This window comes from Lynx rufus, unplaced genomic scaffold (assembly GCF_022079265.1).
Source record: "Lynx rufus isolate CCGP_SWC_20201006 ecotype Redwood Valley unplaced genomic scaffold, mLynRuf1.p SCAF_1, whole genome shotgun sequence".
Taxonomy (NCBI): Eukaryota; Metazoa; Chordata; class Mammalia; order Carnivora; family Felidae; genus Lynx; species Lynx rufus.
In genome coordinates, this window is record NW_025814823.1 from 142,313,962 (window position 1) to 142,557,754 (window position 243,793).

Here is a 243,793-nt window from a genome sequence, read left to right on the forward strand (position 1 = left end):
TGACTATCCAGTAAACAAAGCAGTGTGGTATGGCAAATAGATCAACGGAAAAGAAAAGAGTCCAGAAACATACTTGCACTTACATGATCAAGAATTTTTCACAGAAGTAGCAAGGCAATTCAAGGGGGAAAAGACAGAGTCTTCTTAAAAAGTGATACCAGAACAAATGAATACCCAGAAAAATCAATAAATAAATCTTGAACCTTACTTACCTCACATCACACACAAAGTCTGATTTGAAATGTGCTGTGCAAGAAAAAGTTAATAAAGCAGGCCAAAGAATGCTATCCTTAGAAAGTCTGCTTTCAAAGTTGGCACTGACTGGGATCCGGGAACTTGAATTTTAGGGGTATTCCCACAATTCCCTGATAAGGGTGGTTTACAAACAATATGGTTTATGCTCAACATTTGCTTTTTTTTAAGGGAGTCTGGAATTTTGGTACATGCTAGGCAGTTAATGCCTCCATGAACAGCCCCCCAGTAAAAGACCTGGGCACTGAATCACTAATGAGCTCTCCTAGTGGACAACACCTCACACTTTTTGTCACAATTGATGCTGGAGGAATTATCACTGGGAAAATCACTGGAGAAAGATACTTGGAAGCTTGCATCTGGTTTCCTCTTGACTTTACCACAAGCACCTCTTTCAGGGACTGATTTTATTATGTACCTTTCATTGTAATAACTCGTAGCTATGAGTATGACTATATCCTAAGTCCTATGAGTCCTCCCAGTAAATCATCGAACCTATGGATCACAGACCTATGGACACTGGATCCAAACATGGATCATTGACCTAAATATAATAGCTACAACTATTAAACTTTTAGAACACACCAGGAAAAATCTTTGACATTAGGTTAGACAAAGATCTCTTAAAAAGGTCACCAAAAACCATGAAGTACAACTGAGAAAAAAACAGATAAAATGGACTTTATCAAAATCAAATGTTTGTTTTTTAAAAGATAGTAAGAAAACAAAAAGGCAAGCCACAGACCAAGAGAAAATAAATAATAATAAATAACCATCTATCTGAAAGAAGACTAGAATCAGAATTCTTACGCTTTAATAATAAAACAAAAAAGATATGAACAGACATTTTAGAAGAGACATGACTAACCAATAAATCATGAAAAGATGTTCAACGGCACTAAATATAGGAAAATGTAGGGGCGCCTGGGTGGCTCAGTCAGTTAAGTGTCTGACTTCAGATCAGGTCATAAACTCACCGTTGAGTTCAAGACCCACATCGGGCGTTGTCAGCAAAGAACCTGCTTTAGATCCTCTGTTTCCCTCTCCCCCATCCCCCCTCTCAAAAATAAATGAACATTTAAAGGAAAAAAAAAAAAGAAAATGCAAATACATGCACAATGAAATACCATTATACAGCTACCAAAGTGGCTAATGTTAGAGTCTAATAAGGTCAAGTGTTGGAAGGGATGTGAACCAACTGGAACTCCCATACAATTGCTGGTGGGAATGCAAATGATACAGCCACTATGGAAAACTCTGTGACACTATTTCCTAAAAACTAAATATACAGGGGTGCCTGGGTGGTTCAGTTGGTTGAACATCTGACTCTTGATTTTGGCTCAGGTTATGATGTCACGGTTCGTGGGTTCCAGCAACACAGGGCCTGCTTGGGATCCTCTCTCTCCCTCTCTGGGTACCGCTCCCCTGCTTGCTCTTGCACTCTCTCCCTCTCAAAATAAATTAATAAACTTAAAAAAAAATTAAATATACATTTCCCAGACAATGCAACTTATCTATCCCTAGGTAATTAGAAAAGAAAAAGAAAATTAAAATACAAGAAAAATTAAAAATTAAAATACATGACCACAAACACCATTTTATTCAGGTGTATTTCAAAAGGTAAATTTGAAAATTGTAAAAATATCAGATTACAGTAAAAAAGGAACAAAATGGGAATACATGAAATAGTACAGATGAATCTCAGATTTGAAGGTAAAAGGAGTCAAATTCAGGGCACCTGGGTGGCTCAGTCGATTAAGCATCCAACTTCGGCTAAGGTCAGGATCTCCAGGTTTGGGTTCAAGCCCTGCACCAGGTTCTTTGCTGACCTTCAGCTGAGAGCCTGAAGCCTGCTTCAGATTCTGATTCTCCCTCTGCCCCTCCCTCCCTCTCTCTCTCTCTCAAATATGAATGAATGAATGAATGAACAAATGAAACATTTTAAAAAATAAGGACTAAAACTCAAGAGACATCATACTGTACGGTTTAATTTATAAGAAATTCTAAAAATGACAAAACTCGTAACCAAAAGCAGATCAGTGATTGCATGGAGACTCAAAATGGATCACAGCCCTATATATAAAAGTTAAATCTACAAACTGTTAGGAAAAAAGACAAATATAAATCTTCATGACCTTGGATTAAGCATCCATTTCTTAGATATGACACCCAAGGCATAAGGAAACAAAGAAAAAATAGAAGTGGAGCTCATGAAAATTTACAATGTCTGTGCTTCAAAGGACACAAACAAGAAAATGAAAAGATAATCCACAGAATGGGAGAAAATATTTGCAAATTTGACAACAGATAAGAATCTAGTATTCAGAATATATAAAGAACTCAAACAATAAACAACAGAAAGAAAACCCAATTATAAAACGGTAAAAAGATCTGAACAGACATTTTTTCAAAGAAGATGCAGAACTGGCCAAGAGAAAATCAACAGTTTTTTATTAGAGAAATGTGAATCCAAATTGCAAAAGCAGTAATGAGATTCCACTTCACACCCTTTAGGATAACTCTAATCTAAAAGACAGTGATTTTTTTTGAAAAAAGAAAAATTAGTATTGATGAGGATGTGGAGAAATTATAACTCACATACAGTATTGGTGGAAATGTAAAATGATGCAGTGCTGTGCAAAAGAGTTTGGCAAGTCCTCAAAAAACCATATAGTAACCATATCACAGTAACCAGAAATATCACTCCAAGGTACACATACGAGAGAAGTGAACACATAGGTACACACACAAACTTGTACAAAGTGTTTAGTACTATTCATGATAGCTAAAAAGTGGAAACAACCGAAATGTCACTGGTGAATGAGTACACAAAATTCAGTATGTCCGTACAACGGAGTATTATTCAGCAATAAAGAGAAATGAGGTATTGATGTACACTACAACATGGGTGGACTTCGAAAACATTATGCTAAGTGAAAGAAGCCAGATACAAAAGTCACGCCCCGTACAACTTCATTTATATGAAATGCCCAAAAGAGGCAAATCCATAGAGACAGAAAGTAGATTCATAGTTGCCTAGGGCTGAGGGCACAAGGAGTGACTGCAGATGAAAGCAGGATTACTTTTTGAGGTGATAAAAATACAGAAGAAGGAAATGGCAGTGATGGTTGTACAATTTGGTAAATCACTGAATGGCCCACTTTAAAAGTTTATGGCATGTTAACTATATTTCAAAGAAAAATGACTTTTAAAAAGCAAAAATAATAACCATATATTTTTAGGCGATTTTAGCATTATTTAGAAGTAAAATGTATGATAACTTAGGAAAAGGTAGGAAGGAGAAAATGGAAATTTACTGTCATAAGGTTTTCAAAGTATATATGAAAGGTTATAATGTTGATTAAAAGTGAAAAAGTCCCTTATATCCTTAATTTCTATTTCTTATAATCTACCTATCTCTACCTAAAACATCTGCTCTGATGACACTTAGTCCTTGAAAATATTCTTCAGTGAAGACTGCTACTCCTACCAAACTTTCCAGACTCAAAAAGAGAACTAAGCATATTCCTCCAACTGTTGGCAACAGGCAAAGAAGAAGCATGTGTGCTGGCATTTTCATTCTTATGTATATATCACTACTTCCTACTGAGTAAACATGATCCTCCAATCACTACCTACATCAGTTGACAGTGAAATCCATGAGAGATGTGGTCATTAATTCTCTTCATTCCTACCTTCTATTGTTTTGAAATACAAGCCGTTTGCTCAGATCAATCTCTCATCCCCTTCACTGAACTCTTCATCCTACTCATCTTACTCAATGGCTTCTATATTGGCTCATATTTTTCTTTTGCACTCTATCAAAAGTCACGAGTCCATTTGACTCAACATTACCTTGGCCTCAAAGTGCTTTGAATTTCTGATTCAAACACCACGTGTAAACCTACACAGAGACAAGCACTCAAAGGCTCACACTACATCCTGCCTTCTGCTCACCTCCTACTGTACAGAGGCAGGGTATACCATGTTTCAAAAAGAGCCCTAGATTTGGAGTGATAATACTTGGGTTCAAACACTATCCTACTACTGAATGAACGTAGGTCTATTTCAATGGACATGTGCTATCTTTTTTTTTTTTTAAGTTTATTTATTTATTTTGAGAGAGAGCATGAGTGGGGTAGGAACAAAGAGAGAAGGGAGGAGAATCCCAAGCAGGTTCTGCGCTGTCAGCATGGTGTCTGACACAAGGCTCAAACTCACTAACCATGAGATCATGACCTGAGTCAAAACCAAGAGTTGGACGCTAACCCAGGTGCCCCTGGATATGTGCTATCCTAATATTAAGTCCCGAGAGCAGAACACCAACTCAACTGGCTTCTACAAATATACAAGTTACCATCATTCACCCAGGTGAATTAATTTCAATTTATTTTTCACATTCCCCATCCAAAAATCCAAATACTGTTTATTCTATTTAAGACTATGAACATTTTACTTAGAGCAAAAGAAATCTAGTGATACTTAAGGATCTTATGTCACATTTCAAAGTAACAAAAAGTATATGATTCTTTTACAACAGAAAGAATTATGAAAATTATGAATCAAAACAATACCTCAATATTTTTACTGGCCACATTCTTCACAACAGCAGGAAACAGTTCAGATGCATTCTTCCCTTTTGCAATCATCTGAAGAATAAAAGTGGAGTATTAGAGTTGAAATCTGTTATAAATTAGTCATTTGAAAATAAAACATAAATTCTACATACATTAAATATTTAGAAAATTGAATCAGCAAATAAGCCATGGAATTCACAAGCTGAAGTCTTTTTGAATCATTTTACTTATCCCAATTATCTGTATCAAAGAACAAATAAAGTCTTGAGTATCAATATAAATATACAAATACACAGACACATTAAAGAAGAAATATATAGTAGTTCAAGACATATAATAAAACATTTACAATAGTTTTCTCTGGCTAATGAGGCTGTAAATATTTTAAAAATATTTGTACTGTTCTTTATTTTCCAAGCTCTTATATTAAAGTTATACATTGGCAATGGGGGTGGCGGGGAATAAACGTTATTTTGGACAAACTATTTCCCCCTTGGCTTTCATTTCATAGGTTTCCCTATCTCCAACCATTACATTTCAAAGTTCTCTTCACCAAGTCCTCTCCTCTGCCTGCTAAGTTCTGTATATCACCATCTTTTCAGGCTACACTATTCTACAATCTCTGAAACTCGTAACATTTCATTCACCCTCATGACTTAACTCTCACACTATAGGGATCAATTCCCCAAACTCTAGCCCTAACTCTGGGTCCTAGTTACACTTCTGTAACTGGACATCATTAGATGTCTTCCTCATCTCAAACTTGCTAAAACCAAACTCATTTTTCATGATAAAATAGCATTCATGCTAGAACTTCTTATTTCCACCAATTTTCCCAGATACCAGAAACCACAGATTTATTCTGGTCTCTTCCCACATGTATAGAGTAACTAGGTCCTGTTGTGATTTCTTTGTACTATCACATTAATCCTTTCTCACTGTTACTATCCTAAAATAGGTCAATATCATCTCATAAAGGTCTTTTCCAACAGTCTCCTGCTCCTGTTCATAATGTGCCACACTGACAGTTTCACATGCTTAAAACACTACTGTGTACATGTCAGCCCCTCTCAAAGATTTCAAAAGCCCTTGGCTGCCTGAAAGTCCAAACTATTTCACTTAATATTAAATGCCCTCACAATTTACAACATCCCTCTTGAGCACAGCAACAATTATTGTTCTACACCAACACTATTATCAAAGTAAACTGACCTACTCACTACCAGAACATTCTCTGGCTACTCTATGCCTTATCACACCCCCAAGTCAATTCTTTTTACTTTCCACAATTCTCTAAAATTCTAATCATTCTCCCTCCCTAGAGCCACCCAAAAATACCTGGCCCACATTGCTGTCCAATTCTAATTTCCTCTAAAATTTTTAAACTCACACTCTTCATTTGTTCTGTTTTATTTCTATTTACTGTAGTTTTATGTCTACCTGTATCCCCATTTCCTTCACTCTCATTCTCGGAATATATCTTTATGTCGTTTAATAGTCTACACTTTGGTAGATACAAAATAAAGTTTAACAACAGGATCATTTTCTGGAAAGGGATTCTTCATGAATTATACACCATATCTAAAAACTATCTTAAAAAAGATAGTTTTTATAAAATCATGACAAAAGTTTTATTATATACTATGTGATATTTTAAGCATTCAAATCCCAATTAGCAATTTTTCAATAAGATCTTTCTACATAACAGCTTAAAAACACTCCAATATAAGCTAATCCTTTCATATTCTGTTTCCTTACCTGTCACATTATGATTTGAATATTCTGTGAAACCTACTGCATATTACAGAAGGTTCACAAATAATGCAGCTAAAACATCTTTATTACGATTTTTACACCTCCCTCAGTTTCCTCACCTGTAAAATGAGGAGAGAGGGAACAAATGTTTTTGGGCCCATGCCTTCAGTTATTCAATGAATACCTGAAGTTGAAGATCCTGTCCTATTATATCCTATTCCAAGGATTCCCTAACTGTTCTACAGGAGGTTATTCAAAAAGATGTTAATACATGAGGGAAGAAAAAAACCCTACAGTCAAGTTCATTCAACAAATGTTTGCTGAAAGGACACTACATGCCAAGGAGTACTGTAGGCCTTGGGGATACACCTTGCCCAGTGGAGCTTACCTTCTAATGGGGGCTAGGAACAATAAACAAATAAATACAATGTGTGAGATGGTAAAATAGAGTACTATGGAAAAAAATAAAGGACTGTATGAGAAATGGAAAGTGCCAGGGTGGCGGTGGTAGCTGCTCTTTTATGTTTTGTTTAGTGTTTTCATAGTATATATTTCCCATCCTTGTATTTTTAATCTATGTCTTTATATTAAAAATGGGTTTCTCCTACAGAACATACAGTTGCATCTTAACATTTTCATCCAATCTGACAATCTCTTTTAGTTGGTGACTTAAGATCACTCACATTTAATATAATTACTGGTGTTGTTAGATTCAGGTCTACAATTTTTTTTTAAGTTTATTTATATATTTTGAAAGAGACACAGCAAGTAGGGGAGGGGCAAAGAGAGAGGGGGGCAGAGGAGCCGAAGCAGGCTCCGTGCTAACAGCACAGGGCTCGATGCAGGGCTCAAACTCACAAACCGTGAGATGATGACGTGAGCCGAAGTCAGATACTCAACCAACTGAGCCACCCAGGTGCTCCCACGTCTACAATTTTATTATCTGTTTTCTGTTTACTGTGTGTGTTTTGTTTGACTGACCTCTGTCATTCCCATTATTTCGGAACTTGTTAGTATTTGGTATTTTAATGTTTACATTGATTTTTTGTTTATATCTTCTTGAAAAACGTTTAATGGTTCTTCTAAGGATTATTAGATGGACAAATCAAGATTCAACAAACCTTTCACAGTCTACTTAGATTTAGTATTGTACCAGGTCAAATAAAACGTAGAAACCTTACAACCAGACAGGCCCTTTTAATCCCACCTCCCCGCTAGCCTTTACATTATGCTATCCTATATATCTACACCTATTTAAAACCTCTCAGACATGTATAACTTTAGAAGAATAAAATTAGACCTTTATGCTTGCCAAATACAGTGGACCCTTGAACAATGCAGGGGTTAGGGGTACCAATCCCCTGCAGATTCGAATATCCATGTAGAACTTTTGACTCCTCCCACAAATTAACTACTAATAACCTACTTTTGAACGGAAACCCTTCAGATAACATAAAGAGTTTATTAACATATATTCTGTATGTTATATATACTATATACTGTACTCTTCTTACAATAAACTAGAGAAAATATTAAGAAAATTATGAGAAAAAAGATCATAAGGAAGAGAAAATACATTTACAGCACAGTACTCTATAACACGTATAAGTGGACCCATGAAATTCAAATCTTTGTTGTTCAAGTATCACCTCTATTTTCTTTCAGTACTTTAAAGATGTTCCACTGACTTCTGGCTGCCATGGTTTCTGATGTTATTAAAATCACTGATCCTTGTATGCAATGTATCATTGCTTTTCCAGGTACTGTCAAGATTATTTCTTTATTTTTGGTCTTCTACAGTTTAATTGCTATGTGTTTAGGCATGGTTTTCTTTGGGTTTATCCTAATTGGGATTCAGTGAACTTTTTCATCTATAAGTTTATGTCATTCATTCATTTGGGTAGTTTCCAGCCGTTATTTCTTCAAATATTTTTACTGCCCCAATCTCTCTCCTCCTTTTGGACATATTTGTTAGATCTTTTGATATTATCCAACAAAACCCTGAGGCTATGTTCAGTTCTTTTCCTTTTACTAATCTATTCTTCAAACCAACTAAGTTCTAATGATCTGTCTTCAACTTCTGGCTCTTTTTTCTCTTATTTTGCTATTGAGTCAATCCAGGAAGTACTGTATTTCAGATACGATAAAAAAGATATCAGATTATTTCAGATATGATAGAAATTTCAACAAATTTCTACATGATGTAGTTCACTTAAGATACTTTAGTAAAAAAACTACCTATTAGTTTCTACCTGGGGAATAAGTGGATATAGGAGAACCCCTTCCTATATGTTGGGGGGATGGCTTTTTACATATTTGAAAATATTTTTTTCCCATTCTGAGGCTTGTCTCATCACAATGTTGTGGTATCATATGATGCACAAAGATTTTAATTTTGATACAGCCCTAATTATCCATTTTTTTCTTTTGTTGCTCACTTTTTGGTTTGTATCTAAGAAACCTCTGACAAATCTCATGTCATGAAGTTTCTGCCCTATGTTTTCTTCTATAAGTTTTACATTTTTACCTCTAACATTTAGGTCTTTGATTCATTTTGCCTTATTTTATATATAGTATGAGGTAGGGGTCGAAATTCATTTTCTTGCAGGTGGTATCTAGTTTCCCAGCACCATTTGTTGAAGACTATAATTTCACCATTGAACAGTCTCGCACCCTTGTCAAAAATCATTTGACCACATAGTTAAGGGTTTACTTCTGCATGCTCTGTTGGGTATATATGTCTGTCTTTGTGACAGTTCCATGCTGTTTTGATTACTGTAGCTTTGGAATAAGTTTTCAGACCAGCAAGTGTGAGACTTATAAATTTGTTCAAGACTATTTTGGTTATTCAGGATCTATATGAATTTTAGGATAGATTTTCCTTTTTTTGCAAATAATATCACTGGAATTTTTATAGTAATTACACTGAATATGTAGATCGCTTTGATACTGACATCTTAAAAATATTAAGTCTTTTAATCCATGAACATAGGATACCCTTCCATTTATTTCCGTCTTCTCTAATTTCTGTCAGCAACATTTTGCAGCTCTCAAGGTACAAGTCTTTGCCCCCTTAGTTTATTTCTGGTATTGTATTCTTTTTAATGCTACTGTAAATAGGACTATTGTCTTAGTATCTTTCTTGAATTGTTCATTGTCAGGGTATACAGACGCAAGAAATTGTTATGTAATGATTTTGTATATCGCAACTTTGCTCAATACATTTATTAGTTTTAAAACTTTTCCATAAAATATTTAGTTTTCTAAATATGAAATCATGTTGTCTGTGAATAAAGATAATTTTAGTTCTTCCTTTGCAATTTGGGTGCCTTTTATTTCTTTTTCTTGCCTAACTGCTCTGGCTAAAACTTTCAATAGTATATTGAACAGAAGAGACAAAAGCAGGCATCCTTATCTTTTTCCTTATTGAAGAAAACCTTTCAGTCTTTCACTGCTATGGTGAAACTATGATGTTAGCTGTGGGTTTTTCATACATGGCCTTTAACATGTTGAGGTAGTTTCCTTCCAGTCCTAGTTTGTTCAGTGCTTTATCATGAGTGTTAAATTTGGCCAAATTCTTTTTCTCTATCAATTGAGATGATCTTGTGGTTTTTCCCCTTCATTCTGTTAATGTGTATTATTATGATTGATTTTCATGTTGCTTATGTTTTTTTTATAAATAATGAGTAATCATCTAGATCTAAAAATCCACATTAATTTTTTAAACTCAGGGAAAAAAAGAGGAAAAATTGTGCTTTTCTAAATTTTAACTGGCTTCATTTTTCACAGTAACAAAGATGGTTTATTTTACAAAGTTCAATATTTTTGATTTTATAAATACTGGTTAATTTACAAGGAAGGAACGAACAGAGGGAAGGATGGTGGGGAAGGAAGCAAGAAAGGTAGATCTTACAGAGTCTCAGACCCAATTCCAGCTCTTAAAAATCAGCAACCTAGAATAAATGAAGAAATAGAAAATGAACTGATCCTTGATTTATATTCCATAAAGTAACAGTGGAGCAAAATTGACAGAAAACTCACTAAGGTATTATATCGCTAGTAAAAACTCAGACCTGCTTATGGAACTGGTCCTGATGTATATCAACATGGCAGAAAAATCTTGGCCCTTTAAGCAATTTCCAACCCAAGAACAAGATGCCAGCATCACGCACAAGATGAATCTTTTAAGGCACACATACAACTGAAACATTTTTGTTAAAGGAAAGAAGAGAGGAATGAACAATGTCTAGAAAAGTTTACACCAAAAATGTTTATCATACATGAACACATTATTAGTTTCTTTTTCTTACATGGATTTTCTCAATTATCCAACAATAATAATGTACCACTTGTATTTAGTTTAAGATCTTTTCAAAAATATTTACAAAAACATATGGAACTTTGAAATTACTTTTATTTTTCTTAAGGTCAGTACTATCCAACCAAATACCCTGTAAGATGAATGGCTATGAAAATCACATATATCAGTAATTTTACCTAGGCATTTTAAGAATCATATCAAAGAAAGGTTCAGATTTGCTCATTATCCCCTAACTACAAAGACAAGTAAACTAATCTGAGAAAAACCTTCAACATTTAACACTTACTAAAAGAAAATATATGAAAGATTCAATACAACACAGATTTCATTACAAATATTCCATTCCTCCAAGGACAACTCATCAGTATTTTAGCTAAAAAACTTATTTCTAAATTCACTATATGAAACAATACATTTCAAAGTCTCCTTAGTTCACCACATTTCACCAAGCCAACATAAAACATGGACATGTGCTATAAACACAAGACAGGTATTTTCCAGAAATATTAAGAAAAATAATGTATGAGTTCTTCAACTTGAGTCTTGCTGTGTGAGAGGTGACCACAAGATTTTGAAGTAGGTGGTTTTTTCCCCCTAGGAATGCTTTGGCATACATGAGACTTTATTCAACATATCAAACACTGGAAACATTACCCCATGATACTAAGTAAGTCTCAGATATTACCAAAGCAAGATAATAAAATAAACTGTGACTACCATCATGGTTTCACACTGGTAGATATTGCTGAAAAAATTCTCTACTGAATCATAGGACTACCAAGTACGAAAGACAGTCAGATGTGCACTGCTAACACTTTGATGTATTTGAGAAAACAACTTGGTAAAATACGCAACATTTAAAATTTTAGCAGAATAAATTTAGAAATGTTTCCAACTATGATGAAAAGAGCTTAAAACTACTCTGCAATCGTATAAAGTGACAAAACCCCATTTTCAGAGCTCAAGGAATATTAACTATAATGAGAAATTTAAATTTTAAAAATTACTTTAAGAAAATATAAGAAACTTTAAAGCCAATACAAAATTCTAACTGACTGACTCCAGTGAACTACTTCTAGCCAAAAGATGTTTTGAAATGATACATACTTACATGAACAGAAAATATTTCAAATGTTTGAGTAAGGTTCCACATAGAAATGTGGTGCTACCTAGAAATATTAAAAACTGGACAAAAGTAAAGGTGAGCAAATGATTGCTATAATAGCTCAGTGGGAAAAACTCAAAGTAAAATAACTATTAGTTACTTAACAAAAGGGGAAGTTAGTAAAAAATAATTGTTGATTGAAAATTGAAATATATCATTCAACAGCATCAAAAACACAAGATATTTAGAAAAAGTATTAACAAAATAATAGAACTTAAAATGTAACACTATGGGAATGCAAGCTGGTGCAGCCACTCTGGAAAACACTATGGAGGTTCCTCAAAAAACTAAAAATAGAACTACCCTATGACCCAGCAATTGCACTACTAGGCATTTATCCAAGGCATTCCAGTGTGCTGTTTCGAAGGGACACATGCACCCCCATGTTTATAGCAGCACTATCTACAATAGCCAAAGTATGGAAAGAGCCCAAATGTCCATTGATGGATGAATGGATAAAGAAGATGTAGGGGTGCCTGGGTGGCTCAGTCGGTTAAACGTCCGACTTCGGCTCAGGTCATGATCTCACAGTCTGTGAGCTCGAGCCCCGCATCAGGCTCTGTGCTGACAGCTCAGAGCCTGGACCCTGCTTCAGATTCTGTGTCCCCCTCTCTCCCTGACCCTCCCCCATCTGTCTCTCTCTGTTTCAAAAATAAATAAACATTAAAAAAAAAAAAAAAGAATGAAATCTTGCCATTTGCAACTATGTGAATGGAACTTCAGGGTATTATGCTAAGTGAAATTAGTCAGAGAAAGACAAAAATCATATGACTTCACTCATATGAAGACTTTAAGAGACAAACAGATGAACATAAAGGAAGGGAAACAAAAATAATATAAAAACAGGGGAGGGGGACAAAACAGAAGAGACTCATAAATATGGAGAACAAACTACGGGTTACTGGAGGGGTTGTGGGAGGCGAGATGGGCTACATGGGTAAGGGGCACTAAGGAATCTACTCCTGAAATCACTGTTGCACTATATACTAATTTGGATGTAAATTAAAATAAATAAATAAATAAGTAAGAAAAAATAAATAAATAAATAAAATGTAACACTAAAAACTATAATACGTTGTTGAAAGAAATTAAAGATGACCTGAACAAGTGAAGAAACAGAATCATGATCATGGTCATATGGCAAATACTGTAAAAATGTTAATTCTTTCGGGGCACCTGGGTGGCTCAGTCGGTTAAGCGTCTGACTTTGACTCAGGTCATAATCTTGCAGTTCATGGGTTCGAGACCCTCATTGGACTCTGTGCTGACAGATGAAGGCCTGGAGCCTGCTTCAGATTCTGCGTCTCCCTCTCTCACTGCCCCTCTCCCATTTGTGCACTATCTCCCTCTCCCAAAAATAAGTAAAAATTAAAAAAAAAAAAAAAGTTAATTCTCCCAAAACTGATCTACAGAGTTAATCCAATTCCAATACAGATCCCAGTAGGCTTTTTTTTTTCATATAAAAATTAGTTTAAAATATTTGAAAACAAAATATAAATCTCTCATAACTTCCAAACAATGTAATTTTCTACCCGGAAAATCCAAACTTAGAAACTGAAGAACAGTTAGAGCTAAGAAGAGAGTTAACTGAAAAGACCAGATGCGTAACAAAGAAAAGTCACTTATTTTCCTATATACCAGTAACAATTAATATTAAGAATATAATGAAGGGGACCATTCATAATGGCCACCAAGATTTAAAAATACACAAATTAATCTAACAAGGAATAAGGAATGTACAAGATTTCTAGAATAAAAACTACAAAATATAAATACAATGTTACTGAAAGACAAGGAAAGAGGGATGAAAGAAGGTTAAAATATAAATTCCATATTATCCTAATCAAATTTCAAAAATAATTTTGCTATTGATAGTAATGGAATTTGACAACCAGAAAAAAAAAATGCTTACAATTTTCAAGCCTTTAAATGACAAAAAAAATCCTTTAGTTAATTAGTATCCCTCTTTGTGGGAAGTCAAAATATTGTTGTACATAATCTTATTTTTGTCTTCAAAATGATTAGCTTTTCCTACCACACGAGAAATATCATGATATTAGAGACAGGGAAATAAGAACTCAGAAAAAAGGAATTAAAACTCAAGTTTCTGAACTGTGACACTCCAAACTTCTTCCAAAACATTTTACACGGGCTATACTAAGCAAATATTAAAGGGAAATGGAATGTTTTAATATATTATTTAATACATACTTAAAATAATCACTACATGTCCATTTTCCAATATTAAAATGATCTACTTTACCTACCCCAACAATCCGTTTCATAGCATCCAATTTAGCAGAATCTTTGTTGCTCTCCAACATTTGCTTTAGATCTTCATTCCTATACAAAAGAAAAGAAAAAAATCCCTATTTCAATCTTGTACATTATAAAGCTATTAAAATATATCATTTCTTAAGAATTAGAAACAATAATGAGCAGGATGCCTGGGTGGCTCACTTGGTTAAGTGTCTGACTCTTGATTTGGGCTCAGGTCAAGATTTCACAGTTCGTGACATCAAGCCCCTGCATCAGGCTCTGTACTGAGCATGGAACCTGCTTGAAATTCTCTCTCCTTCTTCCTCTGCCCCTCCCACACACCTGCTCTCCCTCTCTCTCCTCTCTCTCTCTCTCTGTCTCTCTCACTCTCACTCTCTCAAAATAAAATACGTTAGTAGGAGTATGATGTTAAAAGTGATTATGATGAGATCTCAGATGGAAATGAGCAGTTATTGGGAACTGGATGAAAGGTAATCCTTGTCTCAATTTTCTTCCAATGTCATATGAAAAGTGGAAGTTGAAAGTGATGAACTTGGATATTTAGCTAAGGAGATCTCTAAGTAAAGTATTAAAGGCACAGCATGATTTTTCCTTGATGTTTACAGTAAAATGAGAAAGATAAACTAAAGGAACTGTTAAGCAAAAAGAACTAGAATTTGAAGATTTGGAAATTTTTCAGCCTATCCATATTGGAGAGTATTAAGAATGCGTCTTCAGACATTTTTTCAAAAGTGTGGCTGGAAAATTACTTGATTAAGAGATCCCAGGGGCGCCTGGGTGGCGCAGTCGGTTAAGCGTCCGACTTCAGCCAGGTCACGATCTCGCGGTCCGTGAGTTTGAGCCCCGCGTCAGGCTCTGGGCTGATGGCTCAGAGCCTGGAGCCTGTTTCCGATTCTGTGTCTCCCTCTCTCTCTGCCCCTACCCCGTTCATGCTCTGTCTCTCTCTGTCCCAAAAATAAATAAACGTTGAAAAAAAAAAAAATTAAAAAAAATTAAAAAAAAAAAAAAAAGAGATCCCAGGTACCACTCATGAATATAATCAGATGTCATAAAAAAAGCCAGGAACAGAAATGGGATTATGTATCAGAGACACTGCCAGCTTGGATTAAAAGGGAGAAAAGGAACAAAATGAAGGCAGTCTGTCAGACTTCTGGATTGCAGGACAGGACAACGTGAGGACACAGAGAGAAGGCAGACATCTGTAGGCCAAGGAGAGAGCCCTGAGGAGAAACCAAACATGCCTACAGTCTGACGGTAGACTTCTAGCCTCTAGAACAGTAAGAATTAAATTTCTGTCAATCAAGCCACTCAGTCTGTGGTATTTTGTTATGGCAGTTGTAGCAAACTAATACAGACGTCAACAAACAATTCACTGAAGGAGACACAGAAATGCCAAAAAGTACGTTTAAAGATAATCAACTTCATTAGCTATTAGAGAAATGCAAATTAAAAGCACAGCAAAATATCACTACACATATATCAAAATGGCTCTCATCTGAAATAAAAAGAATAGTAACAACACCTAATGATAGGGATGTCATAGAGGAAATGGACCACTTATATACTGCTGGGGTGGGGGGAGGGAGGGATTTAAAAGGTTACAGCCACTAGGCAGTTTGGCAGTTTTATAGAACCCTGGAATTCTCATACAACCAAGTAATTTCACTCTTGGGTATTTATCCCTGGGAAATGGAAATTAATACACAAAACATGCACACAAGGGGTACCTGGGTAGCTCAACTGGTTAAGCATTAAACTTCAGCTCAGGTCATGATCTTGCGGTCTCTGAGTTCAAGCCCTGCTTCCAGCTCTGTGCTGACAGCTCAGAGCCTGGAACCTGCTTCAGATCCTGTGTCTCTCCCTCTCTCTCTCTCTCTCTCTTACTCCGCCCCTCCCCCACTCACACTCTCATAAATTAATAAATGTTAAAAAAATTCTTTAACCTGCACAGAAGTATTCACAGCAGCTTTTATTCCTATCAGCCAAAATGGAAACAACACAGATGTCCATCAATGGATGAATATTTCAACAAACTGTGGTACATCCATAGCATGGAATACCACTCAGCAGTAACAATAAACTACTGATACACATGACAACTCTGATTAATCTCCACAGAAATATGCTCAGTGAGAAAAGTTAATTCTAAAAGGTTACATACTGTATGACTCCATTTATATAACACTCTTGAAGATGGCCAACAGGCACATGAAAAGTGCTCAACGTCGCTCCTCATCAGGGAAAAGCAAATCAAAACCACACTCAGATATCACCTCACGCCAGTCAGAGTGGCCAAAGTGAACAAATCAGGAGACTATAGATGCTGGAGAGGATGTGGAGAAACGGGAACCCTTTTGCACTGTTGGTGGGAGTGCAAACTGGTGCAGCCGCTCTGGAAAGCAGTGTGGAGGTTCCTCAGAAAATTAAAAATAGACCTACCCTATGACCCAGCAGTAGCACTGCTAGGAATTTACCCAAGGGATAGTTATGCTACGTGAAATAAGTCATACAGAGAAAGACAGATGCCATATGTTTTCACTCTTATGTGGATCCTGAGAAACTTAACAGAGGACCATGGGGGAGGAGAAGGGGGGAAAAAGTTAGGGAGGGAGGCAAACTGTAAGAGACTCTTAAAAACTGAGAACAAACTGAGGGTTGATGGGGGATAGGAGGGAGGGGAAAGTGGGTGATGGGCAATGAGGAGGGCACCTGTTGGTATGAGCACTGGGTGTTGTATGGAAACCAATTTGACAATAAATTTCATATTAAAAAAAATAACAAAATCAGAGAAGTGGAGAAAGATTAGTGGCTGCTGTGGGTTAAGAACAAGAAAGGGAAGGAAGGATATAAAAGGGCAACAAAAGAGATTCCTGCAGTGACGGAGCCATTATGTACCTTTACTATTATGACAACTACACAAGTCACAAAACAGAATAGATCTCTCTCTCTTTCTCTCTTTCACACACACACACACACACACACACACACACACAAATAAATACAAGTAAAATTGGGGAATCTGGACACGAATGGTGGATTGTATCAGTGTCAACATCCTGGCTGTGATATTATACTATATAGTTTACCATTGAGAAAAACTGGGAACTTTATAGAAGTTAAGCCAATCAAAAATGAAAAGGTAAAAAAAAGAATGGGTGGTCAAGGGGCATCTGGCTGGCTCAGCTGGTGGAGCTCTCACTCTTGGGGTTTTAAGTTTGAACCCCACATTGGGTGAAGAGAGAATTTAAAAACAAAATATTTTTAAAAACAAATGAATGGGTGAAATTATGTGAACAGACATTTCACAAAAGAACAGGAATGCCAGTAAGCCCATGAAAAAATACTTAAGATCATTAATTATCAGGTAAATGCATATTAAATGAGATATCACTACACATCCATTAGAACAGCTGAAATTAAGAGACTGACAATAACAAATGTTATCAAGGCTCTGGAGCAATTAGAACTCTCATGTATTGCTGGTGGGGATGTAAAAAAAAAAAAAACCCACTTTGGAAAAGTTAGGCAATTCTTAAAAATTTAAGAATCGTATGACCTACTCATTCCACTCCCCAGAAAGATAAAAACATATTTCCACATAATGACTTACATGAATATTCACAGCAGCCTTATTCATAATAGTAAAAAACTGGAAAAAATATAAATGTTCATCAGTTAAATGTGACTTAATGGCCAGCCATTGGAATACTACCCAGCAATGAAAACAAATTAATTACTGATACATGCAACAAGGTGGATGAATTCTCAAAATCATTACTCTGAGTGAAAGAAGTCAGACACAAAACAGCATGATTTAAGTCATTTAAAATTATAGAAAATGCAAACTAATCTGTAGAGACTGAAAGCAGAGCAGTGGTATCCTGGGGTCATGGGGCAGAGTGAGAACTGGACAGCAGAGGAACATCAGAAAATTTTATTCCGTAAGATGACAGAAATGTTCTGTATCTTCTTAACTGTGGTGGTGACTGAACAGGTGCATACATCTATCAAAACATCTAATTACAAACTTTAGGGGCACCTGGGTGGCTCAGTGGGTTAAGCGTCCGACTTCACCTCACTCAGGGCATGTTCTCAAGGTCTGCAAGTTCGAGCCCCACATCAGGCTCCGTGCTGACAGCTCAGAGCCTGGACCTTGCTTCGGATTCTCTATCTCCCTCTCTCTCTGTCCCTCCCTCACTTGCTCTCTCTTTCTCTCTCTCTTTCTCAAAATAATAAACATTACAAAACTTTTTTGATTACAATCTTTATGTTAACTTACTGTATGCAAATTATATCTCCATAAAGTTGATATTAAAATTTTTCATAATGTTTTATTCACACGTGAAAATAAAATGCTGAGTTCTCCAAAGAAACCTACAAGGCATACATCTATTTTGAGAAAAATCACTGAATATTATTTTAGCACATCAAAGGAAAATCCTCTCAACTGACTCTAAGAAACTGACAGGAAACTAAGACTGTACTATTACATATTTTAACTACCTGCAATAGTTATTAGTTTATGGTTAGCAATCGTTCATACTTTTTACAATAAAGTCTGCAGAAAAAAAGAAAGCAAATTTACTCTACATGGCACCTTCATGAAATAGTTCAAATACCAAAAAGAAAGTATCAGAAGCCCTTTCATCTCATCTTGAGGCCTAAGAGTAGATCAGAAGAGCTTCCTTAACTACAAATAGAAAGCCCGACACAAAATTACTTTAGGTTTTGCATATTTTACAAATTTAAGCCTAACGTAGGCAGTAAGCACTTAACAAGAATGATTAATCAGGTGCTATTATAGGCTAAGTTGTGTCCCTTCCAAAATCCTATAAAGTCCTAACCCCAAAGAATGTGGGTATTTGGAAACAGAGCTTTTAAAGAGAAAATGAGGCCAATATGGGTGGGACTTAATCCAACAAGGCTGATGTCTTTGTAAAAGCAGATTAGGACACAGACACACAAAGACCAAGGGAGGACGAGGTGAGAACACAGCAAGAAGGCGGCCATCTGCAAGCCAGAGAGAGAGGCCTCAAAACAAATCAAAGTTGCCAACACTTTGATCTTAGACTTCTAGCCTCCAGAAAGTGGGAGAAAATAAATTTCTTTTAAGCCACAGTCTGTGACATTCTGTCACTGCATTATAATATATATATTTTTTACTATATATATATTCTTTCCAAAAAGAGTAGAAGCAATGAAATTTATTATGAAAAAAAATTATTGTTCCTTTCCAAGCAGCTCATGAAATTAAATACAATGGGTGATCATTAGTGGGATACAAAAATAATTAAATAATTAAAAAACAGACTTTTCTCTATTAATTACACATACACCTAGAAATATGCTAGTAGAAAAGGCAATATATAAAAACTATATCTGATGATATTCAACTACCAAATATTAAAATACTATATATATTCACCAGAATACATTTAGAATCCCTTCTTTTTTTTTTTTTTTTGTTTACTTTCCAGAGCGCGGGGGAGGGGCAGAGAGCGAGGAAGACAGAAAGTCACAAGCAGTTTCTGCACTGACAGCAGACAGCTTGATGTGGGGCTTGAATTCAGGAACCAACCGTGAGATCATGATGACCTGAGTCAAAGCTCAACACTTAACTGACTGAGCCACTCAGACACCCCTAATCCCTTCTTAAAACTTCTCACTCTTCCACACAGCAAAGGTAACTGAAAAGGGAGAAAAAATAATGGAACCCCGCATGAGGGGTTTTTTCCTTCTACTTTTTGTTAGTTTTCTATTTTATTCAACGACCATGTATATACTTTTATAAATGAAAAATCTAAACCCCTCCCCGCCCCCCAAAAAAGCTTAAAAACCTTATTAGGGGTAAGAAAGCAAACAAACTGAAGTAATTAGATAGGGAATAAATAGAATGAAAATGTGATCACACAAACATGTGCCAAATGAAAAAAGAAAATTCATTCTCCAGTGTCTGACCCCCTTATCCTTTCCCCAAGAGTTTTCCACCATTTTCCACCAGTGTTAGAGAAGTGAGCAATGAAGAATAACAAAATGCCAATTTTTAGGACAACACAAACTCTCAAACCCTCTGAGTAATTTTATTCATGGCCTCCTGGAAACTTGGTTTGTTTCTTTTAAGCTTGAGAAGCCAAAGTCCCCTTTCCAACCATTTTTAGGTAATGACCCACTCTTTCAAATCAAGAAAAAGAAAACAAGATCTCAACATTAAAGCCAAAGATTTCGCTGTTCATGTTTACACATAGTCTTCAACAACAAATATAAGTATCTTTTGTGTTAACATGGGCAGATAGCTAATAGTTTGAGGTTCAGAGAAAAGCCACCAGAAACAAAGCCACAAGCATTGTTTCCACCTGATGTAATATTCAACTTCACAAAGACGTCATGAAAACTGTTGAAAATCCTGATATAAATTACAGATTTCTTCTCAAATTCCTCTTTGCTTGTCACCAAAACAGTAGATTTGGGAGTTAATACCATAATACCTCATTTACCCTCAAATATGTACATTTGTACTGAACCACTTTAGGTCTACCTCCTTCCTTATGTGGATTCAAATGAGGCCTATTAACATGTATCACTTACAGCATCAATCTTAGACATTAAGAAATTCTTTTCTCTATGCATTAAAAGAGTTGATTCAAATAACGCTGCATTGGCAGTATTTTCACTGACTGCTGAAAAATCAATGCTAGTTTCAAAAAAAAATTTTTTTTTTATTTATCTAGTTCTTCACTGATTATTGACCTGTAGCTTTCCAGCTTAGAGAACCAGGATACCAACTTTATTTTTACATAAGTGACATCTTGTGGTGGTAAGTGGTATAACTTTTCCTTTCATGTTCAAAATACGTTTTTTATAGTTTCAAAGAAAATATGTGACTGGAATTAAAGAAAATCTTATTATTATCAGAAGGTCACTCTCAGCACCAGTAAAAAACATCAACCATAATCAAAAACCAAAATTTTACCCAGTTACATATAAGAACTTAGGAGGTAAAAGAGCTTTTACATAGTATACATTACCTCTTTTACAAAAAGAAAAAAAAAAAAATTCTTTAATCCAGAGGCACCCAGCTGGCTCAGCCAGAAGAGCATACAACTCTTGATCTCAGGGTCATGAGTCTGAGCCCCATGTTGGGTGCAGAGATCACTAAAAAAATAAATAAACTTTAAAAATACATAAATAAAATTAAAAGTCTATGAGCCACAACTCATTTAAACCTTTCACTCCTTTTAAAAACAACAGAGAGGGGAAAAAATACATCTGTGTAGCATCATACAGTGTATCTGTGCTACTGAAAGTGTGATCCAAGAAAATCCAGTCCAACAACCATCACCAATCCACAAACTTTTGTTACTACCGCAGGAGGAGATACGTACAGAAACTGAGAGCAAGCAAAGTTAGAAATCTGACAGAGTAATTTAACAGTATAAAGTCCTATCTTTTGAATATAAAAGAAGGGGGATTGCATTTTACATGCTTTTTTTCATTCCATTTTTCTACTAATTTACTTTCTATTGTATTTCACAGAAGATCCATCCATGGACTGAAAAAAAAGGCCCTTCATCTTTCATCAGTTTGCAAGCACTGCAGTATACAATTACCTTCTTTTTCCTCAAAACGCTCACCAAAATTCATGTACCATAAAAAGCAACACCTGAAACAACACATTGAATCCAGGAATGTTGGACTGGAAAACATGATATAGAATAGCCATTTCCAGTTGGAGGTATGTCCTCAAAAGGACAAATTAACATTTTGAGAGGAAGGTGGGCCTTTTTCAAGCCCTGCCAAAAAAATTTTACACAGGCTCCTCTGCATGCTTTAAGAACCACTTAAATGAAAAACGCTTCTACTTTTAAGTGTTACATTGTACACATAAATAGGTATGTAGAAAAAAAAAAAACGGATGCAAACAATAATCAGAATGTACTTTGTTCTAGTGCTAAGCAGCTAAAGGGATTGGCCTTCATAATACATTTATGTGCAAAATATGAAAGCTTTGGAACTTTCAGTCCAGTTAGGGCTTATATTTCCCTTGGATGACGCTCAGATCACTGTACAGTTTTTGGCACAAAGTATTCACTTAATAAATACAAACATAAGTGAAAACAGAAAACTCCACTACCTAATCATCCATCTATTAACCCCTAAAAACTTTAAGTATAAATTATCCAAGTAAATATGAACTCCTCCTCCTATATTGTTCACAAAATTAAAAAAGGAATAGTCTACAATTGCTACCTCCACTTCTTCAATCCTTGGTAATCTTTTTTTCTCTTATTCCTCCATTAAAACTTCTCTCACAAAGGTAACAAATAACTTGCTAATTTAAAAATCCATGCAAAATTCCATGAATACTTTTAGATTATTCCTCTACATTTAATACAATTAACCCACTATGCCTCCATCTTAACTCCCCTTTGCCGTTAGATTCTGTACTCTATTCTCATCTGCTTCCCATTTGCAGTTGTGACACACCAATGGACAAAAAGACCAAAATCCTTGCCCTTGTATAGTTTTCATTGTAATAACCAAAAGAGACAACAAACATAATAAGGGAGTAAATTTTAAGTCATGAGGTGATAATGAGGGAAAAAACAGAGCAAAAGAGAAGAGGGAAAGGAGGAGGGAATTTTAAATTGGGTGGTCAGAGTAGGCTAAATAAAGAGACATCTCAACAAAGATTTCCAAGTAAAGGAATTAGCCATGCAGATATTGGGGGGGGGGGGGGGGAGGCAGCAAGGAGGACAAGCCCTGTAGGTAAAAGAGACAATTAAAGGGTACATAACACTAAAGGCTTTGGTGTTTAAATGAAAAAGAGGAACCACTGAAGCACTTTGAATAAAGTCATGGTCTAATATATGTAACAGAATCATCCTGGCTGTTACGTTTACAATATACTGCTGGGACTTCCAGATCTGCCCATGGTTCTGTAAGAAACTAAATCTGCCACAAGAAAATAACTATAAAGGCTGGAAGAAATAACTAACTTTCTGAAAGCACCGGAGATCAACTAACACGGGCAGGACTTAAAGGGGCCAAAATCCCAGAGAGAAGAGAAGTACACAAAGTGAGCTCTTATTCACACCAGTTTTTTCCCTGAGTATATTTCCCAAACTGCTATTTGGGAGACTAGAATCCAATAAGAAATGACAGTTTTAACAGACTGAGGAGACAAATGTTGAAGTTCGTACCTAATAAAGGGACTGGAACTTGAAGAGCAGAATCCCAGAGGAGAGAACCAGTGAAAAGGTACAAAAATCTCTTAAGGTACTTAGCTATATTTTCACAGGGCAAGATTCCAGGAAATCCAGCAAAAAACAGGAGTTCGGAGGTTAAATACCTGCGTATGGATTCAGCAACTACAAGGTGCTATGAAGAGAAGCTGAATTCAAGCCTCTCCCAAGTACAAAGACCTTGGTAAACATCCCAGCATTTCAATTAAGATCACAGAAGGGCCACAAGAGAAGAGTTAAGGATATACCTTAGTAGTATAAGAAAATTGTGGGGCATCCCAACCGAGTGGAGGCTGGAGGTGTGGGTAGAGAAAGAATTCACCCAAGGCAGAACAAAGGAGATAGAAGTTTAATGAATACATTGCCAGAGAGCAGCAAGCAGGACAGACAGCACAGAAGAGACTGTCTGCCACAAAGTGCTGGTGAGAGGTCAAATTATAGGCCAGAGTGAGGAGGTATGGGAAAGAATCGAATTTTCCCTATTTTGGTAACTGTGCCTGGTTGTAAGTAATCCACTGGTTATTTAGGGTCTATTGGTTATTTATGCTATTTCAAGGTGGGTCACTTAATGAGCTTACATGCAGCTCAGTGGTCACTACAGGACCTTTTACCTTGCTCCATTGATCAAGTCTGTTGCCTACAAGCAGCCGCTACAAAAAAGTGAAATAGACAAGACCTTAAAAAGCTTAAAACTGATCTTACACAAGATCAAAGTGATAGTACTCTATCTGCCTGTCACCCTCTTTGGATGAAAATATCATCTAGAACTTTATCCGTGTTTTTATTCTAAATATCAAGTATATGACTCAAAATTTATGAGACATGCTAAAAACAGGAACAAATGACAAAAAAAAATTTTTAGGGGCGCCTGGGTGGCGCAGTCGGTTAAGCGTCCGACTTCAGCCAGGTCACGATCTCGCGGTGCGTGAGTTCGAGCCCCGCGTCGGGCTCTGGGCTGATGGCTCAGAGCCTGGAGCCTGTTTCCAATTCTGTGTCTCCCTCTCTCTCTGCCCCTCCTCCATTCATGCTCTGTCTCTCTCTGTCCCAAAAATAAATAAACGTTGAAAAAAAAAAAAAATTTTTTAAAGAAAATAGAATACAAAACAGATCCGTGGGTAATTCCAATACTATAGTTATCAGATAGACAAAATAACTACAATTAACACAGTCAGGAAAATACAGGAAAAAAATGGACAAAATAGATGGAATGATAGAGAATGTCAATAGAATCTATAAAAGATAATCAGATGGACATTCAGAATTGAAAAATACAATATATGAAATTAAGAACTCACTAGGCTGGTTTAACAGCAGACTATTAATACAGAAGACTGGATTATTGAACTTGAAGGCAGCTCAAGAGAAAAATATACATTTAAAGCACTAAGAACTAAAAGAATAAAAACCATAGAACAGACCATCAGAGACATGTGGGACATAGTCAAAATATCCAACATACCTCTTAAGAGTCACCAAAAAGATGGGGCGCCTGGGTGGTTCAGTCAGCTGAGCGACTGACTTCGGCTCAGGTCATGATCTCACGGTTTGTGAGTTCAAGCCCCGTGTCGGGCTCTGTGCTGACAGCTCAGAGCCTGGAGCCTGCTTCTGACTCTGTGTCTCCCTTTCTCTCTGTCCCTCCCCCACTCATGCTCTGTCTCTCTCTGTCTCAGAAATAAACACTAAAAAAAAAAAAAGAAGAGTCACCAAAAAGAGAAAGAGAGAGAAAGGAACAAAAGCAATATTTCAAGTGACAATGGCTAAGAATTTTTGCAAACTGATGAAAGACATAAACCCACATATTTAAAAACCTGATGAAACAGAAAAATAACATAAAACTACACTAAACACAGCATGGTCAAGCTGATGAAAATCAAAGACATTGAGAAAAATCTTAAAAGTATGCAGAGAAAAAAGACATTTCCTTAAGGAAAAGGACAGCGTATCCTTTAGGAAAAGGACAGCGTATCCTTTCAGTAAAGGACCAAATGATAAACTTTTTCTTAATTTGTTTTTTTAAGAGCTTGTTTTATGTATGTACGTATGTATGTATGTATGTATATATGTATTTAGAGAGGTTACAGTTGAAAGACAGCAGCATGGGGGTTGGGGGCAAAGGGAGAGAAAAAGAATCTTAAGCAGGCTCCACACCCAGAGTGAGCCCAACAGGCTCACAGTAAGATTATGACCTGAGCCTAAATAGAGAGTCAGACCTTTAATGGACTAAGTCACCAGGTGCCCCTTTTTCTTTTTAAGTAAATTCTACACCACACGTGGGGCTCAAACTCACAACCCCAAGATCAAGAGTTGCATACTCTACCAAATGATTCAGCCAGGAACCCCCAGACAATAAATATTTTAAGCATTACAGGCCACACCATCTCTACCATTCTACCATTATACAGTAAAAGCAGTTATAGACAATACATACATAAATGGGTATGGCTAGGTTCTCACAAAACTTTATTTTTTATTAACAGGCAGAAATAGTGTGCCTGTTTATATGTATATGCATATATATGTATATATACATGTTATATATGGCATTATAACCCCTGCCTTAAAAGGACCAATAATAATACCAATAGCCAGCTTTTCAACAGACATTATAGAGGGCAGAACACAATGGAATAACATCTTTAAAGGGGTGAAAGGGAAAAAAAAAAGGCCAAAATACAATTCTATACCCACCGAAAATATCTTTCAAAACTGAAGGTGAAATAAAGTGGTTTTCAAACAAATAAAAGCTGAGGATCTGCTACCAGAACATAAAAGGGCATCATTTCAAAAGGAAGACAAATCTAAATTTATACCCAATTTATATGTATTCTAAATTTATAGTTTCCATCTATAAACAAAAGCTGACAGAACTAATAGAAGAAAAATACATATCTACACTCATGACTGGCAATTTTAACACACTTCTCAGTAAGTGACAGGACAGACAAAAACTTTACTAAAGATGTCAAAAACCTAAACACCACAACCAACTTAGCCTGACAGGAACAGAACACTATAGAGAATAACTGCAGAATAAGCATTCCTTTCAAGCACATATAGAATATTTACTAAAATAGACTATATGCTGGATATCAACAAATTTTTAAAAGTCTACAATCATGTAGAGTATGGGGTACAGAGTAACAAGAATTCAATAACAGAAGAATAACTAGAAAAGGTCCAGATGTTTGGAAAAAATAAGAAACACACTTTGACCTACAGGCCAAAGAAAATGAAATCATTAGGTAAATTAGAAAAAAATTCAAGTGAGTAATGATACTGCAACATTTAACAATTCATGAGATGCAGCTAAAGTAGTATAGAAGTAAACTTACATTTCTGAACGCAACTTAAAAGAAGAAAGATTACAAATCAAAATCTAAGTTTCCAGAGTGCCTGGGTGGCTCAGTGTGTTAAGCATCTGACTCTTGATTTCAGCTCATGTCATGATCTCACCGTTAGTGAGACCAGCCCTGTCAGGCTCTGTGCTGGGCATGGAGTCTGCTGGGAATTCTCTCTCTCTCTCTCTCTCTCTCTCTCTCTCTCTCTCTCTCTCTTCCCCTGAACCTGTGCTTACTCGCTCTCTCTCTCAATTAATTAAATAACTAAAAATAAATTTAAAAAAGTAAGTTTCTTTCTCGATAAGAAAAAGTATAGCAAACTAAACTCAAAGAACAAGTAAGAAAATAAAGGATACGAGAAGAATTCAACATAATAGAAAGTAAACTACAACAGAGAAAAATCAACAAAAAACTTAAAGTTAGTATCTATTTCTAATAGGTTGTATGAAGCTTCAAGAGATCATTGTGAAGCACCCATCACTGGGCCTCACAAGATCATTTATTCAATATCCACATGTGCCAGGAATAGTTCAAAATACTGGGAACCCTGACCTCTTGCGACTTACATTTTAAGTGAGAATGCAGGGTGGGTGGGAGTAAGGGGCATGACAGAAATAACAGAAGAAGGAAAGAAGGAATGAGGGAAGAAGGAAGGAAAACAAAGAAAGACCAGAGTAGTAGTGAAAAAATTAAAATAGGGTACCGTAATAAAGTAAGACTGGGTGCTCACAAAAGACTTCCATGGGTAAGTGATGATTTAAGCTGAGGTCTCAAATGATGAGAAGGAGCTAACCAGAGGAATTCTGCAAAGATAATATGGCAGGAATGAACTTGACATATGAGGACTCAATATAAGGTCTATAAAGGATCTATAAATGAAGGCTATGGTTTTTTCTCAAGCACTAAACTTCCCACAGACCCACAAAAGGTATACAATACATGTTAGTTCAAAGGATAAATGAATATAGGCCGTAAACTAAACATGTTTCTTAGAGGGAAACAGAAAAAACTCCAAACTTTCACTGGAATCTCAAAACAGTCCATGACCCTAATAAAGGTTAAAAACTACGATTACATCTTCCAAGTAAACATCCCATGCACAGGGGCACCTGGGTATCTCAGTGGGCTAAGCATCTGACTTCGGCTCAGGTCATGATCTTGCAGTTTGTGGGTTCGAGCCCTGCGTCAGGCTCTGTGCTGACAGCTGACAGCCTGGAGCCTGCTTTGCATTCTGTGTCTCCCTCTCTCTCTGCCCCTCCCCAGCTCCTGCTCTGTCTCTCTCAAAAATAAATAAACCTTAAAAAAATTTTTTAAACATCCCATGCATGTAAGTTTTAAAAACCATGACACCATACATTTACCACCATGTTTGCCAAACTTTTTATCAATGTCCTCAGGTACTTGTTTTCTTAGCAGGCAGCAGAAAGCAAGTTCTCCTTTTCCTCAGGATATTAGGAATGTCTTCATGCAGAAGGATGAAACTAGACCACTTTCTCACTCCATTCACAAAAATAAACTCAAAATGGATAAAGGACCTGAATGTGAGACAGGAAACCATCAAAACCCTAGAGGAGAAAGCAGGAAAAGACCTCTCTGACCTCAGCCGTAGCAATTTCTTACTTCACACATCCCCAAAGGCAAGGGAATTAAAAGCAAAAATGAGCTACTGGGACCTTATGAAGATAAAAAGCTTCTGCACTGCAAAGGAAACAATAAAAAACAGTAAAAGGCAACCAACGGAATGGGAAAAGATATTTGCAAATGACATAACAGACAAAGGGCTGGTATCCAAAATCTATGGACTCACCAAAACTCCACACCTGAAAAACAAATAATCCAGTGAAGAAATGGGCAGAAAACATGAATAGACACTTCTCTAAAGTAGATATCTAAATGGCCAACAGGCACATGAAAAGATGCTCAATGTCACTCTTCATCAGGGAAATACAAATCAAAACCACATTCAGGTATCACCTCACGCCAGTCAGAGTGGCTAAAATGAACAAATCAGGAGACTATAGATGCTGGAGAGGATATGGAGAAACGGGAACCCTCTTGCACTGTTGGTGGGAATGCAAACTGGGACAGCCGCTCTGGAAAACAGTATGGAGGTTCCCCCCAAAATTAAAAACAGATCTACCCTTTGACCCAGCAATAGCACTGCTAGGAATTTACCCAAGGGATACAGGAGTGCTGAAGCATAGGGGCACTTGTACCCCAATGTTTATAGCAGCACTTTCAACAATAACCAAATTATGGAAAGAGCCTAAATGTCCATCAACTGACGAATGGATAAAGAAATTGTGGTTTATATATACAATGGAATACTACTTGGCAATGAGGAAGAATGAAATCTGGCCCTTGGTAGCAATGTGGATGGAACTGGAGAGTGTTATGCTAAGTGAAATAAGTCATACAGAGGAAGACAGATACCATATGTTTTCACTCTTACGTGGATCCTGAGAAACTTAACAGAATACCATGGGGGAGGGAAAGAAAAAAAAAGAGGTTAGAGAGGGAGGGAGCCAAAACATAAGAGACTCTTAAAAACAGAACAAAATGAGGGTTGATGGGGGTGGGAGGGAGAGGTGGGTGGGTGATGGGTACTGAGGAGGGCACCTGTTGGGATGAGCACTGGGTGTTGTATGGAAATCAATGTGACAATAAATTTCATATTTAAAAAAATAAGAATAATAATAAAAAAATAAAAAATAAAATGTGAGGACTCATCCTTAAAGTTTTAAAATCTCAAGGGAACCTGAATGGCTCAGTTAGTTAAGCGTCTGACTCTTGGTTTGGGCTCAGGCCATGATCTCGGGTTTTGTGAGTTTGAGCCCCGCAATCAGGCTCTGCACTGGCATCAAAGAGCCAGATTAAGACTCTCTCTCTCTCTCTCTCTCTCTCTCTCTCTTCCACCAGTGGTATCTCTGTCCCTCTCAAAATAAATAAACATTTTTTAAAAATAAAAATAAGAAAATCTCACAGAGCATTGAGCTAATTGAGTTTTTATGTGCTGAGACAAAAAATCGGTTGGCACTGGGAAAAGTTCTGTTTCACTGTAAACCAAAAATGCCACTTTCTATAAAAGATTGGGGTGGGGGGAAGATTGGGGGAGTCTCAGAAGCGAGAAAAGAAAAAATAAACACAGAAGGTTTTAAAACTTTTACACTTAAAAACATGCCATAAACTATGTCCAAAAAATGAGTAATTTTCTTAAAATATGAAGAACCCTTAACTAATCAGTAAGAGTTGATCCAACAGGGAAATGGATAAAAGACATTTAAAAGTATTTACTGAAAGAATAAACCAATAAATATGAGGAAAAAGACTCACTGCACTCACAATTATGAAGACTCCGTGTAATAACATTTTGCCCCTATAAGATTGGCAAATATTATGAAATTGGATGGTACCCAGTATTGGCAAAAGTGCAAGGGAAACAGACTTTACTGTTGGTGGAGGGATAAAACTGGTGCAACCCATCTGGAAGGTAATTCAGCAATATCTATCATAATTTAAAATGTGGTAACCTTTGACCTACAACTCTATTTCTAGGTATTTTTGCTACAAATAGATAAATCCTCATACCTATACAAAAAATTCTGTTACAGTATTGCGTATACTCAATAAAAAGTGAAATCAATCAAATGCTCTTCAAAATAATTAATTAAATAAAAAGGAATACTAGGAAATACTACACAGTGGTTAAAAACTCTGAAATAGTCTCAGATGCTAATATGGAAAGGCCTCCAAGATGTATTAAAGGAAAAGCAAGATACATTAGAGAACAGTATATATATTATCATTTGGCTTAAAAAAATTTTCTGGAAGGATACCTAAGAACTTTTTCATTGTGGTTATCTCTGGGGGTATAGGAATGACAGCTATGTATTTTCTACATTACTGACTACCTTGCCATTAACATGCCTTGCATTTATAACATAATTAGTTCATTTTAGCTACCTGATAATGGTATTGTTTTCTAGAACCTATAACACCATCTTATTTTAGTATCACAAACTCTCTGTGATGTGTGGCTTTATTATTCCCATTTGATAAATAAACTGAAGCTCAAAAATGTAAGGACAACATACAAGCAGAAAATTATACACACATAAGAAATTCTAAACTCACACTTTTTTTTTAAATTTTTTTTTTTAACGTTTTATTTATTTTTGAGACAGGGAGAGACAGAGCATGAACAGGGGAGGGTCAGAGAGAGGGAGACACAGAATCCGAAACAGGCTCCAGGCTCTGAGCTGTCAGCACAGAGCCCGACGCGGGGCTTGAACTCACGGACCGTGAGATCATGACCTGAGCCAAAGTCGTTTGCTTAACCAACTGAGCCACCCAGGCGCCCCGTAAACTCACACAACTTTTAACTGTACTACCACAGAACCAGGAAATGGCAAAGCAAGCAATTAATCTTGAGTCTTGTTTTGAAATTCAACATTCTTCCCTTTTACCACCACACTGCTGTCAACTTGTTTTAATTCAAGAATTATAAAGTAATATCCTATACATATAAAATCCATAACCTACAATACCATAGTACTTCCTCTCTGATCTACAATCTACCACAAGAAAATTGTATATTTTTTCTCTTAAAATTCACAATTTTTATGAAAAGAAAACTGACCATGGAACCATAATAAACACTCATTCTAACTATTCTCACTAGAAGTCTAAAACATCTGTGATACACTTCTGTTAAAGTCAAAATAAATTTTATTTTCACTGACATTACTTTGACTGTATTTGGTTAACTTTATTTCATGTAGATTCATCAGCTCAAAATTAATTAGTATTACAGAATAGCGTATTCCATCCAAACAATTCATCTTTGTTGGCTCTCATGCCTCACTGCTACTGGCATGCCACCACAATAACGGGCATGGTGCCACAGTAACAGATGGGCACAAACACAGATATGCCAAAGAGTCTGTATGTGCATCAAGTTTGGGTATTAGTATTAGATTTTCCTCCAAGAAATTCATAAACTATAGTAGAATAAATATAAGTGTTCTACAACTGTGTTAATAAGATATGCCAACTCAAAGCTAGATTAATTTTTAAATTCTTAAACAAAAAAAAAAAAAAACCCCACACACACAATTTTCCAAGGCCACAGAAGGCAAGTTTTCCATCTGATGAGCTTGGATCAGCCTTCTGTGTAGGGAATTGAGGAAACCAATATGCAATCTCTACCTTAGATAAGCTTTGTCCCTGAAGCACTTAAAAATCTCAGTAAAAAATTCAGTTTTTAAAAGTCACATGGCAGAGTTACAAGATGTAAAAGTTGCAGAGATCTATTATATGATAGTGTGAATACACTTAACACTACTAAACTGTACACTTAAAAGTGGTTCAACTAGTCAGTCAGTTGAATGTCTGACTTCAGCTCAGGTTGTGATCTCACGGTTCGTGGGTTCGAGCCCCGCGTTGGGCTCTGTGCTGACAGCTCAGAGCCTGGAGCCTGTTTCGGATTCTGTGTCTCCCTCTCTCTCTGCCCCTGCCTCTCTGCTCTGTCTCTCTCTGCCTCTCAAAAATAATAAAAGAAATGTTAAAAAAAAAAAAAAGTGGTTCAGATGACAGGACGCCTGGGTGGCTCAGTTGGTTAACGGGCCAACTTCAGCTCAGGTCATGATCTCACAGTCTGTGGGTTTGAGCACTGTATCAGACTCTGTGCTGACAGCTAAGAGCCTGGAGCTGCTTCAGATTCTGTCTCCCTCTCTCTCTCTGCCCCTCCCTCGCTCACGCGCTCGCTTTCTTTCTCTCTCAAAAATGAATAAACAGGGGCGCCTGGGTGGCGCAGTCGGTTAAGCGTCCGACTTCAGCCAGGTCACCATCTCGCGGTCCGTGAGTTCGAGCCCCGCGTCGGGCTCTGGGCTGATGGCTCAGAGCCTGGAGCCTGTTTCCGATTCTGTGTCTCCCTCTCTCTCTGCCCCTCCCCCGTTCATGCTCTGTCTCTCTCTGTCCCAAAAATAAATAAACGTTGGAAAAAAAAAAATGAATAAACATTAAAAAAAAAATTTTAAGTGGTTAAGATGTAAATTTAATGTTATATATTTTTTACAATTTTTTTTAAAAATCATGTTTCCTGATGAAGGCCATGTAAGCCTTGAAACAGAAAAAAAGGGGGCACCTGAGTGGCTCAGTCGGTTAAGCATCTGACTTGCACTCAGGTCATGATCTCGCTGTCTGTGAGTTCGAGCCGTGCATCCAGCTCTATGTTGACAGCTCAGAACCTAGAGCCTGCTTCAGATTCTGTGCCTCCAGCTCTCTCTCTCTCTCTCTCTCCCTCTCTGCCCCTCCCCTGCTTGTGCCCTGTTTCTCTCTCTTAAAAGTAAACATTAAAAAAAAAACAACAAAAAAAGGTCCTACAAATTCCTATTTGACAGGAATAGAATCTAAAAGTGCAAATCACCGAAATTAACATGATTAAATTTTGCCATCTTTTGAAGAGATTGTCATCTATAACTGTCATTTTCAAAAAATTAACTTATTTCCACATGTTACGTTAAAAATTTTTGAAATATAAAACATACTACTGACCAAATTACATTGAATATTTTTATAATTTTTTACTACATTAATGAAATTTTAAAATACTAAGAATGCTAAAGAAAGTAAGAAAAAATCATTTGTGGTCATTATCATCCAAAATCATTTGTTAAGAAATGTACAAGTTACCAATATATATGACACTGTGCGTGTGTGTGTGTGTGTGTGTGTGTGTGTATAAACAAAAACTATCTCTGACTTCCAAGTGAGTAACCACATTTTCTCTTTAAAGAACTGTTCAAGTATCTAATCACCTTGAGAAAACCAATCTGTTATTTTCTAATTGTTGATATCATTAGATAACCAGAAACTATAAGAACTATGTGTTTTTAAATTTATTTACTTTTAATTATCCATAGCATTTCTACAACATGTACTATTAAATAAGAGTCATCTATTTTGATTTTATTAAAGTACATAAAGTGTTTGTAAAAATTCTTATTACTGCTCCCAAAGGTTCTGAGTTCATATATTCAGAAGTGTCCCATACTTCTGGATTTCTAGAATTAGGTAAAATTTCAACAAAAAATCATTTTCAGCATGCCAAATAAAAATATAACAAAAATTACTCTGTTGTCACTATTATTTTATAAATGAATGTAGGAAGGGTACTTGCATTCCTTTGATTACTAGTGTAGCCATTTATATTCCTTTAGTAATCTAATTGTTCACACTATTTGGTGCTAACGTTCTTTAGGGACTATGTTTTCCTTTTTTTCTCATTCCCAAATATTTTGGGGCCAATGTTACATTAACCTTTCCAATAACCACAAACATATCTCAAGAGCAGATTTTTGACAGAATTTGATTCAATCTCATGAAAAGTGCATTTAGTCATAGACAAAATAAATGTATTGCTCTCATGCCATCAAAACATTCTCAAACACCTATCAACAGTTTAATTCAACATCACCAGTGAAAATGTCCTTTCACCTCCCCAAATGTCCTCTCAAGCCTTCCCCATTTCAGTCAACAGTTCCCAAATTCTTCTAGTTAAAACCTGAACCTCGTGATTCCTTCCTCCCCTCAACCAAACCCTGTGAGTAAGACCTATACATGCCCCCTTTCGCAGTGTGCTCACAATTTACTTCCCCTTCAAACCCACTTACATCAACAAATTCCAAACTATTATCAAGTTACTCTTAGACATTTCTAACCATCTCCATTTTGGTCCCTCTGTCTCCAGTTTCTTTTCTCCAATCTATTCTCCACACAATTCCAGATTAATCTTCCCAAAACACCACTGCAGTAATCACTTGTAATCATCAACTCCTATTCTTAAAAAGGAAGTGAAATTCCAATTTTCTTCATACTTTAGCAACTACTTCTCAAATCTCATTTTCCACTGCTCCTTTCCAGGAACTCGGCTCTTTATCCACACTGGTTCACTCACTGTTGCCAGAAAAAAAAGGCACAATATTTTACCTTTGTTCTTGGCATATATCCTCCTAAGAATACTCTTCATCCTCTTCATCTTTAAACTCAGGGTTGTGAATTAGAGCCCGACATTGGGTGTGGAAATTAAGTTAAAAATAAAATATTTAAAAAAAAAAAACAAAACAAGAACACTCTTCATTGTCCCTTCCTTGTGTATATGCCCAAATCAAAGCGCTCTCCAGCAGCTCCAGCCTTCACTGATCATTGTCCCCTTTAATATCCTGTAGCACCCCTTATTCCATTTGACACTAGCAAGTACTAACTTTTTTTCTTAGTGTTAGCATTCTGAAACCTCAACTAGAAATTTTCTAAGGCCCTCTTAGCTCTGGTTTTATGAAATGTGTGAATGTAGTATTTTCATCTATAAAATTTAACATATTAAAGCATCAGTTTAAATGAGAACACTGTTATGCAAATAAGTTATTTGCCACATGTTGTAATGATCCTGTTTTGAATTTGTTTCAATATCACTATTTGAAACATGTCAATACATAAGGGGAAGGAAAGGAGTATAAACGAGTCAATACATTTTTAAAGTAGATTTTATGATTTAGCAAACATTGCATCTTAATGTAAGTCACTAATAAAACTGTGTCCTTGGTGGGGGGGGGGCGGGGAATAAAAAATGTTTTGCAAACTGATACCTGGATACATGACCAACAGAAAACTGTTTTCAAAGAACAAAGGTACAAGTCCCAAAGTTCCAAAACCAAGGAAGTATGAGGGAATAGCACCCATGAACTCAGATAACATGGGAACTATTTCTCTATTTTGAAAACAAAGATACCCTATATAGACAATTACACATATTGGACCATAAGGGAACTTAGAAAAACGGAGAAATAGGGGCACCTGGATGGCTCAGTCAGTTGGGCATCCAACTTGAGCTCAGGTCATGATCTCACAGTTTATGAGTTTGAGCTCCCCATCAGGCTCTGCGCTGGGAGTTCTCTTTCCTCTCTCTCTTTCTCTCTCTCTCTGCCCCTCCCCCACTTGTGCACACTCTCTCTCTCTCAAAATAAATAAACTTTAAAAAAAATGAAGCAATAGTACAAGTATGTAGGCATGGAGTCCTGTAAAAATTGAAGATGGGATCCAAAACAAGTGAAAGTACGAGTATATGGATAAGAAAGTAAGAGGATACAAAATTAGATGGGGTGAAAAGGCCATCCATACCCATGGAACACAAGAGTCTTATATGCATTTAGTGGCAATAATCAAGCCAAAAGAGGCCTGGGTTAAGGAGGACCTGGAGATCTCTGCAGCGTGGGGTGTAAGGAAGGAAAAAACGAGGTTCAAAGTCTAGAGACAATGGGTGGTTTTGAACAGAAAGAATTTAGACTTGACTGTCACCAAGGTTTAGCAGGCAGGACAGAAGACGGGACTAGTATGTTACTACGAAGACTGGGAGACTTATGAAGTCTTGAGGTATATGGGGTGGATGCCAGAAAGCCATAGAAAATAAAAGTAATATAAAAATATAAGGTGTTACTACTGTTATTATTACTATTATAATGCTGGTTTGTGTCTCCTAACTCAAGAACAGAGGCTAAACAGTGAAGCCACTCAATAAATGTTTGGCAATTATGGTGATGGTGGTATGGAGTAGAAGCATGAATGACAAAAGTAACTGTTAACTCTCCCACAATTACCCAGGTGTATTTACTTATGTATTGCCCTGGTCCCCAACTTGAATTTAAGGGGGATAGTCAATTATTCATAATATGGAGGAACACTTTAAAATTTTATATGGGGATAGGAATGCAAGCTGGTGCAGCCACTCTGGAAAACACTATGGAGGTTCCTCAAAAAACTAAAAATAGAACTACCCTACGACCCAGCAGTTGCACTACTAGGCATTTATCCAAGGCATTCCGGTGTGCTGTTTCGAAGGGACACATGCACCCCCATGTTTATAGCAGCACTATCAACAATAGCCAAAGTATGGAAAGAGCCCAAATGTCCATCGATGGATGAATGGATAAAGAAGATGTGGTATATATATACAACGGAGTATTACTCAGCAATCAAAAAGAATGAAATCTTGCCATTTGTAACTACGTGGATGCAACTGGAGGGTATTATGCTAGTGAAATTCGTCAGTGACAGAAAGACAAAAATCACATGACTTCACTCATATGGGGACTTTAAGAGACAAAACAGATGAACATAAGGGAAGGGAAACAAAAAGAATATAAAAACAGGGAGGGGGACAAAACAGAAGAGACTCATAAATATGGAGAACAAACTGAGGGCTACAGGAGGGGTTGTGGGAGGGGGGATGGGCTAAATGGGTAAGAGGCACTACGGAATCTACTCCTGAAATCATTGTTGTACTATATGCTAACTAATTTGGATGTAAATTTAAAAAAAATAAAAAAATAAAACAAGTTAAAAAAATTGTCTATGGGGAAAGGAAAAATAAAGAAATTAAAATAAAAGAGTAAGGCTCAAGTCAAAATGCATGGCACAAAGCTCCATATACCTGCTAGTTATACATCACAAATTGTGTTCTAAGTTTTCTAGCAGTCATTGTATAAAGGAAACAATGATATGCACTGATGATAAAAAATAATAAATTCTTTCTGTTACTAAACTCAATACATCCATAGGAAAAAAATCTTCAACCACTGAGTTTACCTACTCCTTTTATCCTTGCTGTTAACATTTGCCAATCCTCTACACAATTAAGACATTTTAGCCACTGGATATTATTCAGAGTGATTTTAACATCCACTTGGAAGCCCATCCAGTGTCCTTCTTTTAGGAATTTCTAAATTCCTTAGCCTAATCTTCTTTACTGATCTCAGCTCCAGACAACTTTCAGCCATTAACTGACACAGTCAAACCATAAATCACACCCAAACCTTGTGAATACCTGAAAGTATTCAATCTCTGAAATAGTGAATTAATACAGCTCTCTGATGATTATCCTATCCTTCTAGGACTCTCACTCAGGTATTCGCACAACACCTATACCTTTAACTCCTTAGACACTCTGGTTCCCTGACCTTCCGTTTTTGTCTTCCTATCAGCCCCCTACTACCCTTTGCTTCTTTCCCACTCCAATTTAGATACCATCTTTAATTACTTCCACATCTTTTTTTTAACCGATATCCTAAATTTCCTTGCTGAACTGTCATTCATAGCACCCACCAAGCAAAACTCGATCCCACTACATGAATTGACCATTTTCTTCACATTTATGCAAGGACTGTTGACAGCTGCTGGAGAATAAGATCAGAGTGTTGACAATATAAATGAATGGTATCTAACCTCCACTAGGCAAGCCCTCAATATCATCCAGCAAGCCTTCCCGGTTTTCTGTCAGGACAACAGGCCTTAACCTATTGTCTACAGCAGCTACTTCAGACTTCTTGAACTTTTACCCCTACCACTTCCTCTCCCACTCTCATCAGATGATCCAACCATTTTTCCCCTCTGTTAACAAAACGCTATACACTTACCCAGACTGCAAATCCAACCTTTCTTCCTTTTCTCTGTTGTATAGTTCTCTCTCTCTTGTTTCCGAACACCATTCTCTATTGCCGCCTTCCAGTCAGCATTTAAACATTCTCAACTCTTCCAACCCTCAAAATAAAAGCTCCTTAGATTCCACGTGTCCCTGCGATTCCATCCTCTCTCCTCCCGTGAAAGCCAAAGATCTTCAGGGAAGTGTATTCCTTTCCTCACTTCTCACCCTTTTGTCAATCCACTGCAACCTGATGTCCCCTAACACTGTTGTCAGTACCACCACCAAGGTCACCAACAAGTGCCTTATCACTAAATCCAAGAAGTATTTTCTCTGACTTCGTTTTACTGGACTAATCACCACAGCAGCTCACACTGCTGACCACTTACATCCTTCCTGAACACTTTCTTTGATTTCTGTTATAGCAAAACATACATAAGTTCCTTTTCTATCAGGAAAAATGAGAAATCAGCTCCTTCTGTAAGAATAGACGATTTAAAAGTGATAGAATATCCACAAGACTGGAGGTTAAAAAAAAAGTTTAAAACAAATACATTTTTACTCCCTTATAACAATCTATAGTCATTATTCCCAAATCCTTGATATCCACACAGAATTCACCTAGTGTTTATTAACTTCACTTGCTTTTATGTGGCACAAATTAAAGATATTTTATGTAATTTAGTAGTTTTAAATGCTTGTGGATTAGAATTCAAAAAACAATAGTGTGAAGTTTAACAATAATTTGAAATTTAAAATATAAAGCAGTGGTTAATATGAAAACTAATAATGATTCTAAAATTTTAAGTTGAAAAAGTACACTGTATCAAAAACAAAACTTTAAGAAGTTCGGATGACCTTAATGGTGTTAAAAGAGTAACAGTAATTATGTGCTTGTTATGTGTCAGACGCTGCTGACTGTTTACATGTGTTAAATCTTTTAGTCCTCACAATAATTTAGAGAGTGTAGGTACGATTATCCTCATCTCCATCTTACAGATAAGGAAACCGAGGGCACAGAATGGTAAACTAAACTGCCCAAATACCACTTATTAACACTATGACAGTTTTCATACCAAGAGAGAAACTGCAGGGTAGATGCCCTTAAGCATTATGCCATACCGCCTCAACAAACCATAATGGACAATTTATCTGCCATATTCCTCCTACAGAGGTGGCTTTCACTCTTTTCCCATACCTTAACCACAATGCAAAAGCTCTGTCTGTGTAATCAACTTTGAGGGTTTCCCCAAACTTCATTCTCTCTTTTTGGTCTTCTAGAGGGGCTTCAATTGCCCCATTTCTTTCAACGTTGATTTTACTAAGATTCCTCCTTGGCCTTCTCTTCACATACCACACACCTTCCCTTCAATGGCTTCCAAAATCATCTACTGATTGTTGATTCCCAAATCTACATTCTAGCCTAGGTATCTCTACTGAACGCCACATCCATGTATCTAACTGCTTAATGGATGCCTAACTATTACCTTAAACTCAACAGGTCCAAACTGGAACTCAACACTTTCCCTCCTCACTCCAAGACGGCTCTATCTTCTGTGTTTTTAATACCATTTACATCGCTGACCAATCCAAACACCCAGTGGAGGCAGAGTGACCTTCCTAAAATGCAAATATCACTCTGTTGCTCCTCTACTTAAAAATCCTTTGGAGCCCCTTACTGTGCAAACCACCAGGACAAAGTCCAAATTCCTGAGCATGGTATGTGAGACCCTTCATAATATGGACACTGATTACCTATCAATCATCTTTTACCAGTTTCACTTTTTCCACTCCGACTGTGCTCCAGTCACATAGAACTCTTTCCGGTACCCTACATAAGCCCTAAATCCTTGCCTCTAAACCAGCAGCGTCCAACAGAATATCCTATGATAATGGAAATGTTCTTTATCTGCACTACTGAATATAGTAACTGCTAGTGATGTGGCTACTGTGACTCAGAAACTGCATTTTTAAATTTTAATTAAATATTTACATTTGGCTAGTGGCTACTGTATTCAACAGCACAGCTGTAAACACATGTATATACTATTCCCTCAACCTAATATACACAGGTGTGTGTGGAAAGCCCTGGTCATTGCCACCATCTAACATCATCAGTATTGATTCTTTTGTTAGATAATTCCCTTTATTTCTGTAATTAATAATTAATAAGGTCCCACTCTACACAAGACACTATTTAAAACCTGAAGTGAAACTAGCTATATAATTTCACTTGTAAACTGCAGCTGTTCATTTTTCTAAAAGTTTACTGCTTCTTTCAAGATAGTGGCTTAATTACAATTTGTCTTAAAAGGACTAGCCTTTAAGAAATGAACAGACTCCATGTATTAGTAAATGAAAAAAAAAATCATAATGCTATATTACACTACAAAAGCATACACCTTTGCTTTTAAAATACAGAGCATGCATATATGCAAAAGAAAAAGGACAAGGAAGATCTGTAATATGTTAATTGATTCTCTTTGGGTGTTGAAATTAGGGTTGTTATTTTTTAGCTAACTTGCAATTGCCAAATTTTCTATAAGGAAAAGAGCTAACAGTCCAGTGATTCTCTCCTCTTTGTTACATCATCAATTTTTCCTCCTGTACATCAGACGGTTCCATCAGAAAACAAGATAAAATAGTTTTTCCCATTAAAAAAAAAAAAAATCCTTTGTCTTAACATCCCCTTCCAGGTACCATTCCATTTTTCTGCTCCCCTTATACTGTAATACATACTAATAGCGATTCTTCTCCTTTCTCTCTTAAACCCACTCCAGTCAGGTTTTCAGTCCTACCTCTGCATCTGAACTGCTTGTCAACATCACCAAAATCTTCCACACGTACAAACTCACTTGTCAGTAATCATGTTACTTGACCCTATTGGTACTGTTTGACACAACTGCTCCAGGAATGCCCCGGGGCTTAGTACTCTGACCTTTTCTCTTTCTCCTCAGTGCCTCGTCCAATCCATGGTATTTACTACCATCTAGAACCTGATGACTCAATATATATCACTACTCTGAATCCTCCCTTAAGCTCCAGATTCATTCATCCAACTGCCTATTTAATATCTCCACCTGGATGTCTAATAAGCATCTCAAACTTTACATGCTCAAGCTCTTGATTCCCCTCCCCTTTAAAAACTTCCTCTTCACACATCTTGATTTTAGTGGACAGCCAATTCCAAACTTATAGCTATTTAGGAAAAAAACAAAACAAAACAAAACAAAAACCTTGTATCCATCCTTGATACCTTTTTCTGTCATACACCCAAATCATCAGCAAAATCTCACTGGCTCTACCTTCCAATTTAACCCTTTCTCTCTATTACCACCAATCTGATTTAGTCATCATCTTCACTTGCCTGGATTACTGCATTAGTCTCCCTGCCAGTCTCCCTGCCTTAAATCTGGAGTCTATTCCTGGTTCAGGAGGCAAAGCGATACATTTAAAAGGTGAGCTGGATCACCTCACTTCTCTGTTCAAAACCCTCCAATAGCTTCCCTTCTCAGTCAGTAAAATCAAAGTTCTTAACAATGATTTACATGGCCCTATGCAATCTGGTTCCTTACGTCTCTGACTCCTCACCTACCGACTTGCCCCCTCCTCTTCACTCACTCTGCTCTAACCATACTGGCCTGTTGATCCTCACACAGGTCCAAAATTCTCCTACTTCAGGGCCTGGGCAGTTACAATTTCTTTTGATGCAATACTCTCCCCAAGTGTCACTGCTCACTTGCTTCAGGTCTGGGCTCCATTAACAAATTCTCAAGGACATTTTCCTGACCTTGCTATTTCAAACTCCAACCCAATCTCCACCCTAACCGTCTGTCCTCTTTCCCTGCTTTATTTTTCGCCACAGCATTCCTTATCACCAAATGACCAACCATACATTGACCTCTTTGATTGTCTTCCATGAAAGCAGGCATTCTGCCCATTACTTAATCCCCAGCATCAAAAACAGTGCCTAGCATACTGAAGCCATTAATATATGTTAATTCAATAAATTACTTCTGTAATTTTTTTAAGTTAGTGAATAAACACTGGGCATGAACAAGCAGGTTCCAAGTACCCCACAGACTATAATCTTCTTGATGCATGAAATATAGATGGCACACAACAGGCACTTAATAGTTACTGATGAACTTCTAAATGCCCATACTGCTCAAAACCTTCCGATTGCTGCTCCTATGATTCAAAGTTAAATCCAAAGCCCCTACACAATCTGGCCCCCTACCTCTTTGCCCTCATAGTACTAATTTCCCCCTCATCCTTCATGACCAAACTCTTAATCGAGGCTTTAACAAATTTTGAGAAAATCCATTCCTAGAGTAAAGCTGGGTAAAGTGTAGTTCAGCCTACTTCCAAAACCCATGATTTTGGAATTGGCATTATTCATGAGTCTCTCCCTTGTCCAGCTGCCATGCCACCGCACTCAGCTGAAAGACTAAGGCACTGGCCTTCTAATTAGGTCAGTTCCTATCGGCAACACAAACAATCATCCCATCAATAGCAGACATTGACTATAAATTGTTCATTTCTGTATACCTATGAACTTTTTCCAGCTGATATGCTAAATAAGTCTTCCCTAAATACACAAACCAATGAACGTTACTCATAATCATATGAAATAAAGGAAAATCATTTCCTTCTTGATTATTCTACTTTGGGTGCTTCACTTTAAATTCTGAATTTGGACTACGGGCAATTTGTTTTTGTCAGTAGTTCATTTATATACACAAATGCAATACTGTCAAATTATTTCACTATAATACATTTGTCATTCCATGATCATTTGTAACTTTTCATGCAGTAAAAAAAAGAACATTTCAACCAACCATCTGTCTTCTTTTTCTGTTCTGTTTTAATCATTCATTCTAGTAGTGTTGCTCTAAATTCTAAATACTTTTTAGAAATAAGGGACGCCTGGATGGTTCAGTTAGAAAAATGTGCGACTCTTGGTCTTGGGGTCATGAGTTAGAGCCCCACACTGGGAGAAGAATTTAAGAAAAAACAAACAAGGGGCACCTGGGTAGCTCAGTCAGCTAAGCATCCTACTCTAGATTTTGGCACAGGTCATGATTTCACAGTTCACAAATTCGAGCCCCACATCAGGCTCTACACTATATGTGTAGAGCCTGCTTAGGATTCTCTTTCTCTCTCTGTCTTTGCCCCTCCTATGCTCTCACTCTCTCTCTCTCAAAAATAAATAAATAAATAAATAAAATTTTAAAAAAACAAAAACAAAACAGGGGTGCCTGAGTGGCTCAGTCAGTTGAGTGTCAAACTTCAGCCCAGGTCATGATCTCACGGTCCGTGAGTTTGAGCCCCACATCAGGCTCTGTGCTGACAGCTCAGAGCCTGGAACCTGCTTCGGATTCTGTGTGTGTCTCTCTCTCTCCCCCTCCCCTGCTCATGCTCGCGGTCTCTCTCTCTCTCAAAAATAAACATTAAAAAAAAAACAAACCTGCCTAGAAATAATGCAATATAACACATCTTGGGAGTTAACTGTAAGGCTTGAAATTTAAATATTCCAGATTTTCTCCCTGGATTTCACCAGATCAGTGATCTTAAAATAACATACTCTGCATCAAAGATGAATATTTCGTGGCTGAATATTTATTTTTTATTTATTTTATTTTATTTTTACATTTATTTATTTTTGAGAGTGTGAGGCAGAGCACGAGAAGAGGAGGGGCAGAGAGACAAGGAGACAGAGAAATCGAAGCAGGCTCCAGGCCCTGAGCACTGAGCCCAATGCAGGGCTTGAACCCACAAACCATTAGATCATGACCTGAGACGAAGTCAAACACTTAACTGACTGAGTGTCTTGAGCCACAGATTAAGCCACACAGGCAACCCTTGGCTGAGTATTTATTAAGATACATAGTAAAAGAACTGACTCTCCCCCAAGAAGAACAATAAAATGGAACACTTTTATAATCTGTTGGAAAATAGGAATCTGCTTACAGGCACTATTTAATCAATTTTCTTGTACAATGTGGTAAAATCTTACTTGATTTGAAGTATATTTCAAGAATTAAATTATAGGAACCCTATGTACCAGTGAAATGACAATTTTTAACTTGAGTAGTTGGTCTTATAAAACTAGCAATCTTATTTATGTGAAGACAAAAACAACTAGCTCATCTAGCTGGGAATGCATTGCAGATACCATTACACAGTTTCTTCTTCCATTAACTGCCATCTTGGGACACATGGAATTAACCAAGTCAAAGATCAATAAAACACTGACATTGCCTAGAATTTTATGTGCCCTTTACAAATAAAAAAGGTGAATCCAACTTACACACATAACATGGCAAATATGTTGTTAAAAACAATAATATATTTGGACATATGTCCTTCAAACATAATTGAAGCACATCATGCTACAGAAATCATTAGTGGAATCTATTTACATACTTGCAACCCTGGACTTCTGAGCACAAAAGAAAGGAATTAACAATGAGAAGCCTATGCCTCTTCCTAATATGCTGACAAACCAGGGCTCCAACACTTGTAGTGTCTCAAACTAAAATGTCTGACATATCAAAATTGCAGCATTTCCATTTTGTTCGGTAAAGTACTGTTTACATAAGTCTTAAATATCTTTTGGTTAGAAATATCACACTGAAAAGCTGAGAATTATGCAATTTAACATTAATTATATACTCGTATTATTATTAGTTCACTTTTAGCTTTATCTCACCAACTAAATTTGAATTTGTTTTTCAATGTTTATTCATTTTTGAGAGACAGAAACAGAGCGTGCGCAGGGGAGAAGAAGAGAGAAAGGGAGACACAGAATCTGAGGCAGGCTCCAGGCTCCAAGCTGTCAGCATGGAGCCCGACGCATGGCTCAATCCCAGGAACCGTGAGATCATGACCTGAGTTGAAGTTGGATGTTTAACCAACTGAGCCACCTAGGCGTCCTAAATTCTAAGTGGCTTCAAAGCAAGATAAAGGTCTTATAATTGTTTTGTATCTTTGTGCTGAAAACACATAAGAATGAACTATACATATGGAATAATCCCTAATGTGCAAATAACTGGCTTGTATTCTTCAAATGTGCCAAAGTAGCAAAAGACAAAGGTTAAGGAACTATTTTGAAGAGTGGAAGAGAGACAAAAAATTTCTGATTGTGGGGCACATGGGTGGCTCAGTAGGTTAAGTGTCCAACTCTTGATTTCGGTTCACGTCATGATCTCAAGTTTGTGGGATCAAGGCCCACGCTGGGCTCTGTGCTGAAAGTGTGGAGCATGCTTAGGATTAGGTCTCTCCTCTTCTCTCTCTGCCCCTCCCCCACTCATGCTCGCTCACATTCTCTCTCTCAAAATAATTAAAACACCTCCATGACGTTTCCAAGTCAGTTAGCCCTAACACAGTAAAGATTCAAGTAATGCCATAAAGAAAATGGCTGTTCTGGAACTATATACAATTAATTTCAGGGTGACGCAATAACACATTAATAATGTACAATACAATAAGGATACCAGACCAGGTTTCCTTCTCTATATGGTCCAATGAATCAGTCATGCTTTATTTTTTTTAACTACACTAATCACAGAAACAATAAATATTAGTAGAATCTGAATCATTCAATTGAGTAAAGGATGTGAAAATATTAAGAAAAATTGTAAGATAAACACTTTGCTCACAAATTATCCTTTCACATAAACTATACCATCTAATAGTATGTATGTGAAATAGACATTCTTTTATACAGTATTCAACAAATATTTGTTGAGTAACTACATAACCGAAAAATACAGGGTGACTTAATGAGATACAATTATTAGTGAGAAATACTAGGACAAGTGAAAACAAAGTAGAGCAAGCTTTGAACAACTGGAACTATAAAGAAGCATTAGGGGCACCTGGGTAGCTCAGTCAACTGAGCATCTGACTCTTGATTTCAGCTCAGGTCATGATCCCAGGGTTGTGGAATCGAGCCCCACGTTAGGCTCCATACTGAGCATGGAGCCTGCTTGAGATTTTCTGTCTCTCTCTGCCCCTCTCCCCTGCTAGTGCACTCTCGCTCTCTCAAATAAAAATAAAAAAAGTTTTTTAAAGCATTAAATGAAAAAATAATAAAAATATGATATAATCCCTAATTAAAATTAAATAATATAAATAAAAAATGGAAACAGTCACACAAAAAAGTTTAGAACCTTGTATGAGACACAATGACTCTTTGACGTATGTCCCAAATAATAAGTTACTATTATTACAGCACTGACATCTGGGACTGGTTTATCTTTATTTTTAATAAAGTACACTCAAGAACATCCCTATAAAAAGGTTACTTTCGTTCAGCTGCACTTCCATATGGCTTTTTGAACGAGAGAACAAGTGACAGAGATAAGGTTAGTTTTGCTGTAATTACATAGAAACCACAGACCCATGTAATCTTCCTAGGGGACGCCACTAAGAAACACTGATATGAAGGATTAAAATGTTATATATAATCTTCAAGACTGATGTTGTAAAACTGACAATAAATAAAACTTAAGTTAAAAAAATAAGCTAGGCTTTATTCACGCAGTACAAATACAATGATGCAGTACTGACTATGATGTATCACAGGACATAGTATGACTACAGGAATGCATGGCAGTCCGTTTGGGGTCTAAATCAGCTCTGTGAATCTAAACAAATGAAAAACCCACCCCCATTTCAACAGAAACTTAAAAATGCTATTTTTTAGTGTGTATGAGGGGGTACTGCATTGCTAAGTTACTAGTTACTATGGTTCTCTCTTATTATTAAACCCAATGGCCTCTTTTCAGGCTTCATCCTATTTATCTTCACTATGTAACTCCTAACATAGGTGACCACTTCCTCTTATTAACTTTCCCCTTAGCTCTGCCACCCCCAGTTTTGTTTTTTTGTTTGTTTGTTTGCTTGTTCTTTTAAACCTTCCTCTGGTTTCCCACACATCAGAGCGTGGTCTCTTTCCCTAGTTCCAACCTTAAATGTTGGTATTCCCTCAGTCTATGTCTAAAATACCTTCTTTTCTAAACAAGAGAAGTTCTCTGGCAGGGGCAGGGGTGATGGGGGAGTCATTCGCCCATTCCCAAGCTTAATTACTGCCTACAGCTCATAAATATCTATGTCTCATTTGAACATGCACGTTTTTTTGCAACTCTCCTGGTTTCTACATACTTTGCTTGAGGAACTCCCCCTTTCCTCCACCTGGCAAAAAAACTTCTTAGGCTTTAAGAACTAAAATGTCACCACCTCAGTGCAGCTTCCACTAGCTTTTCCAAATACTGTTAATTAACATTCTAGTTTAGAAATCACTTTCAACTCTACCATCTTATGAGAACCTCACAAAATAGGCAAGTATCATCACCTTTCTAGAAAAGAGGATACTGAAGTTTCAAGAGATCAAGCAGGGGCACCTGGGTGGCTCAGTTGGGTTAAGTGTGGGATTCTTGATTTCAGGTCAGGTCACACAATCTTACGGTTCATGAATTTGAGCCCCACATTGGGCTCCGTGCTGTGTGGAGCCTGCTTGGGATTCTCTCTCCCTCTCTCTCTGCCCCTCCCCTGCTCATGCTCTCTTTCTCAAAACAATAAATAAACTTTAAAAAAAAAAAAAAATGAAGAGATCAAGCAAAGTGAACAAGGAAACGTTACTCCAAGCAGAAAACAGGAACTTAAACCCAGTTCTCACTCCAGGTCCAATGCTCTTTCTAATACACCATGATACTCTCAAAGAAGATTCAGAAATTTAGTAGTTTTACCATTGTTAAGAAAAATACGTCTCCTGTTTCTTTCTAGAAATTAATCTAGAAATAAAATTATTAAAATTATTTTTTAAGTTTATTTATTTATTTTGGGGAGAAGGGGCAGAGAGAGATGGAGAGAGAATCCCAAGCAGGATCCGCACTGTCACCACAGAGCCCCGATACGGGGCTCAAACGCACAAACCATGAGATCATGACCTGAGCTAAAACCAAGAGTCAGACACGTGACTACTAAGCCACCCAGGCAGCCCAAAAAATTATTTTTAATTGTACACACACAGCCAAACTGGCTAAGATAAAAGAAGAACTTCTTTAAGATAAAGCAGGAAAGGGGCACCTGGGTGGCGAAGTCGGTTAAGCGTCCGACTTCAGCCAGGTCACGATCTCGCGCTCCGTGAGTTCGAGCCCCGCGTCGGGCTCTGGGCTGATGGCTCAGAGCCTGGAGCCTGTTTCTGATTCTGTGTCTCCCTCTCTCTCTGCCCCTCCCCCGTTCATGCTCTGTCTCTCTCTGTCCCAAAAATAAATAAAAAACGTTGAAAAAATAAATAAAAATAAATATCTTCTTTAAAAAAAAAAAAAGATAAAGCAGGAAAATAATTTAGGAAAAAAACTAAAAGCAATAAAAGTTTACAACAATCCCAAAAGAAAGAAATAAAAAAAAAACTTTACATTTTAAATGGAAAAACTGAACATCTTGAAGCCAATAATCTACCATACAGTCTTGATTAACCAATAAATGACGTACAGGATCTGCTTTTATAAAATGATCTAAAAGTCCACAATTCTGGTTTTTTTTAAAGGAAGAAAGGCACACACAAAAAGTTGATAAATAAGATTAAATTCAGAAGACAAAAATCATCAGTAATTCTGTCACTAGGAAGTGACAGGCATCCCTGAGGTGGTCAGTGAAGGATCAAAGGACACATAAAGCTTTTAAGACAAGAGGCCAAAGAACAGATTAGAAGAAGTGGGAGAGGTGGAAATCAACATTTTGCTGCCATTGCAGTAAAGAATGGCTCAGGAGATTCATCAGTGGTAGCTGTATCTAGGAGATGGTGGGTTTAATAAGGAGCAAGACATGTGCACATCTCAAAGTATCCCCCCATAGAAAGACTACTGGAGAAAAAAAATAGAGGACAATGTTTTTACACTCTGCCTCCAGATGCAGCAAGTCTGAGAAAGCCACATCACTATGGGAGTTTTCTAGCCAGAGGTACATAACATGAATCTAAACATGAGGAAACACCAACAAATCCAAAGTGATTAACATGCTGTAAAATAACTGGCTTGTATTCTTCAAATGTGCCAAAGTAGTGAAAGACAAAGGTTAAGGAACTATTTCAGATTTAAAGGAGATTAAAAGAGATACAACAACTAAATGAAATGCATGATCCTGGATTGGATCCAGGATCCAATCATGCTGTACTAGACAGAAAAAAAATACTAAAAAAAAAAAAAAAAAAAATTTATTGAGACAAATGACAACACTCAATTACAGACTACAGATTGTACTGATATTAAATTTCCTCAATATAAAAATACTGTCCTTAAAAAAATGAAAAATGTAAAAAAATCATTGTTCTTAAATACATACCAAGGTATTAAGAGTAAAGAGACAGAATGTATACAACCTATTTTTCAATGGATCAAAAAACAAAATATTAATGTATATGTGTGTATGTGAGTATGTGGAGAAAGAGAAAAACAAAGCAATGTAGCAAAAAAAAAAATTTAAGTGATGAATCTACATAAACGGTAGGTCTTTGTTCTATTCTTGTAACTTTTTTGTAAATCTGAAATTATTTCAAGGTAAACCATCAAAAATTAGACCAGAGCTTGCAGATGAATGGATGGAGAGAGTCAAAAGGGATAACTTCCAGGTATGAAATAAGTTGGTCATGGGATGCACTGTAAGCATGGTGACTACAGTCTATAAACTGTACTGCATATTTAAAAGTCACTGAAAATAAATCTTAAAAGTTCTCATCACAAGGAAAAAAGAAAACTGTAACTATGTATGGTGACTGATGTTAACTAGACCTATTGTGGTGATCATTTCTGAATATATACAAATATTGAACCATGAAGTTATATACCTGAAACTAGTATCATGTGACATGTGAAGAATACCTCAGTTAAAAAAAAAAAAAAAGGAGGGGAGGAATAGGGTAAGCTTTAAGTTTTTTTACTTAAATTTTGTCATTTGGTTGGGAAAAAAGTCAAAAAATATCACCATTTTATTTATTTATTTTTTTTAAATTTTTTTTTCAACGTTTATTTATTTTTTTGGGACAGAGAGAGACAGAGCATGAACGGGGGAGGGGCAGAGAGAGAGGGAGACACAGAATCGGAAACAGGCTCCAGGCTCTGAGCCATCAGCCCAGAGCCCGACGCGGGGCTCGAACTCACGGACCGCGAGATCGTGACCTGGCTGAAGTCGGACGCTTAACCGACTGCGCCACCCAGGCGCCCCAAAAAATATCACCATTTTAAACAAGAATGTAAGCTGAAGAGAGATTAAAGGAACACTTCCAGAACAGGGGTCTCCTTGCTCATATACAATCCCACTAGGTTTGCAGTTCAATGACCAAAATGTTTCTAATTCCTGGAAACTTCAAGGTAATACATGGTCTACGGCTACTTTTCAAAGTTTTAAACTTTTAATAAGTTGTATGCATTCTCTAATAAAAGCAGCATAAATGTCATCAAGTGTTAAGTAGTGTATAAAAAACTTGAGAGAATGGGCTCTGAGATTAGGCCTGTGTTCAAATTCAGAGTGTAGTGTTCAAGCTCTGTGATCTTGGACAAGTTTTAACCACTTGCGCTCCAATTTCCTCATCTGCAAAATGGAATCAGTCAAGTATCTGGAAACAAGCCACTGAATTACTAAGGAGGACTGAATAAGATAAATGTAAAACAGTGTGCACAAAAGCACAAGCACTCAATAAATATTAGCTATTTTTACTTTTTCTTCAATGTTTATTTTTGAGAGAGACAGAGACAGAGTGTGAGCAGGGGAGGGGCAGAGAGAAAGGGAGACACGGAATCTGCAGCAGGCTCCAGGCTCGGAGCTGTCAGCACAGAGTCCAACAAAAGGCTAGAACTCATCAACCTAGACCATGACCTGAGTCAAGTTGGACGCATAACCGACTGAGCCACCCAGGCGCCCCTTAGCTATTTTTATTTTAAATCCAACCCGCTTGGGGGCGCCTGGGTGGCTCAGTCGGTTAAGCGTCCGACTTCGGCTAAGGTCATGATCTCACAGTCCGTAGTTCGAGCCCTGCGTCGGGCTCTGGGCTGATGGCTCGGAGCCCAGAGCCTGCTTCCGGTTCTGTGTCTCCCTCTCTCTCTGCCCCTCCCCCGTTCATGCTCTGTCTCTCTCTCTGTCTCAAAAATAAATAAACGTTAAAAAAAAATTTTTTTAAATAAATAAATAAATAAATCCAACCCGCTTGGTCACCTCAACAGCACCAGTCACAGTCAAAGCCATACATGGTTGTCCAAACCAGGCCCAAATCTGACAAAATAGGAAGTCAGAAACTCTAAGAGAAAAACATCTTAGATGTTAACGAACCATAGAAGTAAGTTAATCGTAAGCAAATCACATGCAAAGAAGACTGAGGCTGACTTACAGGGTAATTCACCAGCTGAACATTTTGCTAACAGAAGTGCGCAACTGCAACAAGCTCCCCATTAGAACAATCCATCATTCTAAATGCACTGAATGAAAAATGAAGAGAAATTATCTTACCTGAGAACAAGGGGAAAAAAACTGTACTCCACATGCTGTATATAAGATTTCAGTCAGCTTAATACAGTCAAAATGTAAACCCAATTTCAACTACTAGCAACCTTCCAGACTGCCTGTTCTTGTTAGTAAAAATTTAAATTTAAATTATACTCTTCTGACATCTACAAGGCCATCAGCACAGCTACTTTAGCTTAATTTAGCATGAATCTAGTGACAGCCTATTATGTGACCATAGTCTAGTACTGAGACATTAAAAATAAGAGAAATGTAAAAATGATTACAAGAAAATTTAAAGTTACCAGAATTCTGTAAGTTTAAAATCCCTCCCACCAAAAAGTTTGGGGATGTTTTCTTTCCATTTTTCGGTGGTACTCATTTTTCCTTTTACAAAATTAAATGCACATTGTTTAGTATTTGTCTTTAAAATTCACATTATTTGGGCGCCTGGGTGGCTCAATGAGTTAAGTGTCTGATTTGGACTCGGGTCATGATCTCATGGTTCGCGGGCTGGAGCCCCTGCGTCGGGCTCTGCACTGACAGCTCAGAGCCTGAAGCCTGCTTTGGATTCTGTGACTCCCCCTCTCTCTTCCCCTCTCCAGCTCATGCTGTCTCTCTGTGTCACTCAAAGATAAGTATTTTAAAAAATTAAAAATAAATAATAAACAAATTCAAACTCATTATTAATTTGTAAAACCTAAAAATTTGTTCACAGTCATACTTTTCTCTACTTATATGCTTATTACTTTGGTGTATTGCGGTTTTTCTCCCTTGTAATGCAAAGGATATTGTCCAAAAACATGAATGTTCGTATAAAATAGTCTGTCCATTCATAAAGCGCCTAAAACACCTACCTCCACGCTCCTACACTCCAGAGTGAGAGAAGAGTTTCCCATACGCAACAAGCACTCTAACGCGTCCTCTCAACTCCTCAAACACCTTTTTCACAATAACGCCCAATTCTCCCAAATTTGATCCAGCAAATATTAAGTAAGCTAGAAGTGTTTGTTCAAAAATCAGATTCCGGTGCCCCAGACCAGACCAACTTAATGAGAGTCTTGGGGATGAGACCTGAAGCTCTCCAAACGGTTCTTTCCTCGCTAAAGTTTGAAAACGACGAGGGACCCCTACACACACTCCAAACTCTCCCCCACAACTCCCACCACTCCCAACTGACTCAACCCCACCCACCAGCGGGAAACGCTACCGCCCGGCTCCCGTGCGGTCTCAAAACGCCCCCACCTTTCTTGGGGTCCAATCCCAAACCCGTGGCCCGCTCCTCCGGGGTCCCCAGCTCCTCATTCCCAGCCCCACACCCCAAACCTTCTTCCTCACTTCTTCAGATCGCTGCTAAAGAGGCCAAAGGCGCCGGAGGGGGAAATGGTCGAGGTCGCCTCCTGACCCAGCTCCGTCGCCTCCCCTCCGCCGGACTGCTCACTGTAAGCGAAGCTGTTGCTGGACATTGCTGCGGTGCTGGCTGGGGTCGGGTTGGTCCTGCCGGGGCTTCTCCCCGAAGAGCTCCTGTCCCGAGGACGCGGAACAAAACTAGTTCTCGAGCGGAGGGGCGCTAGCTAGCGCTTCCGGACTCGTCACGGCTCCCTTAGACGACCTGGCGGCCCACCCCCTGCGCATGCCCAGTGTGCAGGCAGGCCCGAGCCCACCCCTCCCAGGCCTTGACTGGATTTGCCTTCTCCGGGTTTTTGAGGTGGTTGAGTGGCTCGGTCCCAGGCGGTGCGGAAGGGAGTCGGTGGGCGGAACCAGAAGGGCCTCTCGGCTTTTAAAGTTTTTCGGAGAGAAATACCCATTGTATCGAATTTGATCCCTTAAGGAGGTTTCCCCACCCGGGACACTTTTACTTGATTCCTTTAGTAAACCAATAGCTTTCAGATTTCTTCTGAAATGCCATTTAACACACCTCATCAAGTGTCCTAAATGTAAGACGATCGCTTTTCCTTTCGTGGGCTGGTTTCTGCTCCACTTCCTCCTGCCAGCATTGCCTTACTTTCACAGCCGTCCCACGCAAGCCCTTTCCCTGAAGACTGTGCCTTTGAGAATCCATTGAGAAGGGTTCGTTCCAGTGAAAGGTTTGAACGAAAATCCAGGGCCAGCAATTCCCAGGGGCTAAAGGAGCGCTTCCTACTGGCCTCTGACCACCAAAAATAAAATCAAATAGAGCCACCTCGGGCGCCAGGTGTACTGTATTATCTGGACACGTCTTTACTTCTTTCTTTCCCACTGTCAGCACTCTCTAACATCTGCTAGGGAGCTAACGCTGAATGTTGCCTGGCTTCAGAGTAGCACTTGGTAAAGCCTCTTTCTGGCATAAGGTCCCCCAGGATGCCAGCTCAGAGAGGTTCCAGAGCCTTCCCTACTTTTCCCTATTCTTTCCCCCTCTAAGTTAGCCTTAAGACCCAAAGGCCAGAAACAGTTAGGACCTAGTGAAACACAAATTGGGGCCCAGCCCCTCTAGGAGGAGGGTGGAGCCTGTTCAAGGACCAACTCCTCAAAAGGCCACGCAGAAAATAATGAAATACCAATGCACACCTGCTAAAATAAAACCTGGAAGACTTAAAAACTCTAAATGTGACAGATAGGAACTCTCACTCATTACTCGCAGGAATGCAAAGTGGTACAACCATTTGGAAGATACTTTGTCAGTTTCTCATAAAATTAAAAATATTCCAACTATATAATTCAGCAATAGCAACCCTTGATATTTGCGGGGGTTAAAAATATGCTCACCCCAAAACCTGCACATGGATGCTAATAAAAGCATTATTCATAATTACCAAAACTTGGAAGCAACCAAAATGTCCTTCAGTGGGTGAATGGATGAGTAAACTGTGATCTATCCAGACAATGTAATATTCCTCAGCGCTTCAAAGGATATGAGGTATCAAGCCAAGAAAAGACCTAGAGGAAACTTAAACGCACATTACTAAGAGAAGCAAATCTGAAAAGGCAACCTACTATATGATTCCAACTGTATAACATTCTGGAAAAGGCAAATTATGGAGACAGTAAAAAAAAAATCAATAGTTGTCAGGAGTTGGAGAAGGGAGAGGGATGAATAAGCAGAGCACAGAGGATTCTTAGGGCAATGAAAATACCCTGTCTGATACCATAATGATGGATACATGTCATTATACATTTGTCCAAGCCCATAGAATATATAACAACGAGGGGCACCTGGGGGCTCAGTGGGTTAAGCATCATAATCTTGATTTGGGCTCAGGTCATTATCTCACAGTGGTGAAAATGAGCCTTGTCCGGCTCCACACCTAGTGGTGTGGGATTCTGTCTCCGTCTGTCTGCCCCTCTTCTGCTCCATACACAGCTCTCTCTCTCTCAAAACAAAAACAAAAACAAAAACAAAGACAACACTATAAAACACCAAGAATGAACCCAAATGGGAACTATGGACTTTGGGTGATAATGATGTGTCAACGCAAGTCATCAGTTGCACCAAATGTACTACTTTGGTGAGGATGTTCATGATGGAAATGTTATGCATGTGTGGGGGTAAGAGGTGTATAGGAAATCTCTGTACTTTCCTCTCCATTTTGCTGTGAACCTTAAAATGCTCCAAATAAAGTCTTAATTTAACAAATGAAAATTAATTTAAAAAATAAAGGCGGCACTGTTACTGTGAAATATCCATGACCAAGACCCAGTCTTTAGGTGGAGAGGAGGAAGCATCCTCCAAACTTCACAGTCTGGTCAAAACTTGACAGGTTTGGGGGCATCTGGGTGGCTTACTTGGTTAAGCATCCGATTTCGGCTCAGGTCATGATCTAGCAGTTCCATGGGTTCAAGCCCCCCATCAGGCTCTGTGCTGACAGCTCTGAGCCCGGAGCCTGCTCAGATTCTGTGTCTCCCTCTCTCTCTGGCCCTCCCCTTGCTTGCACTGTCTCTCTTTTCCTCTCAAAAGTAAAGAAACATTAAAAAAAAACTTGACAGGTTTTGGGGTGCCTGGGTAGCTCAGTTGGTAGCTCCAACTCTTGATTTCAGCTCAGGTCATGATCTCACAGTGTGTGAGATCAAGCCCCATGTGGGCTCTGTGCCAACAGCACAGAGACTATTGGGATCCTCTCTTTTCCTCTCTCTGCCCCTTTCCTGCTCTTTCTCTCTCTCAAAATAAATAAATGAACATTTTTTTTAAAGTGACAGGTTTTTATTTCAGCTGTTAAAATGATGAAGTTTATGGGGCGCCTGGGTGGCTCAGTCGGTTGGGCATCCAACTTCGGCTCAGGTCATGATCTGGCGGTTCCTGAGTTTGAGCCCCACCTGGAGCTCTGTGCTGACAGCTCGGAGCCTGGAGCCTATTTCAGATTCCATGTCTCCCTCTCCCTGCCCCTCCCCGACTCATGCTGTGCGTGTATGTGTGTGTGTGTGTGTGTGTGTGTGTCTCAAAATAAATAAACATTAAAAAATTTTTTTAAATGATGACATTTATTATTTTATTGATGATACTGGTCAGTTTATGGAATGTTACCTATTGCTAATTATTCATGATGATGATAATGGTGGTAATAATTACAGATGTACTTAATAGATGGCTTAATATGTACTAAGCATGTAAGTGATTTACATATACAGTATAATTCATTTAATAGTAAAAGAAGCTATCTTTGGTTTCCTTTATCTATAAAATGAGGACACTGATAAATACATACCTTAGAGAATCTCTGGCATATATATCTGGGTGTAGAATATCTTGAATGTAGATTACTGAATAGCCACTTAAAATTCTCTTAATTTATTTAAGAATTTTAGATGGCCCTAATCTCAGAGACAAAGGTTTAAGTTATATAAAATGATCTTGTTGTTCTACTTTTTCTCATATTCCTAATACATTGAATATTTTGATTTGGTCTCAGGTTTTGGAAAAAGGTTAAGTAGCTAGGTTATGTTTAGCAAGAGAGGCACTGCTGAAGGATGGGTCCACTGGAAATCTCTTCCATTATGCCCCGTGTCTTAGGCTCACTTACAAAGTCAGTAAATATAACGTTCTTTTCTGCCATATTGTTTTCACTGAGAGAACAACAGCCAGATCCAGGTTTGAACCCCAACTACGTCACTAGCTAAGATCTATGTAAGCAGGCAAGTTATTAACCTTTCTGAGACTTAAAGCCTCTAAAATTTATTAATTCTTATTCTTATTTAAAAATATAACTCTTGGGACACCTGGATGGCTCATTCTGTTAAGCATCCGACTTGCGCTCAGGTCATGATCTCATGGTTCGTGAGTTCGAGACCCAGGTAGGGCTCTGTGCTGACAGCTCAGAGACTGGAGCCTGCTTTGGATTCTGTGTCTCCCTCTCTCTCTGCTCCTCCCCCGCTACTACTCTCTCAAAAATAAATAAACATTTTTAAAAATTTTTAATACTAAATAAATACATTCATAAATAAAAATAAATTTATGACTCTTTTTGGGGTGCCTGGGTGGCTCAGTTGGTTGAGCATCTGACTCCTGATTTTGGCGCAGATCATGATCTTACAGTTGGTGAATTCCAGCCCCAAGTCGGGCTGTGTGCTTACAGGGTGGAACCTGCTTGGGATTCTCTCCCTCTCTCTCTGCCCCTCCCCTGCTCGTGTTCTCTCTCTCTCTCAAAATAAATTTTAAAAAATAAAAATAAAATTCGTTTTTTAAAAAAGGAAAAGAAAATAATATTTTCAGCATACTGTTCCAGGTAGAAGTTAAACTACCTAACTTCTTTTGTAGTTTTGTCAACTACCTAACTTCTTTTGTAACATTTGGATTTGCCCCTAAATGTTGAAATTATTAAGTGTTGTATACTCACATACTCTCTTAGACACCAAAAAGTACTCTCTAGGGGCACCTGGGTGGCTCAGTCAGTTGAATATCCAACTTTTGCTCAGGTCATGATCTCATGGTTCATGTGTTTGAGCCCTGCATCGAGCTCTGTGCTGACTGCTCAAAGCCTGGAGCCTGTTTCACATTCTGTGTCTCCCTCTCTCTCTGCCCCTCCCTTGCTCACATGCTGTCTGTCTCTGTCTCTCTCGCAAAAATAAGTAAACATTAAAAAAATAAAAATAAAACTACTCTCTAATTGGGGTGCCTAGATGAGCCAGTCAGTTAAGCATCCGGCTCTTGACTTCGGCTCAGGTGGTGATCTCATGGTTTGTGAGATTGAGCCCTGTGTCGGGCTCTGCCCTGGCAGCAAGAAACCTGCTTGGGATTCTCGCTCTCCCTCTGCCCACCCACAATAAATAAATAAGACTTAAAAAAAAACTGTTCTCTGATGATTAAAGCTCTGAAATTATATTTATAGGCAGAGAGGAAGCTGAATTTTTATTAATTCCATTAACAAATGCCTATGGAACTTGTCTTGTGCATGGCACATGCTGGAGATCATGCAGGACACACTTGAGGAAAAGCCAGGCCTTGTCCTCAAAGACATTTTAATAACAATAGAGGAGATAATCCTCCACGTGAGTATGTCTACTACTACAATACAGGCAGTGATGCTGAAAATATTTAATGTGAATATGTTAAAAGAGACTTAATTTTTCATTTTTTTGAATTATATCATTTAATATCGTTTATTCACATCTCATTGTTGTGTTCAATTATTTTATTAGGGGCCAGGCACTCTTTTAAGTGCTATGCATGTTATGAATTCATTCGATCTTCAGAGAATCGTGTGGTAGTTATCACTAGCATCGTCATTTCACAGGTGAAAAAACTGAGGAACTGGGCTTGAGACAAGTTACACAGCTAACAAATAGCAGAGCCTGACTTCAACCCTAGAGCAGACCTCAGAGTCCACACTTCTTTTTTTTTTTTTAAGATTATTTACTTTTTTTTTTATTTTTTTAACGTTTATTTACTACTGAGAGAGAGAGAGAGAGACAGAGAGTGATCAGGAGAGGGGTAGAGAGAGGAGGAGACACAGAAGCCGAAGCAGGCTCCAGGCTCTGAGCCATCAGCACAGAGCCCGATGCGGGGCTCGAACTCACAAACCACAAGATCATGACCAGAGCCGAAGTCGGTCACCCAACCGACTGAGCCACCCAGGTGCCCCCAGAGTCCACACTTCTAATTCTCTGCTATACCACTTATTCAAATGGTTAATTCTATTTCTTGGCGATTGTGCCATATCAGTATATACAAACATTGTTTCTTTTTTATAGCTGCATAGCATTATATTTTATGGCTATATTATAACTCATTAAACCAGCCCCCTATTGGTGAACTTTTGATTTGTTTCTAATCTTTTGCTATTACAAACTATGCTTCCATAAATAATTTGATGTTTATATATTTGTATTATACTGCTACCTGTGAGTCTCTGAAAGGTGAGTCAATAGCTATTACGGGACCCTAAAGTGGCACTGCTCCCATTATTACATCACCTTTGATAGATAACAGGTAGATTAGAAAGTATAGTGAGAGGTGAAAACAAATTGCAAACTGTGTAATAAAAGAAATCACATACAAGACAGTAACATTTGTACTAGATCTTAAAATATGGAAAAGTCAATGTACACAGGTAAATGAAGTATATATAGACTTCATGGTAGTGAAACAATTGGAGCCATTTTTACAGACATTAGGATGACAGAGTAATTCTATATCTTAAGTGAATGTAGAGTTCTGAATGCTTCAAACCAAACAACATTGTTTTGGAGGATAATAGTTAAACGAAATCATGAAGTAGGCCCTACAAGAGTCAGACGTAAATCTTCATGATACCATTAAAAATTTCCTAAAGCAGTGACGTACACACTAACGCATTCAAATACGCTCATGCAGTTGGAGCTACAACGGTTGGTAGAATCACAGATGGAATGACTATAATGGAAGTCAAAAAGCAAAAGGGGATAAAGTAAACCAAATGGCCTCCAATCAGGTGGCAAATCACTCACTTTTAAATCTTATAGTTCAGATCGGGGCGCCTGGGTGGCTCAGTCGGTTAAGCGTCTGACTTCAACTCAGGTCACGATCTCACGGTCTGTGAGTTCGAGCCCCGAGTCGGGCTATGGGCGGATGGCTGGGAGCCTGGAGCCTGCTTCCGATTCTGTGTCTCCCTCTCTCTCTGCCCCTCCCCCGTTGATTCCCTGTCTCTCTCTGTCTCAAAAATAAATAAACGTTAAAAAAATTAAAAAAAAAATAAATTCAGAATTCAACCCAAGGCCCATGTTTGAGGAAACTAATGGAAAATCTACTAGAAGTCATTCAAAAGGCACTGGAAAAGAAAACTGTATTTATAACAGAAAATATTTCAAATCACTTTAAAGTTCAATGTTAGCAGAATAGCTATGAGACAAATGGCAATACAACTTGAGGACATATCAGCCACTGAGTGTTATAAAAATAAACACTAATTTTTTTGTTGTTTTGTTTTAGAGAGCAAGAGTACAAGTGGTGGAGAGGGACAGAGGGAGAGAGAGAATCCCAAGCAAGCTCCACACTCAGCACAGAGCCTGATGTGGGGCTTGATCCCGCAACCCTGGGATCATGACCTCAGCCAAAATCAAGAGCTGGATGCTCAAGCAAGTGAGCTACTCGGGCATTCCTACTATTTTCTTAACCAAGCCTCTTTTTGTTGCAAGTAAAACAATACCCATCAAACCAACTTAACAAAAAATAAATGAATAAAATAGGATGTGGAGGAAGAGATTTATTGACAAGGGTTGCACTGCCCTCAGTGATGAATCGGTATAAGGACTCAAGTGGTACCACTAGGATTTCCTCTTCCATTTCTCAGTTCTGTTTTCTGTCTGTGTTGACTTTATTCACTTAAACTGTGGGTAAGCGAAGAACATAACTGCAAGGAGCTTCACAGTACAACATCACAGTTTAGGAACCCACACAAAGTAGAACCTTTCCTCTAGCAAATTCTCAGAGGAATTTTCTTGGCCTAACTTGGGGGTCATGTACCTATCACTGACAGTAAGTATTGTGGCTGTGGAGATGAATTATTATGATGGCTTAGGACTGGGTCAGTTGGTCATACCTTGACAGAAGGAAGGACTCTAGAATCAAATGATTTGGGTAAGGGAGTCAGAGTTCCAGAATGGACCAAGTTCTGCTGATACTACAAGGGGGAGCAGGGATGCTAGGTAGGCAAAAATAATAAATGTCTATGTCATACAACAGCAGTAAAAATGTTTATTACAAAATGTTAACTAAACATAGTAAAATCAAAATTATATCTATGTTGTGATTACAACTACAGAAAAATTTGAATTCCTGTTTACCTGGAGTAAAAGGAAAGCTCATAAATAAAACAAAAACCACTGCCCAGATAAGAACCATTTGACAGTGGTTCTTGACCAGAGGCAATTTTGTATCCCTCTATGCTCACCTCCACCCTGGGACATTTGGCAATGTCTGGAGACATTTTTGATTGTCACAAATGGAGAAGTGTTACAAGCATCCAATACTGCTAAACATCCTACAATGCAGCTCCTCACAACAAAGGATTATCTAGCCCAAAATATCAATAATGCTGCTATTGAGAAACCCTGGCGGAAGTGATTTGTCTTCTTTAAAAAGTTCTGTTGTTGTTTACTCAATAGAAGGAAGGAGAAAATGGAAGGAAAAGAAAGGTGGTTATAGAGAAGATGACGAAAGAATCAGGGACACAGGATATTGAAAATCAAGACACCTTATCTCTAGTCCCATCTTTCTAATTAACCGCTGGTGTGACCTTGGCAAATCACAGACTCTTTGAGTTTGTGGTTTCCTCACTGGTGATATAAGGAATCAAGCTAGTTAACTTGCCTCTGAAGTTCTTCCAGCTCAAAAATTCTAACATTTTCTTGGATAGTTAAGGAGACCCAGGAAACAATAATCAAATTTTAATGATCTGTGTGTTCACAGTAGTTTTAAATCCTGGCATTCCTTGCTTTTATGGACACATCATAGGGTTTCTTCTTTTAATCAGCATTTTTGGTATAAAATGAGTCACACTGGGGCACCTGGATGTGTCAGTCGGTCAAACGTCTGACTTTTGATTTTGGTGCAGGCCATGATCTCATGGTTTTTGATCAAGCCCACATCAGGCTCTGTTCAGGCAGCACGGGGACTGCTTGGTATACTCTCTCCCTCTCTCTCTGCCCCTCCCCCGCTTGCATATGCTCTTTCTCTCAAAATAAATAAACATTTAAAAATATATTAAAATGAATCACATTGCTAAACTAAAGAATTTAGGCCCAATATTTAGGCTCTTTCCCAGGCACTGGCAACAGAAAGCAGTAATACACAGTCCATTTACCAGTGTTCTTTTTTTCAAAATTCTAATTTTTGTATTAAGAAAGAACACATAACTCTGGACTCTTCAAAAAATTCTATGGTATGAGTGTAAAGAGGCAAGCGAACCACTTTCAAATAAAAGAGACTAAAGGGAAAAAGCCAAATGCAACGTGTGAAATTTGATTGGATCCTGCCTGGATTTAAAACAAAAACACCAGCCTAAGTGATATCTTTGAGACAATTAGAGAAATGTGAATATGGACCGTATATTAGATGATATTATGGAATTAATGTCACCTTTTCAGGTATCGTAATGGTATTGTGGTTATGTAGGATAGAGTCCTTGTTTTTAGGATATGCACACGGGAACATTGATGGGTCAAATGTGATGGTATATGTAACTTACTTTCAAGTGGACCAGTAAAAGCAAGTCTCAAAAGTATATATATATATATATATATATACACACACACACACACACACACACATATATATATATACTGTGTGCATGCATATACACAGTAGATACCACATATATACATTATATATATATATGGAAAAAATGTGGCAAAATGTTAATATTTGGTGAATCCAGGTAAAGAGTATACATGTATGTATTAACTGTTCTTTCAACTTTTCTAGAAGTTTGAAAATTTATTGTGAAAACAAAAAGAATAAAGAAAAACCACTATACTTAGAATCCCAAGCTTGTAAAAGCTTTTAGAGTTCTAACAAACTTCTTCAATGTACCTAATTGAGAATAGATTGCTGTATGAATTGGAAAGCCTCAAATGACCTGCTTCACCCACGTAAACTGCTGATCTGTGGTAGTGCACGTTATGTTGTGATACCCCTAATATCATTGATAAAGGAAATGAGTTATTAACTTATAATCAAATGTGATTATAAAAGAAATTTGATAGTCACGTAAGGCTTTATTACCAAGTAAAGAAAATAAACTAGAAAGATACACTTACGGCATTTTCCTAGGGAAGGCATTTACCCAATAATCCCCATTACTTACTTCCATATGCCCAACTTGGAAGGGACAAAATTATTTTCCCTCACTTTTCTCAAATTCAAGCATTGAAAATCAATGTAAAACATCTCAAGATATCAAGTACTTTTTTATACTAATATAGGATGAGTACTAACGTACACTATATTAGAAAACTTGAACCTTGTACATGATGTCTACATCATGGAAATGTTAAATCGGTTTTCACATATAAAACTGATTTAGAAATACACCAGGGGAGGGGTGCTTGGGTGGCTCAGTCAGTTAAGCGTCTGACTTCAGCTCTGGTCATGATCTCATGGCTGGTGGGTTCGAGCTCCATGTCGGGCTCTGTGCTGACAACTCAGGGCCTGGAGCCTACTTCAGAGTCTATGTCTCCCTCTCTCTCTGCACGTTTCCTGCTCTCTCTTTTTCCCAAAAAATAAATAAACATTAAAAATTTGGAAAAAAAAAGAAATACATCAGGAGCATAGAATACATTATAATTTCAGCACTATTTATCTTTCAGGTTAGTTATGAAGAGAAGAAGGTGAGATACTATGGTCTGCTAAGGCACCATCATCCTATTCAATAGAGGATTTCTTGAAGCCAAAGACATTGAGACTCTGTCCTCTAGTGTAGCAGCTGGAGCAATAAAGTGCTACAAGTGATAGTCAGACTGCCAGTCACTTTCAGAGAGGGACTTGAACTGCTCTTCCAAGTCATCCAAATAAAATGCACAGAGAATTAGTGTTTTATCCTCTAGGGATCAATGGATTTCACTCCGTGCAGAAAGGTAACTACTGACACCTGTACCATCTTTCAAAACTTATGTGTATCTCTTAGCAAAGGTAGAAGGTGGAATTTATTTTAACATAACTGAGTCCAATATCACTCCCCTATGTGTCCCCACTGAATGATTCTAATAAATCACAGGATTAAATAAATTATTTTCAACTAACTTAAACGAACTGGAATGTCTCCATTTAGATTATAAATTTCTCAAGGGCAAGGACTGTATCTTACACCTCTTGATGTCTCTACCTAGCATAGTGCCCTAGAGAGTCAGTAAATGCTATTGGTGATCATGTTTGCAACCATGATGATGTTGATGATAACTTCTTGCAATAAAAATAAAGGAAATTACTAAATCTATCAGCCCAGTGGAATTTTTGGAAGATAATAAAGTTCTTTATAATTATTTATATTACCTGCATAAGATTCTATTGTTTGAAGAGTTTAGCGAAGGTTATAAAATTTAATTAACTCAAAGAGAGTGAAGAATACTTGAGAAGATTTTATTTTCCCTTCATAATTGCAATCGATATGATAAAATTGTCCTCAAGCAGTCATTCCTGTCACATTAGCATATACGGTTAGTCTGAAGTCCCAAATGATATATTCTCCCGTTGTTCCGTGTTTCTTGACTGTTAAGGTTAATAGAAAGGGCCTGCCTTCATTAGAATAAAATCGTACTAAAAATACAATCTGACCCAATTAGTAAAAGAAGCTTTTGTCTGATATAAGTGATAATTCCAGTTGTAGGCAGCAGAGGTAGTTGTTTTCACAGAAAACACAAGGTACTAATTGTTCATATTTACATTTCTCTCCTAATCTTAATTTCAAATGTTAAAATCTTATAAATTATTGATGTTAAGTATGAACATTCCTTCTCTCTCTCCTTTTTTTTTTTCTTTCTTCACCAAGTATGTTTTGCTGTACAGGTCAACATTACCAATTATTTTTTTGTTTATTCAGTTTTTAACTCTCTAATTGAGGTCTTCAATTACTATGACAAGCATAAATATCCCAGGGTGGGCACTATTCTAATTACACCACTATTGAAAATAACTGCCTCTTGTTGCTCTTACTAGAAGATTTTAAATTAAGTTTAACAAACATTTATTGAATAATCACAACGTACAAAGTACACAAGAGGTTTAAAGCAAGAGTCTGTGGATAATGAATATAAGATAGTCACCTCTGAACACTATTTAACTCCAAATCTTCTCTGTCTTAGGGCCGTAGTGTCCTGAGATAAGACACTAGTGTCAACATTTAAATGGACAAGGCCAAACCATGTTGACCTATTTACTACCTTCTTTCTCCCCCACTAATGTTGTTGCTGGAGCAGGTAGCTCTGCTTAATGCACAATCAGTGGCACTCTGGGTGAATTTTTAAACTATTCTTACCTTCAATATCTCCAACAGTAAAATGAAGATAATCGTATGAACTTTAGAAAATTATAGCGTCAACAAATGAGATGGAATGTGAAAGTATCTCTACGATGACTGGCACCTATAGATGCTCAATACTTCTTTTTCTCTTTCTAAATGTCTCCCAACAGCACATTTACCAGATTGGAATGTCAACAATTTGGAGCACAAGGGGGTAGGGCAAAGATAAATGATAATGTTAAGCTGATGCCAGCGATAATTTTAGCTGCTACCATTAAGATTCTGACTTTGACGCTTCAATGCCAGATAATTTATTCTATTTGTTTCCTTTTCCCTTGCTTCTCTCACTCCTCAGTCCCTGCTGTACTCTGAGAATCCCAACATACCAAGTTTCTTTTCCCACTGAGTGCTCTCCTTTTATAAAGTTTAGCTGTTTAAAAAAGTTGGAGATAAAACACAGCAAAGAACACAAACTTGATAAAGGAACAATTTAGATGGGTGCCATGAGAGCAAACACAGGAATAACAGCAATAGCAATTTAATATATTTCATTTTTCTGATATGTCGAAAACTGGGCAAGATTCCTAAGAGAAAACAAAGAACTTTAATCACTTTAAGTATGGTAAAAATCATTTTAAGACATTGCCAAAGAGTCAAAAGATGTGGTCTTGCCCTACTAAACTAGGTTGTATTTGTTTTATCATATCCATGATGAATTGTAACATTTTTACACGTGATAGCAGATACATAAGTATGTGCTATCTTCGTATCTTTGAAGCCGTAGGCAAATCAGTAAGAATAGCCCTTTGTTTTGACTATCTTTAAAGAGAGGGAACAAATAAATAATTCAACCAAAAACTGGTGTCTGTTACACCGATCACGAGTTCAACTAAAAATAAATACAGGGGACCCTCACTGGCTTAGCCAGAAGAGCATATGACTCTTAATCTTGGGGTCAGGAGTTTGAGCCCCATGTTGGATATAGAGGTTACTTAAATAAATACATAAAAACTTAAAAAAATAAATATAGAAAAATTTGTGGAATATACAACATGAAAGGTATATTGGGGCTATATTGGAGAAAACCTATGTCTTTCATAATTAAAGTAAAAGAATTCTACAAAAATTGAAGTAGCAAAGGTTAATGTAAGTATAAACTTTTGGCATATGTTTTTCAAAAACATACTTTCCTGGAATGTTTTTATTCAGTAAATTTTTTTTGTCTAACAAGATAATATTTTACAGTGAAAAACATATGACCTGATTTTATTTTTTCTGAACTCAAGAGAATACAATTAAACCTAACAATTAGTAGAGTTCAGTAATACTAAATAACTAAATAGCTGAAGTTGTATTGATTAATTATTCACGAAAATGTAATTTTGATGCTAATTTAACATTATTTGGTAAAGGGCTTAATTTCCCGCATAAAAATTATTATTTCTAATTAGAAAGTCTGACTCCAAATAATTTTGAATTTTCTTATGCAGTAGCAAAAAATTACTTGAAATGGCTGGAGGCAGAAATGGAATTACTCTCTGAGCCCAGCAAATCATAACATTTCAATATAGTCTAATGAGTAGAGTGAATCAGTAATGCAGAATCATTGTCAACTATTTCTGCTCTTCTCCCTGGCACTACAGTGAAGCACAGAGATCGGAATATTGAGCATTTCAGGCAAGAGCCAAGGTAATTTAAATTTTTATTGCTACATTTAGTCCTTGGCTTTAAACAAACCAAAAAAAGAACCCTTAAAAAAAGTAATTTACTAAATCATGGTACCAATCAAATCATGAACAATCAAAATTGCAATATTTGGCTTTCCTTAGGTTTCCTTTGTGTTGCTAAGTCATTAGACAAGTCTGACTGACAAGGAGTATTTTGCAGCAAAGAAATTCAAAATGCTCTCTTGGCAAGGCTAAGGATAGGGGTATGTATGGAGACTAAGTCTATCTTCTTATTTTGTAACTAGGATGCCTTTGCTGCATTTCCCTCTTGCTTTACTTGCCCTTGGGATGATTAACATTGGTTCCTAACTCCCAGTCCGCAAGCTAATTAATTTGGTGAGGTTCCAATAAACCCGCTAGGCAGCTTGGGTCAATGGCCATCAAAAATTCTATGATTCCTTAGAGGAGCCATCAGTGAATCAAAATGTTGGTCATCAGGGTAACACACACACACACACACACACACACACACACACACTGCAACAATCATTTTTAAGCATAGCATAACCTTTGTCTCCAGTTGAAATATTTTTTTTAAAACATGTTTTTGGTTTATTAAAAAACTTTATTTAAAAGCAATAAATTCTGTAGAACACAAAACAGGAGTATAAACGCATGTGGAGGAGGGTGGGAAGAGGACAGGGAGGAATCATATGAGATGATTTTAAGCATTGAAAGAACAGTTAGACAAGATAATGTTGGAGTCTACTCTAGTTTGGGGAATTTAAGATTAATTCTTACCTTAATAAAAATAACCACTATAGTCATCACAATCTCAGAAGAGAAAATTAAATCTGGCTTATGATAAATTAAATCCAATGAAAACACAAAAGTTTTGTCATTGCTTTCACATTCACTTTTTATTCTGTCCTCTTTCATTTTCAGAAATAAATTCATGTGAAGCAAATCTATAAAGGAGAGCAGTAGAGTTGAAAATTTCACGGAAAACCAGTAGTTTGACAAGTAAACTCATTGAGTTGAGAAAAGTGTGAAACTCATTACAACCTGAATTTCTCACACGTCTCAGTTTCTCCTTCCTTTTAAACTTCCTAATAGAAAAAGTTCAATTCGCATTATTGGCAACTCCACTATTTGCCCTCACTTCCATCAAAAAATAAATAAATTAGAAATACCTCCTTTTCCACATTTATTTTAATCTAGAATGTTGAGGCCTCTCAGGATTTATTTTATGGTTTCTCAAAAGACCAAATCTTGGAAATCTCACTCTTAAATCCATGGGGAATATGTCTATTTCTACTTTATTTGGGCAAGTGAATTGAGAGGGAATGGAGTTTGATTTAATACTTGTTAAATTCTGTAGACTATGCATTAAAACTGTTGGAGAAATAGTAGTAAATACCACAATGAAGTTTTATTTTATTTCATATTGGAAGGTAATGTTGCTGACCATTGTATTATTTGTATATTAATGAAACTGGGAAAAATAAATTTTATAATCTCATCAGCCTTTATCAGTGGTATATTTTTCTTTCTCTGATAAAACAGTTTTGCTAACTTCTTAAGGGCAGAAAAAATGTTTTTTGAAATCATTAAATCGCTAACAAATCACAAATCACAAGTAAAATAATGGTGATTTATTGAGCACCTCTTTTGTGCCAGGTAATTTATATACATAGCTTTCTGTTATCATCAAACTGCATTTTATTTATGCCTGAGAAATTCAGTGCTTAGGGAGTTTTAGTTACCACTTTTCCAAGGTCACAGGAATAAAAATTTGCAGGTCCTGGATTCAAAGTCTGGTTTCTGTTACTCCATCCAGAACTCTTACCTACTATGTTATACTCCCTACAAAGCATGATGGGGCAGGGTCTGTTTTGCTTACCAAATTATCTATTTTCTCCCTGTTCCTTATTGTAACAGAAACTCAAATTTTAGCTGAACATGTTGCTCTGCTGTTGCTTTTCAGTTTCCCCTGCAGCTAACTATGAGCGTGTGACAAAAAAGTATATAAAATATGTAATAGGTGATATGAAAACAGTATTTCATAGAACTTCTTCCTCCCTACTCCACCCTTGCTTTACGAAATGTGGGTATGATGCCTGGAACTTTAGCAGCTGTCTTGACTTATCAGATGACCTTGAGGATGGATACCAAAGCTGGAGATGGAAGAGCATACCCTAATGTTCCCCAAGTACATCGTGGAGTTGCCACGCCATTTCTGGTCAGATCAAGAAGTAAACTTTCACCTCCTCGAAGCGAGGTGAATTTAGTCCTAACTCTTAGACATAATACGTCATGCTCACTATCATTTTAGGGAATTAACTTTGATTCCTCCTGACTGTCTCTCTTTTTCATATATAACTGTATTTTTTAACATAAGTAGGCTGTACACCCAACGTAGGGCCCAAACTCATGACCCAAGATCAAGAGTGGCATGCTCTACCAACTGAGTCAGCCACGTGCAAACCAACCCCACCCCCAACATACTCTTGTGCTGCTTCTCTAATCTCCTTCCTTTAAAATTTTGCTTAAATTCTAGCTAGCCTCTAAAGCCTTCCCTCACCACCATTTCATCTATATAAAATAAGAATTTCAAATAAGTTCCCAGACATTCGTAATTATCTTTTTTTTTTTTTTTTACGTTTTTCATTATAGAACATTTCAGGGGCACGGGGGCGGCTCAGTTGGTTATCTGACTACGGCTCAGGTCACGATCTCGCAGTTCGTGGGTTTGAGGACCACATTGGCTCTGTGCTGATAGCTCAGAGTCTAGAGCCTACTTCGGATTCTGTGTCTCCCTCTCTCTCTGCTCCCCTATCCCTGCTCCCGCTCTGTCTCTCTCTGTCTCTCTCAAAAATACACATATATATTTTAAAAAGTTAAGAAGCGGTGCCTGGGTGGCTCAGTCGGTTAAATGCCCATTTCTTGGTTTTGGCTCAGGTCATGGTCTCACGGTTTGTGGGTTTGAGCCCCTCATCAGGCACTGCACTGACAGTGTGGAGCCTGCTTGGGATTCTCTTTCACTCTCCCTCTCTCTCTGCTCCTCTTCCACTCTTTCTCTCTGAAAATAAATAAATAAACTTAAAAAAAAAAAGAAAATTTCAAACATGTACAAACATGGGATAACGGATGACATTTTTACAAAGGTTGTTACCCTATAAGTCATAAGGGTTGATTGGCTTCATAGACTGAATTTCCCCACGTCACTCTTCCAGGTGCATCGTTCTGCAGTTCTGGGCTTAGATTAAGAGGAAGCCTCTTCTAGATATTTACAAATAGGTAGCTTTAAAATATGTTGAAAATACACTATTGTTTGATCTCTCTCTCTCTCTCTCTCTCTCTATATATATATATACACACACATATATTTAAATATTTATATTTTATGGTTGTTAATAGCCATTTTATATGGCTATTATTTTTACGGCTAATAATAAATAATAAATATGATATGATAAATATGACAAATAATAAATATATATATACACACATACACACAGCAGATAGTTTAATAGTTCAAAAAAAGTTAGATTAGGTAAAACATTATGGAAATTGGCCCTAGTAAGCCCAGTTAGGTGTGGACCAGTCAAGGCTGAAATGTAAGAATGATATTTTGGAAAATGCTCATGTTAGTAAATAAACAGATGGAGGATGATATTGTCAAGAGACCACAGGGATTATTGTTAAAGACCTGCTTTCAAGTCCTAACTTGGCCACTTCACATTTCTCGGACTTCATCTTCTCACTAATAAGATGAGAGAGTTGGAATTGGCCATGTTTTACCTCATGATTCTTGTTTGAATCTCTGCAAAGAGCAGTGCCAAACAGCTGATGAACAAACAAAATGTGGCTTATCCATACAATGGAGTATTATTCAGCCATGAAAATAACGAAACCCTGAATCCTATTACAACATGGATGAATCTTGAAAACATTATAGTATGTGAAAGAAGCCAAACACAAAAGGCCACATATTATTTGATTCCATTTATATGAAATGTTCAGAATAGGCAAATCCATAGACACAGAATATAGATTAGTGGTTGCCAGGGTTTAGGGATGGGAGGAATGGGGAATGACTGCTAATGGGTACAGAGTTATTTTAGGGGTGATGACAATGTTCTGGAAATAGATAGTGGTGATGGTTGCATAAACTTGTGATATACTAAAAAATCACCGAATTAAACACTTTATTTTTAAAATTTTTTTAATGTCTATTTATTTTTGAGAGAGACAAACAGAGTGCGAGCGGGGGAGAGGCAGAGAGAGAGACACACACAGAATCCAAGGCAGGCTCCAGGTTCTGAGCTATCAGCACATAGCCTGTCTTGGGGCTTGACCTCATGAACTGTGAGATCATGACCTGAACCGAAGTCAGACGCTAAACTGACTGAGTCACCCAGGTGCCCCCCAAATTATACACTTTAAAATGTTTAGGGGCGCTGGGTGGCGCAGTCGGTTAAGCGCCCGACTTCAGCCAGGTCACGATCTCGCGGTCCGTGAGTTCGAGCCCCGCGTCAGGCTCTGGGCTGATGGCTCAGAGCCTGGAGCCTGTTTCCGATTCTGTGTCTCCCTCTCTCTCTGCCCCTCTCCCATTCATGCTCTGTCTCTCTCTGTCCCAAAAATAAATAAACATTGAAAAAAAAATGTTTATAGCACGTGAATTGTATTTCAACTTAAAAAATACTGTACATAAATAATTCCATATTACTACAGGCATTTTTATAAGATAAAATCCCAGAAGTGGAATTGGTAGGTCAATGTCATATGTGTTTTAATTTGTGATTTTTATAGATTTTCCTGAATTTTTCTCCTTATGTTGTACTAGTTTGCACTCCCATCAACATGTATAAGAGGGTTTGTTTCCCCGCAGCCTCGCAACAGACTGTGTTGTCAGACTTCTAGAGTTTTATCAAACTAATAGATTTAAAAGCGATATCTTGGTGTAGTTTTAATTTGTTGCCTTCCTATCATAAATGAAGTTGATTGGTTGTATTTGTTTGCTTGTTGCCAATTTCCTACAAGACAAATTTAATTCAATGGAAATGCTTCCTTGTACTGCCATGTTTTGCTCTGCAGAATCTAATTCTTATGGCAAGAAGGAGTTTGCTCTTTTTCTAACCCTCTCAATCAACCCCAATCTCAGTTCTACCCTACAGTTAAGTATGTAATTATTCAAATTAGCAATGATTCTCTCTGGCAACAAATTGAACCTCTACAGAAAATGAACAAACTACCATAAAAGGAAAATAAAAGCTGAGTTTTTAGCCTTTGAATCTGAGCTTTTGAAAACCAAACAAAAGGCTGCAGCCTCTCCAAATTACTGATTACATAATAATCTCTGAATCCTGACATCTGATGTTTTTTTCCCAGGGTTAAACCAATGACTTATAACTCTTTTCTTCTAGCTAGAAAAATAGACCATATAAATACTGTTCGTTCCTTAAATACATTTATTTGCATAGTTCCTTCCATAACTGAAGGTTAATTCTTCTGTGTAATAACGTAATAACTCAGATCACAAATTGTGCTCATTTTGGGGGTAGAAAACGAATTCTGATGAAAATTCTCATGTTGAGATCAGTGGCAAGGCTGCCTTCCAATAACGGCTAGCTATATGAATCTTCAATAGCAATACTTTAGCCTCTACAGTATTAAAACAGATATTTTTGGTTCCATACAAATTTTAGAATTTTCTAGCACTGTGAAGAATGCTGGTGTTATTTCGATAGGGATCGCATTGAATACATGCGATTCAATTGGGTTGAATTGGGTTTCTTTGGGTAGTATTGACATTGCTCTGGGTTGTATTGACATTTTAACAATATTTGTTCTTCCAATCCATGAGCATGGAAAGTATCTCCACTTCATGTCATCTTCAATTTCTTTCATAAGCCTTCCATAATTTTCAAAGTACAGATCTTTTACATCTTCGGTTAGGTTTATTCCCAGGTAGACCCCAAATAGTCTCCCCTCAAAGTAATGTTGAAAAAGTAGACCAAAGCTGGAGGCATCACAATTCTGGACTTCAAGCTGTATTACAAGGCTGTAATCATCAAGACAGCATGGTACTGCCACAAAAAAAGATACACAAATCAATGGAACAGAATAGAGAACCCAGAAATGGACCCACAAATGTTTGGACAACTAATCTCTGACAAAGCAGGAAAGAACATCTAATGGAAAAAAGACAGTCTCTTCAGTAAATGGTATCGAGAAAACTGAACACCAACATGAAGATGAATGAAACTGGACGACTTTCTTACACATACACAAAAATAAAGTCAAAATGGAAGAAAGACCTAAATGTAAGACAGGAAACCCTCAAAATCCTAGAGGAGAAACAGGCAGCCTCAGCAACTTCTTACTAGGCATGTCTCTGGAGGCAAGGGAAACAAAAGCAAAAATGAACTTTTGTGACCTCATCAAGATAAAAAACTTCTGCACAGTGAAGGAAACAATCAACAAAACTATAAAGGCAACTGACAGAATGGGAGAAGATATTTGCAAATGGAACATCCAATAAAAGGTTAGTATCCAAAATATTTAAAGAACTGACACAACTCAACACAAAAACCAAATAATCCAATTAAAAAAAGGGCAGAAGATAAGAACGGACATTTCTCCAAGGAAGACATCCAGATGGTCAGTAGACACATGAAAAGATGTTCAATATCACTGATCATCAGGGAAACACAAATCAAAACTATGAGATATCACCTCACCTCTGTCAGAATGACAAAAATCAAAAACACAAGAAACAATAAGTGTTTGCAAGGGTGTGGAGAAAAAGGAATTGTCTTGCCCTGCTGGCAGGCATGCAGAATGGTGCAGCCACTCTGGAGAACAGTGTGGAGGTTCCTCAAAAAGTTAAAAATAAAACTACACTGTGATTCAGTAATCGCGCTACTGGGTATTTATTCAAAGAATACGAAAACACTAATTCAAAGGTATATATACACCCCAGTGTTTATAGCAACATTATTTACAATAACCAAACTGTGGAAGCAACCTAAGTATCCATTGACAGATGAATAGATAAGGAAGATGTGGTATATATGCAGTGGAATCTTGCCATTTGCAACAATATGGATGGATCTAGAGAGTATAATGCTAAGCTAAATAAACCAGTCAGAGAAAGACAAATACCATGTTTCACTCATATGTGGAACTTAAGAAACAAAACAAATGAACAAAAGGGGGAAAAAAGAGAGAAACCAAAAAACAGACTCTTGACTATAGAGAACAAACTAATGGTTACCTAAGGGGAGATGGGTGGAGAGATGGGTGAAATAAGTGTACTCTTAATCCCTTTCACCTATCTTGGTACACCTGGGTGGCTCAGTTGGTTAAGCATCCAACTTCGGCTCAGGTCATGATCTCGTGGTTCACAAGTTTGAGCCCCATGACAGGGGCTAGATGTCATTGGAAGACAGCCTTGCCATTGATCTCAACATGAGAATTTTCATCAGAATTAATTTTCTACCCCCAAAATGAGCATAATTTGTGATCTGACTTATTACGCAGAAGAATTAAGCTTCAGTTATGGAAGGAGCTCAGAGCCTAGAGCCTGCTTCAGATTCTCTCTCCCTCTCTCTCTCTCTCTCTCTCTGCACCTCTCCTGCTCATGATCTGTCTCTCAAAAATAAATAAACATTAAATTTTTTTTTTAAAAAGGGTACATTTATCTTGATGAGCACAGAGTAACATATGGTATTGTTGAATCACTATATTGTACACCTGAAACAAATATAATTATACTAATTATAATATACTATATACTATATTATATAGTATATACTATAATATACTAATTATAATATACTAATTAATCCAGTATAATTATACTAATTATACTGGATTTAAAATAAAAAGCTAGTAATCACTATATACCAGGCACTGTTGTAAGAGCTTTAGATAAGTTAATTAATTGAATCTCAAAATAACCTCGCAAGGTAGGTACTATTATTACATTCATTTTACAGAAGATAGAACATGAATAGCAGTGAGATTAAGTAATTTGCCAAAAATAATTTATAATGTTTAGGTGCTGCACTGTCAGATATGGTAGGCACAAGCCACTGTGGTTATTTAAACTAAAATTAGTTATAATTAAGAAAAATTCAGTTCCACTTTTGTATTAGCTTTATTGCATTAGTGTACAAAAGCTACATGTGGTTCACAACTATCATATTCGACAGTGCATATAAAATGGTTCCATCATTACAGGTGGGACCAGCTTTGTGGGTGTGTAACCTGTGCAACTGCACAGGACCCCAAGCCTAGAAGGCTCCATATTTGGCTTAATGCTTTGCTGTTGCTGTCTTGCTATTATTAACAATTTTGAAACAAGGGGCCCTGCATTTTCTTATGCACCGTGCCTAGCAAATTATATAGTGTGTCCTGAGAGCAGAAAATTGTACTGGATAGCACTGCTATGCATCAAAAAAGTAAAGAATACAGACTGTAACTGAAATAGAACTTACCGAAGAAGAAGACTTGAACTTCTCAGTGTGGTCAACAGCTAGCTTCTCAGACTGAAGTGAAAACACTTTTCACCCTCCCCTCGCCTTCAAAGTGCCAACCAGAAAAACATCTCCAAATAGGATTTATATTCATATACAGTCTAGTTGAGTCCTGCCCCCTTGGAACGGCCTTTTGAAAAATTTTTTTTTAACGTTTTATTTATTTTTGAGACAGAAAGAGACAGAGCATGAACGGGGGAGGGGCAGAGAGAGAGGGAGACACAGAATTGGAAGCAGGCTCCAGGCTCTGAGCCATCAGCCCAGAGCCCCATGCGGGGCTCGAACTCATGGACCGCGAGATCGTGACCTGAGCCGAAGTCGGCCGCCCAACCGACTGAGCCACCCAGGCGACCCTGCCTTTTGAACTGACTAGCATTTTGTCCTTAAAAAAAATCTAAATTCAAAATCAGTGAACAAGTTTTCAAATACAAATAATACTCTTGTGGGCACAACTATCATTTGAATCCAATCTTCCCATTGCCTGAACACTCCCAAATAAAGTATCAAGATGAAAGGTAAGCCCGTATCCAGATTCATAGTAGCCCCATAATCTGCAACAACCGAAACATGCTGACTTATCTTAACCACAACACCGAACCTTAAAATTTCATTTTCCCATGCCACAAAGTTTTCACAGTCTCCCACAAGAGAGGTGGGAATGTTTTATGTTTCCCCCTGGTTTAACAAACAAATGCTAAGATTGGTTTTTCACTTAATAGCATAGTAAATAAACTTACTCATTATGGTGACAATAGCTTTAAGAAAACATGGAGTAACGATCATAGCAGCTCAGATCTTTCTGAGTTGCTTTCCTTGACTTTTAGGGGTTACAGAACTAACATTTGTCAAAGAGAACACAAGGATTTCCAGATGTAAATCATTGGTGAATTTATCTCAAGGGTTACTGGGAAATAAGTAATGGAACCAGAATAAGCCAGGTGCCTGGGAGGAAAACTTCAGGACAATAATTGCCAAGATTATAATGAAAACCAAGTGGTAATTAGCTCCACTGGTGAAACTAATTAAGTGACAAAAAAATACCTTTAGAAAATAAAATTTCAGATGTTTAATATTAAAGCAGTTTTACTACAATTTCAGAATAGCTTTGAGAACATGTAAGTGCAATTTAGAGGATAGTTCTGTCTATAATGGAGTGGGAGAAGTAGCAGTAAATGAAGTAAAAAGCCCATTGAAAGCTGTGTGTAATTCACAAGTCCATCCTTTGTGTTAAGTATGCCAGAAGGTGCTGTGTTTAATGTTATATTTGACTCTTCATAACGTTGTTTCTCCTTCCAAGTTTCTTTGATTGAAAACCATAGTTTTGGGCTGAAGTTAGCCCAGAATGTTTTTCCCACCAAAATTATTGAAACCTGTGTTATCATTTCTCAACACACAAACACACACACACACACACACACACAAGATGTGCCTTATTTTGAAATTATTTTATACTTTCACAACTAAGCTTTCCTGGATGGAGACCCTTTATCAATATATTTATCCATTTATTCACTTGTTCATTTGCTCATTCATCCAACACTTGGATGTCCACCTATTCTTTGCCAGGCACTGACCTAGGACTTAGGGTTATAAAAAGAAATAGGACAAGGTCCCTGTCATCAAGTAGTTTACAGTCTGGTTGGAGGGGACACATTGCTAAACAAATGAAGGCCACTATTATCATGGCTTCAGGGTTATAAGTACCTACAGGCTTTGGCGGCATGTGAGAAAATGGATGGGTATGGTGGGGGGCAGGGAGATGGTAGCTTATAGAAAGGAATTGCTGGAGCTTTGGTCTTCCTCCCCTTTTGTCATTCTGTTCCCTCTCGCAAAGAGACCATTGCTTCACCTCTTCATCGGGCTTAAACTTGCTCAAAACTTAAAAAATCACGTACCCATTTTCCTAACCAGTTATACATGAATGCATTTCAATTTTTTTAAATATTAAAATATAAAAATATATAAATAGTGGAAGTCTTTCTCCACCCCGCTCCCCATTACTCTTCTACTTAGAGGTGGCACTTTTAACACATTGCATGTATGTTTCCAGGACTGTTTCTGTGTGTTTATACATACTCATATATATTTACATTTGCATATACACATGTATATATATATATATGTGCATATATAATTATATATCAATGGTAAAATAAATATTGTTTTTCAATTGTTTTCACTTAACAATTTAACACAGGTTTTGTCGTATTACAGTACTTCTGCATCAAAATCCACAAGTTGGGATTATCATATTTATTTAGCTGACCCCCTATGGATAGAAATTTTGTGCTATTTTGTGCCCCCCCCCCCCACAGCAGCGAGTGAGAGTTCCAGCCTCACCAGCGTTAGGTGTTGGTAGTGTTCTAGATTTTGGCCATTCTGGTAGGTACGTCATGGTATCTCAATGGTGTTTTAACTTGCAATTCCCTAGCGACACATGATGTGGATCATCTTTTCATATGCTTATTTGTCATCTGTAGATCTTCCTTGATGAAATATCTGGTAAAATCTTTGGCTCATCTTTAAACTAGAATTCTGGGGGTGCCTGGGTGGCTCAGTCAGTTAAGTGTCTGACTCTTGATTTCGGCTCAGGTCATGATCGCATGGTTCCTGAGATCGTTCTGGTGTATGGCTCTGCACTGATGGTGTGGAGCTTGCTTGAGATATTCTCTCTCTCTCTCTCTCTCTCATTCTGCCCACCCCCCTGAACACTCTCTTACTCTCTAAATAAATACACAAACAAACAAACAAACAAACATTAAAAAAATATTTAAACTAGGGGCGCCTGGGTGGCTCAGTCGGTTGAGCGTCTGACTTCGGCTCAGGTCATGATCTCACAGTCTGTGAGTTCGAGCCCCGCATCGGGCTCTGTGCTGACAGCTCAGCCTGTGTGTGTCTCCTTCTCCCTCTCTCGGTGTTTCCCTCTCTCTCTGCCCTCCCCTGCTCATGCTCTGTCTCTCTCTCTCTGTCAAAAATAAATAAACATTAAAAATATATATTTAAACTAGAATTCTGTACCCTAAAAAATTATCCTTCAAAAGTAAAGGAGGGAAAAATGACTTTCACAGACAAACAAAACATTAAAAGAATTTGTTGCCAGTAGACCTGCCTTGCAAGAAATGTTAAAGGAAGAACTTTAGAGAGAAGGAAAATAACAGAGGTCAGAAACTGGGATCTACCAAAAAAAAAAAAAAAGAAATAGATGAAGGTAAAAGGAAAACATATTTCTTATTTTATGAAGGATGTAAGGTCTATGCCAAAATATTTTTTTAATTTTATTTAATTATTTTTTTGCATGTGGATGACCAGTTGTTCCAGCATCATTTGTTGAAAAGATTATCTTGGGGCGCCTGGGTGGCTCAGTTGGTTAAGCGTCCGACTTCGGCTCAGGTCACGATCTCATGGTCTGTGAGTTCGAGCCCCGCGTCTGGCTCTGGGCTGATGGCTCAGAGCCTGGAGCCTGCTTCCGATTCTGTGTCTCCCTCTCTCTCTGTCCCTCCCCCGTTCATGCTTTGTCTCTCTGTGTCTCAAAAATAAATAAACGTTAAAAAAAAAATTAAAAAAAAAAAAAAGAAAAGATTATCTTTTCTCCATAGTATTGCCTTTGCTGTTTGTCACAGATCCTTGACTATATTTATGTGGGCCTATTTCTGGCTCTCTATTCTGTTTCATTGACCTATTTGTCTATTCTTTTGCCAATACCAGGCTGTCTTGATTACTGTAAGTTTATATTAAGTCTTGAAATCAAGTAGTGTCAGTTTTCCAACTTGATCCTTCAACATGGTGTTGACTGAGTTGATAAAATTATAATATATTTAAAGTATACAACATGATGTTATATGTATGCTTGTGGAAGGATTCCCAATTGATGGTGTTGTTGAGTTTTTGCTATGTCTTTACTGATTTTCTTTCTGCCAGATATGCCCATTTCTGATAAAGGGGCATTGAAGTCACCGAGTATGATTCACTCCAAGTGGATTCATCTATTTCTCCTCGCGGTTCTACCATTTTTTGCCTTATGTAGTTCGATACTCTATTGTTGGATATCTACATGCTAAGGATTGAATGTCTTCTTGGAGAATTGCCCCCTTTGTAATTATTTAGGTCCCTTCTTTACCCCTAATAACTTTCCTTGCTTTGAATTCTGCCCTGTCTAAAATTAATTTAGCTGTTCCTGCTTTCTTTTCTTTTTATTTATTTATTAGCATGGTATATTTTTATTTATACGTTTATTTTTAATCTTTACGTGTCTTTTTATTTAAAGTGGGTTTCTGAAAGACAAAAATAGTTAGGTTTTGGTTTTTTCATCCACTCTGACAATCTCTTTTAATTGCTGCATTTAGATCGTTGATCTTCAAAGTGATTTATTGATGTATCTTGATTAATATCTACCATATTTATTACTGTTTACAATTGTTGCCCTTGTTCTTTGTTCCTATTTCTGTCTTTGACTCTTTTTTCTGTTTTTTTGTGATTTTTTAAAAAAGTTTATTTATTTATTTTGGGGGTGGGGAGAGACAGAGAAAGAGGGGGAGAGAGAGAGAGAGAGAGTGAGAGAATCCCAAGCAGGCTCCATGCTATCAGCCCAGAGTCCCACGAGGGGCTCTGTCTCACAAAGTGTGAGATTATGACCTGACCTGAAATCAAGAGTCAGATGATCAATCAAATGAGCCACGCAGGCTCCCCTCAGTCATTATCATTTCTAATATTCCTTCTGTTCTTTTATCTTCTTCTCCTTCAATTATTCCAATTATGCATATATTACATCTTTTATTTTTATTTACTTTTATTTTTTTAATATGGAATTTATTGTCAAATTGGTTTCCATACAACACCCAGTGCTCATCCCTACAGGTGCCCTCATCAATGCCCATCACCCATTTTCCCCTCTCCCCCAGCCCCCATCAACCCTCAGTTTGTTCTCAGTATTTAAGAGCCTCTTATGGTTTGCCTCCTTCCCTCTCTAACTTTTTTCCCCCCTTCCCCTCCCCCCTGGTCTTCTGTTAAGTTTCTCAGGAACCACATATGAGTGAAAACATATGGTATCTGTCTTTCTCTGCCTGACTTATTTCACTTAGGATAACACTCTCCAGTTCCATCTATGTTGCTACAAAAGGCCATATTTCATTCTTTCCCATTGCCAAGTAGTATTCCATTGTATATATAAACTACATCTTCTTTATCCATTCATCAGTTGATGGACATTTAGGCTCTTTCCATAGTTTGGCCCCTATGCATCAGTACTCCTGTATCCCTTGGGTAAATTCCTAACAGTGTTATTGCTGGGTCATAGGGTAGATCTATTTTTAATTTTTTGAGGAACCTCCACCCTGTTTTCCAGAGCAGCTGCATCAGTTTGCATTCCCACCAGCAGTGCAAGAGGGTTCTCATTTCTCCACATCCTCGCCAGCATCTATAGTCTCCTGATTTGTTCATTGTAGCCACTCTGACTGGTGTGAGGTGATATCTGAATGTGGTTTTGATTTGTATTTCCCTGATGAAGAGTGACATTGAGCATCTTTTCATGTGCCTGTTGGCTATTTAGATATCTTCTTTAGAGAAGTGTCTATTCATGTTTTCTGCCCATTTCTTCACTGGATTATTTGTTTTTTGGGTGTAGAGTTTTGGTGAGTCCATAGATTTGGATACTAGCCCTTTGTCTGATATGTCATTTGCAAATATCTTTTCCCATTCCGTTGGTTGCCTTTTAGTTTTGTTGATTGTTTCCTTTGCAGTGCAGAAGCTTTTTATCTTCATGAGGTCCCAATAGTTCATTTTTGCTTTTAATTCCTTTGCCTTTGGATATTACTTTTTTTATACCTGTCCCCCAGTCCTTGGATATTGTGCTCTGTTTTCTCAGTCTTTGTTCCACTTTCTTTTTAGTTTTAGAAGTTTCTATTGATATATTCTCAATCACATAGATTCTTTCCTCAGTTGTGTGCAGTCTACTCATAAACTTATCAAAGGTAGTCTTCATTTCTGTTACAGTGTTTTCGATCTCTAGCTTTTCTGTTTGGTTCTTTCTTAGGATTTCCATTTCTTTGTTTACTGTGCCACTCTATTCTTATTTTATCCATTAGAGCCCTTGGCATATTCATCAGAGCTGTTCTAAATTCCTGGTTTGATAATTCCAACATTCCTGCCATGTCTGGTTCTGATGCTTGCTCTATCCCTTCAAACTGTTTTTTGCCTTTTGGTGTACCTTGACATTTTTTTGATAGTTGGACATGATGTACCTCGTAAAAGGAACTGCTGTAAATAGGCCTTTAGTAATACAGTGATAACATGTAGGGGAGAGGAAGCATCCTATAGTCCTAGGATTAGGTTTCAGTCTTTTATTGAGCATATGTCTCTAGAGTGTGAACCTCACAAGTGTTTCTCAGGACTTTTTCTCCCCTTGTAAATGGGACAAGATGGATAGGCTGGGCTAGAGTTGGCTGTTTCCCTTCCTCCAGGTCAGTTAGGATCTGATAATACCCCAGCAGAATAGGGATTAGGCTATGGTTAATTAGTTTCTCCTGAGGGCAGACATTGTGAAGAAGGACAGAAGGCAGAATGCTCTGGCATTTCAAACTAGTCTTTGCCCCCCCTCTATTGCCTCCCCCTCACTCCCCTCCCCCCATCTCTTACCAGAAGCATGAGAGAATTTTTCTCAAATATTCACTGTGAAAACCTGGTTAAGGTCCTGGAGGCAAAAGTAACAAAAGCATGGGCGCTCCCTTACAAGTGAGACTGGAGATTTCAACTCTCAGATTTGTTCACATGGAGTCCCCAGCAATTCTTCAATTACTTTTCAGGTCTTCCTACCCTGGCACTGGTTCCCCTGTCAGTTTCTGCTTGTGAGTCCTGCTCTGGGAAGCCAGGACACCCTAAGTTCTCTAGTCTGTCTCTCCAGTCTTGGGGGCAGTGGTTTTCCCTGTGTCTTCTTCTCTTACGGATCCAGGAAGAATTGTTGATTTTCAGCATGTTCAGCTTTTCACTTGTTAGGATGGAGTAGCAACCTCCAAGCTCTGTACATGTAGAACTGGAAACCAGAAGTAGACTATTTTAAATAATTTAATATTTTGATTGTCAGATAAGGGGAAAATTCAGTATTTTCATTTTCACTTCCTTGACTTCTTGCGGGATTGAACATCTTTCATATATATTCCTTTGAATTTACTCTTAAAGGATGAGTCAGTGTTCAGCAGAGGGAAAGGTGGGAGCAAAAGCATAGATCTATTAATTGCACAGTGTCAGCATGTCTTAGAGGGACTGAAATTATTTAGTTTAAGGAATGAGAGGGTGGCTTTAAGAAAAACAAGACTCTGGGGGCGCCTGGGTGGCGCAGTCGGTTAAGCGTCCGACTTCAGCCAGGTCACGATCTCGTGGTCCGGGAGTTCGAGCCCCGCATCGGGCTCTGGGCTGATGGCTCAGAGCCTGGAGCCTGTTTCCGATTCTGTGTCTCCCTCTCTCTCTGCCCCTCCCCCGTTCATGCTCTGTCTCTCTCTGTCCCAAAAATAAATAAACATTGAAAAAAAAAATTTAAAAAAAAAAAAAAGAAAAACAAGACTCAGAGAAGTAGATAGGTGTCAGGTGACAGAGGCCCTACATGCCAGGTGTTTAGACTTTATCCTGTCCCATTATGGAGAGCCATGGAAAGACTTTAAGCAGGGCTGAAAAAGGCCAAATTTGTTTTTAGAAAAAGTAATATTTTAGCTGTAAAAAAATGTGAAATGAGGTGAAAACGCACAGATGGAAAGAGGAGAGCAAACTCAGAGAACTGTGGTGCCCCCTGAGGGAGGACAGTGGTCCTGGGCCTGGGGGTGGAGGAGAGGAGGGGCAGACAGGAGAGAGATTAGCAAGACAGGAAGCATGGCACCACGTGTGCATTGTCTGTGACAATGGGGAAGCCGGAAGCCAGAACACTGACAGTTTGCCATGGAGAGCATTGGTATGTGGGACGCCTGAGTGGCTCAATCAGTTGAGCATTGGACTCGTGATTTCGTCTCAGGTCATGATCCCAGGGTCGTAGGACTGAGCCCCGCATCCAGCTCCGTGTTGAGCTTGGAGCCTGCTTAAGATTCTCTCTCTCTCCTTCTGCTCCTTTCCCGCTTGTGTTCTCTCTCTCTGTCTCTCTAAAATAAAACATTTTAGAAAGAGTTTTGGTATGAATTATTGTCCAGAAAACTTCTGCTATAGCCAAAAAACCCCAAAAATTACAGAACAGTTCCATCTAAACTACTTAAGTCTAATTTCATTAAGGTTTCTACAGAGATGAACATTTAAAAGAAAATCAGGAAAAAAATGCACATTTACTTGAGAGAGAAGATATTGGTTGAAAAGAGCCAATAACAATCGAATCTGCAAGGAAGGATAAGAGAAAAATAAGAAGAGAAAACATTTTTTTAAATGGATGAAGGAAAGAAAAAGGAGGTGGACAAAAATTTGAATGGAAAACTGAGGGTTTTAAGTTATTTTTACATTTTATTTTACATACATTAACATTATGCTTTGAAAATAATATATTGAAAATTAGAGCATTAATTCGTGGAAGACAGTAGATTCTGAACTACATGTTTCGTGAAATCTCAAAGTGACTGCTAACTGCTGCTAATAACTGCTGTTACATTCTTGTAAGAGGCAAAATTTCCCCACGTAGCACTCTGTTAGCCTCCTGATTTTATTTAACCTGAAAAGAAATCATTATCCCTGCTTTATAGAAGCAATCTTAAAGCATCAATAGGTTACTTGTACATGTTACCAGTTAGATATTTGAATGTCTTAGCTACTTACTATTAGTCATTTATTTGATTGCTGGGGTAATTTTCATGGGGGTTCTGAAATGCCCCAACATTCCAGCTCTTTCTTCTCGACTAAGTTTGCCCTCCTCAGAATTTCTTTCTAGACACAGCATGTGTTGCTGCTATTTCCTTAAATCTGTACACACCAGTCCTTAAATAAATAATGATTTATCTTCAAATCAGTGGTACTTTTTTTTTTTAACACATGTCTGTAAAAACCATCTTTGGTTGAAGGGTTGTGTGTAAAAAACACAATGCTTTGGTATTATCATTTTCATAAAACAGCCATGGAATAAACAAATATTAACATAGAAGGAATCTTTGTGTCCCCCCTCCAAATTCATATGCTGAATTCCAGATGTCCAAGGTTGATGGTATTAGGAAGTGGGGCCTCTGGGAGGTTCCTTACATTGTGACGGAGTAGCCTTCATGAAAAGAATTAGTATTCTAACAAAGAGACACCAAAGAGCTCCCTCACTCCTTCTACCATGTGAGCACATAGCCAGAAGGTGCTGGCTGTGAACCTGGAAGAGGGCCTCACCAGATGACCATGCTGGTGCCTTGAACTTGCACTTTCAGCCTCCAGAACTGTAAAAAATAAATTTTTGTTGTTTATAAGCCACTCAGTTTTTGGTATTTTGTGAGAGCACCCTGAACAGTTTAAATTAGCACAAAGATGGGGCACGTGGGTGGCTTAGTTGGTTGAGCATCAGACTTCAGCCCAGGTCATTATCTTGCAGTTCCTGAGTTCAAGACTCACACAGGGCTACCTGCTGTCATGCAGAGCCCACTCTGGATCCTCTGACCCCCCTCTCTGCCCCTCCCCACTTGCACTCTCTCAAAACCAAATAAACATTAAAAAAAATAAAATAAATAAGCACAAAGAAAAAAAAATCACCCATATTCCCAACAACCAATCACTATTAACATATTAGCATATTTCCCTCCACATTTAAAAAAGAAAAAATTAGTCTATTCTCATACTTACTGTAAGAATTCCAATAACAGAATGCACACAGTTAAAAAAGTTGAAAAATCACTTCAAATCTGACACCCAGAAATGAGCTTTGTTAGCTTTAAATTTTTTTAATGTTTTATTTATTTTTGAGAGAGAGAGAGAAAGAGAAAAAGAAACAGTGTGAGCAGGAGAAGGAAAGGGAGACACAGAATCCGAAGACAGGCTCTGGGCTCTGAGCTAGCTGTCAGCAGAGAGCCCGAAGCGAGGCTCAAACTCACAAACCTGAGCCTGAGCTGAAGTTGGACACTTAACCGACTGAGCCACCCAGGCACCCCATATTAGCTTTAGATTAATATTATTCTACACATCTTTCTAAGTATACACACAGAAGGAATACCTTCTATAAATATGGGATCACACTATATTAAATATATTAAACTTAAACTTATTTGATTTTTTAAAAATTTTTTAATGTTTATTTTAGAGAGAGAGAGAGAGAGACAGAGTGCAAATAGGGGAGGAGCGGAGAGAGAGGAAGACACAGAATCCGAAGCAGGCTCCAGGCTCTGAGCTGTCTGCCCAGAGCCTGATGTGGGACTCCAACTCACGAACTGTGAGATCATGACCTGAGCTGAAGTCAGACGCTTAACCGACTGAGCCCCACAGACGCCCCTTACTTGAAGTTTTAAAAAAATTTTTAAGTAAGCTGTCGGCCCAATGTGGGGCTCAAACTCATGACACCAAAATCAGGAGTTGCTTGCCCTACTGATTGAGCCAGCCAGGCATCCCAATCATTTGAATTTAAAAAAGAGGTCTCCAAAGGTTTGGAGAGAAACTGAAGGAATTGTTGAATTCCAAATAAACATTTCTTTAGCACAAGATATATTATTTTCTAAAGGATTCTAAATGCTCTAAAATATTAAAAGGCTGTATTCAATGTGCTTTTTTAAAAACCACATATTTTGATTATATGTATTATCAATGAAACAGTGACTCCCTGCTTTAATAGATGAGAACATCAGCATCCTCACATTCCCACCCGTCTCTTTGTCCTTCCCTCCATTCAAAATAGTCACCTCCAACTTTGCCATCACAATTTTCATAAATTTTAGCAGGCGCAGATAATGTATTAAAGAATCCTTTGTCTATATGTCTGTCATTCTCAAACATGGAAGCAGTTGCTCCTGAAAACTCTCTCCCCCACACCGTCAGTTCCGAACCAAAAATGCCCACACAACTCCACGCCAAAGGCTCTAGACTTCCTTCCCCCTACCCCCAACTCTCTAATAAGGCCCAAGAGAAAAACAAGTGAGAAGTGAGAAAATGCTTAGAGAATGAACAACACCAGAATCTTACTTAGCTTGTGGAGAGAGAGCAAGAGAACACTGGGAACACTGATGCATTAATAATTATGACTTTTTAGAACACTGGAATTCTCTGGAATGACAGATGTGAACAGTAGAATTCAGATGACACAACTGACTTCTGAGAACTTACTGAGGAAGTCGGGGCAGGAGTTCCAAGGAGAAAAGGGTCAAAAGACAAGAAGTGATGGGAATGGCATCTTTCCCATTGTGAGAGAGCCTGGCAGAGGGGCTGTACCCCCATCTCAGAAGAGTGCAGCCAGTATCTACTCATCTCCGGGCTTCCTACCCATTTAAACAGAAAGCTCAGTATTCAGAGCTAAACATCTGGCTTGACAGCAGGGAACACTCAGTTAATGGTAGTTCAGAGGAATTGCTGTGTTTGCAGCTGTTTCTTCTTGATAAAATAATTGTTGTTTCAAATGGGAAATTATTATGTAGAATTGGAATGGAATGAAAAAGTGGTGTCTTATCACAGCTTGATTTAGTAGTATATAAATAGGTTATGGGAAAGGAAGGTATAACATTAAAAAGTGAGATTATAAATGGTAGATAAACACTGCCTCAGAGCAAGAGAGAACAATGCCAGGAAAACACGGCATGTGACTGAAGAGGCACAGGTCACACGTCCAATCAATGACTACACATATTTTTTAACCCTATTTCTTGGAAAACACATACACTTAAGAAATGGTATTTGGTAATCTGCTTTGCCCAGAATGAAAGCTCAGTGATTACTGGAAGGCACAGGAAAGTTGGTAGGAACAGCTATGTGTATGATTTAAAAGTATTTCAAAGGTCTTGTGCCAAGTGTCCAACTATAATTCGTCTGCAACTATTGACGAAAAGAATAAAGTGTGATGCATCTTTTTTTTTTTTTTGGCCTCTATCTGCAAAGAGCAATTGAGAGAGAACAGATGACTAAGTCCTAGAGCGAGAAGGGGACCTGGGGAACCTGAAAAAGAACAGCAATTGAAATTGAATGAAAGAAACAGAGCCCGGGAAAGAGATTTCAGAACATGCTGCAAGACTGGATACCTGGCAGTGGTAAAGATCCTAAGTGGGCTACATGTAAAACATTCATAGGTCCTATGTTAAAGGAATAGAACAGGAAGGATTGAATAAGTGTAAGGTAGCAAGAATTTTAGAACCTGGAAATCCCAGACATGCAGCCCGGGTATAATATAAACTCTTTCCAGGCACAGATGTGGCACTGCTGGAAGGGAGACCATAATTCTCCTTAGGGTCCTTTATCAGGGCCACATTGGACTCAGAGAATTCCTTATGTTGTGTCTCCACCTTGGCACATCACAAAAAGGATCAGAAAGAAGTCATTAGAAGGTCTCGCTCACTCCAATGGATCGTTTGTTTATCCCACTTGCATTTCACTTTGACTTTTGATAAAATTTATCATAAAACAAATCATGGTATGTGGATTTACTTTTTATAATTCCATTCCCAAACTTGATCTCGTCAGACCTGGCCGTGAGACACCTAAAACCCTGTTCTTATTTTTAACTTGTGATCAATGTAGATTAAAAATACTATACACTCCTTTCTTCATTTGTTAATAGTACTGTTTTACCCTGTTCTTTCTATGTTCTGTTGGGTTTCTTGAGATTGCCTTTTTTTCCTCAGTGACAAAATTAATGGAATCATAGGGCTTGGCGTTTAAAAACTGGGACCACTTGTAGCTACTCCCTCTCACTGAGTCTGAAAAGAAAAGCAAATAGTATTTTGCATCATAAAACTGTCCTTGCAGAAGTTATTTCCGTCAAAAGAATCTTCTTTTTCTTAAAGGGCCAGAAAGTAAATATTTGAGACTTGTGGTCTTTGTTGCAACTATCTAATTTTGCTACTGCAGCATGTAAGCAGCCAAATGAATGGGCATAGTTGTGTTCCAATAAAACTTTATTTACAAATCAGGAGGTTGGACTGGGCAGTAGTTTGCTGATCCCATTAGCTGCCAACTCCTATTAGACCTCTGAACTCCAGAGATTGTTGCTATGGCCTGTGAAAGTAATCTTTAATCCTTAAAAGGTTATAAACTGGTTGTCTTACTTAATAATGTGTTGCCTAGTAATAAATACTTAAGTTGACATCCCTGTTTTCCAGAAGACATAAATACTTGTGAATTTTCTTTGTTGAACAGAAGAGGATTATTGGCTTTTTCTCTTCTCCCTCATGCATGAAGGTAAAAGAAAATGATTATGTCACAGGTTAGGTTCTCTAGAAGCAAAAGATGAGGTAGAGCTTTGGGAGGAAGTTGTTCCATAAGGATCAATACTTGTGAAAAGTAGGCAAGGAAACAGGACTGGGCAGAGAGAGAAGTAGAACTACTATACAGGTCCAAAAACTTTGTTGACCATGGCTTGGAACCCTGGAAGAACAGGGCTCCAAGTGGCCAAGTCTATAGCCCTACCTTGCTCAGTCACCAGATGTAGACTGCCCTAAGAAGAGAAAGGCTTCAGGCAAAGCAGCTCTCTGGAAAAAGCGCATAGCTAGAAGCTGTGTGCTGGCTTCCTCCCCACTGCTTAGGCATTAAGTCCTTTCTTGAAGGGGGTCTGGACAGAGAATTCTTCATACTTATCATAGACAGCTAGTTTTTTTTTTTTTAATGTTTATTTATTTAATTAATCTCTACACCTAAATGGGGGCTCGAACTAATGACAAAAAGTCTGAAAACGTATCTCATATGTTAACACCAGTGATGGAATAAGAACAGCCATAAACATAATCCTTTTGATTATGTTTTCACTCTTTATGTGTATAAATATGCCTTTTCCTGTGGGAGAAAAGAGTGTAGGACACAGACATCATAATGAAGAAATATCTGGGCATCTTTTTTTTTCCTCCTTTATTTCTTCTTTTACCTTCCCTAACTAGTTATCACTTACCTTCTGTTCTGCCTTCTTCCATTCTACCTCTTACCTTCTGGTTTTTCCATGCTTCATTCACTAACCCCTTAAATTCTACCCAAGGTTGTTGAATAGCTTCATATATAAAGCAATACCTAGGGCTCGTAATGGCAGACAATTTCACACACCACATTCAACGTTTTCTTGTGTTGAACACTATCTACAATACTGCTATGAATATTCATGTACGACTTTTGTGTGAATATATGTTTTCAACAACTATGGTTATATACCTATGAATGGGATTGCTGGATTATATGGTAACTCCATGTTTAGTCCTTTGAGAAACTGCCAAAATGTTTTCTAAAGCGGCTGTACCATTTTACATTCCTACCAGCAATGCATGAGGGTTCCAACTTCTCCACATCCTTGTAAATACTTGCTATTGTCCATCTTTTTTCTTACAGTTATCCTAGTGGATCTGAAGTTGTGTCTCATTGTGGTTTTGACTTGCATTTCCCCAATGACTATTGATGAGCATCATGCCTTGTTTCTTTTACTGTATCTTTTTTGAGTTATTTTCTTAGTGGCTGCCCTCTAAGACACTAATTGTGGTAAATGATAATTAGTATCATAACTTACAACAGTCAAATTTGGGTCAATAGCCACTTAATTTCAGGAATAAACAAAAACTTTGCCTCAATATAGCTCCATTCTCTTCCCCCTATTTTGTGTTATTACTGTCTTAGGGATTGCATGTTTATGCATAAACCTATAAAGACAATCTTATAATTATTGCTTTATGCAACTGTCTTTTAATTTAAATGGAAGAAGAAAAGCATTACAAACAGAAACATATTTTTATGATCTTTTAATATTTTTTTTTCAACGTTTTTATTTTATTTTTGGGACAGAGAGAGACAGAGCATGAACGGGGGAGGGACAGAGAGAGAGGGAGACACAGAATCGGAAACAGGCTCCAGGCTCTGAGCCATCAGCCCAGAGCCTGACGCGGGGCTCGAACTCACAGGCCGCGAGATCGTGACCTGGCTGAAATCGGACGCTTAACTGACTGTGCCACCCAGGCACCCCGTATGATCTTTTATATTTGCCTATAATGTTACTGGTGCTCTTTATTTCTTCAGGTGAATTTAAGTTACCCTCTAGTGACCTTTCATTTCAGCTTGGCTTCCCTTTAGTATTTCTTGTAGAGCAAACCTGCTGATGAAATATTTGCTGTTTCTTTCTTTCTTTCTTTTTTTTATCAGAAATTCTGAGTTTCTCCTCATTTTTGAAGAACAGGTTTGTTGGATATAAAATTCTTGATTGACAGTCTTTTTCTTTCAACACTTTGAATATGTCATCTCACTGCCCTCTGGCCTCCATAGTTTCTGATGAGAAGTCAGTTGTAAATTTTATTGAGTAGCTTTTGTACTTGTGAGTCATTTTTATCTTGCTGCTTTCAGGATTCTCTCTTTATCTTTGGACAATTTCTCTGTGATGTGTCTAGATTTGGATCTCTTCGAGTTTATGCTTTGTTGTACATCTTGGATGTGTAGATTAATGATATTCATCAAATTTGATTAGGGAATATTATTTCTTTCTCTATGTTTCTTTTGGTTTTTTTCTTTCTTTATGGCAGTTGTATAATGCATTTTTTGGTTTGCTTTACAATATTCTGAAGGTATCTTAGAGTCTGTTCATTTTGGGTGGTGTCTGGCTGGTTTATTTGGAAAAGCATGTGACTCTTGATCTCAGGGTTATGAGTTCAAGCCTCACATTGGGGTAACGATTACTTAAGTAAATAAATAAATAAATAACTTAAAAAAAAAGAGGAATCTGGTCATTTTTCTTCATTCTTTTTTCTTTGTATTCCTCAAACCAGATAATCTCAACTGAATGATTCATTCTTTTCAACTCACTGATTCATTCTTCTGCCAGCTCAAATCTTTTGAATCCCTTGAGTATGGTTACTAAAATTTATTTCATTAAAAAATATTGATATATGTGTACCATGTAAGCAGTGAATACTTACTTTTTTCACATGGCCCTGAAATATTTACCAAAAAAAAAAAAACAGGATTATATTTTAGGTCAAAAAGAAAATATTGTAATTTAATTTATGTAATTTATATTGGCTACATCTTCAGATCACAAAATGCAGTAAAAATTAACCACTTTAGGGGCGCCTGGGTGGCTCAGTCGGTTAAGCGTCCGACTTCGGCTCAGGTCATGATCTCGCGGTCCGTGAGTTGGAGCCCCGTGTCGGGCTCTGTGCTGACTTCTCAGAGCCTGGAGCCTGTTTCATATTCTGTGTCTCCCTCTCTCTCTGCCCCTCCCCTGTTCATGGTCTGTCTCTGTCTCAAAAATAAACGTTAAAAAAAATTAAAAAAAAATTAACCACTTTAAAATTAAAGAACATTCTTTTAAGTAACTTTTGGATCCCCCCCCCAAAAAATTAAAGTGGAAGTTAAAGGTCATTAGAACATTAATGATAATGAGAATACTACACTGAAAACACACGAGAGTGTTTTCTATGTTTAGAAGCAAGTTTTTAAATAAACTAAATATCCGTCTCATGAATCTAGGAACATAAATGCAAAATAAACTTTAAAAATAGAATTAATAGGAGTGCCTGGGTGGTTCAGTTGGCAAACGTCCAACTCTTGATTTTGGCTCAGGTCATGATTTCATGGTTCGTGGGTTCGAGCCCCACATCAGGCTCTGCGCTGACAGCACTGAGTCTGCTTGAGATTCTCTCTCTCCCTCTCTCTCTCTCTCTCTCAAAATAAATAAACATAAAAAATAGAATTAATAAAAATTACAGATATTAGTGAGTTAAAAAAAGAAAAAACAATCTATAAACCCTAAAATGTGCTTTTTAGAAATTATATTTTGTGTTTTTGGTCTTTGAGACCAAAGGACTAATAAAATTGGAATATTTTGGTCAGTGGCTCTTTCATAGACAAACTAGGCCATATAAGACTTTATATAGGCTACACTACTATGATCACTCTCCTTAATATAATTTTGCATAATATTTAATAGTTTCTACTTGGTAATATTTCTATTTCATTCACACATATGTTGTTTGAATAACCCATATAGTATCAATATGCCTGTATTTTCAGCCATCTCTAGGTGGAGGTGTGTTTATCAGCGATTCTACAGCAGAATGAATTAAATGTTGTCAAGAAAGAATTACTGTTTGACAAAAAAAAATACATGCTTCTCACTGTAACTGGGATTTCTGGATATTGGACTCTGTAAGACTAACTGAACATCTGGACAACTGAAAGCACCAGAGAATTCAACCAGCCAGGATGCAGCTGAACTATAATCACACACTAGAGTAACTGGTGCCTCAGGGAATTTGTTGAAACTAGAAAACCATTTGACATAGGGGTGAGCAGTTTCTGCATTCTTGGTCAGTGGAATTTGTCCATGAACCTGGAATAACCTTGGTGTGGCTACTGTGGTGATCTTACACAATCATTTTGTTGGAAACAAATGTCTGGCCATTGTTCTCATAGATGTATTGAACCCAATGTAGATGTGTCTGACTGAAATATTAAATTTTGTTTAGCAATCTAAATTGTGTTAGGTCTTTCTAAAATGATGCCACTACACAGGGGAGGAAATCTTTCTACTAATTCAAAAATAATTTGTTACAAAAACTTTTTTGAATTTTATTTTAGAGAGAGAGAGTGAGTTGGGGAGAGGGGCAGAGGGAGAGAGAAAGAGAATCTTAAGCAGGCTCCATGCTCAGCATGGAGGCCGACACATGGTTGATCCCAAAACTCTGGGATCGTAACCTGAGCTGAAATCAAGAATCAGATGCTCAACCAACTAAGCCGCACTGGCACCCCCAGAGTAATTGTTTTTGAGAGATGATTACATTTTATTCAGTTATTTCCTCATAGAAAATCACAAGACTAGAGGGGACACATAGGTCTAATTTCTTCCTCTTCGCATACTGAAAAACGGTGACATAAAACTACACTGGATTATCACAGCCGGCCGCATACTGGATAGTTAATGTCTCCCAGGTGATGCCATTTATAACTGAAAGAGGCAGCGTTTGGAAAGTGCACTGTCAACTACTCACTTATTTTGCATAGGTTATGGAGGCCAAAGTATCTCTGAGGGTGAGGGTGGGGAAATTTCTCCTGAAGAAAATGGTAGACCCATTGTCAATTTTCTGGAGTAAAGATAAGGATGGGCTTGAAATAGGAGAAGGGAGAACTGCATTCTCTTACTTGAATGATAGCAGTGAGATCTGACTCTGGTAAAGGAGTCTGGTAAAGGACATAGCAGAGATACATAACTGTGGCCGATCAGAAAACATTGGCTACTTGAGACAAAGGCCTGAAGAGGGAGATGGCTGCAGGGGATTCTCAGTACAAGGCAATGGCTGACTGACTCTAGGACCAAAATCTAAAATTCCATTTTAGATTTTTCTTTTATTATGTTCCAATTCTCCTTTAATATTTTCAAGGCTTCAGTAAAATTTTAAGTATTACAGGGCAGTGTTATCCGTGCTGCAGGAGTGTAGGAACAGGCCTGTGTATGTAACTGAAACAAAATAGTGTAGGAATGTAAGTTCCCCCCATTCTGTTCTCTCCTGCGAGTTCAGCTTAGTGGTGGATGTCAGAAAATTGAATGGCCATTCTGGCTGAGTAGAGAGTGTTTGTCCCATACCAGGCAATAGCTGAGTGCAAGTGGACACTACAGCACATGAGACAGCTCTTCTACCAATATTCCAAAGGGAGGAAATTGGTTAGGCATTCAGACATATTCTGATAGTTTATAGATGGGACTATCTGGCCAGGAGATATGTTTGTTCAAGTATGTCAGTCACATAGAGTCGTTCATGTCAGCTAGGATAAACTTGGCAATTAAATTGTAGTACCGTGTGGTACTTTATAATAAGCATGGAAAATTCAGGTGAAGAAATAAATTACCCATGGTTAATAATTAATCATAAAGTACTATAAAATATAGGATTATTATCTTCTTAAAAATGTCTAACATTGAGAAGAATATAAGAGAGGAAAATTGAGTTTATGCCAAAAGAAAACCAGATTCAAAATGAATGCAGCCTGCTTCCCATACGACGTTTTCCCTATTATCTCTTTGATGAGATTGGAAGATTGGAGGAACATGTTGACCATCAAGACGTGGAGTTAAATGTTTATATGTTAAAAAGAAATGTTTGGCATTTCTTTGTTTATGGGCCAAGGGAACAAATTCCTCTTGTTTCCTGGGAAAATTCTAGAGCATTCAAGATTGTTAACCTTGAATTGTTAATCACAGTGTTTTCTATGATTTTTTTTTCTTTTCCTTTTTTTTTTTTTTTTTTTGGTGCATTAGGAATCCTCTTCTGGTGGTTAGTCTTAAATGATGCTGAGGGGATTATTTGCTTACTACAATAGCACTGTGGGAAATTTAGGTTGATTTACAAAGTACTATAGTTCTTTAAAGGCACAAACATTCAAAACATCTAACTGGAGACGGGCAGCAAAGAGGGAAGCACACACATACATACACACATATTTGCTTTCAGCGTCAGTTTTATCACAAAAATGATGCAGTTCATTGAAGTGAACTGATTCTACGTATATATAAAATATCTGCAGTGAAATTAGTCAGAGAAAGACAAATACCACATAATTTCACTCACATGTGGAATTTAAGAAAAAAAAAAGAACAAAGGAAAAAAAAGTCAAAAACAAAACAAAACAAGCCACCAGACTCTTAAATACAGAGAACAAACTGATAGTTGCAAGAAGGAGGTGGGTGGGAAGATGGGGGAAATAGGTGAAGGGGATTAGAGTATGTTCATCTTGATGAGCACTGAAAAATGTATAGAATTGTTGAGTTGTTTTACTGTGCACTTGAAACTAAAATAACACTCTATGTTAATTGTATTGAACAAAAAATCAGATATAACAAACAAAAAGTGAGAGAAAAAATGAGAAACTGTTATTAGGAAGTAGTATGTGGTTTTAGATTGAGGTTGGCCTGAAAATAGACCATTCAGATGCGCGGATGATAAACACCAAAGATAGAATAGATAGATGGTAAACACCAAAAGATAGAATTTCTGTGAATTTTGACACTTGCAGATTCTATTTTGATAGATAGAATATTGCAGTTTATTTGGACACAATTATGAATTTTACAGGCACCACAACAAATTATATGCATAGTTATACTGCACAGATGTTTTAGTATATGTGCTACTGAAATGAGCACTATACTATACAGATATTTTAAGGAGTTAGAACAGGAGTTGGCAAACTATGGCCTGAAGACCAGATTATACCATAGCTAATCATTGACATATTATCTATATGCTTGGAGTTAGTCAAACTGCAAAATTTGAGGGCACAGTCCCCAAGATCGCTATCACTTTTGACACCACTGAAAACTTGGAAGATTCCCAAACCCACCTTCATGTTTGGTAGTTCGCCAGAAGGATTAATAGAACTCACTCATGATTATGGCTTATTACAGGGAAATGATACAGAGTCAAATCAGCCAAAGTAAGAGACACATAGAATACAACTGGGGAAGGATCCAAGGGCAAACCTTTTGTTGTCCTCTCCCACGGAGTAATGATTCATTAATCTGTGAGAAGTGATGTTTGACAGTGTGTGTAGATTATTACCAGTCGGGGAAGATCACCTGAGCTTTGTGTCCAGAGTTTTATTGGATATTCATTCCTTAGGAATAATTGATTGATTGGTTGCCCACATAGTTTAATTCAATCTCCAGATCAACTGACACCATGTGACTCAGAGCCCTCATTCTAAATTTCACAGTTGGTCTGTTGGTGTGACCAGCTTGCACTCTAAACAAACATGCTCCTCTATGTTTGTTTACAAACATATGCTCCTCTATGTTGCAAACGAACATCCGCTCCTCTATGAACTATGCTATGGCATAGTTCACCTGCCAGAAGCATTTTTGTACCTGTTGATCAAAAATATGTTACAAATTTAAGATACAATTAACGTCAGTGTCAATGTTTAGTCCTAAAACGTTCACCGGCAAAATACACTAGGAAGAAAAAGTATAATATGTAGGGGATCTTCTTGTTAGGGTTGGACTCAAACCTCTGAATGTTGTTTTGTTTGTTTTGCAGTAAGTGAGGTGATTAAATTTTGGGAAAGAGCCAGTGGTAAGGGGGTTACTATATCATCAATAAACTTTTACTGAGGGTCTCTTTTCAGCAAGGTAAGGGTGAGGCACACAGTTTTCTAATCTTTCACATATCGGTTCCAGATCATGAGAGAGAAAAAGGGATTGATAGGCTAAAGCACAGATTCATTTGATTCAAAACAGTTTATTCTAGTCTGTAAAGTCAATTACCTCAATTCTAAGCCCTGTAAAGATTTTGAGTTTTTTATACACATCATTTAAGTCAAACTAAGCCATATTCTTTCTCCTAAACTTATTTTTAAATTGTGAAAGTAATGGATGGCCATTAAATAAACGGAAAGTAAAACAGTCCATTGCTTCATTCATCTTCTGATTTTAGGTTTTAAAAATAAAGTTGTACTTCTACATTTTTTTAAAGATTTTATTTTATTTTTTTAAAAGTAACCTTTATGCCTGGTGTGGGGCTCAAACTTACAACCCTGAGATCAGGAGTCACATGCTGTGACTAAACCAGCCAGACTAAACCAGCCAGGCACCCCATACCTCTATTCTTTACACTGTAGATATACTGCCTCTTTCCATTCATATATGCTTATTTTTTTCATGTTATGTTATTATACATTTTAAAAAGACATTACTTAATGGTTATATAATAATCCCATGGATTTAGTTTGTTGATTTAATCATTTGACTTTAGTTTTCTGTATTTTCTTAATTAATGTTTGTGTTTCTTTGTTGGAGTAAAGCACCAGAATGTTATTCCAAAATCTTTTTTTCAAATTTATGCAAACTGATAGGGCATTCCAGAACCTTTCTCCTAACAGATTATCAGTTACTTGTATGATAAAATACATGCATTTTGTGTATGAATGAAATGTACAAATCAAGTCATATACTTTTTTTTTAATGTTTTTATTTTATTTTTGAGAGAGAGAGAGAGAGAGAGAGAGAGAGCGAGCGAGCATGGGCATGGGAGGGGCAGAGAAAGAGGGAGACACAGAATCTGAAGCAGGCTCCAGGCTCTGAGCTTTTGGCATAGAACCTGATATGGGGCTCGAACTCAAACTCTGAGATCAGGACCCAAGCTGAAGTCGGATACCCAACCAACTTAGCCAACCAAGCACCCCAGTTTTTTTTTATTTATAATTTTCTTTACCTTAACCAATACTATGACATATTTAATACTATGTCTCATTTGTATGTTTAATGGAGTCGAGTTTCTAGAAATTTTGCATGTGAGGAAGGAACAGATATCAGTGTTGTCTAGTAAGGATCAGTGAAATTTGTCTTGGTCGGTATGGTTTGTTCTGAGATGTGCTCACTGGGTTAAAGGATTAGCTCTTTATGATTCTGCAAACCAGAAGGCATGAAGTATGGTTTTTTAAAAAAATTTTTTTAATGTTTATTTATTTTGAGAGAGAGAGAGAGAGAGAGAACAAGCAGGGGAGGGGCAGAGAGAGGGAAAAAGAGAATCTCAAGGAGGCTCTATGGTGTCAGAGCCAAGACGGAAGTGGGGCTCGATCTCACAAACTGTGAGATCATGACCTGACCCTAAATCGAGAATCAGATGCTTAACTGACTGAGCCACCCAGGAGCCTGTGGAGTGTGGTTTGAATTTCAAGTCTGCCTCCTAGCTGGTGGACTTGGGGCCTCCACCATCTCCACTGGATGTTAAGACTTTTCTCTATAGGTTCCGTCATGACCTCTCTCTTCTTCCACCCAGAAATATGTAATATTGCCCCCCTGCTGCTCAGCCTAACCCCTTCTCTACACTCTCCCAATATTGGCAAAGTTATTGGTTCTGAAGTGATGAATTTCTTTCCTCACATGAGGTAGAGATATGTTTTTAATTCCTCGCTGTGTTTCTAATGATAATACCTCTCTATTTAGTTTCCTCTCTATTACAGCTTTCCTGTCCCTAGGAATTTGGCATGACTTTCTGAGGGCTGGACCAGAAGGTAATTAATTGACTGTGTACCTTACACTGTATCCACAATTATCCTGTCTCTCAGACCTTAGCTCCTGTCCATAGAACAAGTCTGGACTCTCTCACTCCCTCCTTCTGGCTGAACCCTTTTCCCACCAAACACAATGTCTGTGAGAGGATAAAGGGAGAGTTTTTGTTTCCCAGTCGCTTCAGGGCCTCAAGCCTAGAGGCTGGCTGTCAGCATCTCCCACCATCCCTCCCATGATGCCTCGCAGTCCTATTATAGTTGCGCTCTGGTGAGTCTGTCTACAGGTTACCCTGCCTGACATGTTTAGACCTGTCTCAGTTCTCAACCTCTTAACTTGAGCTAATGCTCTGGGACTCTCACTCCATTGATTTAGAAATTATTGGACTTGATTATTTTTGTGTTAACATTAATTTAAAAAATTTCACATCACTAAATCTCCATTGACTTTATTTTTCAAATTCATTTGTGTACCAAACTACAATTTAATCAAGAAACTGGTCTAATACCCTTGTGCAAATGTGATTAATTTCTTCAGAATCTTGCCTGACAAAGTAGATGCTTTCTGTTCTTATTTAGTGTTTATTTATTTTTGAGAGACAGAGGGTGACAGTGTGAGGTGGGAAGGGGTGGAGAGAGAGGGAGACACAGAATCTGAAGCAAGCTCCAGGCTCTGAGCTGTCAGCACAGAGCCCGACCCAGGGCTCAAACTCATAAGCTGTGAGACCATGACCTGAGCCAAAGTCAGATGCTTAACCCACTGAGCCACTCAGGCGCCCGCCCCTTTGCTTTGACCTTTGATACCATCTCTTGATTAGTGAGGATGCTTTGAGGTAGGAAAATGTCAAGATCACCAGTCTTGGTCCAGGGATATTGGTGTGGTTAAAGATAGAAAGCTTGCTTGCAACACTGGTGGCTTTCAAGTGTCTTGTAACCAGGCTCCTAAGGAGTGCGCCAGGTTCCATGAAAGAGGGGCTGTCAAAATAAAAAGAGAGGGTCGGAGCGCCTGGGTGGCTCAGCTGGTTAAGTGTCCGACTTTGGGTTAGGTCATGATCTCGAGGTCCGTGGGTTTGATCCCCGCTGTGCTGACAACTTGGAGCCTGGAGTTTGCTTGGGATTCTGTGAATCCCTCTCTCTCTGCCCAGCCCCTACTCGTGCTCTGTCTCTCTCTGTCAAAAATAAGTAAACATTAAAAAAAAAAAATTAAAAAAAAAGAGAGGGTCAAACGAGAAAGTTGTGATTCATCAAAGCTTTGTAAAAAAACTAAAATCATCTCTAGACTCACTAAAACCTCCCTGTGTAAGGCCCATTCCCCAGCAGAACCCAGTGCCTTGGCTAAGATGTCTAAAGAGCAGGAGATGTGAGCAAGTCTCTACTGGCGTTAATGGGAGGAATAACATCCTCCCTCAGCTCCACAGCCTAAAGCCATGCCAAGAGATAGGCAGAAAGTTTCTGAGGGCACAAACGGAGGGAAAACAACTGTGGCAGGTGCCCCATGGACTGTTCCAAAGAAAGGAGGCATGTGCTGGAGATGGAGAGAGCTCTGGTTCTCAGACTCAGAGACTCATGGATATAGTTAGCCACATCCCTGTCATCTGGGAGTTGGCCATTGGGTTACAGTGGCATACTTAACGAACTGACAAGATTATGTTGCTTCTCTAAAAAAAAGCCCCTCAAACAAACAAAAAAAACCAACAAAGAATTCTCTCCTTGGGCAGTATAATAAAGCCTAATGTAGAACGCAACGACAAACAATACAAAACCCCAGATATGAAGCCTCTATTTCACATAATAATTCTTAAAATAACTTTTACATTCATTTCAACTGAGTTCTCATTTTCTCACTTGTGAAATGGAGATAATAATTCTTGCTTCCCAAAGGATTGCTGTATAGGAGAAAATGTGTATTGAGCCTCCAGCATTTCAGTGCCTGACACATGCCAGACATTCAAGAATTTTAACTCTCTCTACTCTCTCTTCCCTCTTTAGACTAGCTATTCCAAATAAAACTGTTCACTTTTTTTTAAAACTTTCAGCATGAAAGAGGGAGAAAAGAAAGTAAACTTTATTTCTATAAAAACCCGGTAGTCAGATTTGGGGTATTTCTTTTGGGAGATTAGAAAATGGGTTAGGTTGCTGTGATTATTTCCATTCTTACGAGAGTCCCTGAAGACTTAGGCCGAATTTGCAAGTTAAGAATTATAAACTAAAGGGAAAAAAAAAAAGAATTGTAAACTGTCCTTACTCTGAAAACATTTATGAAATTGCATAGCCATTAGGTAATAACAAGTGTGATTATATAATTTATGGTTCATGGAAAAAAACCCACAAAATTTTTCTGAAAATGTGCCTACATAAAAACAACAGGAGTCCTTGTTCTGCTTCTCAGACATAGTGCACAAAGTAGTTATAGGACTGTAACACTTATATTAGTACTTCACTATATTTATATGTTACTATATACACATTATTACATATTACTATATATATTACTATGGTTATATATTTTATTATCATTATATAATTTCTATACTATATAACTTATTATATATACTATAACATATAGGTATTTTAATAGTTACATATAATGTAATTTACTACATAATTTGTATATTCTAGTCTAATGCAATTTTACTTCATTTTCCTTTTTTTATAGTATTTTAAATATGATCACTGGTAAATGCCTCAATATTTAGGTATATATATATATATGTGTGTGTGTATGTCACATATATATGCGATAACGTCTTTCTGTCTTGAAAATTAAGGGTAATTTCACCATAATGTTTTCATGTAGACTATTCTAGCCAACAAAATGAACTCTACAGTTAGTTCTTGCATCTCACTGGCCCATGCCACTTAAAACGTTTCTATGATGTCACTGTTCGGAATTCAGAGTTTCAATCCAGAAGGTTTTATCACAGTACTTTGTACAACTGTTTATATTATTAAAATGGTTGTTCTTGATCTTATATTTGAGCTTACTCTGAGTAAAGATGTTATGTGGGATTCTTTTTTTACAAGCTAAGAAATGTTAACAATAAACAATCATTTCCTGAATACTTTTTTTTTTAACAGAATGGTGTGCTAGTCTCTGTGAGTAATGTAAAGATGAAAGTTCTCCCTGACTTCAGAAGCTCACATCATGGAGAGAGATACATTCATTAACTCTAAATATTGAGAGTTATCACATATGCTGAGCATGTACCAATAACTTTGTACCCATAGGAGAGGGCATGAGTTCTATAACAAAAATATAGACTTGCTTTAGATACTGTGGGAAAGGAAAGACAAATTTTGATTAAGGGTAGCCAGTAAGGATTTGTCCAGGACATATTATTGGAAATTTGCCATGAGAGATTGATTGGACTTTGACAAGTGAAAACTGAGTAGGAGAAGGACATTCTTGGTAGCAGGGACTATATGTGCATGGGTAGTCATAGGTAAATGCAGACTCAAAATATACATTTATTTTTGTTTATTGTGTTCCTGTACTACAGAATATTTTAATCCAATGAATCCTAAAAGAATTACATCCTATGATGTAATTATCTAAAGGATACTCAGACCATTCAGCCTCTATAACAGCATATAACCACCTGGGAAAAGGTAATTTAAAGATAGCTGGTTAAGCTGTGGTTGGGTTAGGTGGTGAGTTGGGAGGCAATGAGCTGGATAAAAGGTGGTGTTGTCAGTCTGTGTATGGGTCTCATTAGGTTACAATCAAGGTATCAGCTGGGCTGTGTTCCTTTTTGGAGACAGAGGGAAGAATCCTTTCCTTGCTCATTTAGGTTGTTGGCAGAATTCAGTTCCTTGTGATTTTAGGACTGATGTTTCCATTTTCTTGCTGGCAGCTGAAGGCTGTTCCCAGGTTCTAGAGGCCACACACGTGCCTTGACTCATGATCCCTTTCCTTCATCTTTAAAACCAGCAAGTCTTCTGCATTTACCTTCCACTTTTAAGAACACATTGATTCCATTGGATCCACCTTGGATCCATTGGATCCAAGGATACTCTGTCCATCTCAAGGTCTTCAACTTCAGTCACTTCTGTGAAGTCCCTTTTTGCCATGTAAGATGACATACTCTGAGGTTGCAGGGATTAGAATGTGGACATCTTTAGGGGACTGTTATTTCGCTAACCCCACAGTGCTTTTTTTTCCCTTTTTTCCATGTTGTATTGATCTTTAATTATGTATAAAGACTTCCAATCGCAACACCTAGGGACCATTTTACCCACTGCTCTGTTTGGCCACCAGTCTCTTTCCTCTCTCTTCAGCAATGGTGAGCAGATACCCTTTCTTGGGGAGGAGAAATCCATGGTTTGTTGCCTTTGCCAATAACAAAAGTGTTGGAGAGCCGGGTGGCATCTTTCACGTGAAATACATTAAAAGAACCAGGGTGTCTCTGTTGATGATCACACCAATTCTTCCCAGGTTAGCACCACCAGTCACCATACGCAGATTACCCGTATCAAACGATGAAATTAGTAATCTATACGGGCTCTAAATCAATCTGGATAGTGTCATTCACCTTGATGAGTGGATCAGGAGAGCAGAGGGTGCTAGCATCATGGGTGACCAGATGAGGGATTCTTTTGTTTCCAGAAAGATCTCTTTCTGCACGGCTTATACTTGGTTTCCTCAGGTGTGATCCAGTGAACAGCAAAGTGACCCTTGGTGTCATAGATCAGGCGGAAATTCTCTCCAGTCTTGTCAATGCTGACGACATCCATGAAACCAGCAGAGTAGGTTATGTTGGTTCGGACCTTGCCATCAATCTTAATAAAATGCTGCATACAGATCTTCTTCATCTCTTGTTAGGGCATGCTTAAGTCTGTTCCTTAGGCAAATGAGAGGGAAACATTGTCTCAACTTATGGGGACCAGTAGATGGACAAGGTGCAAACATACTGGTCAGCTTATCCAGCATCCAGTGCTTTGGAGCTGCTACCTGCTTCAGACGCTTCTTGGGACCACGAGTCATGGCCGAGCTAGGCACCAAAAGAGCAACCTCTCAGTGCTTTTATTCTCCTTGGATACATCCTGGAAATGTAGCCAGTGGCAAAAGAGAGAGCCACATATGCTTCTGTTGGGGTATTGTGGGTGTCAGTAGTAGCAGTGACCGCAGGAAATCTTGAGACAGGATCCACTGTGAGAGATGATGACTTTCAGTTTTAACCCGTTGGTGAACCCAGGGTCCAATAATCTTTTGAGGTAAGAAATGTAAATTTCTAACTTGACATTTTCTCAACACTTACCAGCTATATGCTAGCCAGTGTAGAAAACGTGGAATTCAGCCTACAACCCCTGTCCAACAGATTCTCAAATTTAATGTGTTAGACTGAGGGAAAAGCATAATGGTGTGCAGCAAAGTTAAGGAAAAAAACCGAGTTAGGGAGGGGTGAGACATTGCCACAGGTTAACAAAACGTTATCTTGGGTCCTTTGGACAACTCTATCATTTACCTATGTTCTAGGTCTTTTAGGAAGTTTCTTGGGAACAGATCCTACATTTTTATCTCATTCACTGCTTTATTCTCAACATCTAAAGTGTTGTTTACCACTCACTAGGTGCTGAATTCATACTTGTTGAATGACTACTGTAAAAACTCAGATCAGAGAGGGGAATTGATACAGTAAAGGTCACCAAGCTGGTTTATGGCAGAGCTGGATCTAGAAACTAGCTTTGATTCTTCATTCTTTCTTGTATCAAATTCAGGAGGCAGCTGGAATGAAAAAATGCAACAAATGAAGCCTCCTGTATGCTGACTTTGTATCTTCCACATAATATTTCTTCTTCCTATATGAAATACCATTAACCAAATCTATCAGTTTAATGTCTGAAATGTGAGTCAAGAGAACTGAGTTCTTGGGGCGCCTGGGTGGCTCAGTCGGTTGAGCGTCGGACTTTGGATCAGGTCATGATCTCGCCGTCCATGAGTTAGAGTTCTGTCGTCGGGCTCTGCGCTGACAGCTCGGAGGCTGGAGCCTGCTTCAGATTCTGCGTCTCCCTCTCTCTTTGCCCCTCCCCCACTCATGCTCTGTCTCTCTCTCTCTCTCTCTCTCTGTCAAAAATAAATAAACATTAAAAAAAGAGAGAGAGAGAACTGAGTTCTGTTCCTAGTTCCTCTATTCACTCCCTTTGTCACTGAGGCAAATTACTTACCCTGTCCAAAATCAGTTTCTTCTTCTGTCATGAAAGAGCTAAGCTTCCTTTCATTTCTCATGTCCTAGGAGTCTAATTTCATGAAAGCTAATCAATAAGCTCACCCACGGATCATATGTCTGAACATCCTGCTATCAGTGTTCCTGGAGTGTGGTCAGCATATCACCTGTATCAGAATCATCCCAGTCCTTTAAATATGCTGAGTTTGCAATTGTTAAAGAGAATAAATAGTTGCTGATTTGGAGGGATTCCCATTAGGCCATACTTCCCAACTCTTTTCACTTCTATAGATATGGTACACATAAAAAGTGATAATGTTGGGACTCCTGGCTCCCTCAATCAGAGGAGCATGTGACTCTTGATCTTGGGGTCGTGAGTTCAAGCCCCACATTGGGTGTAGAGATTAGTTAAATAAATAAAAACTAAAATAAAGTGGTAATATTTATGTAGCATACTGGGGTAAGAAAGCTTAGACTGTCTCTTTGCCAATGCACATTTTACTGAGAAGCTGCCAGAAGTATCACTAAGTGAGAAAACCAAGTTGCAGAAAAATATGTATATGATCCATTTTCAAGATAATGCCAAAACTCTGTATATGTGATATGTCTACATGAATATTATGTTATATTATGTGCATGTAGATATACAATGTTATAAGAATATTGAAAGGATCATACCAGGTTGTTAAAGAAGGGTAAGAGAGAAGGGGACACAAAGAATAAAGAGAAAAAAAAGTGAAAACACCAGTATGTATGCTATGAATCCATTCATGCATTTATGTAAAATAATGTATTTGTAGATGAAGACATTTAAAAAATTAAAAATGCAGATCTGTTAAAGCAGAATTTAAAAGATAGGAGATGGGAAGAGGTGGGTGTCTGCATCATTAATAAGTATTCCAAGTGATTCTGTAACAGTCAAGTCTGTAAATCTTTGTATTAGATGCTAATATCATTAGCTGTAAACACAGTGTATTTGGAAATTTCCATCCTGCAATGCAGGCTCAACTGGTACTCACTGTCTTGGAACATAGTAGATGCATAATAAATAGCTGCTGATTTTTTGAGTCATTTGGAGGATAGGTGAAGGGAGCGAGGGCCAAAGTGGTGAGAGAAGCAGGTCATCTGGGCAAGGTCAAGTTCAGGAGAGATGAAGCAAAAAGCATACCAGAACAAATGGGTTGGACCCTCATGCCATTTTCAGACATTCAACCTATATTTGTTAGGCACTATGTACATGTTAGACACTTTCTCTGTCTCACATAATACCTAAATAATCCTTTACAGATTCAAAGAGATGAAGTGAGTAGCAGTACTATCAGAATTGGAATTTGAACTCAACACTTATTTTGAGCACTAAGCTAATGAACCAGACACATGGCAGCTGCTAAGGATATAGGGTGGTGATCTCAATCGTTAGCTCTTTTTCATATTTAGGATCATGTCGCTCTACCATGATCATCTCTGTCTCTTGTCACTTATTAGCTGAACTTCCTACTCAGCTGCTTAGAAGCAGCTTCTTTTCCTATATTTCAACTTAGCTCTTGCCAAAGAGAGATTATAGTAAATGTGTGTTATTGGTTTTTTTTGTCCATTATCCCTAGCTAGTGTTTTCACAGTGGGGAGAAGTATCATTTCCCAGGTGACTTTGTGTAGTGCAAGGTCCCCCTAAATCTAAAAAGCCTAATTCTAGTTTTTTTTCCAATTCTTAGGCACCTACCAAGTGAGAATAATTCTGGCTTTTGGCCGCTTCATCTGCTAAGTGCTTTTCTGTTAGAGCAGAAAGATTAAAGTGGGGAAAGAGATACTCGCTCATTGAGTTCAGGGGTAGGGTAACAAATGGTACAAAAAATTGTTCTCACGTACCCATTTTTCGGTGACCTCATCCCTGGCGTTGGGGAGCATCAGGAAAAAAAAATCAAAGGTGTATATTTTGCGCCTAAATACCTTTAAGTTAAACAAAATGCATTTTGTCAACCACTAACATTAACTTGGGGACCTTGATTTCTAAACTCGTGTCACCCTGACCCTCGTCCCCCTTGGTTTCCGGAGAAGTAGCCATTATGCAGATTCCGGAGAATGGGAGCAGGGGCTGGACCAAGCCTGGTACTGTATCTTCCCTCTTTCTCAAACCTCCGCCGAGCCAGTCCGCATCGGTAACGCGAGACTGGTCTCCGTGATTTGTCAGTAACCTAGAGTCGAGGGACCGGAAGACTGGAGGCTGAGATTCCCAGGTGGGGTCGAGTGGGGTGTGTGCCCGGAATTCATTAGCGAGGGCAGGCCCCCCACGAGACGTTATCTTTGGAAACAGTGTGGAGCTTCTACCGCTGCCCGCGCTTCTGCAGTCCTGGGCTGGAAGCGTGGTTAAATAGCCGCTCCCTCCCCAGGTATGCAGCCAGCATTCCAGGCTGCCCTCCCAACCTGGGGGAATACTGTCAGTGTCGTTCTTATTCACGAAGTACCACCTCTTTCCCAAGTCACGTTCGATCACAGGGAGCCGATTTTAAATCGATAATAATATAATTAAGTCCAGCCAGACGCATTCCTCGTCAAGACGCAGGAACCTCAGGCAGGCCCACGGTACGTGGAACGGGTCACTCCGCTCCCCGCTCCCGACTCCCTCCGCCCCTAGTCCCTACTCGGTCGTAGCCAAAGCCCGGAACGCTGGATCCCGGCCCGCATGAACGGGACGGCGAACGGGAGCTGCGCCGCCGGCCGGGAGCCCGTGGCACCGGGCATGCTCAGTGGCGCGGCCGGCTGGGTGGCCCCGAGAGCTGCACCCGGATCTGCTCGGCGGCGGCGGCGGCGGCGGCGACGTGAGCGCGCAGGGGGGCGGCGGCCTCGCTTCGTCTCTCTCTCTGCGCCTGGGTCCGGTGGGTGACGCCAAGCGCGAGAGAGATGTCGGATTTCGACAGTAACCCGTTTGCGGACCCGGATCTCAACAACCCTTTCAAGGTGAGCGTGGTCCCCAGCAGTCTCCTGCCGCCTCGACGCGTCGTTGTTTGTGAAAACGACAAGTTCTTTCGCGCCCCCTGAGCCTGCCCCTCGGCTCCCCTCAGCCGCTTAGTTTTGGTGTTCAGGGCCGCCGCAACCCGTTTGGGGGTCGCGCCCAGGCCCTCGCACCCCTCGTTTGGGGGTTGGAGTGGAACGTCTTAAGCTCCTTCCCCCGCCGCCCCCTCCGCACATTCCCGACTGGCGAGGGTTTTGCCCTAGTCTGGGAGTGGGCCCGCGCGTTGGGAGGGTTCCTGGATCGTCTCTCGGGAGCGAGGAGAGTAGAGCTCAGGGCAGGTGGAGTTGTCACTTGACAGGCGAGTGTGGCTGTCCGGGCCCGGGTTGGGGCCGGGAGGCGGCGGAAAGGGATCGTCCTCGGGTGGGGTTGTCATGGGGACCCGCGGCGGTGGCGAAGAGCTGCGTGGAGTGATGGCAGAGGTGTAGAGGTGAGGGCACCGAGTACGCTGCAATTAGAAAAAAAAAAAAAAAAAAGGTTGTGATTTTATTTTTTAAACTTGTGTTGCGCCCACGTACCACCAGCGGCGCTGCCATCCCCCTTCCCCTTATTTGGTTGGGGTTGAGGGTACTGATATCAAAGCAGGAGTTAAAAATAAACAAACACACCTGGAAAACAATAGTGCACGTGGACGACCATCTTCCTACCTAACTGCTGTTAGTAAGGTGAACGACGGGATGTTTTCCAAGCTTCTAGTGCGTCACCGGTTCCCTGGGCTGTGTGAGGATTGCATTTCCTACGTGAGCTTCTTTCTTTCTTGGAGTCAACCTTATCAACCGCAGCTTTGGAAGAGCTTGGCACAGAAACGGGCAAATGAAGGAGGCTGAGATGTTGTGTGCTTAAGCGAATGCAACATCTGAGTAAATCCCTATTTAAAAAAATATTCCAATTTTCTTAATGAACTCAGCTGCTTACACGTGTAATTTGTTTCCAACTCTTGGTCGAAGTTCATTAATTTTTCCTGGATATGTGCAGTAGTCACCTTAATTTGTAGTCACACAAAACGAGAGAGTAACTTGAATTTGTGGTCACACAAGTGTCGCTTCTGGCTTGAGTTTACATATTGTTACTTGTGGTTTTATCTCTTATTAAGAATTCTGGAAGGGGGTGGAGCATGTGACTCGATCCCAGGGTTGTGAGTTCGAGCCTCATATTGGGTGTAGAGATTAATTAACCATAGAATCTTAAAAAAAAAAAAAAAAGTAAAAAAGTCATTTAAGAATATTCTATGCAACTGGCCTGGAACTTTCAGGCTTTAAAGCTGATATGGTTACACTTTAAGGAGAGCCCACCCTCTCAATTTAGTATTTTGTATTACATCATTCCATGTTGTGGAAAATATTGTTCTTTAATCATAGACATTCTGAGCAGACATAACTTGCCAAATAGGTGTTATTTAAAAATATTTGGAAGGTATAACATTAAGAACCTATTACCTTTTCCTAATTGAGATAATTCATTGATACTATTTATTCAGCATCTGACAGTTGGGCTGTTTTCTGTTTGGTTATTCCATTTCATGGCTCATTTTATATAGCTAATTCTCTTGTTAGGACAAGACACTGTTTTCTACTTAGCCTAGACTGCTCTTTTGTGACATCTGATGTTGCCATGACACTTTGCTTTTCTGCCATCCGTTACATTGTTGTAGTAATTCTAAACCCAAAAGTAGTTTTCCATACTCATTCATTGTGGCATAGAATTATAAACCTTTTTTGTTCCTTATAAGTGGATGCACTCACAGGACAATGATTATTCATCCATAAAATGCTTCCAAGGGATGGATAATTTAGGCCTAGAGAAGACTTGTTTATGAGCATACCCTGTTTTTGGCAATTGTCATAGCACTGTGTATCTGACCCTTTATCTTTCCTTTTGTGTCTAGCTGCCCCCCTTTTTTTTTTTAATGTTTATTTAGTTATTTTGGCGAAATAGATCGTGAGCAGGGAGGGGCAGAGAGAGGGAGACAATCCCAAGTAGGCTCCCTATCGCATCGATGCAGAGCCTGATGCAGGGCTCCAACTCACGAACTGTGAGATCATGACCTAGGTGGAAACCAATTGTCAGACGAGGCACTCCTGCCCTTCTTAAAGTAAAGGTTTGCCTCTGTAGCTTATTCTTTCTTCTTTCGGTTTACTTTTATGTAAGTGTGATTTTTGAAATAGCTTTTCTGGTCCTCCCTCCTTAAATATAAAAGTTCCTGGATTTATCATTTTAACTTAAGACCATCTTTCTTTTCAGATCTGTTCTAATTTCCAGTATTTCAGTAATCAAAAATTTCATATTTCCAAAATACATGTTTCACATTTGGCAACCATCCTGATTTCTTCTTGGTTAAAAAGCTGTTTGATTTCTATTGCTTTTTCAGTTCTTCAACATTTCTTTTCCTTCACTTTTATGTTGGAAGCACTTGTCATCATCTTCATTTGAACTGTCATGAAAATAATTTGAAGATAATCTCCTTAAATAATGTAACTGTAGTGGCTTACAGAATTTTATTAGCTGCTATAAAATTGTTTGCTGGATTCAATTTATTTTTTTGAGCTCCTGCTTGATTCTAGTGGTTGTGATAGGCTCACTGAAAGAATTCATGGAATTTGAGTAGTTTTTATTGCGCATCAAGAAACTTGGAGTAACTGGAAATATGTAGTAATCTGAAAAATAGATTATTACATGGATGTTCCTGAGAATCTACTCTTGTTATAATGTGGATTTAAAGCTATAGAGGAAAAATATTTTTCACGTAGTCAACATTTATTGTTTTCTGTCTTCTGTTCAGTTATTCATTTATTCCATAGATAGTGAAGAAATATATATCCTTAAGGCTATTAGTCTAACATGTAGACAGACATGCTTCAGAAGTAAAATAGAGTAAAATAATCACCAGAGATCAATAATTTAATACGGTTCTTATAAGTCAGTGTAAGTGTATGAGTAAGTACCAGAATGAGTTGATTCAAAGGAAAGAAAGATTAATAAGTGGTAAGAAGACCTTCATATCTTTTGATATGCCTTACCATATTAATATGCTAATTGATTGGATTGGAAAACTCACTTTGGAAATAAATTTTTATGTAATTAAAAAAAGTAGAACTTTCAAGTCTGGGAAGGGAAAATCTACAGTGACTTATTGAGATCTCATTCTTTGGACGAAAAAAAGCCCAGAGATAAGATATTTCACGTATAGCAATCATTCTAATTTCTTCTTGATTAAAAACTCATGATTCTCATTGTTAACTTGCCCATTGTCTTATACCCAGGTGTAGGTGGTGTAGAATTGGCACTAGAATTTAAATCTTACTCTTAGCTGCTGATGGCACTCTCTTTGCTCATTGATTGCATTTCTGACACCAGATTCTTGTTGTGTATTTGGAGTTTGGACTTGAGGCTCTCATACAGAGACAGCAGAAGGACATATTTAAAGGTTTCTGCTCAAGAGTTTAAAACAACTCAGCATTTGATTCTGGCTTTGTCACTAGCTGTGATACCTTGGAAAATTGCTTACCCTCTTTATACCTCTGTTCTGTGAAATAGGATAATAGGATCTTCTCCATAGGGTTGTTAATAGGATTAGATGAACATATATTTAGTATGTAATAAGTGCTCAATGCATGGTGGCTTTAATTCGTTAATTACTAATAAGTAATAATAGTAATTCAAGAAATTGCCTTTAAACACATTTAACTATATTCTTAGCTTAGTGATTTAGTGAAGTTGACACACAATGTTCCATTAGACTATGGTATATAACATATGATTCCACAAGTCTGTATATTATACTATGCTCACCTCAAGTGTAGCTACCATGTGTTACAACACTATTATAATATGATTGTGTTTACATTCTCTCCCTAAGGCTTACTTATTTCATAAAAGTTCATGTTCCTTTACACTCTTTGAGGCTGCTAGTAGTGTTTGGCAGGTCACAGTTGAGGAATCATGGCCAAACAGAAGTGGGTTTGCTCTAGGTCACTGCTAGACTAGACCCAGGTTGCCTGAATTCTAGTGCTTTGTCACTTACAAAGCCTTCCCCCCTAAGAAAAGAACTCTATTCTTTTGGGCCTCAAAAATTCTTTCTTACAATAATCTCTTGAAAGTGGGCTACAATTCACCATTCCTTGTGATATTTAAGCTACAGTAATTCTAGTAGTTCTAAGAGTTGAGAACGAGTTGAAAATTGAAAACTTTATTGTTAAAAAGTGACCCGTAATTCAAGGATCCTATCTATTTTGTTTTCATTTATAGTTAGTTGATGTCACTCCTCTCTTATCCATTTAAAACTTATGACTGGATATTGGCTAGCACTAGGAAAGGATTGTGAGGATTTCTTCTGTGATAGTCTAACATTGCTAACTTTATCTTTCAGCTTTAATCTGGGACATAGTGATATTAATTTATGGTCTGTGGTATTTTGTGGTGATGCCAACTGCATAAGTTGGTACTTGATTTTCCTCAAGTTGGTACTTTTAAAAAGCATGTACTGAGCTGCTGATTATATTTCATCAAATTAAGATGCATCATTATTTACCATTGTCTCAGTTGCCTATTGCTGTATAACAATCCCAAAATTTAGTGGCTTAAAACAACAATTATTTGCTCATCAGTCTGTTATTTGAGCTAGACTTAGTTGGGCAGTTTGTTTTTGAATGTTATTCCCTGGAATCACTTCGTCTCATCACTTATCTGGGGCTGTCACTGGGGGCAGTAATTGGTTATTTTTTATGTGGCCTTTCTATTAGGAATAGCCTGGGCTTTTTCCATAGTGGGAGTAGTGTTCCAAGAGGGCAAGAGGGGAAGCTAAAGGCTTCTTGAGTCATTTTTCTTCTGCTACATTGTGTTAGTCAAAGAAGACACAAAGCCAGACCAGATTAAAAAAGGAGTGGGAAGGATTACATTAGATTTTACTCCTTGATGGGAGGAGGTGTGTCCCTCTTGATACAGACCTAGGGAGTAAAAAGATATACCCAGCATAAAATGATGAGACAAATACAGGATGACCCCTGTAGACACTCCCATTCAAGTATGGGAGGAGTGGGAAACAGCTAGCAGTTGCTTGTCCCTGGCAAGTCTGAAATCCAGCCAGGCTCATTTGTCGGGGCCCCCTAATTTGGGGGCGATGCGTGTTTCTTGAATAGAGCCTTTTTCTGCTACCTAGAAGTCTTTGCCTAATTGTTGTTTTCTTCTGCTTTTGGTTCCAGTCCCTGATAAGTCCTCTTTTTCTGTAAGAAATGTTTGCAGCTCAGTAGCATTTTCAGTTTGCTTCTTATCCACTAAACGTTGGGAGTCCAGAAGCCTCTTTTCATTGAAACATCTCTGTTTTATATAGTCCAGGCTGGCCCAAATCTCTCTCTCTTTCTCTCTCTTTTTTTAACCAAGATTTAATGTACATTTATTCTTAACATGTGGAACATATAGTATAAAGATTTCATACTGAATAAATGGTACTCATTAAGCCAAAAGAAAAAAGGAGGAATTTACTTCAAGTTTTAGCTACATTGTTTGAAATACAAATATGCAGATTTTATCACTAAAAAATCTCAATTGTGTTTCTTCATCAGGAACTTCAACTGAACCTAGAACTTTTTCACATGTCAATTAGAAAGAAAACAAAACAAAACAAATACCCAGGAAAAAGTAAACTAGAAGTTAATTGGCTGCTGAGACAGCAAGGGGTTTTTACAGAGACCTGTACAGCACTGTGCCAAGAGGGGCGATGTCTGGCAAGAGATTAAATAGCTGTGTCTCGCTGTGCAGGTCACCAACTTCACTCATCATACTAAAGGGTAGCTGGGAGGGGGACCAAACTGTGGGATCCAAGGGTACATGCAATGTACAATGTCATATATATATGTGTGTGTGTGTGTGTGTGTATATATATATATGCACACACACATATATACACATACATATATATACACACACATACATATGTATATGTATACACACACATATATACACACACATACACACACACAGGTGGCAGTGCAGCTGCTGCAGCTAAAGGTTAAAACCAGTTCTAAGAGGTGATCTCAGGGTTATTCCTACAATCAGGGAGGAGAGAAAGTAGTGTGTTGTAGGTTCACACATGATACTTTGGGTGAAAAGCCTTTTCTTTCTTCCTCAATTTTTTTTTTAATGTTTATTTTTGAGAGAGAGACAGAGACAGTGCGAGCAGGGGAGGGGCAGAGAGAGAGACAGACAGAGAGAGAGAGACAGAATTTGAAGCAGACTCCAGGCTCTGAGCTGTCAGCACAAAGCCTGATGCAGGGCTCTAACCCACAAACTGCGAGACCATGACCTGAGCCGAAGTCAGATGCTTAACTGACCGCCCAGGCGCCTCTCTCCTCAATGTTTAACTAAAAACATTCTTAAAACTGCAGCTTGCTGCTGGCACAGTGTTTTCTCTTGTTTCCATGTGAGACATTATTATTACAGTATGTTTACAGTATCAGGTGTACAGTACATAAAAGGGTCTACACTCCACTGCACAGGCCTCGCTAGTGAATAGGGTCTGTCCACAACTGCGAACTTTCCAGATCCTGCAGGCTGGTCGAAATCTCTTTAACAATTTGTTGTTAATTTTTACCAGGGTTCAAACTAGCCCTTAAAACACATCTGTAATTCATTTTGAGACCATCTTCTTCAGGTAGAGTGTCAGGGTGCTCTGGATCAGGACTGTTAAGAGATTTAGAAAACATTTTGTCTAGCTTGAGCATCTCCTATGGCTGCTAAAATTTCTCAGGCAGGTACAATGGGAGGCTGTTAGTGTGGGTGGAGTACCTTTTACAAATGCTACGTGGCAAAACTAGTATTTGAACATGATTTTATTTTGGTCTCAAGGCCTTAAGAATTTTTTAAATTTTAATTTTTTGTTATTTTAGAGAGTGAGAGAAGAATAAGCGTAGGAGAGGGGCAGAGGGAGAGAGAATCTTTAAAAAAAATTTTTTAAATGTTTTATTTATTTTTGAGACAGAGAGACAGAGCATGAGTGGGGTAGGGGCAGAGAGAGAGGGAGACACAGAATCTGAAGCAAGCTCTAGGCTCTGGGCTGTCAGCACAGAGCCCGACATGGTGCACGAACTTATGAACCATGAGATCATGAGCTGAACCGAAGTTGGACACCCAAGTGACTGAGCCACCCAGGCACCCTGAGGGAGAGAGAATGTTAACTGGGTCCAAACTAAATGTAGGGCCCCATCCTGTCACCATTGGATCATGATTTGAGCTGAAATCAAGAGTCGGGTGTGCAACCGACTGAGCCACCCAGTGCCCTGATCCCATGACTTTAACAATAATCATAATTGAGATGGTGATGGCGAAAACTTTGAAAGTAAAATATTCTTTTGCTGATATGACCAAAGAAAATTTTTTTTTGGAGTACAATTAATATTCAGTAGTGTTGAAATGCAGATCCAGGAAATTTTTTTATAAGATATTTTCTTAACATGAATCCCCAGAGTAATTAACGAAATTAGTAATGGGTTCCTAAAAATGAATCGGCAATATTCTGTTCTTGTCCAACCCACAGGTATTGTGTTCAATTCCAAGTGCATATTTAAAGAGTGGCTTGAACAAAACAGGATGTGCCTCAAGAAGTCAGAATGGCCGTGGGTCTGGAATCAAATCCTAGGAAGAATATTTAAAATTACTGAGTGGGTTTAGTCTACAGAAGGCTAAAAGGACGTGTGAGATAGGTAGTTAAAGTCTTCTATAAATTTGTTTTTGCTTCAGGAAAAAAAGTTTAAGGCCAATTGCCAGAGTAGATGAAGGTAGATTTTTGTCTTAACATGAAGGTTTAAAAAAATCTGTTAGAATAGCCTGACAATGCTTTTTTGATATGGAGTTCACCAGCACTTGAAGGAATTCAGGCAGAATTTGGATGACGTATCAGAGATGCTAAGGTAGAGATTTTTGTGTTGCAAGTTTTTTCTACTTTGAGACCCTGTAGTTGTTAGATTTTTGTGCTTTTATGGACCATTTTGTGATTCATAAATTCTCTTCTGTTGTAATCTATTCATGTTGGGATTGAGTCTGATCATCTAAACTAGATAGGAGGCTTTGTATTTTAGGCGGCTGCTATGCTCTGAGCCTCAGGCTCTGCTCAGAGAGCGGCCCTAAGTGGTTGCTTACTTATAGATGATCATGTCCTCTGCTGTGTGGCTGTTAAAATGCTGTCGTCACTTGACTAATCTTAATTGAAGCTACCTGGCCCAAAGAAAGCCATTTTCTAGATGATCAGGAGCAGATAAGATTGCTTGATGCAAAATTTTGCTCCAACAGGAACAGTGATAGTTCAGTGATGTATGTTTCTCAGGAACATGCACAGAGAAAAAATCATGAAGTCATGGTGGAATAACCATGGAAAGACATGAGGAAAGAGCCAAATTATCTTAAAAAAAATTTTTTTTTAAGTTTATTCATTTATTGAGAGACAGAGAATCCCAAGCAAGCTCTACAACAGCAGCGCTCAGCCCGATGTAGGGCTCAAACTCATGAACCATGAGATCATGACCTGAGCCAAAACCGAGAGTCAGATGCTTAACCCACTGAGCCACGCAGGCACCCCGAGAGCCAAATAACCTTAATCACAAAGCACTGGAGTAGTAATTGTCTAACTAGGGCTTCTGAGGGTCATTTTCTATAATTCCTGTTTCTTAATACAGTTGCTCTTGAACTTTAAGAGATGTAGCTACATTTTGAAGAATTCCAGTCTCTGAAACTTGGCATCCTTCTTTATGTGTGTTTAAAATAGCCTTTCCTCCCCCAGCATTTGAGATGACTTGAGTCTTTTTCTTTCAACCAGAATTGCCAAAAGATAATTGGGAAGTAACATTTTCTTGGCAAAACCATGATAGAATTAAGCCTGTATTTAGATAAAGTACAGATCTAAGTGATAGAATACAGGTCTACATGATTTAATTAAACCTGTATCTAGTTTTTGGTGATAGAGTAATGAAAATCCAAATACAAGGAGATGTCATTAAATCACAAGGGAGAAATTTTCCAACTTAAGATAGGTGAGGGAAATAAAAGATGATGTGTGGAGGTTGGTTGGATTTGACTATACCAGATCTCCGTAGCACTTTTCTTCTGTTTCATTTGTTCCTACTGAGACAGCCTATACTGTCCAGTAGCTTTTGTCTTCACATTGTAGACAAGTGTTGGAGCCCCCTTCCTTGTGTAAGAACTGCCAGTAAGAATTGTGTATGAACTCTACACTACCTTGTGTATGAACCTGTATGAAGAGAGCAATCCAGTAATCTCTCTGGTATTTGGCTTTGGGTGCTTTTAAGAATTAGTAATGCCAGTTCATCATTTGATGGGAATTTGGGTAATTAGGGACCGTTTGACTGTTGTGAATAATGCTTCTGTAAACATTTGTGCACAAGTTTTTGTTTGAACACTAGTTTTAAATTCTTTCGAGTATTTACCAGAAGTGGGGTTGCTGGGTCATATAATAATTATGTGCAATCATTTGAGGAATCGCTAGACTGTTTTCCAAATTGGCTGCCCCATTTTATATTGGAACCAGTAGCGTATGAGAGATTTGCTTTATCTCCATTCTTGTCAACACTTGTTATTATCTATTTATGATTCTAGCCATCCTAGTGGGTTTGGAGTATCTTAGTGTGGTTTTGATTTGCATTCCTCTGATGGCTGTATGGTGTCAAGCATATTTTTATGTGCTTTTTGGCCATTTGTGTATGTTTGGAGAAATATCTATTCAGGTCCTTTGCCTATTTTTGAATTGGGTTGTCTTTTTTATTATTGAATTATAAGAGCTTTTTATATATTCTGGATACAAATCTTTTATCCAAGTACAATTGACCCTGGAAGAACACATGTTTGAATTACATGGGTTCACTTACATGTGCATTTTCAATAAATATAGCATGCTACCATAAATGTTTTCTTGTTATAATTTTTGTAATAACGTTTTCTTTTCTCTAGCTTTAAGAATATAATATATAATGCATATAATGCACAAAATGTGTATCAGTTGACTATTACTAGTAGGGCTTCTGGGCAACAGTAGGCTGTTAGTTTTTGGAGTCAAAAGTTACATGCTTGGGGCTCCTAGGTGGCTCAGTCGGTTGAGCGTCCGACTTCAGCCCAGGTCATGATCTCGCCGTCTGTGAGTTCGAGCCCCGCATCGGGCTCTGTGCTTACAGCTCGGAGCCCGGAGCCTGTTTCAGATTCTGTATCTCTCTCTCTGACCCTCCCCTCTTCATGCTCTGTCTTTCTCTGTCTCAAAAATAAATAAACATTAAAAAAAAAAGTTATATGCTGATTTTCTATTGCCCTGGTGGCGGGGAGAGGGGGGCAGCCCCCCTAACTCCCAGTGGTGTTCACAGTCAACTCTATGTGATTTATAAATACTTTCTTTTTGTCAGTTGTCTTTTTACTTTCTTGTTAATGTCCTTCAAAGCACAAAAGTTAATAAATTTTTATTAAGTCCAAATTATCTTTATTTTGTATCTTTTGTTTTGATATTATATCTAAGAATCCTTTGCCAAATCAGAGGTAATGAAGCTTTGTCTGTATGTTTTCTTCTAAGGTGTTTATAGTTTTAGCTCTTACATTTAGGTTTGTGATTCATTTTGAGTTAATTTTTGTATATAGTGTGAGGTAAGATCGAACTCAGTTCTTTTGAATGTGGATATCCACTTGTTCCAATACCATTTGTTGAACAGACTGTTCTTTTCCCATGGAATGATCTTGGCACCCTCTTCAAAAATCTCTGTATTTTTTCTTAATCTTTGTTCTTGCAAAAGAAATATATTTTATCTAAAAAGCCCTTCTCTTTCATGCAAATGGCTCCCAAGCTGAGTATCCCTAGAGTATGCATATTAGCTTGCCTGGTTTCCATAATTGCCACGGCTAGTGTTGCAATTGCTTATGTCTGTGCTTGCATCAGTACATTTTTATAAAAATGTAATAATGAGTTTTATACTTGTTTTTAGAATGCAGTTATGAACACATTATCAATATGACTAACTTGATACTTTTCCTTAAAAGAAACTTCCATTTATTTTACAGATTATAGGTGAATTACTGAATATATTTTTGCAGATAAGCAAAAATATTAGAATCTCTTTAATAAAGCAATGAATGCATATGATAAAGTGCATTTTGTTTGAGTACTGGTGAGATCAAACTGGAAAGAAAGGATTAGCATAGTTATACACTGATAACTTTGACTTGATAATAGAAGAAGAAATCAGACATTTAAATGCAAGTGATTTAGTATATATAGCTATTAAAAATTTGTGCTTCACAAACACAGTCAAAACAGTGCATATAGTAGAGACAATGTATACAAAAATACTGGAAGTTTCCACTTTCTCCAAGTGGCAGAGTTGGATACAAGCTATTGGTAGTGGTTTTACTGATGGGAATCTTCCAGTAGTGGTTAGAATGCTCAGGTGGTGATTTGGAATACTGGAATACGTATAGAAAGTGGTGAAAAATGAAAGTGGGAGGAAAAGAGCATCAGGAATATTGGCCAGTGATGGCCAGGGGATGGTATTCTAGCACAGTTTTACCACCATTCGCAATTTTCCTGAAGGTGTTGATGCTTGTTGCAGGTTGATTAAGTCTGTCTTGTGGTTTTATTTATGGCCTAGCATGCTTAATTTTTGGCATCTCAAATAGTCATAAATTTTAGTGAATTGCTTACAAGTCATTGGCATATTGTAAAAATGCAAATTAACGTATTCCCCAAGGTTAAAAGAAATGTATCACATATTTTTTTCTATCTGATTAAAAAAATTTTTTTAATGGAAATGTTTGTATTTGAGTCTCAGGGGAACTTAATCACCATTTATCATGGAATTTATAAGAAAACGTTTTATGAACTATATATATTACAGACAGGCATTTCTGTGCTCCTAGCCTGGTGGTAGGGAGGTTAGAGGAAGGATTAAATGAAGTTTGCAGAGGTTTGTCTGTAATTGTAGCGAGGAGTAGGTAAAAGGGTGGCTCTGGTATCAGGCTGTCTAGGTTTGCTTCTCTCCCTCCTATGTGAGTGACCTTAGGCAAATTACTGAATTTTTCTGCCATTACAATTTGTTGTTTTTTTATATTTCTTAAAGGAATTTTTCTTTTGAATCAAGGCAAAGATGGGAAGCTCTTAAAATAACAGATAAAGGAAATAATGGTGCAAGATTATCTTTGGTTACAACATATGATTATTCTTTATTTTATCCCTAAATTGCCTATATTTTCTCAGACTCTAATTTTTATTAACTTTTAAAGTTTTTAGTGTTAACAGAAATAGTAACAAAAACAAAACATACAAATTACTGGTTGTCTTACAAAGCTTAGGGATTTTAGAAGCTGTTCTAGATCACATCTTGAACTGAGGGTAATAAGGAAAGCGCATTGTATTTTTATGATGTAAGTTTTTTTAAATGTTGGAAGGTTGTGCCCTTGGTTGTTTAATGTTGACAATTGTTGGAAAGGACATCTGGTATATAAAAAAAACACATTAGAGTTTAATAGTTTTTAAATTTTATGATTACTTTTCAGACTCATGGGAAACTACCAGGAGATGAATCCTTGATGTCACCATTGGAATTCTGAACATCCCCCCCACCCTCAGCCCTGCCCCTCGCCCCGACCCCGGGAAATTGTTGTACAGAATTTCTGGATTTGGTGGTGCTTTGATTTTAAGTACTGACCTGGGGAGTTTAGCCACCAGGTTAACAAGAGTAGGATATTTCACCAGATGTTGTTTCACAAGAAAGTGTTCAAAGATACATTTACTCTCAGATAGAAAAACTCCTTTTAAAAGTTGACTGCTTAAGGGGTGCCTGGGTGGCTCAGTCGTTTAAGCGTCTGTCTTCGGTTCAGGTCATGCATGATCTCATGGCTGGTGAGTTTGAGCCCTGCGTGGGACTCTGTGCTTACAGCTCAGAGCTTGGAGCCCTCTTTGGGTCTGTGTCTCCCTCTTTCTCTCTGCCCCTCCCTGGCTCATGCTCTTTCTCCTTCAAAAATAAACAAACATTAAAAGGTGACTGCTTATAACATGAGAAAAAAACTAAGGCCTTCTAGAATTTGTTCATAGGTCTCTGGTTGTCACGTTTAGTGGTAATTGCTCTGGTAATTGCCGTATTTAATGTGTTAAGGGAGAATGACCGAAAACCCATTAATCTGGGTGGAGAACTGTGTATGATACAACAAACTTCTGCACAAAAATATCTTGACAGTTGAGTGAAAATGGAGGGACATTTATGTGGCAAGACTCTGCTGTTTTCTGATCCCTAGAGTATCAATTCAGTGGCTTTTTCATTAGGGGTCCAAGGTGATTGAACTTGCAGGTCAGTTGACAGACATATGACCAATTATTTTCCTGTTCTTCATTATTACCCTTTTTCCTTTTGTATCTCTAGGCTTAAGTGTGTTAATGTTGGGGAACATAGCTCTATTAGCTATCCAGTTTCTCAAATATCAGAAGAACTTTTGGTGATTCAGTATAATAAACTCTGGTGTCATTATGGTCCCTGATAGCTAATACTATCAGATATTCCTCACCAACCAGAATAGCAGTAACAACTCTGTTGGCCCTCTTTTTGCTTTGGTGACACATTAGCAACCTTGGTAATTGTCTTTCCCCTCATATCTGCCCCATTCCTCCTTACTTCTTTCGTAATGAGTATTTCTCTCTAATGAGTGATGTGGTATTTAGATTTTGAAGACTTAGATATTTATGGCTGGTTGGCAACATTTCTTCCAAGAAATACTACATTGGATTATCTTTTTAAAAAACAGCTTTGATGGGGTGCCTGGGTAGCTCAGTCATTTAGTGTCTGACTTTGGCTCAGGTCATGATCTCACAGCTCCTGAGTCTGAGCCCTGCTCTGACAGCCCAGAGCCTAGAGCCTACTTCAAATTCTGTGTTGACTTCCTTCTCTGCCTCCCCTGCTTGTGACAGATATGTGTTCTGTCTCAAAAATAAATAAACATTAAAAAAAAAAAGCTTTGAGACGTACAGTAATTCATAATACTGCAGTTTACCAACTTAAAGTGTATAATATAGTGATTTTTAGTATATTTGCAGTTGTGCAGTCATCACTATCAATTTTAGAAACTTCCCATCACCCCAAAAAGAAACCTATTAGCTGTCATTCTTCATTTAGCACTCATTCCCTATTTCCTCCCAACTCCTCTAGCCCTAGGCAGCCACTAATATGCTTTCTGGGCATTTCATACAAGTGGAATCATGCAATACATAGTCTTTGATGATTGACACCTTTCACATAGTGTAATGTATTCAAGGTTCGTCCATACTATAGCATGTATCAGGACTTCATGTGGTTGTATTACCAAATAACAATTTTAATTCATGGATATACATTTTATTTGTATATCATTTGATAAAAATGTGGGTTATTTCCACTTTTTGGCTCTTGGGAATAGTGCTGCTATGAATATTTGTGTACAGATTTTTGTGTGGACACATGCCTTCATTCCCTTGGATATATACCTAGGAGTGGAACTGTTAGGTCATTTGTTAACTTCCACAATGGCTGTACCATTTTATATTCCCACGAGCAGATCAGTCTTTTTTTTTCCTACCCTTGCCAACACTTACCTGTCTTCTAGTTTGTAGCCATTCTAGTAGATGTGAAGTGGTATCTCATTAAATCTGCTAAGGTGTGATTGCTTCAGTTGTTGTAATATGCTAAGTACTGATCTGGGTTCACGAAATTAGTTTGGGAGTTGGTTTTAGGTTTGAGTAAGACTGTCATGACTTGTAACGATAATGAGAACCAGTTTTTAAAAGTCATGATTTATTGAATAATTCCTAGTAATTATTAAGCACTTCTTTCGATCTCTTATAAAAAATTTGCTAAATACATGTTTCAGAGTCTAGCTCAGATTTTTAATGGCTTCTTATAGTTCCTTTTTTTTTAAATAATTGAGACATTTAGAAACTAGTAATTCTCTAGGTAAGTGAAATTCTCAGTATTTGTTAAACTCATATGATTATAGTAGCTCTGAGACGTATCAAGTAGGAAAAAAATATATAACTCTATGAAGGTAGGGCCTCTCCTAGCCTCTAGCTTGGGACTTGTTTAATCAGGTTTCCTAGTCTAGTGTATAATATTGATTGGATTAAGCAGAGTTCTTGAAGAGTATTTTAATTAAGTTTTGCTGGAGCAATGCCATGTTTAATTCAGTCTTTTTCTTTAGAGGAGTTACTGTTTTAAACATAAATTTGTATTCTTTATTACATTTTCTTCTAAGAACTCAATCTTTGGGGTCAGATTTGAATTTGAATCCTACCATGTCACTTATTAGCTCTATGACTTTGGGCAAAAGACATTAAAGATTTGTGAGCTAGTATTCTCAGCAGTGAAAGAAAGGATACAGAAGTTAAGTCATAGGGTTGTTCTGAGAATTATATGACATAATTAAAGAGTGCACTGTTGTGCTAAAATAGATGAATTCTCTTTCTTTCCTTGAATCTGTCTTTGCTTTAGCCTACCTAAGTTTCTCATAGACATGCCTGATAGAATTAAAAATGTGCATTTTCTTCTAAATGTTCTTAATATTCAAATTAGTGTGTTCTGCTGTATCATGAAAAAAGGCATGAGGTAAGTGAAAAAATGTAGTAAAAGTCTATTACTATGTTATATGAAAACATTGGATTGGGAAGCTTTCTGATCAGGTCTTTTGTCGTCTTTTGCAATTTTGAAAAACAGGAGAAATTTAGCTTTAGGTCTCAGTTTCTTATTTTCCCTTTGGCTGAAGCAATTGAATTTGCACAAATGGATGAAAGTGAAATTATAAGCCAGTCTTGAATACATTGTTAGGCTTCAATCAGACCTGTCTAGTGGAAATAAAAATTGTGCCACATTGTAATTTAAAATTAGCTAGGGGTGCCTGGGTGGCTCATTTGGTTAAGCATCTGACTCTTGATTTCTGCTCGAGTCATGATCTCTCGGTTCATGGGATTGAGCCCCACATGGGGTTCTGTGCTGAAATCATGCAGTCTGCTTGGGATTCTCTCTCTCTCTCTCTCTCTCTCTCAAAATAAATAAACTTTAAAAAATTATCTAGTAGCCATATGGAAAAAACAGAAGAAACTAATTTTAATATTTTATTTTACTCCTTATATACAAAATACCTTTTTAACACCATTACTGTAAAAGTTATTAATGACCTATATTTATGTTGTTTTGTGATAAATCTTTGAAATCAGAAACATGCTGTGTTTTACACTTCCAGCATATTTCACTTTGGATTAGTAAACATTTCAAGAGCCATGTATACTAGTAATCAATAAATGTTTATACTTAAAAAAACTCTCTTACACCAGATTTTATTTAAATTTAGTTAATGGCAGTAAACTGTATTTACATCATTTTTTTTTTTCAACGTTTATTTATTTTTGGGACAGAGAGAGAGACAGAGCATGAACGGGGGAGGGCCAGAGAGAGAGGGAGACACAGAATGGGAAACAGGCTCCAGGCTCTGAGCCATCAGCCCAGAGCCCGACGCGGGGCTCGAACTCACGGAGCGCGAGATCGTGACCTGGCTGAAGTCGGACGCTTAACCGACTGCGCCACCCAGGCGCCCCTGTATTTACATCATTTTAATGGAACCCAAAATGACAGAGAACACTGATTCTACCTGTTCTCGTTTTAAATCATGGAGATGTGTCAGGTTACCTCAGGTGATGGGGCTTTATTGTAAATTTTTGTGGGAGGGAAGGTAGCCCAACACAGTCCATCTTTGCAATTGTAATGAAATGGTCTCTGGGAGCTAAAAATGTGTTTCCTCAAATCGCCCCCCTGCCCTTCACCTCTCACCCATTAAGCAGTAAGTCATTTTCATGTGAAATCAATATTTATAAAACAGATAAAATTGTGCTGTACTGGTTCAAGTGAAGGTTAGGGGACTGATCTCTGCTAACTTCTTTGCCCTCTTGTGCTTCTCTCATTCTTCTCTGAGGATCTTCTTGACAGTGAAAACTCCTGTAACACCAAGTCATTCCTCACCAACCAGAATAGCAGTAACAACTCTGTTGGCCCTCTTTTTGCTTTGGTGACACATTAGCAACCTTGGTAATTGTCTTTCCCCTCATATTTTGTACCCGCTGCTCCCTTTTCTGGTCATCTTCTTATTAGCTTCTGTTTGTCTTTCTGCCATGACTAGTGTCAGCCTCTTCTGCTTGTAATTACCAATCATAATGTCTCCTCTTCAAGTAGCTCAAGATATAAGATCTAATTGATTAGCATTATCCAATTAGAGTCACTTCTGTTGGGGTCTACCAGACTTCCTCATGTCCAATTCTAAAAATTGTAACAGAGGCCAATTCTTCATCCTTTAACACATAGTGAAGATAACAGGGTTACTTGACACAAAGGTTGGGCAAAGAATGTCTGGTTGCTTTCCTCAGAAGGCAGCTGTAGGTGTTTTTTGGCCTATTCGTTATATATGATTTGCTATGCATTCTTAATATCTCCGTTAATCATAAACAGAAAGCTTGTTTCTTCCTTACTTATTGGTAGTGGTAATGATAACAATCTTAGCTATCAGTATTTTCCATGTACAGGAACAGTATTAAACATTTTATATATAGTAGTTCATGAGCTACAGATATGTTTTACTGATGAAGGAACTGAGTCACATTGAAATATGAATCGCCTTGTTGAAAGTTTATAGCTTTTCATTAGCGGAACTCGGATTTGAATACAGGCAGTCAGCTTTCCAGATGGTAAAGACTTAAAAATATATAGCCTAACATTTCAGAGCTGTGACTGATCAGGACAATCATCTATCAAAAATTTCCCCTATTTTACAGATAAGAAAATTGGCAGTTTAGGTGTCTTGCATAAGTTCACAGAGTCTAGTCATTGCCAGGAGTTTCTAAATCCTAGACAAGTACTCTGTTACAGAACAAGTACCTAAGATACGTGAAATTTTGAACGTTAATCTTGAAACTCAAACCTGTTAAGTGTTAGCAGATATAATAAGTGGATACATAATATATGGTTATACAGAGTCATCCATGTAGGCTATTTTCATGTTAGACGATTTAGCTTGAGAATGGTACAAAGAATAAGCAGGATACTGAGGTTGATTCTCAAGAATCTAGCTGAAGGTGAACGTACTTTCTGCCACATTAGAATCTTCCTGAGAGGTTACGTGTGGAGTGATGGAGAACTGCCCAATTTAATGCATAGTGGATGAAATCATTCGAAATATAATGAAGGTACACTACCTTAGAGGATTTGGTAAAGAAATCTGAATTAAAGATATAAAAAAGCTAATTATGCTAGTTTTGAAATCTTATTCTCGTTGAAAAACATTTTTATAATGCATCTTGATTTTTAATGAAATATGGCTATGAAGTTAAATGGTGTGTGGAGGGTTTAGTAGAATAGCCTTGGCTTAACTAAATTTATGTAATTTAATATTTATGGATAGTCAGATCCAAATAGGATATTTAAATTCTAAAGAATGTCTACACTTCTTGGAAGTTAATAAAACATAGAAGTGTAGTATATTATTTTAAGTCAGTAAAAGGAGGCTCTCTCAGATTGTTTTCCTTGTTAGAAATGCAAATTCTCAGACACTATCTGAGACATCAAGGTACATTTAGAATGGGGTTCAGTAATCTGGGTTTTAACAAGCCCTCCAGTTGATTCCAGTCTGTACTGAGTTTGACAACCACTGCAGTAGAGGCAACCAAGTTAGCACTTGAAACAGTTTGATTTTGTTGTGTTGAAAAGAAAGCACATTTTCCTGCCAAAGGTTTGAAATCATTAATAAACAATGAACTCAACCTGTGTCTTTCTTGATAAAGTTGTGGGTGTGGTAAATTTTATTTTTAGCATATATTTTCTCTCAGATATACACTAAATGCCCTTCAGGAAGTTTCTTGACCTTTTTCAAAGTCATAGCTTCTTTCTCTGAGAAATAGAATAGTACCATCCATCAGGGAGGATCATAACAAGGATTGGAAGTAATAAGTGCTAGACACGTAGAGGCTGTAAAAGATTATTCATTATTAAAACTTCAGCTCTGTTGTTTTCTTCTATTTCAGAAGACTACAACTTCCATAACACTATCTACATTTATTAAAACTAATTTGAAAGGTTAATTAAGAATTCAGAGGTAATAGTTCTTTAGCTTCCTAAATCTTGGCAAATCTGGTACATGTTCTACTGCTTTGTCACCTAATACTTAATGTTAAGGAGAAATTCCAGACCAACTAGAAGTGAACTCAGTTAACTTGACACAATGATTTTGTTAAATTGCCAATTAACTTAGCCTGGATTTAATCTCTTCTAGAATCTAGAAGAAAACCAAGTACATTTTCATTATTGGAGTTAAAAGTAGAAAATTGGAAGAATGATTTCATTCGTCTCTTTGGAGCTAAGTTATACCTTATGTAGGATTTGTGCATTTTAGGACACTTGATAATTGGCTATGTGTATTTAGAAAATGAGAGTTGGGACTCATTGGACTCCTTGTACCTCTAGCATTGAAAGAATGACATTGATGGCATGAATGTTGGCTAAATAGGATCTATCTTTCTGACTCTATACTTCCCCTGTTTTTTTTTTTTAATTATGTAATATTTTCCTGGTTCCAAAGTAAAAACTGTAAAACGAAGTACATTCAGCGAAGTCTGGCTTCCAAGCCTATGGTCTCTTATCACTCTTCATCTGCTGATAATCATTCATATTAGTAGCTTTTGGCTTCTTCATCTTACTAATAAATTTTATTTACTGGGGCACCTGAGTGGTTCAGTTAGTTGAATGTCTGACTTCATCTTGGGTCATGATCTCCCAGTTTGTGAGTTCGAGCTCCACATTGGGCTGGCTACTGTCCACGCAGAGCTTGCTTTGGATCCTCTGTCTCCCTCTCTCTCTGCCCTTCCCCTGCTTGTACTCTCTTTCTTTCTCAAAAATACAAATAAGCATTTAAATAAGTAAAATTTTACTTACTTGTTTTTTATGTAAAAAAAGTTTTTTTAAGTTTAATTTACTTAAGTAATCTCCACCCAACATGGCGCTCATACTCAGTGACACAGAGATGAAGAGTTGCATGCTCTTCCGACTGAGCCAGCCAGGTGCCCTGGTTTTTTCATCTTGTTCAAAATTTAAGTAAACACATACACATTAATTTTTTTCTTGAAATATGAGGTAACATCTTAGTTTTACATGTTAATTTTTTTCTTTCAATAAGAGGCAACATTTTAGTTATATTGTTTTGCACTTTTTCATTCATTCCATAGCAGCATATAGATTTCCTTGTACTATTATACAGCTGTGTAATACTTAACTGCATAGTACTTTTCATGTCCATGTCCCGTAGTTGATTCAACTTTATTCTATTGGTAGACATTTAGGTTGCTTCTGGTGTTTTGCTATTACAAATAGTATTTTGCCCTTTGGAATAAATTCCTAGAAGTGAGATCATGGGTCAGAGTAAAAATGTAGATGTAATTTTGCCAGCTATTGCCAACTGTCCTTCCATTAGAGGTTGTAACAATTTCTGTACCCGTTAATAATATATGAGAATTCTTATTTTCTTACACCTTTGTCATTAGAGTATGTCAGACTTGTAGATTTTTTCTACTCTGATAGGTGAAAAATGATTAGGGCAGGGTAGTTTTAATTAGTATTTTTCTTAGGAGTGAGATCAAATATTTTTTCACTTAAATTTTTGAACCAGCTTCATATTTATGCACATTTTTTTTCAGAAAGTGTTTCTTGGTTATTACTGTTGATTGTATCCTGAAGCATTACTCTTTAAAATTTTTTTAAAATTCATTTTCTTTATTTTGGAGAGGCAGAGAGACAGAGCATGAGTGGGGGAGGGGCAGAGAGAGAGGGAGACAGAATCTGAAGCAGACTCCTTCAGATGTCCTTCAGACAGCTCAGAAGCTGTCATTACAGAGCCCGATGTGGGGCCTGAACTCATGAACTGTGAGATCATGATGTGAGCTGAAGTCAGACGCTCAACCAACTGAGCCACCCAGGCGCGCCTTGAAGCATTAGTCTGTAGATTTTTTCTTCTCTTTGGGGGTGGTAATAATCACTCAAACAGTATTACCAGGCACATATGATTAAATTAAAAAAACACCTATTTGTGGTTTTTGTATGCAAAGAAGTGACAGTCTAATTTGGGAAAAGGGAATTGTATGAAGATCATCATGATTCAGTGAAATAAATGATGATGGAGATGAATACCAAGCTCTGAGAAAGCACTAAGTGTATGTTGTACTTACTTGGGTATCAGGGATTTTATTAGTTAGCATGTGAAGTGTTTTTTTTGAGTCTTTAAGGAAGAGGAGAATGCTAGGTTGACCCAACCTGGAAGAGTATTTCAACCACAGGAAGCAATGCCAAGGAAGAGTATGGTGTGGAGAATTCCCAGGTCACCTGGTTTTGTGGGTAGGGATGAGGGGAATGCATCGAGACTGCATCTGGACCATTAGGATTTGCTAAGTCTCCACTTGTTGACCCTAAACCCATTTTTTTCAAAAAATTTTTTTTGACTTTTTTAAGTAATCCTTACACCCAATGTGGGGCTCATACTCAGAACTCTGAGATCAAAAGTTGCTTGCTGCGCTGACTGAACCAGCCACTCACCCTCCTAAACCCTCTTCTGAATTAAGGTAACCACAGCAGTGCCAAACTGAAAATTTTGATTAAAATATTCATGTTTCTTTTTTCTCACGTTTTTCCCTGAAGCACACACTCTTTTTTGATAATCTTCCTGCTTCTCACATTTTTGAGTAAACTTGGGAGGACAACCCTGGGAAATAGAGTGATTTCATCCCCTCCTTCCTTTTTTATTGTTGAACAAGCATAGTTTTTTAATTTTTTGTCTGTGCCATACTTTTAATTTATCCTTACCACTTTTTGCCAAGTTCAAGGCTCCTTATGCAATATCTTGTTTGATTTGGTGGGGAGTGAAGGACCTGGCAAGAGGAAGGTCCTTCAGAGAGAATAGATGAGTCTGGCTGGAAAGGTAGTTCGGGACTAGGTTAGATGGTCAGAAGTCTTTTATCTCATTTTGAGGAATTTATATTTTGTCTTGGTGGACAGCCTCTAAAGAATCTGAAATGGATTAGGAATAGAGGAGGGGAATGACAAGATCAGCTTTTCCTTTTTGACAGGTAACTTTGATGACTGTGTTGAGAAAGATGGATTGGAAAAAGTACAGTATAGACAAGAGAGCAGTGGTTCCCCAACCAGCGGCAAGTAGCATCATCTGGGAACTTGTTAGAAATACAGATTCTCAGGCCCCTTCACAGAACTCTAGAGGTCCGTTGCAGCAATCTGTGTTGATTCTGATGCATGCCAAAGTTTGGAATTAGGGATGTAAAGGCCAATGGGGCTGTATTACAGTTTGCAAATGCCTTTCACATTAATTATGCAGTTGGTTTTTGTTGAGATGTTTATTATGTTTGTGTCTTAAATTCACAAGAGAAGTAGATTAACTAATATTTTGGGACTTATTTGGAAGCCTAACATGAAAAGATTTGAAAAGTTGGGATAGTGTGGTGATGTATTACATTTGGAAAAGAAGAAACAGGACAAAGTAAACTATAGTCAAGTGAAAATATTGGAGCAGAATAAAACATGTAAATGGTGCTTAATCTTGAATGCTATAGATGTTGCCTGTACATGACATTGACTTGTAATGTGGTACTTATATCTGCAGTAGGGAAAACTGATGGAAGATAACTTTAAAAATATGGGAACTGTGGAACCTAAAGGAAGGGATGGTGGGTTTACCCAAGGTTTGCTAAGGTGCTCTTGTGCAGTCACCTCCACATAGCTATTTTCATTCTTTATATAATAGCCAGCACCTGATTTGCATCTAACCCAGTTTTTTCATTGAGAGTGTGAGGGCTGAGGGTATAAATTTCAACCTTGTTGGGATGAGAGTGAGGAAATGTGATAATCTTTTTATTTTCCTGTTAGCTTCACTGGGTGACCAGAAATACAGATGGAATAAATGCTTTGTAAATATCAAAATTGTGCCTTAAACGATAAGTAATCTTTTATTCTCCTTTGAATTTTATTCCAGGACCCATCAGTTACTCAAGTGACAAGAAATGTTCCACCAGGACTTGATGAATATAATCCATTCTCGGATTCTAGAACAGTAAGACTGTCTTAATTGGACTAGTTTTGAATGTTAAAATTGAAATTAAATAGGAATTATATTTCAATTATGATTTCTAGTTGATTGGTTAAACTCGTGTAAAATAAACTGTTAGTATTTTATTTATAATTTAGAAAGTTAAAAATCTTTTTAAACAGGAAGAAATATCAGTAATGGTCCTAGTGGAATACTACAAATTTTCTTTTATGTTCTGCATTGCTGATGATCCCTCTAATAAGAAAATCTTACGACAGTACTTTAAATAGGAGAGAGAAGTGTTCCTTGGTATAAATGTTGTCTTCATGGTAATGTAGGGGTGATGTTTTCTTATAAAATAAAAAAAATCTACTCTCTGGTAGACTAGAATTATCTGGAACTTTACTGGGCTTAGGAACATGTTTTTCTCCTCAAAATTTAGTCTTAATTTAAGTAGGGGTATGAAAAAGAATCCATACTAAACAGGGTTCTCCACCCTGGATGCATATGAGAAGCACCTGGGGAGGTTTATTACACTTTTCATTAGGGCCCTACACTCTTACAGTTAGGGCACTTGTGTTTTTTGTTGTAGCTGTTATGGTGATTTTATTCTGAACCAGTTTTGAGAACTATTGAGATAGGTTTTGTTGAGAATTCTTCCCCAGAATTTCTCTGGCAGATAATTTGTTTCCTGTATTTTGAGTCTTTAGTTTAATTCTGACACTCAAGAGGTCTCTTGTTTTAGACACTGTTGACTTTTGAAATGTTAGTCATCCTGTTGAAGATCTTGCAATTCTTCAGTTGTATGCTTGGATTTACATATAAATATAATGATTCTTACTTGATCATCTCTTCCTGATGTGTGTTTCCATAGTCTGCAGAATAATTGCATAAGATATTGCAGGTTTTACTTAGAAATATGTTTAAGATTGGGGTGCCTGCGTGGGTCAGTCGGTTAAGTCTCTGACTTGGGCTCAGGTCATGATCTCGCAGTCTGTAAGTTTGAGCCCTGTGTTGTGCTCTGTACTGACAGCTCAGAGCCTGGAGCCTGCTTCAGTTTCTGTGTCTCTGTCTCTCTTTGTCTGTGCTCCTCCCCTGCTCGTGCTCTGTCTCTCTCAAAAATGAATAAACATTAAAAAAAAAAAACTAAGAAAAAGAAATACATTCAAGATGTATTATTATATTAACATTTTAGTTCTAGAAGAGCTTTGTACAAAGTAAAAGCATTAAAATAAGAATGAACTTTCATGTTCCACTTTATTTCAAAGCTCTCATTTAACATTGCTTATGTGCAGCAACTGCAGTCCAGCCTGGGATTACTAAAGTGTTCACTGGACGAGTAAATTTCAGATTGAACCATTTGAGACAGCCAGTAAGTTGACCAGTTTGGACATGTAAAAATGGCAATTTAAAATGATTCAACCCTATAGTAAATTAGTGCTGTGAATGTATGTGCATTTGGTTGTAGTTGAAAGAGAAGAAGAGAGGTGGTATATTTTATTCCACCATATGTAGTCTTTTTAATATGATTTCTGGGGGGTGGAAATGGGAACAAGACTTGTTAAAATATGCTGGTAAAGAATGAAAAGAAGTTTTCATACAATTTTTTGGAAGATTTTACTAGCAAGAAGTATATTAAGCTTTTTAAAAGTAGCAGCTTTAGGGGCGCCTGGGTGGCTCAGTCGGTTGAGCGTCCGACTTCTGCTCAGGTCATGATCTCATGGTCCGTGGGTTCGAGCCCCGCGTCGGGCTCTGCTGACAGCTCACATCCTGGAGCCTGCTTCCGATTCTGTGTCTCCTTCTGTCTCTGCCCCTCCCCTGTTCATGCTCCGTCTCTCCCTGTCTCAAAAATAAATAAACATTTAAAAAAAATTTAAAAAAAAAGTAGCAGCTTTAGATTATTCATATCAGTGGTATTCGTACTCTTTACCAAGTTGCCTACTTTGTGCCATGTGTGTTACCTATATTACTGAATTCCTATAACATTCAAAATGGCCATTTTAAATTTCCATTTTACTGATAAGGAATGTGAGACCCAGGTCATCCAGATAGTAAGTGGCAGAACTGGCTTAACTAACTCAACTTTTTTCCATACAGCTTTTGCCCTTTCCATTTTGCTAGTTCTGTCTTTAGAGATAGATGGAAGGATAGAAGGTACATTACTGGTCTCTGAAAAATTTTTCACCTAATTGGAATTTAAAACAGTTACATGAAGACATATCCAGAAAAAATAAAACATAAACGTGTAAATTATAGTTTGAAATGTAGAGTTTTTACAGTGAAGGAAAGGTTTTCTTAGAATAGTCTCAGGGAGAGCTAGGCAACACTACCTATTTAAAATATAAGCCTATTTAAAATGGAACACTTTTCAGCGGCACCTGGGTGACTCAGTGGGTTGAGCATCCAACTCTTGATTTTGGCTCAAGTCATGAACCCAGGGTTGTGGGATCAGCCCTGTATTGGGCTCACTGCTGGGGCTGGAGCCTGCTTGAGATTCTCTCTCACTCTGTCTCTCTAGCTTCCTCCCTCCCTCTCCCCTACTTATGCTTTCTCTATCTCTAAAAAAAAAAAAAAAAAAAAAAGAAAAAGGAAATACTTCTCATGGTAACTAACTAGAATTTAAATACAAATTTGAAAAATAAAAAAATAAAGATAAGTCCCACTTAAAAAAAAAACAACTCTTAGATTTGATGAGCAGTGATAAAGTGTCAGAAACGGGGAAAATTATTAGGTAAATTATTTTAACATGCATTTCCACTGAATTTTTACATGGTTGGAAACATTGTTGAAATAATGAAAAAATTAAAAATTCCTTGTTTTTCTGTAAGTACAGTATCAGAAACTTTTTTTTTTTTAATGGTTGTGACTATTTTCCAAAACAGATTAGATGTATTTGGATAATTGATTTACGTGATATGTTAGAACTCGGTCCAGATACTCTTTTGTTAATTGGTAGTATTTATATTTATTTTTTTAAAAATTTGTGAAAATAAAGCTTCTAAATTGTTTCCTAAGGGTGTGGTGAATTAAATGAGGTCAAGAGAGAAGATCCATTAGCAGAATGAATGTGTAACCTATAAGATTTAGAAAGTCTTGATTTTTTGTTTGGGGGAAAATTTTTTTTTTTAACATTTATTCAGTTTTGAGAGAGAGAGAGACAGAGTGTGAGCAGGAGAGGGGCAGAGAGACAGGGAGACACGCAATGTGAGGCAGGCTCCAGGCTCTGAGTGGTCAGTACAGAGCCTGACATGGGGGCTGAGGGGCTGGAACTCAGGGATCCCAAGATCATGACCTGAGCCTAAGTCCAATGCTTAATCACCTGAGCCACCCAGGTGCCCCTGTTTTTTGTTTTTTAATTATGTTTCTTTTTATATTTAGTTTTGTGTTTGAATGCAAACTAAGGTATTTAATGAAGGCAACAATTAAATATTTTAACAATAATTTACATATTCACTTTATATTATAAATTCAGAGAAAGCAATTGTCCCAAGACACATTACAATACTGACAGGGCCAGTATGCTGGCAGTAGGATAGAAGGCTATTGAGCACTTGAAATTTGGCTAGTCTGAATTGAAATGTGCTATAAAAATGAGATAGAAAATAATTTTTTGTTTGAACTCAAAATGTATTTTCCTACTGAAAATGATGTTGAACTTGGTGGGGTAGGTTCCCTGGCCTACCTTCTAAAAACTTAATGCATAAAATACTAGAAAAATTGGCTCATCATTGAGAACTGGTATGCCTTTATGGGGAATGCTTTCCTTTTAAATAAGGTAATGGTTCAAAATGCCTACTGCAGCTTGATTCTCACTGGTTTCAACAGCTGGTAATGACATTGATGGCTTTAAATAGAATTTCTTCTGGTAGGTATTTAAGTACAGGAATTAGGGACACCTGTGTGTGTGTGGGGGGCAAGTGTGGTGCTACTGATAGAAATCCTTGGTCACATATCTCAGGGCCTAGTTTACTGTCTTTCCTTCGGGGATAGATTGCTTCGTTTCCTTTCTGTTTTGCTAGTTGTTGCCATATATGACTTCTGTTACATAAAACAGCAGGATCTGTACCTTCTGGCAGAAGGAAGAACCAAGAGAAGAAAATTCCAAGTATGGGCATGCCTACATTTTTTCTTAAAGGTTATCTTAAAAAAATTTTTTTTTAATGTTTATTTTTTAGAGAGAGAGGGAGAGAGCAAGTGAGTGGGGGGGGGGGGGGAGAAAGAGAGGGAGACACAGAATTTGAAGCAGGTTCCAGACTGTGAGCTGTCAGCACAGAGCCTGACATGGGCTGGAACTCACGAACTGCAAGATCATGACCTGAGCTGAAGTCGGATGCTTAACTAACTGAGCCACCTAGGCGCCCCTCTTTTTTTTTTTTGGTTTTGAAGTAAGTTCTATGCCAATGTGGGCTTGAACTCATCATGGCCCAGACATGAAGAGTCGCATGCTCTACTGACTGAGGCAGCCAGGCATCCCTGGCATGCCTACATTTTTGAGCATAAGGAAGATGGATAATTGGTTTATGTAATAACTCCCTCTGTGGTAATTCTGGACAGTGGGTAGACTGAGACTCTTAACACTTGGATTCTAAACTAGGCCTTACCACTAATTGGTGACTTTAGGCAACCACTTAACTTCTTTGGACAGCTTTTTTTTTTTTTTTTTAACATGTAACAGTGGAAGTAGATGGGAAGATGTTGAGATAAATAGCTTCTAATACTAGTTTCTCTTTTGAAAATGGATGAAACTCTTAGCTCAGGAACTAACTGAATATAATTGTACACCGTAGTTTACCTATCTTTAATACTGCAGAAGGATTTTCTATACTGTAATAATTGTATTTTCTCTTGCTGTGTGTTTCTTTTCGTATCTTTTCCTTTCTCCTTTGCTTCTCATTGTCTTGTCTTGCTTGCAGCTCATTACCTGTCTCTTGCGGAACCAATCTTCTTTGTTTCTATTCTCATTTAATGATAACTATTGCTTTGTATCCTCAGTGTCATTGGCTAGAAATATTTGCATTCTCTTTGGCTCAAATAACGTCTTTTCCTATTGCTATTTGCCAAATCCAGTCACTTACATCTCCAGGAGATAGTACCTGTCTCTTCTTTTCATTCCTACTAAACTGTCCTAATTCAAGTACTCATGTGAAATAATACAGTGGCCTATCTACTTACCTGTCTCCAGTTTCTCTCCTCTCCACTTAAATTCCACATTTAGTCCTTATAATCATTCCCATGTCTTCCCTTCTCTACCTTACTTTGACATAATCTCTTGGCTAAAACCCAAGTGTTGGTTAAATCCAATTCTCGCTACTACTTTCTGCCCCTACCCTAGCAGCTAAATATGACTGGAGAAAGCATCCCATAGGGTCTCATTTTCAGTTACTAACCAGGTCTAAATGGCACTGAATATTCTAGTCATATAACTGTCCACTCTTATCTTCCTCTCTTGTCATCCCTTTTTTTTTTAAAAGTTTATTTATTTTTGATAAAGGAAGACAGAGAGAGAGAGAATCCCAAGCAGACTTTGTGCTGACAGAATTGTCTTGGTTGCGGCTTGAACTCCTCAATTGTGAGATCATGACCTGAGCTGAAATGAAGACCCAGACACTTAACCGACTGAGCCACCCAGGCACCCCTCTTTCCTCATCCTTAAAATCTCTTCCCCATGCCCTCTTAGGTGATGACCTTGCTTATTTTCACTGAGAAAATCGAAGCAGTCAGTAGAGAACGTCCATAGACCCCCACCACCGCATCTACCTACCTACCAGCATTTATACCCATATACGCTGCCTGCCTGTTACTTACAGATGAGCTAGCTATTTGTGCTTCTCTTTGATTCCATTCCTTCTACTTGTGTGCTGGATTCCATGCACTCTCACTTTAGAACTTTGCTAAAATGTCCTCTCTTACATTGTTTTTTCCTTCTGGATAATTCATATCTTCATAAAAATGTGTTTTCTCCCATCTGGGAAAAAGACATATATTTATTTACTTGAAGAGCTTTATTGAGATATAATTAATATGCCCATTTAAAATATATAATTAACTTTTCTGGTGTAGTCATAGTTGAAAACCATTGTCAGATTCTAATTTCAGAATATTTTTGTTCTACCCCCAAAAGTCGGACGCTTCAGCATTCACTTCACATAGCACTTTCCTCTCTAGCCCCAGGCGACTTCTAATTTACTGTCACTATATATTTGCCTTTTCTGGACATTTCATGTAAACAGAATCATGCAGCATGTGGTCTTTTGTGACTTGTTTCTTTTACTTAGCATAATATTTTCAAGGTTCAACTACGTTGGTGTCATGTATCATCAGTACTTTATTCTTCTTTCCTTTTTTGATTTTTATACCACATTTTATTTAGCCATTCATGAGTTGATGGGCAGTTAGGTTGTTCCCAATGTTTGCCTGCTGCGAACTTTTTTTGTGTACTACTTTTTGTGTGGCTGTATGTTTTCCTTCCTTTTGTGTATATATCTAGGAGTGGAATTGTAGGGTCATATGGTAACAATGTGTTTAACATATTGAGGAGCTACCAACTTGTTTGCCAAAGTGGCTGTACCATTTACATTCTCATCTGTAATGTGTGAGGGTTCCAGTTTCTCCACATCCTTGCCAACACTGGTTATTGTGACTTTTTGCTTGTAGCCATCCTAGTGGATATGAAGTAATCTCTCCGTGTGATTTTAATTTGTGTTTCCCTGATGGCTAATGATGTGCACGTATTTTTTTCATGTGTTTATTGACTATTTGTGTATTTTCTTTGGAGAAATGTCTAGATTTTTTTCCTGTATTTAAATGGGTTGTCTTTTTAATATCAAATTGTGAGAGTTTGTGAAATAGTCTGGATATAAGTCCCTTATCAAATATGTGATTTACAAACATTTTCTCTCATTCTGTGGGATGTCTTTTTGCTTTATTGATAGTGTTCTTTGCATAGAAGTTTTAAAATTTTTTAAAAATTAAAAAAACTTAAATGTTTTATTTATTTTTGGGAGAGTGTGAGCAGGGTGGGGGGTGGACAGAGGATCCAAAGTGGACTCCGCAATGACAGCAGCAAGCCTAATGCTGGGCTCGAACTCACAAACCGTGAGATCATGACCCAACCCAAAATCAGTGACTTAACCAGCTGAGCCACCCAGGTGCCCCAGAAGTTTTTTTTTTTTTTTTTTTATAATGTTTATTCATTTTTGAGAAAGAGAGTGCGAGCAGGGGAGGAGCAGAGAGAGAGAGAGAGACACAGAATCTGAAGCAGGCTCCAGGCTCTGAGCTGTCAGCACGGAGCTGGCTGCGGGGCTCGAAGTCGACCGTGAGATCATGACCTGAGCTGACATCGGACGTTCAACCGACCGAGCCACCCAGGTGCCCCACAGGCGCCCCAGAAGTTTTAAATTTTGATGCCACATTTGTCTATTTTTTTTCCTTTGGTTGTTTTTGGTGTCCTAAGAAACCATCATCAAAGTTACGGTCCTAAATAATTACTCCTATGTTTTCTTCTAGGAATTGTATCATTTTATTTTATTTATTTTTATTTAATTAATTAATTAATTTATTTTTTTTAGTTTACATACAAGTTAGTTAGCATATAGTGCAACAATGATTTCAGGAGTAGATTTCTTTAATGCTCCTTATGCATTTAGCCCATCCCCCCCTCCCACAACCCCTCCAGTAACACTGTGTTTGTTCTCCATGTTTGAGAGTCTCTTATGTTTTGTCCTTCTCTCTGTTTTTATATCATTTTTGCTTTCCTTCTCTTATGTTCACCTGTTTTGTATAAGAATTGTGTCATTTTAAGTGCTTACATTTAGGTTTATGATTGGTTTTGAGTTAATTTTTGTGTATGCTCTGATGTAGTTTTCCAACCCCATTATTTTCCATTGGATATCCACTTGTTCCAGCACTATTTGTTGAAAAAACTATTCTTTTCTATTGGATTGTCTTGGCACTCAGTTTGAAAATCAGTTGATAATAAATGTAGGGGCTTATTTTTGGATTCTATTCTGGTCTCTGTGGCTGTCCTTATTCCAGTAGCACACTGTCTTCGTTACTGTAACTCTGTAACAAAACTTTACCTTAATTTCATTTCCCTGTCTAGTCTGTTTATGGCATCTCCTTCCTTGGAAAACTTTCTCTGCTCCCCATTGCTGCAAAAGTCCTGTGAAGAATTTGTGTACTTGTTTTATTTTCTCCATCCTTTCTCCTGAAAGATACTTCAACGAGGGTTTTGCTTCTAAAACTCCACCAAAATGCGCTTGTCAGAGTAGCCAATGACTTCCACATTGGTAATCCAGTGGTAAATTTTCAGTCTTTTTTTTTTTTTTAAATGTTTATTTATTTTGAGATTGGAAGAGAGAGAGAAAACAAGCTGAGGAACAGAGAGAGAGAGAGAGATGGAGGGAGAGAATCCCAAGCAGGACCCGTGCTGTCAGCACAGAGCCTGACGTGGGGCTCGAACTCACAAACTGCGAGATCATGACCTGAGCCGAAATCAAGAGTCAGACGAGCTCAACTGAACCACCCAGGTGCCCCTAAATTTTCAGTCTTAACCTTAATCATCAACGCTGATAGTTGATCACTATCTCATTCTTAGGACATTTTCTTCATTTGGCTGTCAGAGCAGTTGAATTTTTCCTTCTCGGTCTTCTTTGATGGTTTCTCTTCTTCCTTGCTGCTTCACCTGCATTATTGGAGGGCACCTAGAATTAGGCTTTGCTTCTCTCTTCATCTGTGCTCATTCAGATGGTGATTTCATCCAGTTTTATAGGTTTAAGTACTGTCTCCATGCTGATGACTCCCAAATTTACATCTCCATTGCAAACTTCTCTTCTGAAAACTAGATTCATATATTTAGCTGCCTACTAGACATGTCTACCTGAATGTCTTAGAAGTTGCAGATTTAGGGGGATGAAAACTGAACTGAGTCCCTTAGATGTAAACCTGCTAATTTTCAGTCTTTCTCCTCTCTGTCCTATTAGTTGCTTAGACCAAAACTTTGGTGGTATTTCACTATTTGCATTTCCTTCTATCTCCCATCATTCCGTCAGGAAATCCTGTTGGCTCTCCCTTAATGATTTGTCCAGATCTGATCCCTTTTCTTCACAGCCACCACCTGGCTTGAGCTGTGATCATCCTTTGCCTGGATTACTGCAGTGCTGTTTTCCTAACTACTGTCTCTCCTTCCACTTTTGCCATGTTTCAGTTCATTTTCAACTCAGTAGTCAGAATGATACCTTAAGGTTGATCATTTCAGTCTCCTATTAAGAACTCTTTCCTAGCTTTTAATTTTCTTTGGAGTAAAACCAAAAGTCCTTAAAGTAGCCTACAGTCTGGTTCCTGACACCTCTCTCTTCTTTATCTCCTCACACTCTTTCCCTTATGTATTCCTATATCCAGCACACTGGTCTTTGTCATCTAGGCCAGGTATTCTGCTCACTTTGTGTTTGCTATGCCTTCTGTGTGAGATGGTCTTCCCCCAGATACCTGCAAGGTTGACTTCTTAACTTTCATTAATTGTTTACTCACAGGTGGCTTCCCTGACCACCTTTGTAAAATTAAATCTCCACTCAACCTTTATTCGTGACACCTTTACCCTGTTTTTTGTTCTTGTTCCATAAAATTTACTGCTGAGATACTTTATAATGTGTTTATTATGTATATTGTTCATCTTGCATTGCTAGCATGTAAACTCCAGGAGAGTAGGGATGTTTACCTATTTTGTTCATTAATGTATCTTATGTGTCTGTAACTATTGGACATTGTAGTTGATCAGTAAATATTTGATCAATGTATATACAGATATGTATGGCCACACCTCTCTTCTTTTACGTAACTTTATCTGCTTTGAAACTCTCATCCTTGTATATTCCTTCCTTCCTTCTTATTGAGGATCTCTTCCCCCAAGTATTCAAATCTTTAAATGCCTTGTTTTAAAATGTTACCTATTGTGATAAAATTATTTCTATTTGTCCCGAGTCTGACATGAATGTGTATAATTTTCACCACTGTTTTTAACAAGAAACTCTGTGTTAAATTTTTTATTGATGTTTTTAATTTAATTTTGAGACCGAGCACGAGTGGGGGAAGGGCAGAGAAAGAGGGAGACACAGAATCCGAAGCAGGCTCCAGGCTCGGAGCTGTCAGCACAGAGTCTGACGTGGGGCCCGAACCCATGAACCGTGACATCATGACCTGAGCCAAAGTTGGATGCTTAGGCTCACTGAGCATCCTGACTGAGCCCCCTAGGCATCCCAAGAGAATCTGTGTTAAGTATAACCACAGTCAGTTCTTGTCTTCTCAGAGACTGAAAAAGTCAATGGAAGCCGCAAAAGTTGTAGGTTTCTTTTGGCAATGTCTTAACCTTTGTTGCCTTAGAGAAGAGTTTTCAAATTTCAGGATGTCTAAAACTCACCTTGTGGAGCTTGTTTAAAAATGCAAATCTTTCTCATCCCCCTGAGTTTTTGAATCTATGTGTCTACAGCAGAGCCAGAGTCTGCATTTTCAGTAAGTACCAGGGGTTTCTGATGCAGGGGATCTATAAAGATATTAAGAACCATTGCTTTAGGAGCGCCTGGGTAGCTCAGTTGGTTAAGTGTCTGCCTTTGGCTCAGGTCATGATCTCGAAGTTCATAAGTTTGAGCCCCACATCAGGCTCTCAGCTGTCAGTGCAGAACCTGCTTCGCGTCCTCTGTCCCTATCTCTCTTTGCCCCTCCCTTGCTCGTGCACGCTCTCTCTCTCTCTCTCTTGCTTCCTCTCAAAAATAAATAAACATAAAAAAAAATGCCATTGCTTTAGACCTTGAGTAAACTTAGGAACTTTACTGGCTCACAGGTGGAAAGAAAGAGCAGGAAAAAACAAAGGGGTTTAGAATGTGTTTAGAATGTGGAAGAAAACCAGAAAGGCTAACATGTGTTTATTTGTGCATGAGAAAGAGAAGTCATGTACCAATGCCTTGAAGGGAAGGGGTGGGGCAGAGAGAGAGAATGCCAAGCGGTCTCTGAAGGGTCAGCACAGAGCCCAATGTGGGGCTCCAGCCCACGAACCACGAGATTGGGACCTGAGGCGAGATCAAGAGTTGGAGGTTGAGCCGACTGAACCATCCAGGTGCCCTGACTATTAATAATTATTAATTATTAATATATATGATAAAATTTTAATAATTATAGTTCTTAATAATGGAGTGCCTTTGTAATTTTTATTCCAGACAGCTCATTATGTTATAGAATAATTTCTCCGCCATTGAATTGCCATCATTGTTATAATGTTCTTAATGCTATTGAGCTAAAATATATTTTCCTATAATTTTTATCTGTTGGTTCCAGTTGAGTTCTCTAGAGCCACACACAGCAGGCAAATAGGACAATATGAACGGATCTTGGGGGCATTATGCTACATGAGATAAGTCGGACAGAGAAAGACAAATACTGTGTCATCTCCCTTATATGTGGAAACTTTAACAAAAGCAAAACCAGTCTTAAAGAAAAGGAGAACAGATAAGTGGATGCCAGAGGTGGAAGGTGGGAAGTGGGTGAGATGGGTGAAGAGAGTCAGAAGGTACAAATGTCCAGTTATTTATAAATAAGTCATGATGATATAATGTATAGCACGTTGACTATAGTTAATGATACTGTATACATATTTGAAAGTTGCTAAGAGGGGCACCTGGGTGGCTCAGTTGGTTAAGTGTCCAACTTTGGCTTAAATCATGATCTCATGGTTTGTGTGTTTGAGCCCCACATCTGGCTCTCTGCTGTGTCAGTACATAGCCTGCTTCAGATCTTATGTCCCCCTCTCTTTCTGCCCTTTCTCCACTTGCTCTCTCTCTCAGTCTCTCTCAAAATAAATAAATATACTTAAAAAAAGACGCTAAGAGCATAGATACTAAAACTTCTCACCACAAGAAAAAAGGTTTTTTTTAAAATTTTTTTTTTCAACGTTTTTATTTATTTTTGGGACAGAGAGAGACAGAGCATGAACGGGGGAGGGGCAGAGAGAGAGGGAGACACAGAATCGGAAACAGGCTCCAGGCTCTGAGCCATCAGCCCAGAGCCCGACGCGGGGCTCGAACTCACGGACCGCGAGATCGTGACCTGGCTGAAGTCGGACGCTTAACCGACTGCGCCACCCAGGCGCCCCTTTTTTTATATTTTTTTTTAATTTTTTTTTTTTTTTTTTTAAGAAAAAGGTTTTGTAACAATGTATGGGGATGGATGTTAACTAGACTTATTATTTTGGTGGTCATTTTTGCATTGTGTACAAATAGTGATTGAATCCTTGTGGTATACCTGAAACTAATATAAATGTTATGTCAATTATACCTTAATTAAAATATTATAACCCCTTAACTTTCACAGGTATTTTAAAATACAGTCTATTTCTAACTTGGAAATTTCATTCACCATGAGAGAAGGATATACAGTCTTGTTATCCCAGACTTTTTCTTTTGTTTATTTATTTTTAGGGAGAGAGAGAAAATGCGAATGGGGAAGGGGTATCCCAATCAGAGAGAGAATCCCAGTCAGGCTCTGCACTGTCACTCAGCTTGGCTTGGAGCTTGAACTCAGGAACTGTGAGATCATGACCTGAGCCAAAAACAAGGGTCCTATTTGTAACTTATTGAGCCACCTAGGTGCCCCCAGACTTTGTTTTTGATTCTGCCCCCAAGATTGCTGTCCTGTTCTCCTGGCTTGTCATTTATTACCAGAGCAATGGGTAACACAGTTTCAGGATTGTCAGAAGGAGAAGAGCTAATCTTACTCTGGTACATCCAGTTGCACTAGAGTTTTCTCTATTTCCTACAGATAAATTGACTTTGCTTCTTCATCTGGAGTTTTGATGAGTATAAAATGATGATCATATATCCAGAGGTGTCCAGTGAGGCAGGAAGATATTTCTTCTTGAATTTTAAACTTTGTTTCTGGTATCATTTTTCCTGTTCTTAAAGTAAAAGTTTCTTTAGTGAGTGTTTATTGGTAGTACCTGTTTTAGTATTTCTCGTTATTTGCACTTTGCTTCTCAAAAACTGATCATAGCATATTTAGAAGTCCGCATTGACAATTACTTTCTCTAATCAATTTGGCACATTTTACTTGGGCTTCCATTGTAGCTGTTGGTAAGTTAGCTCTGAGTCTTATTGATGTTCCTTTGTTTAGGTATTGTGTCTTTTTTTTTTTTTTGATGTTTTTAAGATCTCTTGTTTTTAGTGTTTGTTCTTTCACTGTGATGTATCTCTGTTAATTTTTTAAAGATGCGATTTGAGTTTTTCAGTCTGAGAATTAGTGTCCTCACAGTCTGTTTGAATATTGACTCCTCTCCTTCATTTTCTGTTTTCTTCCTCTGGAGCTCTTAGTTGTTGGACCTTCTCACTTTATTGTCAGCTCTCTTAACCTTTCATATTTTTCATTTTTTAGGATTTCTCTACTGCATTCTGCACAGTTTCTTTAGACGCGCTTCTCTTTCCCTAGTTATCTCTTCATCTTTGTGTAGTGTGTTGTTTGACTTACCTTTTTATTTTTTCTAATTTCTTATGCTTATTTATAAGAGTGAGAAAGAGAGAAAGGCAGAGAGGAGAGAGAGAATCCTTAGCAGGCTCTGCACTGTCAGCACTGTGGGGCTTGAACTCACAAACTGAGATTATAACCTGAGCTGAAGTCAAGAGTCCGTGCCGCCCAGGCCACCTCTGTGTGACTTATCTTTTAAATTTTATGGTTTCAGTTATTTCATTTTTCATTACTAGAAGTTCCATTTGTATTTTAAGATGATGATTGTTGCTTAGTCATACTTTGATTACCCTCTTTTATTTCTTTAGTAAACAATGTATTTTATATTTTTGATAATTCTAACATTTTATTAGATAATTGATAATTTGAATATCTTAGGTTTTATGTTGTCATTTGTACATCTGTGGATCCTTGCTCATGATGGCTTGTTACCTTCTGTTTAAGTCATGAGGCACAGTTACTTTATCTGTGAAAAATTCTTTGAAGGCTGGTTTAAAATTTTTTTTTAATGTTTATTTTTGAGACAAAGAGAGACAGAGCATGAGCGGGGGAGGGGCAGAGAGAGAGGGAGACACAGAATCCAAAGCAGGCTCCAGGCTCTGAGCTGTTAGCACATAGCCTGACGCAGGGCTCGAACCCACAGACCATGAGATACTGACCTGAGCCGAAGTCAGACGCTTAACCGACTGAGCCACCCAGGGGCCCCTAAAGGCTGGTTTTAAAGTGTGTTCCTCTGCTTTTGCCAGGTCCCTGACGTCACTGCCAACCTTGAAATGAAAATCTTAGCTTGTATTATTTTTTGTATGTGGTTAGTGTGACTTCTGGCCCCAACTCTGCGAGTTGGTAGGTTTATGACTAGGAATTCTCAGGGAAGATTTCTATTTTTCCCCCCTTGTTTATCCACAGTCAAGGGCAAAACAGGCAAGTATTGCTGCTATTTACTTCTCTCATGCTGCTATTTTTCTAACCAGTGGGATTTCCTGGCCTTCCAGGAGCTTAGTCGTGTATTTAAAATATTATTTAAATAAATTCGATCCAGGATTTTGGTTATTAGGTATTGTGGGTTTCCTTGTTGTGTGTGGTCTGCTGTGTTGCCAGAAATGGAAGTCCTTTCTTTTTTTAGTTGGATAAATTTCACATAAAACATTGTGTAAGTTTAACATGTATAGCCCTGTTGCTATGATATATTTATATATTGTAATATGGTTGCCTTTGTAGCCATATGCATCAAATAACATACAGTACAGTGTTATTGTCTTTACTGTATTGTCTGTAATATACTGTACATTAGATCTCTGTGGCTTATTTACTGCTTGTTAGAAGTTTGTACTCTTGGCGCACCTGGTTGGCTCAGTTGGTTAAGTGTCCGACTTTTGATTTTGGCTCAGGTCATGATCTCACAGTCATGGGATTGAGCCCCATTTGACATTATGTTGGGGAGCCTGGTTGGAATTCTCTCTCACGCTCTCACTCTCTCTCTCCCCCTCTCTCTCTGCCCCTCCCTTGCTAATATGCACATGTGTACTCTCGCTTTCTGTCAAAATAAATAACCTGTTTGGCTTTTTGGATTCTACATGTAAGTGATATCATATAGTACTTGTTATTCTCTGACTTACCTCACTTAGAATAGTATGCTCAAGATTCTTCCATGTTGTTGCCAAATGGCTGAATATCCTCCTTTTTCATGGCCGAGCAATATTCCATCATGTATATGTACCACATCTTTTTTATTGATTCATCCATTGATGGGCATTTGGGTTGTTTCTATATATTGGCTATTGATTGTGAATAATGCTGTGATAAACATGATAATGTATGTATCTTGTTGAAATTCTGTCTTCATTTTCTTTGGGCATGTACACAGGGTGGAATTGCTAGATTGTATGGAAGATTTATTTTCATTTTCGGGGGAACCTCCACATTATTTTCCATAGAAGTTGAAATAATTTAATTTACATTCCCACCAACAGAGTATAAGTGGCTCCTTTTTACCACATCCTCACTAGCAGGTATTATCTCCTGTCTTCTTGATAGCCATTCTGATAGATGTGAAGCGCTTATCTTATTGTGCTCTGGACTTGCATTTTACTGGCTTTTAGTGACGTTGAGCATCATCTCATGTGCCTGTTTGCCTTTAGATGTTGTTTTTGGAAAAAATGTCTTTTTTTGTTCTTGACATTAAAAAAAACTTTTTTTTTTATGTTTATTTATTTTTGAGACAATGCGAGAGACAGAGTGCAAGCAGCAGAGGGGCAGACAGAGGGAGACACAGAATCTGAGCTGTGAGCTCAGAGCCCGATGCGGGGCTCAAACTCACGAACCATGGGATCGTGACCTGAGCCAAAGTCAGATGCCTAACTCACTGAGCCACTCAGGCGCTCCTGTTCTTGACATTTTAAAATCAGAAGTCTGTATGTATTTTGGATATTTATCCCTTATTTGATAAATGGTTTGAGAATTTTTTCTCCCATTCTGAAAGGTTGTCTTCACTTTTTCTTTTGCTGCGGTCTTTTGAGTTTGATGTAGTCCCATTTATTGATTTTTTTTCCTTTTGTTGTTTGTGTTTTTGACAGAGTGCACAAAAAATTATTGCCAACCAGTATTAATGAGCTTCGTCTGTATTTCTGGGAGTTTTATGATATTGGGTCTTATGTTTAAGTCTTTGATCCATTTTTAATTTGTGAGTTTTGTGAGATGGGGGACCACCTTCATTCTTCTGCATATGTTTCTGCAATTTGTCCAGCATCATTTGTTGAAGAGACTATCCTTTCCCCAGTGAGTGTTCTTGGCTGCCTTTGAATGTTAGTTGACCACATATGCTGGGATTTAATTTTGGTTTCTTCTGTTTCATCGGTGTATGTATCTGTTTTTGTGCCAGAACCATACTGTTTTTATTACTCAGGCTTTGTAGTATAGTTTGAAATCAGGAAGTGTGATGTGATATCTCTGGCTTTTTTCCTCAGGATGGCTTTGGCTATTAGAGGTCTTAGGTGGTTCCATACAAATTGTAGTATTTTTTTTTCTCTTTCTGTGAAGAATGCCTTTGGTATTTTGATGCCGATTATGTTGAATCTGTGGATGGCTTTAGGTAGTATGGCAGTGTTTACAAAGTGGACTCTTCCAATCATGTACATATAGTGTCTTTCCATTCATTTGTGTCTTTTTTGATTTCTTTCAGCAAAGTCTTCTCATTTTTGTTGTACAGATCTTTGATTTATTTGGTTAAATTTATTCCCAAGTATTTTTTTAACCTTAAATTCACATTTATTTAAAAATGCCAACTTTTAAAAATTAAGTTCTTTTTAATTTTAATTCCAGTATAGTTAATAATACAGTGTTATATTTGTTTCAGGTGTACAATATAGTAATTCAGTAATTCTAAACATTGCTCAATGCTCTGTACTCCTTATGATGTCTAAAATCTCTAAAACTTAATTCAAGCATTTTATTGTTTTTTTTTTTAAACGTTTATTTTTGAGAGACAGAGAGAGACAGAGAATGAGCAGGGGAGGGACAGAGAGAGAGGGAGACACAGAATCTGAAGCAGGCTCCAGGCTCTAAGATGTCAGCACAGAGCCTGACGCGGGGCTCGAACCCACGAACCATGAAATCATGACCTGAGCCGAAGTCAGTTGCGTAACTGACTGAGCCAGCCAGGCGCCCCAAGTATTTTATTGTTTTTGATGCTTTTGTGAATGGAATGGTTTTCTTTTTCCAGTACTTCATCACTAATGTAAAATAATGAAACTGATTTCTATATCTTGATTTTGTATCTTGTCACATTATAGAAATTATTAATTCCAGCAGTTTTAGACTTTTTAGGGTTTTCTGTATGTAAGATCATATCAACAAAAAATGATAATTTTAATTCTTCCTTTCCAATTTGATGCCTTTTGCAGAAATGGAAGTCTTGAGTAGATGGTTTCATTAGTTTTCTTTTTAGTATATGTGCAGAGGTGAAAAGTTGAAATAGAATTAGGAACCATCATCAGAATAGGTCTTTAAAAATCATGACTGGATCAGAGTGACCAAGATGAACAAATCAGAGACTATAGATGCTGGAGAGGATGTGGAGAAACAGGAACCCTCTTGCACTGTTGGTGGGAGTGCAAACTGGTGCAGCCGCTCTGGAAAACAGTGTGGAGGTTCCTCAAAAAATTAAAAATAGACCTACCCTATGACCCAGCAGTAGCACTGCTAGGAATTTACCCAAGGGATACAGGAGTACTGAGGCATAGGGGCACCTGTACCCCAATGTTTATAGCAGCACTCTCAACAATAGCCAAATTATGGAAAGAGACTAAATGTCCATCAACTGATGAATGGATAAAGAAATTGTGGTTTATGTACACAATGGAGTACTACATGGCAATGAGAAAGAATGAAATATGGCCCTTTGTAGCAACGTGGATGGAACTGGAGAGTGTGATGCTAAGTGAAATAAGCCATACAGAGAAAGACAGATACCATATGTGTTCACTTTTATGTGGATCCTGAGAAACTTAACAGGAACCCATGGGGGAGGGGAAGGAAAAAAAAAGAGGTTAGAGTGGGAGAGAGCCAAAGCATAAGAGACTCTTAAAAACTGAGAACAAACTGAGGGCTGATGGGGGGTGGGGGGAGGAGAGGATGGGTGATGGGTATTGAAGAGGGCATCTTTTGGGATGAGCACTGGGTGTTGTATGGAAACCAATTTGACAATAAATTTCATATATTTAAAAAGAAAAAAAATAAAAATCATGACTGGAGTTATATCTGGATTGAGGTAGCTAATTCAGAAATTTGGGCTGAAAAAAATACTGGGTCCCAGACCTGGATAGAGATCTAGCTAACATCTACAAATTTGAAGAAGTTACCAGGATAATAGTTATTTGCTTAATATAACTGCCGTTACAGATTTGTGCCTCTTCAACATTTTTCACTGTTGCCCGCCATAAGCAACTGTGACCTCACATATATCAGAGTACTGCTCTAACGCATCTTTCATCTTTATTTTAGGAATTGATTGTATTTAATGCTTCATTTGTTATTTAAAGCAATAAAGAATTTATAGTAAGTTTTCAACTGGGTGAGTTTTTGGATAATTCCTTGTGTGTTTTTTTCTGAAGTGTGTTGCCAGACCAACTTTGTCGGTCATTTATATGGTCATTGTTATGTTGTATCTACTTATTAATCCAAGAGAGTGAGACTTCAGGGCCATCCTTTTCTAGTTGGAGAACAGTTAAGATTGATTAGCTTCAGTTTTTCTGCCTATTTATATGAGATATTGGAGTGAGGGGAACAAACTATTGGAACAGAGAACTTACAATTCTTTTAATAAGAAAAGATGATAGTGGAGATAAAAAATACAAGAAAAATCTTTTGATCTCACTATCCAGAAATAATCACTATTAATATTTTGACATATTTTATTAAATTTTTAGATTAAAGTTGACATAGTTTTATAACTTCCATCACTTATTGGTACAAACTTTTCCAGTTATATTAAATACTCTTTCAGAACTTTTAAATGCATAAAATGCTGTCTTCTGGATAAAATAACTTACCTATTTTTTTTATTTTGGACATTTGGATTATTGCTAACTTTTTGCTTTTGTAAATAATGCTATAGTGAGCATTCTTGGCAAACACATTTGTGCATATCTTTGGATTATTCCTTAAGATATTTTTTAAGGCTACCTATTTGTGAGTAATAAAGTATAAATACTTCTATGGTTCTTGTACGTAATGCTAAGTTATGCTCCAGGATTATTATATGAACTAGTTTATACTTCTCTATTGAGAATACCCATTTTACCACATCTTTTCCAAAATGGGATAATCTTATGGTAATAATGACCTAAAAAATAATTAGATGAGGTTTACTTTTTTGATTACTAATGAGGTTAACATTTTTAATATTTATTTTTTTTTCAACGTTTTTTTTTTTTTATTTTTTTTATTTTTGGGACAGAGAGAGACAGAGCATGAACGGGGGAGGGGCAGAGAGAGAGGGAGACACAGAATCGGAAACAGGCTCCAGGCTCTGAGCCATCAGCCCAGAGCCCGACGCGGGGCTCGAACTCACGGACCACGAGATCGTGACCTGGCTGAAGTCGGACGCGTAACCGACTGCGCCACCCAGGCGCCCCAATATTTGTTTATTTTTTAAATGTATTCTGGAACCTGCTTGATAAGGGTGTTCTAAATTTTTAAACATTTTTATTTTTTTTATTTTGGGAGAGAGAGAGAGAGAGAGAGCGTGAGCATGAGCATGAGCAGGGGAGGGGCACAGAAAGAGGGAGGCACAGAATCTGAAGCAGGCTCTAGGCTCTGAGCTGTCCGCACAGAGCCTGTTGTGGGGCTTGAACTCTTAAATGGTGAGACCGTGACCTGAGCCGAAGTGGGATGCTCAACCGACTGAGCCACCCATGCACCCCTATAAGGGCTTTTTAAAATGTATTTTTCCTCAGTAACATGTGGATCTATTTTTTTGATTTGTATATAATGAAATGTATTAACCAATTGATGGTTATATGTGTTATTAGCTTTTGCTTTTTAATCTTGGTTATAAAATACTTTATATCATCAAACTTCTAAATATATACCTTTTCATTATGATTTCTCTCCCCTCATCCCTTTTAAATGTTTAGAATACCTTTCCTCAACCCTTGATCCAATAGTCATCTATATTCTATGTACTGTATTGTGTACTGGTGTCTTTATAGTTAAAAAAAAAATCCATTTGGGATTTATTCTGGTGAGATACAGAGAAGTGATTTCCACCCCCTGCCCCAAACATTTAAATAACTGTCTCAGCATGATTTTGATGATCTTTACTACTCCCATTGTTTTGAAATGCTATCTTGGTTATATGCTGCGATCGTGTATATACTGGAATTTGAAATTTTGGTAATTCAGACTTCATGTTTTTCTATCTTATGGTTTTGGGAAATAGGCCACTGTTTTTGTAGTTCTTGATTACTAGTGAGTTTGAACCATTGATTGTTTTATTGACCATCCCTGTTTTCTTAGTTGTGTTGCCTGTTCAGGTCTTTTGCTCATATTTCTATTAGTAGTTGGTAGTTACATCAATTTGTAGAAATTCTTTATGTATTTGGAATAGCATTATATATGCATTATAACCACTTTTCCCTAGACTGTGATTTGAAGTTTCACTTGATGTTAAGTTTGAATATATAGGTTTCCCCCACTATTCAAAAGTAGAAAATACTGAAACCTTTTTTGAGCCAAAATGGCATAAAGTGAAGGGTATCCCTTGCTTTCCAAAACTTTATGTTATACCACTTTACTTTTACAAAAGACATACATTAGTACCTGTAATCGCTAATCAGGAGAAATCCGATTTTCTTCTATTTTGTGTAAAAAGCTATCACTGTACAACAGAGGCTTTTTGAAGTGGTGTAAAGTTAGCTTTCAGAAAGTGGGGATACCTGTAGTTGAACTTATCCATCTTTATTGTCAGTGTGTGTGTGTGTGTTTTAATCTTAACAAGGTCTTAGCATTTACTGTGTTCCAAGCACTGTTTGAGGCACTTGACATTCATCCTAGGCAAAATACACAGAGATTTCTAGAGTTTACATTTGAGAAGCTCTTATGTACCCTAGGTTCATAAAAATATTCACTTATTTTTTTTCCTTAAAAGTGTGTAGGTTTTGCTTTTTCACTTTTTAGTTCATCCACCTGGAATTTATTTTTGTATAGTATGAAGTAGGAAGTCTAGTTTATTCCATGTGGGTAGCCAGTTTTCCTAGCATCATTTATTGACTAATAACATTGTTTCTCCACTGTCTTATAGGGTCACATCTGTTGGATATCAAGTTTCTGCATTTGTGTGGATTTATTTCTGTGTCCTTTGTGTTTATTTTTATATTTCTGTGTCTTTGGCACCTGTACCACCCTCTTAGTTACTATATCCTTATAATAAGCCTTGATACCATAGATCTGCCCTGTTCTTCCACAAAATTGTTTGACCTATTCTTAGCCCTTGGCTTTTTCATATGCATTTTAGAATCAGCTGTATGCCACAGTTATTTCTTTGATTGTGCCTGTGTTCTTTTTTCAGGGCTGCTACTTGTTGTGTCAGGGTAAAATCCTGGTGCATTGGTGGTGTCTTCTGGGTTTAATAGTTGTGATATTTGAACTTCCCTTTGCAGCTGCTTGCTTGCTTTATCATCTTCTCTTTTCGTTCTGTCTTCCTTTTCCTGTGGCCACTTAAAAGAGTATTTTAAAAATACATTTTTAACTTCAAAAAGTATATTATCGCGGGGGGGGGGACAAATTATAGAACAGTGTATAAATAAAGCAAAAGGTTCAAGTCCCTCTGATAGCAGTTTGCTGAGAGTTTCCAGTTATTTTTCTGGGTATGTACAAAGCATTGTTTATAAAAGCAAAAAAAAAATGGTCATATGCATTTTATTTCATTTAATATTTAAAAGGCAGTCTTCTTTAGTTCTGACTCCTTCCTTTTGATGGCTGCGTGGTATTTTTATACAGTAATTTAACCAATTCCCTTTTGGTGGACTTGTAAGTATCTATTTGCTTTTTGATCTTTGTGGCTATTTTCAAATACTGCTAGTCCCCATTGGCAAAGCAGAGGTTGTATGGTTTATTTTCCATCTCCCTAATGCCTCCACTTTCTTTTCAAAGGGTATTAGTGAAGTTGTATCAAAAGCTCTTCTATTGACTTTTTAAGAAGTCATTCTATTTTTTTCATCATAGGGTATTCTTTAATCTCCATCCCTGATATCACCCATCCCCCGACTCACCTCCCCTCTGATGACTGTTAGTTTGCTCTGTATGTTTAAGAATGTGTTTCCTGCTTGTCTTTCTCTATTTTTTCCTTTGCTCATTTGTTTCTTAAATTATACATAGGAGTGAAACCATAAGGTATTTATTTGTCTTTCTCTGACTTATTTCACTTAGCATTGTACCCTAGCTCTATTCATGTTGTTGGAAATGGCAAAATGTCATTCTTTTTTATAGCTGAATAATATTCCAATGTGTATACATATACCACATCTTTATTCATTCACCTATCAATGGACACTTGGGCTGCTTCCATAATTTGGATATTGTAAATAATGCTTCTGTAAACATAGTGTTGCATATATTCCTTTGAATTAGTCTTTTTGTAGTTTTGGGTAAATACCCAGTAGTGAGATTCCTGGACTGTAGGTTAGCTCTATTTTTAATTTTTTTAGTAACCTCCATATATATGGTTTTCCACGATGGCTGTACACATTTGTATTCCTACCAGCAGTGCAAGAGGGTTCCTTTTTCTCCACATCGTTGCCAAGACTTGTTTCTTGTGTTTTTTATTTTAGCCATTCTGATCTTTGTGAAGTGATACCTTACTGTAGTTTCAATTTGCATTTCCCTGATGAGTGATGTTGAGCACCTTTTCATGTGTCTTTTGGCTATCTGGGTGTCTTTTTTTGTAGAAATGTCTGTTCATATCTTCCGTCCATTTTTAAATTGCATTATTTGTGGGGTTTTTTTTTGGAGTTGTATAAGTTTGTTATATATTTTGGGTGCTAACTCTTTATTAGATGTGTCATTTGCAGATATCCCATTACATAGGTTGCTTTTTAGTTTTGTTGATTGTTTCCTTTGCTGTGCAGAGGCTATTGATTTATTTATTTTTTGCTTTTATTTGCCTTGCCTCAGGAGACCTATCTAGAAAAATATTGCTGCAGCCAATATTAGAGTGATTACTACCTGTACACTCTTCTAGGATTTTTATGGTTTCAGGTCTCACATAAGGTATTTAATCCATTTTGAGTTTAGTTTTGTGTATGGTGAAAGAAAGTGGTCCAGTTTCATTCTTTGGCATGTGGCTGTCCAGGTTTCCCAACACAGTTTGTTGAAGAGACTTTATAATCGTTCCTCCTTTGTTAGAGGGTAATTGACCATATAATTGTGGGTTTATTTCTGGATTTTCTGTTTTATTCTGTTGATCTATGTATCTGTTTTTATGCCAGTCCTATACTGTTTTAATTACTACCACTTTGTAATGCAACTTGAAATTTGGGATTGTGATTAACTCCAGTTTTGTTTTTCATTTTTAAGATGGCTTTGGCTATTTGAGGTCTGTATAGTTCCATACAAATTTTAGGATTGTTTGAGTTCTGTGAAAAATGCTGTTGGTATTTTGCTAAGGATTGCATTGAATGTGTAGATTGCTTTGGGTAGTTAAAACATTTTAACAATGTTTGTTTTCCCCGTCCATGAGCATGAAACGTCTTTCCATTTCTTTGTGTTGTCTTCACTTTCTTTCATCAGTGTTTTAATGTTTTTAGAGTACAGGTTTTTACCTCTTTGGTTAGGTTTATTCCTAAGTATCTTATTATTTTTGGTGTGTTGTAAGTGAGATTGTTTTCTTAATTTCTCTTTCTGCTATTTCATTATTATGGTATAGAAATGCAACAGATTTCTGTGTATTGATATTTGTATTCTGCAGCTTGACTAAATTCATTGGTTAGTTAGAGTAGTTTTTTGGTGGAGTCTTTAGGGTTTTCTATATAGGGTATCATGTCTTCTGCAAATAGTGAAAGCTTTACTTTTTTCCTTACCAATTGGATACCTTTTATTTCTTTTTGTTGTCGATTGCTGTGACTAGGACTTCCCATACTATGTTGAATAAAAGTGGTGAGAGTAGACATCATTGTCTTGTTTGTGATGTTTGGGGGAAAACTTCTCAGTTTTTCCCCATTGAGTATAATGTTAGCTGGGGGCTTTTAGTATAAGACCTTTATTATGTTGAGGTATGTTCCTTCTAGACCTCCCTTGTTGAGGGCTTTTATCATGAATGTATATTGTACTTTGTCAAATGCTTTTTCTGCATCTATTGAGATGATCATTTTTTTATCCTTTTTTTTTTTAATGATGTGATGTATCACATAGATTGATTTTTTAATATTGAGCTACCCTTGCATCCTGAGAATAAATCCCAGTTGATCATGGTGTATAACTTTTTAAGTAAATTGTTGGATTTGATTTGCTAAAATTTTGTTGAAGATTTTTGCATCTGTATTCATCAGAGATGCTGGCTTAAAGTTCTCTTTTTAGTGGTGCCTTTATCTGGTTTTGGTATCAGGGATACTGGCCTTCTAGAATGAATTTGAAAGTCTTCCTTCCTTTTGTATTTTTTCAAATAGTTTGAGAAGAATGGGTATTAACACTTCTTTAAATTCACCTGTGAAATCACCTGGTCCTGGATTTTGGTTTTGTGGGAATTTTTTTGATTACTGATTGAATTTCATTGCTGGTGATTGGTCTGTTCAAATTTTCTTTTTTTTTTTTTTTAAAGTTATTTTGTGTGTGAGAGAGAGAAAGTGTGTGCATGTACAAGTGAGGGAAGGGGCAGAGAAAGGAGGCAGGAGAGAATCCCAAGTAGGCTCCCCATTTGTCAGTGCAAGCCTGATATGCGGCTCATTCTGAGATCATGACCTGAGTCGAAATCACCAGTTGGTTGCTTAGCTGACAGAGACACCCAGGTGCCCGGTCTATTCAAATTTTCTATTTCTTGCTGCTTTAGCTTTGGTAGGTTATATGTTTCTAGGAATTTATGCATTTAAGTTGTCCAATTTGTTGGCATGTAGGTTTTCATAATAGTCTGTCATGATTGTATTTCTGTGGTGTTTGTTGATATTTCTCCTCTTCATTAGTAATTTTATTTGGGTTCTCTCTCTTTTTTGTAAAGAGTCTTCCTTCTATTACTTTTGTAAGTTTCTATATCTTTATTTCTTGTTTAATCTTTATTATTTCCTTCCTTTTGCTGTGGTTGAGTTTTTTGTTTTTTTTTTTTCTGGCTCCTTAGGTGTAAAGTTAGGTTGTTTCAGATTCTTTTTGCTTCTTAAGGTATGCCGGTATTACTATAAACTTTCCCCTTAGAAGCACTTTTGCTGCATCCCAAAGATTTTAGACCTTTGTGCTTTCATTTTCTTTAGTTTCCATGTATGTTTTTATTTCTTTTTTGCTTTCTTGGTTGACCTGTTCATTGTTTAATAGCATGTTATTTAAGCCCCATGTTTTTGTGCTCTTTCCAGATTTTTTCTTGGGGCTGATTTGTAGTTTAATAGTGTTGTGGTCAGAAAAGATGAAGCATGGTATGACTTTCATTTTTTTTTAATTTGTTGAGAGATTTTTTGGTGGGCTAATATGTAATCTCTTCTGGAGAATGTTCCATGTGCACTTGAAAAGAATGTGTAGTCTGCTGTTTTAAGGTGGAGTGTTCTGAATATGTCTGTTAAATTCATACAGTCCAGTGTATCATTCAAAGCCACTGTTTTCCTTTTTGATTTTCTGTGTTGATGATCTGTCCATTGATGCGCTTGGGGTGTAGAAGTCCTCTATTATTACCATATTGTATTACTATTAATTGTTCCTTCATGTTTGTTGTTAACTCTTTTATGTATTTGGATGCTTCCATGTTGGGTGCATAAATATTTATAATTATATTTTCTTGGATTGTCCACTTCATTATTACTTAGGGCACTTTTTTGTCTCTTGTTGCAGTCTTTGTTTTAAAGTCTCTTGTCCGATATAAGTATTTCTACCCTGGCTTTCTTTGTCATCCATTTGCATGATAAATGTTTCTCTGTCTACTCTGCAGGTGGCTTTTGGTCTGAAATGAGTCTTTTGTAAGCACCATATAGATGGGTATTGTTTTTATATCCACTCTGTCACCCTATCCATGCTCTTTGATTAGAGCATTTAGTCCATTTACATTCTAAGTAATTATTGATAGGTATTTATTGCCATTCTTAAATTTATTTTCTGGTTGTTACTATAGATTTTCTTTGATTCTTTCTTCTCTTGGGTGTCTTTCATGGTTTGTTGGCTTTTTTAGTGATATAGTTGGATACCCCTCTCTATTCTTGCATGTTTATTACTGGATTGTGATTTGTCATTATCATCGCGGTTGTATATGACATTTTCTACATATAGCAGTCTGTATTAAGTTGATCACTGCTTAAGTTTAAACCTATTTTTTATTCCTCTCCCTCCCACCTTTCAGGTATATATTGTCATATTTTACATCCTTTTATTTTATGAATCCCTTGACTGATTTTTACAGAAATATTTATTTTTACTGTTTTTTTGCTTTTTATTTTTCATATTCTCATTTAGGGTCTTTCCTTTCCACTCAAAGAGTCCTCTTTAAAATTTCTTGTAGGGCTGGTTTAATAGTCTTTTTGTCTGAGAAACTCTATTTTTATTTTAAGTAGGCTTCACACCCAACATGGAGCCTAATGCAGGGCTTGAACTCATGACCCCAAGATCAAGACCTGAGCTGAGATCAGGAGTCAGACACTTGACTGACTCCTCCACCAGGTACCCTTGTTGGAGAAACTCTGTGTCTCTTTCGATTCTGAATAGTAGCCTTTCTGGATAGAGTATTCTTGGCTGCAGATTTTTCCCTTTTAGCACTTTGAATATATCATGCAACTTCCTTCTGGCCTGCAGAAATTTGCTTAAAGCCAATGGGGTTTCCCTTGTATGAAACTGTCTTTTCTCTGGCTGCTTTAAAATTTTTTTAAATTTTATCCATACCTTTTGCCATTTTAATTACTATGTGTCTTGGTGTGGACCTCTTTGGTTTCATTTTTTTTTGGGGGGGGGTGGATCTCTGTGCCTCCTGGATTTGCATATATGTTTCCTTCCCCAGATAAGGGAAGTTTTCAGTTATTATTTCTTCAGATACATTTTCTTCCCTCTTGCCTCTCTCTTCTTCTGAGATCCCTATAATGTGGATGTTATTAGGCTTGATGGAGTTGCTGAGTTCCCTAATACTGTACTCAATTAACATAATTTTCTTTCCTCTCCTTTGCTCAGCTTGATTACTTTCTATTACTCTATCTTCTAGGTCATTAATTCATTTGTCTGCCTCATCTAGCCTACTATTCCATCAAGTGTATTTTTAGTTTCATTTATTGTGTTCTATATTTTTGTTTAATTTTTTGTAATGTTTATTTATTTTGGAGACAGAGACACAGAGCACAAGTGGGGGAAGGGCAGAGAATGAGGGAAACACAGAATCCAAAGCAGGCTCCAGGCTCTGAGCTGTCAGCACAGAACCTGACACAGGGCTTGAACCCATGAACCGTGAGAGCTGAAGTCGACACTTAACTGACAGCCACCCAGGCGCCCCTCATTTATTGTATTCTTGATCTCAGGTTCTTTTTTATGTCTGGTTAAGGGTCTCACTGATATCTCCACTCTTCTCCAGTCCAGTAAGTATCTTTATGATCATTACTTTAAATTCTCTATCAGACATAGTACTTACATCCATTTTGCTTTGATCTCTTGCTGTGGTTTGGTCCTGTTCTTTCATTTGGGAGATATTTCTCTGTCTTCTTATTTTGTTTGACTTTCTGTAGCTGTTCCTGTGTGTTGGGAAGTCAGCTACTTCTCTTGCTCTTAGCGATAACAACCTTATGAAAAAGAGGTCCTGTAGTGCCCTGTAGTACAGTGTCCCCTGTTTCCCAGGGCCTGGTGCTTCAGGGCTTGTTTGCTCTGTGTTTTGTTTGTGCTCTGCTGTTGAATCTTGGTTTCTTTTTCCGTCAGTCCAGTTGTTTGTTGATGCTGTCTTTACTTCTTATGAGTAGCAAGGTGTGCAGTGGTCTTGTTGTGAAATTACACTGCCTGCTGGAAATGAGGTCCTGCACAACAGGTGGTTTAGAATATGTGTTATTGGCAGAGTTTGCACCATGCCTGTGGGGGAGGGGTCTTGTAGCACCAGCACTCAGGAGCATGACTAGGAAGCGCTGATCTGCTGAAGCATACGTGGCGGGGCTTGGCATAAGCAAGTTAGGTAGCATGAGTCTACACAGTGCTGGTTTCCACAGATGGCCGTTGTTTGTGCTGGGGGACAGGGGAGGAAAATGGCACCTGCTAGCTCCTTTGTTCCTGGAGGGGTCTCCCCGTGATCCTTGTCTCTCCAGGCCATGTTCTGAGATGAGCAAATCACTGTATCTTGTCTGCCCCTGGCATTTTTCAAATTGCTGGTTCTGCACTGCATCTGCATAGCTGTTTTTCGTGCCGTCTTTCTTAGGGCAGGGACTCTGTCTCCTAATGCCTAGAGCCCAGCATGCCGAGTTTTTAAATTCTAGGTTTTAAGTCCTGTTGGTTTTAAGAACTAATGAAATTTGAAAGGCAAATATGGAGATTTGTCCTCCCTGTTGGCAGCCTCCCTAGTGTGAAAGTCTGTTTTCTGCTCTTCTCTGCGCCACTGGCTCCTTCTCCACTGTGGCTGGCTGCCATCCCTTTTGCTCCCAGGCTGTGTCTTCACGCTTTATACCTTCTTAGATGTGGCCTCTTCCCTGCCTTTAGTTGTGGAGTTTGTTCTGCCAGTCCTTGGGTTGTTTCCTGGGTTGTTTCTACTGATAGTGTGATCTGGTTGTATCTGTGGGAGGATCCAAACTTTGGGTCCTCTTACTCTGCCGTCTTCCCAGCCAATCTCTCCTATTTACTTTTTAGGGCCCTGGCAAATAGCTTTCTTTGGTTGAAAGAGTTAACAATTACCCTTGGTGTAAATTATTCAGTTTAGTGCTATCTGTATTTTACTAAAAAATACTTAAACGTTTTTTTTGTTTTGTTTTGTGTTTTTACATGTGGTATTCTGGAGGGGAGAGTGTGGTTTAGTGGTAAAGGTAGCAGTCAGGTTGAAGAATTGAGGAATGAGTGAATTTGAGAAAATGGGAGATGGAGAGCCTAAGTAGTACTTTACCATACACTAGAGGAGGAAGAGAGGAGTTCTTGGCATTTCGAGTTTTGTTGGTGTTAGGCCTTTTGAAAGATGTTAAAGTTGAATACCTGTCTTACATAATTTGTCCTTTTCTTAACGTTCCTAGCCTCCACCAGGCACTGTGAAAATGCCTAATGTCCCTAGTACACAACCAGCAATAATGAAACCAACAGAGGAACATCCAGCCTATACACAGATTGCAAAGGTTAGTTCATGTTACAGTGTAAATTTGTATTGGAAATTAAAGTATCAGTAACATCTTCAGAGCAAAAGAATTCTTTATATGTTGCCTTATTTAATTTTAACTTTCTTTTCAGTATGCGTGAGCTAGTAACATTTGCTTTATTCTGTTATCACCAGTTACTGAATTCATAGATCTTCTTGGTGTACACTTTGTTTAGGGAAAGTTTTATTGCCTTTGGTTTCGTTTTTTAATGCCTAGTACTATTATAGTACCGATGATACTATAATTGGAAGTATAATGTTGTATAGTATAGTATAATGATACTATAATTGGAGGTATAATGTTGGAAGAGAGTTACCATGGTTAAGCAAAGGACAGTGATTGGAAGCAGCAGGTGGCAAAAATATGAGAATAAAGGAGACGAATAGGATACCTCATTTTACATAAAAGCAGATGGAGTTACAAACCAGACTTTCTTAATCATATCCTTCTTTCATCTCATTGTCTTTTAAAATAGAAGATGTTATACATATTCTTGCATTGGAAACTGTATGTACCATTTAAGCAATTCTTAAGAGGCAATTCAGTTGTCATTTTTTCCATTTTTTTCCAGTTCCCTTTGTTCTTCATTCTCATTTAGGCACAGAGGTCACCTTAATTTTATTTTCCCAATTACCTTAGGACTCTGACTAATCTTATTGAGAGAATTTTGTCCTGTCCTAATGTGTCCCACATTCTCACTGATGGTTTTCATAACCAAAAGACCCAAAATGAGCCAAGTATCTCCATATTTTCTGAAACTATAACCTTGAGTGAATTACTGTATTTTGGAAGAGCATTTGAATTAAGTTTCTAGCATTGTACAGTTGTACTCTTGATCTTGGGGTTGTGATTTTAAGCCCAATGTTGGGTGTAGATATTACTAAAAAAAATAATAAATAAACTTAAAATTTTCTAAGATTGTAGAGGGAGAGATAGTAGATACCATAGCAGTGTTAACAACTCTAAAAACCTATTCATGTGTTGATTTTTATTATTACTATTTTTTAAGGAACATGCCTTGGCCCAAGCTGAACTTCTTAAGCGCCAAGAAGAACTAGAAAGAAAAGCAGCAGAATTAGATCGTCGAGAACGAGAAATGCAAAATCTCAGTCAACATGGTAGTATCCAAAGAAATTTGAAATGAAAATAACTTAAACACTTTAAATAATGCTTGTGCTAGCTCTAAGTCCTTTGGTTTGTGGATAAAGCCATGCCCTATTTTCCTGTTGTAGCAAGATCAGAAAGCAGATTTCCTACTTGTTGCTTTGTAGCTTTCTGATATTGGCTGATTTACATAGTCTTTTGATTAAAACACTGTTAGCCTTATAACACAGAAAGTGAATGTGAATATGATAATTTTGGGTTTTAGCCAGGAGCCTGATTCTGTACTTGGGCCCTTGTTGAGTCTGTTGAAGTTTTGTAAGTACCTGGAAGTGTGCCCTAAATTTGACTCTTAACTTCTTGTTTAGTCAGTCCAGTTTCGAATTATCTGCCCCAGTCCTCACAAGTATAACTTATCTGTCAAATTGTGTTTAAAAAATGTTTGGTGTGGGGCTCAGTTGGTTAAGCGTTGGTCTTTGGCTCAGGTCATGATCTCGTGATTCATGGGTTTGAGCCCCACGTTGGGCTTTGTGCTGACAGCTCAGAGCCTGGAGCCTGCTTCGGATTCTCTGTCTCCTTCTCTGTCTGCCCCTCCCTGCTCATGCTCTGTCTCTCAAAAATAAATAGATGTTAAAAAAAATTTTTTTTAAATGTCTGCCGTGACTCTGGGAAGCATTGGGGTTCTCGATGATGCCAAGGAAGTAAGTGATGAATTGATCATTTGCTGTGAAATCTAGACTGTGAGTATCAAAAGCCACTTCAAGGGAATATCTTAGGGAAAGATAGCAGTGTCTAAGAAGGGTTGAAGAGCTAGACAGATCATTGGTATTATGTCTAGGATAGTGATAGAATAACAGGGCTAGGTCAACAACAATATACTGAACTATCTCTTCCTTATCTTAGAATGTGTAACCCTAAGTCAGGAAAGACAAATAGTGTAAGCTTTCACTCATATGTGGAATTTAAGAAACAAAATCAATAATCATAGGGGTAAAAAAAGAGAGGCAAACCAAGGAACAGGCTCAACTGTGGAGAACAAACTGATGATTACCAGAGGGGAGGTAGAGGAGGGGATGGGTTGGGTATGTGGTGGGGATTAAGGAGTGCACTTGTGATCAGCACCGGGTGTTGTTTGGAAGTGTTAAACCACCTAATTGTACACTTGAAACTAATACTACACTGTATGTTAACTCACAAATTTAAATAAAAACTAAAAATATAGTGGTCTTGGAATATCAAAAAAAAAATTGTAAGTCTAGGACCTTGTGAGGACACATTCATCCTTGGCCGTTTTGTTGATGGCAACATTAGAGATAATATCTATAAAATGAGAAACTAAAGGTTTATTTGAGATCAGTGTATCTGAAATACCTGTAATAAAATCTGTCCTTTGTCCTTGGTATTGACTAATACAGGTTATTTCTATGAGAGCTATTTTAGTAAAGATAGTCAAAAAGAGTGGGAAATTAAAAGTTAGACTTGGCAGTGTGCTATACATGTAAGTACTTACCATCTATTAACTCGTTTAATTATCATTGTTATTCCCTGAAGGGTGGTATAATTGATATTCTATTGTTATTTCTACTCTGAAATTTATGAAGAAACATAAGATTTTATAGATGTAGAAAGTCTTTAGAAGTTTAAGGTGCCCAAGACCCCCTAGCCAGTAAGTGACTAGGCGCTTATGTTTTTGGATCCTAGTTCTTCTATTACTATTCACTGCTGCTCTCAAATAGTATGAGACTTGTATGAGAAATGTATACAAAATTGGAAAAAAATTAGGAACAGTGCAGACAAGTTGGGAAGAATAAGACATAGGTCATTCTTTTTTTCCACTGTAAAATTTTCTTAGTCTATATAAAGTGTATAGAATCTAATGTTCACAAATTATGGCATATAATATCTAAAATGAGAAGTGGCCTTTAGGTGCTATTTTTTACCTTCTGTTGTTAATGTTTTGACTTCTTGCTTTAATTTTGTTTTTTTTTATTCCTCCCACTACTTCCCAAGCCCTATTTTCAATTTCATTTCTTTATGTAGACATATTTTCCCTCCTCATAGCTTGAATTTGTTTTTCCTCTAGGTTTTTGAAGGTGCTATATAATTCCTGAGCTTCCTTTTCTTGACTGTTTCATGTTTTCTCCTAGTTCCGTGGTTTTCTTACATGTATGTTTTGAATGTTACTTTTTCAGACTTTGAGATTTCTAGATTTGATTCTTTAGCAGTAGTGAATCTTGTGTTTCTTCATGGAGTTAATAGTAGAAAACTCAAAAAAAAATAGTAGAAAACTCAAAAGATTCAGAAGCTGGTCTTCCTTCTCCACATGGGCTAGGAATTATATTCAAAGACTTAAGATGCTGAGGAGGAAACTGTAGATCTTTAAAAACTGCATGGACTTCACATGAGAGCCAGACTCTTAGGATTTTGAAATAAGTCTGTTTTTAGGGTAGAGTCACAGTGTATGTCTTGGTGCTCTTTTTGTTTCTTGTGTCAACTGTACATAAATGTTTCCTGCTAAATGCTATATGACACTGGAAAAATATTTTACCATCTAATGTTTTCTAAAGTGGTACTTTGTGAACTTTTTTTTAAGAAGATTTTATTTTTAAGTGATCTCTACACCTAATGCTGGACTTGACCCCACAACCCTAGATCAAGAGTCATGTGCTCTACTGACTGAGCCAGCCAGGTGTCCCTACTCTGGGGAAATTTTTAAAAATGCAAAGCTTGGCTTTCAAAGTTGTATGAATAGAGGATTGTAGAGATGTAGTATTAGATTTGTAAAACATTTATTAAAAGAACAGATAATTTTCTTTATTATGAAACTAAAGAGTCACACATATTTGTCCTAATGTAAATTTTATTTTTAATTTGCAGGCAGAAAAAATAATTGGCCACCTCTTCCTGGCAATTTTCCTGTGGGACCTTGTTTTTATCAGGATTTTTCTGTAGACATTCCTGTAGAATTCCAGAAGACAGTAAAGATTATGTACTACTTATGGATGTGTGAGTATACAATAATTATTTACTTGTTCAACAGAGTTCATGTTTTATTGTCAAAAACCACCTTTTTTTGGAATTTGTATATTAAGGATATTATTATAAACAGGTCTTTTTCTATAGCTCTTAATTTTCAGAGTGGAACACACTTAGATACCTCAAAATTGCAATTTATGTGACATTCTAAGCTAAGGAGAACTGGCATTCTTTTGAGGAAAGGACTTCTCTGTCACATATATAGTATTTCTTGAGGTAAAAGGAATAGGTGCAAAATACTATATAGATAATATTTGTTTTAGAAAATTATGTCTACTATTTTTATACAAATGAAGGCCATTTAAAAATTCTGTTGAAGCGTTTGGACTATTTTTAAAAGGACCTTAAAGTATTAGAATATTAGAATTTTTCTTAGAGCTTTGAGCACAGTTTACTTTTCATTTTTAGGTGGTTATAGGCACTTTTATTATTGGAAGTACCTAGTTAATGTAGGATATTTTACTGAATAGAACATTAGGACATAGGCTTTAGGCTGTGATGCTTGCATTGCTTTGAGTATAACTACAACTTATGGAATACTCAAAATGTCAAGCTGTTAACAATTTGTTCTGTGTACACACAATTCCCACTTACTCTGTTTCACTTTTATTCCAAACGTTAGTCTAAGCCCCATTTAATACTATGTTAGTAGGACAGGTATAGCTGTCATGAACATTCACCTGCCTAACTGTTGGGTTAATGGATAATTTGTAGTGTACATTCTTGATGGAGGAAATTTATGTGTTAGTATGTTATTAGGGAGCTTTTTTCCCCCTCCCCTAAATAAACGAGACCATTTTCCTCAAAATCTTGAGGAGCGTTCTTCACATAGGTGAAGTTGCTTTAGACTGTGAGTAGCGGTTTCTTACGGATACTACCTTCTTAACTCTTAGTTTCTCTTTGAAATTTCGTTGTTGTTGTAGTATCTTTTGCTAAATCCCCAGTGTCCATAGTGTTATATACTTTTAATACTAAAGGTTTTGGTTTTGTATGTGTATGTATAAACAGATCATGTATTTTATTTATTCAATATTTAATATATGCATTTATTTAATAATTAGTTTTTAATGGGCAGACATTGGCCTAGCATTTTTAGGTATAGGTTCTTTGACTTAGTGGAAAAACATAGTTTGGATGGGAGAGGTGGGGGTTGGAAGAATATTCTGCAAGGAATTTGGTAAATAGAGATTGAATGGGAAAGGTGATTAATTTGAACTGAGTGGCTAACTAAAGTGCTAGTTGTTTAGAGTTAGGTGTGTTTTGTTTTATAAATTTATCACTTTCTGAGGTTTTTAGAAGTAATACAGTATCTCTTAATCCTGTTTAGTTGACAGATCTCTTAACTTTATTTAAAGAGGACTCATTATATGAAGAAGCATCTAGAAACATCTAGTACCAGCTCAGTAATCTTTTTAGATTTCATAGAATGGAGATACTTTTAAAAAGCTATTTTCAAGTAGTGTCAACCTGTTAATGATTTCAGAGTTGACTAGTGCTTTCACACTGTAGTAGTAATTATAATGAAAGAGAACATTTATTGAGGATTTATTTGTGCCAGGAACACTGCAGATCACTTTGTATACATGATGTTGTTAACTCCTAACTATACTGTGAAACAGGTACTGTATTATCTAGTTTTATGGATAAGGAAACCAAAGCTTGGAGAATTTGAGTAACTTGTTCAAGATTACACAGAAATTAGGGTGGCAGTTGGATAGCTTGATTCTAGAGTCCAGAATATAGAATTCAATGTTATGCCACCTACAAAGTACCAAAATGAAGACATAATTCACATTTTAAACCCAAATAAGATGAAGATATACTTTGAAAGGTTCTTTTCTTGAAACAAATAATTTTACTCTATAAAGGTATTGAAGCAATTAGAATGATCACATGAAATGAATCTTAACCTTTTTGAGTATATTCTTGAATTAAAAAAAAAGGAAAACAGGTCCTTCATTTTTGTTTTAATTTATTTATTTTTGAGAGAGACAAAGATGGTGTGAGCAGGGGAGGGCAGATAGAGAGGGAGACAGAATCCCAAGCAGGCTCTATGCTTATCAGCACAGAGCCTGATGTGGGGCTTGAACTCATGAAACCAAGAGATCATGAGCTGAGCCAAAACCAAGAATCAGACGCTGAACCAACTGAGCCACCCAGGTGCCTCATCAAGCCTTTTAAAGTTCATTTAGTGAAGATAATTATCCTGTTTAAAAGCTGTTTATGTTAGGTGTCTATGTTGTAATGCAGAGCTTATCAAGAAGTGTATTGTTGGGGCACCTGGGTGGCTCAGTTGGTTTAGTGTGTGACTTCAGCTCAGGTCATGAACTCCCAATTCGTGAGTTTGAGCCCCATGTCAGGGTCTGTGCTAACCCTCCAGGTAAGGGCCTGGAGCCTGCTTCACATTCTCTGTCTCCCTCTCTCTCTGCCCCTCCCCTGTTCATTCTCTCTCTCTCTCTCTCTCTCTCTCTCTCTCTCTCTCTGTCTCAAAAATAAACATTAAAAAAATTAAAAAAATATATATTGTAGTGATAGTTGTAAATTTAGGTCCACCAATAGCAGATTTGAGTGCTTAATAAAGCATATGGAAATAATGTATGAAGTAGAGTCATTCAACTTGGAAATCATGTAAAGAAAATGCCCGAAAAGTTTCTTTAAATGTTACATGTACACCTGGAATTCACCAAGTGGATTGGAATGGGATTGAAATTAGGAATATAGAATCATGTATTTCACATTGCCTTGCCTTTCTATATATTTTCGTGATCACTGTATAAGTGGACTGATTGTTTAGTAAGTAGGCCTGATCATTTTACTTTATTTTGGGATACAAATAAGTGATTTATTTATCATGGTTTTTGGTTACTATGAAACATTCAGAAAAAAATTTTAATAGATTGCCAAAAATTAAATTATATTTGATCTATATTTGGAAGAATTTTTATGAACTTTAAATACACATATCCATATTGTTTCTTTCTTTAAGTGAATTAGGAGATAAAACTTTAAAAATTATTTCTCTTAAGATTGAAATTTAAAGTGTTGTGAATATTTCAAACTTTTCTTAGGCAGTTGGATGCTCTTTAGTGTTAAAAAATAATAATTTTCCGTTTCATGGTATTTTAAAATCTGCTTTTAAGCCATTGACAGGACAGCTTTTATTTTGAACCAAAAGGTCTTGAGTAAATTTATAAGTAAGCTAGCTTTTCTGAGTTAGAAATCCTAATGGTAATAAAGTTAATTTTGAATAGTTTTCTCTGTGTAATAGAGCAGAGTGGAGGCTTTTTTTTCTTTATTTATTTTGAGAGAGAGAGTGTGAGCGAGGGAGAGACAGAAAGAGGGAGAGACAGCATCCCAACTAGGCTTCACATTCAGCGCAGAGCCCGACGTGGAGCTTGATCCCATGAACCATGAGATCATGACCTGAGCCGATATCAAGAGTGCAACACTTAAATGACCAAGCCAACCAGGTGTCCCTGGAATTTAATTTTTATTTATTTACTTATTTATTTAATGTTTAAAAAACATTGTTTAAATGTTTAATTTTGAGAGAGAGTAAGCCAGCGAGCAGTGCTCATGTGTGTGTGGAGGAGGGCCAGAGAGAGAGAATAAGAGAATCCCAAGGAGGCTCTGTGCTGTTAGTGCAGAGCTCAAAGCAGGGCTGGATCTCTTGAACCCGTGAGACCATGACCTGAGCAGAAATCAAGAGTTGGATGCTTAACTGACTAAGCCATCCAAGCGCCCCTATAATGGAATTAGAAATGTGGAAGAGCTCCTGTTTATCTTCAGATGAGAAATGGAAACAGAGGTTGATTAGCTGATTAGTTTATCTGTATAACCTAGGTGTCTTTAGTTTTCTGCTAGCCCTCTTACTGTAGAGTTTGTGTATTTATCTAGTTGTTAAGGCAAATTCAGAGGCATACCAGGATGTGTGTTTTTATCTTGTTTTATTAATATGTTTAAAAAAAAACATTTAAAAGATTTTAAAGTTTTTATTGTAAGTTGAGATTTTCATATTTAGATTTACTAGCTTATTTATTTATTTTTTAGTGTTTGTTTATTTTGAGAGAGTCAGAACTCGAGTGGAGGAGGGGCAGAGAGAGAAGGAGAGAGGGAGAATCCCAAGAAGGTTCCACAGGGTTCAGTGTGCAGAGAGAGTGAGGCACAGGGCTCCAGCTCACAAACTGTGAGATCATGACCTGAGCCACGATCAAGAGTCAGATGCTTAACTGACTGAGCTATTCAGCCACCCCTCGTTTATTTTTAATTCAAGTAGTAGTGTCTTGGCATATTTTTGTTGTATTGGTAGTTTACACTGAACATTATTTTAACTTTTGAAAAAAATTTATTTCCTTTAATGCAGCCTGTGAATAAATTTTTTAAATCCTTTTAAAAAGTTACTAATTATAACGGGTAAATGTAGTTCTTTAGGATCAAAGCATAGTTACATGATACTCACACTCTTTGGTTTAGGTCTGTCAGGAAATGTAATTTTTAACAACATATAAAAAGAGTTTTCCGTTGACTGTGTTGAGTAAAAGAAAGGTCTGCCACAGCAGCTGAAATGCATTATGGTATACCTTTAAAATTTTTTTTAAATCCTCTACCAAAACATCATTTTTACCCCAGCACTTGGAAAAATGGATAATTCTATGAAGATGAATAATCCTTAGAAATCGACTATATAGTCCCTGATATTACTACTGTATTAGTGTTTTCAATTCAGTGATTCTAATGAATTTTATTGCTTGAAAATTTTGTAACGAGATTGCACAGGGCACTTGTCAAGTTTTCCTTCTTTTGTCTACTCTGGGAGGAGTTTGCAGCCCCACTGTGTAAAAATGTAATTCTTAGTGTAGTAGGATCTTTTTCCTCCCAAGACCTGGTTCTTTTCCTGGCAAGGCCTTGAATCAGCAGACACAGCACATGGTTCCTTCTCAAGAAAGAATCCCGTAAGGCACTGCTTCTCTTGTAATGGCCCATTAGGAGAGGGACAAAAGAATTTTTAGGACTTTTTATCCTGTGTATACTGTTTGCAAATCAAAAGTATAAGAAACAGCAATGTTTTGAAAAATACTAAATGGAAACATGGGGTAGAATACAATTTGCTCTTGGAAGAATTTTTTCATTTACAATTTTTGTTGAATTAATAAATGGAATGTAAACATTTTTCTATTTTGTTTTTTGATTCCACAGTCCACGCTGTAACACTGTTTCTAAATATCTTCGGATGCTTGGCTTGGTTTTGTGTTGATCCTACAAGAGGGGTTGATTTTGGATTGAGTATCCTGTGGTTCTTGCTTTTTACTCCTTGTTCATTTGTCTGTTGGTACAGACCACTTTACGGAGCTTTCAGGTAAAATGTGTGTATTTTAAAATATACTCTTTAAAACTTGTGAAGTTAATAGTTTGTAATTAACCTTACATATTTTGAGAAGGCAAATTGACACGTTTTCATTAAAATTTTTATTGTATAACATACATTCAGGTAAGTCCATATATAACATGCCTCTGTAGTCATTAGGTTTTGTGAATCACAAAATACCATTCATTTCTCCCACTTGAGAAAAAGATTAATCATGAAAATAAATGCAGGATAAATAAGAGTAGTCTTATATCTCAACATTTGTAGAGTATTCTATTCCGTATGATACATGTGACTTTAAGGAAGATTTTGCTCTTTGTTTCCCCTTCAAAAAAAAAACCACAAGTGGTGATTTACAGTCTGATTCTTAAATGAACCTATGTAAGGTCAGTATACATGGGATATTTAAAGTAAGTCACTTTCACCTAGTAAGTGAAATTTTACCTAGCAAGGTAATTATTTTTTCTGTGTAAATTCATTTCAGCTTTTCAAAAGGCAGCCACATTTGAAAACAATTAAGATTATAAGATTAAGTATAATATTTTGCATGATATATTTTAATTAATGGTTAGGATTAACGTTTCCAAAATGCTTGTTCTATGAGGTGTTCATAGGTGTTGCTGAAAAAGGGACTCATTAGCTTAAGTTTGGAAAAACTGGAAAATAAAATTTATTCATTTTGGATTTCTTAGATTCTTTTAAGAGCCTAGTGTGGTTTGTGATTTGACTATGAAACCATTATTATTATTATTTTTTTTGTGGAACACCTTGTTGAACTATTCCTTTAAGAAATAAACACTGGGAAGTGCTGATTTAGATAAGCGTTCTGTATGAGTCCATATACTCAATCATTTATCAACTTATTTTTGAGTAAACTTGTTTGTAAGTAATGAACCTTTTTCAGCTCTCAAGAATGAGGGTTGGCATTATTAGGAAATATGTATGTATTGTGCAGTTATTAGGAAATATGTATGTATTGTGCACATTTTATACTGGAGAAATTGGGGGGCCACATTCAGTTGTTTTTTGTTTTTTGTTTTCCATTTTTTTTTATTTTTTTTTTTATTTTTGGGACAGAGAGAGACAGAGCATGAACGGGGGAGGGGCAGAGAGAGAGGGAGACACAGAATCGGAAACAGGCTCCAGGCTCTGAGCCATCAGCCCAGAGCCCGACGCGGGGCTCGAACTCGCGGACCGCGAGATCGTGACCTGGCTGAAGTCGGACGCTTAACCGACTGCGCCACCCAGGCGCCCCTTGTTTTCCATTTTAACATAGAATTTCTTTGATTAACCGGAGTGTGTATTCCTTCTGCATGGAATTAGAAACACAGATAGGTAAACAGATGGGGGTGAAAAAACAACCCAGAAGGAAAAGGGAGAAGATGAGGGAATTTGGAGAGAAAGGGGATTATTTAACAGAAAACTAAAATGGTTAAACATGGAATGAAAGGAAGAAAATAGATGGAAGGAGGAAAAGGAGGAAAGAATCTTTGGATACATTGGAATATGGGAGCTTGGTTAAATGGGGAGAGGTGACCCCTCTGGATGTCGGTTGGGGAGGGAAAAAAAAAAAAGAAACTGTTTACTCTTTCCATGATATAGGAAGAGAGTTACTGTTGCTCTCTTCCTTGTTACCTAAGCCTGGCTCACAAGGTGTTTTAATTTTTTGACATCTGGCTTTGGCTTCTGCCAGCCTACTTCCATCACATTACTAAGGTATTTGTAATGATGCTGGTGGGTAGGAATGGAATTGTCTTTGAGACTTTAAAAGTGATGTGAGACTAATGACTTTGGATTTTAAACCTATGATTAATGTAGCCAAAGCAAACTACTAAAAGTTAGCTTTCTGCCTTTTATTACTTGAAGTCATTTCGTTCCTTTTCTTTGCTTTCTTTGCTAGTTGAAGTAAAAATGCTTTGTGGAACATTTTTTCTTCTGTCATTACTAATCTGTAGGTTAAGTTCTTAGCTGCATCTCAGTCCTTTAGAGTTTATTCCACATATGTTAATTATCTAGGTTTTATGTTCAGAGCAGAACTGAGAGGAATAATACTTAATAGGGAAAGTTGAAATTAAAGTATTTTGAATCATTAGGATACCTTCTCAGTATGTAACTTTGGCATTTCTTTCATCCAGATTGCCAAGTGTTTCTGAGCCAAAGTCTTTCCTGCAGTTTCTGACAGATCTTTCCTTTAAATGTGAAAATCTCAAACCCAGATACATTAGATATGATTACTGATATTAAATATATGGCTTTAAATAGACTTTACCTTTCACATAAATGTTTTGAGATCAGTTTTGACAGGGATTATTGCCTTTGAGAAAGGGCAGAGTCAGTATGCAAGTGTTTCATATTTTGCTTCAAGACTGATTAAGAAATGAAAACAAGCATCTGAGCATATTATGTAGGTCTATAGAAAATGGGTAACTAATACTTTTTAGGCCAAGCTCACATGTTTTTCAAAAGAAGATGTTATTGAAAGCTTTTAGTTTTCATTAATCAGACTCTAAAGTGAAGCTAATGTGCTTTTTAAAAGTTTTCAAGTTTTACTCTTCACTGGCTAATGATATTTTTGCCTCTTCTGCCATAAAATTATTTAAATATCTACTGAATTTTATTCCTTTAGATTTCTCTAGAAGTGAAGAAAAGAATAGCAGTATGAAAAATATGTCAGGGACTGATTTTAGAATAAACCAGTCATTACAGACATACAAGTTAGGGGGCATTAGGTTTGAGAATGTGACCAGATTTATTTTTAAGTTGTGCGGTGAATTGATTTTTTTCATGTAGACGATGGTAACTCTAAGTATTTAGAGTAACTGTTAGCTTTGTGGTGGAGTGCTAAAAATAACTGGAGGACATATCAGGAAGTCTTTATATCTAGAATGCAATAGAAATGTTGTCCCTTACTCAGTTGGAGTTGGATTTTTAATTGCCATTTGTGGTTTATCTCTTTTGCTTCCCTGTTGATTCACAGAGTAAAAGTAAATAATTCAGTATCTCAAGAAATTTCTTTATAAAGGTTAACAATTAAGTTTGTTATCAAGAATTTGTTGTAATTTGTTTAATAATACAATGGCTGAGTATATTAACTCTGAGAAGAAAAATATAATTGTTTTAACTGAATTATAAAATGCCTTTAGGTTGAATTAAAGTATTTGATAATACTCTTAAAGCCCAATGGAAAATTTAAATCTACATTTAAGTGATTATATCCAGTAATCACATATAATAAATTATACTGATAATTACATATAATTTTAAAATGTGATAAAGGTAGACTCTACTTAGCAACAGTCATCATTTAATTGGTTATTATGCTTGAGAAGTTGGTTTTCCAGTGTCATCTGAGCTTCTGTTTCAGTATTTCATTTTCAGGCTCATTATTGAATTCACTGGATTCTTTCAGAGAGCTATTTATATTAAAATACATAACATTTTCCAACTGCTTTACAGTCATGAAATATCCTAAGGTTAAATAAATCATCCCTTGAACATTGGCCATATACTAAGCTGAAGATAATAAAGAAGACATGCTACTTTGCCCCTAGAAATGTATAATATAAATGATTTAAAAGTAGGCTTTTCTGAAACTTTGGCTAGCAAAATTTATATATAAAAATTGGATGATATTCAATACCCCCCCAAATACTTGAATTCTAAAGGAATTTAATACTGGTGACATACCTTATCATATATCTCAACATATAAGATCAGGTAGTTTCAAGTTAGTCTTCTTCGATTACCTTTTCGAGGATTTAAGTTTTTAATAGATATTTTTGTCTGAAACTGGGGGAAGAAAACCAACAACCCTGCTTTTATTGGCACCATTGGAATAGAATGTTCATGAAAAAGATGGTTTTCAAACTGTATAAAATATTATTCTGTATGACTTAGTTTTCCACTAAGAAGCTAGTTTTACTGATATGCTTATAGGACTTAGTCCTTCCATAAGGTTATCCTTCTGCCTGAATCTGAAGGACAGTGTAGAGAAGTCTCAAATATATTTGCTTTTAAAAGTTAAGTTTATTAGCTATCAGAATTAAATCTAGAATTATCATTTACATATTTTAAAAAGATTGTAACTTTGTTTTTAATTTTAGGCTTCCACAAATGACTAAGCATTATGTAAATACTTTAAAATATTAGGTTATTATTAATGAGGCAGTGTTTTGTTGAAAAACTTAATTACTGGAAACAGACTGAGAAGGGTGAGGATCCTGGCATCTCCAGTTAAAAGTTGTGAGCTCCTAGGAAAATGCAGTAAAATCTTAGTACCTCAGTTTATGGAATGTAAACACGGGTTGATATTTGCAGAGTTGATAAGATGATTAGAAGTAATACTTGCAAAATATTAGATTTATAGGTTGTCAACAAATGGTGGCTGGAATTAATGTTTTACTTTTGTGTTTTGTTTGATTTTATCATTTACTTTTGATCTGTAAAACTGTTATTTGTTATAAATCATCTTTCACTGCTTTTAGTTCATTGTCCTCTGGTGCCCTAGTCTGAGCTAAAGGAAATAATAATTGACACTAAGATGTGTGTAGAAAGTATGACAATCTAGTCTTTTAATCAGGAGTTTTTTGTCTTATGACTGATTTATATCTGCCATCTATTTTTATGTACTACTTACTATATAAAACATATTTGTTATATCCCTTTTTCTTTCTTTGCCTTTTAGATTAATAAATTCTTTTTTTTGGAGGAGGGGGGAGAAAGAGCACATACGTGTGAGCAAGGGAGGGTCTTAGGAAGAGGGATAGAGAGAATCTTAAGCAGGCTCAGTGACCATCCTGAAGCCCCACAAGGGGCTCAATCTCACAAACGAGATCATGATCTGAGCTGAAATCAAGGATTGGATGGATGCTTAACCAACTGAGCCACTCAGGCACCCCAATAAGTTCTATTTTTTTTATTTGTATTTTTTCTCTGTGGTTCATTTGTTTATATATAAGTCTACTGGCAATGAATTCCCTCAGATCTTTTTTTGTGTGTGATTCAAAACATGTTCATTTCCACTTTATTGAGGTATAATTGACGAAATTATAATACATTTAAAATGTACAGTGTGATGTTGTGATAGTCATATGTTGTGAGACAATTCCCACATTGGATGAACACGTCCATCACCTCACATATTTACCTTTTTTTTTCCCCAAACGTCTATTTTTGAGAGAGAGGGAGAGAGAGCATGAGTGGGGAATGAGTAGAGAGCGAGGGAGACACAGAATCCGAAGCTGGCTCCATGCTCTGAGCTATCAGCACAGAGCCTGACACGGGGCTCAAACTCATAAATCGTGACATCATGACCTGAGCTGAAGTCGGACACTTGACTGACTGAGCCACCCAGGCGCCCCTGCCTGCCCCTTTCTTTTTGATGAGAACTCCTAAGATCTACTCTCCCAACAAATTTCAGTTATACAGTATAGTATCATCAACTACAGTCATTATATTCTACATTAGATCCTCAGATCTTAGTGATTTTATAGCTGAAAGTTTGTACCTTTTAATCAACATCTGCCCATTTCCCTCATCTCCTGGCAACCACCATTGTACTGTGTTTCTATGAGTTCAACTTTTTTTTTTTTTCCCCGATTCCACGTGTAAGTGATATCGTTCATTATTTATCATTCTCTGTCTGGCTTATTTCACTTAGCATAATGTTCTCCATAATGCATACAGTTATAAATGACAGGATTTCCGCCTAAGGCTGAGTACTGTTCCACTGTATATAAACCATTCTTCCATCGATGGACATTTAGGTGGTTTCCATTCCTTGGCTATTGTGAATAGTGCTGCGATGAACATAGGATTACATGTGTTTCTTTGAGATAATGACTGTGTTATCTTTTGATAACTACCTCGAAATGGATTTGCTAGATTGTACAGTAGTTCTATTTTTAATTTGTTGAGGAATCTCCATGTTGTTTTCCATGGTGGTTGCATCAGTATACATCCCACCAACAGTGCACAGCTGTATATCTTTGTCAACACTTATTTCTTATCTTTTTGATAATAGCCTTTTTAACAGGTTAGAGGTGGTAAATGATTTTGGCTTTGATTTGCATTTCTCTGATGATTAGTGATGTTGAGCACCTTCTCATCTACCTGTTAACTATCTGTGTGTCTTCTGTGGAAAAATGTCTATTCAGATCTTATGCTCATTTTTCTTAATTGGATTTTTCTTTTGCTATTGAATTGTATCAGTTCTTTTTATATTTTGGATATTAATATTTTACAAGATAAATTATTTCCAAATATTTTCTCCCATCCATTAGGTTTCCTTCACTATGCAGAAGCTTTGTATTTGATGTAGTTCCACTTGTTGAATTTTTCTTTTGTTATTTTTGCTTTTAGTGTAAAATCCAAAAAAGCATCACCAGGAATGGTGTCAAGGGGCTTACCACCTATGTTTTCTTCTATGAGTTTTATGGTTTCAAGTGATTCATTTAAGTCTTAAATCAGTTTTCAGTTCATTTTTGTGTATGGTGTAAAATAGTGGTCTCATTTTATTCTTTTGCATGTGGCTGTCCAGTTTTTCCAACACCATTTATTGAACCCTGTTATACGCCATTGTTTGTGTTTGGCTCCTTTGTGTGGTACGTTAACTTACGTTAATACATATATATATATTTGGGTTTGTTTCTGGGCTATTTTGTTCCATTAATCTCTGTGGTTGTAGGTCACTGCTATACTCTGGATTAGTATAGCTTTGTAATTAGGAATTGTGATGCTTGCAGCTTGGTCCTTCTTTCTCAAGATTGCTGTGGTGATTCATAGTCTTTTATAGTTCAGTACAAATTTTAGGATTGTTCTATTTTTGTGAAAAATGCCACAATATTGATGGGGATTTTGTGGAATCTGTAGATTGCTTTGAACAGTGTGGACATTTTGACGTTACTAATTTTTCCAGTGTACAAGCATGATGTATCTTTCCATTTATTTGTGGTGGTGTCAGTTTCTTTAATCAATCTCTTAAAGTTTTCAGTGTGAGGGTCTTTCACTTTCTAGGTTAAATTTATTCCTAGGTATCTTATCTTTTTGATGCAATTTTAAATAAGATTTTCTTAATTTCTCTGATTTTTCTTAATTTCTCTTTCTGGTAGTTTGTTATTAGTGTATGGAAACACAGATTTTTGTAGACTGATTTTGTATCCTATAACTTGACTGAATTTATTCGAACAGTTTTTCAGTTGAGTCTGTAAGGGTATTCTATATATCAAATCATGTAATCTGCAAATGGTGATAGATTTATTTCTTCCTTCTATTTTGGGTGCCTCTGATTTCTTTTTCTTGCTTAACTTCTTTGACTAGAACTTCTAATACTATGTTGAAGAAAGGTAGCAAGGGTAGGCATCCCTGTCTTGTTACTTTTAGAGGAAAGGCTTTCAGCTTTTCCCTACTGAATATGATGTTAGCTGTGGGCTTGTTATATGTGACCTTTATTATATTGAGGTATGTTCACTTTATATCCACTTTGTTGAGAATTTTTAATCATACACTTATGTTGAATTTTATGAAATACTTTTTCTGTACCAGTTAAGATGATCATACGATTTTAATCTTTCATTTTGTTAACATGGTATATCACTTTGTTTTTGTTGTTGTTTTTAATATTTTTTTTCAATTTTTATTTTATTTTCCTTTTTTTTTCAGGAATAGAATTTAGTGATTCATTACTTACATATAACACCCAGTGCTCATCCCAACAAGTGCCCTCCTTAGTGCTCATCACCCATTTAGTTCATCCCCCCACCCAACACCTGTCCAGCAACCTTCAGTTTGTTCCGTTTTAAGAGTCTTTTATGGTTTGTCTTTCTCTCTGTTTTTATATTATTTTTGCTTCCCTTCCCTATGTTTATCTGTTTTTTTCTTAAATTCCACGTATGAATGAAATCATATGATATTTGTCTTTATCTGACTTATTTCGCTTAGCGTAATACACTCTAGTTCCATCCACATTGTTGCAAATATATATATATACATATATACACACACACACACACACACACATACACACCACATTTTAATGCATTCGTCAGTCGATGGACATTTGGGCTCTTGCCATACTTTGGCTACTGTTGATAGTCCTGCTCTAAACATCGGGGTGCATGTGCCCCTTTGAATCAGTATTTTCGTATCCTTCAGATAAGTACCTAGTAGTGTAGTCGTTGGGTCAGAGAGTAGTTCTATTTTTCACTTTTTGAGGAACCTCCATACTGTTTTCCACAGTGGATGCACCAGTTTGCATTCCCACCAGCAGTGCAAAAGGGTTCCTCTTTCTCTGCATCTTCACCAGTATCTTTTGTTTCCTGAGTTGTTCATTCTAGCCATTCTGACAGGTGTGAGGTAGTATCTTACTGTGGTTTTGACTTGTATTTCCCTGATGATGAGTAATGATGAGCATCTTTTCATGTGCCAGTTAGCCATCTGGATGTCTTCTTTGGAAAAGTGTCTATTCATGTCTTTTGCCCATTTCTTCACTGGATTATTTGTTTTTTGGGTGTTGAGTTTGATAAGTTCTTTATAGATTTTGGTACTAACCTTTTATCTGACATGTCATTTGCAAATATATTCTCCCATTCCGTCAGTTTCTTTTCAGTTTTGTTGATTGTTTCGTTCACTGTACAGGAGCTTTTTATCTTGGTGAGGTCTCAATAGTTCATTTTTGCTTTTATTTCCCTTGCCTATGGGGACATGTCAAGTAAGAAGTTGCTGTGGCTGAGGTCACAAAGGTTGTTGCCTTGTTTCTCGTCTAGGATATTTTTGGCTTCCTGTCTTACATTTAGTCCTTTCATCCATTTTGAGTTTATTTTTCTGTATGGTATAAGAAAGTGGTCCAGGTTCATTCTTCTGCTTGTTGCTGTTCAGTTTTCCCCATACCATTTGCTCAAGAGACTGTCGTTTTTCCATTGGATATTCTTTCTTGCTTTGTCAAAAATTAGTTGGCCATACGTTTGTGGGTCCATTTCTGGGTTCTCTCTTCTGTTCCATTGATCTGTGTGTCTGTGTTTGTGCCAGTACCATGCTGTCTTGATGAGTACAGCTTTGTAATACAGCTTGAAGTCTGGGATTGTGATGTCTCCAGTTTTGGTTTTCTTTCTCAACATTACTTTGGCAATTCATGGTCTTTTATGGTTCCATACAAATTTTAGAATTGTTTATTTTAGCTCTGTGAAGAATGCTGGTGTTATATTGATCAGGATTGCATTGAATAGGTAGGTTGCTTTGGGTAGTATCGACATTTTAGCAATATTTGTTCTTCCGATCCATGAGCATTTCTTTTTGTCTTCTTCAATTTCTTTCATAAGCTTTCTATCGTTTTCAGTGTATACATCTTTTATGTCTTTGTTAGGTTTATTCCTAGGTATTTTAAAAGGTTTTCAGTGCAATTATAAATGGGATCAATTCCTTGATTTCTCTTTCTGTTTGATTATTGGTGTATAGAAATGCAACTCATTTCTATACATTGATTTTATATCCTGTGACTTTGCTGAATTCATGTATCAGTTCTAACAGTTTTTTGGTGGAGTCTTTTTTATCATGTTGTCTGTGAGGAGTGAAAGTTTGACTTCCTCCTTCCTGAATTGGATGCCCTTTATTTCTTTTTGTTGTCTGATTTCTGTGGCTAAGACTTCCGGTACTATGTTGAATAACAGTGGTAAGAGTGGACATCTCTGTCAGGTTTCTGACCTTAGGGGGAAAGCTCTCCATTTTTCCCCATTGAGGATGATATTAGCTGTGGGTTTTTTATATATGGCCTTTATGATCTTGAGGTATATTTCTTATATCCCTACTTTCTTGAGGGTTTTTGTCAAGAAAGGTTGCTGTACTTGGTCATTTGCTTTTCTGCATCTATAGAAAGGATCATGTGGTTCTTATCCTTTCTTTTATTAATGTGATGTATCACTTTGATTTGCAGATATTGAACCAACCCCTCATCCCAGGACTAAATCCCACTTGATGGTGGTGAATAATTCTTTTAATGTATTGTTGGATCCCGTTTGCTAGTATCTTGTTGAAAATTTTTGCATCCATGTTCAGGGAAATTGGTCTGTAGTTCTCCTTTTTGTTGGAGTCTTTGGTTTTGGAATCAAGGTAATGCTGACCTCATAGGATGAGTTTGGAAGTTTTCCTTCCATTTTTGTTTTCTTGGAACAGCTTCTAAAGAAGAAGCTGGATTCTTGTTTGTTGGGAGATATTTGATTACTGATTCAGTTTCTTTACCAGTTATGGGTCTGTTCAGATTTTCTATTTCTTCCTGTTTTAGTTTTTGGTAGTTTGTATGTTTTTAGGAATTTGTCCATTTTTTCCCAGATGCCCAATTTGTTGGCATATAATTGTTCACAATATTCTTTTAGTATTGTTTGTATTTCTGTAGTGTTGGTTGTGATCCCTCCTCTTTCATTTGTTATTTTATGTATTTGGGTCCTGTCCTTTTTCTTTTTGATCAGTCTGGCTAGGGATTTATCAATTAATTATCAATTGATAATTGATAAAAGAATTATCAATTCTTTCAAAGAACAAGGCTTCTGGTTTCGTTGATCTGTTTTGTTTTTTTTAATTTCAGTATCATTATTTTCTAATCTTTATTATTTCCCTTCCGTTGGTGGTTTTGGGCTTTATTTGTTGTTCTCTTTCCAGCTTCTTTAGGTGTAAGGTCAGGTTGTGCATTTGAGGCCTTTTTTCATTCTTTAGAAAGGCCTGGATTGTTATATACTTCCCTCTTATGACTGCCTTTGATGCATCCCAGAGGTTTTGGACTGTTGTGTTTTCATTTTTATTGGCTTCCATGTACTTTTGAATTTCCTCTTTAATTTCTTAGTTAACCCATTTGTTCTTTAGTCGGATGCTGTTGTTTTTTTTTTTTTTTAGTTTTTTTTTGTTACTGATTTTATTTATCTTTGAGACAGAGAGAAAGCACGAGTTAGGGAGGGGCACAGAGAGAGGGAGATAGATCCAATGTGGGCTCTGTGCTGACAGCAGAGAGCCTGATGCAGGGCTCAAACTCACAAACCATGAGATCATGACCAGAGCTGAAATGGGACGCTTAGCCAACTGAGTGACCCAGGCACCCCAGTAGGATGATCTTTAATCTCCAAGTATTCCTGGTCTTTCCAATTTTTTTCTTGTGGTTGATTTCAAGTTTTATAGCATTATGGTCTGAAAATATGCATGGTATGATCTTGATCTTTTTGTACTTGTTGAGGGCTGATTTGTGATGCAGTATGTTATCTATTCTGGAGAATGTCTCATGTGCACTAGAGAAAAATGTGTATTCTGCTTTAGGATGAAATGTTTTGAATATATTCGTTAAGTCCATCTGGTCCAATGTATCATTCAAAGTGATTGTTTCCTTGTTGATTTTCTGTTTAGATGATCTATCCATTGTTGTAAGTGGGGCGTTGAAGTCCCCTACTATTATGATATTATTATCGATGAGTTTCTTTATATTTGTGATTAATTGTTTTATACATTTGGGTGCTCTCTAGTTGGGGGTGTAAATATTTACAATTGTTAGATCTTCTTGATAGATAGACCCCTTAATTGTGATATAATGCCCTTTATCTGCTGTTACACTTTTTATTTCAAAATCTAGTTTGTCTGATATAAATATGGCTACTCCAGCTTTCTTTTGATGTCCATTAGCATGATAGATCGTTCTCCATCCCATTAGTTTCAATCTGCAGGTGTCTTTAGGTCTAAAATGAAACCCTTGTAGGCAGCGTATAGTTGAGTCTTGGTCTTTTTGTTTGTTTGTTTGTTTTTTTAAATGGTACCATTCTGGTACCATCTCTCTCTTTTGGGGCATTTAGTTAATTTACATTTAGAGTGATAATTGAAAGATATTCAGTGGCATTGTGTTGCCTGTAGAGTTGGTGTTTCTGGTGATGCTCTCTGGTCCTTTCTAGTGTTTGTTGCTTTTGGTCTTTTTTGTTTTGTTTTGTCTTTTCTCCACTCAAAGAGTCCCCCCCTTAAAATTTTTTGCAGGGCTGGTTTAGTGGTCACGAACTCCTTTAGTTTTTGTTTGTCTGGGAAGCTATTTATTTATTTATTTATCTCCTTCTATTTTGAATGACAGCCTTGCTGGGTAAAGAATTCTTGGCTGCATATTTTTGTGATTCAGCATGTTGCATATATCCTGCCACTCCTTACTGGCCTGCCAAGTTTCTGTGGATAGATCTGCTGCAAACCTGATCTGACTTACCTTGTAGTTAAGGTCTTTTTTTCCCTTGTTTTCATAATTCTTCCCTTCCGTGTTTTTTGTGAATTTGACTAGGTGATGGTCAGTTTTTGTTGAATCTAATGGGAGTTCTCTAAGTTTCTCAGATTTTGATGTCTGCCTCCTTCCCCACGTTAGGAAGGTTTGCAGCTATAATTTGCTCACATAAACCTTCTGCCCTTTTTCTCTCTCTTCATCTTCTGGGACTCCTGTGATTCAGATGTTATTCCTTTTTAATAAGTCACTGAGTTCTCCAAGTCTTGTGTCATGATCTCTTGTTTTTGTTTCCCTCTTTTTTTCTGTTTCATTGTTCTCCATAATTTTATCTTCTGTTTTGTTGATTTGCTCCTCTGCATTGTCCATCCTTGCTGTTATGGTATACATTCAAGATTGTATCTCAGCGATACCGTTTTTAACTTGAGCCTGACTAGATTTTACTTCTTTTATTTCCACAGAAAGGTATTCTCTAGTGTCTTACATGCTTTTTCAACCCCACCTAGTATTCTTATAATTGTGGTTTTAAATTCTAGTTCAGATATCTTAAATCTGTGTTGATTACATCCTTGGCTGTGATTTCTTCTTGCTGTTTCTTTTGGGATGAATTCGTCAATCTGGAGGAAGAAAAATTAATAAAATAAAAGGATAAAAACTTAAAAATTTTAAAAAAAGAAAAAAATTAAAGGAACCTAGATCTTAGGTTTGTTTTGGTCTGCTTGTTGAAAGAAGCTTGATAGAATAGAGAAAAAAGGGAAAGGAAAGAAAAAGTTTAAAGATTAAAAAAATTTTAATAAAATAGATGAAAATTTTTTTTCAGAATTAAAAAAAAATTAAAGAAAAAAGAATTTGCTTTTTCTGTATCCAAGAAAGAGAAAGAAAAGAAAGAAAAAAGAAAACAATTTAAGCAAAAACAGAAGCAAAGAAAACAAATAAGTGAACCAGCAAACAGAATGAAACCTGAATCAAGTTAGATCTGGTTTCCCCTAGAACTGAAACTTAGAAGCACTCTGTAGCCCATACACTAAACAGGATTTGTGCTGGTCTTCTGGGGGATATTCTTGGAGGGTGCATTTGGGCAGGACTTGGTGTAATAGCTCCCTTCTCCATGAGGTGGTGCTGCTTAGCTTACCTGGGTGGATCAGTCTGCATGTACACATGCATGTGTACAGTAGAGGTGGAAATGGCTTCCCCCAGCTCCCTAGTCTCACTGACCCCCGATCAGGCACCCTTTTTTTGTTTTAGGTCTCTGTCCTCTCCCTGCCTCTCTCTACCTTGTCCTTGTCCAAGCTGTGCACCTGCCAGGTGGCACCTCCCTCCAAAGTTTTATCTCACATAGGTTGTGTTTCAGAACTCCACACTTCAGAGACTCTTGTGGCTTGGACCCACACCAACTCTCAGGGGGAGGATCTTGTTGAGCAATGGCTGGGTGCCAGCTTGCCCCAGAAACCATTCCTGCGATTTTACATTGGGCGAGGAGAGTTGCAGAGGATCAGAGATTATGGTGCAACACCACACAGTGGGCACTGGGTTTTGCCACACTCTGAGGTTTTTTTTTTAATTTTTTTTTTTTTTACATTTATTTATTTTTGAGAAACAGAGTGAGACAAAGCATGAGCAGGGGAGGGGCAGAGAGAGGAGACACAGAATCTGAAGCAGGCTCCAGGCTCTGAGCAAGCAGTCAGCACAGAGCCCGATGTGGGGCTCGAATCCACGAACTGTGAGATCGTGACCTGAGCCGAAGTCAGACGCTCAACCGACTGAGCCACCTAGGCACCCCCATACTCCAAGTTTTTTTTGCCCCAATACCAGCAAATGTGATACTCTCTGGGGTCTGATGGGACATTTGTCTGCAGGGAGGGTGTATGGCCACTACCAGATGCACTCCAAGCAGGGGAAACACCTCTTCCTGTGTGGCACACAGACCTCTCAGACCACTACCTGCTCCTGGGGATTTGCCCTACTTCTTCACCAGAGCACCGCCAGGCACTGAGCTCTGAACCTTCAGATGCTGTGCTCTACTGTTTATAGGATCCTGATGGCATTGAAACCCTCTCCTTTGTCCTTGTCAATGTTTTTGACCAAGAACCACATTTTCTTTGATCAGTCCCCTATGAGTGTTTTCACTCTTTCTTTCTCTCCAGCTACTTTCAGCGGGAGTGCTTTTCTTGCATGATCCCATTGCGTCTTACTCTCCCCCTTTCTCTCTCTATCCTCTCACCACAAAAATGGCTCCCTACCTTCCTCGGCTTTTCTCTCCTCCAGTTCACGTCTCCACACCGTGTCCCTGCCAAATTCTGTAGCTCAGGTTATGTAGATTGTTGGGTTTATCCTCAGATCATTTCCTAGGTGTTCAAGATGGTTTGGTGCTGATCTAGTTCTGTTTCAGGGACAAGACAAGGTCAGGGTCTCCATGCTGTTCTGCCATCAACTCCTCTGATATATCACTTTGATATGTGGATGTCAGACCATCCTTGCATCCCTGGAATAAATCTCATTTGATCATGGTGTATGATCCTTTTCATGTATAGTTGAATTCAGTGTGCTATTTTTTATTAAGGATTTTTGCCCCTGTGTTCATCAGGGATATTGGTCTATATTTTCTTGTAGTGTACTTGTATTATAGTGTATTTATTGTAATGTACCTGTACTTGGGTATCAGGGTAATCTTGGCCTTATAAAATGAGTTTCAAAGTATTTCCTTCTCTTCCATGTTTTGGGAAGAGTTTGAGAAGGATTGGTATTAATTCTTCTTCAAATGTTTGTTAGAATTCACCAGTGAAGCCATGTGGTCCTAGAGTTTTGTTTGTTGGGAGGTTTTTGATTCCTAATTCAACCTCTTTATCAGATTTTCTTTCTTCATGATTCGGATTTGGTAGGTTGTATATTTCTAGGAATTTATTTATTCTCTGTTATTTAATTTGTTGGAGTATAAACTCATGTATTCTTAGTTTCTTTCAAGTTTACTGTGTATACTTAAATCTTGTAAATAATAGTAAAATTAATAGTTTTTCCCCTGGTGAAATTCTCTTGATGTGTTTGTGTGCACACTTCAGTATCTAGATCACTTTGTGGGGTCTATTGGTAGTGTCTATTTTTTTCCCTTGGCTTTCAGTCAGATGGTGCTACCTATTGGCATATTTAAGTGAGACTTAATTGGATCTGGACATGGTGAATAAAGAATTGTGGAGGCTTCTGATGATGTTCAGTTTCAGAGAAATTCCACCCTTTATTTTACTTAACAGAGTAGAAATCAAAGGCTGAGCGGATTGAATGCTGAGTTGCAGTTACGTGTAATTTCTATCTCTGATTTTCCCCTGGTCCTAGAGATTAATCCTCTAAGGTTTTAAATTGAGGGCCTGGTATTTTCACTAGAACTTCTCCCCCAGCAAGTCCTGGACTCAAACAGTGTAAGCCTGTTACCTCTGGAGGGGAGAAGGGAAGGAGGGCAACATCCTCTCAGAGCATCCATAGTGTTAAAATTATTTCATCATGTTATTATTTTGCAAGTATACAATGGAGTTTTTCAGAAGCTACATGATATGGTATTGGAGGTAGTTTGAATGCAGAAGCAGAGAATGCAGCTATCTTCATTTAAGCCACATAGGAAACAAGTTTTCAAAAATACAAAGTAATGCTGATCTTTTCATTATTTGGGGTGGGGGAATAGTTTTCACACAAAAAAAGTTACTCAAAAATGAATTAAATCTTTTATTTCTCAATTTTCATTCCTAATTTGGTAAATCAATTACTATAGTAAAAAAAAAATTCCTGGTGATCCTCAACAAAAAAGAGGTCTTGATATCAAAAGCTTGAGAATTGCTGTTCTTTTTTTTTTTTCTTTTTAAACTAGGCCCCACACCCAAAGTGGGGCCCCAGCTCAAGACCCTGAGATCAAGAATCACATGTTCTACTGACTGATCCAGCTAGGAGCCTGGAGAATTGCTGTTCTAATCCTTTCATCCTTAGGGAACAGTACAGGAAGGTGTACTCTGCTTTTAGGGGTTTTGCTTAGCTTTTTAGCTTGTGTGTGTGGCACATGTTTTACGAGAGAAGTTGGGTGCACGGTTGGGCCAGTTTTATGCTTCTCACGTCTCATCAGTATTTTGTTACATTGTATCTTTAGTTTTGTATCTCTAGTTCTGTGAGACTGCAGAAGTTTTGTTGGTTTGTCTGTTCCCTGGCAGCAGGCCTCTGTGCAGGCAGAGTCTGGATATTGAGCCTCTTAGATTGTGCATTCAGAGAAAATGTGGCTTTTAAAATGTCTCTTTACATTTTTGTAATTCTCTTCTACTCCAGAATCATGGTCTCTCTATTCCTGGATGCTTCAGCAGTTCTTTAATGGATTTAAATGGTGGTGGTTTTTGTTCATTTATCCTGCTGTTCTAATTGTTCTCAGTAAGGATATGGTTGACACTAGCTATTTTGTCACATTCAGAAGTTTAAAAAGAATATTCGTAATTACTACAATCACAATAAATGATGTTTGCATTTTTTAAAGTTCTCCTACAATGGAAGCAGAGCTGTTATGCTTTAATTTTGAAGATAATTTTGAAAATAATAATTTTGGCATTTCCTTGATACCAAGGAATATGTGAACCCTAAAATATTAGACGTAATAATGAAACGTCTGTGAACTGTGAACCCATTGCTCAATGTAAGAAATAGAACATTATCAGTAATGCTGAAACTCTCGCTTGATCCCATTTCCCTTTTTCCATAGGTAATCAAACTGAAGTTAAGATAACTTTGCTCATTTCTCTACCTATAATTGTTTTTACTATATGTATATGTGTTCGCAGACCACCTTTTTAAGCTTATAGAGAATACTTTTTTCAAGTAATTTATAGTTTTATCTAAGTGATAAATTTTTCCTTTGAAGTTACATATATAATAAAAAAAAATTTAAGGATTTTTTTTTTTTTGTCAAAAAAATAATGCTACCCTCTTTCTCCCAGTAGTTGTTGTTCCTGACTTATATTTTTGACAATTGTCTCTGTATTTAAAAGTAATAATCGTAGGGGTGCCTGCGTGGCTTAGTTGGTTAAGCACCCAACTTTAGCTCAGGTCATGATCTCGTGGTTCACGAGTTTGAGCCCCGCATCGGGCCCTGTGCTGACAGTTCAGAGCCTGGAGCCTGCTTTGGATTCTGTGCCTGCCTCTCTCTCTGCCCCTCCCCTGCTCATGCTCTGTCTCTTTCTCTCTCTCTTAAAAATGAATAATAAAACATTAAAAAGTAATCATATGCTACCATTTCTTGGTATTTATAGCTTTATTGAGATATATTTTACATACCATAAAATTCACCCATTCAGTGGTTCAGTTCATTGATTTTGAGTAGGTTTTATAGAGTTGTGCAACCATCACCATGATCATTTTTAAAACTTTTTTCATCCCCCTAAAAATTTTCCTGGATCTCATTTGTAATGAATCTGCATTCCTACTCCTTAGCTCCAGGCAACCACTGATCTGTTGTCTGTCTCTGACATTTCTGTTCTCTGGATATTTCTTGGAATTGGAATCAGAATATGTAGCCATTTCCTGTATTCTTTTACTTTGAGTAGTGTTTTTGAGGTTCATCAAGCTTCAAAATGTGTAAGTGATTTATTTCTTTTTAACTACTGAATAGTTTTCCATTCATGGACTACTACCATGGATGGTATTCATTCATACCAATTTTTTTTTGTCCATTCATGGACAGTTTGGCTTCTTTTCAGTGTTTAACTTTATGGATAATGTTAACATTTGTGGTAAGTCTTTGTGTGGACATGTTTTCATTTTTCTTAGGTTGATTGAGATGGCATTAGTGAGTTGTAGCTTTTACTTACCATGGTTAAGTTTTTAAGAAACTGCTAAACCTTCTTCCAAAGTGTTTGTACCATTTTACATTTTTACCACAATGTTGTTTGGGAGTTCTAGTTTCTCTACATCTTCATTAACACTTTATGTTATTTGTCTTTGATTATAGCCATTCTAGTGGGTGTGTAAGTATTGTGTTTTTTTAAAAAATGTTTACTTATTTAGAGAGAGAGAGCACAAGTGGGGTAGGGGCAGAGAGGAATGGAATCCTAAGCAGACTCCACGCTGTTAGCACAGAGCCAGACACAGGGCTTGATACCACAAACCGCGAGATTATGACTTGAGCTGAAATCAAGAGCTGGATGCTTAACAGACTGAGCTACCCAGGCACTCCTCTGTTGTTACTTTAATTTGGATTTTTCTAGTTACTAATGTTTTTGGCCACCTTTTTATTCATTTACTATTCGTGTGTTGTCTTTGGTGAAATGTCTGTTCAAGTTCATTGCCTTCACTATTAAGTTTCAGCAGTTTCTGTTTTGTTATATATTCTTTTTTACGAGTTATAGATTATGGATACAAGACCTTGATATGATTTGCAGATATCTTATAGTCTGTGGCTTTTTAGTGGTATATTAGGGATCACAAAAACTTTGCATTTTAATGTAGTTTATCACTCTTTTCCTTTCTTTTTGTTCTCTTAGTGTCTTGCCTAAGAACTCTTGGCATAATCCAAGATTATGAAGATTTTCTTTGTTTTCTTCTAGATGATTCTAGTTTTATCTGTTATATGATCCATTTTTGAGTTAATTTTTTATTGTGTGGACTAAGTATTTAAATTTGTCTTTTTACATGCGGATATCCAAATATCAGCACTATTTGTTAAAGCAGTTATCTGTACTAAATAGCTTTTGCACTTTTGATGGACCTGTCTCATTGTATTCTTCGGCATTTTATAAAAATCCATTGACCATAAAATTAAGGATTTATTTTTGGACTCAGTTCTGATCCATTGAACTATGAGTCTATCTTTACACCAGTATCCCATTCTTGACTAACATTGCTTTATGATGTTAGTCCTCCAATTTTGGTTTTTTTTTTTTTTTTTCAGAATTATTTTGGCTATGTAAGATTCTTTTTATTACTTGGTCTAAATTTTGTAATCATTTTAACCATTTTTGTAAAAAATGAATGTACCTCTTGGGATTTTGATAGAGATTGAGTTAAATTTGTAGGCCAGTTTGGAGAGAATTGGTATCTTAACAATATTGAGTTTAGTGAGCACTTGAGTGGCTTAGTCAATTAAGCATCCAACTTTGGCTCAGGTCATGATTTCACAGTTCGTGAGTTCAAGCCCCACATTGGGCTCTGTGCTATTAGGACAGAGCCCACTTCGGATCCTCTGAACTCCTCCCCTCTTGCACTTCCCTCCCCTCAAAAATTAATAAACATTAAAAAATAGTGAGTTTTGTAATTCACGAATATGGGATATTTCTCCATTTATTTAGATAGTATTAATTTCTTTCAGTATTCTTCCATTTTAATTATCCAAGTGTTGTACTTATTTTGGTGAATTTATTCCTAACTCCTTTGTTTTTTTAATATCATTTTGAGTGGAATTATTTTGTTAATTTTTTCTTTGGATTGTTTGTTGCAAGTAGTTGGAAGTACAGTGGGCTTTTATATATTGATCTTGTATCTTTCTACCTTGCTAAACTCACTCAAGTCTAGTAGTTTGTGTGGGAGTGTTTACATGCACGCATGCACAAACATTGCATCTTTCTTTACAAACTGGTTATCTATAATCAATCTACCTTTCTTCCTTTTGTTGATTATACTTCTAGTAAAATTGGAATAAAAATAGAAAGAGTGACATCTATGCTTTGTTCCCCCTTAATGGGAGGATGCATTCATCATTAAGGATGATGTTAGCTCCAGAGTTTTTGCACTTGCTTTTTATTGGTTTGAAGAACCTCTCCTTTATTTCTGGTTTGTTGAGAGTTTTTAGTCATGAATGGTGTATTTTCCCAGATGCTTTTTCTGTGTCTGCTTTTCTGTGTCCTGTGGTTTTTTTCACTTTATTCCATTGATATGGTGAGTTACACTGCTTTTTAGATATTAAGCCAACCTTCTATTTCTGGTTTGTTGAGAGTTTTTAGTCATGAATGGTGTATTTTCCCAGATGCTTTTTCTGTGTCTGCTTTTCTGTGTCCTGTGGTTTTTTTCACTTTATTCCATTGATATGGTGAGTTACACTGCTTTTTAGATATTAAACCAACCTTCTATTTGTGGGATAAATCTCATTTATTCCTGTGAGTCCTTTCTGACAGCTGTCATGAAGGTGTGGATTTTCATGCCTTAATTTACCTTGGTTGAAATGTCATTCCAGGAGAGTTGAGGGAAGAGAGCAGTTCCAGATGAGAGTGCTACAGACTCATGCTGTTCTTAACCAAAGTTCAGTAGTTTTTTGAATAAAACTTTTTCAGTTTTATATGTCAGGGTATTGAAATGGTTTTTAGTTTTATCCAGTTTTCAAAAATCTTTATTTTTTGAGGAGAGGATTTGTTGACTTTGTCACTTTGTCATGCTAGAAGTGAATTTCTATTTCTTGATTGAGTTTCATGTGTCCTACACTCATTTCCTGCTGTTCATGATGATACCTGAAGTTTCCATAGCTTGTGTGGCCCCTCCTTACAACTCCCCACACATGCCCTTTCTCTCCACAGTCCTTCCATTACTTGTAAGATAATTTTAGGTAGGTTAGTATTTGAAGTTCCTTGTTTACTACTATGTAAATATGTTTATAATTGGACTTTTTTTTGGTACAACTACCATTACTGCAGTAAATATTTGGCTTGTTTTGGTCTCTTCTTTTTACACACACACACACACACACACACACACACACACACACACCCTTATACACCCTTTTGCTGAATCTTTGCATACTCCCTGGCATAACTGAAAAACTATGATTAAATATGAAGGTGATCTGTTTCTTTAATCTAGAGACTCAGATCCTTAAATTCTGGGAAAACTTACTGTTTTTTTGATTATTTCTTTGCTTTCTGTTTTCTTTGCATTCTTTTTAATAAAAAATCTTGTTAATCAGATATTGGAACTCTTGAGGAAAATTAACGTTCTAATCTTTTTTCTTGTGTTGTTCATCCTTTTGTTTTATTATGCTTTCTAGAAAATTTCCTAAACTCTTTGCTAAGAATCAGGATGACATTAATCTTCTGAATACCACCACAAATCTAGAAGACAGTCGAGTATTGCTTTCAGTTTGAAGGAAATACAATTTCTAACCTAGAATTCTATACTCAAACTATCAAATTAAATGTCAGATAGATGGTCAAACGAATTTCACAAAGTGTACCTTTCCTGTATCATTTCTCAGTATTCTCCTAGAATAGGTGAGCACTGCCAAAAATGAGAAAGTAAACTATGAAAAAGAAAACATGGGGTCCATAAACCAGGACTTCTAATACAAGAGAGATGTCCAGTTTATTTCCAGGATAGTGTTGAAGAGACGTCTCAATATGACATGTTGGTGGCCATCCCAGAGGTTTATAAGTTTCAGTTTGAACAGATTAGAAGATTTTAAGAGAAACATTTTCAAGAAGATAAGATTGATAGAATTTTTAATGAATTTGAAAGATAGTTCAATATGTATGTATTCATGTATATAATGAATATATAAACATAGTTGCTAACTCTAAGAAATTGAGAATGGCTGTGCAGAGTAGCACATTTAGTTATAGTATACTTCTTGTTTCAGCTTTGAATAACATTTACATAGTTACCAAAAGTGAGCAGTTCTAACAGACCAAAATTATAGCTATATTTGGAAGGTCAGGGAAAACTAAGTGTCTGTGTGCAAGGTGGGGCTTTAGAAGTAGGGGAGAAGAATTTAAGGGAAAGTGAAATCCTTATTTCTAGAGTAGTAAATTGCTATTTAATGTTCAAATGAAAAATTGAGAAAGTAATAATCCAAGCATACTACTTCAGGTTATGGAGATAAGTGGTATCCAAATAATCAGAATCAAAAATGGTTACATCTGAGGAATGGCAATGGATGGTGGAAGGGTTGTGGGGGCTGTTGGAAGATAACTTGTTTTTTGAAACAACTGTCTAGAGCTATTTGACTCTTTCAACTATTACACATACAACCTCAAATTATAAAAAAAAAAACCCAAACTTAAAAAAAATACATACTATGAAGTGAATTGGAAGTTCTTTGAGTGTGAACAGGGCCTTTCGGTAGCCTTCATAGAGTAGGATGATACAGCCAAACCATTCTCTTTGTGTGCTGCCTGTGTTGGTGGTGGTTTTTTTTCTTAGAGGGTTTATTTTCCTCAGAAACAAATGTTTCAGAGTGGTTTTTTACTCTCCCACATGAGATTTAACCTGGCTTCTGTTATCAGGGTTGTGTGAAAAGGAGACTGGGTACCCTGTTGATATTCAGACTATGAATGTTCACTTAATTTCTGTTTTCAGTATGAATGTGCTTCTCTGTTCTGGTGTCTTGGTTTGGGAATCCCTGTGGTTCGGTTTCTCCAGAGAGTAAGTGTCCCGTCTTCTGCCTTGGTTATAGAATGGCATTTGCCCTTAGGGAATGGGAGCAAGAATCTGAGGTCACATGGCTTCTTTGTATAGACTTTCAGCCAGTCTTCATGTTTTGCTTGCATGTTGCTTTGCAGACATAGTTTGTGTTTCTAATTTTTGAGATTTTCTAAGGTTTGAGCTGTTTTCACACAGTTTGTCTCATAACTTTCTCTGTTGACTTGGATTTCAGTTTTGTCTGTGGAATCAGTTACTAATTGCTAATCTCTTTTCCAGCTTAAAAAATTTTGTTACTGTCATCTTCTTTGTTTTGTCCCTGTCGTTTTATACACAAGATTAAAAAAATATATCCAGGAACAAAATTACTTACTGTCATTTTAGTGGTACTTTGGAAGAAAGCAGAGGTAAACTTGTAGGTTTAACTGGATATCGAGGTATACTTTATTTTTAATTTTTTATTAATATATTTTATTTTTTTAGAGCAGTTTTAAGTTTATAACCAATTTGGGAGTATGGTACAGAGAATTCCCATATAACTCTTGCTCTCACATGTGCATAGCTCTCTCTTTTACCTGTATCACCGCTAGAATGGTACATTTGTTAAAATTTCTGGACCTATATTGATGCATGATTATCACTCAAAGACTGTATTTTATATTAGGGTTCACTCTTGATGTTGCACATTTTAGAAATTTGAACAAATATAATGACATGTATCCACCGTTACAGTTTCATACATAATAGTTTCTCTGCCATAAAAATCCTATGTGTTTGGCCTTTCATCCCACCCTATCCACTAACCCCTGGCAACTACTGATCTTTTTATTATCTCCATAGTTCTGCCTTCTCCAGAAAGTTCTCTTGTTGGAGTCACACAGTATGTAGCCTTTTCACATTTGCTTCTTTTACTTAGAAGAAACTTAATGCACATTTTTATGTCTTTTCATGGCTTGATAATTCATTTCTTTTTAGTGTGCTGTAAGATTCCTTTTTTTGGATTGGGGCACCTGGATGGCTCATCTGGTTGAGTGTCAGAGTCGGCTTTGGCTCTGGTCATGATCTCATGGTTCATGAGTTTGGGCCTTGCATTGGGCTCTGTGCTGTCAGCATGGGGCCTGCTTGGGATTCTCTGTCTTCTCTCCGCCCTTCCCCCTGCTCACACAGACGTGTACTCTCTCTAAATAAATCAATAAACTTAAAAAATATCAGATTCCTTTGGATGTACCACAGTTCGTTTATTTATTCAGTTACAGAAGGACATCTTAGTAGCTTCTAAGTTTTTGGCCATTGTTAATAAAACTGCTGTCAACATCTGTGTGCAGTTTTTGTGTGGGGATACGTTTTCAACACCTTCAAGTATGAAATCAATGGAAAAAGTTAGGAATAAGTGACTTCTGGACAGTATTAACTCTTCTGTCCATGAACATGGAATATATATTTATTTATTTCCTTGATTTCTTTGATAGAGTTTTGTATTTTTCCTCCGATAGATCTTATACATGTGTTGTTGGATTTATACCTGCATATTTCATTTGTTTGGGTGGTGTTGTAAATGGGATTGTGTTTTTAATTTCAAATTCCACTTGTTCATTGCTGCTATGTAGTGGTGCAGTTGATTTTTGTATGTTAACATCGTGTCCTGCAACTTTGCATTAATTGGTTATAAATTCAAGGAGGTTTTGTTTATTCTTTCATATTTTCTGTATAGACGATCTGCAAACAAAGATAGTTTAATTCCTTCTTTCTCAGTCTTTATACCTTTTGTTTGTTTTTCTTGTCTCACTGCATAAACTTGGACTTGCGGTTTGATTTTGACAGGCTGTGGTGAGAGTTTTCTTGCCTCCTTCCTCATCTTTAGAGGGAAAGCTTCCCAGTTTCCCATCATGAAGTGTGATGTTAGCTATAGGTTTTTGTAGATGAGATCTATCAAATTAGTGAAGGTCTCCCCCCATTCCTGGTTTACTGAGCGTTTATATCATGAAGGATTTTAGATTTTGGATGTTGGATTTTGTCAAATGCTTTTTCTCAATCTGTTGATTCCCAGAGTCTACAGTATGCATTTACAATTAATCTATATCCACTTTCTAAAAAAAAAAAAAAAAATGTTTATTTTTGAGAGACAGAGAGGCAGAGAGAGAGATGGAGACAGAGGATCTGAAGTGGGCCCCGTGCTGAGATCCAGAGAGCCCAATGAGGTGCCTGAACTCATGAACTGTGAGATCATGACCTGAACCAAAGTCCGATGCCTAACAGACTGAGCCACCCAGGTGCCCCCATATCCACTTTTAAGTAACAGTGTACCACTTCTTGGGTAGTGTGAGTACCTTATAATATCAAAATAATCCTAATTCCTCCCTCAACTTTTTATCATTGCTGTCATTCTTGACATTTATACATAAGCATATATATACACCAAGATAAGCATTTTTCCTTCATTTACTAGTTCTTTGATGCCCTTCCTTTCTTTATGTGGATATGTTTTTCTGACCTATATTATTTGCCTTCTCTCCGAAGAACTTCATTTACCATTTCTTGCAAAGCAGGTCTACTAGCAATGAATACCTTTGATTTTTGTTTGTTGTCTTATGTCTTTTTTTCCTCCTTCACTTTTGAGGAATAATTTAATGAGGTTCAGAATTCCAGGTTGGTGGCTTTTTTACTCTCAAGACTAAATATTTTACTGAACTATTCTACTTGTTTGAATGGTTTCTGAGGAGATGTTGGATATAATTATTATCTTTGCTTCTCTATAGCTAAGGTGTTTTTCCTCTTGGCTTTTTTGAGAACTTTTTCTTCATCTTTGATTTTTTTTGTGGTTTGAATATAATTTGCCTAGATATAATTCTGTTTGGTGTTCTCTGAGCTTCCTGGGTCTATTATTTGGTAATGGGCATTAATTTGGGGAAAATTCTTATAATTATTTCTAATATTCTGTTTCTTTCTCTCTTCCTCTGGTATTACTGTTTTACATATGTTACAGCTTTTGTAGTTGTCCCACAGTCCCTGGATATTCTTTATTTTTTATTAAGTCTTTTTCTTTTTGCTTTTAATTTTTGGAGAATTATTTGGAGATATCCTCAAACTCTCATTCTTTCCTCAACCATGTCCAGTCTAATAATAAGCCCTACAAATGCAGTCTTCATTTCTACTACAGTGGTTTAGATCTCAAGCATTTCTGCTTGTTTCTTTGTTAGACTTTCCATCTCTCTGCTTACATTGTTAGTTTCATTTTGCCTGCTCTCCACTTTATGTGTTAGAGCACTAAGCATATTAATCATTGTTGTGAAATTTCTGCTCTGGCAATTACAGTGTCCCAGCCATATCTGACTCTGGTCTGATGCTTGCTCTCTCTTCACACAGTATTTTTTTGCATTTTAGTATACTTGCTAATTTTTACTTCCTAGCTAGATGTGATGTACTAGGTAAAACAAACTGCTGTAAATTTTGCCTTTAGTAATATGACTTAAAGTTGTCGGGGAGGGAAGGGAAAGTATTCTTTAATCCTAAGATTAGGTCTTTGTCTTTTTGTGAGCCTATGCCTCTGGACTGTGAATTTGATCAATGTTTCTTAGGCCCCCTACCCACTTAGATGGGACAGTTGCATATGTCCCTTTCATAATGAGGTTTAGATTCTAGTAAAGCCCTCTGGAGATTAGGCTCTAGTTAGTTTCTCCTACGGGCAGACCTTGTTAAGATAAGCAGAGTGCTCTGGAGCACACTGTTCCTTTTCTCCTCTTTCTGCCACAAGCATGAGGGGATCCCCACCCCACCGTATTCACTGTGAGAACCAGGTTGAGCTGTTGGTAAAACATATATTTCAGGCTCCCCCATGACTAGGTCTCCCTGGAAATTTTAACTCTAAGAGCTTTTTGCTCTGAGCCTCCAACAATTCATCGATTATAGTTCAGATTTTTCTACCCTGGCACTGCTTCCTGCAGAGGTTTTTGCTCCTGTAACTTTTGATTTTCTGTTTTCACCCGTCTCTCCAATTTTGGGGTAGCAGTTTGCCCTGTGATCTCACTTTTCTTTGGGATTTAAGAAGAGTTGCTGATTTTTCAGTTTAGCCTTTTACTTGTTAGGATGGCTATTTCTAACCTTCTTGAAAGTATACTTGTTAAAAGTAAGCTGCCTAGGGGCACCTGGGTGGCTCAGTCAGTTACGCATAGGACTTTGGTTCAGGTCATGCTCTCATGTTTCGTGCATTCAAGTCCTGCATCAGGCTCTGTGTTGACAGCTTGGAGCCTGGAACCTGCTTCAGATTCTGTTTGTCTCCCTCTCTCTCTCTGTCCTCCCCCCACTCATGCTCTGTCTCTGTCTCTCAAAAATAAACATTGAAAAAAAAATTAAAAAAAAAAAAGGGAAGCTGTCTCTGGACAACAGACAGGTTTTTTTTTGTCTGTTTCCCCCATGGTTAATATCCAAGGGTATATTATGCCTTTTATGTTGGACTGTTTTGCTCATTGAAATTAGAAATTAACTGTAATTGAACTGTAACATCATTTTAACATCTTGAAAGACATTTTAATAGAGAATGAATGAGAAAGTTTAATTTTTTCTCTAAACAGATACTTTAAGCATGAGAACATATTCAAAGCTCAGGAATTGATATAGTTTATTTATATGCTGTTTAAATGAAAGTCTTTCAGTTAAATGCTGCCTTTTGTAATTACTTTTCCTTTTCTTTTGTTTTTTAATGTTTATTTATTTTTGAAAGAGACAGAGACAGAATGCAAGTGGGTTTAGAGGCAGAGAGAGAGGGAGACACAGAATCCAAAGCAGGCTCCAAGGCCCATGCTGTCAGCACAGAGCCCAACACGGGAGTCGAACTCATGAGCTGTGAGATCATGACCTGAGCCAAAGTCGGACACCAACTGAGCCACCCAGGCTCCCCTGTAATTACTCTTTTTCATCTTCTCTGTTTATATAACCAGAGAAAGAGAGAATTTTTTTTTCTATTTAAAGAATATTTTGTTAAGTTTTTATTCAAATTCCAGTTAACATACAGTGTAATATTAGTTTTAGGTGTATAATATAATGGTTCAACACTTCCATACATCACCCTGTGTTCCTCACAAGTGAACTCCTTAATCCCCATCACCTATTTCACCCATTCCCCCACCTATCTTCCCTCTGGCAACTTTGTTCTTTCCAGTTAAGAGTCTGTTTCTTGGTTTCCTACCCACCCCCCTTTGCTTGTTTTGTTTCTTAAATTCCGCATGAGTGAAATCATACGGTATTTGTCTTTCTCTGACTGACTTATTTCAGTTAGCATTATACTTACTAGCTCCTTCCATGTTGTTGCAAGATTTCATTCTTTTTTGATGGCTAAGTAATATTTCATTATAAATATGTACCACATCTTCCTTAGCCATTCATCAATTGATGGTTACTTGAGCTGTTTCCATAATTTGGCTATTGGAGGTAATGCTACTGTAAACTTTAGGGTGCATATATCCCTTTGAATTAGTGTTTTTGTATTTTTTTGGTAAACAGTAGTGTAATTGCTGGATCGTACAGTAGTCCTATTTTTAATTTTTTGAGGAACCTCCATACCGTTTCTCACAGTGGCTGAACCAGTTTGCATTCCCACCAACGGTGCAAGAGGGTTCCTCTATCTCCACATTCTTGTCAACACCTATTGTTTCTTGTGTTGTTGATTTTAGCCATTCTGACATGTGTGAGGTGATACCTCATTGTAGTTTTAACTGGAATTTCCCTGATAAGTGATGTTGAGCATCTTTTCATGTGTCTTTTGGCCATCTGCAAGGAGAACCTACTGTTTATCGTATTTTCTTACATGTGTATGTATATATGGTTTAGAGTCTATAAGTTAGATCTAGTACTTGATATTGTTTAATATTTACTATCTTTTGAATGGGTCTTCAAGTTGCTGAGATTTTTCAGTTAGGCCTTCAGACTGAATAGGGTTCCTGTGTTCCTTTCTACTTTGTTATATTTACATTATCACTTAATTTGTGGTGAATCCAGGTACTTCAGTGATCTTCACTTATTCTCTTTATTTTAGAATAGTTACTAATAATGTTGATTTCTTTTTTTTATATATATATTTATTTTTGAGAGAGAGACAGACAAACAAAGCATGAGCAGGGGAAGGACAGAGACAGAGGGAGACACAGAATCTAAAGCAGGCTCCAGGCTCTGAGTTGTCAGCACAGAGCCTGACGTGGGGCTTGAACTCATGAACCGTGACATCATGACCTGTGCCGAAGTCGAATGCTCAACAGACTGAGCTACCTAGGCACCCCTCTTTATTTCTTGAATAGCTTTTTACCCCAAGTAATTAATGTTGAGAATGTGGAGAAGAAAGTGGCCTATTACTTTTTATGCAGCTTATTTCGTAATAGTTTTCCTGAGTGTGATGTAAAAACCCTTTCCGGAAGCTTAAGGATATTTCTCTGTAACTATAATGTGTGAAGTTGATTTTCTTAATTTTTAACCAGAATGATATACCACATAGTAGAATTTTAAAACTCTGAAACACCCGCTTTTGTGTGCACCTGAAAGAATGTATGTTCTGCTAAGTTGGAAAGAATGTTGTGTAAATATCTGTGTGGTCATATGGGTTGATAGTGGTGTTCAGGTCTTCTGTAACCATACTGATTTTTTTTGTCTACTTGTTTTGTCAGTTCCTGAGAGAGATAGGTTGAAATTTCTGACTTGATGGGTTTTTCTGGTTCTTTTAATTCTATCAGTTTTTGCTTCATGTAGGTTGATACTATCTTGTTAGGTAGAAACAGATTTATGATGTTTTCTTTGTGTTTTGACTTCTTTATCATTACTAACGTTCCTCTTTATCCCTGGTAATAATACTTCTTCTGTAATCTATTTTATATGATAATATTATAACCACACCCCAGCTTTCTTTTGATTCGTGTTTGCCTGTTACATATTTTTTGGTTCTTTTGTTTTTAACCTTTTAGTGTGTTTACATTTAAAGTAGCTCTTTTTGGTAGATAACATATAGTTGGTTCTTGGTTTTGCAATCAAGTTGACAATATCTTTTAGTTTGTTTATGTTATTTACATATATTGATCTGGTTGGATTAAAATCTGGTTTTTTTATGAGCTGTTTTCTATTCCAACTATTCTTTGTTTCTTTTTCATTCTTGCCTTCTTCTGGATTAATTATTTTGAGTGTGTTGATGAACTTGTTTGAAGTATTATTTATATCTGTTGTCATGTCTTTTTCTCTGCCGTATCTGTTTGGTTATTTCCTATAGTTTCCTAAGCGGAAGCCTTTTGCCACTGCATTTTGGTTTTAATTTGAGAGATACAGTTCTTTCTTAGACTTGAGACTTACTCTTTTGGTATTTAAATTATTCTTTAAAAAGTTTATTTAAATAAACTTTAACAGTTTTCTTTAAACTATCTGTAAATTTTTCTTTTTTTTATTGTTCTTTCAATAGGTTATTCTTTTCAAGGCAAATTGATTGCGAAGATAACCTATGGTACTGTTTGACATAATTGCACTTTGCAGTAAATAGGTATAATTGATCCTTGAACGATGCCCTAACACCCTGCACAGTTGAAAATCTGTGTATAACTCTGACTTTGCAGAACTTAACTACTAATAGCCTGTTGACTAAAAGCCTTACTGGTAACGTAAACATTCAATGAACAGTTATTTTGTATGTTTTATATAGTATATACTATATTTTTACAATGAAGTAAGCTAGAAAAGAGAAACTTACTAAGAAAATCACAAGGAAAATACGTTTCCTGTATTTATTGATACCATAAGTTTGCATTGTCTGTTTATAAGGTGAATCATCTATCAGTTATCTATATCAATATTATCTTATATCATACAAAATACTCTAGATATTATATGTATAACACTAGACATCAAACATGAAAATACTTGAAAAGGAAATTCATATTTATAAGTATAATGATTCATGCATTAATAATGAAGAAGCAACAGTTTAGTTGCTTTTTGATAGCCTAGTCTATACACTAATGAACTCAAAACTTTTATGGCATATTACAGATATATTCCTAATAATGTATTAGAAATATTATTTATTTATGTATTTTTAAGTTTATTTTGAGAGAGAGAGTGCATGCAAGTAGGGGAGGGGCTGAGAGAGAGAATTCCAAGCAGGGTCTACACTCCCAGCACAAAGCTCGACATGGGGCTTAAACTCACAAACTGTGAGATCATGACCTGAGCCAAAATCAAGAGTCATATGTTTAACTGAATGAGCCACCCAGGTGCCCCTGAAAATACTATAGTGAAAAAACAAAAACACTTACCTCTGATGATAGGATGATAAGCAGTTTCCCGTTACAAGAGAGACATAATGTATATATGATATAATAATTCTTTGAAAGCAAAGTTACAAAAAAACAGTAAGAAATCCAACATGTTAGTAATGTTATATTAAATATCACTCACCTTACACCTGGGTAAGAATAGGCTTTCTGCTTCCATACAAGTCTTGCACATGATGTTTTATATGATGACTACTCAGGTGAGGATGACACAGAATGTCTCATACAGTTCTTACTGTATAGTTACTAGATTTCTACATGAAGACACATACACAACAGGTAAGTTGATTAACTATATGGCATGATGATTGTTTATAATCACTTGTTAAATGGAAGTAGATCATCATAAATGTCTTTGTCCTTGTCATCTTCACGTTGAGAAAACTCAACGTGTTTTCTATTGTACTAAACATGTTTTCTATTGTACTAAACATGATAAAAAATAAGCAAGAACTGTGGGAGACCACTCTTACGGTAAGGAAGAGGATCAAGAGGAGGGATTGGTCTTGCTGTCTCAGGTGTGGCAGAGGTGGAAGGAGAGGCAGGCACATAGTGTAACTTTATGGAAATCTATTGTCCATTCTGTCTGATTTATTTTGCTTTTCATCTTTCTAAAAATGTTTGTATTGTACCAGTCCTTCTTCCACTGTATGCTTTGGTTTTTAGTGCTTGTGTCCAAGAAGGGTCCATATCATAAAAGAAGTCAAAAGCAGCCTTGAATAATCAGAACCCTTTTGTCAGATTTCTAATGTTAGTATGTTTTCTCACGCTGTTTGTTCTCCGTCTTCTTCCTCATCATCGGGCACTGATTTGGAAGCACTCATGTCCGTTAATTCCTCTGGTGTGGTGATATCTTTCACCTCTTAAATTTCTCCAAGATCCATAATCCATATTTTGAAATCATTCCCCTCCCTCCCTGCCTTTTCTTTCTTTCTGTTTCGTTTCGGTTCATTTCTTTTCCCTTTTCTTTTCTTATCTCTTCTCTTCTCTTCTCTTCTCTTGTCTTCTCTTTCTGCCATTATCACAATCTCTTGTATGATTTCTTTGATTGGCTCTGTCATAAGTCCTGAGAAGTCATGTACAACATCTAGACGCAGTCTTCTTGAGCAGGAATTTATTATTTCAGGCTTGATAGCTCTCATGGCATTTTCTTTACAACAGTGGCACCTTTAGCAGTGTAAATCTTGCAGACTTTCATGATGATCTGTCTGTTGGGGTTCTCCTCCATTGCACCAACAATACTTTGATGGAGTACTATGTGTAATGAGCCTTAAAGGTCCTTATGATTCCCTGATATAGAGGCTGAATTAGAGACATTGTATTTGGGGGCATAGTAGACCACTTCGATGCCTTTGGTGTTCAGGTCATAGGAATCCGGGTGGTCAGGGACATTGTCCAATATCAGAGGAACTTTATTTTTTTATTTTTTTTTCAACGTTTATTTATTTTTGGGACAGAGAGAGACAGAGCATGAACGGGGGAGGGGCAGAGAGAGAGGGAGACACAGAATCGGAAACAGGCTCCAGGCTCTGAGCCATCAGCCCAGAGCCTGACGCGGGGCTCGAACTCACGGACCGCGAGATCGTGACCTGGCTGAAGTCGGACGCTTAACCGACTGCGCCACCCAGGCGCCCCTCAGAGGAACTTTAATAGGCAGTCCCTTACTGGCAAGGTACTTACTTACTTCAGGGACAAAACATCAATAAAACCAATTCAGAAAAAGGGTTCTCATTGTCCAGGCCTTCTTGTTGTACAGCCAAAGGGCTGGTGGATGGTGTTTATCCTGTCCCTTCAAGGATTAGAGGTTAGAAGCTTAAAAGATAAGGGCAGTCCTAATTATAAACCTGCCTGTATTTGCACAAAAAAGTCGAGTTAGCCTGTCTCTTCCTGCCTTAAATACTGGTGCTCACTTCTCTTCCCTGCTAATAAATGACCTTTGTGGCATTTTTTTTTTTTTTTACTTTAATAGGGCACCTCATCTGCCTTAAACACATATTTGGGCAAATATGTTTTCTTCTCAGTGATTTTCTTAATGGCATCTGGGAACTCAACTTCTGTCTCTTGGTTGGCAGAAGCTGCTTTCTCCTGTTGTCTTGACATTTTTTAAGCCAAACCTTTGTGTAAAATTATCAAACCATCCTTTTCTAGTGTTAAATTCTCCAGCTTTAGATCCTTTACTTTCCTTTTGCTTTAAAGTTTTCCTTTTATTACAGCAATCTTGGCTCCCACATAAATGCTGCATTTTCAATACAAGATTAAAAGGTATTTAGCAAAAAATGTAAGACTTTTGCCACCTGTTACTGTCACTGCAGTGATAACTTCATGAATTTCCTTTTCTTGGAATGGTCCTTATACTGGATTCATTGATCTTAAGATGGTGGGCAGTTGTAGTTGCACACCTCAGCCTATGGTACATATCAGGCATTTCCACTTTTTCCTGTAATGCTGTGACTTTTCTCTGTTCTTGGGAGCACTTCCAGCATCACTAGAGTTTGTATGGGTCCCATCATGTTATTCAGGGTTCACTGTATTGTACTAAACATGATAAAAAATAAGCAAGAACTGTGGGAGACCACTCTTACGGTAATTCTGAATGTATTACAGTTTGTTTTATGCAGTTATGATTTAATACTGCATCTTTATACTTGTCTGTGTGTCTCTTGACTGTAAATGGTATCATGTAGAAAGTATTTATATATATAATTGTGATGACTCTTTAAAAATTTTTTTAATGTTTATTTATTTATGAGACAGAGCAGGGGAGGGGCAGAGAGAGAGGGACAGAGGATCTGAAGTGGGTTCTGTGCCGACAGCAGCGAGCCCAGTGCAGGGCTGAAACCCGTGAACTGAACCGTGAGATCATGACCTGAGCTGAAGTCAGTCACTTCGGTACCCTCTGAACCACCCAGGCATCCCGTGATAACTTTTTATAACAGATTTATATATTTTTGTTGTAGTAAATGATAAAATAAACAAGTATCTACATATACAGTTATCATCATGACATAACTTTTTCTTTGATGTTTCTAGGCTCCTTGTTTTCAAACTGTTGCAGATCTACAAAAAAAATTTCCAATATGTTTCTTGAAAAAAAAGCATGTATAAGTGGACCTATGTAGTTCCAACCTGTGTTGTTCAAGGATCAAATGTACTTTCAGGTGTACCTTTCTTATATACCAGCTGAAGTGCATAAGGTGGTGTTAGTTGCAGAATTTTAAAATCCCTCCCACTTTAAAATAGTTGAGGTTTGCAGTAAATACGGAAATAAGGTAGATGGGACAAAGGTTTTTAAAATATCTTTTAATCAGTTAGTTCTAGATTTTTTATTTCTTTAGCTGGTTATTTTGCACTCATCTGATATTAGCAGAAAATACAAATAGGCTGAGTAGCATTGTTCCTTGAATGGCAAAACCAGGTAAGAAACATTTGTATATGGTATAGTTAAGAGTTAGTTTTAGGTGTCGGGCTGCCTGGGTGGCTCAGTTGGTTGAGCATCCAACTCTTGATTTCAGCTCAGGTCATGATTACAGGGTTGTAGAATCAAGCCCTTCATCAGGTTCCACTCTGAGCATGGAGCCTACTTGAGATTCTGTCTCTCTTTCTCTCTCTCTCTTTCTCTCTCTCTCTCTCTCTCTCTCTCTCTCTCTCTCTCCCCTCTCCCCCCTCTCCCACTCTGCCCCTATACCTCGCTTGTGCTCTTTCTCAAAAATAAACATCTAAAAAATTTTTTTTAAGTGTATTTATTTTGAGAGAGAGCAAGAGAGAGAGAGAGCACACACAAGTATGAGCCAGGGGAGGGGCGGAGAAAGAGAGCCAAGCAGGCTCCATGTTGTCAGCACAGAGCCCAATGCAGGGCTCGATCTCACAAACCATGAGATCATGACCTGAGCCAAAGTTGGACTCTTAACTGATTGAGCCACCCAGGCGCCCCTCAGAATAAATAAACATTTAAAAAAATTGTTTAAATGGTTGACTACTGACTGATTTTCATTACTTATGCTTTCTAAATTGAATGGCAATTCAGATGTGAGATTTCATTTGTTAGGAAAATTTTTGTTTAATCAAGTGAAAGTTTTGTTTAATTTCAATCCTTATTTTCTGATTTGCTGCAAAATAGTATTTTGTTCTTTGTATCCTCCTTGACTCTTCTTAAAAGAGAGTGTTTTAGAGAACTGAAATTATCACAAATGAAAAGAAAATATGTAATCTCACCTTATATAGAAAACACTACAGTGAGCATTTGAAGTTAATTTAATTTAGACATTCACATCCTGTTGATTGATAACTGGCTTTCTTGGGCAAAATGGAATTAAAATAATAGCCTATAGATAGATTTATCACATGGTTAAAAACATTAACTTCACAAATAGGTCTCAGCATTTCTCTTACCAGCTCTGTATTTGGATCATTTAACTTCTCTAAATCTGTTTATTCATCAGTAAAAGGGAGTCAATTTTTAAAAATTTTTAAAAATGTTTATTTTTGAGAGAGAGAGCACAAGCTGGGGAGGGGCAGAGAGAGAGAGGGGGAGACAGAATCTGAAGCAGGCTCCAGGCTCTGAGCTGTTTTGTACAGAGCCTGATGCAGGGCTTGAACCCACAAATTGTGAGAACATGACATGAGCTGAAGTCAGATGCTTAACCGACTGAGCCACCCAGGTGCCCCAAAAGGGAGTCAGTATTGTTGCCTACCTCACAGCGGGTATTGTAAAAATGAAATGGCTAATTCATGTGTTTGCCATGGTCACTGACACATAATTTTCAATCAATGTTAACTTTTATTACAAAATATAGACTCGGTTAAGTGTAAAGGATATAGACCTTGAATCTCAGGTCTAGGTTTAAAATTGTTTAAGTTTAAAATTTCATTACTGGGGAGCCTGCTGGGTGGTTCGTTGGTTAAACGTTCGACTCTTGATTTCGGTTCAAGTCACGATTTCATGGTTTGTGAGATCAAGCCCTGTGTTGGGCTGTATGCTGAGACAGTGTAGAGCCTGCTTGGTTTTCTTTCTATTCCTTTCCCTCTCCCTTTTTTCTGTCCCTTCCCTGTTCTCTCTCTCTCTCTCTCTCTCTCTCTCTCTCTCTCTCACACACACACACACACACACACACACACACACACGTGCGCTCTCTGAAAATAAATCAGTAAAAAAAAAATTTTATTACATGCAAACTTTTTATTTCCTTCTGCTTTTGGAAAAGCTTAGACAGGAGGAAGACAGAGTGTAGGGATCTAGGGTCTCTTTCATCCCAGTGTTATGCTTTTTCATTTAGACTAATCTAGTGAATGATTTTTAAATGGTTTTTATGTCACAGACTCCATTATGAATATAAAAATTTTGAGTCCTTTTTTTAAAGAAAAAATATATATGCAAAATTTTATGCACAATTTGGGTGGGTTTTGTGCTCTTTCCTTTTAAAGCTTACCTGTGGAGCACCTGTTCAAAAAGAATTGATTTCAGCACAAAATTATTAGAGTGAAATGGGGTTGGTTTCTAGAGTGTTGCATTCCAAAGTAACAGTAATTAAGACCACGAAAGTAGCTGTACTTTGTAGGTTCTATTTTATTCTAATGTTATGACATCAGCAGGAATCTCACGTATTACTTTGTTCTCTTAATAGTAATGAAGTTACCCACCATGTCCCAGAAATGCTCATGATCTTATCAGAGGCCAGATATCACTTGTGTGAGCACAATATTCTATGAACAAAACAATTTTAGTGCAGTTTTGTACTAGTGTAGTAGAGGTACCAACAAGTAACATTTATTGATTACTTAGAATGTGCCTCCGTATTCCCTGTTAAGCCCTTTATATTCATTTCATCCATTTAAAAGTAGATTCCACTGTTACTCCCATTTTGTAAATAGAAAATCTCAGACTTAGGTTTCAATTTTCTTGAAACTATACAACTTTGAGTCGGAGATTCTGGATTTAAGCCCAAGTCTGTCTCTAAAGCTACATGCTCTTAGTTACCATGCCAAGTTACTGAAGACAAAACATTTGGTATTTTACTTAACTTGTGCTGCCTTATCATGGTTAAATGTGAAATTTCCATTAGCTCTTTTGAAATAATGACCTACCTTGTCTTCTCTGCCTCTTCAAACCATAGTTAATATCGCTGATACTGATATATAATATGAAATAAACTTTATATAAGATTATATAAATCTGTTTTCTGAGAATTTAATATGAAAATTTTGGGGAGGACTTTTTTGTTAAAAGGTGTGTTATAACTTGGCAGTATATTATTTGAAGACATTAAACCAAAACCAGTTGGCTTGAGATTTGGTTTTTCAATAGATTTTAATCTGGAAGAGCTCAGATGGCAAGTAGCAGAAAGCTTTTATTGTTTATTTATTTATACTGATGAGGAAATAGATTACATAGGTGGGTTTATTGTGAATAAATATAATTACTTACATAAATACTTGATTGTAAACTGAGGCAGATTACAGTTTAAAACCACTTAGCTTAAATCAATTAATAGTGGTTTTCTAACTAACTATTTGTACTCTCATCTTCTTTGGCTTAAAGTGGCTATATACAAGCTTTGTTATTTAAACATTTTGTTTACTAATCTTTTCATGTATACAAGACCCACTGCTTTTGGTTCTGGATACCAATAGAAGTCTTTATGCAGCCCGATGATGTTTTACTTGCTGGACTTTTTCTGATTTTGGCTCAGGTACAGCCGTCTACCTGGGTGTCTTGTGGCATTTACACATTTCTTCAGCCTTAGCTGGCTTTTCCTTCAAACATCTCAAATGAACTTGATATTCATGTGATGATTGTATTGCTCAAGTTTGTTAATTTACACTTTATAGTGTTTTCCACTATTTGGTATATAGGGAGTTATTTATACTTAATATACTTTTTAACATTGTGATTAGCTCACTTTTTTGCATTTTTGATAATTTTTAGGCTTTTGGCAGGGAATGTATAACCCATGTTGTAAAACTGTTTTCACAGTAGAGTCAGATTCACATGCTCTTATATCATGTTGATATAATGGCCTATATTTTCAGTGACTGCTTGTATGTTGAAAATGAGGCAACATTTTTAAAATTTGAATTGGACTAACTTTGCATTTGTAATAATTTGAATAGATTATAGAGAAACCACTCTTGGGCACTCTTGGAGGTAAGAGTTCAGATAGTTAAGTGCTGGTATATGGAGTTTATATCTCAGAGAAATTTGGCCATTTGAATGTCTTTGGTGAAGTGGCTGTTCATGTCTTCTGCCTATTTCTTCACTGGATTATTTGTGTGTGTGTGTGTGTGTGTGTGTGTGTGTGTGTGTGTGTGTGTGTGTGTGTTGAGTTCGATAAGTACTTTATAGTTTTTGGATACTAACCCTTTATCTGATATGTCATTTGCAAATATCTTCTCCCATTCTGTCGGTTGCCTTTTAGTTTCGTTGATTGTATCCTTCGCTGTGTAGAAGCTTTTTATTTTGATGAGGTCCCAATAGTTAATTTTTGCTTTTGTTTCCCTTGCCTCCGGAGACATGTTGAGTAAGAAGTTGGTGCAGCTGAGGTTAAAGAGGTTTTTGCCTGCTTTATCCTCAAGGATTTTGATGGCTGCCTGTCTTACATTTAAGTCTTTCATCCATTTTGAGTTTATTTTTGTGTATGGTGTAAGAAAGTGGTCCAGGTTCATTCTTCTGCATGTCGCTGTCCAGTTTTCCCAGCAGCATTTGTTGAAGAGACTGTCTTTATTCCGTTGGATATTCTTTCCTGCTTTGTCAGAGATTAGTTGACCCCATAGCTGTGGGTCCATTTCTAGGCTTTCTATTCTGTTCCTTTGATCTGTGTGTCTTTGTTGTGCCACTACCATACTGTCTTGATCATTACAGTTTTGTGATACAGCTTGAAGTTCAGAATTGTGATGCCTCCCACTTTGCCTTTCTTTTTCAACATTACGTTGACTTTTCTAGTTCCTTAAAAATTTTAGAATTGTTTGTTCTAGCTCTGTGAAAAATGCTGTTATTATTTTGATATAGATTGCAAAAACAGCATTTTTAAAAGTTTATTTTGAGAGAGAGTGAGAGAGAGAGAGAGAGAGAGAGAGAGAGAGAACATGTGCAGTGTCGTAGACTCTAAGTCTAAAGTTCTCTTTTGGCCAGCAAAAGAGTAGATGCAGGATTAAAGCAAGAGATGGCTAATGTCTGGGAAAAGACACGAGCCCCGAATAAGGGTCCTTGCCCTGTATTTATTCAGATCAGAAAGCTTACAAATGTGATGGGCGTGTACAAAGAGACAAAGAAACTGGGAATATCAACTTGGGGACGTGAGGGAAAAGGGATTTTTTTTGAAGATATATGGTGTTGGGGTTTGGGTCCATATAAAACAAAATCCTGGCGCCGGGCAGATGGGCAGATGATTGTTAACAGCAGACAGGAGGCGCCGTGTCTGTTTAACGTAGCTATCCTAGGGGATGAGACAGATAGGGGGAATAACCTCAGGATTAATAAGGCACCTTTTCTTTTGTTAACCATGTCTGCTCTGGGCTGCGTTGCTTGCAGTGTAGTTAGTGGTCCATAGTCCAGTTCACCAATTTACCTAACTTGGCCTTATCCTCCTGTGAAAGCAGCTTTTCTGCGATAGTACTTGGGGGTGCTTCCATCCTGAATTGGGGTGCTTCCACCCTGAATATCTAATCTCGTTTGTTTCATATACCTATGTATTGGGCACCTTTGCGCCTGTTCCTGTTTAGGGTCTTTGCCCCTCCCTGTCTGTTCTGGGGGATCTGCACCCCCTTTCTATTTCAGGGTGCCTTTGTACCTCCCTATTCCTGGCTCCTTGCACCTCCCTATTCTTGGGGTGGCTTTGCATCCCCCCATTCTTGGGGTGGCAATCTGGTTTACCCAAACTCGGGTGTGAGCATTTTATGGCTTTGTATTTTTTTACGCCTTGTTAACCCATTGATGTAAGCCTGGGGGATTCCTAAGCTTATCCCCCACAGTGCACAGAAGCAGGGGAGGGGCAGAGAAAGAGGGAATGAGAATCCCAAGCAGGCTGTGTGCTGTCAGTGCAGAGCTTCTGTCATAGGGCTCAGTCTCACAGACTGTGAGATTATGATTTGAACTGATATCAAGAGTCAGATGCCTAAGTGACTGAGCCACCCAGGAGCTCCCAAAATAGCATTTTTATATTGTGAACTTTTTTGTTGTGGGACTTACTTGTTTTTTGTTGGTTAAGTTTTCTAAGTTTTATAGTCAGTAAGTAATACCAGCCTTGGTGTAATATATTACTGGTAGAATTACTGTGAAAGTGGAATGATTTGATTTAAATCTAATATAGAAAACATTAGTCATAAACTACTAAAATCTGCTTTTTTTGTGTGCTTTGGAGAAATGACTGATTCTAGAACAGGGAAAATACAACATGAGCAGAGATTAAGTGCTTAAGCAAACAGATTCTGAAAGGCTAAAGCTGGAATAATTTTAGCAACAAAATGATAGTGTATAATTTTAACCCAAAGAGTAGAAAAATATCCATGAGTCCATACGGATATAAACAAATGGAGCTGAAAGGACAGATCTTTCTTACAGAATTTGAAATCATAAATGTGGATTCTCCTCTTTCTAAGCAGTAGTGCTTAATTGTCCTCTCTTTGATTGGGGAGTAGACTTAGTGACTCACCTTTTTTTCTTTAATTTTTAAAAAAAAATTTTTTTTTTTTATATGAAGTTTATTGACAAATTGGTTTCCATACATCACCCAGTGCTCATCCCAAAAGGTGCCCTCCTCAATACCCATCACCCACCCGCCCCTCCCTCCCACCCCCCATCAACCCTCAGTTTGTTCTCAGTTTTTAACAGTCTCTTATGCTTTGGCTCTCTCCCACTCTAACGTCCTTTTTTTTTTTTTCCTTCCCCTCCCCCATGGGTTCCTGTTAAGTTTCTCAGGATCCACATAAGAGTGAAACCATATGGTATCTGTCTTTCTCTGTATGGCTTATTTCACTTAGCATCACACTCTCCAGTTCCATCCACGTTGCTACAAAAGGCCATATTTCATTTTTTCTCATTGCCACGTAGTATTCCATTGTGTATATAAACCACATTTATTAATTTTTGAGAAACAGAGTGAGTGGGGGAGGGGCAGAGAGAGAGAGAGAGGGAGACACAGAATTGGAAGCAGGCTCCAGACTCTGAGCTGTCAGCACAGAGCCCGTTGAGGGTCTCGGACTCCTGAACTGTGAGGTCATGACCTGAGCTGAAGTTGGACACTTAACCGACTGAGCCACCCAGGCGCCCCCGACTTAATGACCCATCTTAAAAGCTGAGTACATGTGTGCTGGGCAGAAAAGAGGACTATTGAGCATTTTAGACACAGTATAAATAAAAGCATTGACATAGCAAGACATGTTCTTCAGTTTATTTTATGAAGACAGAGATATGCTTGGTTACATTATTTGGACTTCATCCTGTAGTCGGTGGTTCAAACATTGGAAGATATAATCATCACCTAGGAAGCTTTCCTGTAAACACAGTTTTACAATGTGACATGGAGGTGGATCTTGAAATAAGATACTGAGAAGCAATCTAGGTTAGAGAAAGAGGTCAGATGCCATTAAAAAAACAAAGACTTGAGAAAGTTCATTGGAAATTCATAGGTTGGTCATGACTTTGAAGTACCTTTGGAGGAATACATTACGAGAGGCCATGTTGCAGTGGATTGAGAAGTGAATAGGAATGGGGTCTGTAAAATGAACAAGTCAGGAGATGATAGATGTTGGAGAGGATGTGGAGAAATGGGAACCCTCTTGCACTGTTGGTGGGAATGAAAACTGGTGCAGCCACTCTGGAAAACAGTGTGGAGGTTCCTCAAAAAATTAAAAATAGATCTACCCTATGACCCAACAATAGCATTGCTAGGAATTTACCCAAGGGATAAGGAGTGCTGAGGCACAGGGGCACTTGTACCCCAGTGTTCATAGGAGCACTTTCATCAATAGCTAAATTATGGAAAGAGCCTAAATGCCCATCAACTGATGAATGGATAAAGAAGTCGTTGTTTATATATACAATGGAATACTACTTGTCAATGAGAAAGAATGAAATATGGGCTTTTGTAGCAACATGGCTGGAACTAGGGAGTATTATGCGAAGTGAAATAAGGTAGAGAAAAACAGATACCATATGTTTTCATTCATATGTGGATCCTGAGAAACTTAACAGAAGACCATGGGGGAGGGGAAGAGGGGAAAAAAATAAAAGTTACAGAGAGGGAAGGAGGCAAACCATAAGAGACTCTTAAAACTGAGGGTTGATGGGGGGTGGGGGAGAGAGGAAAGTGGGTGATGGGCATTGAGGGCACCTGTTGGGATGAGCACTAGGTGTTGTATGGAAACCAATTTGACAATAAATTATATATATATATATATATATATATATATATATATATGAATGAATGGGATGTGTAGAGGAAATCAAGACTTATTATTGGTGAGAAGGAGGTAGATCAAGGAGGTGGAAGTTAAGCAGGGAAGACAGGGCTAAAGGAAGGCTATTTGAAGATGAAAACTCTGTGTTTATACACTGGGAAGATCCTAGTGGAAGAAGTGAAGACACTTAGGAAATAAGATGAGTAACTACTGAAGTAGAATGCTCCAGAGGAATAGAGTGATGGACTAAATATTTTTATGCAAGTGTCGATTTCGACATGAGTGATACTGCCTCCTCATAGATAAGCAGTAAGAAAGGTTGGTGGCATATATAAACTTGGAATGTCATTGTATTGAGCAGGAAGTTGAGGTTTATTTCTGTGGCTTCTGGTTTTGTCTTTGATGAGGGAAACGGAGTTTTATGCTGGTACTGAGTAAGTTGAAATGTTAAGGACCTTGAAATATGTGTTTAGGCATTGGAATGGTCACTGTGATAAAAAGAGAATGGAGTAAATTTGCGACAGTTGAAAATCTTACCAAACAAATCAAATACAGTAATATGTTAAAAAGATAGCGTATCATGATCAAGTGGATAGAGCTTTTCAAGGAATTCATGGTTGGTTTGACATTAAATAATTTACCATACTATAAACTGAAATAGAAAAATCATAAGATTATCTTAATTGATGTTAAAATACAATGTGAAAAAATTCAACACTCAATCACTCAGGATGAAAACAAGGCATCTATGAAAAATTGTAACAGTTAACACCATACTTAATGCTGAAAGACTGTATCCTTCTACCTAAGGTGAAGAACAGGATAAAGATGTTCATTCTCAACACTTCCATAAAACATTGTAGTGGAAATCCTGGCCAGTATAAACAGGCAAGAAAAAGAAAGAAAAGGCATCCAGATTAGGAAGGAAGAAGTAAAACTATTTGCAGATCTCTTGTTCATCTATATAGAAAATATAATAGGAGAAGTATACCTTGTTAATAGTTTGGAAGATTTGATGTTACTGTGATTTGAATTCTCTCAAAATGGATCTGTAGATGCAATGCAATTCCAGTAAAAATCCCAGCAGGTTGTTTTTATGGAATTGAACAGGTGATTCTGAAAGGTATAGAGAAATATAAAAGCCTAGAATGACAAAAACAACTTTGAAAAAGGGCAATAAGTTTGGATAGCTAACATCACTTAATTTGAAAACTTAATCGAAAACCACCATAATCATAAGTGTGATACTGACATAAAGGAAGGCAGGTAGTACCAACAGTAGGACAGAACAGTGTCCAGAAATAAACCCACCCATATATAGATTACTGATTTTTCAAAAAGATAAAATGGTAATGTAGTACTGAAAGGATAGTCTTTTAAAGAAATGCTGTGTAAATAAGAAAAAACTTTAATCCATACCTCATACTATATTTTAAAAAATTAATTCAAAAGGGAACATAAGCTTAAATGCAAAACTGAAAGTATAAAACCTTCAGAGAAAAAAAAAACTCTTGTGTTTTTGGCTTTGTGAAAGATTTCTCAGATAAAACAGTAATTTCAAGATCCATAAAAGAACTAACTCATAAATTAGAGTTCATAAAAAGGCAAAACTTCTGCTCTTTAAAAGACACTCTACAAAGAATGAAAAGACAAGCCAGAGACGGAGAAAATCCTGCCAGGCATTTATCTGATAAGTGAGTGGTATGTCCAAACTCATAAAACCTAACAATAAGAGGAAAAGACAGTTAAAACCTTGAAAAAAGATGTGAACAGTCCATGACAGAAGGTAGATGTATGGATGGCAAAAAGCGGATGAAAAAGTGCTCAACAACATTAGCTATTAGAAAATGCAAATTCAAACTACATGAGATAGCATTATATACCTATAAGAATGACTAAAATTTAAAGGGTTGACTATACCAAGTGTTGGTGAGATGTGTGGAAGAACTGGAATACTCATGCAGTGCCACTGTGACTATAAAACGGAATAACCTCTCTGGAAAACAGTTTGGCAATTTGTTAAAAAGTTAAAACATATACCTTTTAGGTGACCTATCTGTTCTACTTTTATTTTATTTTATTTATTTATTTTTATTTTATTTTATTTTTTTATATATATATGAAGTTTATTCACAAATTGGTTTCCATACAACACCCAGTGCTCATCCCAAAAGGTGCCCTCCTCAATACCCATCACCCACCCTCCCCTCCCTCCCACCCCCCATCAACCCTCAGTTTGTTCTCAGTTTTTAACAGTCTCTTATGCTTTGGCTCTCTCCCACTCTAACCTCTTTTTTTTTTTTTTTTTCCTTCCCCTCTCCCATGGGTTCCTGTTAAGTTTCTCAGGATCCACATAAGAGTGAAACCATATGGTATCTGTCTTTCTCTGTATGGCTTATTTCACTTAGCATTACACTCTCCAGTTCCATCCACGTTGCTACAAAAGGCCATATTTCATTTTTTCTCATTGCCACGTAGTATTCCATTGTGTATATATACCACAATTTCTTTATCCATTCATCAGTTGATGGACCTTTAGGCTCTTTCCATAATTTGGCTATTGTTGAGAGTGCTGCTATGAACATTGGGGTACAAGTGCCCCTATGCATCAGTACTCCTGTATCCCTTGGGTAAATTCCTAGCAGTGCTATTGCTGGGTCATAGGGTAGGTCTATTTTTCGTTTTTTGAGGAAACTCCACACTGTTTTCCAGAGCGGCTGCCCCAGTTTGCATTCCCACCAATAGTGCAAGAGGGTTCCCGTTTCTCCACATCCTCGCCAGCATCTATAGTCTCCTGATTTGTTCATTTTGGCCACTCTGACTGGCGTGAGGTGATACCTGAGTGTGGTTTTGATTTGTATTTCCCTGATAAGGAGCGACGCTGAACATCTTTTCATGTGCCTGTTGGCCATCTGGATGTCTTCTTTAGAGAAGTGTCTATTCATGTGTTCTGCCCATTTCTTCACTGGGTTATTTGTTTTTCGGGTGTGGAGTTTGGTGAGCTCTTTATAGATTTTAGATACTAGCCCTTTGTCCGATATGTCATTTGCAAATATCTTTTCCCATTCCGTTGGTTGCCTTTTAGTTTTGTTGGTTGTTTCCTTTGCTGTGCAGAAGCTTTTTATCTTCATAAGGTCCCAGTAATTCACTTTTGCTTTTAATTCCCTTGCCTTTGGGGATGTGTCGAGGAAGAGATTGCTGTGGCTGAGGTCAGAGAGGTCTTTTCCTGCTTTCTCCTCTAAGGTTTTGATGGTTTCCTGTCTCACATTTAGGTCCTTTATCCATTTTGAGTTTATTTTTGTAAATGGTGTGAGAAAGTGGTCTAGTTTCAACCTTCTGCATGTTGCTGTCCAGTTCTCCCAGCACCATTTGTTAAAGAGGCTGTCTTTTTTCCATTGGATGTTCTTTCCTGCTTTGTCAAAGATGAGTTGGCCATACGTTTGTGGGTCTAGTTCTGGGGTTTCTATTCTATTCCATTGGTCTGTGTGTCTGTTTTTGTGCCAATACCATGCTGTCTTGATGATGACAGCTTTGTAGTAGAGGCTAAAGTCTGGGATTGTGATGCCTCCTGCTTTGGTCTTCTTCTTCAAAATTCCTTTGGCTATTCGGGGACTTTTTGTGGTTCCATATGAATTTTAGGATTGCTTGTTCTAGTTTTGAGAAGAATGCTGGTGCAATTTTGATTGGGATTGCATTGAATGTGTAGATAGCTTTGGGTAGTATTGACATTTTGACAATATTTATTTTTCCAATCCATGAGCAGGGAATGTCTTTCCATTTCTTTAAATCTTCAATTACCTTCATAAGTTTTCTATAGTTTTCAGCATACAGATCCTTTACATCTTTGGTTAGATTTATTCCTAGGTATTTTATGCTTCTTGGTGCAATTGTGAATGGGATCAGTTTCTTTATTTGTCTTTCTGTTGCTTCGTTGTTAGTGTATAAGAATGCAACTGATTTCTGTACATTGATTTTGTATCCTGCAACTTTGCTGAATTCATGTATCAGTTCTAGCAGACTTTTGGTGGAGTCTATCGGATTTTCCATGTATAATATCATGTCATCTGCAAAAAGCGAAAGCTTGACTTCATCTTTGCCAATTTTGATGCCTTTGATTTCCTTTTGTTGTCTGATTGCTGATGCTAGAACTTCCAGCACTATGTTAAACAACAGCGGTGAGAGTGGGCATCCCTGTCGTGTTCCTGATCTCAGGGAAAAAGCTCTCAGTTTTTCCCCGTTGAGGATGATGTTAGCTGTGGGCTTTTCATAAATGGCTTTTATGATCTTTAAGTATGTTCCTTCTATCCCGACTTTCTCAAGGGTTTTTATTAAGAAAGGGTGCTGGATTTTGTCAAAGGCCTTTTCTGCATCGATTGACAGGATCATATGGTTCTTCTCTTTTTTTTTGTTAATGTGATGTATCACGTTGATTGATTTGCGAATGTTGAACCAGCCCTGCATCCCAGGAATGAATCCCACTTGATCATGGTGAATAATTCTTTTTATATGCTGTTGAATTCGATTTGCTAGTATCTTATTGAGAATTTTGGCATCCATATTCATCAGGGATATTGGCCTGTAGTTCTCTTTTTTTACTGGGTCTCTGTCTGGTTTAGGAATCAAAGTAATACTGGCTTCATAGAATGAGTCTGGAAGTTTTCCTTCGCTTTCTATTTCTTGGAATAGCTTGAGAAGGATAGGTATTATCTCTGCTTTAAACATCTGGTAGAACTCCCCTGGGAAGCCATCTGGTCCTGGACTCTTATTTGTTGGGAGATTTTTGATAACCGATTCAATTTCTTCGCTGGTTATGGGTCTGTTCAAGCTTTCTATTTCCTCCTGATTGAGTTTTGGAAGAGTGTGGGTGTTCAGGAATTTGTCCATTTCTTCCAGGTTGTCCAATTTGTTGGCATATAATTTTTCATAGTATTCCCTGATAATTGTTTGTATCTCTGAGGGATTGGTTGTAATCATTCCATTTTCATTCATGATTTTATCTATTTGGGTCATCTCCCTTTTCTTTTTGAGAAGCCTGGCTAGCGGTTTGTCAATTTTGTTTATTTTTTCAAAAAACCAACTCTTGGTTTCGTTGATCTGCTCTACAGTTTTTTTAGATTCTATATTGTTTATTTCTGCTCTGATCTTTATTATTTCTCTTCTTCTGCTGGGTTGAGGCTGCCTTGGCTGTTCTGCTTCTATTTCCTTTAGGTGTGCTGTTAGATTTTGTATTTGGGATTTTTCTTGTTTCTTGAGATAGGCCTGGATTGCAATGTATTTTCCTCTCAGGACTGCCTTCGCTGCGTCCCAAAGCGTTTGGATTGTTGTATTTTCATTTTCGTTTGTTTCCATATATTTTTTAATTTCTTCTCTAATTGCCTGGTTGACCCACTCATTCGTTAGTAGGGTGTTCTTTAACCTACATGCTTTTGGAGGTTTTCCAGACTTTTTCCTGTGGTTGATTTCAAGCTTCATAGCATTGTGGTCTGAAAGTATGCATGGTATAATTTCAATTCTTGTAAACTTATGAAGGGCTGTTTTGTGACCCAGTATATGATCTATCTTGGAGAATGTTCCATGTGCACTCGAGAAGAAAGTATATTCTGTTGCTTTGGGATGCAGAGTTCTAAATATATCTGTCAAGTCCATCTGATCCAATGTCTCATTCAGGTCCCTTGTTTCTTTATTGACCGTGTGTCTAGATGATCTATCCATTTCTGTAAGTGGGGTGTTAAAGTCCCCTGCAATTACCACATTCTTATCAATAAGGTTGCTTCTGTTTATGAGTAATTGTTTTATATATTTGGGGGCTCCGGTATTCGGCGCATAGACATTTATAATTGTTAGCTCTTCCTGATGGATAGACCCTGTAACTATTATATAATGTCCTTCTTCATCTCTTGTTACAGCCTTTAATTTAAAGTCTAGTTTGTCTGATATAAGTATGGCTACTCCAGCTTTCTTTTGGCTTCCAGTTGCATGATAAATAGTTCTCCATCCCCTCACTCTGAATCTAAAGGTGTCCTCAGGTCTAAAATGAGTCTCTTGTAGACAGCAAATGGATGGGTCTTGTTTTTTTATCCATTCTGATACCCTATGTCTTTTGGTTGGCGCATTTAATCCATTTACATTCAGTGTTATTATAGAAAGATACGGGTTTAGAGTCATTGTGATGTCTGTTTTATGCTTGTAGTGATGTCTCTGGTACTTTGTCTCACAGGGTCCCCCTTAGGATCTCTTGTAGGGCTGGTTTAGTGGTGACAAATTCCTTCAGTTTTTGTTTGTTTGGGAAGACCTTTATCTCTCCTTCTATTCTAAATGACAGACTTGCTGGATAAAGGATTCTCGGCTGCATATTTTTTCTGTCTAGCACCCTGAAAATCTCGTGCCAATTCTTTCTGGCCTGCCAAGTTTCAAAAGAGAGATCAGTCACGAGTCTTATAGGTCTCCCTTTATATGTGAGGGCACGTTTACCCCTTGCTGCTTTCAGAATTTTCTCTTTATCCTTGTATTTTGCCAGTTTCACTATGATATGTCGTGCAGAAGATCGATTCAAGTTACGTCTGAAGGGAGTTCTCTGTGCCTCTTGGATTTCAATGCCTTTTTCCTTCCCCAGTTCAGGGAAGTTCTCAGCTATTATTTCTTCAAGTACCCCTTCAGCACCTTTCCCTCTCTCTTCCTCCTCTGGGATACCAATTATGCGTATATTATTTCTTTTTAGTGTATCACTTAGTTCTCTAATTTTCCCCTCATACTCCTGGATTTTTTTATCTCTCTTTTTCTCAGCTTCCTCTTTTTCCATAACTTTATCTTCTAGTTCACCTGTTCTCTCCTCTGCCTCTTCCATCCGAGCCGTGGTGGTTTGCATTTTGTTTTGCATTTCATTTAAAGCGTTTTTCAGCTCCTCGTGACTGTTCCTTAGTCCCTTGATCTCTGTAGCAAGAGATTCTCTGCTGTCCTGTATACTGTTTTCCAGCCCAGCGATTAATTTTATGACTATTATTCTAAATTCACTTTCTGTTATATTATTTAAATCCTTTTTGATCATCTCATTAGCTGTTGTTATTTCCTGGAGATTCTTCTGAGGGGAATTCTTCCGCTTGGTCATTTTGGATAGTCCCTGGTGTGGTGAGGACCTGCAGGGCACTTCCCCTGTGCTGTGGTGTATAACTGGAGTTGGTGGGCGGGGCCGCAGTCCGACCTGATGTCTGCCCCCAGCCCACCGCTGGGGCCACAGTCAGACTGGTGTGTGCCTTCTCTTCCCCTCTCCTAGGGGCGGGATTCACTGTGGGGTGGCGTGGCCCGTCTGGGCTACTTGCACACTGCCAGGCTTGTGATGCTGGGGATCTGACGTATTAGCTGGGGTGGGTAGGCAAGGTGAACGGCGGCAGGGGGGGCAGGCTTAGCTCGCTTCTCCTTAGGTGATCCACTTCAGGAATGGCCCTGTGGCAGCCGGCGGGAGTCAGATCCGCTGCCAGAGGTTTGGCTCCGCAGAAGCACAGAGTTGGGTGTTTGCGCGGAGCGAGCAATTTCCCTGGCCGGAACCGGTTCCCTTTGGGATTTTGGCTGGGGGATGGGCGGGGGAGATGGCGCTGGCGAGCGCCTTTGTTCCCCGCCAAACTGAGCTCTGTCGTCCGGGGGCTCAGCAGCTCTCCCTCCCTTTGTCCTCCAGCCTTCCTGCTTTCCGAGCAGAGCTGTTAACTTATGACCTCCCAGACGCTAAGTGGCGCTTGCTGTCGGAACACAGTCCGTCAGGCCCCTCCGCTTTTGCAAGCCGGACTCGGGGGCTCTGCTTGGCCAAGGAGCCGCCCCTCCGCCCCGGCTCCCTCCCGCCAGTCCGTGGAGCGCGCACCGCCTCGCCGCCCTTCCTACCCTCTTCCGTGGGCCTCTCGTCTGCACTTGGGTCCGGTGACTCCGTTCTGCTAATCCTCTGGCGGTTTTCTGGGTTATTTAGGCAGGTGTAGGTGGAATCTAAGTGATCAGCAGGACGCGCGGTGAGCCCAGCGTCCTCCTACGCCGCCATCTTCCCTTCCAATCTGTTCTACTTTTAGATAGTTACCCAAGAGAAAAGGAAATTTACGTTCATGTGAAGATTTATACATGAATGTTAATAGCAGCTTTATTTGTCATAGTAAAAAACTAGATTTAACTTAAAAGTCCATCAGTAGTTGAATGAATAAACAAACCGTGGTCTATACAGTGGAATACTACTCAGTGAAGAGTAATGAACTCGACACATGCAACAACACAAATGAATCTCAGAATAATTGGGTGGAGTAAAAGAAAGCAGACAAAAAAGTATATTCTGTATGATCCCATTTATGTAAAATTGTAAAATGTGAAAACTGTAGTGACAGTAAACAGTGAGTGAAATGAAGACGGAGTTTTGGAAAATACTCATTATTTTGTGGATGTAGATTCGTGGGTATATCATATGTCAAACTTTATCAAAATGTGTATTGAAAGTATTTGCTGTTTGTTGTATAATTATAACTCAAACTGTTTAATAATTGAAAAGAAAACAAAATTTTTTTGCCATGATGTTTGTGGTACAGTTGAAAAGTGAAAGGACCAAAAATGAGGTTGGAGTTACAGTGTCATCATTGAGTATTGGAAAAAGGGCTCACATACATTATTATGATAGCCTTTAGTGGTTGCCAGTGATATTTTTAAAAATATTTTTATTTCTTAATGTTTAAATGTTTTTCTTCATGTGAATATAAAAGTACTGAGAAAAATGACATTTTCCTCTTTTTTCTCTTCTCCCCTCCCCCCCCCTTTTTTTTAAAGGAGTGACAGTTCATTCAGATTCTTTGTATTCTTCTTCGTCTATATTTGTCAGTTTGCTGTTCATGTACTCCAAGCTGCAGGATTTCATAATTGGGGCAACTGGTAAGCCGTTTACTTTAATTACTCTAGTTTTAATCTGTTTGTGTAGTACCTCTATATAATTTTTGGCTTCCTAAAAATAGTTAACATAGAAAAGCCAGATTATCAAAAGTAAAAATAGTAAAAAATGCAATTTAAAAAATGTCTAAGGCATAACCTTTGGGCAAACCATTCTATATGAAAATTAGGTTGCCATCTTTTTTTTTTTCAAGAAACAAACTTTTTTTTTTAAAGTTGTTTATGTATTTAGAGAGTGAGCAGGGGAGGGGGGAGAGCGAGAGAGGGAGGGAGGGAGGGAAGAAGGGAGGGAGGGAGGAAGAACTCCAAGTAGGCTCTACACTGTTAGCTTGGAGTCCATTGTGGGGGTCAAACCCACAAACTGTTGGAACATGACCTGAGCCGAAACCAAGAGCTGGATGCTTAACTGACTGAGCCACCCAGGCGCCCCTAGGTTGCCATTTTTAAAAGCAGCATATTGTATCTAGTTTAAATGAAATGTATATATAACAGGTACTAAAAGGAAGAGTAAAAAGACTGAGGAGTGGTCAGAGCTGGGCCAAGGATTGTGGAGGGGAGAGGAAAGAACTTGTAGGATTTAAAGGAAAAGAGTACCTGTTATGTGTAAAGCACTGTTTTAGGTATATAAACATATATTTCCATACAAACACATGCATGTGAACACTTGTCTTTGAAAAATGGTATCACTGCAATGCTCACTCTGGGAGACCCTCAGAAACTGAAACTATTTGGACTCAAGCTAGGAGATAATAGCAAATTTGTATCTGTGTTCATACACTTTGGAACTATCATTCCTTGAATGAAAAAGTGGGTAGAAGAGTACACATCTCTAAAATTATCCCTCCCTCTCTTGTATTTTAATTGAGTTACATACAGTTGAGTTCTTATAAACAACACCATATACAAGACAGTTTTGCTGCACTGTACATAAACTAAAATAAGCATGTAGCTGCAGTGAATTGAGGACTTAAGTTTAGTGTGCTACCACCAAATCAGAATAGAGACTGGCAATCAGACAATTATCGGTAGCTTTGTGGATCTCCTAATGGGCATGTATACAGGTAGAGAATTTTTATAGATACCTTAAATCAGTTCTTGAAAAACGTAGCATTTGTTATCATTTCTAATAGTGTGTTTAGTCTTTGGCATATGAGGGAAAGAAAATGTTCTTAAATGTTTAATTAAAAAATACACTGTTTATGTTAACAGCACAAGTTTTTTTTTTTATTCTTATGAAATTGAAGTAATTTGTTTAGTTTTTTTCAGCACAGATTCAGAAGAAAATGTTAAAATTGAGCATAACAGAATGTGTAGTGGCTAAATAGCACAGGAGACTGATAGGAAGGGGCCGTACCGGATGACCCGTTTGGAGATCAACCTCATGTGATCCAGCAACTTTTTAAAAAATTAAACTGTTTATTTTGAGATAATTGCAGATTCACACAATTAGAAGAAATAAAACTCTATACCAAATTTTCCCAAGGGTAACATCTTGCAAAGCCATGGTATAATTTCGAAACAAGAATCTTGACAGTCATAAGTAGAGATAACATTTCCATCACCAGAGAATCCCTCATGTTGCCCTTTTGTAGCACATTAATTTCCCTCCTGCCCTCATCCACTTATTAACCCCAGCTATCACTAATGTGTTGTTCGTTTCTGTTATTTTGCCATTTTAAGAATGTTATTTAAATGGGGTCACTTGGTTGGCTCAGTGGTTAGGTGCCTGTCTCTTGATCTCAGCTCAGGTCTTGATCTCGGGGTTGTGAGTTCAAGCCCTGCATTGGGCTCCATGCTAGGCATGAAGCCCACTTAAAAAAAAAAAAAAAAAGTTGTATAAATGGCATCATGGGATAAGTAACTTTTGTCTTTTTGTGCTCAGCATAGTTCTCTGGAGATTCATCTGGGTTATTGTGTGTATCAGTAGCCATAGTTCTTTCTTTTTTATTCCTCAGTAAAACTCTGGATGTACCACAGTTTGTTTATCCGTTCACCAGTGAAGGACTAGACTTTTCTCATTTTAGGCTATTATAAATAAAGCCTCTACAAACATTTGTGAACAGGTTTTATGTGAACATCTGTTTTCATTTCTCTGTGATAAATATCCAAGAGTATAATTGTTGGTTCATATGGAAGTTTCATGTTTAGTGATCTTTTTAAGAAACTAACAGACTGTTTTTCAGGATGACTGTACCATTTTACATTGCCACCAACAATGTATGAGTTACTCAGCTTCCACATTCTGGCCAGCATTTAGTGTTGTCACTTTTTAAAATTTTAGCTGTTTTGATAGATGGATAGTGATATCTCACTGAGGTTATAAGTTGTATTTCTCTGGTGACTCATGATGTTGAACATCTTTTCATGTGATCTTCCCCCCTCTTTATAGCCTCTTGATGAAACATCCTTTCATGTGTTTTGCCCATTTTCTAATTGAATTTTTTTTTCTAACTGTTGAACTTTGAAAGTTCTTCATATATTCTGCATGCTAATCATTAGTTGGATATATGGTTTACAAATATTTTTTCCATAACTAAGCAGAATTTAAAATGAACTTAAAGTAATAATGAACGCCTATACTTAAAAAGTAAAATCTGGTGGTACACATTTTAGGCTCTGGCATTTTCTGTTAGGTTTGAATTTAGACTATGCCATTTATTAGCTATATGACTGAGAAAGTTACTGAATATCTCTGATTCAGTTGCTTATGTGTATAATAGGGATTTAAAACAACATCTATCTATGGGGTGCCTGGGTGGCTCAGTCGGTTAAGTATCCGACTTCAGCTCGGGTCATGATCTTATGTTTTGTGAGTTCGAGCCCTGCGTCGGGCTCTGTGCTGACAACTCAGAGACTGAAGCCTGTTTCAGGTTCTCTGTCTCTCTCTCTGTCTGCTCCTCCTCCACTAATGCTTTGTCTCTCAAAAATAAATAAATGTTTAAAAAAAAACCTTTTTTTAAATAGCATCTAAGGGAATTGTTGTGAGAATTAAAAGAGTTAACATGAAGAATTTGAACATTGTGTGGCTTATAAGTGCTGAATATGTGTTGGTCCTTATTTTTTAAAAACCCGGCATTAACTTATTTGTCTAATTATACTCTTTTTTAAAAAAATTACTTGTTAGTGGTTGGATTTCATCCCTTACTGGTCTCAACCAAAGTATTCCTGTTGGAATTATGATGATCATCATAGCAGCACTTTTCACAGCATCAGCGGTCATCTCACTAGTTATGTTTAAAAAGGTAAGTGACATTTTACATCTGTAAATTTTTATAGTTAATTCTCATTTTCCCATTTTGCTTATTATTTTTTTTAATGTTTATTTGATTTTGAGAGAGAGAGAGAGAGAGATGAGAAAGAGAGAGAGTGTGAATCAGGGAGGGGCAGAGAGGGAGACAGAATCCAAAGCAGGCTCCAGGCTCTGAGCTGTCAGCACAAAGCCCCATGAGGGGCTCGAACTCACAAATCGTGAGATTGTGACCTGAGCCGAAGTTGGATGCTTAACGACTGAGACACCTAGGTGCCCCTCCCATTTTTCTCCTAATTCAGTGTAACCTCAAGCCATTTTGTTCTTCTTGTTACAAGTGTGCTCTCTGAGCATTACAATTAGAAGTTATGGATAGATAATATTGCCTCATGTTTTTAACTTACTCTAAAAAGGGAATATTTTAAAATCCTGTTATTACTTAGGGCTTCTTTCATGAAGAGTCAGCCTCATTTTGAAAATTTGGAATTGGGGTGCCTGGGTGGCTCAGTTGGTTAAGCGTCTGACTTCAGCTCAGGTCATGATCTTGTGGTTCATGGGTTCGAGCCCTGTGTCAGGCTCTGTGCTTACAGCTCAGAGCCTGGAGTCTGCTTGGGATTCTGTGTCTCTCTCTCTCTCTGCCCCTCTCCTGCTTGTGCTCTGTCTCTCTTAATCTCTCAAAATTGAATAAATGTTAAATTTTTTTTAATTTGGAATTAAAAAAATACATATTCTGATTTCTTTTTTTGAAAATAAATCATATTTGCCTAATTGATAAATAGAAGTAAAAAAGTGTGGAACGTGCATTTAGTTTGTATTTGAAATTGAAAGACATGAAATTATGAGTATAAAGTAAGCTGATGATGGGTTTGGGCTGGGTTATAACATGAATTTTATTTTAGTGATTGCCCAATTATCTTAGCTATACTTCTTTCTGTAAAATTCCCATGGCTATTTTCATAGCCTTAAAAAAATTATTACATAGAGAAGTCAAAGTTATGATTTGTGTATATAAGGTTTTATTGTGTCTTATATGTTTTTGATATCCTATGTGTGTCCAAACATGTAGATTGTACATCATATAGAGACCCTGGGAATAACACTTATGTTTTAAGATGATAAAGAACTTTTTGGGGAGTCTCATTTTAAAGAAGATAATTCCTTAGAACTGTTTTTTCTTAATTTTTTACTGTCTGGTAACTTAAGAAAATGTACAAGGAAAATAGAAATAACTAACTTAAGAAATAACTAATTTAAGAACACTTTTGCACTCTTGGGGCACCTGAGCGTCCAGCTTCAGCTCATGATCTTGCGTTTGTGGGTTGGAGCCCCACATCAGGTTCTGTGCCGACAGCTCAGAGCCCAGAGCCTGCTTTGGATTCTCTGTCTCCCTTTGTCTCTGCCTCTCCCCTACTTGCACTCTGTCTCTCTCTCTCTCTTTCTCAAAAATAAAATTTGGGGCGCCTGGGTGGCGCAGTTGGTTAAGCGTCCGACTTCAGCCAGGTCACGATCTCGCGGTCCGTGAGTTCGAGCCCCACGTCGGGCTCTGGGCTGATGGCTCAGAGCCTGGAGCCTGTTTCCGACTCTGTGTCTCCCTCTCTCTCTGCCCCTCCCCCGTTCATGCTCTGTCTCTCTCTGTCCCAAAAATAAATAAACGTTGAAAAAAAAAAATTAAAAAAAAAAAATTTAAAAAGTTAAAAAAAATAAAACCACTTTGCACTCTTGAAATATTTTGCACATTTGCCTTTTATCCTTTTCAAAACCCTGAAGACTAGGCTGTGTTCTTTCTGTCCATATTTTGCTACTCATTTTCTCTCTTAAAAGCTGTTACTTGTTTTCTGAACTGGTCACACATACTATTGAATATTGAAACTCAGCTTTCCAAAGTTAATAAATCACGTATCCTTTTTGCAGTTATCTTTTTCCTTGAACTCTGCAGCTTTCTATGCTGCAGGTGGCCCCTCTTCCTCAGTCTGTGTAATTGTGTTCTGATTCTCCTGCCTTTGACCTATTCTTTCTCCTTCATTCCTTTGTCCAGCTCCTAAGTACATGTGTACTTAAATGCAGTCAGCTCTCTGCTCTTTGTGCTCTATAATCGTTGTCCTTGTAAATTTCAATCTCTCCAATTTTGGGGGTCCTTTCTCTTCTCTATTCTGGGTGACCTAGAATCTTGGAGTTGGAAGACACAATGCTTTGCATAAAAATTTAGTTGCTTCCTCAGGTGACTGTTTAGAACTCCCATTGATTGGTATCATCATGTCACAGTAATGTTTCTTCTCAGAACTAGCTCTTCTTCCAGAAGCTCTGATTCATAATCAAGAAAAATTTATTAAGACCACATATTATATGATTTCATTTACCATGAAGTGTCCAAAACAGGCAAATCTATAGAGATAGAAAGTAGATTTGTGGTTGCCTGAGGTTGGGGTTAGGGTGGAGAGGGATTGCTGATGGTTATGAAAGTTCTTTTTGGGGTGATGAAAATTTCTAAAATTAGATTGATAGATGATCTATTCACAACACTATAAATACTAAAAACCATTAAGTTCTATCCTTTAAAAGCATAAATTGTATATTATGCAAATTTTATCTCAGTAAAGCTGTTTTAAAAAATGAATATTTATTAAGTACCTACTGTAAATTAGGTGGTACTAAGTGTTTTCTCCTATGATTCCATTAAAATTTGTGTCAACACTTTGACTGCTTTTGTCAGTGCTTTCATTACTTTTTTAGTCACTATCCTAGATAACTTTCTAAGTATCTTTTCCATCCTTTTCTTCCTTTTCATTCCCAGTCTCAGCTAGCCCAGAAATGTTTTGCAGGTCACCACACCCTCACTTCCCCCATCTTCCTTCAGTTGCTGTGTGAATCTAAAAAAACCCACCCAAACAACTCTGAAGATTTTTAAAGTGGACTTGGATTGGGGAATGGGATTTTGGTGGTTGTGGGAACTAGGGCTAGTAGTGACCTTATACTGCTCCTGGATCCACACTTGCTTCTCTAGTGGAAGACCCATGTCTTAAGGATTGTGTCATCCTTAATTTTCTTGGGAACTTACTGTAGGTGTTACTCACTATGGCATCTGGGTACAAGCCACTCTATATATCTTATAATGCACATATTCTGGGTACCCAGCTTGTTAGAGTTCCTCCAGGGTGAATGTGGCTTCTAGCCTTGGAATTAGAGGAGCAAGAGCTTTGGAACCATACAATTCAGGTTGAAATTCTGGTGCCTTGACTTCAAGGCGTGTGAGCTGAGGCAGGCTTCTCTAACCACTCAGTCTCAGTGTCATCACCTGTACTCTAAGCTCCTCAGGGGCAGAGGCCTAGTCTGTGTGCTTTCAGGTTTTTTTGATCACATCTGGAACAGTGACTGGCAGTGATATATGGTGGGCACTCAGAGTATTTGTTGAATGAAGGAAGGAATGGGAATAATAACTACTTCCATAGGGTTGGAGTGAGGATTAAGTGAAACAGTGAACATAAGCTGCCCAGCACAGGGCTTCTTCAGCCAAAATTAACGACTTTTTCTGGTCTTCTTGACCCCTTTATCAGTTTATATGCAGGGTGGTCTGGTTTAGTGTCTACTTTTGTTTAGTAGGTGCCTGTATCAATCTAAAAGGATTTGGCTTATGTGGTTGTGGGAGCTTGCTGAATTAGTCCGAAATCCATAGAGTGGGCAGGCAGGAAGGGTTGGAAAATCTGAAGCAGAAGATGAAGCTCCGGTGCCAGGTGAGATTTCCTCAAAGAAACCTCAGTTCTTTTCTTAAGGCCTTTCAACTGATTTGATCAGGCCTACCAGGTCAAATACTATTCTCCTTTTCTTAAAGACAACTGATTAATAATCACATGCCCAAAATACCTTCACAGCAACATCTAGATTAGGGTTTTATTAATAACTGAAGACTATAGCCTAGCCCAGAAACCTGACCATCACAACATCTCTTTGGACATTTCCTTTATTATTGCAGATGCTTTATAAAACTAGAAATGTAGTAAGTTTAAAATACAGTAAATACAGTAATGGATTTTGGGGTATGTTGCAGGTTCTATTCATTTTTTAAACAACCATTTATGATCATGTGTTATGTGCCAAGTGCTGCACTGTGTATGAGCTCAAGGAGCTTACATTTTGGTGTGAAGGATAAACAAGTGAGTGGGTACCAAAATTTGGTGATTAGTGGCTGTTTTGGGGGCAAGTACAGGGATCACAGAGGAGAGATACCTAATTAAGTTTTGGAGGTATTTTAAAGTAGTGGGGTCTTGTAAAGTGTTTCCTTGGCTGAGATATTATGATTAGCAAGAGTTATCTAAGTAAAAGAATAGGGAGAAGGAAGAGCGTAAATAGGTACCAGGTAACAGGGATACCATTTTCATATCTAGTTGCAGGAAATAACATGACATAGGGAATTAAAAGTAGCTCAGAATGGATGGAAAATCAACTTGGTGCATGAGTTGGACAGGGAGAAATGTGCGGTGTTGTTGGTGGAGGACAGGAAAAGATGAGACTACGTACATAAGTTTAGTTAGATTTTGCAGGGTCTTGTAAAGTAGGAAAACTTGTTAGGTTTGGATCTTTCCCACAGAGTGGTGGTGAGCCATAGAAGTGGTTTAAAGAGGAAAGTAAAAGAATTGATGAATTGATCAATTTGAGCTTTAGAAAGATTTGTAATTTGTGTGGTGGGGACATGGTACTTGGAGAAATGAAGACAGGGAGGCAGGATAGGAAGCAGGTTAGTAATGGTGGCCAGAACTAAGGAAGCAGCAGCGTGAAGTAACTGTACTCAAGGGAATATGCACGTAGTGATTGATTGGACCTGGCCCCAGAAGCCGAGGATGAGGGAAGGCTCAAGAATGACACCCAGGTTTTTAGATGGTGGGTCATTCAGAAAGAGAGTACAGGAAGAAGAACAGATATATGGGCATTGGGGTGCCTGGCTGTCTCAGTTCATAGAGCATGTGACTCTTAATCTCAAGGTTGTGAGTTCAAGCCCCACATTGGGTATGGGGCCTACTTAAATAAAAACACATTATGTGAAAAAGATACATGGGCATCAAGTTGTTTTCAGCTTTAAATCCAGAGAATTTAAAATGATGCTGGGGCATCAAAATATAAATACATGGTAGGCTTTTGGATCTATAAGTTGGAAGCAAAGGAAAGAGCTTTAGGCTGGATTTCTCGACTTGGGAAGTATTGACTTCTTGACGTAAATGAATCCTAGAAAATGTGTATGGAATAAGATGAGTGTAGAACACTACCAACACTTAGAAATCTGCTGAAGAAAGAATGTGGAGGGAATTTTAACAATGGTTGCAGTGGGATGTGTGGTACAGATGATTAATATGGTTGGAGTGAGAGGAAGTGTTTATTCTACAGCTGCTGTTAAACTGACTCCTGTGTACAGCTCTCATAAGTGTTTGACCTACAGCTTTCTCCCCAGGAACACAGTTCTTTAAGATCCAGTGCGTTAAAGGAAAAGTTGTAGAGTTGTGCTGATTGCATGCCAGGCATTGAAAAGAAATGGCTCCTTCCCAAATAAGTGTATTAGTATGGGAAATGTGTAGCATATAGGTTGACTTTTTTGTTGTTGTTGTTACTCATGGGTAAAGAAGTTACCAGTTTACACTTTTTATATGTGTCCACTGTCAGTCAATACAATATAAGTTCCTAAACTTCTCTGAATCTCATATTCTTGTGAAATAGGAATTAAGATGAGATGATTTTCTGAATGGTTTTATGAAGTACAATAAATGGGGATAATAAAAGCTAAACTGTAATTTGAGCTCAGATTTCATACTTGTAGTAACAAGGATTTCTCTTACTTTGGGTAGAAATTGAGATCCAATAAAAACACTTGATTTGGGGGGCACCTGGGTAGCTTACGCGGTTAAACATCCAACTCTTTCAGCTCAGGTCATGATCTCATTGTGGGTTCAAGCCCCGCATAGGGCTCTGTGCTTACAGTGTAGAGCCTGCTTGAGATCCTCTCTCTCTTCTCTTTCTCTGCCTCTCATCCCGTCATGCTTTCTCACTTTCTCTCTCTAAATAAAAAGCAAAACAAACAAAACGCTTAGTTTTAAATTTTCTCTTCCACACTTGGACAAAACTGGCTGTTTCCTTTGTGTGTATGTAGCCATAGTTGCTAACCACTAGGGGTCAGGCTCCTCATAAACAGTTAATGCCCTCCAAAAGTTATTGATGCACACCATTTGACTCTAGAATTGTTGCATTTTATTATGCTATTCTGTGTTTCCAGCCCCAGCTAAACGTGCTCTGTGGTATATATTTATTTCAGTTGAATACAGTTTTGAGAATTTGGTTGGCGTTCTGAAGTCTTGCATAATTGGAGTAGGTAATAATTGCTGTATCAAGTGCCCACTATGAGTGCTATGGTATCTTTGTTTCCTTGCAGTGTCATTTTATAATTGAAATTTAAAAAAATTGAAATGCAAGAATATCTGTGATTTCAAAGATAAGGGAATAGTTCAGTTCTTAACTTTTAGAGATTTCTTTAATTTTCTCTTAGGTTGTTTCTAAAAGGTATTTTTTTAAGGTCTTTGTAGTAAATAAATGGAATTGAGTAATAGTTTTGGACTAAGGGGGAGGTGTTTTCAGTGGGTCAAATAATAATAAATGAATGAGTCACAGGACACTGTATATCAGGGGAATCCAAAATTTTCCTTCTTTTAATTGGTATAAGAACTAGAATGGCTTAGTATGGAAGAGATAAATAGATGATACATAATTTGTACTCCTTTTGGGACCTAGTTATAAATGACTATTTTTCCCATAAAATTTAAGAAACTGTTCATAGACATTTGTGTTCACATTAATAAACTAATTACTAACAGTGATTTTTAAAGCATTTCAAAAGCAATTTAGAATAAATTTCGCTTTAAAAAAAAAAGTTTCCCTAAACGCTTGAATTGTTTTTAAAAATGCCAGTATATCTATTCTGAAAAAACTTCTCTGTGAGAGTATATAATTCGGGTATATGATCCAAAGTGGAGATGATGATGGTGATGATAATAATAATAATAATTATTGGTGTTTTATAGTAAATGCTCTATGAACATACCCAGTTATATTTAATAATGGTCTTATGTTAAAAATGATGATTTCATTTTCTTTGAAAACATTGCTATTGTTCACCCCTCTTTTTTTTTGGTTCCTTTTTAATTTTTTTTGTTTTATTTGGATCTAGGACAGAATGCTGATAATTTAATGTACTTTTTTTTTAAATAGTCACATTTAGGTATACTTCTTTTGCCTTCTCTCTGCCTCTTTCTCTGAATCATCCAAGACTATAATTTTTCCTGATTAAAAATCCATTTCAGATGATTGACATGGCCTATTTTCTTTTTCTTTTTCTCCTTCTCCTCCTCCTCCTCCTCCTCCTTTTTCTTTTTCTTTTTCTTTTTCTTTTCGAGAGGAGAGTGAACATGTGCATGTGCAAGCAGGGAGAGGGAGAGAGAGAATCTTAAGCAGACTCCACACTCTGCGGAGCCTGAGGTGGTGCTCAATCTCATGACCGTGAGATCATGACCAGGTGAAATCAATCAAGAGTCAGATGCTTAACCAACTAGGCCACCCAGGTGCCCCAAGAATAATAATATTTGTTAAACAATATGTTGGGGACATTGAAATTTTTTCTGCTTTAAATACTTTTTATTTTTTTTTTATTAACTGAATTATAGCAGTAGACAGTACTATATTGGTTTTAGATGTACAACATTGTGATTTGACATTTATAAATTACATCATGAAATAATTTCCATAAGTATAGTTACCATCTGTCACCATTCAAGGCTACACAATATTATTGACTGTATTCCCTATACTGTACTTTACATCCCTGTGACTCATTTATTTTGTACCTGGAAGTTTGTACCTTTTAATCCCCTTCCCCTATTTTGCCCATCCCTCCACTTCTGTGTCCCCACCCCCAGCAGCCATCAGTTTGTGCTCTGTATTTATGAGTCTCTTTCAGGTTTTTTGTTGTTGTTGTTTGCTCATTTGTTTTTTAGAGTTTGCATATAAGTGACATCATGTGGTATTTGTCTTCCTCTGACTTATTTCACTTAGCGTAATACCTCCTAGGTCTGTCCATGTTATTGCAAATGGCAAGATGTCATTCTTTTTTTTTTTTTTTTTTTTTGGCTGAGTAATAGTGCATTGTGTATGTGTATGTATGTGTGTGTGTGTGTGTGTGTATATATATATATATATACATATATATATATACACATTATCTTCTTCTTTATCCATTCATCTTTCAGCAGACACTCAAATTTCTTCTTTATGTTGCCTAACATAAATAATGCTGCAAGAAACATAAGCGTGTGTATTTCTTTTCAAATTAGTGTTTTTGTTTTCCTTGGAAAAACTCAGAAATGGAGTGACTATATCATATGGTACTTCTATTTTTACTTTCTTGAGAAACTTCCATACTGTTTTCCCATAGTTGCTACACCAATTTACATACACACAAACAGTCAGGAAGGTTCCCCCTTCCTCACATTTTTGCCAACACTTGTTATTTCTTGTCTTTTTGATGGTAGCTATTTTGACTGGTTTGAGGTGATACTTCATTGTGGTTTTGATTTCCATTTCCCTGATGATTAGTGATATTGAGAGCATCTTTTCACGTGGATATTGGCCATCTTTTTGTTGTCTTTGGGAAAGGGTCTATTTAGGTTCTTCTGCCCATTTTTTAATTGGATTGTTTCTTTGGTGTTGAGTTGTATTGATTCTTTATGTATTTTGGATCTTAATCCCTTATCATAGATAATTTGCAGATATGTTCTCCCATTCAGTAGGTTTCCTTTTCATTTTACTGGTGGTTTCCTTCACTGTGTGGAAAAAGCTTTTTAGTTGGATGTAGTCCTAATTGTTTATTTTTGCTTTTGTTGCACTTGATTAAGGGGACATATCCAAAAAAATATTGCTAAGGTTAATGTCCAAGAGTTTACTTCCTGTGTTTTCTTTCACAAGTTTATGCCTTCAGGTCTTAGGTTATGTGTTTAATCCATTTTGAATTTATTTTTGTATGTGGTGTAAGAAAGTGGTCCACTTTTATTTTTTTTTGCATGTAGCTGTTCAGTTTTGCCAACACTATCAAAGAGACTGGTCTTTTCCCCCGTGTAAATTCTTGCCTCCTTTGTCACAGATTAATTAACCATGTAAACATGGGACTATTTTGGGGCTTTGTGTGGTGTTCCATTATTTAGTGTTTCTTTTTGTGCCAGTACCATACTGTTTTGATTACTATAGTTTTGTAGTATAGTTTGAAATATGGAATTGTGATGCTTGTGATAGCTCTGTTTTTCTTTTTCAAGATTGCTTTGGTATTTGGGGTCTTTTGTAGTTCTGTACAGATTTTAGGATTATCTTAATTCTGCAAAAAATACTATTGGTATTGAATCTTTAGATTGCTTTGGATAGGTTCAACATTTTAACAATATTCTTTGAATCCATGAACATGGTATATCTTTCCATTTGTATCAACTTATTTCATCATTGTCTTAAAGTTTTCACTAGATGGGTCTTTCACCTCTTTGGTTAAACTTATTTCTAGGTATTTTTTTTTTCTTCTTTGATGTCACTATAAATAAGATTGTATTCTTAATTTCTCTTTCTGCTAGTTTATTATTAGTGTAGAGAACTGCAACACATTTCCATAATTAATTGCAATTCATTTAGTCTAACAGTTTTTGGTGGCGTCTTTAGGGTTTTCTGTATATATTATGTTATCTGCAAATAGTGACAGAGTTACTTCCTCCTTAATAATGTGGATACCTTTTATTTCTTTTTCTTGCCTGATTTTTGTGGCTAGGACTTCAAGTACTATGTTGAATAAAAAAAGCAAGAGTGGACATCCTTGTCTTGTACCTTAGAGGAAAAGCTTTCAGCTTTTCACCCCTAAGTATGATGTTAGCTGTGTGTTTGTCATATATGGCCTTTGTTATGTTGAGGTACGTTCCCTCTATATCCTATTTCTTGAGAGTTTTTGTCATGGAAGGATGTTGAATTTTGTAAAGTGGTTTCTCTGCATCTATTGAGATGATCATGTGATTTTTATCTTCATTTTGCTAATCTGGTATATTGTGTTGATTGATTTGCGGTTATTGAACCATCTCTCATCTCTGGAATAAATTTCACCTGGTCATGGTGAATGATCCTTTAATATATTACTGAATTTGGTTTGCTCAATTTTTTTTTAGGATTTTTGCATCTGTGTTCATTAGGATTATTGACCTGTAATTTTCTATTTTTGTAGTACCTTTGGTTTTGATATCAGACTAATGCTGGCCTCATAGAATGAATTTGGAAACATTTCTTCTCTTCAATTTTTTGGGTTAGTTTGAGAAGAATAGGCATTAGCTCTTCTTTAAATATTTGGTAGAATTCCCTTGTGAAGCCATCTAGTCCTCAGCTTTTGTTTATTGGGAGTTTTTTTTTTTAAATTACTGATTCAGTTTCATTGCTAGTAATCAGTCTGATGAGATTTTCTATTTCTTCCTGATTTTGTCTCGGAAGACTGTATGTTTTTAGGAATTTATCCATTTTCATTTAGATAGTCCAATTTGTTGGCATATAATTTTTCATAGTAGTCTCTTGTAATCCTTTGTATTTCTGTGGTTGTAATTTGTCCTCTTTTATTTCTGATTTTATTTATTTGAGCCCTCTTTTTTGCTTGATAGGTCTGGTAAAGATTTTATCATTTGTATTTATCTTTGCAAAGAACCAGTTCTGAGTTTCCTTAATTTATTTTTGTCTATTTCCAATCTGATCTGTATTATTTCCTTTATTATTTCTACTAAGTTTGGGCTTTATTTTTTAGTGCCTTTAGGTGTAAGATTAGATTGAGACTTTTCTTGTTTCCTTGAGGTGGGCTTTTCTTAGATCTTCTTTTGCTTTGTCTCAAAGATGTTGAACTGTTGGTTTCCATTTTCATTTGTGTGAATGTATTTTTTTAATTTTCTCTCATTTCTTTGTTGACCCATTGGTTGGTTGGTAGCATGTTGTTTAGCCTTGATGTATTTGTGTGGTGTTTTTTTTTTCCAGTTTTTTTTTTGTTTTTTTTGTTTTTGTAATTGATTTACAGTTTAATACCATTGTGGATCAGAAAAGATACTTGATAGAATTTCAGTCTCCTTAAATTTATTGAAGCTTGTTTTATGGCTGAATGTATGATCTGTCCTGGAGAATATTCTGTGTGTACTCAAAAAGAACGTGTGGTCTGCTGTTTTAGGATGCAGTGTTCTGTGTATATATCTGTTAAGTATATCTAGCCTGATGTGTCCTTCAAAGCTACTGCTTCCTTGATTGATTTTCTGCCTGAGTGATCTATTGATGTAAGTGGTATGTTAAAGTTCCCTAGTATGTTCACTTGTAAACTGGCCTGTGAAGGTAATTGCAAACTAAGCAATGTTCTTTGTAACATAGGTACAGTGTGTTAGATTAGTAGTGTACCTCTTTGGTAACTTTTTTTTTTTTAATAGGATAATTGTGAGCCATTTGTTTAAATGGCTAAAAAAATAAAAGAAAAAATAAACAAGTAATTATTCAGTGGCTTTTACTGCAAGTTATTATGTCTTTTTTTTTTTAAGTAAGCTTTACACCCACTATGTCACTTGAACTCATGACCCCAAGGTCAAAAGTTGCATGCTCTACTGACTAAGCCAGCCACGTACCCCAGCAAGTCACTATATCTTATAGGTGATATAATAATGAGTAGAAATTAGCTCTTCCCCTCAAGGAACCAAAAGCACATGGGGTATAAGACATGTAGATAACTCCTACAAAAGAAAAGGCACACTAGACATCCCTAAAAGATGTACTAGAGGTGCTCACAACAAGGAGAGTCACAGTTAGATCAAGCAGAAAGAGGACTGTATTTGAGATAGGCTGCATAGGATGAACAGGATTTCAATAGTGTGAAAAGAGAGTATTAATTCAAGAGGTGACAGAAGGGGTATCTGACCCAGATCTATGGGCATTTCACAGATGGTTTATAGGAAATGTTTAATTGAAAACATTAGGGTAAGAGATCCCTAAGTTTTTTTTAAAAAAAACTCACAACAAGAATAAAAATTTCAAAAATTTGTTTTTTCCCAGGTTTTAAAAAAAGTTAAAGTGATTTTTATGTAACAGGCAACTTATATTAATAAAAACATTTCTTGAAATCATATTCTCTAAGCTTTAATGGAAATATATGTTTGGATTATTTTGTTTAAAGTACCATGAGCCTTTAATTTCCATAGTATACAATTTTTTGTGTCATATACCACCACAGTATACACTCACATATGTTTGAAGATACATTAAGAAAGCAAGATACCCTTCTGGAGTTGCATCTCGGCTGTGACTCTTCTCCAGATACTTAAAAATTAATTTTAATTTTTACTAGAGTAATACATTTACATAACTCACATTTTATCCTTAGGAAAAATGTGAGAGACAGATAGGACAACAAATATTCTTGTTTCATGGGAAGTAAACTTGAGCTTTTGAGTGGTGACCAGCCTGGTAGAAAGCAGTGGAATCAGTAGATAGCAAATCTACTGTTCTTTCTGTGTTACTCCTAGAACTAAATATTTAGGTTGATGTTCTCATAACTAGAAGAGATAGAAAGTATTTAAGTTGTTTAGTTTTTTTTTAATTGTAATATTTTACCTTAAAGTTTTGTCCCTGATGTCGTAAGGAATGTGAGCTATCAATAGATAACACTATGAAACATAGCAGGAAATTGATGAGTTTTTTGAGATGGTAATCCTTAGAATTAGCCTGTCATGTTGCTGGAGCACTGGTAAAAAGAATCCCCGTTTTCACATGGTTTTATAATGGATTTCATACAGTATTTGAGCATTATGCACGGAGTACGCATGTGTAGTCTCTTCCCTCTAGGTGGCTCTCTGAGCCTACATAGATTTGGACTACTGAGAAGTGTATGTTGTTCGTACCTTTATTTTGCCTTCCTGCTCTGTGGGGCTGTGCGTGACATTTTTAAGTAATTAAATATGAAGCCCATGAATACGTAACATCAGGCACTCAATTTAAAACAAATTTGGAAAAGGAAATAACAAAGCAAGTTAGAACAAACATTTGTTGATTATATGCTCATAAACTTGGGGGGAAGGGAGAAGACACAGGTGAATCTGTAATTATATTGTATGATGACAGAGTCTAGTAAGTAGCCAAGGTTTATTAGATTTCTATCATAAACTTCATTTTCTTGGTCCTAATTATATGTATTCCTTGCTTTGAGATAATTTTCTTGAACATAGGAGTAGTAATTTATCTGTATCTTTAATGTTCCATAGAAAAATTGGTTTTAAAAAGGGAATAAAAATAATTACTTATGATTCTGAAAATTCCCAACATGAAGAAATGGTTTTGAACACGTTGGCCAAAATTACAACAGTAAGTGATCATGTAATAGAATGACGTTTCACAGACTGTGCGAATGTGAAGATTAATTTTTCAGATCCCTTGATGTTTATAAGTGAGGATCAACAATTTTGTTTGGAACCATTTTTGTGTGTCATAATAGTAAATTTGAATAATGCATAAAGATTATCCCTTGGAGAGAAAGAAATGAATACAAAAGAGGTAAAATACAGTGTTCAGTTAACCAACACATGAAAAAGTCATTTTCTCATCATTCTCTCAAAATATTAAAGGAATTAAATTATGATAGTGCTATAGTACGAGAAGAAAACAATTTTAGGGTTTGCCTAAAGTGTACTTGTCAGCGCTCTCATTTTCTTCCTGACCCTTTTACACCTTGTTCCACTGTAATATGACATTTGCTTTCATCACTGTGTCAGAAGAATTCAGGGCTGCCTGGGTATTTTTATCTCCTACCCGGAGCAGCTCTTCATTCCTTAACATGGCTTTCTTCCCTTGGCATCTGTGAAAAAGTCCCTGGCTTTTCCCATTCCTCTCTTTAATTGTTCCTTATTGTCGTGGGTACCTCTTAAATATTGGTATCTTAACAGACTTTGATATTTGACTCTTTCCTTTTTTCTCCATGGACCATTTCATTTATGTCAGAGTTGCAGTTACCATTTATGTGCCATTGCTTTTCAAGTCCATGTCCCTAGCCTATTCCTCTTTTGAACTCCAAATCAAATCTTCACCTGCCTGCTGCCTGCTGTGCTAGGTATGAATGTTTTGAACTTAGTGTCTCCTTTCCCCTCTAAACCAACCTATCTTCCCTCTTCTCTGTCTTCTTGAAACAGTTTCCCAGTATCCAAGTTTGACTTGAAAGTCTTTGACTCATTCAAAGAAAGTTCCCTTTCTTTCTCTTCCTCCCTCCCCCCAAGTTTGTAGACATGTAATAAATATTCTAATTTGCTTTATTTCCTTCCCCAAATGTATATAAATTGGCTGATGTTATGTATTGTTGCACTTTGTAGTTTATGCATCTCGTAACATATGCTAATAGAGTGTTTTTGAACCTTGCTCTTGAAAAGAAGTCCCAAAGATTTAAGTGATAAATCAATATGGGCAGACACTTTCCGGAAGTTTTTCCTTTCCCAGAATTTCTCAGAAGTAAATCCTTTAGGACTTGACCATACACAAAAAGTAAAATGGTACACAGAGTGAAAGAGGACAGCAAAAGTATCTTTAAGGACCTCTGTATTCCTTGGTATATTAAATGATGAAATGATAATCATTTGATTATAATAGAGGTAGTGTTGTATATGTAGCCAACATGAAAATTGATAAGGCATTACTCTGAATTGTCTAAGGTGGTAAGTTAATGTATTAATGTCTGAATGTCTCTTGTTATGTTTAAACCATTCTCTGTGATATCTTAAAAAGTAGGAATAGCAGGAAAAATAGCTTTTTGCATTTGGTTAAGAAGTTTTAAAAATTATTGTTGGTTTGCATAAGCATAACTATCTCTTCTGCATTGGGAGTAAAGTGGAAGACAATGTTAGGAAAATATTTAAATACAGTATTGTATGTCAGTGTGGTGGCTGATATTCTTGACCTTAGGAATCATGGCTAGAATCTAGTCCTTTTATGTCTGGGTAATGTCAAGATTAATTGAAGAGTTGCTGAAAATGAGTGTGTAGATTACCACTTAACTTGTCCCACTTTTTTGTGCCTCCGTAGGTACATGGACTATACCGCACAACAGGTGCTAGTTTTGAGAAGGCCCAACAAGAATTTGCAACAGGTGTGATGTCCAACAAAACTGTCCAGACTGCAGCTGCAAATGCAGCTTCAAGTGCAGCAACTAGTGCGGCTCAGAACGCTTTCAAGGGTAACCAGATGTAGAGAACCCTCCAACAGTACACTGGTACCTTCTGACTGTACTTTTTCTCCAGTTACTGTATTCTATAAATATTTTTATGTTCAAAACACAGTACACACAGCATGTATATTTCCTGTTCACTTGTGCATGGGCTAAAACCAGAAAAACTTCCTTGTCTTATTTGCCTATTAGTTTCTTAATATTTTGGTGCCCCTTGCAGAAAAAAATACCACATGCTAAATAAATATTCTCCATATTTTTTGGGGGATGAATGTTCAGCAAATTATTTCAGTGGTGACACACTGAAATTAATATGGTACTTATGATTAAAAATGCATTTAGTACTAGCTGCAGTCATTCTTTCAAAAATCTTAGACTTAAGGATTACATATTGGAACATTAAAGCGATGCTTCATTCCATTTTCCCCATTTATACTGAAAGAAATAGGCCATCAGGGACTTAGGGATTTTAAAATTGGCTTGCTTTTTAGCAGTTTTAGTCACCAGTGAAGAGCCTGTGTGCATTTCGTAGTAGATGATGTAAATTTTATCCTTTTCTTTTTGTTTTATTTTTATAGAGTAGTTGATATTTTCATACCAATCTCTGATCTTGCATGGGCACCACATTTCTTAAAAGAATTAGTATTTTGGCTTTTGCACTGCTTATGGTTGTAGGATTGCAGAGTTGCTGGTAGAATCAAAGAAGAGATTTTCTGCAATAGTTTCTGTTAAATAAAAATTTATTGGGATGCAATATGAGAACATAATATGCAGTGCATCATCCAAAAAAGGGTAGATAATCAGTGGAATAGAATGTAGTGATGATAATACTGTTTTTTGTTTTTGTTTTTTAATTTTCAGTATCCGTATCATAGTAGAATATTACTGTATGGAAACTTTGGTATATTCTTGTGGTTACTCATTTTAATTGAACTGAGATTGTGTTTGGCAGCTCTTTTTTGGGGAGTGTGTGTGTATAATTTTTAACAGAGGTATTAAAGTCTAGACTAACTCCTTGTCCAAAAAGAACATACAGTATTTCAGGGATTTTTCTTTTAGCCTCTCATCTGTAGTGGGATTAAAAAGAAAAAGATGCTGTTGTTTCACATATACTTGAATTCCTAATGCACCTCAGTCTTTGAACTTTTGACACAGACTGAATACATTAAAATTTTTCAGCAATAGAAAAAAATGAAACATATAACTTGCACCAAGCAAGAAAATACAAATACAGTTAAATGCATTAATTGTGACTATGACCATGTTGAAATTGTTTCTATGCAGCTTAGGAGTTCATTCTTAGAGTATACTTGATTTGAAACTTTGAATCATTTTTAATACTGATTTAATGACTCAAAGACCTTTGAAAGTCATTATACTGTGTTTTGGAAGTCATTAGCTAATTTAAGATTACAGAATAATCAGTAATGATTTATTCAACTTGATTTTAAGTAAGGATAGTATATTGGGTTAAATTATTTGAGACTGCAGATCTTTTTTAAAAATAAGAATCAGATGGGTATAAATAGTTAAATCACTTGCATTCTTTTCCCCAAATCTGGAGGTAGATGAATTTCATACTGAGGGTGGGATGATGAGTTCTCACTATTTATAAGGGAAGCTTTGCGTGATAATAGATAACATGGATCCATCTAGATGGTGTTTACATTTGATTTATTTGGGATTTATTGAAATAATATACTTGGAAGATATTTCTTTTATTGTGATTAAAATAGGTTTCAGAAAATGAATTTAAAACTGTTTTTATGAATATTTCTGATTAGTAATAATCTCCCTACTTTGTCAAACAAATAAGCCAGTTCAAGTTCTTTAGATTCTATAATCTTACTGAAAATCTATTTTATCACAGTGTGCTTTACTGAGTGTGTATTTTACAAACATTCAAAACATGAACCACAAAATACAAGAGGAGCTCTTATATTTATCATTAATTTATATCTCAAGTCCATTTCTTTTTTTCTTTTAACTACAAATGAATATAGAGACTTGAAAAATACTGACATACTTCCCTTTAAGAATAGGAATTATCTCTATTTTGTAGAAATCCCCAAAGGTAGCACTGTTAAATAGCAAATAATTAAAACCAACAGTACCTTTTTTGTGTGTGGATGGGGAGAATGTTTTAAGATCCAGTTACTTGGGTTAATACAAGCTTATGAGAGAAAATTGTTTTTTAAAAACCTAAATGTGGATTAAAATGATGGCAATACTAACAGTTTGATAAGTTATAGGGATTTTAAATTCTTAGATTCTCTATTCTCCTAACAATAGTTGGTAAATGGCCACATTTTCCAGCAAAAGATTGGCATTTGTTAATGTATTATATTTAATACTAATGTGACCCACCCAGTATCACAGTCATGAAATGGTCTTCATGTTGTAAGCATCCATGTCATTTTTCAGTTTGCAATATTAAGTTGTGGCTGTTTTCCTTCAAACTAAAATTTGAACACTGGAAAATCCTTGCTCAGTGATTTGTAATTTGGGACTTGGATTATTTATCTAGGGATGTTTGTATATTTTGTCAGTGAGTAATATTGCGCTGCCATCATGATGAGTGTCATGGTTCTATATAAATGCCCTCCATCTGTCCCTCTAATGTTGCATGTTTTCAGTGGTTTGGAAGTTTTGTATATTTATTGTATTAACACAGAGTGTCATAAAATAAAATGCTGTTTACTGGATGTTAGTTTGTCTAATCTTAAACATTATATTAGCATTTCAGAGGTAGAGATTATGCTGTCAGTTTAATGTATATAGATATTTCACATTTGATTTTTAAAGAATCTCTGTAATTCTAACATGTGCTGAAAAAATAAATAACATAAAAGACTTTGTTAAAAACTCTCAGCAACACAAAATGACCATTTTTCTGTTGCATTAGAACTTTTAGGTGGTGGAACATGAACTTTACTCATATTTTGATCACTCTAAGGTCAAAATACACATACTGTCTAGAAGTTAGTAAGATTCAAAATGGAAACCCTGTTTTGTGGCTCAGGTTTTTCCTTGTAGGTTAAAATGGATGCCTCTGTACTAGTATTGTATTGATTAGATTGAACTTGTGTTCTGTTTCCTAACCTAGCTACCTTTGTTTTATGTGCCGATGAAAGTACCTATTTGTGTATTGTTGGATTTTTCACTTGGTTATCTAAGGAGGATGTAAAAATCTAAAATGTTCATGGTGAATCTTATTCTGAGAAATACATGTTAAAATAGGAACAGCATTTTCAATTTTCTGGGTGTTACCTAAAAAGTGAGTTTGGATTTTCATTGGATATACTGTCTTCTGTAAATCTTGTTGAGATAATATATAGTTCATGTTTTAGAGGGGATTTATGTTAAATTGAGTTTATTTTCTGTAATTTATTTGTACTAGCATAATGCTTTCACAGTTACTGCTATATCTTTTTCTGAAAATGCTGACATAATAGCATTTAATTTTATATCTTTATTGGTGAAAATCTATGTTTAGACTGTTTATATATAGAGTTTGTTATAGTTTTGCATATATTTTCCCCTGTTAGAATTACCATGGCTGTCAGACACCATTGCACACTGTATTTCCTTCCATTTTTCCCTTAAGGAATATGTTTAGAGGGATTTTTTGATTCCATGTAATTAAGACCTTTTCAAGTTAAATAAAAATGGTTAATGTAAAAATAATTGATGGTTAAAAATAAAAAATGCCTTACTTTGATAGATTTTCAAGTACCACAGTATAAATTTATGTAGGGTAGAATGTTTTAAAACACTAGAGTTGTTTTAAATACTTGTTTATTAAACTGAAAATTTATATCTTAGTGTCTAAATATTATGGAAGTGAAGTATTTCCACTAGAACTTGAGGATACATTTTACCAAACAGCATGCTTTTTGTATTGATGGGTGTTTTAAAACCTAATTACGGCTTTGTCATAGTATATAGAGAGCTAGAAAGAAATCTATAGAAATTTGCTAAGCCAGACATTGCCACTAATCTATACAAGGTAGATAGATTTATTCAATTTAAAGTTTCTGGGAAAATGAGGAAAGACTCTTCTCTAATGTTCTTACCCTTCCTGAGGTTTCATATTTACAGTTTAACTTTGTGGTTTTGGTAAGAAAAAGCCTTTAACCTATAGAATTTTCACTAGCACTGTTTATGTTTTCAAATGGCAAGGAGATAGGAGCCACCAGGTAGCAATGTAGTGAGTGTTAAATTTTATGTTG

At 37.2% G+C, this 243,793-nt stretch overlaps 2 protein-coding genes and 2 pseudogenes across 3 annotated transcripts in view; 1 reads left to right on the top strand and 3 right to left on the bottom strand.

Moving 5' to 3' along the window:
• The window catches only part of LOC124523189 (high mobility group protein B1-like), a 12,086-nt pseudogene extending 7,755 nt beyond the window's left edge, over positions 1-4,331 (bottom strand).
• Positions 1-53,493, bottom strand: part of AP3B1 (adaptor related protein complex 3 subunit beta 1) — a 264,833-nt gene extending 211,340 nt beyond the window's left edge. Inside the window, exons 1-3 of one of the 2 annotated variants that reach the window (XM_047088352.1) lie at positions 53,245-53,493; positions 14,338-14,413; positions 4,827-4,901 (exon numbers count right to left, since the gene is read on the bottom strand). In XM_047088352.1, the coding sequence (XP_046944308.1) occupies positions 4,827-4,901; positions 14,338-14,413; positions 53,245-53,372 (279 nt within the window). In that variant the 5' untranslated portion in view covers positions 53,373-53,493. Of the gene's footprint in view, positions 1-4,826; positions 4,902-10,497; positions 10,514-14,337; positions 14,414-53,244 lie in introns of those variants that run through there. The other variant, XM_047088361.1, reaches the window with a different exon arrangement.
• Positions 53,494-102,835: 49,342 nt separating this feature from the next.
• LOC124504335 (40S ribosomal protein S4, X isoform-like) lies at positions 102,836-103,588 on the bottom strand (annotated as a pseudogene).
• A 4,016-nt stretch (positions 103,589-107,604) lies between these two features.
• On the top strand, positions 107,605-243,284 carry SCAMP1 (secretory carrier membrane protein 1). Its single transcript, XM_047088372.1, has 9 exons — positions 107,605-107,723; positions 130,840-130,917; positions 160,254-160,352; positions 161,383-161,491; positions 164,352-164,480; positions 169,707-169,866; positions 220,930-221,031; positions 224,171-224,288; positions 239,420-243,284. The coding sequence occupies exons 1-9, from the start codon at positions 107,667-107,669 to the stop codon at positions 239,582-239,584; spliced, it is 1,017 nt and encodes a 338-aa protein (XP_046944328.1). The 5' UTR covers positions 107,605-107,666; the 3' UTR covers positions 239,585-243,284.
• The last annotated feature ends 509 nt before the right edge of the window (positions 243,285-243,793 follow it).

What these genes read in the sequence shown, in the direction of transcription:
- SCAMP1 (XM_047088372.1), top strand. Translation starts at nt 107,667, where the DNA reads ATGTCGGATTTCGACAGTAACCCGTTTGCGGACCCGGATCTCAACAAC. An exon ending in CATTCTCGGATTCTAGAACA is followed by an intron (nt 130,918 to 160,253) that starts GTAAGACTGTCT and finishes TAACGTTCCTAG; the next exon opens with CCTCCACCAGGCACTGTGAA. An exon ending in TTTCATAATTGGGGCAACTG is followed by an intron (nt 221,032 to 224,170) that starts GTAAGCCGTTTA and finishes ATTACTTGTTAG; the next exon opens with TGGTTGGATTTCATCCCTTA.